At 37.0% G+C, this 246,918-nt stretch overlaps 20 protein-coding genes and 1 non-coding gene across 32 annotated transcripts in view; 12 read left to right on the top strand and 9 right to left on the bottom strand.

Annotated features, from left to right (window-relative positions):
* The window catches only part of LOC106915292 (protein eva-1 homolog C), an 8,173-nt gene extending 7,198 nt beyond the window's left edge, over positions 1-975 (bottom strand). Inside the window, exon 1 of the mRNA XM_014982776.2 lies at positions 656-975. Within this exon, the coding sequence (XP_014838262.2) occupies positions 656-752 (97 nt within the window). The 5' untranslated portion in view covers positions 753-975. The remainder of the gene's footprint in view (positions 1-655) is intronic.
* Positions 976-6,164: 5,189 nt separating this feature from the next.
* On the top strand, positions 6,165-13,047 carry clic2 (CLIC family member 2). Its single transcript, XM_014982809.2, has 6 exons — positions 6,165-6,441; positions 8,410-8,519; positions 10,061-10,186; positions 10,302-10,402; positions 10,951-11,132; positions 12,553-13,047. The coding sequence occupies exons 1-6, from the start codon at positions 6,388-6,390 to the stop codon at positions 12,709-12,711; spliced, it is 732 nt and encodes a 243-aa protein (XP_014838295.2). The 5' UTR covers positions 6,165-6,387; the 3' UTR covers positions 12,712-13,047.
* A 231-nt stretch (positions 13,048-13,278) lies between these two features.
* On the bottom strand, positions 13,279-15,838 carry urp1 (urotensin-related peptide 1). Its single transcript, XM_088009705.1, has 5 exons — positions 15,143-15,838; positions 14,083-14,211; positions 13,954-13,994; positions 13,559-13,664; positions 13,279-13,310 (listed from the first exon to the last, which is right to left on the bottom strand). Exons 1-5 carry the CDS (start codon positions 15,243-15,245, stop codon positions 13,279-13,281), a joined length of 411 nt encoding a protein of 136 aa, XP_087865831.1. The 5' UTR covers positions 15,246-15,838.
* A 2,151-nt stretch (positions 15,839-17,989) lies between these two features.
* Positions 17,990-23,393, top strand: c1galt1c1 (C1GALT1 specific chaperone 1). The gene is made up of 2 exons (XM_014982807.2): positions 17,990-18,096; positions 21,083-23,393. The coding sequence occupies exon 2, from the start codon at positions 21,097-21,099 to the stop codon at positions 22,054-22,056; it is 960 nt and encodes a 319-aa protein (XP_014838293.1). The 5' UTR covers positions 17,990-18,096; positions 21,083-21,096; the 3' UTR covers positions 22,057-23,393.
* A 413-nt stretch (positions 23,394-23,806) lies between these two features.
* On the bottom strand, positions 23,807-27,515 carry mcts1 (MCTS1 re-initiation and release factor). The gene is made up of 6 exons (XM_014982811.2): positions 27,323-27,515; positions 25,734-25,886; positions 25,548-25,645; positions 24,288-24,421; positions 24,100-24,167; positions 23,807-24,014 (listed from the first exon to the last, which is right to left on the bottom strand). Exons 1-6 carry the CDS (start codon positions 27,331-27,333, stop codon positions 23,933-23,935), a joined length of 546 nt encoding a protein of 181 aa, XP_014838297.1. The 5' UTR covers positions 27,334-27,515; the 3' UTR covers positions 23,807-23,932.
* A 1,338-nt stretch (positions 27,516-28,853) lies between these two features.
* On the top strand, positions 28,854-48,015 carry cul4b (cullin 4B). Its single transcript, XM_014982777.2, has 20 exons — positions 28,854-29,796; positions 32,900-33,015; positions 33,093-33,196; positions 33,939-34,008; positions 36,655-36,728; positions 36,803-36,965; positions 38,355-38,444; positions 39,403-39,485; positions 39,570-39,637; positions 40,643-40,761; positions 41,802-41,994; positions 42,069-42,173; positions 42,853-42,963; positions 43,049-43,134; positions 44,291-44,398; positions 44,501-44,614; positions 45,248-45,353; positions 45,440-45,612; positions 45,687-45,839; positions 46,450-48,015. Exons 1-20 carry the CDS (start codon positions 29,322-29,324, stop codon positions 46,543-46,545), a joined length of 2,607 nt encoding a protein of 868 aa, XP_014838263.1. The 5' UTR covers positions 28,854-29,321; the 3' UTR covers positions 46,546-48,015.
* A 1,113-nt stretch (positions 48,016-49,128) lies between these two features.
* On the top strand, positions 49,129-70,669 carry lamp2 (lysosomal-associated membrane protein 2). 2 transcript variants are annotated; one of them, XM_014982796.2, is made up of 9 exons: positions 49,129-49,313; positions 54,010-54,113; positions 56,555-56,765; positions 57,920-58,084; positions 58,163-58,443; positions 59,814-59,930; positions 61,044-61,098; positions 61,172-61,339; positions 66,645-70,669. In XM_014982796.2, the coding sequence occupies exons 1-9, from the start codon at positions 49,163-49,165 to the stop codon at positions 66,782-66,784; spliced, it is 1,392 nt and encodes a 463-aa protein (XP_014838282.2). In that variant the 5' UTR covers positions 49,129-49,162; the 3' UTR covers positions 66,785-70,669. The 2 variants fall into 2 exon arrangements, with proteins under 2 accessions (XP_014838282.2, XP_014838281.2); XM_014982795.2 differs by lacking the exon at positions 66,645-70,669 and adding an exon at positions 62,726-66,534 and having other exon boundaries at positions 49,131-49,313.
* Positions 70,670-71,706: 1,037 nt separating this feature from the next.
* atp1b4 (ATPase Na+/K+ transporting family member beta 4) lies at positions 71,707-81,550 on the bottom strand. Its single transcript, XM_088009706.1, has 9 exons — positions 81,497-81,550; positions 81,245-81,322; positions 80,806-81,022; positions 76,438-76,566; positions 76,250-76,354; positions 74,446-74,645; positions 73,452-73,508; positions 72,276-72,368; positions 71,707-72,199 (listed from the first exon to the last, which is right to left on the bottom strand). Exons 1-9 carry the CDS (start codon positions 81,548-81,550, stop codon positions 72,038-72,040), a joined length of 1,095 nt encoding a protein of 364 aa, XP_087865832.1. The 3' UTR covers positions 71,707-72,037.
* A 1,864-nt stretch (positions 81,551-83,414) lies between these two features.
* On the top strand, positions 83,415-100,008 carry tmem255a (transmembrane protein 255A). Its single transcript, XM_088009419.1, has 10 exons — positions 83,415-84,531; positions 89,199-89,341; positions 90,695-90,757; positions 92,605-92,694; positions 94,713-94,782; positions 94,879-94,969; positions 95,435-95,503; positions 95,819-95,987; positions 97,987-98,133; positions 98,996-100,008. The coding sequence occupies exons 1-10, from the start codon at positions 84,471-84,473 to the stop codon at positions 99,137-99,139; spliced, it is 1,047 nt and encodes a 348-aa protein (XP_087865545.1). The 5' UTR covers positions 83,415-84,470; the 3' UTR covers positions 99,140-100,008.
* Positions 100,009-103,135: 3,127 nt separating this feature from the next.
* zbtb33 (zinc finger and BTB domain containing 33) lies at positions 103,136-109,379 on the bottom strand. Of its 3 annotated transcripts, XR_015764461.1 has the most exons (3): positions 109,296-109,379; positions 104,655-106,980; positions 103,136-104,182 (listed from the first exon to the last, which is right to left on the bottom strand). XR_015764461.1 is itself a non-coding variant. In XM_014982786.2 (2 exons), the coding sequence occupies exon 2, from the start codon at positions 106,976-106,978 to the stop codon at positions 105,227-105,229; it is 1,752 nt and encodes a 583-aa protein (XP_014838272.1). In that variant the 5' UTR covers positions 106,979-106,980; positions 109,296-109,379; the 3' UTR covers positions 103,136-105,226. The 3 variants fall into 3 exon arrangements, 2 of the variants coding, with proteins under 2 accessions (XP_014838272.1, XP_014838273.1); XM_014982786.2 differs by having other exon boundaries at positions 103,136-106,980; XM_014982787.2 differs by having other exon boundaries at positions 103,136-106,980; positions 109,226-109,316.
* nkap (NFKB activating protein) lies at positions 108,553-114,451 on the top strand. 2 transcript variants are annotated; one of them, XM_014982798.2, is made up of 9 exons: positions 108,553-108,745; positions 110,358-110,808; positions 111,791-111,871; positions 111,959-112,023; positions 112,474-112,563; positions 112,645-112,684; positions 112,764-112,955; positions 113,072-113,221; positions 114,070-114,451. In XM_014982798.2, the coding sequence occupies exons 2-9, from the start codon at positions 110,381-110,383 to the stop codon at positions 114,242-114,244; spliced, it is 1,221 nt and encodes a 406-aa protein (XP_014838284.2). In that variant the 5' UTR covers positions 108,553-108,745; positions 110,358-110,380; the 3' UTR covers positions 114,245-114,451. The 2 variants fall into 2 exon arrangements, with proteins under 2 accessions (XP_014838284.2, XP_014838285.2); XM_014982799.2 differs by lacking the exon at positions 108,553-108,745 and having other exon boundaries at positions 110,245-110,808; positions 112,648-112,684.
* A 378-nt stretch (positions 114,452-114,829) lies between these two features.
* Positions 114,830-116,056, bottom strand: ndufa1 (NADH:ubiquinone oxidoreductase subunit A1). The gene is made up of 3 exons (XM_014982816.2): positions 115,809-116,056; positions 115,641-115,730; positions 114,830-114,938 (listed from the first exon to the last, which is right to left on the bottom strand). The coding sequence occupies exons 1-3, from the start codon at positions 115,908-115,910 to the stop codon at positions 114,918-114,920; spliced, it is 213 nt and encodes a 70-aa protein (XP_014838302.2). The 5' UTR covers positions 115,911-116,056; the 3' UTR covers positions 114,830-114,917.
* Positions 116,057-117,521: 1,465 nt separating this feature from the next.
* On the top strand, positions 117,522-125,709 carry upf3b (UPF3B regulator of nonsense mediated mRNA decay). The gene is made up of 10 exons (XM_014982788.2): positions 117,522-117,783; positions 117,996-118,102; positions 118,189-118,295; positions 118,376-118,474; positions 119,821-119,931; positions 120,018-120,061; positions 121,538-121,729; positions 121,807-121,964; positions 122,634-122,928; positions 123,457-125,709. Exons 1-10 carry the CDS (start codon positions 117,673-117,675, stop codon positions 123,592-123,594), a joined length of 1,362 nt encoding a protein of 453 aa, XP_014838274.1. The 5' UTR covers positions 117,522-117,672; the 3' UTR covers positions 123,595-125,709.
* On the top strand, positions 124,040-129,203 carry rpl39 (ribosomal protein L39). Its single transcript, XM_014982818.2, has 4 exons — positions 124,040-124,083; positions 126,349-126,460; positions 126,729-126,832; positions 129,027-129,203. The coding sequence occupies exons 1-4, from the start codon at positions 124,055-124,057 to the stop codon at positions 129,073-129,075; spliced, it is 294 nt and encodes a 97-aa protein (XP_014838304.2). The 5' UTR covers positions 124,040-124,054; the 3' UTR covers positions 129,076-129,203.
* Positions 129,204-129,879: 676 nt separating this feature from the next.
* On the bottom strand, positions 129,880-133,217 carry sowahd (sosondowah ankyrin repeat domain family d). 2 transcript variants are annotated; one of them, XM_014982808.2, is made up of 3 exons: positions 133,005-133,215; positions 132,535-132,876; positions 129,880-131,957 (listed from the first exon to the last, which is right to left on the bottom strand). In XM_014982808.2, the coding sequence occupies exons 2-3, from the start codon at positions 132,774-132,776 to the stop codon at positions 131,291-131,293; spliced, it is 909 nt and encodes a 302-aa protein (XP_014838294.1). In that variant the 5' UTR covers positions 132,777-132,876; positions 133,005-133,215; the 3' UTR covers positions 129,880-131,290. The 2 variants fall into 2 exon arrangements, with proteins under 2 accessions (XP_014838294.1, XP_087865550.1); XM_088009424.1 differs by having other exon boundaries at positions 132,535-133,217.
* Positions 133,218-133,273: 56 nt separating this feature from the next.
* pttg1 (PTTG1 regulator of sister chromatid separation, securin) lies at positions 133,274-136,608 on the bottom strand. 2 transcript variants are annotated; one of them, XM_014982812.2, is made up of 6 exons: positions 136,476-136,608; positions 135,070-135,162; positions 134,852-134,988; positions 134,701-134,782; positions 134,401-134,556; positions 133,274-133,407 (listed from the first exon to the last, which is right to left on the bottom strand). In XM_014982812.2, exons 2-6 carry the CDS (start codon positions 135,155-135,157, stop codon positions 133,331-133,333), a joined length of 540 nt encoding a protein of 179 aa, XP_014838298.2. In that variant the 5' UTR covers positions 135,158-135,162; positions 136,476-136,608; the 3' UTR covers positions 133,274-133,330. The 2 variants fall into 2 exon arrangements, with proteins under 2 accessions (XP_014838298.2, XP_014838299.2); XM_014982813.2 differs by having other exon boundaries at positions 135,070-135,186; positions 136,476-136,598.
* A 1,244-nt stretch (positions 136,609-137,852) lies between these two features.
* septin6 (septin 6) lies at positions 137,853-156,138 on the top strand. Of its 4 annotated transcripts, XM_014982793.2 has the most exons (11): positions 137,853-137,960; positions 140,524-140,638; positions 142,988-143,183; positions 144,981-145,167; positions 146,924-147,085; positions 148,435-148,531; positions 150,464-150,632; positions 150,712-150,844; positions 150,931-151,121; positions 152,569-152,608; positions 155,262-156,138. In XM_014982793.2, the coding sequence occupies exons 1-10, from the start codon at positions 137,931-137,933 to the stop codon at positions 152,570-152,572; spliced, it is 1,284 nt and encodes a 427-aa protein (XP_014838279.1). In that variant the 5' UTR covers positions 137,853-137,930; the 3' UTR covers positions 152,573-152,608; positions 155,262-156,138. The 4 variants fall into 4 exon arrangements, with proteins under 4 accessions (XP_014838279.1, XP_014838277.1, XP_087865547.1 ...); XM_014982791.2 differs by lacking the exon at positions 152,569-152,608; XM_088009422.1 differs by lacking the exons at positions 137,853-137,960; positions 152,569-152,608 and adding an exon at positions 140,411-140,429.
* A 5,237-nt stretch (positions 156,139-161,375) lies between these two features.
* Positions 161,376-168,824, top strand: nkrf (NFKB repressing factor). Of its 2 annotated transcripts, none has more exons than XM_014982778.2 (3): positions 161,376-161,469; positions 162,037-162,170; positions 162,772-168,824. In XM_014982778.2, exons 1-3 carry the CDS (start codon positions 161,432-161,434, stop codon positions 164,970-164,972), a joined length of 2,373 nt encoding a protein of 790 aa, XP_014838264.2. In that variant the 5' UTR covers positions 161,376-161,431; the 3' UTR covers positions 164,973-168,824. The 2 variants fall into 2 exon arrangements, with proteins under 2 accessions (XP_014838264.2, XP_014838266.2); XM_014982780.2 differs by having other exon boundaries at positions 161,382-161,740.
* A 1,058-nt stretch (positions 168,825-169,882) lies between these two features.
* On the bottom strand, positions 169,883-175,801 carry ube2a (ubiquitin-conjugating enzyme E2A (RAD6 homolog)). Its single transcript, XM_014982815.2, has 6 exons — positions 175,609-175,801; positions 173,655-173,735; positions 172,232-172,257; positions 171,950-172,039; positions 171,764-171,852; positions 169,883-170,887 (listed from the first exon to the last, which is right to left on the bottom strand). Exons 1-6 carry the CDS (start codon positions 175,650-175,652, stop codon positions 170,759-170,761), a joined length of 459 nt encoding a protein of 152 aa, XP_014838301.2. The 5' UTR covers positions 175,653-175,801; the 3' UTR covers positions 169,883-170,758.
* Positions 175,802-176,785: 984 nt separating this feature from the next.
* trnae-uuc (transfer RNA glutamic acid (anticodon UUC)) lies at positions 176,786-176,857 on the top strand. The gene has a single exon. It is a non-coding gene; the product is annotated as a tRNA-Glu (tRNA).
* Positions 176,858-177,070: 213 nt separating this feature from the next.
* Positions 177,071-239,131, top strand: elf1 (E74-like ETS transcription factor 1). 2 transcript variants are annotated; one of them, XM_014982783.2, is made up of 9 exons: positions 177,071-177,663; positions 220,990-221,293; positions 230,062-230,236; positions 230,952-231,056; positions 232,487-232,648; positions 232,769-232,852; positions 234,790-234,982; positions 235,199-235,540; positions 236,539-239,131. In XM_014982783.2, the coding sequence occupies exons 2-9, from the start codon at positions 221,225-221,227 to the stop codon at positions 237,347-237,349; spliced, it is 1,941 nt and encodes a 646-aa protein (XP_014838269.2). In that variant the 5' UTR covers positions 177,071-177,663; positions 220,990-221,224; the 3' UTR covers positions 237,350-239,131. The 2 variants fall into 2 exon arrangements, with proteins under 2 accessions (XP_014838269.2, XP_014838267.2); XM_014982781.2 differs by lacking the exon at positions 177,071-177,663 and adding an exon at positions 195,972-196,250.
* The last annotated feature ends 7,787 nt before the right edge of the window (positions 239,132-246,918 follow it).

Raw genomic sequence — 246,918 nt, forward strand, 5'->3', positions numbered from 1 at the left:
CTTTAGTGGTTGGACTCCATAAATATGAATATTCTGATATGCTTATTTATGGATATCAGAATAAAGAGGGATGAGTCAAATGCATGCTATAGTTATATTTTCTAAAAAATATTGAAATCTGCATCATTTCCTTCCACATTTTGGCAAGACTTCTGCATAAAATCTCAATGAAATACAATGGAGTTATGATTGCAACTTCACAAAATGAGGAAAAGCATAGAAAGTCTCAATACTTTTGCACAGCACTGTAATGTCCTACGTAGGCGACATTTGCTTGTTTGCTGCTCTCTGGCCGTACCAGGCACTTATTCACAAAGAGCTATTATTAGCTTGTTGCCAAACAAAAACTTCTAACAGCTACTGTCAGATACACAAAGCTTAAAAACAAAACCGTGTCTCAACAATCACCACACAGCAATTACTTTCACTGTCCAAAAAGAAAGATATCTGGTTCTCCCTCATATTTTTTCCTGCTGCCTCTTCACCCTGACTTCAATCTCGCAGCTAAGTCATCAGCTTAGAAAGAAGGATGTGCATGTTGTTAGGAAATGTCTTTCCGACACTTCCTGTTGTGGAAGCCCACACATGTGGAAAATCACGCATCAGCATTTTTTTACCGACACATTAAAAATAGGGAGGAAAGCGAAGAACTTACAAGAGAAATCAGGTGCCGAAAGTGCAACGGGCGTCCTGGGAGAAAGAAAAAGAGAAAGAAAACATAAAGATGTGAAGGAACTCCATGCCTCTATCATTGTGAGTGTTTAGTAACAAAGCACTGGGGTTTGCTGTCCTTGGAAACGGGTCAATGATGTCTTTGTGTCTGCAAAAAGAAAAATACAAAACACAGCCTCCCTGCAGTTCGCTGTGTGAACAACAGTTCAAACCAGACAATTTAAACAATTTGGTAAAACCCAGATGATGATGTCATGGTTTTGTAAACTTTTGCAAATTACATGCAATTATACTGTCAGAAATGAAAATGTTATGCTGCGACAATGACTGTATCAAACAGAAAAAAAATCAAGAGACTTTGTGAAACACGGTGGAACGAGTCTTTTACCACAATGGACTGAAAAGCCGCTCAGAAAAGAAAAAGCCAGTGCTTCAAACCCTACATAAAAAGTTATATTACAGTTTGCAGAAGCACAAAGGTGTTTATATTTAGAGATGTCCTGTGGTCTAATGACACTAAATGTGTGTTGTTTGACCATAATGACCATCGTTACCTTAGGAGGAAAATGTTGAAACTAGGAAACATCAGAACCTTTTCACTTGAATTTTAGAAACAACTTGTCAATTTATTGTTGGGATAATAAAAAAAGTGGTGTTTCATATTCTGATCTGGACTTCTTCACTTTCTTATGAAGCAATAAGACATTATCCTGTTGCTACACACAGAAAGACCTCTCTGCATAAAAACATGAACAAAAGCAAAGAATAGTTGCACTTTTATGATAGAAGACAGAAATAAATTGGGGGGAAAATATACTTAAAAAAATATCCAAAGTCCAATTGAGAAACATGATAATCCAGGACCAAATGCCTGGAGTGAGACAGCAGCAGGATCCTGTATGGAGTAAAAGAAAGTGGAAGAGGTCGGAGGAACGTGGTCAGTGACATGGAGACCAGGTGAACCGAGCTGACGAAACGCTTTGAGGACGTGGTCTGAGGAGCTGAGAGGAAATGACAGCTGAACCCAGAATGAAAACACATGGAAACAGAACAGAAACACATCTGCTCAATGAAAAAATAAAATCTAATTAAATCAATCAGAAAACAGTTACATTACATGGTTATTACATTTTACAATAACCTTCTAAGGAATCCATTCAGTAAATTCAGTATATTTCCACACTTCTGTTGGCTTAATATGGGTAATTAATAGCGACCAAGATAAAAGTTTCTTTGAAAGATGTTTACATAGGACTAGCAGTAATATAAAGAAACATTAGTGTTGGAATAAAAGGACAGGAAATGTTATTGGTCACTATTTAACTTGTAGGATTGGACATAAGTGCTGACATTTTCCATGGATCTTTCTGGAAGTGTCAGAGTTCCTGACTCCAAGACAGCAAGACCATGGAATATAACTGAAGTTAACCAAAAATGTATGAAAAAATGGCAATTTCCTCCGAATGACGGGCAATGAGTCAAAAATCTAGCTTAAAACATTGACTTTTACAAACAGAACAGCAGAGTATCAACTCTTGACCTTGCTGTGTGTGCAATGACAAAATCAAGTGTCATTTTCTTGGACTCCGTTCTCCACTGTCAGGGTGTTTATGGAGATAAGGCCCTCTTTTTCCAAGAGGTCACTTCCAGCTGCTGTGCGTCTCTCTCCATGACAGATCGGCATTCCTATCTCTGCAAAAACACAAAACCTTACCAAGTATTCTGGTCTAATTTCAAGCACACTTGAATTAACACAAAACTAACTTACAAGTAACTCCGGAGCAAGATATAGAAGCCTGTTTTAGATAAATAACTCCTTAATTAATAATAAGGGAAAAATGTCTTGTTATAAGTGAAATAATATAAGCGGAACTAAGACTTTTAAAAATCAATATTAAGACATTGTTGACCTAGGACAAGCTTCTATATCTTGCTAAAAAGGTAAGTTAGTTTTGTCTTATTTCAGTTGTACCAAGATATTTGCAATATAAACTAGATCAAAAACAATTGATAAAATTTGGTGATTTTTGCAGTGATATTACTTTTCTGGAGAAGAGGAAGTAAGAGAAAACACGGTATTTCCCAAATTATGCAAGTTTCTTCAAGCAAGTATCATGTTGAATAACATCTATTGAAGTAGTGTTCAAATTTTTCCTTTTTTACTTCTACCTACTCAATAATAAACAAACTTTTTGCCCTTGGGCCCAAAACTGGCAAATTTAAATTACTCTCAGGTCCCAAATTTGTTAAATTTAAAATGCAAGAATGAGTTTATTGTGATTTTTCCTTTTTTACTTCTACCTGCTCAATAATAAACAAACCTTTTATGAAATATAAATTCTTAAAGATCCAAAACAAAAAGCAAGGTTTCAGACTGTCGTTTTATTCAAAGAAAAGAAAACAAAATATCAACATTTTGGAGATTATCAGTTGTTTTCTACTTTGTTGGCCAAACTTTGACTTGAGTGCTGGTCAAAATCATTTCGATGGCGATAGATGGCAGACAGAAAAGTAGAAGAAGTACGTTAACGGAACGAGCGGAACTTTTCTGCTGTTGTCATAGCAACCAAACGGAAGGAGTCTAAACACAGCGCAGATATTACACATTAAATCCCAACCGGCCATTTAAATCGTTTAACTCAACCTTAGTTTTACTTTGACAGCAGTACAATCACCAGTTAATTAATCAAATCTGACTGCTTTGAGGGAGAAGGCACTTTTTAAATCTTTAAACCACGGACACGTGTGGGAGGGAAACTCCCATCGTACTGCGCAATAAAATTCCTTTCGCCTCCCAGAGGGAGTATGGATAAAGTGTTGCATCGTTCGCTGGAAATCCATGTCCTGGATTTACAAGCAGGAAAAAGAAAAGAAAGTTGGGGTCAAGAGAGTTGCAAAGTATCAGGTCATCTCCTCCTGGGTCAGAGTTTCCAGTGTTATTTATTTTAATATGATGTTTTGTTTATCAAGAGTTTGAATTTTCCAAATCCTTTTAGGCCTGCATGTTAAATAGACGCATAACTCCCAGTCTGTTCATCCACAGGACGTGCTTTTTAAATTCCTTAAAATGGATTTCACAATCTTTCTCTGTTACTGTTGGACACGTGTCTTCTGGGAAGTATTCACTGTACCAGAGGGGATTTTGCAATATAGTTTCTCTTCCACCCTTTTGTGTAAATGAGATCGTTTTACAAGAATCAGCAGTCCTGAAAACTGACCCTACACCCCTCCACTGCTTTCATTTTTCAATTTAAGACATCTTCACATACTCAAGTGTTTAGAAAAATCACATGCTTTACTTTGCAGGTATTTTCAGTATTTTTATTGGAAAGAAGCATGAACTTTTAAGTTCATATCATGAAGGGAATCCCCAACAGGTTTCAACTCATTACCCACAAAAGAAAAGGAGAACTAGAAAAGAAACTGTTATGCAGTAAAACACAATGATCAACTAAAATATTACAAACACCTGCCTGGTCGCGTTAGTTCCCTTTTTGCTGAAGACACAACCTCCAAAACATATATTTAAATTTTCTCTGGATGATTATGTGTTTTGCAAACTTGTGTTTAATAGGTTTTCAAAAAAAATTGCATGACTGTAAAGTGGATTTCTATGGTACTAAGTGATACAGGAGCATTTGAAAACAACAAATTACCTCTTCAATTCTAAAAGTAACATCGTTGCAAACTCTGAATTTGGTATATATTGTTTGAATGCATTAAAATATAATAAAACAAATATTGCAGTCCAGGTTGTACAGGTATAATTTGAAGTTCTGAAAATTTCTGTTAATTTCAGTGAGCTAAAATTCATCACAAGAAACAGCAACAAGTTACATGAAATAAACTAAAACTTAAAAAAAAATAATAATAAAAACACATTAATGTGTGTAAATATTAAAACACACTTCATGAAATGCTTTGATTTAAATTACTCTTGGCTACCAAAAAACAGGAATAATTCCTTTCCAGTCAGTTACTATCGCCTATGGTGCATTCAAGTACATCTCGTATACTATTATATCTGTATTCAAAACAACTCTTAAAGCCGCAGTATGCAACCTTGATTAAAAGAAATGTTTTTGCATACTTGCCAAAACGGTCACCATTTTGTGACAATGTTTTTGTGAGACAATCTGTGAAAAGATCGATCACCTCCAACTCCTCTGGGAGCTAATATAGCCATGTGAAGAAACGCGACCAAAAACAGCCAATCAGAGCCCGTGGGAGGGTCTTAACCAATCAACCTCATTTACTCTGTAATTTACTATAGAGTATGCTAAATGTGCTAACGGCGAAGAAACTACTTAACATGACAGAAAAACCGTTTATCTGCCGTCAGCGGTGGCCATGCTAACTAGCCTTAGCATACATGACATGCTGTGCTAGCTGTGGCTAACAGAGAGCAACGGAGGAAGAAGAGCGGGATGAGCAGACCCGCCTCCTGGTTCTGACTGGTTGGTCCTTTTGAACGCTGGGATAAAGCAGGGGAGCTTGATATTTTCTCACAGATTATCTGTCTCCTACCAAGCTGTCAAAACATAGTGACAGTTATATAAACGTTACATATTTCAGCTGTAAAATGTTTCAAACTCTTTTTTAATGATGAAACATCAACAAAATCTTATCTAGAAATTCCCAGGCAGTAACAGTGAACAAGTGGATTTATTATTCTATAATGACATTATTAACTGATTTTAATTGGTAAAATTTTAACAGAAAATTTAAGTAAAATTTACTCTGTTAAATTTAAAAAAAAAAAAACAAAGATATAAACATTTTTGTTAGAAATGTACCAGAAACTGAACTGTTATTTCAAAACAGAACTGTGATTTTTCTCTTTCGGTACCACTCTAAAACCAGTTTAAAACATTTAAACTGGTGCAGAGTTTAGTTTTTCTACTCACTCTCCCATTGTTTTATGTGTAAAGTTGTTTTGGCTTATACTGGCTTTGTGATTTTTTTTAGTGAAAGCAAAAACCTCGGTTGCTGTTTTGACAGCTGTGCATTTGAACTGCCAAGTGTCAAAACTGAGAGTCCCAATAAAAACAATGAACATCCCAAACACAAATATGGTCACAATGAATATTATGAAAATATTCACAATATTGGCTTAAGAAAAGAATAAGCAGCTGCTTCAACATTCATCCAGTTGTGTCTTTAACTGTGGTGTGTGGAAATAACTAGAAGAAACTGCAGATTTTATTTACTTTCCTGTATCCAAAGCAGATGGGGAATATCTATCTTTATTAGTCATGTTTCCCAGAGTCCTCGGCTCACACTGTGTCCTTCCATAGCAACAAGATTGTTTATATCTGACTGGACATTACGAATTGTGTTTTTTTTATATGTTTTGAGTCACTCCTCCTTATCAGTTCCTGTGTATCACAATAAGCAAAGGAAACTATTTTAAGCTTCTCCTCTTATAGTTTGAGTATATAAGAGAGTGAGGCTCAGCAGTTCCCCGCCCATTTTTCTCAGGTCCTCCCTCCAGTTGGTTTGTGAAGAAAGCTCAGTGCGATTCCCCACAAGGAGCAATCAAACACAAGCAGGCGAGAGGTGACATCGCTTCTGCAAAAAAATAGACACAATCCAAGGACACACTTGCCAGCTTCTTATCAATTTGTTTTTGAGGATTTCTTGGGAGCGTTTTTACTGAAGGAGAATCTTTGACTGGAGCAAATAATTTGGTGAAACTTATTAATTTATTTAAACATGGCACTTCTACAAAGCTCAGAAAAGGAGCCAAGCATTGAGTTGTTCATTAAGGTCAGTATTTTTTTTATTTCTTTCAAATTGCTAGATTTACTAACAGAACATAAAAGGTTCTGTTACAGTACCCAAATATTTTACTCAAGTATGAGCAGCACTAATTCAATATGTTTTTATTCAAGTAAAAGTAAAAAGGAGCCGTCCAAGAAATGACTAAAATAAGAGTCAAAAAGTATTTGGTAAAATGTTTACTCAGGTTGTGAGTAACTGATCAAATTACATTTAGAACCAAAAAATTACATCATCAGATGGACCAAAACATAAAGTTATGTGGAAATTTTGACATTTTAAACCTGAATGAAAATAATTAATATAAATAACTTAAACAAACAGAAAATAAAAATTTTCCAGGTCAGTTACTTTCAGTATCAAACTTATGAAACTTTAACAAAACTTTAGATGTGTATCTTTGTCTGGTGGAGCTTTTGGTTAAAACCTTGTTTGTTTTTCATTCAGCAGGTAGAAACAGCACAAAAAACTTTGATGTACCCAAACAGAACCAGAACCTCCTTCTGACTGGATCTGTTTCCAAATACCATGTGAAGTCGATGTTAGGATGTTTGTATCCCTCTGCTGAGGGTCAGAGCAGCCTGTTATCAGTTAATTAAAGCAACAGACTGAGCTCACGTTATCACTGCACACCCAGAAGACAAGAGCTTGGAGAGAAAACTGCGTGGCCTCAGGCCTGAACCACCAGGCACACCCACTTCAGTCCAGCAGGGACATCCATGAAACATTTTGTAATGTTTTGTCACTTAGAGATAATCAGCTGACACACACAAGATTAAATAAATTACAAAAACAATAAGCTACTTTAGTCAATAACTTTTAATACCTTTTTGTTTTCCAAAAACTTGGACAGTGGTGTTTTTAAATGCATGGTGTCTGGCCTAGTCCCCTTTTCTTGCCACCTTACAGACATGGTGAAGCCTCGTCTGCTAATAAAAAATAAATTTATTACTGAACTTATCAGAAATATTAAAAACTATTTATATGATAGCGGGAATGTCTGGTTAGTGTAGGATAATGCATCGGATGAGTCAAAATTTGGAACATTTTAATGATTTAACGGACTATCACTCCTGATAGTCCGATAGACTCGGTTCTATTGAAGACCAAAATTTTAACATTTGTTATATTTTCAGCTGGTGTGGTTTGCTTTCACATTGCACTGTCAAGAGATCAAAACTAATAGAAAAAGCTGTTCCCCTCCTTGCCTGTGGTGGCGCTGCACCAAGAACTATTGAAGGACTTGACACAAAAACATCAGAAGAAGACAAGAGCACAACTTTTTTTCTTCACAAAATGTTAACAAAAATGAAGTAGCGTCAGATTTTAACGCTTGTAGGATTTCACTTTTGTCTTTGGTAAGAGATCACAAGTCATTTCTCCCACTAGGACTCGACTTGCGTGTTTGTTTAGGTTGTATTTATTACCCAGAATGCCCTGTGCTACAGTCCATTTGCTGTTTTGGGAGCAGGAACAGGGCTCTAAAGAACACTACTGGTGCGAATGCACCCTAAAACACAGAAATAACTCGTAATTTTAACACTGAATCATAAGCTTTGGTTTAAATACCAACTTAAGCACCATCAGGTTCATGGCCATACTAGGCACACACCAAAAAAAACACACCACTTAACTCATGCTTTCTGTATTAAAGTTTATAAACAAGCATAAAACTGAATCTTATCTGAATCTTGGCACAGATTGTGATTGGCTTTGATCACAAGTGGCTGAATTTGGACTGTGTATGTGTTTTTCCGCTGCAACACAATGCCTGCATTTCCCTTCCAAGAAGAAAATGGCCTTTAAATGTCCCAAATGCTGTGTTTGCTGCCTGGATAACCTTTAAATCAGCAGAAAAGATTAGAGAGAAACAGCTGACAGGATAAAACACAAAGTTATTCTTGAGTTTGAAGTTAAAAAAACATATCTAACTTAATTTATTGTGTTTTGTTCTAGGCTGGGCATGATGGTGAAAACATTGGGAACTGTCCCTTCTGTCAGAGGCTCTTCATGGTGCTGTGGCTGAAAGGAGTCAAGTTTACAGTGACCACTGTTGATATGAGGAAGTAAGCACCCCTCTGCTGAAAAAAATCATTTCCTGAGCATCTGGTCATGGGGACTTTCACACAGAACACACTATAGTTTTGTCATAATCCAAACCACTTCTCAGCTGTCACAAAGTGTTACTCACATTGGGTTGTCAAAGTGAGCCTGTAAAAGTCTAGAAGTACAAAGATCTCTGTCACTTTCAAACCAACACCTTCTTTAATTGGGAATTTATTGTGTGTATTTCTCAGGGGCAGAACCAACAAGCAAATAGGGCCAGGAAACTTTGTAAGGATGTAGATAAATGAGTGATTCATTACACACACAGGCAGGCCTTTCAAACAGACGACCACTCCCAGAGTTGCGTAAACTCTGGATTATTAATAATCCAGAGTGTAATCCAGAGTGACATGTTTGATTCTGACATCCTCAAAGAAAGTGGCGATTTTAAAAAGCAAACAGTTGGCAAGTTTCAGCAGCAGAAGTCATCTGCACTGACTGCTTTAAAGAGTTGAACAAGAAAATACGATGCTGAGTACGATTTCTTAGTCTCAAAACCAGCTTAATAACATTATTTTTTAAAATTATGGATTTATTACTTGTTTACTACTTATGTAACATTTGTTAGTTTCCTATTATTTCAGTAACCAAAACCAATTTTGTTTTTAATGTAACGACAAGGTATCAAAATTTAGCCCTCCTAAAATATGAACATCTCTGTCTAACCGTTAAATCGGGTGATTTATGTTGATGCTCTTATTTTGAAATGTAACCGGACGTTCTCTGTTAAGAGAGGCGGGAAGAGAAGCCATGGAGTCGCTGCTAATGTCGGACTGGCTAACAAAATGTGCCTGTCGTTATTATCATAGACATCAATACATACAATAATGTCTATGGTTATTATATCGAAACGCTTATAGTGTAACTCACCCCCAAGTCTTCTGAGACCCGTTACAGCAGCAAGCTCGTTAAAATTAACATAATAAATAAAAGTCTGATGGCAGAGAAGATAGGTTATTTATTTATTTATTTATTTATTTAAAAAAAGGAAAAAGTCGAATGACGGACGCCACTATTTAAAAACATCTGTGAAAAATCACCGTGTTTTATGTTGATGCTCTTATTTTGAAATGTAACCGGACGTTTTCTGTTAAGCGAAGCCGCTAATGTCGGATTTGCTAACACAACCCACATTACGTCTTTTCGAAGTAAGTGTAATTAACCCTGAAGTCTTCTGATACACTGGGTTACAACAAAAGAATAAGTACATGAAAGTCCGATCCTAAAGAAGTTGGATTAGCTAGCAATACTTAAAAAAAAATAAAAATTTGAATGACAGACGTTAATTTCGCCCAATCAGGCGTGGTCTTTGAGGAATACCTTGTTCTTTGGTTGCCCATTTAGGTTGGCTCTTGAGACAAGTCTTCCTTTTCAAATGCCTACTTCGTCTACACAGACATAACTATTTGGGCCTCAACAGTCAATTTAGCCTCAGTGTTGACGTGCTTGATAACAGAATTAAAATGTTGTCCCTTGCTCCTTCTATTTGTGTCTTCCCCAGGAAGCCAGCTGAGCTCAAAGACCTGGCCCCGGGGACAAACCCTCCTTTCCTCCTCTACAACGGCACCCTTAAAACAGACTTCATCAAAATTGAGGAGTTCCTTGAACAAACACTTGCCCCTCCCAGGTATTGTTGCTTCACACCATTATTCAAATACCAAGTGAAGTGGGAGTTTGAGTATGTTGCTCATGCTTAAATGAAAGTAAACATTAAGGCTTCTAATCTCATTTTTCTGTTAAAGGTATCCACATCTCAGCCCGGTGAACAAAGAGTCCTTTGACGTGGGTTCAGACATTTTTGCAAAGTTCTCCGCTTTCATCAAGAACAGCCCAAACAATGCCCGTAAGTTTGTTTGTGATTAATTAATCCGTCTATGTGAAGGCCAAATAAGAAAGCCCAAACTGGACCCTCTCTCCATGGCAACTACTGACTAATCTCTAAGGGTGTTTTCACACCAGTGGACTCGGTCTGATTGGAACCAAAATTTAAACATTTGTTACATTTTCAGCTGGTGTAGTTTGCTTTCACACTGCTCCTCACTTTAAAATTTAATCAAAGGTGAGGAGCCTTCAGACATCCAAGGCCTCAGTGCCAAAGACAGGTTTCGTCGTGGTTCCTGTTTGGCAGATTTTGAGCATTTGTTGCCGCTGTGTTGGACTAGGGATGTATCTTAAAGTTTCAGGATGATAACTGTTGAGAACAGGTCTTGACTTGGCTGATTTAGATTGTATCCTATTGAACCAGTAGCCTCAGGAGACCAGAACTCTTGAGATGCGTGGACTCTTGTAGATTTTTGTTTTGAAGCAATAGATTCACAGATTTTTTATGTTTAATTTAAGGACTACTGGATAACGACGGTGCAAAATCTCTGTTTTCTTCTGATCTTTCAGCACAAGAAAAGATTCTGCTGCGAGAGTTTCGGCGTTTGGACGAATACTTAAACAGCCCGCTCCCTGAGGAAATCGATCACAATTCTGCAGAAACCATTGCGATCTCCAGAAGGAAGTTTCTGGACGGTGACCGTCTCACCTTAGCAGACTGCAACCTGTTGCCCAAGCTGCACGTCATCAGGGTGAGACATGTGTGAGGTTTTTATTCAAGACAGGAAAAAAATAAAGGGTTAAAAAGGGTTTCACATGTGTTTGGGTAGACTGGACCAATAAAAGGTCTTGTGTTGATCAAACAAGGAATATGTACATATTAAAGTTTTCAAACAGCAAGTTCTAAAACAAACAAACAAAAGTTCATATCTGTCGCTGGAATCTAAGTTGGTTATGCAAAACAAGAGGTTATTTAATCAAAGAAATTTTTAAAAATAATGAAAATGTTGGCTTAATGTTGATGGTGGACAATAAAATAAATGTAGTTATTTTCAGTGAACCTAACATTGATTTCAAAATCAACATCAGCAGCAATATTAACTGAATTTACTGCTACTATTTACAATTTTACAATTTTGTCTATACTGGCATTACTTTTTATGCACAAAATACCTGTTTCCAAACAAATTTGAACATTTAATTTAAAAAATGCCATACTTGTTAGAAAGACAACTCTTCTTCTCATCTTTCCTGTTTGTACTGAAGGTCTGTTCATCCACACAAATAAACCAGATTTTTGTTCAACGTGACATTGATTAAATAACATAGTGTGTTTAATGAGTTGCTTTGACTGAGTCGTAAATAAGTCGGTATATTTAATTAAAGTGAGATTACTTTTCATATCTTCCTGCTCCTTTTTATACAGAAAAGCAGTGGTAAGCTAATTATTTTGTTTTTGGGTAAGTATGGACATGTTTTCTCTTGTCCTAATTAGTTGCTTTCTTGTTTTTAAAAACCTATTTCAAATAAATAAATTTCAGACAGGTGAAATTTATTTCTCAGTCACTAGTTAAAATGAGATCTGAATTCAGAAATCTTAATTGTAAAAGAAGTCCCTAAATAAATATGACTGGGACCTACTCTAGTTATACAAATTGAAGTTATTTGCATTATAGTTCAGAAACATCAAGTGTTTCCAAAATTGGGGTTGGATCACCACCAGAGATAAGTCAAATTGAGTAAAAAAAAAAAAAAAAATCTTTATTTTGTTAAGAATTTTTTTTTATTTAATAAAAGTTATTTTTTTATTTAATTAAATAAAAAATGTTTTAGAAAATAAAATTATATTTTTGTTTTATACCATATATGGGTGAAAATCTAATCTTGTTTGTTGACTTTTTATAAATTATGTTTATGCCCGGTATTATTTCCTTGTAAACAGGGCGGATGCGCGCGCAACTTGACTGCAGCAAGAGCCGTTGCTCGCCTTTAAACGCTCGCTAGTTACCATAGTTACCCGCATTAATTTTGCTGTTTTAACATTAGATAGCATGTTGTGGATCTGAAGTTGACAAATTTGACAGCTTATGCAACCCGGGAAATATAAATGTATCACCCGGCTACACTTAGAACAAAGTAGAAGAAGAAGCTAACTCCTGATTTCTTTTTCAGGTCGCTGCCAAGAAGTACTGCGATTTTGAGATCCCAGCCGAGTTCACAGGAGTCTGGAGGTACCTGGAAAACGCCTACGAACGGGAGGAATTCAAACAAACATGTCCGGCCGACATCGAGATCGAAAAGGCTTACTTTGGCGTCGCGAAGCGGAAATAAAAACTCACATTTCATCATATTATTCTCCAAAATGTAACTCCAAAAGTGATCTCTGGAGGGCGCTGTTGTCACAAATATGAGCTCACCTGATGAATGAGACATTCAGTACCTTGAAAGCATCATTTCACATGTTTATCTTTAGTTACTCAGATGAAAAAGAGCCAGAGTGCAATTTACTGTTTAGCTGAGTTATTGTTTATAGTGTACATATAAATATTTTTGAATGCTTTTTAAAAATCAAAAACACCTGCATAGATATATTCATGTATATGACAGTTAATTTTTGTTTGATGAACTCTAACAAACACACTATTAAATAAACCTACTTGTTCCTCATCATGATATTTCTGTTCTTCAGGAAAATAAAACCAGATCTCTGGGTGTAGAGGCCATTTCAGATACTCTAATTTATTCTCAGTCACAGAAAAAGACAATTTTACAGGTTTAAAAATATATCCTCTTTTTTATATCTGGTACAGACAACATATTCGATGGGAAGTAAAAGAAAAATAATGAAGAGTGGGAACATTCTCCAAAGCCAGGATCTAAGCATCAGCCTGTTGGGCTCTAGTTGGTCACACAGTATTTCCAGAAACACGCTGCAAGCAGAAAACAGTCCAGTTAAACACAGGAAGAAGGGATAAATTACAAAAATATTATTTAAAAAAAATCTGGTTCAGTGCTTCAGCAGAGTCTCCTCAATTATAAAGAATTGTATTTATTTAAAACTATCTGAAAATTTTTTACAGCTTGGGTAAAAAATTTAAATAAACATCACTTCAAACTATTCAGAAAGGAATGCAGGTGTGGCGAGTTTACCAGAGAGAAAAATCGCCTCTTCTCTCACCTCTTTTGTTTGTTTTGGGCAGACTCTGCTCTGATCGGACAAAGCCCTGAGAGCGCAGCTTGTCTGCTGCAGCCAGCTTCAGGACGACTTCTTTAAGGTCATCTACCTGAAAAAATAATTAGATTCAGAAATACGAGTTTAGCAATTTTTGTTTAGTTAGTTTATTCTAAGTAAAACATTTGTGACATTTTGGTTTCTGCTTTTCTTCAAACCTGTACTGACATTTTGCAATTATCCTGATCCTTATATTTGAAAAAAAACTTATTAATTGTAAAATTCCTACAAAAAGATAATTCTGGTGTCATTTATTTCATTTTATACAAGTCTTTTGTTTTGCTTTGTGATTTTTGCAATCGTCTGTATAGTAAAAAATATGCACTAATTATTACTCTTACCATATTTGCAAAACTTCCCTGTGGTGGTGAATCCTTTGCCCCTATAGGAATAAGTTATCACACCGTTAATGTCACACATCTTTTTTGTGTTTTTTGCTGTAAAAGTTGGTACATTTGTCCCGGTTTTACCTTTGGTCCAGGAGTCTCTCCCTCCGTTCTGGTGCATCATCAGAGGGTAAAGGTTATTCGCCTCTCTCTGTTCCTCCTCAGCAGCGTTGGCTCCATCTTCCACCTCTGACACCAACTTATGAATGAAATCTGTTGAAATAAAACAACTTTTTTTGTTTATATTGACGTTTTACTCTGCAAAAACACAAAATCTGACCAAGTATTTTTTTGACCAATTTCTGGTTTAAATATCTTAGTACATATCTTACTACTTTTCAGCAAGATACAAGAGTTTATTTTGAGTAAATAAAACCTTAATATTGATGGAAAAGTACTAGTTCCACTGGCAGATTATTCCACTTATGGAAACAATGTAATGTTTTAAATGAAATAATCTGCCACTGGAACTAGCACTTATCAAATCAATATTTACTTCAAATAAGCTCTTATGTGTTACTGAATAGTTATTTATGAATTAGTTTTGTTTTATTTCAAGTGTACTTTCAAGTGTTTGTACTTCAAACTAGACCAAAATACTTTGTAATATTTTTAGTTTTTGAGTTGTTGATATAACTCTTACACTTTTTGGAAAACATCTAAATATGCCTCTCTTTAATTTACCACTTAAAGCCTAGACTTTGGTCACTTTTCGTAACAAATATCTGACTTTATAAACTCAGTAAACAGATCTAACAGGTTAGCAACTTGTCAAAGAACATCTGAGTTTTCATTTTGTAACGTTATGCTTGTAGTCATGAATACTGTTTGTTTTTTTTCCCGTGAAATGATCTGCAAACTAGCACTTTTTCATTAATATCAAGGAATTATTTACTTAAAACAAGATCTTATATCTTGCTGAAAAGTTACTTGTAAGTTAGTTTTGTTTTATTTCAAGGGTACTAAGATATTTGCACTATAAAGCAGACCGAAAATACTTGGTAAGATTTTGTGTTTTTGCAGTGTTTTAGGCTTTTTTTTTAGAAAGTACATTTTCTAATAATAAGAATAAGATTTAATAATCAGAGAAATAAGATTTTTCCTGATTTCCATTTTAAAATCAGGAGTAAAGTTTGAATCTTACCTGCTTGTGGTTCCACGTTGGGATCTGGATAAACGGGCAGAGCGTGCGTCCATGTCGCAGAGCAAATCAGAGCTAAGAGATAAAACAGAGCTGCAGAAAGCATGGTGTCTCCACGGTCAGCTGGCCGGTCCGGACTGTTTTCAACCTAAACGGGAACTTCACTTATATTTCCTCCGTGGCCATCCATCACAGCCTGATCAATACATTATCATCACACCCCAGTCTTCTTCTTTAATGGTTCTGACACGAAGGATCGGGCGTCACCGACACAATTTAGGGCACCCTGTCAATTCAGCTGAGGCCTATCTGTGCTTGCACAGAGAAACCAAACAAATGTTTGCTCTCCGGCGGCAATCAGAGCAGCTCTGATGGTTCATGTTTGGGCCTCTGGTCATTGCTCATCATGTCTGCGGCCAGAGGAAGACGCAGAACGCCTAGAAATGTGTCACTGCTGGGTTTTTCTACGTCATTCTGCAACAAATGAGAGGCATCTCTGAAATCATGTGCAATATGTTATAATCCTTGATTTGAATACTGTGGTAAAACTAATAATCATTTTGCAACAAAACAAACAAATAGCATAGTGTAAAGTGGAAATGAACTCCAAACAGGACAAAAACAGCAAAAGAAGATGACATCTGATGAAAATGCATAATTATGCTGTTGCACAGGTGGAACAAAACATTTTAATTTATAACATGGGAAAAATGTTTTGTTCCACTGGCAGATTATGTCACTTATAGACAGAGTTGGATGGTAACTAGTTACATTTACTTGAATAACTTTTTGGAAAACATGCACTGATAGGAGTACTTTTACTACGCTGAACTTTTATTTGAGTAACTATGAAGTATTGCTACTTTTACTTGAGTAAAATTTCTAAATTCTCTACCTACTGAATGAAGAACAAAAATGTTTCAACCAAAAATTCACCAGACTCAGACACACTGTGTTTGTTTAATCTGATTTTATTATCTGATCTTTATATTAATTATTTTCATTCTTATCCTTAAAATACAAAGATTTTCACTTGACTTTACATTTTGGCTCATCTGATGATGTAATTTTTTAATATTAAATGATTGATAATTTGATCAGTTCAGTGCTTGAGTAGACCTTTTACTCTGACTAGACTTTTTTACTCTTCAGTAATTTCTTGGACAGCTACTCTTTGCTTTTACTTAAGTAAAAATACAATGAAGTAGTGTTACTTTTACTCTAGAACAATTTTTGGATATGCTGCCCTCCTCTGCCTGTAGCTACTACTTTTTAATCAATATTAAGGATTTACTGACTTAATGCAAGCTCTGATTTCTTGTTGAAAAGTTATTAGCAAGTCAGTTTTGTCTTATTTCAAGTGTACCAAGATATTTGCACTAGAAACTAAAACAAAAATATTCCTTGTTGGATTTTCCCTCTGTATTCTGCATCGCTGGTCCTTTGTGTTTGTGGATTAAAATGGTATGAATACTTTATTCAGTTTACTTTCCTTCAAAATCCATTATTAAGCTGTCAACACAACATATATTATGTTTCAAATTAAAACAGCACAGAGACGTCTAACACTGACTCATTCTTTACTGTCTTTAATCAAACCGGTTGCAGTACAAAGAAGAATAGCAAGAAAAACCTGTTGAACCGCCACAAAATTAATACTTATGCTGTTCTTGCTTTCAACATGAAGGAGAAATATTCTGTCAAAGGCAGGAACACATGATGTAGCAGAACATTGACACACAGGGAAGGAAATGAGTTAAAAAAGAGGCCCACAATCTAAAACTGACTCATTTCTTCTAGTCTATAGCTTTTATGAGGACTTAACTGCAAGTTAGTTTGAAGCTTATTTCATGCATGAGAAAATAAAAGAAAACAGCTTCACTGAAATGTAAGGGATGATCGTGAAAAAGATTTTTTTACTCAGTCGGACAAAGTAAAATGATACATACCAAATCCAAAAGATGAAGATTCATGCTTATTATTAAAATTCAAAGGTGTGAAACATCCTTTGTAAATTTCCATGGTGAGCTTTTAATGTCCTTTTTCCTATTTGTAGGGGAAGATAATAATTGAGAATGTATTCACCTTCTAAACAAGCTGAAGTTAGATCTATAAAACAACAACAAAGTGAGAAAGGATTTGTTTCAGAAACTGAAAAAAGGTTTTGAACTCCTTTCTCCTCATCAAGAGTTTGGCCTGTGAGGCTCTTTGTCAAACTGAAAGCTCTCTAATGCTGTTCAGATCAGTGTGCAGGGCTTCAGGTGATTTATGGCTTCCATCTCTTTTTGTCTAAAAAAAACAACATTTGATGAATCCCTCTGCCAGCCAGACAACAATAAGAACAAAAAAGGAACATTGCAAAAGCTTAATTTCAAGGTCTAAAAGTGAAATCAAAATGGACAAATTAGCAGACACATTAAACAAGATTTCCCTGGTGAAACTAGTGTTTGTTTTTCGTCATTTCAGACATTCAATTTGAGGTAATCAGAATGGACACATACATTTCTAAACCAGCTCCATTCAGGATCAGCTATAGATAAAACTAAAGTGCAATATTAGTGACTGTTAATTTATGCAGTGAAGGTTAATGTATTTCTTAAATGGATGTTTGTCTTTTTATGTGTCAATTGTCTCTATTTTTTAAACATTCACTACTTTTGTACAATTACAAAAAAATCGTTAATATACAGTTGGGGTGTGTTCAGTATAAAGGAGAAATCTCATACTTTGTTTCTGATAAAGTATCCACACCATTTATCACTGTGAATTAAAGTCAAGGCGAGGTGTTAAAAGTATCCTGAAGGGGGCAGCATATATCCGCTCAAACAACTGAATGGAGAAGAAGAAGAAGATAAGACTGACGCAGACTCACGTCGGTGACCAACCAAACAGGAAGCTTTAGTTGAAAGACAGTCGCAGCGAAGGCACCAGCTGTCAGGGCAAGATAATCCGCTGAGGTACAGTAGAAATAAATCCTCCGTTTTTGTTTTATTTATGTTGCCGATAAAAACATAGAGAAAGCCTTAATATGGAGCTAAGTAGCTAGCCGTTAGCATAGGGTTTTCTGAAAGAGCGACTACAGTTGGTGTTTTAAAGTTATCTGATAGCTTACCAGAGCTGCTAATCTAAGTATATAAAAAGTAATAATAATTTGAAAAACCATTCGGACTAAAATATGATGTAATGTTTTAGAATAATTTTTACCCCTGAATTTAAGACGCGTCGAAGAGATAAAGCGTGGACTAAACTAAAAACAAATGGTCCGTGTTTGAACAAACTGCTTCATAGTTTCTTTTTTGAGTTGAACATTTGAACTTTGTTACTACACTACACTACAAAAATCGGACAGTTGTAGTTGTTTATGTTTAGTATTACCAGATTTTCTGGTTTATTTCTCTAACATGACGAGAAACATTAATTTTGTAAGTCTTCAAAAATAAACATTAATTCAGTTTAAATAAAAAATACTTTATTAATCCAAGAGGGAGACTAAATGTTTTAATTTATATTATCCCAGTTTCTTCAGAGTTGTTGTAGAAACTGATTGTCTGTGAACAGATTGGATCTCCTATAGCAGTCTGTATTACAGCAGCTCTGTAGAGGCTTCTGACTGAAGATTTTATAGGATGCTTGGGGTTGTCTATAATCTTGATTATATAATGAATAGTTTTTTTACACAATAAAAAACCATTTATTGTGCAAAAAATAAATAGTAAAGCACTAATTAAGTTTCCCTAAAACAGAACTAGCCTTCTTACTTAGAATGTTTAGCATTATTAATGTGTATTTTCAGCCTTTTATGATTTATATTTAACTAAATGTAATTCAAAGTTAACTTAAGTCATCAGTCAGTATATTTTATATTGATCACACAAATAGTTTGAGTAAATAACGATATGACTTTAGACCAGTTTTTAACTTTATGGCTTGTGAATTTATTTTCAAACTCATATTGATGAATAAATGGTAACAAAAATCTTACAACTTTTACAGCATTAAAAGGTGCATGTCAGTTTTAATAGTCATTGGACAGAATAAGATTGGGTTTCAAATTCAGTAAAATTTAAGAATTTAAAACTAAAATATATAAATAATAAGAAAAGGAATAATTTTGAAAAAGATTGATAATAAATTATGACTTCATATTTAACATAAATTATTAGTGCAATTATTTAATGATTATCATGCAACATTTATTTACTGTTAGTAGAAATACAAATACTGACTAAATTTGGCATTAGTTGTCATCATGTATTACATAATGGTGTTTACTTCTACCCCGCTCTGTGAGGAGCCTAAATATTTATTGCAAAGCAATCTTTGGCTTGTAATATGTGTAACCCGTCTATGTTAGTCTCAGATCCATTTGGTTGACTTCAGGTTCACTGTATTTATTCTAACAAAAGAGGAAATCAAGACGGTGGTTAACATCAGTCCAGCAGCTTCTGCCCCTATATATTAAATAAAATATAATAAATAAACCTAAAGAAATTACAAAGCAATAACAGAACTTAAAACACCAATAAATTTCTGAAGAAACAACTTCTTCACTAAACTAAATAAATTCAAAGAATAAATAGACTTCACTTTTCTAATATTGTTAAAATAAAACCCTGTTACACATGTAATTTGTTGAACTAACATTAGGTTTGATTTTTTTTTTTTTTATGACAAATAAACCAGTGTCTGAATAAAAAAAATGCTGTTTTTCACTGACAGTGCAGTAAGCAGATATTACCTGGTTTACAATATCTGCTCATAGATGGTCAACTGTATTTTTAAAATAGTGTTATGCTAGTAACAGGTTTTTAATTTAGTTTAGTAGCCTTCTGCAGCAACATGTGGGGGATGGGCAGGACTATCCAACCTGAAAACCTGGGTGTCTCCAAGAGTTTCCCTCGTATGTCAGCAAAAGGACTTTAAACTGTAGGAGTGGCAGTAAGAAACCTTTAAATGAATGGTTTTGAAACCACAGCCTGTTAAAACTATTGCATGAGTTTGTTAAAGACACAGCCTGGTTTATAACAGGAAGAGCTTCGTTCTCATTTATGGAGACTGCAGTTTGTTTAGCAACTGATTGCACAGTGCATGCACATCCTGCTCTTCATCTTCTGGCTTTATTTACTTTATTTAATGCTTCTAGCATTAACACTCTTGACTTAGCATTTATACAGTATAGGGCTGATCTGTTTATTATTTTTGGATTAACTGATTTATAATTGGATAGGAAAAGGTGATTAACATGAGATTTATTTAAAATTTGAACCAGGTGAAGTTAAAACTATTTCAAATATTTACAGACAAAGAAGTTTTTTAATTTTTAAATACAAAATGTATGTATTATTTGTAACAGTTTGGCTTGCTTACTGTTCTGATTATGTTGCTCTTTCGGAAATTTGAATTTTTTTAGTCTAAATGCTCCTATTATCAATTAGTCGATTACTAAATCAGTTGACAATTATTTCAGTAATTGATTCATTACGATTAATCGTTTAATTTGGCCTGTCATAATTACAAATTTTGCTGGATGATAAAACGTCCCAGAAGTGATAAATCATAAAATTGTTATTTTGAGACCATTTTCAAGTAAAAATGCATTGACACATTTAACACTTTAACTGAAAGACATTTTAAAAATATAAAACAACAGAAACAACAAATAAAATTAATTATGATGTCTCTGTAAAGAAAATTGTCCTACAAAAAAAGAGCTAGTTGAGACCAAAGCATCAAACTGAAAACCTTTATCACCCAGTTTTTGGTAGAAAGAGAGAAATGTTAAATCAGGAAAATGGAATAACTGAGTTTGTTTTCATTTATCATGCTAATTGATTTGTTGCAACAGTCCTTGTTTCAACACTAGAAAATAAATTTTCTTTGCACCTCGACTGCAGATTTTAAGTAACTGAAATGAGGAATAAAAACAGTTTTTGTCTTGTCCAGCCGCTGCTGCCATCATGTTGTCGGAGGGAGGCTCTTTCATGAAGGGGATGGTGTTGGGTGGCCTCTTCTGCTTGGTGTTGTCGCTGCTGGGCAGCTTCAGCCCCGCCACCGAGTCCAGGACGGACGGCAACGACCACCATCATCATCACGTCAAGGCTGCGAGCAAAGACGAGCTCCAGCAGCTCTCTGACAGCCGGCTGCAGGAGCTGAACGACCAACTTCAGGTCTACTGCGTCGTCATGGTGCAGCCCAAAAGCCTCGTCTACTGGGCCACGGCGCTGGACACCTGGACCAAGCACTGCGACAAGGTCGAGTTTTACACCTCAGAGGCCTCCAAGGCGCTGGAAGCCATAGACCTGAACGAGAAGGACGACTGGGCCAGGTTGCGTAAGGCTCTGAAGCACGCCTACGAGAACGCCGGGGACATCCGCTGGTTCTTCGTGGCTCAGCCCAACACCTTCGCCATCATCGAGAACCTCAAGTACCTGGTGCTCACCAAAGACCCGGAGCAGCCGTTCTACCTGGGGAAGGCGGTGAAGTCCGGGGAGCTGGAGTACGTCGAGTTGAACAGCGGCATCGTCCTGAGCTACGAGGCCCTGAAGAGGCTGGTGAACGTCTTCCAGGACGAGGACAAGTGTCCGGAGAGAGGACGGCAGCTGTGGAAGCTGAGCGACGACAAGCAGCTCGCCGTGTGCCTCAAGTTCACCGGCGTGTTTGCGGAGAACGGAGAGGACGTCCACGGGAAGGGTCTGTTCAACAGCAAGACGGTGGACAGCCTGATATCGGAAAGCATGAAGCAGAACCCCAGCAACGTGGTGGAGGGCTGCTGTTCCGACCTGGCCGTCACCTTCAGCGGCCTGTCTGCCAACCAGATGCAGGTCATGATGTTCGGAGTTTACAGGCTCCGTCCGTATGGACACGACTTCCACGACTTATTGACATTTTTCCCTCCCAAAGGCTCAGACAACGACTAGCCTCGCTTGGTCGTTTTGAAGATTTTGCTTCTGTGATGGCAAACCTGACTCTAGATATTTGTTTACGAGACTTGATCCTGGGGGGAGTTATGTATATTTGTAACTTTTTGCACTTGACTCGGCCGGTGCTGGATGTCTGTGGATCTGAGACTGGATCATCTCGGTTTGGACTTTGGTTCCTGAAGTTTTGTTCTCAATCTTTAAGCTTCTGTTTTGTTATTGTAAAATAACATTATAAATCTGTGGAGTTCCACCTGTTAATGATCAGATTTAACGTTTTATTGTTGTGCCCTTAAAGCTGCAGTATGCAATTTTTAAACTTTTACATATTTGTTAAAAGTATGTAAAGTATGATTCTCCCAGCATTAATACACCACTTAGTCAGAAACAACCAATCAGAGCCAGGAGGTGGGTCTTAGCGCTGTCAATCATCCACATGTGTGCCGCTAAATGTTCTAATGGTGAAAAAAACAAATCATCCTTACAGAGCAACCGTTTATCTACTATAATCTGTGGCTATGCTAACAAGCATTAGAACTAGTGACTAGTGTTGTGGTGAACCTAGCTTAGCAAAAATTAAGGTAAGGTAATTTTATTTATATAACACATTTTCAGCAATGAGGCAATTCAAAGTGCTTAACTGAGTGGGGTTGAGCATAAGAGTGATTGACAGCGCTAAGCTCCTCCTCCTGGCTTTGTTTTGAAACGGTTCATTTTTGCATCTGTCTCATGAACTGGTGGCAGTTTTAATAAGAAGAAACATTTCATTAAAATTACATACTGCAGCTTTACATGACACAGTTCAGCTGTAATCAAGCTGCTTAAACATTATGCTTGGTTTTCTGTTTTATGAAGAATCGGATATTAAATATTTTAGGGTTTTTTTTCTTGATTTACATTCACCTGATTTTTGTTTGAACAATATTAGTGATAGAAATTAATCCTTTAAGGAACTTTTATGATTTTTGTACCCTACTAAATCATTTTCTATCCCCAAAAATGAATGAGTTTGATTATAAAAATAAAAATATTCCTAAAAAGTAACTCAGCATTTAGCAATTACAATTTGTCTGACAAACTGTTTTTTCCTGTTTGGTTTCATGAACAATTTTAGTTTAAATTTAAACTAAAATAGTTCAACTTCAAACAAAAACTGGAGAAAAATAATCTAAAAATGCAAATAGTGAGAAGAAATGAGCAAAAATAATTTTCTTTATAAACATATTTTCATATTTCTGGAGTTTAAATGTTTATGGTAAGACATTTATGCATTATGTCTCCAGTAAAAATGTCTTATTGGGTAATAAAAAAATAAATCCAACATTTCAATATTCAAATTATGTGGTCTTATGCAAATTATAAATGGCTGAAAGAACTAACTTTATGAAAATAATCCTGTGAAATTGTGTGCATCTTATATCCTAACCTGTGGTGCTGCTACCCAAGTAGTGGTAGATAACTTCACATAAATCCAATAAAAGCTGCTCTTCTTAATAGTTTGGATTTTAATACGTTTTTACAAGCTAAACTGACATCTAGAGTCAGTTTTTAACCAACACTACCATTACTTTATTCACCTCTTTGAATATTCACCTTGCTCCCAACTAAAGCATGCAGATAAACAGGTTTAACTGTTGCTTTGTGTGTCACTTCGCCGCTCCCTTCCTCATAACGTCAACATGTCTGAAACCACATCACATCCTTGATGCTGTTTCTAATTCAAATAATTTAAGGAAAGCACAAACGGGGAGTGGTTTGAACCAGGATCTTTTATTCATTTGTGCATCATGATGGCAGATTTGCAGCCTCCAGCAGGTTACAAAGCGAAGTGTGAAGGTGGAAACGGCTGAGCTGCCGTCGCTCGGTTTGGGTGGCATCATTTGTACGTCTTCATGTGCCACAAACCGTCGTTCAGATAGTGAACGTTCTCGATTCCGATTCCCTTGTTGACTTTTTCTCTGTTCGTTAGACACAGATTCGGATCTTAGTCATAAGGACGTGAACAGTGAAGGATTTGTTTAGTAAAACATTTGGGAGGCTTACATGTTTTCAGCCGACATCTTCATTACACCAACACAAAGCGCGTGTTGCTTCCCCTCTGCCATGATCGCCTGAATCAACTTGTTAAAGACAAACATGTTGGAAATGTTGATTTAAAAGCTGCAGAGAACGTTGAAATTGATGTTGGACAGCAGAAAAAAAACTACAACACATCATGATTGAAAGGATACAACTACTGTGTCGGCAGCGGCAGGGTAGAGTTTGGCACCTGGTGAGGTGAGTCCGGGACACATGATGTTTGCTCCACTCAACACAAACTTTATGGCCCCTTTGTCCACTTGCTGGTGTGGAAGAATAAAAGGATCTGAGAGAAAAGGAAATAAAATCAACTAAATGCTTTAGTATCAGTAGGGCTGGGTGACAAATCAGTTAATTAAATTATTAAACATTCAATTTTTGGAAAATCTGGATTTTTTTCAACAATTCACTCCTTTGATTTGATGTTAGCATGCGCAGGGCGGCCATCTTGTTTAACATCTTCTCTTGAATTCAGCTAAATTTAACAGTGAGGCTAAATTTTTTAAAATCATAATGTTATAAAAATACTGTAATGTTTTCGCAGCATTTTTACCCAAGAAATACAAGAGGCGTCAAAGAGATTAAAATAAAACATTCTGTCTCAATGTGATTTCCTTTCTATAGAAATACTGATCTTACTGAATAAACTCAAGATAAATTTAATTTGTTACCTCCTAAATTAATTTGTAATCCAAGGCCAATCAAACAAACAAACAAAAACATTTTAGTTTCCAAAGTTGAAAATCAAAATGTTGCAGTTAATTTTCTTGACTTGAACATTTGAACTTTACTACTTCATGATATTTGTGCGATAATTATAGTTATTTATGTTTAACCTGATTACCTGAATTTCTGGTTTATTTCTCACAATAAGAAACATTAATTTCTGATTCTTCTCTTCATTCATCACCTGGTTCAAATCAGTTCAAATAAAAATACTTTATTAATCTGAGAGAGAAATTAAATGTTGTCACTTTTATAATCCCAGTAGCTTCAGCGTTGTTACAGAAACTGGATCTCCTGTAGCAGTCTGTATTACAGCAGCTCTGTAGAAGCCTCTGACTGAAGCATTTACTGTATAAGAGTTTTATGAAGAGGATGTCTTAATGTTATCAGAATAAAGACATAGTATTTCATGACAAAATAACCAAAAATTAATTATCCAAGCTTTTTTCTCATTAAAACGTTCTTCTGGTCTTTAATTTGCTAAAAATTATGATCATATTCTAGTAGTTAAACAAAAAATCTCTAATACTCCGTGGTACAACTCACAGAAGAGAGATGATTGAAATAAAAGCAGCTTTTTCAAAATATTTCCTGTCATTTGTAATCTCAATTTTGAAAGAAAAAAGTAAATTAAAGTCAAATATCAGAGATTTTATTTTTAAACCATGTTGTTGAGGAAAGCTTACACTTATGGAGCAGCCTGAGGGTTGGATAGAAAGGTCCTTCCCTCTGTCTGAAGAAAAGCAGTTCTCCGTTCACTGTCAAGATTTCAATGTGTTCATGGCTGAAATGCACACAGAAGATAACAGTGCAGATCACCAACCTGAACAGAATATTCATGAGACAACGAAGGCAGGAAACGCGGATCGTACCATCTCACTATTTTAACAGGGTCCTTTTTTGGCATTATTTGATTGAGCCATGGCTCGATGTCGGGGAACTGTTCCAGCAGCTGGTTTTTGATGCCTTTGATCACCGATGTTTTCAGCTGGATGCAGTTCGACACATTTTCCTTCTCATCAAATCTGAAAAAAGCAAACAAACACATATTTAACTTTAAGAGTTATACTTATCCATGTATTTTTATTGATAATGTTAAATTGATAAACTTTAAAACTTTTCCAGCGCCAAACTCCATAGATAAAAACAATACAAAGTAACTAAGGAACATACTATAAATTTTCTCTTATATGACATGCTTTATTACTAATTTGCTACTAATATGTTATAGTATTATAGAAGAGAGCAAATAAACTTTTTTTAAATGTTTTGAAATGTGTCTTTTACACACACACTCCATACACCTGACTAGTCTGAGAACAAAACACAAATGTAACAAAAAAAACCAAACTTTCAACAACTTTAACATCTAAAATATAAGACCACCTTTATTTGAATTACACTGATCAATAACTTATTGAGCCATTAGGAAAAATAAATATCTTACATTTAACATATCGGTTTGTTGTAAGGTAAATTACCTTCCTGCTCAAATTAAATACTTAAACAGAATATAAATAATCATTTGACTTTCTGTAAATAGTTTTGTCTCTTAAAAAATTATTACAGCTTTATTACAAAACTGTACAAGGACTATATACAGAAATCAAGCACTTTCCAATCCTTTAAAATCCTGATTTAAATAGAAACACAATACTTATTCCATTGTCATTTTTTTTCTTTAATAACTCTCACATGTACTGATGGTATGGCTCATCAACATTTTAAACCTTTAGTTACAGCTTAACACATCATCCTCATTCCTAATTATCAATACCAGAACAGTTCTTCTCCATTCCTCCATGTTCCCCAAATATGTTTAAAAGATCAACCTTCTTCTAGACTTCTGTACAAATATGTTGCAATTTTGAATTTTAAGTGCAAGAAAATCAACATTCTTTGTAGAACCTAACCCTTAGATTTTGGTATCTTATTTTTTTTTTTTATCATACTATTCATGTTTTACAAGCTACCAGAAAATATTAAAATAAACTGCCTGGTCATCCCATTAATTGGCTGACAGTTTATAAGTAGTATTTTAATCTGATAAGTTAATTTCGTGTTGGTAGGGAGCTGCATGAGAATGTTCATTAGTTTGTTTCTTTTGTGTGCTGTTTTAGCTGAAATATGAAAGAAAACAACTACTGATCCCACTCAGAAGCTCTGTTTGACTTAGACTGGTTTTATGCAGCTAACATCTAACAGAAAGCTACTGACAGAAAATAAAATAACTCAAATCTGCCCTTCTTGTATTAGCTGAATGCTAGCTCTACTAATGCTTATTGAAGCTACTCCTGCTTGCCTCAAAATCTAGTGTTACCAGTAGAAAATTAAACACCTTAAAGGTCAGTTTCTAAATACTAAATACTATCTTTCTACAATATCAAACACGCTAATGCTCGCAACTTAGCATTGGCTACTTCAGTGTGCTGCTAGCTAACGGTACAACACAGACACGTACTTTTTAAACATCCTCTCTGGTCTCTGGTGCCGCGATCTTCAAGTATGTCACAGCTTGTCCCGAACGTAGTTTACCAAGTCGGGCAAGCGGAAAGAAAAATCAGCAAAAACAGTTCATGTATTAGCTGTTGCTGCAGCAGATTTCCACGCTCCTTTTTAGTTGTATGAGATTTGCGTGACTTTACGACAGTTAACGAAGGTTAACTCGCATTACCTAGGTGACAGAGGGTTTCGTCACATAGAACGTCTGTTACGGGAGGGGGTTTGTGCTGCACTTTGTTTCAAAATACAGGTAAACCAGAGGTAATTATACCGAAATTGACTCCGTGTTAATCTAATGTATTAATATATGTAGTTTTTTTCTTTTTAGAAAATAGATTTTTTTTCATTTTACTTTAACTTTGTTCTCTCCTCGTTGCGACATTATAATTTTTAGATATTATTAAAACATTGAAATAAAGCATAACGTAAATCTTAAACACATTTTTATGCATCACACCTGAAAGAAATGTAGGCTTAGTTTACAATGGCTTATGTACCTAGTTGAGAATAATTTGCTTGGTATAATAATAATAATAATAATAATAATAATAATAATAATAATAATAATAATAATGAGAAGAAGAAGAAGAAGAAGAAGAAGAAGAAGAATTCCTTAGTGATTAATAAAGTCTTTGGAAGATTTTTTTCTTACATTTGGAGAAGTGAACGTCTGATTTTTCCAAGAATTAGAACTGTGTCCACCAAAAAGTATTTATATATATATATAAAATCCTGGATAAAACCAAAAACAATGACTTTCTGACAAAATTTTCCCAGAAGAGAAATACCTGGCTGTTACCATTAAAAACACCTTGCCAAAAGCATTAAATAACCCAAAATTAAAGACTCAACATTGCAGAAATAACTACAGTTGGTTTCAAACCCAAAACACATTGGATTATGGGTAGACTACCCAAAAAATTTACTCATATAAAAATAGTTCTGCCTCAATATATTTTTACTGAAGTAAAAGTAAAAAGTAGCCATCCAAGAAATTACTCAAGTAAGAGTAAAAACATTTTTCCAAATCTTTTTTTTATTTTTTTCAATACAAAATTTACGAAACTTAAGCAAAATCTGTGTGTGTGTGTGTGTCTGGTGATTTGTTTGGTTAAAACAAGCTTATTATTCATTCAGTGAAGTTACTCACTGAATGAGTTATTTAAGTCAGACTTCACTCTGACTTGAGTAAAGTCCAGAAACTTTACTCAAGTCAGAGTAGCAATACTTCATAATAAAGTAAAAGTAAAAAGTACAGTATAGCAAAAATACTTTTAAAAGTCTTTTTTCCCAAAAAGTTCACCAGTAAATGTAATTGAGTAGCTAGCTACAACTCAACTCTGAATATTATTAAATTTCCTGTTATGTGGATTCTTTCTTTCAAACTATTTCTGATCAAACATTAGGGAAATGGCGTTACTTTAGCGCCATCTGGTGGCAGGTCGAAACAGAGCACCATGGTTAATATAAAAAACACGCTTGTGCAAAAAGTACTTTTGTACAAAGTACTTCCGGTGGGGTCACGGACTAGCTTTTTACGAGTGAGATTGTTTCTGCGTCTATTAACGTCTGTTTCGCTATCATGTGGGGTTATTAGTGTTGCACTTGAATAAGTTTTATAAATTATTGCCTTTAACGGCCGCTTGACCCGACAGCTGCCGCTGAACGACTTTACGACGCGGTTAGACGACGGAGAGGTAAAAAAGAGGAAGCAGTAGCCAACCATCTTTATTCTCCTGCCAGCAATAACAAGAAAGAGACGAGGCTCCAGATCAGAGAAGCGTTGAGTAGTTTCTAATTAAATTTTCTGTTTTAAACTGGATAAACGAACCGGGTGAATCGAAACTGCACTTGTGAAGACAGACGAAGGCCATCGGACACTGAGCTCTTCCCTCGACAAAGCCTGGAAGTTTCGGATCAGAAGACTGGCTGTAAAGAATTAGTATTCCCGTTTTTTCATGTTTCCAACAGGTTTATCTTCCCCTAATCCCCCACCACCGCCAACCCAGGAGGCTAGACCCGCGGCTACTGATGTCAAAAGCGACAGTGGGAACATCACATCTCCGAAAAAGAGGAAAATAAACGGCTCAGAGAGGGACGACACGAGTGACACCATCTCCTCCTCGCCTCCCAAGACCCTCAATTCCTCCTCCTCCTCTTCCTCCTGCTCTCCCACTCCTCCGCTGCACATTCAGAAGAAGTTGAGGTTCGAGGATTCGGTGGATTTCATTGGACTAGATGTGAAAATGGCTGAGGAGGCTGCCGCCGCTGCTGCTGCTGCTTCGTGCTCCAATAACAAAAGCAAAGCCATGTTCCTGGCCGGTGGCGTGGGGGGACACCACGCGAACGGACTGACGAAAACCGCAGGGTCCGGCACCTTCTCCAGCAGCAAACCCGGTGCTGCCAAGAAACTAGTCATCAAGAACTTCAGAGGTACCTGGGGGAACTGGTGCAGAGAGCCACTGCAAACCGGTCACACACACATAACAAGTACCTGTTTATACTGATTTTTAGTGGTGCACCGATTGCACGATCCCTGATTACCGATCTTTAAAAAGCCGATAACGTTTTTTTGCCCATACCTTTTGTTGGCTAAGTTCTCACTGCAGCCTGAAGTGACCCAATTCTGATTTTTTAAAATTATTTTTTCGTCAAATTAGATTTTTTTTCGTTCACATTTCCAAATATATGCAACATGTACGTGACCTCCAGTGTGAAACACAAATAACCTAAAAGTGTCCCACATGTGCAGTAGAGGGCGCAATAAAGTCACATACAGAGTGCTCAATGTTTTCCAACCGCTGTAAAAAAAAAAAAAGAAATAGTGCTCAGTGTTTGAGGAAGTAAACATTGATGCTAATGGTATAGCCATATGGTTAGCTATACGATCGTAGGCTAATTGTATAGTTTAAATCTTGTCGATTTTTGAAGTTGTCTGACCAGAGCCAGCACATTAACAACTTAATCCTCATTATCGTCCGCCATTATTGTTGTTTTTCTTCAAGCTTATCAGGATGCAGAATAGTGATGTTCAGGTCGAATGAACGTGGCCGTTCAGATTCAGGTCACGTTTGATAAGATCGGTTACGTGTCAGATATCTAAGGGTGCGTTCACACTGCAGCCTAAAGTGACTCAATTCCGATTTTTTGGCAATTCCGATTTTTTTGCTAGGTCCGTTCACACTGCCAGTAAATGCGACCTGTATGCGTTCTGCAGTGTAAACGGGCAAACGACCTGAAAGTGTCCCGCATGCGCAGTAGAGGGCGCAATAGCGTCAGCATTCTAAGTGTTCTGCCAACTGCCATAAAAAGAAGAAGTGCTCAGTGTTTGCGGAAGTAAACATGGAGGCTAACGGTGGAGCTTAGCTTACATATTTGAAGTTGTTGTCCGGCCGGAGCAGCATATTAACAACTTAATCCTCATATAATCCGTCATGGTTGTTGTTTTTCTTCCCACTTGCGCATATCAGGAAGCAGAATAGTGAGATTTGTTGAGAAACAGTGACGTTCAGTTCAGATGAATGCGACCTGGACGTTAGGTCGCCTTTGAATCAAATACGTATCGGATATGGGTCACATTCGAAAAAGAATCTGACCTGTGCTGTTCAAACTGTCATGAAAAGATCGGATACAGGTCGCATTACGTCAAAAAAAATTAGATTTGGGTCACTTCAGGCTGCAGTGTGAACACAGGTCTAAATATAGAAAGAAAGTCACTGAGTCGGCAACAGTGGCTGGTTCATTGGCGAGTTAGTAAAAGAATCAAGTCCTTTTAATTTGATGATTTAGCCCATGTGACACAAACTTTGGACCCCTGCCACAAGAGATGAATAATAATGAAGAAACAACTGGAATTGATAAAAATCAGAATCAAAGGAAAAAATCTGAAATTTGTACCGGCTAGGCCCGTGGGTCCAAATGTTTGTAGAGAGGGCCAGAATCATCCGGGTTGAAATGACATTTCCCCAACAGAGGCAACAGTAGAAAGAGATTAAAGTGTTACTATAAAAATGACAGAAATCGCTTTTCAGTGTTATTTTAATTAGATATATCATCAGGCTGGAGTGGTGCTCATAGAGGCAGCTATGTGGTGTTGGCGCCCTAAGGAGCTGCTTAACTTGCATATGCTTTGTCCGGCCCTGACCTGCCAGTCAAACCTCTCCCACAGCAGAGCACAAGAAGACAACAACTTTGTATAAACCAGTTGTGCCTCAATTGCAGTTTTCTGGCTGATTGCTGATTACCGATCGGTGCATCCCTAATGTAAACACTAATAAATAAAGACATTTCTCTATTTCTTTATGATTTTTAGACCTTTGCTGAGTTAGATAAGATCAGGGTATAACATCAGTTTCAAGTGCAAGTATCCACCAATCTCCCAAAATTAAGGAAATCGGATTTATTGACTGGTTGATCAAACCGCTGAAGCAGCAAACTAGGGCCTAAACTATATGCCAATCAAACCTTTCCCAAGCCCATAGGTTTCCAAAGTGTGGCTGGCGGGCCATTTCTGGCCTTTGGATTAAGTTTGTGTTTGAGAAGTACAAAATTGGCCCACCGTCATATTTTTTTGTAATTGTTTTACAATGAGATTTCGATGGCAAGTTTATCTTTTTTTAAACAGAAAATGTTAAAGACGACACAAACCTTTCTTTACTACCATTTATGTTAGAGGTGCAACGATTTGTCAGCCAGGATATTTCCTTAATTTTGGGAGACTGGTGATCAGTTGATATTCACTCGTGAAGCCGATCTTATCCACCTCGTCAAAGGTCTAAAACTCAACCTCTGTCCTCTTCTGCTCTGCCTTTAGAGAGGTTTGACTGACAGACCGGCCCACCAGGTCGTGTCCGCACATTCACAGTTAACAGTCGTCATCCCACTGTCACCAACTCAGCGACTTTCTTGTGACACTTAGCAACATTTCAGGGGAAAAAAATTGGTATCGACAAAAATCAGAATGGGCAGGTCAGGCTTTTTAAAGATCAGCGATTGGCCAGAAAACTGCCATCGTTGCACCCCTAAATTAGAATATATGCCTTAATTAGAGTTGCACCGATCAGACTTTAATCTGCCAACAGAACAAAAACATTTTCATCAATATTAAAGGATTATTTAATTAAAACAAACCTCTACATCTTGTTATATTCTTGAAGTGTAATAAAATATTTCCAGTTGAAACTGGACCAAAAATACTTTCCAAGATTTTGTGTGTTTACAGTGAGCAAAGTTTGCTTTTGAGTAAAAGTCGCTGGTGCTTGCAAGACAATGTTTAAAAAACAAAAGTGGTTATTTAAAGACAAATACTTTGCATTGCACCCATTTTCTTCTATTGTAAGAAGGTTTTACTTTCTGTTATTTTGTCCTAATTAAAAATAGAAACTCACTAAAAACATGCACTGGGGGCCAAATTTGTAAAATCTTTTTATCGGTTTAACTACAAAAAACAAGCATTTTTAGAAAAAGACAAGCTGTTGCTTCGTATAAACTGAGTTCCACTGTCTTCTCTGCATTCAGTGTTGTGTTTTTCTTGCAGAAAAGCCCAAGTTACCAGAAAACTACACGCAGGAGACCTGGCAGAAGCTGAAAGAAGCCGTGGAGGCCATTCAGAACAGCACTTCCATCAAGTACAATCTAGAGGAGCTCTACCAGGTATCGGCTCTGAATGGGAAGCCGGCTGCCTGTTCGCTCTGCTGGCCGATGAAACTTTCCCTCCTCTGTCTCCACAGGCTGTTGAAAACCTCTGCTCCCATAAGATATCTGCCAAACTGTACAAACAGCTGAGGACCGTGTGTGAAGACCACATCAAGGCACAGATCGATCAGTTCAGGGAATATCCTTTACACTTTCTGGTCATTTTAAACAATAATCAGTTGTTCTTTGTCTTAATAAGTTAATCTAAAACTGATAAAGTGGCATCTGTTGTGTTTAAGTACGGATGTGATGGCAAATGCAGGTTTTAGTCAAATTTTTCATGGAATAATTGTGTTGAATTTCTACAAAAATGATCAAGTTGGAAACTTTGTGCTTTTTTGATTTCTGTAATTTTACACAATTATCAACAGATGGAAGAACATTTATTCATCGTCTGTTTGCAAATGATTTATATTTTTCTTTATTTTGAAAACTAAAAATAGAAATAAAATGGTCTTACCAATTAGTTTTGGTTTAGTTTCTAGTGAAAACATATTAGGCAACTTGAAATAAGACAAAACTAACTTACAAATACATTTTCAGCAAGAAATATGAACTTGTTTAATTTAGTTTAATAATTCCCTAATATTATGATTACTAGAGAAGATTATTTCACTTTATAACAAGATATTTTCCCATGTTTTTTGTGAAACAATCCTCCAATGAATCTAGCACTTTTCCATCAATATTAAGGAGTTATTAATTTAAAACAAGCCCTTATATATTGTAAGTTAGTCAAGTGTACTAAGATATTTGCACTAGAAACTGGACCATAATTACTTGGTAAGATTTTGTATTTTTCTAGTGTAAATGTTGCAGATATGATAATTTTAAGTATAAATTTGAATTAAAGTCGTTTGTTGCCCTGACCTGGTTTTTACGGATGCCCTGGACAGCGTCCTTTTCCTGAAGAAAATCGATAAGTGCTGGCAAGATCACTGCAGACAAATGGTGAGTCCATTCACTTCTGCACATTAGTTGTAACTATTAGAGTAAATTAAAAATATATAAATTTAATGAGTGGAAAAGGGGTAATAATTATTAATTTAAATGAAGAAATTTCTATAACTAGAAATCCACGATCATTCATCAATAGTTTAAAGTTTTTCTGCAAAATGTTGCATGAAAATATGAATTACACAAAGTAGAAAGCAGTAGGGTTTTGTCTGTTTGAATAAATTCTCCAATTTTAGGTCAGTTAGGATTACAAAACTGTATATTCACTCAATTCCAGAATAAGGAGATAAATCTGCAAGATATTTTCTTTTTGCTGCTTCCTTCAAAGTAGAAAGTTCATATTCATTCACTTGGACAATTTTGTAAACCTCAGATTATATCCTAAATTGTTTGGACTCCAAAATACTATAAAATCTAGCAATTAATATGAGTAAATACTACAATTTTCTTAATAGTAAATATGGGTTTTTTCTTGTTCTGATCTGAGCTTCCATCACTTCTGACGTTTAGCAGTTTGGTTGCCGTTTGCGTCCAACATGCTAAATATTGCATAAACATGAAAAATGCAAGTTAAAAACATTTACTGCACTTTAAGCAGTCATTTACAATACAAATATTGCACACACTGATATCACAGTTGTAATGCATTCGCAATTTATTATTCTATGTTAAATCATACCTGGTTTCAGCTGTAAATAATAGTAAAATTAATGTTTAACTTTGAGAGATTTGGAGTGATTTACCGTTTAAAAACTGATAAAATGAAACCTTAAGGTAGCTTGTACAGCTGTTTGTGCTGGCGCTCGGCCAGCCGGTCAAAGCGGAGCCTGTTTTGTGTTTTGGTGTGAAGCTGCCAGGGATGAGACGTGCTGACCCAGTCAAAAAGCTGTGAAGGAGCGCTTGTTTACGCCTCTGCACAGCTGAAACCTGAGCTCCCAATTTAACCTCCCTGACAAACACTGACAGAAAATGACAGCTTGACCTCCGCAGGATTTTACATGTTGGGTCAGAAAAGTGTGAAAGCTCTTCTCACCTGATGTTTTTTCTCCTGTCTGGCTGATGAGCGTCTCAAACTCCTTAGGATGAACAGCGGCTCTGTTTCAAAATACTCTGTTTATTTAACTCCCAGGATTGTTTAATCACATTTTCTATCTGTGAGTTGATAGATCTGAAGTGTAACAAGACTAATTCAATGTATAGTGACTTGAGAAAGATCTCCAGCCTCTTCAACCTGTTTATATTTACTCTGACACCCCCAAATAAAACTGAGTACAATCAGTTTTCATTAGAAGTAACCAAATCAGAAAATGGATTCAATCAATTCCCTGAATTTCAAAGCCCAGCAATGTATTACTGTATGGAGACTTGAGATGAATCTGTAACAGGGGTGTCCAAAGTGCGGCCCGGGGGCCATTTGTGGCCCTTGGACAGATTTTTGTGGCCCCCAACTGCAGATCAAAAATGATACAGATTTGTTTACTAAACTTTTTAATGAATTTTTAATCCGGATAAAATTATTACAATGGAAGATGTTAAGTATTATACAAGGTATTTATCTGTTTGAAACCAAGTCTAACCAGAGACTTTTACTTTTACGACTTTGCTGTTCCTAAATCAGCTTTAATTTAATTATAATATATTTTTATTATTGTCATTTAATATATTATAAAACATTTTAATATAAGATATTGTGATATAACAGTTTTTAATATTATTATTGTTAATCACAAATATTCATATTCATAATATTATGGTTCATAATAATAATCATCATTATTAGTAATTTTATTATTTTTAATAATAATACGGTTTATTCATAGCTGCCTTTCTTGACCCTCAAGAACACATAACATCAAATAAAAGATAAAACGGTAAAATAATAAAATCAATTGAAAAGAAAGAGCAGAAGACTTCGGTTAAAAAAAGCAATTTCACATAAACGTGTTTTCAGTTTTGATTTGAAATTAATTTATTAAACTTTGCTAAGTAGAGTGTTTAACTATATCGGCTTTAAAAAATTCTGTTTTATTGTAACAGAATAAATTTGTTCAACAGAGCCTAAAAGAATCTGAAAACTTGATGCTTTTCTAGTTTTAACACAGCAAACATAAAACAAAATCAGACGGCATTCTGGGAGATGTAGGCAGAGCAAAGACTTGAGCTGCTCAACCTCTCATGACCACCTGGTGGAATCAACTGACTCACTCACTCCTTGGTTACCTAGCAACTCACTCACTCCTTGGTTACCTAGCAACTCACTCACTCCTTGGTTACCTAGCAACTCACTCACTCCTTGGTTACCTAGCAACAACTTGCTGAGTAACTGTCACAGCAGCAGTTTAAGGTTTTGCCTCATAACTGCTTAAAAATAAAGCAACAGCGTGGAGTGAAAAATGTGTATAAAACAGGAAAGATCACGCTGCCAGTTTTGAAGTATTTCATCTATCTAAAACAAAAAACAAATCAATAATTATCTGTTGACTGACATGAGAAGCTTATATCGTGATAAGTTTTCCGGCCATGTTGTCCAGCTTTATGTTTCAGACAGAAATTGAAGATTTGGTGCAGCTGACTGTCAGACCTTAAAGCTTTGTTGAGAATTTGTTTTTATTCATAACTTGTTTTGTTTTTGTCCCACAGATCATGATTAGGAGTATATTTCTGTTTTTGGATCGCACCTATGTTTTACAAAATTCTATGCTGCCATCGATCTGGTGAGTGGTGAGTGATTTTCAGCCGCTGCGAGGCGGTTCTGTGGGTGCTGAACCTGGACTGCTGTGCTGTGCAGGGACATGGGGCTGGAGCTGTTCAGGTTCTACATCATCAGCGACCTGAAGGTCCAGAGTAAAACCATAGACGGGATTCTGCTGCTCATCGAGAGGGAACGAAACGGAGAAGCCATCGACCGCAGTCTGCTGAGGAGCCTACTGAGCATGCTCTCTGACCTCCAGGTAACCCTCTGAAGGGATCCACGATTAGTGGGAACAATAGACTTTATTTAAGAAACGTTTATTTTAGATGGAAAAACAATAACACTGTAGACTGTTTAGTTTTTATAGATTTTAATAAAATATTGTCACACGGACGTTGCCATGTTGTTCACACTGCAATGCACTTTGGGTAATTGACTTGACCGACTGCGCTAGCTCAGTCCAGCCAAAACAACAATGAGTATCATCATTCAGCCTTTTCAGTTTGAACCAGATCGCGTTTAGATTGATGGGAATGTAGAAATCACAAGAGGGGGTGAAGATGAGGAGGACCAAATGGAGGAAAAGGACAGAGCTGGTGTTTGCTGCTTCTGCCTTCAGCTTCGTAAATGAAACGATGAATGACACTTAACTCTGGTCCGAATGTGTGATCGGTAATCAATCAGTCAATCAAGTTTATTTGTATGGCACATTTAAGCAACAAGGCAGTTCAAAGTGCTTTACATCATAAAAACACCAGAATACAGTCGAAGAAGAAACGGTCAACAAAACAGTTTGTCTGATGGCATCATTACACATCAGGATGTTTATCAGCGTTTCATTCATAATGTTTCAAAAGCTGCTCTAAACAGGTGTGGTTAAATCTGGATTTAAAGTAAAGTCAGGTAAGCAGTTCTGTAGCTCTGTGTCGGGTAACGCAGAGCTACAGTTGGATCGGCAGCAGTGTAGCTTCGTTAGCATTTGAAAGAGCCTCCAGCGCTGTCTGATGTTTCTCCCAGTGTTTTTCGCCCACTAGCCGGCGGCAGAAGGGTTTAGGCGCTTTGTGGATAAAAACTGTCAACACAGCATTTATTTAGCCCGTTAAGGGAATCATCACCTGTTAGAGCCTTTGTCAGTTTTGCTCATACAAATGACTCAAAGTGTTCTGGAGAAAAATGTTGAGGGTCCTGCGGAAGTTGTGTTCGGGTCTGTCCCACTTTTTTTAGTTACACAGAGTCACATTGTCTGAATTTGCACCAAACGCATTATGATGAACAACAACTCGGGGGGGGGGGGGGAGTTATCCTCCCTGTGTTTACTCTGTAGGTCCCAGTACAGAACGGATCCAAGCCTCATCATCCCAGCATGCATTGCTCCAAAAAATGGCGAACTCCATGAGTGAAAAATATAACAAAGATAAAAGTTTTTTTGAAGTATTTATGAGTTTTGACGATTCTCAGACAGCATTTTTCTCAGTTAATAGGAAACTTGGAACATATTTAGGCCACCATGTTCAGCTAATCGTGGATCCCTTTAACATCTGATCTTGCTGTGTTGCTTCTGTGGTTTTTGTCTGCGCACATGAGAAATGTGGATGTTCTTGTTGACAAATGGCCTTAATGGATCCTCTGCTTCCTCTGTCTCTAACAGATTTATCAAGACTCGTTTGAGCAGCGCTTTTTGGAGGAAACTAATCGACTTTACGCCGCAGAGGGACAGAGGCTGATGCAGGAGCGAGAGGTGATTTATGTGACCTCACACTCTGGAGGCACTCACTCTTTCCTGATTGTATTTTTAGAAAAATGCTAAATGTTTCCGGGTTTTCTGCTGATTTTTTCAGCTTAGTAAATACACAGGGAATCTGTAGCAGCTTGTCCATTGACGCTGTTCATAAAGATTTTCAATTTCTTACAGTAAATAAACTGCAAACCACAAAATCTTATCACGTATTTTAGCCTAGTTTTTAGTGCAAATATCTTTGTACATTTTAAATAAAACAAAACAAACTTATAAGTAGAAATTTTGAAGTTTAAGTTTGTTGTACGTCAGTAATTCATTAATATTGATGGAAAAAGTAGAAGTTCCAGAATATTTCACTGATGAGAAAAATGTTTTGTTTCTATAAAAATGTGTTCAATCTCTTATAAAAGCTGTAGAAAAACAAACATCAATCTTAAAGTGAATGTTGTCACATGTGTCCTGTTGAAAAATGGAGGTGGTTTCCCGTCTGTTTACATCCTCGTTTGGTTCTTGTAAGTTTTACTTTCAGTTTGCAGATGAAGGTGAAGTCTTGCAGCAAATCATTTACAATTTTTATTTACCTAAATCCACTAAATCAAGAAAACATGGCTTCTTTGATGAATTCTGCATGAATGATTTCTAGCAAATTAAATATAATATTTAATATAGTATTAAATATAGTATCTAATACTGTGTATGCATCAACTCCATGGCAACTTAGCGGATGTCATTTGTTATTTTTGTTTATGTTTTTTAACTTTAGCTTTTAAAAGCTACTAGTTAGATATAACATTACTTGATCACCGTTTTTCCTTTTAAATTCTGGCTTTTAACTTCCTGACAATATAAAGAAAACTGGATGTTTATGAGGACTTAATACTTTTGAATGTTTCAGTAAATTTTAGTGCATCTGGGTTCAGAGCTTCCTGTGGTTACCAGTTTATTTTCTTTTTTTCAGGTGCCAGAATATCTCCATCATGTCAACAAACGCCTGGAGGAAGAGGCTGACAGAGTAATCACATATCTGGACCAGAGCACACAGTGAGTGTTGGTTTGCTGCATTTAGTTTGCAGCGTGAGGCTAAATTAGATTCAGCTGTTAAACTAAGATTAATTTATTTCTCAGAAAACCACTCATTGCTACTATGGAGAAGCAGCTGCTGGGTGAACATCTCACTGCGATTCTGCAGAAAGGTACTGCAGACCCATTATTGTAGAAATTAAACATTGTTTTTCCAATTATTAAATGTCCTTCATGATTGTTTTGCACATTAGAAGCAGAAACATTTAATTTTTATTTAATTTTACGTGACATACAAAGCAGTAAATAATTGAAACCCTATTCATTGCAGATCCAGTTAATAGATGATTAACCTGCATATAATTTAGTCAAAAATAAATACATTCTACATTTAAAATAAAAAAAACATGTTTATTGGTAAATATTTTCTACCCAGAATTCCTCAAGTGACAAAGCTTTTGAGCTTCACGAGGTTCAAAATCTGTAAAAAAAAAAAAAAAAAAAAAAATTAAGACCCTTCTAATTATGAATCCATTAATCTAATAAAAAATCAGTGGATCAAACATAAACTGTATTGATAAGTCAAGCAGGAGGGCTCAACTTTTCACAGGTTGATGTTGGAAATTTGTATTATTAAGTCAAAAATAATAAAATATAAGAAGTGAAATTCTTTTTTTAGCTGCAGTCTTTGGTACAAATGACCAAGCGTTCACTAACAGAATGCTGTTATTGCAATTTAGGCAATATTTTTTTTTTCTTTCTCAGAAATTAAATTATTTATTTGCATCTTTTATTAAAAAAAAAGACTTAAGTGGTTAAATCGATTGTCAGAATGCTCTGTTAGTAAAACAATCATTAGCTGTAGCTCCAAAATATAATTTTTGTTCTTCTAATTTGTAAAATTTAAGTCTCTCAATGAGGAAAATTGAAACCCAAAGACTTCCAGCAGTAACTGAGGCAGTTTATTTATTCAGAGGAGCATGCCACACTTTACAGATTTATAATTATAAAAATGTTAAACCTTCTCCTGCACAATTATGCACCATTTTCTTTGTTCTGTCTCCTAAAATCAAATGGAAATACAGTAACTGTGGTTGTTGTAGAGAGAAAAAGCAGTGGATGTTTTAGTTTTTAACCAGCTTGAGGGAACCTGACTGTGTGTCATTGAAACCTCGCAGGGCTGACCCACCTGCTGGACGAGAACCGGATTCAGGATCTGTCTCTGCTGTATCAGCTCTTCAGTCGAGTTCGAGGCGGCGTCCAGGTGCTGCTGCAGCAGTGGATAGAGTACATCAAGGTACGACCCAGAAACGATCCACTTCTTCTCTTCCAGTACCGAGAGCAGAGGTTTGGTATCGGCTGATAACGATCCGACACAGAAAAACAGAACTGCCTTAAAATGTTCCTTTAAACACAGACATAAATGTACTGAATTAATTTGATGACTCTGGACCAGTAGAGCACATTTAAATAAACCAACAGCTTTGGGAGCAAACATGGAAGAACAACTTTTAACTTCTTCAGTCAGTGCAGTCAGGAATAAAACGGTAATAATAAAGAAACTGACAAAAACAACAAGCTGGTGGTCAAACATAAACAATAAAACTGCTACAAACATTCTGTCAAATGTTGCAGAAACTTGTTATAATTTAAAATGGATAATAAAGCATGATGTCACTCAGAGCACAAAGCATAGAATTAGACTGAATAGATTGACTTTTGTTGATTGGGTATCGGTCAGAATGTGCCCAATTTATATTTTTTTTCCAAAATTGAGACCAAGACAGACATTAATGTCTGACCGTTGCTTCTGTGGATAAAACTAGGGCTGAACGATTAATCAGATTAATCACGACTAATCAGTTATTTGAACAATACATAATCGATTGTTAACTTGAGTTTACAGACTCAAAACAAATAGCTGAAAAAAACCCAACATATTCAGAGCAGTAATTAAGCTAAAACAGTACAAAATGTTTATAGTTTTTGCATTTAAGATAAAAATCCTTTGTTTACCCAAAAGGCCTCAGTTAGCAGTTTTAGCTTCAACTGGGTCAAATTCACTAGAAGAATGCTGTTATCGCATTTTAGTCAATTAAATGTTTATTTTCCTAATTAATAAAAGGATTTTTAAAATGTATTTGTATCTTTTAATATATTCATAGGTGGTATAATGAAGGCTTAAGAGGTTAAATAAAGCATCTTTATAACGTTCCAATTGTTTAAATCCAGTTAATTAATCACTAGTTGCATCTTCTATAAAACACTAGTAAGACCCTGAGCGTTAACTTTAGTTTCTTATTAAGTTGAGTCCTTTGATATTTTCCCCACATGCAGGCGTTTGGAAGCACAATCGTAATCAACCCTGAAAAAGACAAAACGATGGTTCAGGAGCTGCTGGACTTCAAGGACAAGGTGGATCACATCATCGACATCTGTTTCCTGAAGAACGAGAAGTTCGTCAACGCCATGAAGGAGGCTTTCGAAACCTTCATCAACAAGAGGCCGAACAAGCCTGCAGAGCTCATCGGTCGGTAGCTGAGCTTTTCCCCCCTGTCGTCACGGCGACGCTGCAGGAGTTCATGTTTTCTGTCTGTTTTCCAGCCAAACACGTCGATTCGAAGCTGCGGGCAGGAAACAAGGAGGCGACGGATGAAGAACTGGAGAAGATGCTGGATAAGATCATGATTATCTTTAGATTTATATATGGTAAGTTAATGTTGGACTTTAAGTTCATTTTTTTAGTTCCCATGCGACATCGTGCGTCTGAACTTTGTAGCCGACAGCCATCTTGGCAGGCAGTTGCTATGACAACAGTCAACGAGCCACAAGCTTTGAACTGGTTCTCTCCTCTTTCTTACCTAACTTATAAACGATATAAGTACATCACAACTATTACTCTATTAGTCTTTGAGTTTTCTACCCTCCTCTGTGTAATACTAAGATAAATATCAGTGATATTTACTGTATTTCTTACTGCCAGGCTAGCAAAATTAGCTTAGCTAATGTAGCTTTTAGCTGCTAGGTAAGACGGACATGTAGCCTGAGTGACTCACTCTGCCAGCCACCAGAACCTCGATATTCAGACACCAGAACCTCGATATTCAGACAAAGACTTTGTACGTCCTTTACAAATAAATTTAAATGTTGATTTTAAGCATCCATGGACTTCAGGCTGCAAAGATCCTTCATGTTGTTCTCACTCTTCCTGCAGCCATTTTGTTCATGCATCTTTCTCTCTTTGGCGAAGAGCGTCCACACATTTTCTTTTTGTTTGGTCCGCTGTGCACAGCGCTCGCCTGCTAAGATGGCGCAGGTCACTTCCGGTTCAGACTTGTGGAAACTTTTATTGGAGATCAGGATCTGTAATGATTTGTTGTCATTTTAGGAAAAGACGTATTTGAGGCTTTTTACAAAAAGGACCTGGCCAAGAGGTTGCTGGTTGGAAAAAGTGCCTCAGTGGATGCTGAAAAGTCAATGTTGTCAAAGCTGAAACATGGTCAGTTCATCCTTTAAAAAACAAAACCTTAACACTGAATAATAATTGTTGACCTCTGACTGCGTTGTTGTTGTTGTTTCCTCAGAATGTGGAGCGGCGTTCACCAGCAAACTAGAGGGAATGTTCAAAGACATGGAGCTTTCTAAAGACATTATGGTGCAGTTCAAACAGGTAAAGGAGCTCTGCATTAATGTTTTCATATGTGGCCTTTAATAAATCTAAATCCTTAAATGAGCTCTAAATAAATGAGAAAAGGCTTCAAAAGATTTACAATGGAAGAAGTGACTAATTTTGCACGATACTGCAAAAGCTCTTCTTATTTAACTATTACACTACAACTGATTTTTTTTTTTTTTATTTAATCCCTATTACAGACTTGATTAATACATTTTATAAGAAACCAGACAAGGGTTGAGTACCCAAAAATTTTACTACTTTTAAATAGTAGCATTACTTTTACATATTTCTACTCAAGTAAAATTAAAAAGTAGTTACCTAAGAAATTACTTCAGAGGAACAGAAAGTATTTGGTAAAAATCTACTCAAGTACTGAATAATTGATCAAATTATGATTCATTTAATATCTAAAAATTACAAAAATATAAATTTAAGTGGAAATTTCAGTAAAAATTCATCTCAGAAATTGTCTGAGATTGTGTAGAATTTTTTTTTTACTTTTGGTGCTCAGAAATGTACTTGTTGTTTTTGTTTTTCTAGAAAATCTCTGAGATTAATCTCAAACCTTATTGTTTTCTACCAAATTTTCAAAACCATTTCAAAAGAAATGTTTCCAAATTTCTTTTAATAAAAAAACTGATGAAACTGTAACACAAACAGCAGGTGTGTGTCTGTCTGGTGAAAGTTTGGTTAAAACATGTTTGTTTTTTATTCAGTGGGTAGAAAATCCAGAGATTTTACTCAAGTAAGAGTAGAGATGCTTTATAATTTAATTACTGAAGTAAAAGTAAAAAGTACAGAGTAGTAAAAGTAATTTTTTTCCCAAAGCATTACTTGTGTAAACCCGACTCTTAGTAATATATTAGAGGAGTCTTATGCAAAATAAAATTAGCAGCTGGTCTATTTGCAGCATTCTCGTGTCTTCGCCTTCTCACCCTCAAACCCAGTTCTCTTTTTTGTTTTTTGTTGCGCCTCCTGTTGCCTCCGTCAGGCTGCAGCTAACTCCCTGTTGCTGTAAACTTGCCCCGACTCGCCCCACTGCAGGGCTTTTGCTCAGGTGCTTTTGAATTGCCCCGTCGTCAGCTGACGCACGACGGCAGAAATGTGAATCTGTGCTGCTCAGTAAGTCGTGTTTCTGCTTTCTTTCTAGTACATGCAGTGCCAAAACATTCCCGGCAACATTGAGCTGACCGTCAACATCCTCACCATGGGCTACTGGCCCACCTACGTCCCCATGGAGGTCCACCTGCCCCCTGAGGTTAGCGCCGCGTAAATGTTCACGTGACCGGAACATGATGGGGGTTTTATAGCGCCGAAGCTATAAATACCCTTTGTTACGACCTCTGTTATCTCTGTCCAGATGGTGCGCCTGCAGGAGATCTTCAAGACGTTTTACCTGGGCAAACACAGCGGCAGGAAGCTGCAGTGGCAGTCGACGTTAGGTCACTGCGTCTTAAAAGCAGAATTTAAAGAGGTTATTAGCTCTGTGTTTTTCTAGAATGTCGTTTTTTATTTTGACTCTCAGGAAAGGTTATATTTGTGATGCAGTCTTAATGCTGCGCTGAGAAAATTTGGTAAATGAAATCAAGAGAATAAAGTCGTAATTTGATTTTATTCTTATTCTCGTGATATTACTTTATTATATTTTCATTATTGTGAAGACACTTTAATTACTTACACTCACTTTATTCTCAAATCTTATAACTTTATTTTCCTATTATGGCTTTTTTCTTCTTATTTCAGCATTATTCACTTAATTTTATGACTTTACTTTTGTAATTTTATTACTTTATTCTCGTAATATTACTTACTTTACTTAATTCTCTTTATTAGAAACTAGTAAATTTACGTACACGTAAAAATGCTCGAAATTTTATAACCTTATTTTTGTTGTATTATGACTTTATTCTTGTATTATTTTAACTTTATTTTCACAACATTATTACTTTATTCTCATAATATTATGACTGTCTTGTATTACTATAACTTTATTCTTGTGCAAGTTTATTCGCATAATACTCATAATTTTATGGCTGTATTCTTGTTGTTTTATTTTTGCCCTCATCGTATATATTAACTCTGCTGTCTGGATGTTTTTCTGCTGAAGGGCAAGAAGGAGCTGCAGGTGTCTCTTTTCCAAACGCTGGTGCTGCTGATGTTCAACGAAGGCGAGGAGTTCACTCTCGAAGAAATCAAAGTAGCTACAGGAATAGGTTTGTTGTCGTGTTGCCGTTCGGTTCGCTTCCTGTCTTTATGTCGGACATCTTGTCTGAAAAGCGTCTGGTTTCTGGGCTCACAGAGGACAGCGAGCTGCGTCGGACGTTGCAGTCGCTAGCCTGCGGAAAAGCACGAGTCCTCACCAAAATCCCGAAAAGCAAAGACGTGGAGGACGGAGACAAGTTTTCCTGCAACGATGACTTCAAACACAAACTCTTCAGGATCAAAATTAACCAGATTCAGATGAAGGAGACGGTATAAACAGCTTCCGGATGTAGATTGTGTATCTGTATCAAGTCAAAGGTTTTCATATGAACAAATGTGTTTAGGTGGAGGAACAAGCCAGCACCACGGAACGGGTGTTTCAGGACCGTCAGTACCAGATCGATGCGGCCATTGTGCGGATAATGAAGATGAGGAAGACTCTGAGCCATAATCTGTTGATGTCTGAGGTTTACAACCAGCTCAAATTTCCTGTCAAGGTAACTAGTTGTTTGTTTTTCATCTCACATCACTTTCATTTGTTTTTTCTTTTTATTCATATTTTTATTGATACTTTTGCGTATGGAAGCAAAGTGTTTACATATTTCACGGTGCAGAAGTGTTGAGCATAAACAAACTGTTTACACCATTGACTTTAAGATGCATGTTTTCAGGAGCAAAGAATGCATGCAGAACAACTCCAATAGTGAAACACAGAGAAAATTAATAGTGAAAAAACACACACACGTGTACACATGCATATGTACACTTACACACAAAGAAAGCTGGGTGCACCGGTGGGGTTCCCATTTAGAGTACAATTTGTTCAAGTTTCCAGTTTTTGTATTTCTAATTTTCTCCACTTTCAAAAAGGAAATGACCTCATTTCCCATGTTTGGTTATCGTTAGCATAGAAAATACAGAAATTTTACTCAAGTAAGAGTAGAAATACTTCAAAATGAAAGTACTCAAGTAAAAGTAAAGAGTACAGTGCAGTAAAATACTCTTAAAGTAAATTTTTTCAAAGACATTACTGAAGTAAATGTAACCAGTTACTGGTGACCTCTGGTTGTTTGTTACCGTCTTCTCTCTTGTTCTCTTCTCTCCCAGCCTGCTGACCTAAAGAAGAGGATAGAGTCTCTTATTGACCGGGACTATATGGAGCGCGACAAGGAAAACTCCAACCAGTACAACTATGTGGCCTAGTTAAAGGAAGAGAGAAGCAGCCGTTCCAGTTTAGAGCAACAGGTGTCCTGAGTGATCGGTCTTTCAATCTTTTGCTCCCGTGGATGTTAAACCATTATCATCTTCAACCCAGCGACCGACAAGTGAATGGCCACCGCTCCGCAGGGTTTCCGTCAGGGGTCATGTGACCCTGTGGACTGCATGCCCGTTTAAAAAAACAAAAGAAAAAAAAAGAGAATATCCTCCATATTTTCTCAGTGCCTCTGAGAGAGTTGGGACAAAGAAGACACACAGTTCTGTTTGCTCTTTTTTAATGGAGAGGAAAAATATTTATTTTCTGACCTAGATCCTTTGTCCATAGATTAAAACAATATGCTCTTTGTTATGAAATCATTTTTTTCCTTTTTATTCATCCATCCTCCCAAGCTAATGCTGACACGCCTATCAGTGCTCTAAATGTATCACATGTTGGAAAGAAAAACAATCCAAAATATTAAACTGATGCTTGTTTCTTCACTCGTGGTGAAATGTTGGACTGTTGGGCTTAGCATTCAAAGATGTTTTGGAAGTATGTTGCGTATTGTGGGGTCTGAAGTTACGTTTGACGGTTTTAGCAGCCAGGTGATAAAAGCAGTGAGCAAATGAGCACCCATTGTTTAAAAGCGGAGTTTGTGCCAAAAAGGAGCATTTATTTCTGTTTAAAAGGTGTGTTTACGCTGCTAACCCAATTGTTCAAGTATATGCATACAATATTCTTGGTTGCCTTTTTATTTCCTTCAAACATTTTTATACATGCACCACATGTGATATTTTAAGTGAACCATTTGTCAGTTTACTGCTCGATAGTTTTTTTTTTCTTTTGTTAACCTTTAGGTTTATTAAAAGCACAAAAAAAACATCCGTTGTCATGCTACACAGAAAACATTCATTTCTCTTATTTGCAAGTTTTCATGTGGGGCTTTGGAGACATTTACACTGCAAAAACACACAATCTTACCAAGTAGTTTTGGTCTAGAGTCTGGTGAAAATATTTCAGCACACTTAAAATAAGACAAAATTAACTTACAAGAAATATGAGCTTATTTTAAGTCAGTGATTCCTTAAAAGTACTAGTTCCATTGTATGATTTTCACTTATTACATTTTCCCCATATTTTTAGTGAAATAATCTGCCAGTGGAACCAGAACTGGGTTGCTAGGCAACGGGTTGGGCTTGGCTGGCGTTGCTAGGTAACACCGTTAAAACTCTTACATCTTGCTGAGAAGTTACTTGTAAGTTAGTTTTCTCTTATTTCAAGTGTATTAAGATATTTGCACTAGAAACTGGATCAATAATACGTGGTAAGATTTTGTGCTTTTGCAGTGTATGGAAAGGTTTAGGGACTACCGTGAAACACAAAGAAAACTGATTTGATTAGACATATTCTCATTTGTATCAGTTTTTTTTTTTTAGATTTAGTGCTTCACACAATAAATAATTGTTTCTGTCGGATTTTTATAATTGTGATAATCTGTTGGATTTTAGGGTTTCTGTAATGTTTCAGGCTTGCTGCTCCCGTGTCAGTGAAAACACTTAAAAACATAAAAGGAAAAACATAATCAGGGATAACAAGCTTTCATTTATGAAACTAATACAATAAACGAAGAATTTACAAATGATTTCTGCATTTTGGCAAAACCAGAAGAAAGTTTTGGTATCGGTTTCAAAGTAAAAACATAAATTTTAACAGATAATGGAACGTTTGAGTTTAGCAGACAGTTGAAATACTATATTTAAGACTAAGCATTGAAACAATTTGAGTTTTTTAATTTTTCATAGAAATTTCAATCGATGACGGCCATGCTAAATTGTTTCTCAGCCATTAGCAGCCAGTACATGAGATTGACTGACAGCGCTAAAACCCTTCTCCTGACTCTGATTGGTTGTTTTTGGTCAGAGCAGTGTAGCAGCTCAGGGATTAGATGGACAAAGATCTTTTCACAGATCATCTGTCTCATAACAAGAAGATTAAAGAATCTACCTGTAACTGGAGCTTAAGCTGCCACAACAAGGTTACCTAATTGGTAAACCAGCTAGCAGCTAAGCTAGCTGAGGTCTTTTGCTGCAAACATTAACTCCTGTATTAAAATCGTTTATTTGGTGGCTTTAAATTAATAAAAGCCTGGCTGAAGTATTCACGGCGGCATTAAGATATAAATATATTTTGAAGCTACATGTTTCTGTAGCTTGAAATGGAGACAGTTTTAACAAATGTGTAAATAAAAAATAATTATATACAAGGATATCTTATATATATATATATATATATATATATATATATATATATATATATATATATATATATATATATATATATAAGCTATCCTTGTTAAAATTATTTTAACAAAGGAAAGTTCAAAGTTTTGTTCTAACGGTCCAAAAATAAAGCATTTCTTTTTTCAAAAATACCTTCTTCTTTTTTAAGCACTTTTAGCTCATTCTGTTACATTTTCTACATAGGAAGGGGTGGGTAAACAGGTCTTTAAATCATTTGCCTGGACATTTAGAGGCTCGGAGAGGATTTTTTTTTAATGATTTACGGTATAAAATAAAGCCGGACTTCCTGTCTGTACCTCACTCAGGTTTGACACACAGTCATATGACTTGTATTTCCTGGCACAGCCTGAACGACGGAGCGTCTCCTCACTTTTCTGTTTTTAAGTTTTCCTCTTCAGTGACTGAACATCCAAAACCCTCAGCGATGATGTCTCGATACGCTGCATTTGTTTTCTTCTTGTATTTCGGAGTTGGTATGTATCACCACAGATTCATTTGTTACTGAAATGTTTTTTTTAAAAAATAGAATAAAAGTTGGGATCTGTTTCTCAGAAGTGACGCGATTAAACTTATGGTCTACTCCAGGCCTTCATCGGTTAAATTTGGATAATTATATTAGGTGTTTTTGATTTTGTTTTATATTATACTCATGTGAAAACAGCAGTAAAAAACGAGTAAGACATTGAAAATGGTTCATTTGACCGCAGTCGTGATGTTTTGCAGCGGTAGCATCAGAGCTAATTGTTACCTACGTCAATGTAAAAATCCTCAAAAACATGTAGCTTTAAAATATATTTATATCTTAATGCCGCCGTGAATACTTCAGCCAGGCTTTTATTAACTTAAAGCCCTCAAATAAATAAACGATTTTAATACAGGAGTTAATGTTTGCAGCAACAGACCTCAGCTAGCTTAGCTGCTAGCTGGCTTACCGATTAGGTAACCTTGTTCTGGCAGCTTAAGCTCCAGTTACAGGTAGATTCTTGAACCTTCTTGTCGTATCTATTTAGAAGTTAAGGAAGCAGAACATATTTTAAAAATATTTGCCTGATAAATTTTGCAACGTAATACCTTCACCGAGCTAGCTGAGTTAATGTTAGCATCTTTTGGCAGCAAGTTAGCACCGTTAAGCTAAAGATTTCTGTTGCGAAGTTGACCCTTATTTTTCTGAAAATTTGTCTGTTTTAAAAAAGAAAACTTTAAAATGATGCGAAAATATATTTTCAAGTTTTAAAAGATATATTGAAGTAATTGCATAAGTTATGTTGCTAAGTTTATTTTAAAAATTGATCCATTTCCATCTTTTTTTTTTTTTTTTTTTTTTACTTGGATTTTGTCTTGCTTACTCAAGACAATAAATGTTTTTGCTCAAAGGCTGAAATGTTCTGGTTAATCCGACAGCAGTTTCTTTTTCCCTTTTGTGAGTCAGTAGATTTAATTGCGGTGTAATTCTTCTGCCCCCAAGTTAGTTTCAGTCTTATCTGCTGTGAGATTTCTGCAGCTATTTTGCAAAGTAAAATAGCTGCAGTAAGTAGCATGACTTATTGCTGCTTCTTTAGTTTCTGTTTTCAAGCAATAGGAGTTTGCTCTTATTATTTCCGCTTTTAGCCAGATAGCCACAAGCGTGCAGCAACATGTGGGGGAGGTACAGTGCTTTGTTGGTCTTTTCTCAATAGAGCTGGAAAAATGTAAATTATTCCTGCTTTGGGGAATATTTATTCACGTAATAAATAAAAAAATGTATCCTATGGGAGACTAATAAATGATCTTTGTCTAAAGAAAAAAAGCTCAGAAATTTCCATTTGCGATATTTATTGTTTGGACCAAAAACTGGACAATTAAAGTCATCTTTTTGAGTTTGGGACAATTTTGTCTACATATACTTAAGTGAGATTTTATGTGCGTTTTATTTATTTATATTGGATATTTAAAATGTCTTCCAGTTCGTGTTAAATGTTCATTAGTTTAAATTTTATTGATCCTTGAGAAGTTGTTCTTGGATTATTTTGACATTACTACTATATTAAAACAGCAGTATTATAGTTTACTGTAACTTTGTAAAATCTTGGTTTTCCAGAGCACTAGCTAGCAGTCAGCCTACTTTTACTTAAAGATTGCTTTGTAAAATTCAGCAATAGGGAGTTATGGTGTTGTAATCTCTTTTTATAGGGATATGAGCGTCCCAGGTACAGATGATGACATCAGCGCTCATTTCTCAGTAGATTGCTGCTGATTGAAGGTTTACAGTTAATCTAGAGAGCATAGCATTGCTGATCAAAGAGCTTGCAGCTGTTTGTCAGGAAGTTGTAGAGTCGCATGTTTCACACTTTTAGAGCCAAAACGGTAAAACTGACGCTGCAGAGGTGAGATTAATGGCTAATGCAGAAACCATTCAAACATCCAAGTTGTTGAAGGCAGGAAACATATAATGTTATAAATGCATATCTGTTGCTCTAAATATGTGATGTTGGTCATAAACTTTAGTGCTTGTAATTGTCCCAGATCTGCTCTCGTATGACTTTTTGTTTTGACTTCGTCTCCACCTGACCCGCACAGTAAACATTTTTTCTCTCCATTTAAAAAAAAAAAAAAGCGGGCTATAAACATAGGGGAAAGTTTGACGCTTTTGTGTATTTTTATGTTTTTGCTACCTGGAAATTCTTTGAAGCGGCTGAGTTGATGACAGAGCGTGTTGGTGAAACCTTATCGGTTATCTAAATGAACCTTGTCCTTTCTGGTAACCTACATGCAGGCTTTTAGTGCGCAGTATCAGTGGACTTTGCTGCAACTGCTGCACATATTCAGTTTTTAAACCAGTTCAAGTTTCATGACTGTCTTTTTACTGGTCCAAAGAGTCATTTTGTAGGTTTTTTTACACGACTCTGAAACCAACTTTGTAACTTTGATTGGCGCTGTTTGCTAATCTGCTGACAACAGTGTCTGTGTTGCCTGCTGCACCGTTTTAGCTCTTTTCACCCACAAAAGGAGAAGCGGGACTATAAAATCTAGCACTTGGTTTGTTTTTTTAAAATACATTCTTCAAGGTGGAACGTATTAACTCTTTTTCACGTTTTGCCATGTTAGACTTGGTCTAAAATTAATTTGAAAATAACCCATAATTCATCCTGTTGCGCTAACAAATTTTGCTGGATGATAAATTGTCCCAGAAATTATTGTGATAAATGATAATATTATTGTTTTGAGGCCATTTTCAAGCATAATGATGGGGGGGGGGGGACATTTTAATCCTAATGAACATTTAACACTGGAACTGGAAGACATTTTAAATATCCAAATTAAATAAAACATCAAATAAAATTAATTATAAAGTCTCTGAAAACTAAATTGTCCTTCAAAAGAAGCTAGTTGAGGCCAAAGCACTAAACTGAAAACTTTTGTCATACAGTTTTTGAAAGCGTGAGAAAAAACGCCAACTCATGCAAATGAAAATTATTGAGCTAATTTTACTTTATCATGCAATTAATTGATTTATTGTGACATTCCTAACCACAATCAGAGTACAAAGATAATTTCATACATTTAAAGTAAATTTAGTTGCATTATATTCTCTGCTTTGACGCTCAGAATTGACTGAGTGCTTCAGATATCCGCTGATCGTCTCTAAGATGATTGCATTGCAAACACCACTGATTGAAGGTGATTTGGAAAGAAAAATACTTATTTACATGAAGTGCAGCAGCTGACGGTGCAGAAACTAACCAATAAAATCAAAGAACGTCTCTGTTTGCTAGAACACAAATCTGTGGAATGATGTGTAAAAATAAATAAATAAATAAAAGGCAGCAGAAAGCGCTGTGGTCTTCATTATTCAGAAGCGGAAGGATTTTGAAGATTTCTCCTCAGATCTGGTGACAAAGTGGGTAATGATGGAGGAAGAGGTGACCGCTGGCTCGTGGAGGCTGAATCATCCAGCCATTCAGTGAGCATTTCTCCAGTGACTCATTTATGGAAGCGTGACCAAACAGAAACTAGGCTTCACAAACGGCAGGAAAATCACATTAAAGATCTGATTTCAAGCATAAAACCTGGAGCAGGCATGTCCAAAGTTTTTAAACAACTGTGATGTTAAAAGAAGTAAAAAAAAATGTCTTATGAAAAATGTAAAAACAAACTAAATGCGTAATACAGCTCTGGAATAAATGAAGAGCCCGCAGCACTGAACCCCGTTGAAATCCTCCTGGTTATCCACCACATGCTGATTTCTGAGTTAAAACATCAGTATTATTGTTTCTAAATTAATATGAACTTGTTTTCTTTGCATAATTTGATCTCTGAAAGCACAGAATCTTTTCTGTTATTTTGATCATTTTAGCATGGCTTATTTATTTAGGTCTGTGTAAAATGTTTGCATTAAGACTTTATAGTTGGTGTTCAGGTGTTGAGCTTTCAATAACGCATAATTATCAACTGATATTTTCAAATTTCCTGCCAACTTTAAACATTTTTTAGCTCGAACACAGCGGACCTTTGCATGAATGACTGCAGCAACCAACCACCGAGCTCAGCACGTTTTCTGGGGAAACCTTGATATGATGAATTAAAACAAACTCAATAATTTGCATGATTTTTATCATTTTTCTTTTTTTTTTTTTTTTTCCCTACCAAAAACTGTATGGTAAAAGCTTCAGTCTGGTGCTTTGCTATCAGTTAGTTTCTTTTTATTTATTTAGAGACTTTATCATTCATTTTATTTTTATTTTGTACATTTATAATGTCCTCCAGTTCAAGTGTTAAATATTCATTAAAATTGAATGTTTATTGATCTTTGACGATATGTTCCAAAACGTTATCGTTTATCGCGATATCTTCTGGGATAATTTATCATCCAGCTGAATTTATCATGGCAGGCCTAGATAAAAGTCCCTCCTTTTTACTGCTTTAAAAAAAACTTGTTTAATAAATAGTTGCACCCAATTCTACTTTGTGAAATTACTTGATGTTTGTCAGACGACAGTCGATTATCTGTCATGTTTTACTGTCACAACTTGCAACAGCTTTAATAAATCTGTAAACATTTTTGTAAAAGTTACAAACTTCAGCAGGAAAACTGAAATATTTTTGAATAATCTGTAATGTACAGAACTTTGTGCCGCTAATGTAATTTATTTTTATTGTTTTAACCAAAATAACACATCGTTTTCCTTTCAGTGTCTCATGGCATTGAGGTTGAAGTCAAGAATGACGACAAGTTGTGTCTTTATGCCAATCTGACCGTCAGCTTCTCAGTCACCTATGAAATTGCTGACAACAAGGTGAGCCACTGTACTTTGACTACACCAGTCTACTGTTTTACAGCCCTTTGGGAAGGCGCTGCTGCTTTCCTCTTATCAGGCGCCTGAGTCACATGGTTGTCACATCACTGAGGAAGCGTGAAAAGGGGAAACGACTGAGGTCACGACAAGCAGCAGATTCTTGCTGTTCAACATTTTCTTTAGTCAGTTTTCCTCATGTACATCCTTCCATTGTTTTGTTGAGTCATTTCACTTCTGGATTTCAAACGAAACGTCAGAAATCCTTCATTCAATCTATTAAGGAACAATTTAAATCTCAATGGCAAAAGTGTTAAATGTAAAGCTTTCTTTACATGACTCGCCTTGAAAAAGATGAACTGCTGGGGTTTTAAATGGATTAAAGACACAGAAAGAATAAATGTTTTTATTGCATAAGCCGATGGCGTAAATGTTTAACGATTTAAATCTCAAATTTTACTTTGTGTTTGGGCCTAAAACTGAAGATGGTTAACAGAAAAAGTAAGAAAGATAATGTTTGGTTGTATTGCTGAAACGATTAATCGATTATTGCAATACTTTTCATCTGATTTAGCAATCGATTAATCATTAAGATTCCAAAACCCACTGTGTGAAACATAGAGGTAGTAAATGGAAGCAGCTGAAAGTCTCAACTCTTTCTACACAGAATCTAAGGATGCATTGACATGAAAGTTTGGGATAATATCTGATATTTGAAAATGCTGATATTCATTCTCTGTTTGAGTCGCATTCCTTTAGTTCTCTGATGTCAAGACGACTAACATCGATATTATTGGCATTATGTCGTTAATCACTGAAAATCCTTTTTCTTTTGAGGAATGATTGCTATAATGCATCAGTCATTTGGCTCAGACACTGGGAAGAAAACAAGTGCAAATAATTATCAGGAAAACGATAGGAACTTTGTTTTTTGTAAAAGCAGTTGTAGATTTAATATTAATGTGGCTCTTGGATGTCAGCAGAAAATCTGTTGTGGAAAGAAAACAGGATTTTCCTTTTCCCTGACGAGTTTCATTCTCACAACCAACACGTGGATTTTCCTGGCTTATCCGGCTGCTGACTTCCCTAAAGCTACCGGTCACACAGTGGCATGAACGGCGCCATTCTGGGGTCTAAACCGTGTTTTATTTTCCTTCTCTAAAGACAAAATTACAATTGTTTTACACTCCTGAGGCAAAAATACTTTTAAACATGTGGGGTGAGAAGAAATCTGTTTCTGAATTTGTATTTCTGCTTTGATGTAAAGGAAAAACCAAACTTTAAATCAGTTTAGAATAAATTCCCTTTACGTTCCGACTCATGATTACTAATCGATCATTCTACCGATTTATTCTGACGATTAATCAAATTTAAAAATTGCCACTTTCTACAGATTTTTACATGTATATTTAAAGTATCCAGTTCCTTTTTTATAATGAGAAAGTAATAAATGTATTGCCTAAAATGCAGCATTCCTATAGTGAAATATTTGAACCAGCTGAAGATAAACTTGAAGTTTTGTGGAAAACATGTTTACAGACTGATGCTTTTATCTTGAATGCAATTTTTAAAAAAATATTTTTGTACAGTTTGACTTAAACACATCTCTGAATATGTTGGGGGTTTTTTTTTTCATCAAATTGACTTATTTTTGAGTTTCCAGTCACAATTGATTACTAAATTGTCAATTATTTTAGGAAAAATACATTTGCCAACAAAGATGTTTTTCTCTTAAATACAATTTTTTAAAATATTTGGTACAGTTTTGATTTAATTGCTCTGTTACCAGTGGCAGATTCCTAAAGATATAAATGAAAATGTTACTATTTAAAGGGTTCCAGTAGTAAGGAATCAAAAAGGGTTATAAATTTATGTGGAATAACGTAAAAATAAAATTGTTACTGTGAACAATGGTCTCGATTTTAGATTCCACTTTATTGGCACATTTTGTTTCCTGTCTTTAATGAACTTTCACTGCTGCATTGTTTAAAAACTTTATTAAAATACCACAGCACTGCTCAGCTTTCTGCAGGAAAATGAAATTTGTCAATAAAAGATGTGAAGTCAGAGACGGTTGAGATCAAAGAACAAGGAAGTACAAAGGAAGTTTATCAACCAGCAGGAAAACTGGGTCAAGAGGGAATAATTAGGTCAGTCTGAGGAAACATTTTGTCGTATTTATTTACAGAAGAGCCTAAATGAGCCAACAAAAGCACAAGATTATTATTTAAAGTCGAGAGCTTTGCAAAAGTTAAAATTCTGATGGGTTTTGTTCAGGTAAAGGGGGGGGAAAGCAGCCATTTTTTTTGTTTTACATTAAATAAAATTATACCAACTTTACTGAAAATGAAGTTTTTTTTATTGCATTTTTGATGTTAAATTGACTCTAGATCTAAGAATCAGATTGTTTGACATTTCTGTAATGATTCTCTGCTCTGTTTCAGAACAAAACTGTTTCATTTGAGCTTCCTGCCGGTGCATCATCAGAAGGCAGCCAATGCAACGACACAAACTCGATTCTGAAGCTCAGCTTTCTGGACGGACACTCCTGGAGCGTGGATTTCTCCCTGAAAGACAAAAACTACCAGGCAGACACCATGACCTTCGTTTACAACCTCAACGACTCAAAAGTCTTCCCGGATTCTTCATCCAATGGTAATGTCGTCTGCTTTACATGGCGCCCCCTATGGAGCATGGGGGGAATTGTTTTCTTTTGTTACTTGGCAATAAATTAGCAAATACAGCCTGGATGTTGATTTGAAATTGCACACAGACTCAGTTTGGTGCAGAAACTCATTGAAAATGGATTTATTTCATATTTATGTAGAGATGGAAATGTGCATGAAAATGTCTCGTTGTTAACCTTTAGACTAACAGACAACATGAAAATAACTTCCAAATAGCTCAGATGTGTTTTATTCTTTCTTATGAAAGTTTCTGTCTTAGAAGAGAAAATCTATGTTTGACCTGTTCTGATATAAAACATGCATGGAAAAAACCTTACAGAAACTTTATGTTGTAGCAGAAAAACTTTCTGAATTCAAGCTGCTGTGTGAACTGGTTCGTATGTTATTGTGTGGGAATGGGATACTCTTGTACGGAAGACTATAAGGGCCACTGGAAACATTTTTTTTACTTTTTTTACTTTAATCTCAGTTTCCGACTTTTTTTCCTCAGAATTTTGACTTTCTCAAAATTCAGACATTTTTCTTAAAATTTTGACTTTCTCAAATTTAGTTTTTCACTGAATTCTAACTTTTTCTTAGAATTCTGACTTTTCTCAAAATTTTGACTTTAGAGTTTTTTGGTCTCAAAATTTGGACTTTCTTTCTCAAAATTTTGATTTTTTTCTGCAAATTCTGACTCTTTTTTTAAATTGCAGAGTTCTGACTCTTAATATCAGAATTTTGACTTTCATCTCAAATTTTTGACTTTCCTTTGAATTCAGATGTTTTTTCCTCAAACTTTGTTTTTTTTTTTTGGTCTCAAAATTTGGACTTTCTTTCTCAAAATCTGTACGTTTTCCTCTAAATTTGGACTTATTTTTAATTCCAGAGTTCTGAGTCTAATATCAGAATTTTGACTTTCATCTCAAAGTTTTGACTTTTTTTTTTTCTCAAACTTTGGATTTTGTTTAATGCAGAATTCTGATTTTAATCCTCTGAGATCAAAAACCAGAATTCTTTTTTCAGTGCCCCTAATCTTCTTCTGTACTTTTTCAATTTAACACAAGTGTTACCCCATTTATTTAGTCTTTCTTAAACGAAATAAACTCAGATGAGCTGCTGAACTTCTTCCCCTGCTTGTAGGAACTGTCACCGTGACGACAAAGCCTGACATTACAGACGTCGGCGTGAACACATCCTACTCGTGCAAAAGTAAAGACACGCTCGTCGCTTCGCTCCAGGCCAACATGACTCTGTCGGACGTGCTCATACAGGCCTTCATCGTCGGCGGCAACAGGAGCAAGAACCGTAAGAACCGCCGCCTCTCGCCCTCCTCCAGGCTCAGACCTTCACATATCAAGTTCTGATCCGATCTCTGTTTTCCAGTAACGACCTGCCCTGCGGACACACCCGTCACTCCCACTCCCACTCATGTCACCAACGCTACCACTGTGGCGCCGGTCACCAACGCTACCACTGTGGCGCCGGTCACCAACGCTACCACTGTGGCGCCGGTCACCAACGCTACCACTGTGGCACCCCCCACCACCCCCACTCCCACTCTGCCCACTCCCACCGTGGGGAATTACTCCATCAGGCACGACGCCAACAGCACGGCCTGCCTGCTGGCCAACTTCGGCCTGAGGATCGGCTTCACTCAGAACAAGGTGCGTTCAGAGCAAGAGGAGCATAAATTTACTCAAGTGAAAGTAAAAAGTATTTATCAGAGAAAGTATCTGGTAAGAAGTCTACTCAAGTACTGGGTTAATAATTAAATTATCAATCAATTAATATTAAAAATGACATCATCAGACGCCCCGAAATGTAAAGTTAAGTGGAGATTTTGATGTTTTACAGATTAAAATAAAAATAATTCATGATATCACAACAAAAAAAGAGCAAAAGACACTTTTTAATAAATTAATTTGTTTCAATATAAAACTTTAACAAACTCTGAAAGCCTGTGTGTGCCATTTTTATTTATTTTGGCTAAAACATGAGAACGGACATTTTACTCAACGAAGAGTAGAAATACTTAATCATAAAATTACTGACGTAAAAGTAAATGGTACAAAGTACTAAAATACTCCTAAAAGTACTTTAAAAAAATATTTACTCAAGTAAATGTAGTTAAATAACACACTCAGAGCAATAATTAAGCCAAAACTGTACAGAAATATAAACATTTTGCATTTAAGATACAAAAAAAAATGTTTTTAGCTGTAAATATTTTCTACCTTGATCTTTTCATTTGTCAGTTTTGGCTTCATCCAGTTCAGATTCTGTAAAAAAAAATCTCCAATTAAACACCTTTTGGATATTCAGTTATTGATCAATTAATCTAAAAAATAATCAACCCTTCACTGTATTGATGTTAAATTAGCTGAACTTTTTACATGTTAAAAATATTTATTTTTTTGCTGCAGATGCATCAGGAGAACACCAAAGCAACGCTGCTATTGTATTTTAGGCAATAAAATGTTTTCATTAAATGTTTGATTTGTATTTTCAATATTTAAAATAAGCTTAAGTAGTAAAATGAAAAATATGCAGAATGTGCCAGAGATTAAATAATTAATCGAGATGAATCAATTTATTTAAAGAGTTGACAACTAATTTTGTAATCAATAATCATTAACTGGAGTATATTGGCTCAAAAAGGGCATTTGCTGATTAAACAACATATTCAAAGCAGCTTTTAAGCCAAAAATGTATTTTAAAAATTAATCGAATAGTTTTAGCATCTTTTAATGCCTTTGTAATGTAAAGATAAACGGCTAAAGTTCTTAAATTAAAAATCTGCAGAATATTTAAATTTTTATGTGATGATCGATTACTAAAATAATTAACGCATACGGTGGCTTTAAAAGGTATTCGTCCTTCAGATTTATTATTTTTATTACGTTTATAAATCAATCATAACCAACGACATTTTTGACAAATAAAATTACAAAATAAAATCATTTCAAACACTGTAAATGTCTAGCAGTAGTTTGGTAATAGTTTATCTTTATAGTGGTTTTTATTCTGTGTTCAGAAGTATCAGGAGGTGAACTTTGACCCTCCGACTGAAGTTTCTGGAAGCTGTGGAGTCGACAACAGCGAGCTCATCCTGGTGTCCAACAACATCACCGTTTCCCTCTCATTCTACAATGCAAGTTTTATAAACTCATCGTTTTGTTTGTTGAAGCTTATTTCTGTCTTATACATACATTTCCAGCAGTATCTTTAATTTAATTTCTTAAATAAAAGGTGAAAATCAAATGTTCAAATATGTTATTGCATACACTGCAAAAACGGATCTTAAGTCTTTTTTAAGTCAAATATCTTGGTTCACACAGTTTATCTTGCGAAACATTTTCAGAAATAAGGGAGAAAACAAGAATCTGCTCTGCAAAAACAAAATATCAGGTGTTTTTGGTCAAGTGTAAATATCTTAGTTTTGTCTCATTTCAAATTTACCAACTTATAAGTAACTTTCAGCAATAAATATGAGTTGGTTTTGAGTAAATAATTCCCTAATATTGATGGAAAAAGTACTTGTGTCACTTATAGATTATTTCACTTATAACATGGAAAAATGTAAAATAATCTGCCAATGAAATAAGGAATGATTTTCTTAAAACAAGCTTCTATTTATTGCTGAAAAGTAACTTGTAAGTTAGTTTTGTCTCATTTAAAGTTTACTGAGATATTTGCACTATAAAATCTACTTGGGAATATTTTGTGCTTTTGCAGGCCAGATCCTTGTTTTCTCCCTTTTAGTGAAACTTTTCACATTCAGACTCAGTTCTGCTGCTCTTTAGATGTTTTTACTGCATGTTATGAGAGGAAATGCTGTGTGATCTCTTTACTCATCAGCAAACATATTAAAAGTTATCAGGTTTTATGTTCTGCTATAAAAATGTGAACCTCACAGAACGAAACAGGAAGTAAGAAATTTGGAGCTTATATGATCATTTTAACTTCTCGACCATAAAACAGAGGGGAAGTTTTACTAATCCGATACATCTGCACACTCGGCATCAGACACTTTATCTAAATCAGGGGTGGCCAAGTCCAGTCCTCGAGAGCCACCATCCTGCAAGTTTCAGATGCATCCCTGCTTCAACACACCTGAATCAAATGAATGGCTCATTATCAGGCCTTTGTAGAGCTGATCCCGGTCTGTTGGAGTAAGGATACTTCTAAAACTTGCAGGATGGTGGCTCTCGAGGACTGGACTTGGCCACCCCTGATCTAAATAAATTATTTTCAATCTTAACAGGACACAAAGAAATTCCGCCTCCATGCAGTGAACGTCACCATCAACTCCAGCTCCGGTATTTATTACCCGTATCCACTCAGAAACAACCTGCAGGTTTGGTGCTGAGCTTCCTGTGTGTCGCCCTGCAGGGGTTTTTGCTCAGAGCAGCGCCAACCTGAGTCTGTGGGAGGCGGCGGTGGGAAGCTCCTACATGTGCAACAAGGAGCAGAACTTCACAATCACCAGCCTGCTCTCCTTCTACACCTTCAGCCTGCATGTGCAGCCGTTCGGCGTGAAGAACGGCCTCTACAGCACAGGTCAGTTATCTCTCATCTAATGGACTGAGTTCATATTAATGCTCTCTGTTACTACGTGGAAGCTGCAGTTCATTCTTTGCACATTTATTGCAAATAATTTCATTTAAAACACAAAAAATTCAGTATTTTCATTATGTCATGACTTGTTTTTCACCTTTTTTTTGTTAAAAACTGAAATTTTAATGTATTTTATTGGGATTTTATGTCTTATACCAACAGAAATTAGCATTCAGTTGATCTGAAAAGTGTGGCATGCTTTTAACGATTTTTACTGGACGATAAATTTTTCCAACGATGTTTTGAGACCATTTTCTAGCAATAAAGTAAGAAGAAAACTTTCTCAGAGGTCAATAAATTTTAACTTCTAATGAAAATTTAACTCTGGAACTGGGAGACATTTTAAATATCCAAAATAAATAAACGACAGAAACAACAAATTAAATAAATTATGAAGTTTCTGTAAGCAAAATTATCCTTCAAAAAAAGATGGTTGAGACAAAATGACAGACTGAGACTTTTATCATCCAGTTTTTGGTAAAAAGAAACGATAAATCAAAAAAATGGAAACTATTGATCTCATTTTAATTTATTAATTGATTAATTACATTTATAGTCCCGCCACCGATTTCTTGCTGATCTGGAGAAACGACTTTCACTTTGGCACAGTGTCTCTTTCAGCTTTGGTCTGCAGTCTTTCCACAAACACTGAATTAGATTTGGTTCTGAACTTTGACTAGGCCACTCTAACTCCTGAAAAGTCAGAAAGATTGTATGTTTAGGGAGAACTTCCACATCAGTCTTAAGTCATTTGCAGTTAAAATGTTGCTCGGCAGCGCTCTGTTTACAGAGATGATAATGGCCGTCGCCGTCGATTGATCGATTTTAAAGTTATTCAGCGATAAGCGCAGGCGTATCGTCACAAGGTCATCGTTTTCCATTTAAAGCTCCTTTGAAAGCGTTGCACTGCTTGTTTCATTCATTTTTTAAGTCTGGATTTACGCCCTTCGGCTTCTTCTGCTGCAGAATTTTGACACGTTTCACCTCAAAAATGCGACATGGCCGTTCAGACTGCAGACTTTGAATACGACACGAATGGAAGTGACACAAATCAGATTTTACCAGATGTGAAAAGATCAGAATTCAGATTGCGGTGTAAAAATTGTTTTTAGGGGAATCGGTGTAAATTGTGACATAAAATCCCATTAAAATGCAGTGAAGTAATTTCTTGTTGGACATGTAAAAGCGGTGTGAAGAGTTTTGCTGCTCGGTTTTGTCCCATGATGGTGAATAATGTGTTTCTGCTTTGTTCTTGCCTCTGTTTTGAATTGAGGAAAATGAGAAACTGAACTTTTCCACCTGCTGACTGACTCTCCTTTTTATCTGCAGCCCATGAATGTTCATTGGATGACCCCAGCATCTTAATCCCAATCATTGTTGGTGCTGCTCTGGCTGGCTTGATTCTCATTGTAGTGATCGCTTACGTGATTGGTCGAAGAAAGACCCATGCTGGATATCAGACCCTTTAAATCCAGCGTGCGTTCGCTCCTCACATGTCACGGGATTCCCAAGCCTGGTCCTTGGGTTTGATCTGGCAAATCTATTTAAGATTGAAAAATCATTTTAGTATCAGCTGGTGATAAAATTAAGTAGAAGAGAAAAAACTTGATCAAATTGAATCGGCCCAAAGATGAATTTGATGTTTTCCTCAAGGACCAAACTTGTTTCTCCCCTGGTTCGGTTTGTTTTTGTCCTTCCCATTTTGCTTCTTGTTGATGCTAAAGTTCAGGTGAACAGCAAAGCTCGTTTTCTGTGTGCAGAAACGCCTGAAGATTTATGACCTCTGGTCAGTTAGTCTAGTTTTTCGCACAAGATCTTCAGCTTTTATGATCCTGCACTTTGCTCAGCACACATTCCCTCCCTCGTTTTGTTTTGTTCTTTATGGTTTTTCTTTTCACCCCAATAATTATCAAATCGAAATATTCGAGCTGCTTTCTGTGTTTATTTCCAGAATTTCACTAACACGGGTGAGTGAGGTGGGTTTCGGACCCGTGTTGATCCCTGTAGAGCAGGAGAAGTCTTTGGATTTATTTCAGACTTTGAGGCTCTGTTCATGTTATCAGAGCATAAGGAGATATTGGGGTCATTATAGATTAAAAAGGAAGTAAAAACTGACCACAGAGGACTGAATTGTCAAAAAAACTTTTGTAGAATAATTTCACATATTTACAAGAGAACTTGGATATTCTCAAATGTCCAACATAAATTTGCAAAAAAGAATTTCAGTCAAATTTGTTTAAAAAACATTTTTCTGAAGAAAACTTATTTATTTGACTTATAAAGTCAGATATTTGCAACAAAAAGTGACCAGAGTCTTAGGATTATGTGGTAAATTCATGAGAAATGTATCTGAATGTTGGATCTAAACTGCAAAAACACCAAAAGTATTTCTAGTCGACATTCTAGTGCAAATATCTCCGTTCACTTTAAATAAGACAAAACTAACTTAGAAGTAACTTTTGGCTGCCATGTCTCACCAAGAAAGTTACTGATAAGTTATATTTGCATCAGAAACTAAACTAAAAATACTTGGTCATATTCTGTTTTTGCAGTGCAGACTCTTAAACTTTTTGGAAAATATTCAGATACGATTCTCCTAAACCTTCGACTTTGGTCGCTTTTTGTCAGTTTTTGTTTTTTTTCTGAACAAATTTGACTTATTTTGTAACTTTATGCCTTAAATCATAAAAACAGAGAATATCCCCTTTATTTTGTTAATATGTGAAATCTCAATTTCATTCTTTTTGGCTTAAGTCTACTCCTCCATGGCCAGTTTTTTTTTCATTCTTTTATCTGAAATGTCTCCAATACTCCGCCTATGACTGTAAAGCCAGATTATGACTTGACTTCAGATATTCATCAGATAATTTACGCATCTGATTCAGATTTAAAGTGTAAAGAAAGGAAGCCATTGTTAATTTAACCTGTGAGTCTTTTTATTTTTATTTTTGCACACACTCCAATAAGAGCAAACTAGAACGAAATAATCACTTTTTCTTTTTTATTTAATCAACAAACACATGGTGGCATTAGAGTCAGAAAAGGGAAATCAAATGTTTCACTTTCGCTGCGAATCATTCTGGAATCAGGATGTTTGCACAGAAATGCACTAAGAGGGTTTTTATGTTGCTTGTCTAATTTTCTCACCTGTGTTACAATCAGCTGGATGAGAGGACGCTTACGGTCCTGAAAACCTTTCACATTGTCTTTGAATATTTGTGACAAAGAATAAAAAATCTAGATGACGCTTTAGAGAAAATAACAGGAAATGATATCGCTTGTGTTTTTGTTTTTTGATGAGAGTTGAAAGGCCAGGAGCTGTTTCACTGCTGCAAAGATTAAAAACTGGAAATAATAATGAGCTGGAGTTTATTTTTCAAAAAATGGTTTCAGTTTATATTAGCGATGCACCAGTTACACTGCAAAAACTCAAAATTACCAAGTATTTTTGTAGTTTCCAGTGTAAATATCTTAAAACGCCTGAACTATGAAAACCAGCTTGGCAACATTTATGTGCTTGGTTTGAGTGAATAATTCCTAAATATTAATTTGTAACAGTCCTAGTTCCACTGACAGATTATTTCACTTGTAACATGTAAAAAATCGTATAAATTAAATTATCTGCCAGTGGAAGTAGGACTTTTAAATCAATATTGAGGAATTATGGATTTAGAACAAGATCTTATTTTTTTCTGAAAGTTACTTGTAAGGTAGTTTTGTCTCATTTTAAATGCAGTGGAAACTAGACCAAAACACTTAGTAATATTTTGTGTTTTTGCAGTTTAGAACCTTTCTTTGATGTCTGATAAACTAATTCCTATTTTTACTGACTATATAATATTATGCATATTAATAAAATATAATGTATTCTATTTCCCATCCTCAGATGCCCTGATTGTTAATTTTCCTGAATGATATAAACCAATTTTCTTTAATATTCTACCTGCTAATTTAGGAATTTTCATATTATAACAGAGGAAAAAAGTGCAGCAGGTTATTTAAAGTATTTTAAATTAAACATGCAATTATGGAATAAGATTACATCTGATTTCAATTACATTCTTTTGAATTTTATAAAAAAATTATCAATAAACATCCTTCAACTCTAACTAGGTTAATCACAGATCAGAGTACAAAAATTATCCAGTTACAATCTCCAGTTGGTGCAGCTCTAGTTTTGTTTAACTTGTATCATATTAACTTCTGCTGAGTCTGATGTAGGTTTCATTAGATTTCCAGCATATTTAATCTGCTGCCACGTTTGTTCATATAATCTCTAAAATTTTCCATTTAAAAACACAAAGTTCTCTCCGTGCAGGAAGTCATTGATTGTCAGGATTAATTGAGGTTAGGAGCAGCTTCAGGCAGGAAGTGTTTCCATAGCGACGACTGTACCTGTCCATCAGTTTCTACACTGCAAAAAATCAAAACTCTTACCAAGTGTTTTTGTCTATAGCTTATAGTACAAACATTTCAGCACATTTGAAATGAGACGAAACTTACAAGTAACTTTGGCAACAAAGGAGATTATATTAAGTCAACAATTCCTTAATATTGATGGAAAAAAAGATATTTCACTTGTTTTAAGTGAAATAATCTGTCGGCACCTTTTTGAAAATTTTTAATGAATTGACTCAAACCAACCTCCTATATTTTGCTCTTTAGCTATTTTTTTTTTCCAGTGTACTCAGATTTTTGCACTAGAAGCTACGGAGAAAAAATACTTGTTACGGTTTTGTGTTTTTGCAGTGTGCTGTGCATTGTTTGTGCTGATGAAATTTGCTTTCACAGGTTTATTGTACATGTGTACGAATAACTGCTTTTTAATCAAAAATGAGCTTGGATTATTTTTTTTTTGCCTGTCTTTTGCTTGTGATTTGTGTCTTGTGTAAAAACTGCCTTAAATATAAAGATGTTCCTGCAGCACCAATAAAGCTTTTAACTGGACTTGTTTAATTCCAACTCGATAAAATAAACTGTTATTCTCAGATTCTGTCATAATTGAAATAAAAGGGAATCTGCTGCAGGACCGTCTCTGTTGACGTTATTTTGCTATTAGCTGCATCACGTTTGATTTGTGTCAATGAAGCGTTTTTAGTATTTTCAATGGAAATAAAAATGTTTGAAAATGTACAGAAGGGATTCCCTGTTGTTTATGCTTTCTATTTGACTAACTGCTTCCTTTCAGGTGTTTTCTTCTTTAAGTGGGTGAGACATTCACGTGTGTGCTCTCTTCATTCCCGTCTAGCTGAGGAATGCCCGACTGAGGAGAGCTACCTTGTTCCCATAGCTGTCGGCGTTGCCCTGCTTGTTCTCATACTTATTGTTCTGCTGGCTTATTTCATCGGGAGGAAGAGAAACATGGCGTCGGGCTACCAGTCTTTCTGATCTTACTCCTCGTTTAGAGCTGCAGGGGGTGGCCGCCGCCTTAATTAAATCGCTGCTTTTTCACTAATTGGTGACGAGAAAAGCGTAATCTGTGTTTTGTTCTGTTAACTTATGGGTCTTCTGGTTGTCTTTTAGCTTTGTATAAAGACTGGAAACACGCTTGATTTACTCAAAACTACCAAACAAAAATTGGAGGTGATTCCCAGAAATTGCACTTAAATATTATTTAGAGCTGGTTGCAAAATGGCCGCTGCTGTTGCACACAACCGAAACTATAAACATGGATCATTAAATCTCTCTAAACAAAACTATTACCCTTAAAAAAAATTAATTAATTAATCGGAATGGTGGGCATCCGTAACTAACGATTATGGCGGTTGCTATGACAACGAAACAAGCCACAAGCTTGGAAAGAGTTATCACCTCGTTCTTTTTTAACCTAAAACGGTATAAGTACATTAAAAGTATTGATTACAATTTTTAAGTACTTTCTTTTTGTTGGTCTTGAAGTCATAGTTCGTCTTTTTGCTACTCTTGCCTAACAGCAAGATGGCGGTTCAGCAGCGCGGATCACTTCCGGTTCAAAAGTTTATTTTTAAGCTAGTGAATTGTTTTTTGTTTTTTTTTATCTATAAATTTTGTGATGACTTTTCTTTAGTTAATTTTTTTTATTTTTTAGACTACTTTCACAAGAAACCATTAAGTTCAGCCAAAAAAAGCAGCAGCAGCAAACATTCATGTTGTGTTCGGATCGAGCTGTTTCCAGTTTTTACACTCAGTTTTTGGCATAATGTTTAATCTGACAAACTTCAGTGAGTTAATTTTCTCAAACTGAATTCGGCAGAAATAATCTGCCTTTTTGTGTTTTTCTCCCTAATCCGCTTTGCATCGCTTCCATCTTTTCATAGGTCGTTTGTGTCCTGCTGCTTCTGGCTTTGTTTCTAATCGTTTATTTCCAACCCAAATCGTCCTCTAACTTCCTGCTGAGGCGCTAACTTCCTGTCTGTCTGTCTCTCTCTGTCTGTCTGTTAGCTGAGGAATGCTTCCTGGACTCTGATTTGAGCTTTTTGGTGCCCATCGCCGTCGGCGTGGCCCTCAGCTTCCTAATCATCCTTGTGCTTATCTCTTACCTGATTGGTCGGCGGAAGAGCCGCACTGGTTACCAGTCTGTTTGAGTCCAGGTCTGCTGCTTCTGCTTCTTCTCCCTGTTTTCCCACCCTTTCTGCTCTTAAATTAAAAAAACAAAACAAAAACAAAATACACCTGCATCAAAAAGCTTCCTGGATTTTTCTCAGTTTTCCTCCGAGGCAGTGTCTCCTTGCAATAACCTTTTAGCTTATTTCCCACATCCAGCTTCAGCTGGTTTTGTTTAGCTTTTTTGTTCTGACAAAAGTGACTGAATCAAGCACTAAAACATTTATGATCGATGACAAATTGTTTTAATATAAACTGCATGTTAAAAGAAAAAGATGGCTATATGGCTGTGAATTGGCCTTCCACACTGCAAAAACACAAAATCTTAAGTAATTTTTGTCAGGGGTTTTTAGTGCAAACATCTTAGTTCACTTAAATTACGATAAAACTAAGTAATTTTCATCCAGTTTTAAGTCAATAATACTTAAATATAGATGAAAAAATTCTAATTCCACTAGCAGAATTTTTTACTTTTGACGATGGATAAATGCCTTGCTATGTAAGTTAGTATTACTAATGTATAATACATACAAGTTACTAATACGAACATAATCAGCTTTCAGCAAGGTATAAGAGCTTCTTTTAAGTCAATAATTACTTAAAATTGATTAAAAAAGAACTAGTTCCATTGGCAGATTATTTCACTTATAACAAAATTTATTCTGATGTTTTAAGAGAAATTATCTGCCAGTGGAACTTGTACTTCTTATCAATATTAAGGAATTATTTACCTAAAACCAACTCCTATGTCTTCCGAAAAGTTACTTGTAAGTTTTTTTTTTGTCTTATTTCAAATGTACCAAGAATATTTAAGATTTAGTTTTTGCAGTGCACTCTCTTCCCTTCCTAAACCAGAGAGGCTTTTTGCTCTCACTTTCTGTGCTATATTATAGTATATGTGTAAATTAATCTCTTGTATAGAATGACAGACATTGATTTTTGATGAATGTAAGAGCAACCTTATTTCTCAGATGTCGGTTTTCCACAGATTTGTTTTCGCCTCCATGTAACACGAATGAACAGCTAAACTTGTTGCGCATATTCTCACCGGGTGAAAGGGAAAATAATGTAACAGACACTTTACCAGCATCAGGACCAGTTTTATTTCTCTTTTATTTGTAGTTTTTGTCACTCTTGAATTTTGTTGAAATGCTCACATAAAGTATGTTGGAAATTAATTTGATTACAGTGTTGTTTACTTTTAAATCTGGGATTTAACATCTGACAGCAGGAACCGTTTAACATTAAAGAGAGATTATTCCCCTCAAACTCATCTGTGCATGTTGGGTATTCAGAAATCAGTTTTGGAGACCAAATAAATTTTCTTATATAAAGTGAAATGTATTTATAAAGTCAACTAGCACCAAAAGTGTTACACAGCAAGAAAAGAAAAAACATTACAATAGAAGACATTAAAATAATACCGGCACTAAAATAAAAAAGGGGAATAGATGTCACTAAAGTGACTCACTTTCTTAAAGGCCAAGGAGCAAAAATGTAAGATTGAGGGATTTAAAAACAGTTACTGATGCACTGCAAAAACACAAAATCTTACCAAGAATTATTTTCTTTTTGTCTAGTTTCTAGTGCAAATATGTTAGTACACTTGAAATGAGATGGGACTAACTTACTTTAAAAATTAGACCAAAAAAACAACTTGGTGACATTTTGGTGTTTTTGCAGTGGTGCTGTTAAAACCACACAATCTAACCTGAGAATCTTAAATTTAACCCTATAAACCATCAGGAAGTCATTAAACAGTGGAAAGAATTGGTGCAAAATGCTTTTGTATTCGTACACACTGCAAAAAAACAAAATATTACCAAGTATTTCTGGCCTAGTTTCTAGTGTAAATATCATAGTGCACTTGAAATAAGACAAAACTAACTTACAAGTAACTTTTCAGCAAGAAATAGGAGCTTATTTTAAGTCAATAATTCAGTAAAATTAATTGTAAAAAAATACAACTTCTATTGGCAGATTAATTCACTTAAAACATGAAAAAAATAACTTGTAATAAGTAAGATAATCTGCCAATTGTTCTAGTACTAGTACTTCTAGTACTAATCAATATTAAGAAATTACTGACTAAAAAACACTTTCATGTCTGGCTAAGAAGTTATTTAGTTAGTTTTGTCTCATTTCAGTGTACTAATATATTTTCACTAGAAACTAAGTAAAAACACTGGTGATATTTTGCATTTTTGCAGCGTACCTGTTCTGAACGCACAGCAGCAGCAGGGAAAAAGAGTAGACTTCCTCCCGTGACGTCTTTGCCCATAAATGGTCCGGGTACGAATCTTTACAGCTGCCAATGATGTGATTTGATTCTCTTTCAAACTCATTTAAAGTTTTATAAAGATGTTTTTTGACAAAGATAAAAACTCATTTTAATTTTAAGCCACATTTAACCTGTATTTTGATTTAATATGCAGTATTTTAGAAGAAGGATCTGCTTTGTTCTTCATTACTGGTTTCTGATGGGAACATATTTGTACCAAAACGAGCACGGACCCAGCGCCGCCATTTCTCCGTTCTTTGAGCGTTTTTCATCCTCACACCTCTGCAGTTTCCGTGCCTTTCTGTTGAGCACCTCACCATGAGCTTCTGATGGAGGAATGTGACACGTTAGGCTCGTTTTAACACGAGTGGGGAACAAATTCAGTAATAAAGTTCATTTCTTGTTTTGTATCTCTGTTCTTCTGCTGTGTATTTATTGGGAGTGAAGGAGTCTTGTGACTGAATTGAGCTCAAAGGTTGGGAACTAAAGCCTGAAGTCATGTGGAAGCTCAAACCGTGTTTTGGACTTTGTTCAGTTTGGTTCTTTAATCATCTGTGTTGTACACAGAAGCCTGACACATTCCAGCCACAATTTCAGTCTGACTGATAAATTATCTTGTTTTTGTCTGAAGCTTTTAGTTGATATCTTGAATATTGTTATCCATAATGACATGGAGCAAACATCCAACATGTAGAGTTCTGTAAAAATATAAAAGGTGTGAACAATACAGATTTTCACACTTAAATCAGATCTACCAAAGATAACCTGGGTAAGGAGCTCAATTGGGGCCATAAAGTTTGTTCAAAAGAAAAAGAAATCCAAAAGTGAAAGAAAAAACATGAATATGAAAAGTATTTTTGAACATTTTTATTCAAATTCACATCATTTTTTTTCTAGTTTTAAAACATTACTTTTGTTTCAAAGCTTTTTTTCAGTTTTAAAGTTGTTGTTTTTTTCATTTGAGCAAACCTTATAGCCCCAATTTAGCTCCATACCTGAGTAAAAACAATGATTTTCAGGTCATGATTTCACTTACCAGGAAAGTTAAAATCAAACTGGATTCATAGTAGAATTATTATTTATCATAATATATTTCTTTATTGATCAGTCTGGTATAGTATTTTACTTTTGCAAAAAAAAAAAAAAAAAAGCATACACATCATAAATTTAAAATACTGCTCTATTCAACAAAAAAAATATAGTAATCATGTATTTGCATTTATTATGTCATTTTCTCTGTATAAGTACAACACAAGTCTTCTTTTCAGCGCTTACATGATAGTTCTTTGAATTCTTACAACTTAATTGAACAATATAATTCAAAACAAATTAGTACCTTATCACCATTACAAAAAAAATGTGCAAGAAAAACCATCAACTAACCTGCTGACATTTTCTAATTTCCTAGTAATGCTTTAAGTCAGAATTGGATTTGCATAGCCAGAAACGCTAACTAATTGGGCAGAGTTTAATTTAGTTTTGATTAATTTTGCTAATCATTATAAAATACGAGGAGCTGAATTGTAATTCCCACTACGCAGCTGTCCGGTGCACAGCACTGTCTGTTGTGGATGCCAACACCCTGCTTAAGGTTCAAGAAACAACAGATGCAAAATAAAAATGTATAAATCTAGTTCCTTATTTGTTTCACAGCAGAAGACATATTTAAGAGAAAGATGAGGAAATAATTCAAGAAACAAAAATAAAGGTCTAAAATATTTCTTCTCTTGTGCATGTTCTCCTGCCTCCATCACAGGAGCTTCGCAATGTCTTTTGCCTCACGCTCCGACCTCCAGGGTGAAGGTCACGCTGCCCAGGTAGCGGTCGGTGGGCGAATCGTTAATGATTCCCTTCCCGTTCAGTTTGCATTGCACGTGGATGTGGGCGTCCTGCTGCACTCCTGTGAAACGAACAGCCACCACCGGCGAGGAGTAGTTCACCTGCGACGAAACGGACACAAAACGACTCAGATTGATCGGGTTCGACTGAACTCCTGGTTCGTCAATCAGCACTTACGTGTCTGAGCTTCCCGTAGTAAGGGTAGTACTTCAGGTCAAAAAGGTTTTTAGGGAAAAACTGAATATCTCCTATGGCATCTTGAGGTCCTTTCTAGGAGAGAAAACAAATAGTTTTCTTAACTTGTTCTCATTTAAATTCATAACCTGGGAATATTTTTACATTTTGTCATCTTTTTAATTAGTTTATGTGATAGACCAACAGAAAGTAGGCTATAATAGTGAAATGGAAGGAAATGAATACACGATTTTATTATTTTAATGGAGCAATATTATGTATAGCACCAGAATTCCACAGCACATTTACATGTTAAGGTTGTCATAGTCAAGCTAGCATAACTGACCTACTTCCCTCACCCTGCCCATTTTTTTAAATTAAAACTTTTTTCTGACATTATCTACTTCTTGTAGTGTTGACAAATAGTAGCAAAGCTACTGTGTCCCTTTTTCTTTTAAATGTCATACATACATTTAAGATTTAGCAAATCATGATAACTTAACAGCTAAAACCAATGGTAGTGATCGTCGGCTAGCAGTTTTTTTGCCCTCCATCATCACGTTGCAACATATAGCACAATCAAGTACCATAACTAACTATGTTACCTTGAGTTGTTACAAAAATGCTGTATTTATCAAACATGACTTGAAAGAAATTTAACATTGCAATTTAACACCTTGAAATTGGGTGAGTCTCTTTAAGTAGCTCCTGCTCTTTCTGATACTTCAGCATGTCATCACAATAAAGTTTCTCCATTCATTAAGCCTTTCAAAGCCTGTCTGAGAAGTAGCTCCTAGAGTGAGCTCAGCAGAGATGCATTTCCACCAGGTGTTTGCTAATTGCTGCTGGATAGTCTGAAGGAGCAGAGTGGTGCAGGAGGGCTGCGCTGTGAGGCAGCAGCTCAGCTGGACACAGCAGCTCTAAGGAGCAGATTTGTGGAAACGGCAGCACTTGGTTACACTACTCGTTTTTCTGACAAGTAGTGTAACTTTACGTAACAACTTTATGTAATGCCACACCATAAAAACTGTTGTTTCTTCCACTCCAGTTATTCTTTGTGACTAAAATTGCAATAAAATACATTAAAAGACAAAATGTAAAAATGTTCAAGGGGTATGATAGATCAGAAAGGCACTGAATTTAATACAATATAATTAAATGATCTGATGTTTTTCATACCTTAACATCACAAGTGACATCTATTGGTTTACCCTGTCCAGGTAGGTAACCAAGAATCTATGAAATAACATAAAGTACATTTTAGCACACACACAAAAAAAACAAAGATTTCCAGTTTTTACTTTAAAAATTAACCCTAAGCAAAACTCACACAAGTTTTCCATATGCAAACTATACTATTTGCAAAGTAAAATAGTGAAAAAATTAACTGAAAAGTTTGGGTTATTTAGCCTGTTAAAGGAGGAAAAAAATGTCATATTTTCACCTTGTTCATGTTTTTATAAATGTGCCAGTTCCAAACTAAATCAGCAAGCTAACTATTTAGCTGACAAAATATTTTTGCTCCAATCTAAATATTTAACTTGCAAGCTAAATATATTGGGGCTGGTCAATATGGCTGAAAAATGTATCGGAATATAAGGATTTCATATCAGTCGATATCGATAATTAGTGATTAGTTTTTGTTTTAGATATGTTAAATACCGCAAAACTGCTGTTCATGTCTCTCCAACTGTTGTCATTTTCTCCCTTCACTCCACTGTCAGTTTATTTTTAAGCAGTTATGAGGTCAACACACTGTTGCTAGGTAACCAAAGAGTGAGCGAGTAGCTAGGTAACCGGAGAGCGAGTGAGTTGAATAGCCCCGATTTTAGATCGGAGCGGTTCCTACGGGCTTCCAAGCGGACCAGATCACTCTTAGCTTACCACACACGGCGGAGATATTGCTTCAGTTTATCTTAAGAGTCATCCCGACAATCGAGGCGTCCTTAAGACCGTCGGAAAGGGGGGAATATGGTTAAAAATATTGCCCTGATCCCACCAATCTAGCTAAAGCCTTTCGTCTACTGCCTACATCTCCCAGAATGCTGTGCGGTTCGGTCCCCGTGTTGTTCTACAATTGGCCACAAGGAGTCACTATTCAGCGATTACACCCTCAGTCCCGCTCTGTTAGTTCCTCATCCTTCATATTCGCAGTGACTGCCACTCTCCTTACCCGGTTCATGCGGAGCAGGATGCATGGCCTTCCCTGAGAATAGCCATAGTGGGGGTCCTGGATCCCTGAACACTCCCCCAACCAGGACCTCTTGAACTGACACGCTTTTCGCTCCGCGCTCTCCTCCAGGTCGTCCTGCATGAAGTACGAGTCGTGTGTGCACCGAATATTCTTCCTGTCCTGAGTAGCGTCATTGTACGCTGGAAGTGGAGAGCAGATGCAAACCCAGGGAGGTAAAAGAAGTGTCCTTTAAACTCATACACAGCATCTGCCCTGGTAAAATCTACATAAAGAAGTTCAACAATCAACTCCAACATTGCTGTAAACTTATGGAGCTAAATTGGGGCCACAAATTTTGGGCTGTAGAGGTTGTTCAAAAGGAAAAAAAACAGAAAATTTATTTTGAAACTGAAAAAAATGTTTGAAATTGAAAGAAAATATTAAGCTGAAAAAAAGACTTGAATCTGATTTTATTTTTCATTTTCAAATATTTATTCTCAGTTGTTTTCAGTTTCAACACTTTTTTCAGTTTAAAATCTTTATTTTGTCAGTTTCAAACTTTTTTTCAGTTTTAAAATATTTTTTCAATTAATTTTTTTTTTAGCAAACTTTCTGGCCCTAATTTAGCTTCATATAAATACACTCTAACTTTAATAACTTTTGCCCAGAGTCTATCACTAATGTGCTCTGGATATATCCTAATTTTTATGTATTTTGGCAAAATTTTGACTCAAAAATATCACCAAGGTTTCAGTTGTATTGGGAACTTGTCCTGTTTGGGTTTCAACAAAGTGTAAAAATGAATCTAAAGGTGCTTTTATATCAATTTACATGTTGATAATTTTTTACATGTTTATTGAAACAATGATGTAGTTGTGACAGTAGAGTATGAGACAGATAATCTGTGATATAATGTAGCATCTCTAAGTAATAAACAACCAATAAGAGCGCCATGCTATCCTACGCTGCACCTAGCATAACATGTTGTGCATGCTCCGGCTAGTTAACATGGCCACCAATAACGGCAGATAAACAGTTTTCCTTTAACGGCGAATTGTTTTTCCACTACTAGCCCATTTAGCAGTGAGTGCATTAGGATGTTTGGAAGCGCTAAGACCCGCCTCCTGGCTCTGATTGGTTGTTTTTGGTCAGGAGAGCTACATTCCTTCAGATGGCAGTGATTGATGTTTTCACAGCTTATCTGTCTCACAAGAAACAACATGGTGATTATATGAACAAATATGTGAAAAAATTTTTTTAAATCAAAGTTACATAATGCAGCTGTAAAGCTGAATTTCACAAACACAAATGCAAATTTTTGTAGAGAAAACCAGATTTTTCTGTTTTTTGATTAAGTTTAAGCAATATTTTCTCACAGTTAGACCTTCAACTAATCAAAAAGCAAAAAAGACAGTATGGACTTGTCCCACCTTACCAATAAACATTTTTGGAAAAATAAAAATAAAAAAGAGGAAAACCGAGGGGAAAAATGAGAGAGTGAAGGAGCGAAAGAGGAGGGAGTGAGGCATAAATAAACCTTTGCAACAGCAAAACCCTGCCAGGCTCAGGCCTCTGGCAAAAGGAGCCTGACAAAAGCTTGGTTTGAAAAAAAAACTGTACTGAATGGCTACTCTCTGCCCACAAAGAGGCTTCCCTTCCCAGCATGCTCTGCAGGAAACAAATGTTAAAAAATGAGACAAAGGTAGAAGAAGATGAGGATTATGAAAAAACTCTGAAGTTTCTTTCATTTTCAACAAACTCAGCAACCTCAAAGTTTAACGTCATCGCGCCCAGCCGGACTCACGTCTTAGATATTCATCAATGGACCGGGCGTACTTCTTCCAGGATTTGCGGTCCGACGCATTGAAAGCAATGTCGTGGCCTTCTAGGTGTGGGGCCATCGTCAGACCTGCCAGTGGAGACCCAGAGACAGTCAACTGCACAGAGCAGAATGAAACGCGACGGCACATCAGAGTCTGGGGGCTTTCTTACCTGGTGGCATCACTCTGTCATTGAAGGTGGGATGATAGGGACTGATGGACCACATGAGGCAAAACATGCAGCCGCCAAACATGGCCGCCAGAAATGCGTAAAGTGCAGCATAGAACAGGAGAATGAGACCTAGACAGAGCGGCGGGAAAATGTTATTACACAAGAGGTTATGTCTGATCTGAGCAAGGGGAAATAATGAACCTTATTGTGTGTGTTTGTGTTGTCTGGAGTCCAGTTCCTGTCTTTGATTAGTTCTGTCTCTAATTTGTTTATGAAGACATGAAGGGGGGAAATGTTCCCCCTTCATGTCTGGAGCTGCAAATAACCTCTAGAGCCCATACACTGCAAAAACACAAAGCATTACCAAGCCTTTTTGGTTGTTTCTAGTACAAATATCTTAGTACACTTAAAATAAAACAAATATAACTTAGAAGTAACTTTTCAGCAAGAAACAGGAGCTTGTTTCAAGTCAGTAATTCCTTAATATTGAAAAACTACTTGATATAAATGAAATTATCTGCTAATGGAGAAAAAATATTATAACTTATAAAATGTGTTGGTCCAACTGGCACTTTTTCATCAATATTAAGTAATTATTAGCCTTAAACAAGCTCCCATATCAAGCTGAAAAGCTTCTTATAAGTTAGTTTTGTCTTATTTCAAGTGTAATAACATATTTGCTCTATAAACTAAACAAAAAAAAAATTGGTATGAGTTTGTATTTTTGCAGTGTATAATAACTCCCTAATAAATAAATCCTGAGGTTTTGCATTTGCTGCAAAAACACCAAAATCTTACCAATTATTTTTAGTCTAGTTTCTGGTTCAAGTACGCTTAAAATTTGACAAAACTATTGTTTTGAGTCAATAATTTCTTAATGTTGATGAAAATTTACTACTTCCACTGGCAGATTATTTTACTTAGAGCAAGGCATTTTTTCATGTGAATAATGAAATAATCTGCTAATTGAAGTAGTATTTTTACATCAATTTTAAGGAATTATTAACTTAAATAAGCTCCTGTGTGTTGCTGAAAAGTTACTTGTGATTTAGTTTTGTCTTATTTCAAACATAATAAGATATTTGCACTAGAAACTGGAAAAAAAACCACATTTATATTTTCTGTTTTTGCAGTTCAGTTTATAGTGGAAATATTTACACAAAAAATCACTTAAAAGTAAATAAAGATACAGGAGTTTGTCTTAGGTCAGTAATTCTTTAATTTTGATGAAGAAGTACTAATTGCACTTTCAAATTGTTTCACTTATAACATGGCAAAATCTTTTGTTAAAAGTTAAATAATCTTGACATTTTTAATCAACATTAAGGAATTGTTTACTTAAAATAATCTAATTTATCCTGCTGAATTTAGTTTTGTCTTATGTAAAGTGTGGTAAGATATTTGCACTAGAAACTAAGAAAATTTGGTTAGGCTTTGCGTCTGCACAGTGATTGTTCTGCTACTTTTTAACTAATCTAACTAAATGCGTCCTAAACTTAATGGCTTTTGCTGTGCGTGCAATTTTACAGCGGACTAGCAGCGGCCCAGCGGCCACAAAGGCCTTTCTGTTTGAGCTCAGTGAGAAATCTCCCAGCCTGTTCTTTCACTCAGGAACACAGTGAACCTCCGGTTGCCATCGTAGTGAAGGTTTTTTTTTTTTTTTGCAGCCATAGAGGCCCAGCCAGCTCCAAGGAGCCCCAATCACCCCACTCTGGCATTGTGTCCCCTCATGCACACTTGCCTCACAGGACACGCAGAGCAGACTTCAACTCAGGGCCCTTTTCTTCAGAGGACACATGGGCCCCACTTCTCCACAAGTGTGCACGCACTGGTTGTGTAGCTTCATTCAGCTCTTATCCCTGCCTGAAGGTGAAGCGGTTCATTTTATCCATGAAACTGAGACTTTCTTGAAATGCATTTGTCGACTGCAACACGTGGCAACAAGCGCCTGCTTCATCATATTAGGGATGCAACTAACGATTATTTTAGTGAGCGATTATTTTGACGATTAATCGGATAAGAAATTGGCATATTCTGCAGATTTTTCATTTTAGACTTTTTATACTATATTAGAAATACACAAAAATGCAAATAAACTAAATTTAATTCCCTTTTTAGATATGAAAATGAAAATTTTATTGTGTAAAATGGAATAACACAGCATTCATTGAGTGAACGCTTGATTATATCAACAATAAAGAAAACATTTCTCCTAGAGTTGACATCAAGTGATGATTATTTTTTGGATTAATTACGCTTAATAGTTAATTATTTTTAACAGAATTTGAACCAGGTGAAGCTAAAACAGTCACTGTAGGAGTTCTGGGTGGATCTGATTTACAGATAAAGAGTTTTTTTCATAAATGCATAAAATGTATGTATTTTTGTACAGCTTTGACTTAGTGTGTTGTTCTTTCAGCAAATGGTCTTTTTTAGAGCCTGTATGCTGCAGTTTAGCGATTATTTGATTCCTTAGTCAGGTGACAATTATTTCAATAATCGATTAATCACAATTAAACCAAGTAATCGTTTCAGCCCTATGTCATAAATGACTCAACTCATCCAGTCTGTATCAAACGTCTCAATTTGCCAGTAATCTTAATGGCAACAAAACGGAAATTGATATTTTATAAATTGGTAAAAATACAGTAAAATTATCAAACAGTATTTAATTTGATGCATTTGTTTTACATTTTTATTTTAAAAATCTGATGGAAGGCAAATGATTTGGTATATAAGTGGCAAAAACGTCTTTCTTTTAAATTTCAACACAGCGAGTGCAGTGTCCCTATAACGAGGACAGAAGCTGATTATTGGTTTCACATTAAAGTATCAGAGCCAGTCAGTCAGTGCAACCCTAATTCTTCATTTCCTAATTTTCTGCTGATTCAAAAAAAATTATTAAAATTTAAATTGTAATTGGACAATTTCCTTTGATCAGCTCATACAATCGATCGGTAAATCAAATACAAAAGAAAACAAAACATTTTTTCTTAGTAAATGCATCAAAACTGAAAACTCCCACTATCTTCTACCAACATGTAATAAAGAAAATCAGAACAAATTAACGGACGTACGCTTTAATTCATAGAGTTGATTTTCCAAACTAATCATTTTCTGCTGGATTTAAAACTTTACAATAAGGTTCTTCATTATTGATGGATAATAAATAGTTCACAGACATGTTATTAATTCATCTGTAAACACTTTATAAATCATTAATAACTGATTATTATACATTAATTAAGGCTGAAACAGAGACAAAATCTACTGGTCTCTTGCTAACTGGTGAGCCAAATCTGTTCACAAATGTATTTTAATGTAGAGTTGTTACGCTAAACATTTCAGACTACATTTTAACTACTACAATAAGCATTTGTGAGCATAATTTTTTTTGCCTACAGCCTCATTCATACTCTTAATTCATGCGTAATAAACAGTTATTAATGACTTATACAGTGTTTATAAACTATTTACTAGTCATCTATTAGGAGAGTCTTATTGTAAAGTGATACCATAAGTCCTATCTCTAACAAAAAACCTGCAACAATTTCTGTCCCAATTATCGGAATCAGATTATTTTCCCATAATTGTTCCTGATTTGTATTTGGGAGGTCAAATACGAAAACATCTCACGGAAACTAAGAACTCCTGTTATCTTCCATCCATGAATGCAACAAGCAGTAAGTCGCCGTTTGATTGCGCTTTTTCTAGCTTAAAATAAACCAGATAAAGATTAGGAACATTCGCACTGATGCAAATATTCTTGAAATTATTTAATTTTAAGCTCAAATTTCACTCAATCAATGCACCTGTAATTGCTTCATTCACTTTTATGTCTCTAAAACAAAAAAAATATCGTAATGGGAATCGAGATAAACCGGAAAATAGCCAGATCGGTGCATGTCTAACGAAGCTCAACGCTGAAGCACGTCTACGTGTTTTACTGCAGCCGAGGGTCTTGTGAGTGTTCAGTTCAGCAGCGAGGTCGCCAAGGCTTTGGGAACAAGACAGCGGAGAGCATGGTAAGATTTAGAGGAATTTGATTCCTGGCCAATGCGAGGCCAAGAACCGTGTCTTCCCGCTGGGGACGTGTCCCCAGGCAGTCTGTGTCCCCAGGCAGTCTGTTTTTGTCGGGACTCTCTGAATCATCCATGCACCTATGTAAACATCAAGCATGAGGACACACAGGCTGTGGACTGGAGGAACATTTCCCACCCTCAACTTATCCTTGAATGCGCCTTGTGAAAACATTCAAACCCCATGCATCTTCCTGAGTTTGTGTGGAGTTTCTCATCTCTAAGACATGTAAAAACAGAAATAACTTTTGCAACAGCACACAGAACCTTCTAGAGCTTGTCAACTCACTCCAGCTCTTGCCGGAGCGACCCATGAATTCGTTGGTCTCTGCATTCCACAGGTACTTCTTGAGGTCGGCTATCTTCTGGTGGAGCGTCCGTTTGGGAATTGGCCTGCGCTTCCACCTTTCGAAGTTCAGGTCCTCCTGCTCCAGGGGCTGGTGCTCGGCCAGCTCCTCCTGCTCTTCCTCCAGCTCTACGCCATGTTTGAGTATCACCTTGGGCGGCTGGTGGAAAGGAGAAGAAGAGAAAAAACCCTCACCGCACATGTTCCAAACTGCCCGGTGCTGCAGTCGACCTATTTTCTTTTGCAGCAAGAAAAAACTGGCATGCCTCCTGATCCGAGTATGACCGATAATGTAAACTGCAAGACAGTGCTCTGCATGATAATGGACATCACACTGATGGTCCTGTCCCCGGTTTCTGCAAATTATAAACTCTCTGGTGACCTTGTGGCACTCGTTGGGAGAGCTGACCTCCGCTGAGCGGGACCCTCCTGCTTGGAGCAGCAGCTGCACGCAGCCAAGCTAGAGGGTCAACCTTACGTCCAGATGTTACTCACTGACTCACAGCGTCCACAGGCCAGGACACACAGATCCCACAAAAAAACCGCAGGACACAATCAATGAATCAACGTTGATTCTTTGATTGGATTATAACCAAATTTCAATCTGAGACATTGATTTCTGTTTTGTACTTACAGGACTTTTAATGAGCTTCTCCTCAGCTCCCCCTTCTGTGGTACTGGGATCCATGTTCTTTATAAACAAAAACCGCATTTATTTACTCACAATTCCATTTTTTTACTTAATTTTGCAAAAACAAATCTCTCAAAATCACCCTTCCCTACTGTACACTTAGCCACAATTTTTAACAAAGAAATAACCTACCTGGAGTTTTCTTCTCAATATAAAAAATGCTGATTAATTAGTCGGAAAACCTTCTTGTCCCGCTACAGAGCAATAATATTCGTCAAAAAGCGTGTGGGGGTTTCATTAGAAAGTTTGGGGCTTGCAGAGGGGGGACCGGGCACGGAGAGCCTCCTCCAGCTAGGAGCGCATCGTAGTGAATGAACGCTAGACAGAGAAAGCCCGGGGGTGGGATGCAGAGAGCTTTTTTTGGGTCCCAGAGTGGATTTGGCAGAGGCCCTGAATCACAGCGCTGCATTCTGGACACGCACCCCAACAGCCATTGTCTGAAATCTGGACAAGGAGTCCAATAAAAACCTGAATACAATATTTACAGCTCATCCCAAGGGAAGATACCAGCATTCACTGACTGGCTGCGTCATGTTTGCGCGCAAAAGCATCCGTGCAACTAATTTAATCTATTTATTTCTATTGATTTTAGTCAATCTAATATAGTTCATATTAAAAATTTACAGGGAAACGTAAAACAATGATTTGCAAATGCGTGAATGCACACATTTCCTGCATTAAGTGCATGGACGTTATGGAAAACAGTATAAATTTACTTTCAAAAGTTCGTGTAGTTCTCAGTCCCGATTCAATCTGCACTCGGGGCACGTAAAGTTCTGTTACCCCCCTGTAAGAGTGGGACAGGGGGACTTCTGAGGTTCTTTTTTCTGTACCCCCTTTCCATGAAAAGAGTAATTGCGTCATGGAAAAATCCCTTGTTTGAGATTTGCGCGGCAAAAACGTGCGCACGTGTTCATGTACATGCATTTTTACGGTGAATTTAACGACTTTCACACAATGCATGCAGCATTTAAATGTTTTTTTGTTTGTTTTTGTTTTGTAAGCCCAACATTAGGCCCTAAATGCTCTTTAACAAAGCAACACGTCCAGTTTGAATGCTTATATTGAAGCTAATGTCAGATATACTAAAAAAAAAACATAAACAAACGTCTTTTATTTTTGTTTTAAAATGTCAAATATTAAATAAAAAAATACAATCCAATATATATATTTTTTAGCAGCATTACCATAGAGATTCGAAAAAAATGCCTTTATTATTATTATTTTTCCAAGTTTACTGGAAACAGAGACGTTATTCTGCAAGGATCCCAATATGTGACTGCAGATGGCGCTGTTTCATTTGTATACTGAAAGGTGTCCTACTCAATATTTCAGGACAAAATAAAATTATTTTATATGAACAACAGCATATAAAATAAAATTAAACATCTACCTAAATTTTCGATTAGTTTAGACGAGGATAAGCTAAGCCCAAACTACCCCCATGTATCTCTTTATTTTGAACTGAAACATTGCGTTGCACGTGAAAACAGAATCTTTTTTGAGAATTAAATAAAAAGTGACAACCAACCACATTTTCCACTACTAAACAGTGTGATTGGCACTGAATATTGTTTAATATTTCACAGAGACCTCTGGTAAAGAAGTCACTGCAAAAGTATGTGTGTGAATAACTGCTGAAATACAAATCCTGTGGACACTGGCCTTAAAATATTAACCTTTTTAACTGTAAGAGGTTCAGCTAGGAATGGGGTCATCCTAACATTTATTTGATATTTTTTATTTGATATTGTCATACAGCAAAATTAGTACCAGAAACACTACAGAAAACAAGTAAATAAAATAAAAAATTTATATGTAGATCAGCTGCATATATACAAAGTGTTATTGTGGAGACAAAAGATTTTTTTGCAGAGGTCAGTGTTTATAGGAAGAAAAAGTTAAAATATATCAAAACAAATGTTAATCTATAATTTTATACTTTCAATCTCTCAAATCTTTCTGAAAATTCTGACTTTTTTCCCCTCATAATTACTGTTATGATCTAAAAGTCCAATTTTATTTTATTTTATTTTTTTTTTGTGGCCCTAATCCTCCTGCGTACCTGAGAATAATAATTTCGTGATCCGAATATTTTGTAAATTTTTTCCTCTACGGTAGTTAGTCCTTCAGCGCACCACTGTCTTCTTGACAGGTGGTGGCGCTACACGGAAATGGAGTCGACCGTTAACTTATTAATCTTTCTCCTAACATTCTGGCTAAACAAACCTAGAGAGCCGTATAAAAAAAAACTAAACGAAAAAAAGGATAATCACGGCTACCAAGTGTTGACGTAGTTTTAAAAGCTAAACTCTTAAAAAAGCTGTAAGCTAGTCCGTCACAAATCGCCGTTTTTGAGTTAAAACTTAAAAAGGTTTCGTATAAAAATAGATAAGAGAATTGCCGCATTTTATCTTTTTATTTGAGGGGTATTGATTCACCCTCTACATTTCCCCCCGACGTGTAAACTAAGATTGTGTAATTTTCCGCTCTGGGAAAATTAGCTGATGATGTTGGAAGCCGAATTTAATAACGGACATCGGGGCAATGTAACGGTCGGGCACGTACGTACGTACGGTAAGTATAAGTGAAGGCTGTAGGGTGCTGTACGTTGTTTTTAGTGTTTGTGTGACATGCGCACACACCGCCAGCAGCAGCAGCACCGACCTGCTGTCCGACACCGACACATCGTGAGGAGGGACACCGAGAGACACCGCAGCAGCCTCGGGAATGTAAAGGAGACAGGCTCGGGGGCAGACGGAGAGCGGTCCTGTCTGTCAGAGAATGCCACAGCAAGTGAACGCAACCTCGGCGTTGGATCACGATCGTGACCCGTTGTCGTTCAGATTTCTACCCCTCGTTGGGTGGTGATTGTTATTCTTCATATTTTATTAGAAGAAGTCATCGCCGAACCAAGATGCCGCCCCGTTCTCACAGCCTCCAATCCAGCGGACTGACGCTCTCTGAAACAAGCATGGGTAGGTGTGCGCAAGGTCACTGCCTTGTCTGCACCAGCTTTTTATTGTTCAGTAACAGTACAATGCATTTCTCAAATCCAATTTAACCACTTTGGAAACAATAGTTTTGGTTACAGTAACAGCTCCGTAAACATTAATATCCGTGAAAAATAGTCTAACACAGTCGTTGCACCACCAGGCGGGTATTTTCCTTCATGGCCGGGCCGCAGCGCGTCACTGCAGGTGCGGCGGGGCTGAGTAACCACAGCAGCCTGGCTCTTATGGCTGCTGATGCTGCACGGATTTCACCAGGATGCTTGGCAACTTTATTCTAAGTACAGTCAAACAAACAACGCTTTTTAGGCTACATAAAAACACTAAATTGTTTGTATTTCTTATATTGACTGAGTCTAATATATTCATACAAAACAGTCACAGCTGAGTATTTTGATACAGAACACGTACTGAAAACATTGTAAACAGTAATAGTGCAGATCACAGAATGCGTAGTTGCATTACAGTTGAATTTGAAATGTAACCCCAGCTCTGCGAACTTATGTGTCCTTCAGTTGTCACTGGTGACACTGAATCCCTTTGTTTACTAAACCAAAGCATGTTTTTCTATCGATCTCTAGATATCAGCCTTATGGTTCATGCAGTCAAGTCCAGTCAGCCACTTTTTATTTGTAAAATAAAAAAGAGGTTTTTAAGTCACTATGTCATAGTTTGACCAAGATTGGAAAGAAATTATATATATACTGCTCAAAAAAATAAAGGGAACATTTCACTTTAATTTTGTGTATGGCTCCAAATCCAGGCCTCCATTGGTTAATAAATTTGATTTCCATTGATGAGTTTTGTGTGATTTTGTTGTCAGCACATTCAACTTTGTACAGAACAAAGTATTCAATGAGAATATTTCATTCATTCAGATCTAGGATGTGTTATTTGAGTGTTCCCTTTATTTTTTTGAGCAGTGTGTATATATATCTGGAATCCTGTGGGACTTCCAGATCCAGACAGACAAGATGGTAATGGCGAACCAACCGGACATTGTGGTGGTGGATAAGGAACAGAGGAAAGCCGTTGTGGTGGATGTAGCAATACCAAGTGACCACAACATCAGGAAAAAGGAGCACGAGAAACTGGAGAAATACCAGGGCCTCAGAGAGGAACTGGAGAAGGCCTGGAAGGTGAAGACCACAGTGGTGCCTGTGGTCATCGGGGCCCTCGGGGCAGTCACCCCCAAACTGGAGCAGTGGCTAAAACAGATCCCAGGAACAACATCAGACATCTCAGTCCAGAAATGTGCAGTTCAAGGCACAGCCAAGATACTGCGCAGAACCCTCAAGCTCCCAGGCCTCTGGTAGAGGACCCGAGCTCAGAGGATGAAAGAGAGAGAGAGACCACCCGCGGAGGGTGAGAAGGGAATTTATATATATATATATATATATATATATATATATATATATATATATATATATATATATATATATATATATATATATTTTTTTCATTAATTTGTCAACTTAATGTTTTTAATTTTAAGTTATTGTCTGCCTTTAGGTTCTTGTTCTTTGTTTTCTTATATTTTACCACTTAATAACTAAGCAAGCTGTAATTAAGATAGTTTAACAAGATTCTTACAAAGGATTTTTGTTCAAGATCCCATATGTTCCAAAATAGTTTATTGTCCACTTTTAAAATGTAGACACAAATATTCATTATGAACTGTTGGTAGATATTTGTGCTGTGATCATGTTGTAAATAAAGAACTTGGTAAAAAAATGGATGATTGGAAGGACGGGTGATTGGATGGATGGATGGATGGATGGATGGATGGATGGATGGATGGATGGATGGATGGATGGATGGATGGATGATGGATGGATGGATGATTGGATGGATGGATGGATGGATGGATGGATGGATGGATGGATGGATGGATGGATGGATGGATGGATGGATGATTGGATGGATGATGGATGGATGGATGGATGGATGATTGGATGGATGGATGGATGGATGATGGATGGACGATGGATGGATGGATGGATGATTGGATGGATGGATGGATGGATGGATGGATGATTGGATGGATGATGGATGGATGGATGGATGGATGGATGGATGGATGATTGGATGGATGGATGGATGGATGGATGGATGGATGGATGGATGGATGGATGGATGGATGGATGGATCCTTAATAAAATTGATTCTTAATCACAAGTTCTTTTATTTACAGTATTTATATTTTTCAAAAGTTTCCACATTTTGTTATAATACAACCATAAACTGTATTTCATTGGGATTTTACATATTACATCAACTCAGTAGTGTGTAATAGTGAAGTGGAAGGAAAATAACATGATTCTTCTGAAAAGCTTTAAAAAAGCGTGCGATGCATTTGTACTCTGATGCCACTAAATAAAATCCAGGGCAACTGATTGAGTTTATAAATCACCAAAATATTAAATAGAGTCCACCTTTTGTGTAATTTAATCTCAGAATATATTCTGTGAAGAGGTTTGATCAAACATTGTCATGAAAAACGGAACATAGCAGACTGGGTCAAAGTTGTTGACCTAGATGAGGTTGCTAAAGGCAACCTCAGCTTGATAGCACTTTTTGGTCAAAAGCCGCTCAAAGTCCTTAAAAATCGAAGTTAATAACATTCATCAGGGTAAAACACATTAAACTTATTTAAATTAAAAGGATTATAAAAAATAAAAAGTAAAAAACTAAGTTTAAAAGTAGGCAACAGCAAATAAAAATGTTTCTAACTTTGTTTTAAAAGAGCTCAGGTGGGATCATTCCTCAGCTAACGGGAAACTTATTCCAGATTTTTGTTGTATAAAACCTGATGGCTGCTTTCAGCATATTTTAACTCTTGGTATGGTTAGCAGGTTTGATTCAGATTACGGTCTTAATGGCTCAGAGCATTTAAGAAGATCAGAGACGTAGTCTGAAAGTGGTTTGTAAACCATCAGTGAGATTTTAAACTCCATTCTTTGGGCGATAGCCAGCTTAATGACCTCAAAACTGGACTGATATTCTGATCTCTTTTTGCTTTTGTAAGGACTCTAATATCAGCATTAGTTGAAGCTGTCTCATTGATTTTTTAAATAGCCCTCGCAGTGAAAACAGCACTGCAATTATTGAATTCTGGCAGTATTTTTAGGTGGTAATATGTTGTATTTATGACCATGTTTTGTTCTTGTTGGAATTCAGAGCAGAATCCATCATTAACCTTACATTCCTGGCACTGTAAACCTACAGACTGAAAGTGGAATAAAAATTTAGTTTTGTTATATTTAGCTGGGAAAAACTGGACACATCCAGCTATTAATCTGTTCAATGTATTTAGTGCATTTGCACTTGACTGTAATCTCCTGGTAAAAAACTAATGTACAACTGTGTGTGATCTACATAATTGTGATACTCTTTCTTATTGTTACATATAATTTGAATGCTTTAAAATATTGAAAAGGAGAAGACTTAGGTTGGAACCTTGAGGAATAAATACTTTTATTCAGCTTAGATTTATTGTTGTCTACGGACACGAAAAGGTTCTATCAAACACACCAAATACCAACTCAATTTGTTAAATTGGGATAATAAAATGTCATGATGAACTGTGTCGAACGCTGTGTTCAGATCAAGTAAAACTAATATTGAAATTTTACTACAATCAGTGTTCAGCTGGAGGTCATTAAAGACAAGAGCAGTTTCAGTACTGTGATGTTCACAAAAGCCTGATTGACAAAAACCATCAGAGTAGTTGCTCAGGGTTTTGAGCAAAAATGAGCCGTTTCAAAAACCTCCAAAATGCAATTAGCAGCTCCAGCAAAGCTCATTCCGTTACCTAGCAACCCCAGCAGAGTTCCGCCCGTCACCTAGCAACCCAAGTGGCACTCAAGCACATTTGATCAGCTGGTTTTACCGCTGTACGCTGCACAATGGCTGACGGAAAAGACAAGCGTTTGTTGTTGACTTACCATCCAAAAACCACTTGCTGCTTTCTTGCTAGTTGTGCAAGAGGCTCCACTTCTGCTTTTCAAAGATGTATGGTGGCGTAATTGAGCATTTGTTTGCAGTTATTTTCATGTGCAATTGTAAACGTTGAGTTTATTCTGAAAAGAGCTCAAATAGGCAGAACTGATCAGACTAAAATCTCATTATCTAAGAATGCTTTCGTGCATGTTTTGTTTAGCCCATAGACCCATCCTAACCTTTTGAAGGAAGCATAATAGGTCACTTTTAATATTTTAGCCAGAAGTGGCACATTACTGAAAATTGATAAGTCCAGGTTATTCTTTTTATGAAGTGGTTTTGATTACCACAGTCTGTGGGAACACTCCAAAGGAGAATGACTCATTTATTATAAGAAAAAGGTCAGGAGCCAAAACATTTGAGACTTGGAGGAAAAAAAACTGGTTGGTTCAGGTGGATAAAACATAATCCAACTCTTGGAAGATCTCACACAGCTCTTTTTAATGCGTCATCTGAAAATGCAAAAATACAGACCTTCAAATGCAGGAAAGAAACCACAGCCAAAAGGCTTGTGGGATTTTTTGCAGGGATTGTAAGACAATGACTAAGTTTTAACCTTTTGATCAGCATGTGACACAACAAATGCATGGCGGTTTGTTGGTAATATTAGATTTCTTTTGTTGTGTCTGTAGGCTCCTTTAAGAGAAGGAAGAGGAAATCCATAACGGTGACGGTGATGCTGCTAATTGTCTCTGTTCTGATCCTCGTTTTCGGCCTGGCGGCGACCACCCGGACACAAAACATCACTGTGGGAGGCTACTACCCCGGAGTCATTGTGAGTTCAAATTCCTCAGCTTCACACACAGACACAACATGGCAAACGAGACTGAGGTGTTTCCAGCAAACCCTTTCAGCTCCTGGAGTCCAAACTTTTGCTTTCATTATTCAGTATTGCAATCATTAGATGCTAGATGAAGTCTGAGTCTTCCAGTCAGTAAATTTGTTTTTGGCATTTGAAAGACTCAGATCGAGTTCTGTAGATTTAATGTTTAGATCATCTGAATCAAACCGTTTCAGTGACATTAATTTTGAAACTATAAAGTCAAATTTGATTGGTATTCAATGTAAGTAACACTTTATGTATCTCAAAGGGAAATTATATTGAAGGTTGGCATAATTCATATGATCTAAGCATCTTCAAAGGGTTGTTGTGGATTGTGATGCTGTGATCCAGAAGGAACTCCAGTAGCAGTCGATCTTGCATCCAATCTGAAGAGGCCTCTGACTGAAGACTGTTGCTATGTTGCAATATAAAGTTAATTCAATTCAAAAATACTTATTAAATATTAAATGTGTTGTTGTAACTCGCATCATCCAAGATGGTGATGGTATGGGCAGGAAGAATCTCCAGGAGCAGTCAGTTTCACAACCAACCTGAGAAGCCTCTGACTGAAGATTATTTCTGTGTAATAGTCTCATGACTTTCACAGCTGAAAGAGTAAATTTTCCACAAAAAATTCTGAAAGGTCTAACAATTGCTAAAAAAAAAAATCCGAAATCTGTTTTTTTATTTATTTTTTTAGAAAAAAATCTGGAAATTTCTGTTTTAAAAGTCAACAAATTTCTGGAAACACTCCAGAAATTTGAGAGTAGTCTCAGGTCTTTCTTTTTTTTTTTTTTTAGAAAACACTGTGGAAATTTCTGTTTGAAAATTCAAAAATTTTCCAGAGAAAACACAGAAAGTTTGAATTTAATCTCAGAATTTTTTTAGGGAAAAAAAATTTTTGTGTTTGAAAAGTGAAACATTTCCTAAAAAAAAAAAAACTTTGAAATTTTGAGATTGATCTCAGAATTTTTTAGAAAAAAAAACTTGTAAATTTCTGATTTTTGGCATTTGAAACTCAGACATTTCTGGGTCTTTTGAGAAATTTTCAGAGGTTAATTTAAAAGTTTCTGATATTTTTTCTAGAAAAAAGTCTTTTTCTAGAAAAAATATCAGAAAAATTTTTCTGTTTTTCAAAAACAGAAATTTATGATTTTTCCTTGAAAATTTCTGAAATTAGTCTCAAATTTCAGCCTTTTTTTGGTGAAAAATTTCACCTTTTTTGTTGATTTTTCTATCTAATGTGGCTTGAATTCACTGCCATATGAACAATCTCCTGAAACAGGATATTTTCTTTCTTTCCAGCTCGGCTTTGGCTCTTTTCTGGGAATCATCGGTGCTCATTTGATAGAGAACAAGAGGCAGATGGTAAGAGGATTTACATCCTTTATTTCCGCTGTGTTTTGTGTTTGCTGGTCCTTTTTTATCCATTCCAGTTGATCCTGTGAGTCCAAACTGGGCTGAGGAGATTTGCGTTGGGTACTGTTGCAAATAAACTGCACTGTGAGGGGTGAGTTGAGGGCGAACACAGCCAGAAATAGAAACGGGCTGTAAATGGAGGAGGCAGATGTCTGCAGCCAAAATGAGGGTGGGGTGAGTAGAACAGGTGGGAGGTGCCAGGTTCGGCCCGTCAGAGCTGATGGATGGCTTTATGCTGTGGCAGCCGTTACCTATAGCGCAGCAGGAGGTCCGGTCCAGTGATACAGCAAACTGAGCCGCAGCGCATTGCTGAAATGTTATTGCAGGTTACATAAAAAGTGATGACAGGCTGCACATCTAGACGACTTACATCTTTTCCTAAACATGAGAAATGGATACGCGTTCAGTTTAGAGGTTTGCACCATCTGGTCAGGGTTCACTGAACGTGACTGTTGCAGAGGTTTACTTCAGTTTACTTTTAGCAATAGTCTTACTACACTGATTGTTTTACTTTTATTTGAGTAATACTTTTATGAGGTATTTCCACTCTTAATTTCTGGATGCTCTTCCCACTGTGAGTAAATGCATCAGATATAAACACACCTGAAGTAAGATTTCTTGTTTGCGCACAAGGTTTGTTTTTCTAAAGTTATTTTCTACCTGCTGAGTAATTTAACACCACAAGTAATTAACTCTGTTCTAAAATACAGTATATTTGCATTGCTGAAGTATTAGTTTCATTGATATTTTTAGTGATTTGGAAAAGTACTATACCTTAATCTGTTATTTTGTAATCATGTCATTTATATATATCATTTTTTTATTTAAAAAAAAAAATCCTGTTTATTAGAAACAGAATATCTTGTGATGGCGATATCCGTTGTGATGTTTTCATCTTCTTTTCTGTTTTCATCTGTACTCCTACACTGTGCGACCTTTTGCCATCTGTGTCCAAGAGACTCTGTCCAGCTGGTTAAATATTGTGTTAATATGTAGATGCATTTATGCAACACTTTTTAGAATATTATCCAACAACAATAGCACTTCTTGAATTATAGATTCTGTTTCGTTCAAAAATATTAAAAGGAAATTAAATGTTGTCGTAACTCATGTCATCCAAGTACCTTCAGAAAGTCGCTGTGGTGGTGATGCATTGGGCAGGAAGGTTCTCCAGTAGCAGTCAGTTTCACAATGAATCTGAAGAAGCCTCTGACTGAAGATGATTTCTGTATGACAGTCCCATCAGCTGTTGTCAAGCACTGCTAATCCACCTTGTTGCTTTTGCTGCTTCTTTTCAAATCTCTGTCAGAGAGGCGTTGAACTCCCTCCTTCTCTCTTGGCATCCATGAAGCCTCCTTTTCAACTCCTCTGGGATTTAGGGTCGTAGGTCAAATATTTAAGCATTTGAGATGCTAATCAGCTGTCTGCAATTGTAAAAAAAAAAAAAAACAATACCTGGTTTCCATAGTTCCACATCATAAAGTAAAAAATTAGGAGCAAAAATCTTTTCAGGTGCACAGCATCCAAAACCAGAGGGTATAATCGTCCAAACATTCAACGCCTAAACCTAAAAATGTGTTATTTATATTCAGAAATATGTTAAAAGATCAAATCTAAACTTCAGTGACAAGATATTGACAATATATAGTTTATCCCTAATCAGTGGCGCCTCTTGGGAGGATTCCCATTGACTCTGGAGTCCTATTTAAAGGCTCTAAGTGTTCAAGCGGTGATAAAACAAATGTAATATACATTTAGTTATCCTGAAGCTGATGCGTCTCTGTTTTCTTCCACAGTTAGTTGCATCTATTGTCTTCATCAGTTTCGGAGCAGTTGCCGCCTTTTGCTGCGCTATTGTTGATGGAGTTTTTGCAGCGAGGCACATTGTAAGTATAACCAATCATTTTATGTGTTATTTTAAATCAAATAACATGCTAGCTAAAGCTACTAGAGTTAGCTAGCATTACAAAGGCTCAGTAAAGTCTGTCTGCAGTAAATGGGTGGCAGAAACAAAATATTTAGCTGTAGGTTAAATTAGCCGTCATGATGCAAAGTAACTACTAATGCACATTTAATACAATTGTGCTGAAGTAATGGCTGAGTGAAAAGGAGCATCCCCATTAGTGGATCTTCATTTGCCAGTAAAATGGAAGATTTTTGTAAGTTTACACTCGACTTTACAGGGAGCCAGTTATAAAAGATAAACCATTAAAATGATCCACTGACGGTCATCACATTCATCTTTAGGTTTTAAACCAGATGACATATATACTAGAAAGGGTATAATTAAATCCTGCACTGGGGACTCCTATCAGTTAGACATGTTTGAAACGCTACAAAAGCAATTCTACTCTGAACTGCTTGTAAACACTTACATATGTCACTAACCGCACTTTTTGTGTCTTATTTTCATCTATGTGGCGAATGAATGTCACAGAAAATTAAACTCCATAGCAAACACCGTTTGTTTGGTCACTGTTACTGAATCAATGTAGATGTAACTTAAAACATCACAGTAATAATATTACATAATCTCACTCTGTTTACTCACCTCAGGTTGCAGGTTGCTTGAAACCGACAGTGAAGCTGAAGGCTCCACCTACTTTCTGATTATTTTAGCCAATAATCATCTGACAGTTGATCTGGCATTTAAATTTTATTCCTATATTTGTAATTTATTTTTAGAAATGACCAGAGCAAAGGTAACACACACAGTCCGAACGCAGAAAAAACCGTGAATATCAAAGCATTGATACCAATACACACTATTCAGAACTGGAGCATGTCAAAAGAGGTCGACATGAGGTTTAGCCCTAAATTATAACATTTTATTCACATTAATAATTATTCATGTAAGCCAAAACGTTAGTTTCTGATAGGAAATGACACAAGTACATCACTAAAGATGACAAAACAGCACATTTTAACCGATTTGGCATGTGGACGTTGATTTATACCCTTCAAAATAAATAATGAAAAAACCTTTAGTGACTCTGCCTCAATTTTTCTTATATTTATTGGAAAAACATTTAGCAGGTTTTATGGGTATTTTGTTGGTTCATCTTTAATCTTTTGAAGTTTGAAGGCCTTGTTGCCATCAGCCTAATTTTAATGTGAACCAGTTCAATGACTTCCATCCTGGTTGTAGTTTGTGTATAATTAGGTGAACAAACACCAGTCAAGCGTACGTTTTTATTATTTTGGAGTCACAAAGACACATAAATTGACATAAGTGTTTGTTTCTACAACACTTATAGTTTTACAGTTAAGTAAATAAAAATAGAAGTCCAGCTCTGAGCCTGATCATTTTTCACTCTTTAAAAAAACAAACAAGGCTGAACATGCAGGCCTAAATATATCTTTTCCCAGGACACCAGAGACAAACAAACCAGAAGACGCAACATGAATAAACAAGTTCGTCCGGTTTGTTGTTTATCACTTCATTTATTAAGTCAAGTTTATTTTCATAGCTTGTTTCAGCAACAAGGCAGTGTGTTGTTATACTATAAAACGTTACATGGTAGCAAATTATGAAACACCAGTAAACATTGCTTTTAGTCAAATCCCATCATTAAAATATATCAGATATATTGATCAGTGTCCCAGTTATTATGAACCAAAGGCAGCTTTAAACAGCCTCGGTTTAAAGGAACTCGGTGTTTCGGATGTTTTGCAGTTTTCTGGAAGTTTGTTCCAGATTAGAGGAGCATAAAAACTGAATGCTGCTTCTCCATGTTTTGTTTCTGGTTCTTAATAATATTCACATCGTCTTCTTCAGAGTGCTTAAATTACTTAATTTTATCTAAATAGCTGAAACCTGATATTTATTAAAGTTATTTTTTGTCTTTTTTTTCTAATTCATTGCTTGAAAAAGTCCAACACGATGTGATTTGTCCTCCTGCAGGACCTTGAGCCTCTGCATGCCGGGCGCTGTGGGTATCTGTCCAGTGATTCTGCGTCTGAGCGTGAGGTAAGTCACCGTTATTATGTCTCACTCTCTCTTCATTGAGTTGTGTGTGGGTGAGGCTGTCGTGTCCCGCAGCGATGCAGAGTTAAGGTGCTGAAAGCAGCTTGTGACCCCCAGGTGCCGTGCCGGTCGTCGTGTAAGCTGCATGTGAAGAGCAACACCTGTTACTGCTGTGAACTCTACAACTGTGGGAGGTGAGAAAAACTTTGGTTAAAATGAACAAAGACAAAACTGTGGCTACATGGTTTGAAGTGCTTCTTTCATTGTTTCGATTTTCAGTAGAGATGCACCAATTAAGTGACCTGATGCTGGATTTAAAGGTCGCCTTGTTGTCAGACATCAAGAACTCTCACAAATGTCTGAGTTTGAAGAAAGTCAGGGAAGGTTAGACATTCGCTCACAAAATGGGATCTTCTTGATTTGCCTTCGTTTTGTGTTGGATTCAAAACTACCTCTGTCCAAAATCCTCCATTATTTATTCTTTCTTATATGTTTAAGTGCTTAAAAAGAACTGAATCTGTCCAAATAAAGTACCAGTCAGGATCAGCCAGTAAAGTCAAATCGGTGCATCTCTAATTTTCAGTGGGAGATTTGTTTGCATTGCAGCTTTGATTGTATCAGAACAAGAATGTTTCTTTTCTTTTTGACTTTTGTTTCAGAGAACCTCTTATGGGACTTCAGAATAAAGATGTTTTGAAAAAGTTTAGGAAGTCATCCATGATTTGGAAGTAGGTCCCTTCTCCAGACCGATACTGCCCGTTGTAGATCAGTCCAGCGTTTTTCTTCCCATGTAGATGTAGTTGTTATGAATAATAAACACCATCATAGAATGTTCAGTTCATCTCTGCATGTTCTGTTTGTGGCTGACCTGACATTATCCATCCATTTCAGTTCTGCTCGACTTTTCAAAGCCTCAGTGAAACCCTTTTCCACGATTGCAACCATAAATCAAAACCTGATAACAGTATCCTGCTGATAACTGAAGAGTAGCCAATCACTGACCCTCTCAGTGACATCTGTCCCCCTCTGTGTCCCACTCACTGGCCCAGCCGAGCAGAAGTGATGGGAGGCTACCATGAATACACAGATGTGAAAAGCTGCCAGGACGTTGTGCACCTTTACTACCTGTTGTGGTCTGCGACCTTCCTGAACATCGTGGCGCTTTTTCTGGGCATCATCACTGCGGCTGTGCTGGGAGGCTTCAAGGACATGGTAGGCAAAGACATGAAGTCAAAAAGGAAAAGGGATTTTACTGATACCTGGTCTCAAGTATTTATCGTTCTGACAACTTTTTACTTTTACTGCCTACATTTTAAAAGAAATATCTGCACTTTCTACTCCTTACATTTTTCTTACATAGCTCATTATTTCCATGATTAAAAATGTAATGACGTGGAGACGTATCAATACGGGGTACGAGTATTTTTACGCTTCTTACTTTTACTTGAGTAGTTTTATTTTGAAGTATTTCTACTTTTACTTGAGTAAAATGTCTGGATTTTCTACCCACTGAATGAAAAACAAACATGTTTTAAATAAAAATTCACAGACGAACACCTGCAGCTTTTTTATAGAAAGAAAATTTTTCTTTTGCCTGATTTTGTTACTTATATGAATTATTCTAATTTTTGTCCTTAAAATACCAAAACTTCCACATAACTTTATATTTTGGTCCATCTGATGACGTAATTTTTAAATTTTAAATGATTGATAATCTGATCAGTCACTCAGTACTTGAGTAGACTTCTTTTTTTTTTTACCAAATACCTTTTTACTCTTATTTGATTAATTTCTTGTATAGCTACTTTTCACTTTTACTTGAGTAAAAATATGCTGAAGTAGTTCTACTCTTCCTTGAGTACAACTGTTGGGTTCTCTGCCCTCCTCCGTAAACAACAGATTCACTCATTGAGAGATTCAAGACGTTCTCCGACTTTAAAAATATCCCTCCATGTTTTTGGCTCAAAGAACGAATAGTGACGAATGCAATGTTTTGTGTAATAAATTATCTTACGAAAGGTTTGATTTGAAGAAAAATTAGGCCGTATCTGTATTTATTTTTGACTCTCTTTGCTAACACAGTGCATGTTGTGAGCAAAACAAAAAAGTACTTTGTTTGACCAGAACTTTTAAAGTATTTTACACTTATTGAAAGTCATTTTGTATTCTTGAAGGTGAAAGTTACTTTTTACTTTTTGCACTTAAGTACATTTCAAAACTTGTACTTTTTTACCTTTACGTCAGTAAAACAGTTCAGTTCACTTTTACTAGAGTGTTTTTCAGACACGTATCTGTACTTCTACTTCAGTAGAGAATGTGAGTATTTTTCACCTTTCTGAAGTTTGGTCCACATGTTGGACTGTAAATTATGATGCAGTTTGGTTTTTGGGTTTCTTTACCATAAAAGCTGTTTTTCCTGATCCATAAAAAATAAATATTAATAACTTATAGCTAAAATAATTCATCATTCTCCTCACTTCTCCTAGCAGGCAATCAGTTACAGAAACACTGTAAGTCCTAACATCGCATGTGTTGCACCATATTCACAGTAGGAGGCGCTGTTTCAGTTTTACACCATACTTTTCAATGCTTGTGGTCACAGAAAGCATCATATATTGTGGCAACACTATAACTTATTATAAAATACTAAATATTTAAACTCTGTCCTTCCACCAAATAATGGTCAGATAGTTACTTTTATTCTTTGTCACACATATATGTGATCATCAGATGGACTTTTTCTTTATTTTCCATTTGCGTTGGGAAGCACTTAGCAAATTTTACAAATTTGTAATTGTAGTACAGGAAATGATTTTTCCTGGCATGTCTCAACAACAACTTTATAACTATCATCTAATAATTATAAAGGCTTATGCCACTTTTTGCTGCAGATTTTTTATATTTCTTAGTATCCTGCTCACTCTGCATGATAAAACTCTAAATGAATTAAACAGCAAGTAGCTGTGTTCCTGTGATTAATATCAACATATCTGTCTTACTCAAGTGGTATAATCTCTTGTCTTGTTTTGAATTAATAAAAATGTTCAGTGTAATTTTCCTGCACAGAAATTGTTAGAAGTGCCAGTAATAATAGTAATTTGTCTGCATTTTAAAAGCTGGATTTTTTGTTCTTTTCTTGTTTCTGGCAGAGTTACTACAGTGAAGGAGATCGCTGTAAATAAACACCAGTTTGTGTTGTTTTTGGTTCCAGATGCCTGCTCCTGCTTCAGAGACTGCATCTGAACCGGAGGCCATCGCTGCTCCCGTCCCTCCTGCTCCTCCTCCTCCCACCACTGCCCTGAACCTGTATCACAACGCTGCCCCCTGCCTGCCGCCTTACACAGCCTACGACCTGCAGGTACAGTGAAAACATGGCTGACGCACATCTGTCAACAGCATAGATTCAGATTACATCAATTATATCAGTAGCAATGTTAAGACTGATATATTTCATTCTAAAATAAAGCTAAGGTTTGCTATAGATTATTTCCAGCGGTCATTATTTAGTTTTTTCATTTATAATGAAAACATTTCGACCTTGTGGCCCACTGGTGAATGTGTTGTTTTCTTTTAAGGGGACATATTATGCAGATTTGTACGTTTTTGTGCTTCCATGAACATCCAGACATTTTATTGTTCAATAAATTTATGTTTTTTGGTGTCTGGAAATTGAGCCGTTTCAAAAACCTTCAGTATGTAACGTCACAAATCAGCAGGAACTGCCCCTCACCTCATAAGCCGTTACCTAGCAACCCAAGCAGAGCTCCAGCCCGTTACCTAGCAACCCAAGCAGAGCTCCAGCCCGTTACCTAGCAACCCAAGCTGAGTTCCACCAGGTTTGGTCGACTGGTTTTACTCCTGCATGTTTGTTTGTTTTGTGTGTGTACACATTTTTCCTTTATTTTGCGGTGTCTTTAATTAGAGGCTGTAACACAGACTGCTATGGGAGATCTTTCCTGCCAACTGCCACCAATATCTAGAAAAACTCTAAAGAATTTTCTAGATATTGAATTTGGTTTAAAAAAAAATTTTGGTTTTTGATTCAGTGGGTAGATTATCCAGAAATTTTACTCAAGTAGGAGTAGCGATACTTCATAATAAAATTACTCAAGTAAAAGTAAAAAGTAAAAAAACTCCTACAAGTACTTTTAAAAAAAAAGAAAAAAAAGTTCCTTAAGTAAATGTACCTGAGTAAGTGGTGTTTTTCTGTGTGGTTGCAGGGCCCCTTCCTGTTCCCGGACTCCTCAGGCCTCTCAGATGACTCCCAGTCTGGAGCCAGCCACCTCTGGCCCACCATGATCCCTCCTCGCTACTCCCCGCCTCACGAACACCCTGACGAGAAACCACCGCCGTACAGCCCGTAGGCCGGCTCCAAGCGATGAAAACACCTGAGGACCCGTCAGGTGTCGGGAGACTCTCGCTCAGATTCTGCTGGCTTTTCTTCACAAACTCTGAATGATGCGTTGAAGAAAAGAAAGGCGAGGGAAGGACGACCACAGCGCCGGCTAGCAGGACTAGCGCTAGGACTCGCTCTGGCCGTTTCTGTGCGTCCATATCTGAGAGAGAGAGAGAGACGCAGCCTGCTCACCGGCAGGTTTGTTTACACATCTATCTGCCTTAATGCATACGGACTCCGAACACTGCGCCATTTAAAGACTCTTCTCCTGTACAGAAACTCTCCTCCAGCTCATACGTTCTTCACATGTCATTAATGGAAACAAAAAAAAAAAAAGCCTTTCTGCCTCAACTGGAGCAGAAGAAATTGACTGAAAGAGACTTTATAGCTGGAAGCTTCAGAGTCCAGATAGGAGTCAGGTTGAGAACCCAACAAATCATTTCTGAATTAGTTTCTAAACGTCTCTGACTGTAACTAGAAGGAAATGTTTAATGAAGGCGTCACATGCTTGTGTTTGTACAGCAGCATGTTGTAGTTAGCAGCACCGCTAGGCCTAAAGCAGATCATGATATTTATTTCTGTTCTCTTCTGTGTGGTGAACAGAGCAACGCTATTCAGGAAATAAACTATTGAATCTACTACAGTAGCTGCTGAGGAGACACATTTAACTCTATTTATTCTATTTCTACCAAAAGCTGTGAAGCCGATGTGATTAAATACGTTCAGGAGGAATAAACTTGTGTTCTGTTTGTATCAGGAAGTTTGAATTTCTGCTGAAAGGAACTTAAAATTCAACCCTGTCATGTTATGAAATGCAGTAAAACTTTCAGAAATATACTCTTCTGATTCCATCCATCCATCCATCCATCCATCCATCCATCCATCCATCCATCCATCCATCCATCCATCCATCCATCCATCCATCCATCCATCCATCCATCCATCCATCCATCCATCCATCCATCCATCCATCCATCCATCCATCCATCCATCCATCCATCCATCCATGTTGTTCCTAGACCTGGTTGGTGCAAATTTAAAATAAGCTGGACACATATTATGTTTAAATGCAAAATGCATCTCATTAAATTCAAAAATCTCCATAAGTTCATTTATTTTATAAATTAACTCTAACTCATTTTATAAATTGACTCTAACTCATTTTATAAATTGACTTTAACTCAATTGACTATATATATATATATATATATATATATATATATATATATATATATATATATATATATATATATATTCATCACCTTCAAGACCGATGATAATGGCTTACATCTGGTGAAAACAAAAAACTTTATCTCCAAAATAACAATAACATAAATTAAAAATTGAAACACAAAATCATTGTTTAATGCTGACTTATGTCACTGATGCAAAATTCACATTTTGCACATTTTTATGCTTCTATTTGGGTCTCAACTGCTTCTAAAAACAACATTAATTAATGTGCTAACATTAGAACAATTACGTGGGTATTTTTAAATACCCACGTAATTGTTCTTTGGTTACCTAGCAATCCAATCCAAGCTCCAGCACATCTGGTCAGCTGGTTTTACCGCTGTACAATGGCTGCTGGAAAAGACAAGGGTTTTGTTATTGACTTATCTTCCAGAAACCACTTGCTGCATTCTCGTTGGTTGTGCAGGAGGCTCCACTAATGCTTTTCAAAGACGTACAGTTGTACAATTGCGCATTTATTTGCAACCATTTTCACGTGTAAATGCTGAGCAAATTATTTAGACTTATTTATTATTTAGATTTAATGTGACAAGACTTCCTAAAACAGCTCATCCTGAAATAGACAAAACTGAGCAGGTTAAAATTTCATTATTTTAAGAATGAGTTTGTGCAAAAAAACACAGACCGATCCTAACCTGTTCAAGGAAGCACAACAGGTCACCTTTAAGCAAAACAAGATTATTGATAAACTTCCCAAACATATTAATGGAAAGTTTAGTGGAAGAAAAAGCGGTGTTCTTGAAAAAGCAACAGGAATAACTGGAGATGCTGATTTCATCTTCCAGTAGGACGTAGTATTTACCCACACTGCCAAAATTACTGATACCTTCATTAATGACCATAGTAACACTGTGATACTTGATTGGATCAAACGGGCCTGATCAGAACCACATAGAGAAACTATACAGTACATGAGAATATATGTAAATAGGCTTACATTTCTGATTTTTAATTATTTAAAATTACATTCTTATTTGGGGTTTTCCATTAGATGTAAGCCATTATCACAGGGGTGTCCAAAGTGCGGCCCGGGGGCCATTTGCAGCCCTCTGAAAGATTTTTTACGGCCCAAATGGAGCAAATCTGCTTAAATGGCTGATGCAGATGGACACTTGTTCAACATTTTTACAGCTACATAATATCTTAAAAAATATCAGGCACACAAAATAGATTTGCATTTATTAATTGTTTTTTTATTTATTTATTTAATCTTAATTTTGGAGTAATTAGAACCGAAAACATTCACCAACTTTTTCCCAAAAACAAATTTTACTTCTGATATAAGAAAACCATCAATCCAAACAATTTAGAAGCTGTGGAACCTTTTACGATGATTTTCCGTTTCCTACAAAAATCTGTCCATTTTCCTTATTTTAATAAAATTTAAATAGTTTAGCTTATTATCAAGCAGCTAAAAATAATAATAAAAAGGACATCAAAAGTTTATTTAGAAAAAAATTGTATTTTAAAAAAACTTGACAACTTTCTCCCTCATGGTGAAAACACTGGACTCCACTGCATTCTCATCTAAATAAACACAATAAGCTTTAAATACCTGGTTTGTATTTCACATTTCCAACACATTCTGATCTATTGAGATGCTTTTGCTTTATGTTCTCACGAATCACCGAGTCCTGCTGGTTTTCCAGCTGGAGTTTGGTGCAGCATCATTCCCATTTCAGTGTCACATCATCTTCTCCAATCAGTGCTGGATTCACTGATCTGGTTTAAACAGGAACTGAAATGTAAACGCACATCAGCTTCTCGTTCACACTTCAGTCTGGAGCAGATGGACGTTTCGTCCCACCAATAAATCATTTGTGATTCACGTGGTTTTTCTTTTTGCTTCACCAAAGCTGATGGTGTGACTGTCCAGAGAGTTCTCTGCTGATATTCCAAATAAAAAACGTTGGTTTTGATCTTTGGTTAATCTGCTTGTTTTGTGGGTTTAACTGGATTTAATAGAAACTATTTATGAATTGGTGGTGGATTAAACTGGGTTTTTACACTTTAATAAATTAAAGGAATATTTCAGCTTTGGAGATAAAAACGACACAAACCAAAGGATACAGTTTCAATTCACTGTTATATATTATTTATTACTATTATTAATATCTTTTAATATCCTACAGCAGAAATTAAAAAAAAATATTTCCTCACTATGTTTTCTGGCGCTTAACAAATAGAAATACTTTAGATTATTTTCACTGACCTAAAAAAGGAGAAGTTTGTCTCTTAACTTCAGACGGCGAGGATTAAAATGTCCTTTCATTGTTTTTAAATATCTGGTTTCAACTGTAAAAAACACTTTCCAAGTTTAAACTTGTAATCAAACGGTAGATTGGACTTTATCATAAAATATCAAGGACTTTCCAAACCTTGAAAGCACCTAAAATAAATGGATTTCCCAAACGAAGCCTGATTGTATTATCTATGTAAAGCGAAGCAGATAATGCTTCTGACTTTGCAAAATATGATTAATTTTGATTTTTTTCAGTATTTTACGCAACTCTTTGTCTTTATTATTTAAAAAACACAAAAATCTTCATCAGAAAACCCATGAACAGTTTTGTTTCCACAATTCTTCAGCACAAAAAACAATTGTTTTATAACCTAAAGGCCTTTTGGTTTCTATTTAATGCCATGCTGCTGCAAATTTAAACTTTACAGTTTTTAAAAAGCATATTACACAATGAAACATCACATCATACACAATAGTTAATCCATTTATTGAAAAACAATCTGTAGCATTTAATCTGAAAACAATACAGATTGGTTTCAAGCTTGAGCTCTACCTTTACCTGCAAGAAGACAGTTCTAATTTCTGACATGATGTAAAAAAACAAAACACCTGGAAATTTAAGTGCGAAATACTAATAAATCTCAGTTAAAATCCCTACCTTTACATTTAAAATAATAGAAAACAAATCCATCTTACACTATGCAAGTAAGTAACCCAATGAAACTGTACAAATTTTCCTGCCACAAGACCCAGATGTGGCAACAATGACATCATGAAAAAATATATTTTACAAAACAAAAAAATCCTAAAATCATCATCAGAAGGTCCTTCCTTTAACAGGTGAAGCTTTGAGTTGATTTAATATTTGAACAATCTTATTGCATTTTATAATTTGTATTCAACACATTTTCTTTAAGAACAAAAAAAAACGCGGTAAAATATGTATATTTAGGGTAGAAGACACAAAAAAAGACGCCTGGATCGATAAATGAAAAGGTTATTGAAACGTCGTCGGTCAGCAGCGTAGAACCGTTTTAGACATCATGGCCTAAATGTTACAAATACATTCATCTCACATTTCAACATGAAACATGCTATGTGATTAATAAAGATTTTTAAAAGTCTTATCTTTAACTTTTAGTAGAGTCAGTAAATTGAACGGCACATTATTCTGTTGGATGATCAAGTCAACATGAAATCAATGATTAGCAGATTCAGAGTTTCTATGTTACAAAGTTTAACACCAGATTAATTTACCTGGAAGGAAACACATGAGAACATGTGTGTGTGTGTGTGTGTGTGTGTGTGTGTGTGTGTGTGTGTGTGTGTGTGTGTGTGTGTGTGTGCGCGCGCTCTGACGTTTACAGTAGGGTGTGAAAAATGTTGAATAATTTTCTAAAAGATGCATCATCTTTTACCATAATTTTCCAACAATACTGAGAAACAATTGGGCAAAGTTTCACATTTACAACAAAAGCTGAAAGTTCAAGCGGTTTTACCTCGACTTCTTTGAACCTTTAGAAACAAGAGAAAATAAATTAAGAACAGTTAGACTTTCCTAAAAGCATTAAAGCTACAGTATGAAACTCATAGATTTAAAAAAATGTTTTTAAATATTTGTTTAAACTGTCACTCCGTCATGACAGATAATCTGTCTTCTCCAAGAAACTACAGAAACACACTGTTCAGTGAGAAACAACCAATCAGAGCCAGGAGGAGGGGCTTAGCGCTGTCAATCACCCTGTCTGCTATGCTAAAGCTTCTTCCAACAGTAGAGCCCATCATGAATGCTAAGGCTAGTTAGCATGGCCACCAATGATGGTGGGAAAACAGTTTTCCTGTAATGATGAGTTGTTTCTCCGCCAGTAGCACATTTAGCAGCACATAGACTAGTTGACTGACAGCGCTAAGAGGATTAAGGCCACTGAAAAAAAATACAATTTTTGAATTTGAATTCTAATATTAAAGTTAGAATTTTGACTTTGACCTCATAAGATCCATCCATCCATTTTCTGTGCACCTTTGTCCCTCAGTGGGGTCAGGAGGGCTGCTGGTGTCTCTCCAGCAAACGTTCCAGGCGAGAGGCGGGGTCACCTGGACAGGTCGCCAGTCTGTCGCAGGGCAACACAGAAAATCAAAGTCAGAATTCCAAGATCAAAGATCAAAGTCAGAATTCCAAGATCAAAGATCAAAGTCAGAATTCCAAGATCAAAGTCAGAATTATGAGGAAAAGGGCAGAATTTTTTTCTCAGCGGCTCTAATCCTCTTCTGTACCAGCCTCCTGGATCTGATTGGTTGGTTTTGATTAACGTTTTCAGAGGCAATAGCAGCACAGAGATTGATTTTCCCACAGATCGTCTGTCTCATACCATCATAACAGCTTTAACAAACATGTAAATTAACAGATTTTTTTTTAAATAAAACTTGCATACTGTAGCTTTAATTTGGGGTAGGTTTAGATTTAATCACAAAACATGATCTGAATTGGAGGACGAACACAGAGTTAGCGTAACCGAGAAGGCACAGGATATCCGGCGGACTGATTGCTTCCCAGCGGCTCTACGGTGTGATGTACTCGAACTCCATGGGTCCCTGCGTCGGGGAGCTCATCGACGGCGACTCGGAGTCCGGCTGCATGTGAGCACCCGGCTCGGTGAACAGGTCGTCCCAGTACATCCCGCTCTGCGCCGAAGAGTGCATGGCCTCCATTTCGGCGGGGCTCATCTCCTGCATGCTGCCGTCCTCCGATATGAGCGGCGTTCCCGACAGGTCGGTCACGTACGACTTCTTCTTCGACCTGCACGGCAGCAGGCGGTACAGGTTGTTGTCGCCGTCGTCTTTCTGCTTCCTGCCGCTCGGGTCCTGATTGTGGACTTGCTTGCAGTGGTGGGACAGAACCTGGTAGTTCTGGAACATGTCGTTGCACAGCAGGCACTGGTACCGCCTCTCGCCCGTGTGGCACACTTCGTGTTTAGTTCTGTACTCCGCCAGGGCGAACACCTTGTTGCAGAAGCGACACGGGTACTTCTTCTCCCACGAGTGGGTGTTGAAGTGACGCCGCAGACTCGTGATGCACACATACGGGCGCTTGCACACGGCACAAACGTAGAAAGTCTTCCCATCCATGATCAGCTCGTAGTGATCGTCCAGCTCCATTTTGTTCTTCTTCCTGTTCGGACTGAGTGTTGGCGACAGCGGCGTCTGGTCGAAGGCCTTTTTGGGCGTCGCCATTAAAGCTCTTTTCCCTTTGTTGGGTTTTGATCCTCCTTCTCCTGGGTCTTCTTTCATTTGGACGATGTCGTACGTGTCCTCTCCGATGTTGGCGTAAACTTTACATCCGGATGAAAGCGAATCGATTTCTGTGCCGGTGTTGAGGGTCACCGTCTGTTTCGCCTCTATAGTTCCCTTGGCGCTGCTCGCAGAGACTCCGGAAACATCCAGAAGCCGTATTTTGGGATCGCCCTCCTGGGATGAAGCAGCGACTTGCTTCTTGTGAACTCCCAACATGTCGGTGCTTTCACTGGTCGGCCCCGGTGTGAGGCTGCCTGGTTGGGCGTGCGTCGCCGGGGAGTTACTGGAGCTGCAGTCCGAACTGTTCACCTGACACTTTGCGCCGTTAGTTTTCGGCGTGGCGGCTGCTTTCCCTGCATCCGCCGCAACATGATTCGAATCTTCGCTTTGTTTGGATTCAACGTTTTCCGATTCCACTTTTTCCAAATCGATGATGTCAGAAGGGTTGGCCTTGAGACTCGCCGCTCTGGTTTGAGCATCGGTGCAGGAGACAAACACTACATCATCGCCCTCCTCCTCGTTTCCCCCGGGTTTCTTCGTCTGATTGAATTCCTCTGCGGAAATGGAGAAGGACTCTGTGATGACCGGCATAGTCTCCGTAGAGGCGTCGCTCTTGCTTCCCGTCTCCTGGGACAAACCTGACAGACCTTTCACTTGTGACAGCGGCGAATGCAAGTTCGCAATAAACTTCACTCCCAGGATCTTTCCGGCGCGGATGAGTTCCTCCAGCATGTCGGAGCGGACGCGGATGATCCTGGAGCTGTAGATGTAGTTGAGGATGTGCTCAAAGATTTCTGGCCGGATGAAGTTGAGCTCAATGACTTGACCGGCGACTGCAAAAAGCTGGTGAAAGTATGTGCTGGAGGCCGACAGGATTGTTTTGTGCGCTCTGAATTTCTTGTCCTGTATGATGATGGTGATGTCACAAAACAAGCCATTGCTCCGCTGCTCATTCAGAGACTTGAGGACAGCTGCTGAATACTGCGTGTCGGTGGCAGATATCAGCTTTAGGCTCGGCATGGCTGCAGAAAGAGAGGAGGAAGAAACAAAAACGGAATAAAATCAGAGTCCAGTGAGTCTGTGTGGTCACCAGCTGTGTTTCCATTAACCATAGAGATGCGCAAATTGAAATTACGAAAAATTTAATTGCTTAATGGAAACTCACAAAGTTTTTCAGCCGTACTGAAATGGAAAAAATGTCCAAAACTGCAACAGAAACACTTTTTTTGCACAACTGTCACATCAATAGCTAGGTGTTACTACTGGCGAAAATGACAGAGAAGACGACAGGAAGTAGTAGGAGGAAGATGGTTTGTTTTTGTTTTTTGGACAATGAGCAGCTGGATCCAGTTTTCACAGCATCACACAGTTCATAGAAAGTCGTCATTCTAAAATGTTGAATATATAACTTTTCTATAAAATTGTTGACTACAATTTACCCAAAACATGGCATACGTAGCTGCTTCCAAATATCAGCGGCTTGTTGCTCCAACGCCTGAATAAGACGCCGACTTCTCTCATGTAACTGTTTACATCTGTTGCTGGCATGACTTTTAAAGATGTATCCAAGCTTATTCACGTGTATTATTTAAATTTCTTATTTAGTAGAAATTGTGTTTTTAATGAACATTAGCGGAATATTGGCAGTTTTGCACACACTTCTAATGAAAATGCAGCTAGTTACTGCAACTTCTAATCTGTTTATTTTCCGGGCACCTTAGTTATTTATCATCACAGAACAAGAATAACTCCCCATGCAACAGATATGAAATTATATCCAGAGTTCAATATAGAGAAAAATGTAAATTCTTCTCACGTTCAACCACAAACTTAAATGTAAAATTTTATTAGGATTTAATGAGATGGAACAAAACAACAAAGTACTGCTTAATGGTAAACCTGATACAATTAAGCAATTAAGCAAATGATAACTAAAATGAACTTAATTTCCAGTCTGATTAATAATTTTTGAATGGCAAATTTGTTTGAATAAACATCAAAAACCAGTTTAATGGTTTCAGTTATGTTTATTTCTGTTTTCTTTTGTTTTTGGTTGTCAAGTTTTAATTTTAATAAAGTGTGGACTGTTCTTTAAAAAAATCTATGTTTATCAATCATTGAGAGGGCAAACTTGCATTATTATCCCACCATCAATATAACACTTGAAAAGGGTGTCAAAACAACGTTATTGTTTATTACAATAACTTCTGGAAGAATGTGTCATTGTTATTGAAACAGGTCTATCTGCCACCACCTTGCCACATCCAAGGAATGTTCTGTTTAGAAAGTTATACAATATCCGCATATTACAAGTAGGACAAAAAGTTCAACTTTGATCCAATCGCACAACTTGGTTTGCAGCAAACTGCAAACAGGAGCTCCTGTTGTTTTCATTCAACAATAGCTCTCTTCCCACCACTCTTCCATAAATGCTAGTTCAATCTTCTAACAATGTTCTAGCTTTAGATATGATTCTGTAACAGAACTGCGTTAATTTTTATTGTGCCGTTTGTTCACTAATGAGACATTTACTGAACAGCTGTATTCCTACAGAATAAATTAAAAACAGGTGGAATAACTACTAATTTACTGACATCTGAAGGCAATTTGGCTGCGCTGAATTTTATGTAGGAGTATCAGATAAAAGGGGATCGAGTACAAATGCACATTATTCTTTTCGGATCTTTCTTTGTAATAGAAAAATATAAGACAAACAAACATTGTTTGCCTTCCTCCTCGCGATTACGCAAAATCCAACTGACAATGAAACAGAGTGAAGTTCAAGAGGTGAGTAGACATTTAAATAACCTACACCTGTAAGGTCACTACAAATAATTATTTAAAAATGAAGGACACAAGGAAATCATTTCACAGGCTGTTATGAAGTTAAGGAGAACATATAATTCTGTTTAAGAGCTTTTAGAGAACTTAAACAATGGTTGCTTAGTGATAGTACAGTTTTATTAATAATACGGCAATTGCTAAATTTTAATTCGTATAATATCATAGAAACTACCTTTATTAAAACAGGCTATGTCAGTTTTATAAGTATTGTATTATCGGTCTGTAACATATCCGTAAGTAAATATTCAGTCGCTGCTGTTAGCATGCTAACAAAGGTAACGATGACTTCTCTCTAATGAAGAGGAAGCGCGGCCTGCTGCTTAGCATCCTGTTAGCATGCGGGTTTTTAATTACACAAAACGGATGAAGAAATCACGTAGTGGCTCTATTTTTATACACAAAAAATGGTAATTAAATATTTACCTGCACCCCCGATGCCCGACCCAAATCTAAACCTGCAAGTTGTCAAAAAAGCTGGAGTGTAAATAATTACCTTCGCTGCCGACTGACAACAGACCGGAAATTTCCTGCAGACAGCTGCACCACAGGAACCACCGGAAACCTTCAAAATAAAAGTACCTAAATTTGAGATTACTTTTCCAGTAAAAAAAAGTTAATTTTATGAAAATATAATAGTTCATAGTTAAGCAGATGGGAATACATGTTTTGAAACCACACACTTATTTTATGATTTTTGATTAAAACAACTGAAATTATTGTGTCCCTCGACTAATTTTTACTCAAAATTTTGGTATTCATTGGACACCACTGTTTTGATTTTTTTTTTCTTTTTATAAAGAAAATACAATAAATAAGTCAAAAGCATTAGACGTTTTCTAAAAGTTAGGAATATGGACAATATTAAAATTGAGTCCATAGTGTTTTTAATAATGCCAAATGACGAATTTGATTATATTTACTTTTGAATGGATTTAATCAGATGATGGTGCTATTGTGAATATAAGGGGGGAAAAAATGCATTCATTAACAATATTTAAAAAATCAGAAAGCGGTCAAGATCAGCAGACTGCTCCAAAATGCTTTTAAATACCGGGACATTTGCAAGAGTATAAACTAAATAGCTTTGATAAAATTAACTAAAGGAAAGATTGAAAGTTTTTATATTTCTTTGTTCAGAATAAACATGGGCTGTGCACATCAGCAAAAGCGAGAAAATACTTAAGATATTTATTTTAAATATTCATAATGAAAAAAGTCTTAGCCTCATCTCCCTAAAATAAGGGCCTAATTTCCCTATGCCAAAAGTGTTTTTTTTTTCTCACTGAAAAATGTTTTGGTAAGGAAGAGGTGGTAATTTTATTCATTCGTTTATTCATTCATTCATTCATTCATTCATTTATGCCACTTTTGGGGAAAATAACTGGCCATTTACAATACAGTAGGAACTATTGTTCGGTGGATTCGGGAGGCAGAGGGAACCTTTTAAGCGTTGGACCACTGATCTCTTCCTGTTATTGATTGCGCACTAAAATAGAAAGCCATATCTCCTGTCTTACGCTCTGTTTTCCTTTAATTTTGTAACTTTATTAAGCAGTAAGTCCTCGGAGGTCAGACAGGATGCCTCTGTCTGACCGGTCCAGCTCCGACGGCGGCAGGGATTCTCCGAATCCTCGGGCCCGGAGACCCCGTACACGATCCCGCAGCCGAAACCGTAGCCGAGAGCGTAGCCTGTCTCCGGACAGCTTTGGGCCCAAACTCCCGAAGCCCCGCAACAAGGAGAGGGAGCGAGAGGAGCGGGAGCGTCGTTTCAAGGAGGCGAGAAACATCCGAAGATTCCGCATCGGGAGTCCCGGTCGGAGCCGCTCCAGATCCAGATCCAGATCCAGGTCCCGGTCCCGGGATCGCCACAACAACAGCACCAACAACAACCACGGCCACTGGTCCGAGCAGCGCGATGGAAAACACGGCGGCTTCAAAGATGACTATTACTACCAGCAGCAGAGGGACGACATCCAGAGGCAGAGGCAGGAGGCTTTCATTGCCAGGTAGGAAAAATCCAGTTCATGTTCACGAAAAGCTGTTTCCTTGGTGATTTGTGGATGTTGCTTGGCAACTGGAAAGATGCAAGTTTGATTCCTGCATCCGCCACACATCAACGTGAGCTGGGCCTCTGATAGTTCATCTTTACATTTGACGCCAAATCTGACCTGCTGCATTATCTCTGCTAAAGAACTGAACCGCCATAGCATGACTCTGCCACCACCATGTTTTACCGTGGTCCTGCTGAGTTTTCTGTATATGTCTGCATAATCATGACAATTATAACAAAGGCATGAAATATTTCACTCAGTCTGTAGTGAATCTATGTAATATGCGTTTCAGTTCCTCAAATGAACTTCTTCACAATATTGAAAGGCTTAAAGTTGTCCCTTTAAGCCCTTTAAGTAATCTTTCTATTTTTGGGGTCATACGCTGCAAAAACACAAAAATCCTACCTGGTCTGGTTTCTAGTGCAAATGTCTTAGTTCACTTGAATAAGACAGAACAAACTTACAAGTAACTTTTTTTATGAAGATATAGGTGCTTGTTTTAAGTCAATAATTCCTTAATATTGATTTTAAAAAGTGCTGATTTCACAGGTATATTATAAAAAGACATTTTTCTGCTGCTATAAGTAAAATAATCTGCAAGAAGAACTAGTACTTTCTCAGAAATATGAAGGATTTATTGACCTAAGTAAGCTTGTATAAAGTTGTTTTTGTCTTTTTTCAAGTGTTTGTGCTATGAATTAAAAAAACTTGGTAAGATTTTGTGGTTTTGCAGTGTATCTTCAGCAGTATAACTGCACGATGTTTGAACTTGGGAATTTGATTTATAACCAAACCCTTTTTTAACCTAATGAGAACTCTCTAATCTGACTGCTGTGTTTTCATGATTATTTTTGTTCTAACAAAACTCCAAGGCCTTCAGAAAACATAATTTATACATATTTATATTTTTTGATATAAATGTGGTGATGCGTTCCAGGCGTCTACAGGAACGGGAGCGGATCGGTGAGCTCGGTTGTCCTGAAGTCTGGGGATATTCTCCAAGAGTGAAAGAACCAGAGTGAGTGAAGAAAACCCATCATTGATGTTCTCTACGTTTCTGCTTTGGAGGAATGTTTGTGTTAATTATGGCTTTTCTCTCCATTAGCTCGGATGAATTCACACCAGTTGAAGAAGATGAGAAAAACAGCAGCTCAGAATCCAGTTCAGAGGGTAGGAACTGTTTGACTGGAAATTATTTCTGATGCAATTCCTATAAAACGTATTTGCCCCTTTGGATGTTTTACACTTTTTGTTGCTTTCACAAATCAGTAATGAGCAACAAAATCTGCCTTTTTTAGTCTGACCTAATTCTTTCTTCTTTTTTCAAAAGAATTGGGTCAGACACTTTTAATAGGAATGAATATTTATACAATCACTTATTTCCTGCTAAATGTTTTTATTATTTTGTAGAAATCAGTCATTTGACAGTTAGATTTAATTTAAAAAAAATTACAGAAATGTTTCTGTCAAAAAGCCAGGTTTTGTTTCTTGTGACTGATTTCTAAAAGCAGTAAAATGGTAAACCATCCAGTACATGCAGATTGTATGTTGGAATACAATTTACTTGCAAATCTTGGGCACCTGTATTTAGCTCGAAGCTGTTTTGTCTCTACTTAACAGAGGAAAAGAAGAAGAAGAGAAAGAAGAAGTCGAAGAAGAGAAAGACCAAGAAACACTCTGAGGACAGCGAGTTGGAATCAGATTCAGAAGGTGAAACATTTTAATTTCTTTACCCAACAATTCTGAACGTCTTATTACTTTTATAAGCTGAAATGTCTTTGTTTTCCACAGAAGAAGTGAAAAAGAAGAAAAAGAAGAAGAAAAGCAAGAAGTAGGTTCTCATTTGCTACACTAATAACGCTCTGGTACGTTTTTGTTTTGATTGATGAAACATCTTGATTTTGTTGCAGGTCGAAGAAGTCCAAGAAGAAGAAGGCGAAGAAGAGCCGGAAAGAGTCCAGTGACTCCAGCAGCGAAGGGTCGGAGGAAGAGGAAGAAGAGACTGGTGGTCTGATGTGGGTGGAGAAAACCGGCGTCGATGAGAACATCGTTGGTCCGGAGGCGCCGCTCACTCATCTGTCGCAGGATGACAAACCGCTAGAGTGAGTCTCTTCTTTTGCTTTCTCATTTCCCTTCAGATGTTTTCTGGAACCAAATCATGCAGTTTATTTGTTTGTGAGTCTTGTGTTTATGAAACTCCCGCTTTGTCTTCCTCCAGCTTCGGTCACGCCCTGCTGCCGGGTGAAGGTGCTGCCATGGCGGAGTACGTGAAGGCGGGCAAACGGATCCCCAGAAGAGGAGAAATCGGTCTGACCAGCGACGAGATCGCAAACTTTGAGAAGTCTGGTTACGTCATGAGCGGCAGCAGGTGAGCAAAATTTAGAAGTGAATTAGAGCTGAGATGATTAATTGTGATGAATTGATTATTGAATAATTATCAACTAACACCAATACTGGATAATACAGACAAAAAAAGAGGCAATTTGCTGAAAGAACAATACACTGAGAGCAGTAATTAAGCCAAAACTGTTCAAAAATATGAATATATATTTAAGAAGAAACACCTTTTTTGTATGCAAATATGTTCAACCCAGAACTACTCTAGTGGCAAAGTTTTAGCTTCAGAAGTAGTTTTAGCTACAAGTGATCAACAAATCACTGAAGGAATGTTATGTTATTGCATTTTAGGTAATGGTGATTTTTTGTTATTTTAAATAATTTATTTCTTTGCATTTATAATATAAAATAAAGTGGTTAAAATAAAATCTGAAGAATATGACTATTTTCAGGTTGTCAAAATAATTGATAGAATAATCAATAATTAAAATAATTTAGTTGCAGCCTGGTATGAATAGGACATTTTCTCTACTTATATGAGGTATTTTGACACAGCAGAAATATTCATCTGTGTAGTCTTTCTTGCAAAAGTATTCATAACTCGAACATGTTGTCATGTTACACCATTGACTATATATTTCATTAGAATTTGATGTGATATACAAAAATGTGAAGTGTGGCATATATTTGTGTTCATCTCCTGCTACATACACATTTATTTATAGTCATGCTAGAGTTGTGTTCTTGGGGGCCCTAATCAGCCACTTAATTCACATATGCCTTGGGCCGGCCATGTTTGCCCATATAATTGTTATTTTGCTTTTTTCCATGTTTGTACCTTCTGTAACCCTGACATTTAATCTCTTTTTCCTCCTGCAGACATCGTCGTATGGAGGCCGTGCGTCTGAGGAAGGAGAACCAGATCTACAGCGCGGATGAAAAGCGAGCTCTGGCCTCCTTCAACCAGGAGGAGAGGAGGAAACGCGAGAGCAAGATCCTGTCGAGTTTCAGAGAAATGGTGTACAGAAAAACCAAAGGCAAGGAGGAGAAGTGACTGTTGCTTAGTTTCCCTTCAGCTGGAAGGATTTGCTTTGTCTGGTGGCTTAAAGTGTAATATTTTATTTCCGAGAGTGCTCCTAAATTCAGTTTTCCTTCTGTGAGGATGTTTTAACTATAAAGAAATGTCTGAAAGTGAAGCCTAATTGTAATTGTTTTATTTCTTATCCACATGAGCAGAGAAATAAAAACCTTTTTATCTCCACTGTTATGTCTGTACTTGAAGTTAAACTGATAAAACCTCTGAAAATTAAATAAAAATCTTACTGTAGATCTTCCTCTGAAATGTTCATGTAAATGTTTCAGCTTGTTTATAATCTAATAACTGCAAACCACATGTTCACCTTTAACGTTTTTTTTGTACACTTAATATCAACAAAAGATATACATAAAAGAGCAAATGTGTTTCTACAAATCAGTACAGAGTGGAAATGATCAAATACAATACTTTAAGTATTTTGTAGTTATGTAGGTGTCAAGTAAATGCCTTTAAAACATCTATTTAAAATGCTAATCATTAAAATAGAAGCCATGTAAAACTCGTACTAAATCTTGTTTAAAAAAAAAAAAAAAAACAAAACACTTCTAGTGAGGAACAGTTTAATCACAACTGATTTTTAAAAGACATATATTTAATTTACAACATGGACATTTCTGCTCTTAATCTTCCATTACTTGATGTTCTCGAGTCCCTGCAAAGACAGAAATGTTATTGAGCTCCAGTTTTAGTCATATTTATAGGAAAACTACAGGTTTGACTTAAAACACATAAAATCTCCACATCATCTTGGATCTCCCTGAACCTAAGCTTACATTTCAGTTAATTCTCTCCAACTCCAATTGTAGGTGATATGTTGTAGAATTTGCCAAATGTAAAGATTTGTACAAAAAAAGAAACTTAAGTTATTTTAGTTTGTAAAATCTAAAAGTTAGAGCTCAGTTGATTAATCCAATAAAAAACAGCAACACTGGTCACTGAGGATTTTTCCCCATAAGTAATTGTTTCACTACTTATGGTGTACCTTTGGTTATATTTGACTGATAAGCATTGATGCAGAACTGGAGGTAAAGTAACATGTAATAAATGCCAAATAGCAATAAAACTGTCCAGGTTTACAAGTTTTAAAAGAATCTCACCCCAAATTTAGGTCCTAAAAAGTCTTAAATACACCCAGAGTTTCAACACAAGGTATTCCATTACATTGCCTGATAAGCATTGTCATTTTAAATAGTGTATGCAAATATTGAAAATAGCTGGTTCCAACTGTTAGCTGCTAATTCTTTGTATAGCTGATGGGACTTTCTCAAAACATTTTTACCAGAAAATAAAAGCATGTAAATAACCGAAGCCATTCGTTTTGCTGCCGTTTTTTAATTATTTAAAATGGATTCACCTTGGAGTTAAAATACTGATTCGTCCCCGACACTCTCTTGTCCCTTTCCATCAGATACCACTGCCATGGATTCCGGGCGATCCTTTTCTCCTGTACGGGGATAAAACAGTTGCAGTCACACATATTAAAGCAGATATTAGCAGCCAGACAGCAGCATCTGACAGTCACCTTTCCTCCGTTGGTGAACTTATGAATGTGTGTGGTCAAAATGCCCGGAATAATCATGCAGGCTGTCATGAGGCCGAAGGCGGGGAGGATTTCATACCACATCTTCCGTTACTTCAACAACCAGAAACAAAGAAGAAGCAGCAAGAACAAGCGTTGTCCTCCAAAAATATCAAGAAAATCTGTCTATTATGCTAACGCTGCTAACAAAATGTCGACCGCTCTGCTCCGACTTCCGTAACCAGAAGGAATGATTTCCGGTATGAACTTTTCAAAATTAAAGCATCAAGAATCTTCTTTTTTATGACCGTTATCAAACAAGGTTTAAAAGTGCGTTACCGCCACCTACTGGAATGGAGTGTGGGACGCTCTATCCTCCTGACTACAAGGAAAAAAAATATTGTCCAGTCACCTTTTTTTTTTAATTCCACAATCTTTGTAAGGTAATTAGAATACTGAAAACATTTTTTGGGAAAAAAAGTTTTTATTTTTGAAATATCATATGGACATCGGAATACCATACATTTGAAATTGAACCTTGATGACAACCAGCTTGTCCCAAAGAAAATATCCAAACATCAACATAAGAATGAATTTCACATTGACAAAATTGAGCACTGCTGCCTAGCAAGAAGGTTCTGGGTTCGATTCCCAGCCCGGGATCTTTCTGCATAGAGTTTGCATGTTCTGCCTGTGCATGGTGGGTTCTCTCTGGGTACTCCGGCTTCCTCCCACAGTCCAAAAACATGACTGTCAGGTTAATTGGCCTCTCTAAATTGGCCCTAGGTGTGAGTGTGTGTGCATGGTTGTCTGTCTCTGTGTTGCCCAGCGACAGACTGGGGACCTGTCCAGGGTGACCCAGCCTCTCGCCCGGAACGACTGGAGATAGGCACCAGCACCTCCCGGCCCCACTAAGGACAAGGGTGTGCAGAAAAAGGATGGATGGATGGATGGATGGATGGATGGATGGATGGATGGATGCAGAGCAAAACAGAAAAATAATTACAAATGTCCACTACAGAGGACAATTTTTCAACTTTAAATACTACGATAAAATACAGTCAAAAATAATTCATAGAATGTTTTAATATGCTGCTAAGAGATTTATTTAGAATATGCCAACAAAATTTTAAACTAAAATTTGCACAATAAAAAGTTTTATGCACTTAGTTTTTCTCTTCCCATAAAATTTGCTTGTACTGATGTATGCAATTTTTCTGAATGAAGAAAAGGAAGGTACAAAAGTCCCACCTCTTCACATTTGGTATCATTGAAAAGCCCTAAATGTCCTCTCTAGATACCTAAAGGAATTCATTCAGTAGTATACAGTGGGTGGGAGATATTCAAGTTTAGAAATATCCTCTGCAGAGGACAAATTTGAACTACTGGTAGTCAGGGGGATCGGTGTGGGACATGTTTTGTCCCACACAGACAAAACATGAAAATAAATTTAAAATAATTTGGGTTAATTTATAAGTTGATATATTTTTGTTTTGGTATATAAGGCACATGTCTACATCAAATTCTCGTTCTTATACAAATAAAAACGCTTCACACACTCATTTACTCTTGTTGGGCTTTTATTTAGAAAGTACATTAAAGCGGAAACTGCTCAAATTTGTGTATTTTTTCTACAAAATTCAACTAAAAGAAAAACTGGAGTTAAAATAATAGGAAACAAATGGGAGAAAGATTTGTGAAATAAAGTGTTTTCTCTTTATCTCCCCCTGGTGGCGGTGACGTTTAATCGCAAGCTTAGCCGTTAGAGAGGAAGTTGGTCAGGTCGGTTGCTACAGGCTGGCTAACTTGGAAAAAAGTAAACAAGTCTGTTGGCTGAGATGAAAATAAACACTGTAACCTTTCAACTATGAAGGAAGACAAAGAAAACACTCGACCGAAAGAAAAAAGAGTGGAAATAAAATGTGAAGATGGAGAGAAGACGGAGAAGTGTAAGGAGAAGAAGGAGGCCATGACAAAGGTAGAAGTTGCTAACAGAGCTATTGTTGCTACAGGCAGTCGGTTTAGCGCTTGAATAGTTTAAAAAAATAGCACTGTGATGTTTATCATGTTGTGTTTTTATATCTGGATAAAATGTGAAAATTTTAAATAGGATAATAAGTTCTACTCTACAGCAGTTTATGTTTAATTATGAAGTTCATGAACAGTTGCATTCAAACTAAAATGTTCTAGATTGTGATCAGAAGATTACCTCCGAGTTTGACTAAAGAGGAGCTGGAGGAGCAGCTGCAACCTCTTCCAGAAGTGGACTACATGGAGTTTTTCTCCAACGACACCAGGTACTTCCTCCTGGAAAAGCCTCCTCTGGTCATAAAAATGTATAATAACTTGTTTATTTTACTAAACATCTTTTTTTTTTCTTCAGCCTTTTCCCACATCTCTTCGCAAGGGCTTACATCAGTTTCAAAAACCAGGAGGACATCGTTCTCTTCAGGGATCGATTTGATGGATATGTGTTCATAGATAACAGAGGTAACGCTGGGAAAAATTAGTTGAGAAAGTTTATGAAAGAGTGGAGGCTATGCCTCATTTTTGTCTGTGTTTTTTAATAGGACAGGAGTATCCTGCCATTGTGGAGTTTGCACCTTTCCAGAAAACCGCCAAGAAAAGAAATAAGAAGAAGGACTCAAAATGTGGAACAATTGCGGAAGGTGAAATTTTTACACTTTTCTAATCTGATCTGTTAATGATTATGCAAATTTAATTTACCCAGGCTTAGGAGCACCACAATTTATTATGATCAGATTCTTTCCTCTATAAAGTAACCCTGGGGTTCACATATACAAATTAAAATGTTACAGAAAAAACAAACAAAAAGCAAATAATATTTCAATGATTCCAGTTGCAGTAAAGTTTGAATAGTTTTGACAATTTCTGTTGTTTTTAATTAGATTAATGTTCAGCAGATACAACCCTTTAGCCATAATCATGTATATATCATAACTACAGTCTTAAAAGCTTTTTGTAATTAAGATAGAAAGTTAAAAACCAATTACACTTTCCAGACTATGTAATGTTATATTTAGTGTTTTTGTTGGAACACAATTTTAAATATATTTATAAAAATGTAAGATTAAATCTGTGATGGAGTATTAGGGCCAATGTGGATAAATGAAAAGGGAAAAAAGTGGTTCAGAGTAAAATTATGCCAAAAAACTCTAAATTTTTTTAGATTAATTTCACATATCTACAAGGAAAAACTTGTAGACGTGTGATTTCTACATCTCTGGTTTTGAAAAGTTGTAGATTTGCTTGAAAGAAATTACGGTCTTTCTGATACTGGATAAGAGCTTGGATGTAATGCTTATGTTTTGGAAAATAGTCACCCTCTACCTTTGCCACCTCAATTTTATGAGATATTTGACATTTTCTTTTGTAATTTCTGAGACTTTTCTAATAAATTCAAGAGTTCTTTTCTTAGAAATGTCTGACTTTGAATATCCTGGTTTCAATATTGTAAATTTATCCCTTTAATCATGGAAAATTGTAGAAAAATAAACATTCTGTAAATTCATCATCTGAGATTATCCCAATTTGTGTGTGAAAATAGTCTAAAAATTTTTTTACTTCTGTTTTTACTTCTCAAAAGAATCAGCAAAAATTTGTTTTCTGTCAAATCAGTTGTTATTTTGAAGAGTCAGATTTTAAGAGTCCCACAGCATGACAAATCCTCCACCTTACTTTACACCAGGCATGTAACGGTCTTTCACATAAACATCCTTCGTTTCTCACCAGACCAACACGGAGGCTACCTTTAAAAACACAGTTAAAATCTCAGTAAATTTTACGTTTGTGATGGTCGGACAGAAAGCAGATTTTCCTGGCAGAACTCCCAAAGAGTTTGCACAGAAATAGCAAATAATGGTCATTATAGAAACCTGATGATGCCACTCATTTTTTACACTTAGCTTTCAAGAGTTATTTTCTTTTCTTACCTCCTGTTTTTTTTTTTTTTACTGTGGTTTTGCTTATTTTTATTATTTAAATATCCTTTTAGATCCTGATTATAAAAGGTTTCTTGAATATTACAATGGAGATGAAGAGAAGCTGACGTCCACACCCGAGACTCTGCTGGAGGAGATCGAGGCAAGATCGAAGGAACTTGAAGGTTTGTTTACATTCGCTGCTTCACTGTAAATATGGCAGCAGCACATTAAAAAATACAATCATTTAAGAGGATTTTTCTCTGTCTAGCCAAAAGAACAACTCCTCTTCTGGACTTCCTGAAGAATAAACAGGTAAACTTAACACAGTGCTCTGAAAATATGTTTCAGATCATCAAGTACATTTTAATAACAAACAAAAATGAGTTACAAATGATTAATGTATTTATTAAGCAGAAAAAAGCTAATATTTAATGAATATGAAGCGTAAATCCAGACTGTCCTGATTATTTATATAACATGTTGTTGCTTCAAAAAGTTAAATTAAAAAGCAGCAGCCGACAAGGAAGAGAGTAATTATTTTAAACAAATTTAATTCTAATAGACTTTAATCCATCTGAACAAATCCACTGTTTATTAGATCTGCTGTCATGGAACTTCATAATTCATAATGTTTTACAAAATAATGTAATTGATGTTTGGAGCAAATTTAAGTTTACTGGGTGTGAAGATTTTTTATACATTTTGTGAATCCAAATATGATTCGTAACATGTTTGTAAATTTACAAAACAGCTAAAAAAGAGAAAGAAAATCTTTGACTGCTGTTGGAGTTAAATTATGAAAAGTGGAGTTTAAAAAAATTATAAGAAAGAAAATATTTAATGGTTGCCAGTAAATAACTTCAAATTGTGTTGTATCTGTTTTGCTTTTGGATTTTTGTTTTTCTTTTATGTGTCTGTTTAGTGCTTTTAAAAAAATAAGTGATATGTTTCAGGTTTTATATATATTGTAATGATTTATGAAGGTGTAATAATTTAATTTAATAATAATTTAATTTAATTTGACATGTGGGAAAAACCTTGGTCTTCTGCCTGGATCTTTTCTGTCAAGTTGTTTAAATTGTTGCTCTGTTTCGAAGTATAACCAAAACTAACATTCAGAAAACATTTCTGCTACCTTAAATAAATAAATGAATAAATAAATAAAGGTACTTAATGGGGAAAACTGAAACTAACTGAAACTATATTATATGTTTTTACATCTAATTAAAACATCCAGAGATTAAGCATAAAACATCCTTCATTTTTGTGTTTATGAATCGATACTCTGCAAAACAGCAACGATAATTGAAAAAAAGTAATTTTCTGTTGCGCATTCATTACCCAATCGATGCAACATAACCAGAATACAATACTTTGACCTTTATGAATTCTGCACTAAAGATGAACCAACTGCAACTAATAAATACTAAACTGAAACTAAACGATATTTAACTGACATCAACTAATAAAAACTAGCAAACACACTCCAAAAACTAATCAATTAGACAAAAAGTCACAACGAAATAAAACTAAACTCTCATGAAAACCCAAAGCTCTCATCGCCCTGGTATGGATAACACATGATTAGATGACTGACTGAATAAATAAAAGTGAAAGTTTTTGTCAGAGAAATTTATCTTTTACAGAGATTTCATTGGATCAACTCAAAAAAATCAACCGATGAGCCGTTATGGTCGATAAGAAATAAATAAAAAATGGTCCATGTGTGCTAGAAGAAGTTATTTTGTTTAGGTTTGTTAACACCTGTCTTAATGTCTTGCTGTTCAGAGACTGAGGGAGGAGAAGAAGGAGGAGAGAAGGAGGAGAGAGCTTGAGCGGAAGCGTCTGCGTGACGAAGAGCGCCGCAAATGGAGGGAGGAGGAGCGGAGGAAGAGAAAAGAGGTGGAGAAGATGAAGAGACTGGAGAAACCTTTGGAGAACAAAGACAAGGACCAGACTAAAGAAGAACCAAAAATTAAGGTTTGTGTTGCAGAGCGTCAGAGCCGTTTCTAAATCTGCGTCATTTCCAGGGCGTTTTATACTTTCTTTACTTTCAGCTCCTGAAGAAGCCAGACAAAAGCGATGACGGCGATTCTGAGAAACCCAAAGAGAAGTTCAAGAAACCAGAGAAGCCGCACAGAGAGGACAGAGCGTCAGGCGGCGCCGACCACAGGAGGAGGCCGAACTTTGAAAGCAAGGAGGAGCGAGAAAGAAAGTCAGTGTCTTCACTCGTTTCTCTGAATTCGCTGAGTTCAAACTGGTGATGTGCGGATCGATACTGAAATATTGAAGATTCTGATGCCTGTAAGCTTTAAGATCGATTCCCAAATCCAAGTATCAATACTTTCAATACTTCAGTCATTTGAGATGCTGTATCTGAACAAGATATGTCAGAAAGTAACTAAATTACTGAGATGTTGCCTAAATGAAACGGGGCTGAAAGGAACTACTTTTTCTTAATGCCCAGTGGCAGATCGTAAAAGAAGTGGAGATTTTGTAGTAGTTCCTAAAAAATATTTCACTAGGATTGTTACTTTACTAATTTTATTTTTATTTTTAGTTTGTAACACCGTTTTCAAACATTTTGTATGATTTTCTGCTGTTGTTAAAATAACCCAGCTTTAGTAAATGAAGCTGTTACCTCAATGTACTTATGATCTTAAAATCAAAGCGTTGGAGTACATTGAGTTCTTTTTATGAAGCCAAGCTTTGAATTGCAACCCTTGTTTTTGCACAAAGCATCGGATCGGTATTTCTAATCGCAGCTTCAATTTTACTCGGTATTGGATTGGAAGGGAAATCTGTGTTATCGAACGTCGCTAATTCAAACTGCAGCAACTAAAACAGGAAGTGGTTGTTTCTTTTTTTTTTTTTTACTTGGCAGAGGGAACGAAGACGGGCGGAAGGAGTTCAGGGAGCGCGACTTGGACCGTGAGAAGGAAAGGGAGCGACGGCTGAGGGAGAAGGAGCGCATCCGACGGCAGGACGAGGAGCGGCGGAGACGGCGGGAGCAGCAGGACGGAGAGAACACATCCAGAAAACGAGAGGAGGAGATCAGAAAGGAGAAGGCGATGGAGAAGAGGAGGAGCGAGAACTCTGCAGACACTGAGAAGACGGAGAAACCGACCAGAGAGAACAAGAAGGAGGAGAGCAGTAAAAGAGACAGAGTCCGTAATAAGGTAGGAGCGGCCGGGTTTCAGAGCGCCTTGTTTCTTCTTCAGGGTTGCCAGATCTGAAGGTTTCCAGCCAAAATGCAACGTAAAATAGGATCTGTTATGATAACTAACTTTACTAGGTGATAAATTGTCCCAGAAGTTGTTATGATAAACGATAATATTGTTGCTTTGAGACAATTTTCAGGTAATATAATGCAAGAACAAATGATCAGAGATCAATATACTTTAAATACTAATGAACATTTAACAGTGGAACTGGAAGACATTTTAAATATCCAAAATAAATAAACAAAACGACAAATAAAATGGATTAGGAAGTCTTTGTAAACAAATATTTTTCATCAGAATGGAAATTATTGCATTAATTTTAATTTATCATGCGATTTAATTCATTAATTGATTATTACAACACAATGACCAACATTTTGAAACTATTTCCCTCCGAAACCCGACAAATGTTGTGAAAAGCTGCTCAGACTTTAACAACCCGGCAGCAGTTTGTGATGAAGCATTTCTGTTTCTCTGTGTCAGGACCGGCCCGCCATTCAGCTGTACCAGCCGGGGGCCCGGAGCCGCAACCGCACCACCGGAGGCGGCGCCGACTCCGGCTCCGCCGACAGGAAGCCCGACGCCGACAACAAGAAGGCGGCCGACAGAGGGGAGGACTGAGCGGGTTTCTGGTTCTGGGGCTTTTAAAGTTTGGTGAAAAGGCCTGCGAGGCTCAGCGTGGCGCCGCACCGCTAACACGGCGGGGGAGGCTGCAGCGGCTCCAGTCCCAGTGGAGGCGGGGATTTGAGCCTCTCAGAGCCTCATTGAGACCCTGTTTGTTTGGTTTTTTTTTCCTTCTGAGAGGCAACGGTTTGTAAGGGTGCAGCTGCAGGGCGCAGAGGGTAACGCCGAAGCTTCCCTGGGACCATGAGATCTCACAGTGGCCTTACGTCGTTAATGTTGTTCCTGAGGGAAAACGTTTCACCGAAAACATCTGTTAGCTCGTTCATTTAGATCAGAATGTGCAAAATTAATCTCTTCTGTCAGCGCTAGGCTTTAGATCTTAACTTTCACACCTTGTACCCCACTCTACGCAGAGACAGAAAATCCACTGATGTGCAGAAACTACAGTGGTTCCCAGATGTCCACACACCCAGAGAGAAATTACAGGTTGTTATGACGAATATTATTATATTTTTAACGTGACATATTTCCTGTATAGTGCAACAGCAGTCATACTAATCTAGTCTATGCAAGATTAAAAAGCTCCAACAACTATTAAAGCTGCAACAATAACTTTTATAAATAATATTTTTTTATGTATTTGTTGAAACTGTCACCATGTCGTGGTAATTTGGTGTGCTACAGATAATCTATGAAATTTGAGCTCCTTTGCCTTCTCCCAGTGCTAACTAGAAACAACCAATCAGAGCCAGGGGGCGGGTCTTAGTGCTGTCAATCAGTCATGAACGCTAAGGCTAATTAGCATGGCCACCAGTAACGGCGGATAAATGGTGTTCCTGTAACTTTTGAGTCATTTCTCCGGCATGATCACATTTAGCAGCGTGTACCTGAGGTTGACTGACAGCGCCGGGACCCTCCTCCTGGCTCTGATTGGTTGATTTTTGTCAAAACTGTTGCATTTTTTAAGATGACTGTAGTAGTTCAGAGAGGAGGTGAAGGAAATTGATCTTTTCACAGATTATCAGTCTCATAACAAACTGTCACAACATGAAGACAGTTTTAACAAATATATATATATAAAAAATATTTTTTATAAAAGTTACACACTGCAGCTTTAAACTCGGTACTTTGTTGAAACATCTGATTTATTTTCAGCCTTCAGCCTTCGTTTTTTTGTAGAGTTTATCCTCCTTCCACATCTTGACTTGGCTTATTTGCGTACTCTGCCTCCAGATCTCCACAATGCTCTTCAGATGTCCATAAAGATGTCAGATTTAATTTTGGCCTTTAATTAGGCCGTTCCAAAGCTTACATTTTCACACCCTGAAGTGTTTTTTGTTCATCTGTACGGATGCCTTGACTGTAATGTTGGTAAATAAAATCCCTTTCCAGCTGCTGAGCTGATATCTGAAGGTTTTGTGCCAGAATTTATTGCAGTTTGGGTCTGTTTATAATTTAATCTGCTTTAGCAAAACTGTAATCCCACATCCTGATGCTGCCACTACCATGTTTCACCGTAGGCATGGTGTTTTTGGTGATGTACTGAGTTGTTTTGTGCCAAATAGACACTTTTAAATTGTGGCATTTTTCCTGGAGGTTTTTGGAGGCTGAAGATTTTGCATATTAGTCAGATTTACTGTAATTGTTGTCAGATGAAGATTCTTTTCAACATAGTTTTAGTTCATCCTCAGGTTTTTCTTTTGAATTGTACAAGATATATGTTGCATTAAGGATGGAAAAAGTTCGGAAAAGGTTTATTCTGGCCTGCGTTATAACACGGGTGTGTGAACTTTTTGGACGTACTGTGGTTTGTGGTTTGTGCTAAATAATATAACCTACTACTTTTTGCTCTGGGATTTTTATTCAACTGATAAAGGAGGAGAAAGCCTCCTTTATCCTCCATAAAGGCTCCATACTGCCATGTGACATCTATGCTTGCATGAAGACTTCTTAGTCGGAGGGATCAACATGTGGCCTTCCCCCACTTTTCTAACTCAGAATCAACTTAAACATTAATTTTTGTGAACTGAGTTAAACATCGGAGCAAATATTTGCTGGCAATACTAACAAAAATTACACAATCTCTGCCTAGAAATAAAAATACTTGCTGAAGTCTGTCTCTGTTTTTACTTTGCACCGTTTTCTATCTCAACTTATGATTTTCTAAGCATGAATATTAAGAAAAATATATTAGGAAATAATTTAAGGACAAAACTGTTTAATGTCTTGATTACTCAACAACATATTTTTAATATCAAGTGATTAAGAATATCTGTACTCTTTAAATAAACTACTACTAAAACTGAATCAAAATATTTTTGATAAACATTCAAGAAATAAATTTGATCAAGAAACCTATCTTATGTGGAGATGCAAAAAAAAGTAAAAACATGTTTAATGGACTAATCTGTCATGTTATAATTTGTTTTGAAAATAAAATGGTACACATGGAGGATAGGTGACTTGTCCAGGGTCTACCCAAAACAAAATAGCCTAATATACAATTTTTGTTTTCCATTTCTCTTAATGAAAGAAAATTATGTTCTTGTTTTTAGGCTTTAAAGTAAAGAAAATCAAGAAACTTTTACATAAAAAAGAAAAAAAAACATCACTGAAATATATTTCTAAGACTATTAGTGTAAAAAATGCAATAGTCAACATTTATGAATTGCCTTTTCATTTTAAAATAGATTTTTGTCATTTGTAGCAAAAGTTATGAATTGCCATAAAAACTGCCTGCATTTCCTCCAGTGGCCGCTTGGTGTCGCTGCTTCGGGGAGGCCCACAGCTTAAAATTGCTTACGTCACGTCCTTCTTTCTCTTCGACCACCGCCATAGTGGGGAAAGGATTGTGGAGAAAATGGTAAATATAAAATCATTAAACATCCATCTTTACAAAGATTTTAATCCATAACTGTTACATGAAATGGATAATATATATTGTATTGGTAAAGAAAGTGTCCGTATTTTGATGAAAAATACGCAGATAACATGGTTAAATTAACCGAGATACGTTGCTAGGTATGCTAGATCCGAACTTTGGATTTTGTGAAGCGAATTCATCATAAGGACGTGAAGTACAAACTTTAGATACAAACATGTTACTGACTGGGTTCTGTTACATTTTCCAGTCGTCCCACAAGACTTTCAGGATCAAGCGCTTTCTGGCCAAGAAGCAGAAACAGAACCGGCCGATTCCTCAGTGGATCAGAATGAAAACTGGCAACAAGATCAGGTGAGTTCTCATGTTTCTGTTGCTGCAGCTTTATAAACATGAAACTTTACTCTAAAGAGCTAAAGGGATTGTTTAATCTACAGCATTGTTTAATGCGACTAGATCTAGTATTTGAAGGAGAAATACTCTGCTTAAAGCAGCCTAAATTGAATTTTTAATGGTGTACCAACCTGAAAATAATCTACACAAACCGCATTAATAGATGCTAAATATTCTTGTGCCTGTGTAAAAGTTGCTCACTACAGCAATGTGGACATAAATGTTTAACGTCATCACAGGAACCCATGAAATGAGAACTTTTCAATGTATAACTGTATCAGTGTTGGATTAAGTAGCATATTCTTTACATAAATTTATTCAGTTTATGTTATTAGAATATGGCTCACAAAACACATAATCTAGAGATATTTTACAAAAGTAAACAATCCAAATGCAGTGGACTCCTGCATATTTCTGGTTACAGTTTCTGTGGAACATGACTAAATTATTTGACAAATTTGCGTATTTCTAGTACTTTTGATAGAACTTATGAGAAATATTAAAAAAGAAATTTAAGCTGAATTTATCTACATGTGTTGCTGTGTGACATGTTATTGGCTAGCATTTAAAAGGCAGGAGCCAATCCAGGAGCTGCAGTTATTTTTCTTGGCTGATTTTCTGTTCCTGTAAGAGCAGAGATAAGGAAGATGTCAGCTTAAACTGCAGCGCCAAGATAATTTTGACTGTGAAAATGAATTTATATTAAAGTTCGTTTGGTAGTTACTTTGACTTCATTCAAATTTACATGTTGATTATGTTGATATAGTATCATAACTTAAAATACTGACTTGTTTGTGTACAATATCTCAAACACATTTGGCAGGATATTAATAACATTTCTATTTACCAGAGGCAAAGCGAAAGTACAAATACAATTCATTTGCGAAGAGTTTGGGATGCATAACTTAGTTTTTTAAATCTTTTTTTCATATTCATGCAAAGTTAGGTTTTGGTTGCAGATTTGTACAAACATTGAATGGCAATGACATTTTTATTTTTTCTAAAAGTTACTCAAACTGCATAAAGAGTTGATCAAATTAACTTTGCTTACACACCTAAGTTCAGCAGTCTATGTGAAGAACTGACCTATTGTTTTCAGTCAAACAACTCGCTCCAGCGGCATCTGGTCAGTTAGCAGCTCTCAAAAGTGAAACGCCCAATAAAACTTTCTGGAGTCCAGTTATCACTCGGCTCACCTCCTGGTGATTAATGTGTGCGGGGTTTCCAGATCTGACAGCTTCCATCCCAAAAAAACAACGTAAAACCCGACTGAACTCTAAAAGAAAAAACAGCCCAAATCTCAACCTCTGACATCATTCATGTTGTGAGTATCAGATCCAATTGGGACTCGACTCTGAACACAATGAGACTTGTGTTTTCATGACTCTGTGACCTTTTAAATAGTAATTTCTTTTACAAAAACACCACATAGTTACTCTTGCTTAACCAATGACCATTATGATCATTGATGTCACATTCAACAGATTCTGGTTAATAAGAAAAGTTCAATAATGCAGTATTTTATTAAACGTTTTGTGCTTTTCTGCCACATACGATGTTTAAAAAATATATTCTGAACACTTTAAAACCTATAAAAGCAGCATAAAATTTAACAATACTCCCAAAAGCTTTCCCCCCCTTCAGCTTAATGTTCAAAATCAGCCCAATTGTGTAGAAACTCTCCCAAACTGGCAACACTGAATGCATGTTGTCCTTATTTGATTTGTGTTTACCTCAAATTATAATAGTGGTTTTTTTGTTTTTTTTAAAGTCAATGTTGCTCATTTGCTGACCATTAGTCTTAATTTTGGTCTCCATTTCTGTTTTCCTGATTTATTTATATTAAAGTTTCAGTGATAACTGACAGACTAATGGATAGAAGGAAAACATGGAGTCTATAACTTAAAGCAGGTCTGCAAATGCAGCGCTCATCATCAGTAGAGTGCTGTCATTAACCCTGCTGAGAGCATCTTCCTCCTGCTGCGCTCCTCCTCCTCTTCCTCACCACTCTGGTGATGAGGAAACTGCAGCTGCAGGACAAATTATTTATGTTTTAATAATGTTCTCATAACATAGTAATGATGTTATGGGGAGTTGAAGCAGCACTAAGAACGTATAAATATTCAACTGAACTTTTCCTCCGTCTTGTTTTCAGGTACAACTCCAAGAGGAGACACTGGAGGAGGACGAAGCTCGGCCTGTAAACATGGAGGCCGTTTGTCCCGACCTCCAGATGTCTGGAGGGAGCTGCGTCATCTGGAGCAGAGTTCGTTTTGTACAGATACTCTGGCTTTCTTCGTGTTTGACAATAAAAAGTCAGATTTGAAATGCAGATGTTTGGGGTTTTTTGTCTTAACTATATCAGAAGTTAGTTTGCAGGGAAAATGATTCCAAGTGACAGGAGCAAGAGATTTAATAGTTGCATTTAAAGGTGGGCGATGTGGACTAAAAACTGGTATTTTGTGGCCAAATTGTGATGATAAAGATTATAATTTTAAAAATATTTTGTAGGTAACTGGCTGCATGATGCAGCTTTAGTGTCAGTGTTTTTAAATACATTCCCATTTGAATCAATCTTTCATTACATATTTGGTTGGAATATAACTTAAAGAAAGTGAAACTGTTTTTACCCAACATGGCAGCGACTTGAACTAAATGTTAGTCATTTATAGCACGGATATCTTAGTATTCTTGAAATAAGAGAACCTAATTTAGCAAGAGATTAGATCTTAGTTTCAGTCTAATTTCTTATTGATAAAGTTCAAGTTCCATTGGCAGCTTATTTCATTTACAAACAGTGAAATAATCTACAAGTACTTTTATTTTCATTTTTTAAAACAAGCTCCTGTTTGTCAGCTGTTAAGTCTCATTTCAAGTGTACCAAGATATTTGCACCAGAAACTCGACCAAAAATACTTGGTAAGATTTTGTTTTTGCAGTGATTTCGAAGAGTTTGTTTAAAGTAACTTTAACACTTAGACCCATAAAAAAACAAAACAAGAAAAAAGTTGCTATTTCTTTAAAGTTTGCATTTATTTAAAATTTGACACAACAGCAGTTATTCAATTGGCTTAAATTAGCAGCAGATAAAAAGTGTTAGTGCTCAGTGTGGAGGAACAACAGAAACCCAGTAGATCCATTTGGACGTTTACAATCGTTTCCGTTTGTTTTGATAAAAACCTGCTGATTTTAAATGGCATGACCAAGAAATGTCATTGAGCAAGTCTCACTTTTTTTAAAGTGTTTGAGAAAGCAGCAGGGAAATTGTGAAATTGTTCCAACATGCAAGTTTGTAGAGAGTTCTTCACATTTTAAGGACAATTAGAAGCAAAGACACAGCACCTTTAACTTACTGTAAAAGCAGATCCGTAATGTGAATTTTGGTTGACTGTACACATCATGCATGATTTGGTAATTGGATTTTCTAATCAGACAGTAATTAGAAACATGCATTTGATTTTTGTTCATAAACACAATGGATTGGTAGAAATGTAAAACTTGATTTGTTTTTTCTATAAGCTAAAGGAAAAACAAAAACTTCACCAAAAGGTAATTACCAAAACATGCATTTTAAAGGGGCAATATTATGTATTTTCCAGGCACATGGTGCCATTATTCTTTGATTATGGCCTTATCTTCAATTATAAAAATCATGTATAAATCAAATGACAAGTTATTTGACTTGTAATAACGTCTTGAAATTGGGCCTCTCTCTTAAAAAAAAAACTGTCGTCAGAAAGTCCTCACAATATGGCTCCTCTACTAACCCTCTAACATTTTTACTAGCGTCACACTGAGAAGTAGCTCATAACGAGTTCTACCAGGTGTTTGCTAATTGCTGCTGGCTAGTCTGAAGGAGCTGAGTGAGGGAGTGGTGGGTGGGGAGGGGTACTCTGAGGAGGAAGCTTGGAACCTGCAGCTCTGAAGGGGAGCTATGTATTCAAAGGCGGAGCTAAGTCCAACCAGGTGTTTTGAGCAGCTAAATGGTTGCCATGGAGATTAAAGGATCAAAGCAACACTCCAGTTGTTTTTGATGAGGGAACATGAAATAAAGTTCAGAATTGATTTTACATCATACTGCCCCTTTACCAACATTTTTCATTGATTTGAGAAATAGCTCATATAGCGAGCTCAGCAGATAAGTTCTACCAGGTGGTTGCTAATTGCTGCTGGCTAGTCTGAAGGAGCCGACTGATAGAAGTTTGCTCTGGGAGAAAGAAACTTGGAAATGAGGTGGAGCTGCGTCTCAAAGGCGGGACTAGGTCCACCCAGGTGTTTTCCACACCTGAGTGGTTGCCATGGAGATCGAAGGAAACACTCCAGGTATGTTTTTGATGAGGGAGTAACATTATAACATGATGTAAACCTTAAAATAGGTTGATTCTACAGAACACTGCCCCTTTAAAGTACGCCATAATCTCAAGTTTTGCTTCTAACAAATGAAAAGGAGGATTTCAGCTTCCTTAGAGACTCGAACCTCCAGCTGCTTCTCTTGGCTCTGTCAAAGTAACTCACTTCTTCAGTTTCTTCGCCATTCGCCTCATCGCATGCGGCCGCGCTCACTGCGCCAGCGCAGTTGTTGTTGACATTCTTGTTGAAGTTTTGCGCACAGCCGCAGCTGTGCTCCTCGTCCCAGGTGCCCAGCAGCTCCTTCATCTCCACCGGGGCGTCCTCCCGCAGGTACTGCCACGGCCGCTTCCCGTTGTAGTCCATCGCGTCCACGTTGGCGCCGAAAGCCCCGACCAGCAGCTTGATTACCGCGAACTGGCCCTGCATGCTGGCAACGTGCAGGGGGGTTAGCCCGCCGCTGCCCCGCAGGTTCACATTCACCGCAAAGCCCGCACGCTCCGCGAACCGCAGCAGCTTCAGCAGGATCTCGTCCTGTCCCCGCTTGGCCAGCCAATGCAGCACCGAGTATCCGCTGATGAAGTCCCGCCGGGTCAGCAGCTGCGGGTCCTCGGAGATGAAGTCCTTGATGGTTTCGTAGTTCCCCTCTACCGCCAGGAGCATCCAGGCGTGCTCCATGGGATACAGAGCCCAGTCCGAGTCCTCCTGGTCCGGGGAGAGGCTCTGCAGCAACCCGCTGCTGCAGACGACCCAGAAATCATATTGGAGTAAAAGTGGCAACCGCTACCAAGTACAACATCCAAGAAATTACTAGAGTACAAATTTAGAAAACATAACCAGGACATACCAAAATAGAAAGCTACGTGGAAATTTAGGTATTTAAAGGACGAAAATGACAATTCACATACTAGGCAAAAAATTTTCTAAATCAGTTTTTCAATAAAATTTATGTTTTTTCATTCAGTGAAGTTAACTCAGTGGACCGAGTATCAAAAAAAATGGTACTCAGTAGCACTTCATATTTTTACTCACGTTAAAAATATCAAATACTTGTTTTAGTCACGGCTAAAACAAGTATGTTAATTTGGAATGCATTTCATTTAAAAATTACATAGATGAATACAAAGGAAAGTGGAAATTTTGGTATAAACGTCCGAAACTAACAATCTGCAGGTCTGTGTCTGGTGAATTTCTGGTTAAAACATTCAGTGGATAGATAATCCAGACATTTTGCTCGAATAGCGATACTTCTTAAAATCACTCAAGTACAGCGCACCACATTTTCTCAAAAGCTTAGTAAATGTAACTGTTGGTACCCCACTCCGCTGCTGGATGCCCGGCTCAGGAGAAGCTCCTTCATGTACTTTCTACGCAGAACCGGCGGGACGGACTCCTCCGGAGCGGAGCTGTCGGTTACTTCTTGCTGCCTCTGCAGCCTCGACCTACGCGGGGAGGCTCCGGGCATGACCTGCATGCCATACCGAGACAGCCGCTCCACAATGGAGCCCTGTCTGGGAGTCCGATCGGGGGCAGCTGGTTCCGATCCGCTGCAATGCATACCGCCTGCCTGCCTTACTCTGCAGCTCCCAGGCTACTTCCTTTTAGACTACACCCTGAAGATGTCTCTGATAATAAACGCCAATAATTTCCCTCATTTCCTGTGTCGAGAAAAAAAAATGCTTTTAAAAAAAGTGGGCAGAAAATGCCCATAAGGAAGTTTTTTCAAAAATCATAACGCGTCCCCTTTCTAGGGGCCATTTAGTGTCAAACACTAGTATTAACTCACCTGTCCTGGTACCAAACGCAAGTTTGTTCATAAAAGACCTTCTCCGTTTTAATAAATCAAGATGCATACTTTTAGTTTAGGGTTCATAACGAAACAAAACCGAGGATCCTGCTTTCCTTTGTAAAGAGGAACAAAGACAAAGTTCATTCTAATCTGACAAAACCCAATAGCAAGAATCCCTCACATGTGACCAGGGTGGACTTTAAAGCAGGAAGTAACTCTGTTTATTCCGATACTTTCAGTGGAAAAAAAAAAAAAACTGCAGCCAATGAGAACATGGTAAAACAACTTTATTCAAAGAAAAATACAGAGCATTAATAAATGCGTTAAAACTCAGGTTCTGAAGGAAGTTCAGTCAGCTCATCAATAGTTTGAAGAAAAGCGGTCAGCTCCGTGAGGTCAGCTGAAAACAGGGACAGTCTGGTTAATGATACGCCAACATGTGCTCCAGACTCAAACAGCTATAATTAATTTAAACACAAGCATGCATTAAAATATCACCCTATTTTTAAATAGAGTCCAAAATTACACATCTGAGCCCAACAGTTACCTTACCAAGTCACCATCTGAGCAGACTAGAAATACATTTTATAAGATTTTCATTCTGGTAACATTTGAGTTAACTCTGGTACCATAAATGCCGACTATGACCAAGAGCTTTAAAACTGTTATATAGCTGGACATTCTGCATAATTGTCGTCATTTAAATGTTTGGTAAATTAGCCAGAGTTTTTGCAACTGTGCATTTTCCTCCCGATTTGAAGAAAACTCGGAGTCACAGTGACCTGCTTGTTATTAATAAGCTCGATGCAGAACACGTAGAGTCCAGGCATGATTAGTCATGCATGCAATATAAGCCACCATGTTTTAACAAGATGGTGCAAGTTTTCCCCACCATCTGTAAAAGGAAAAACTATTTCCTGCCCAAGCGTGACCTTTCATCTAGCCTGATCATCAAGTGACTTTCTATATTTACACCACCTACTGCACCACATGACCAGCTAAGCCTTCAAAAAAGGCTTAAAACCAATTTTAAAAAAGCTGTAAGGATTTATACAGCATCTGTTATTGAGGATGCGCCAATAACACCATTAGCCATTTTAAAACGGTTTTACTTAATTTTTCCGTAAGATTCAAATTTTTATGTGAAATGTTGTACCGTTTCACACTTTGTAAATTTTGTTTTCAGGTGCTGTGACAAAACTGGCTTAAGAAATTTCAATATCAAACTGGAAATAGTAATCCAAGGTTAAACATTTTAATTAGAGGAGTTTTCAAACAGTCAATGTCTCTAAAGCATCTGAAATGCAAGTTTATGAGTCAGACATTTTGACCACTGATCTGAAATGTGTCAATAGTGATCCACTTCAGAAATCTACCACCAATGAGTTCATACCTGGACACTCTGGCATTTCTACAGGGGAAAGGTATTGGAGCTCTTCCATCTTTTCCTCATCCAGATCAGAGCATCTGTGTGGAAAGCAAGCCAACCCAGACAGAGCCATGCAGCCAAGAGGAATCAGATCTTCAGGTACACTGTACCTCTGAAACTCTGAAATAAAGCAATTCAATAAAACATTGCTGTCAAGTGCTTCAGCTAAAACGATGAACTCTAGAATGAAGGACCATTTGCCTGCAAGACTTGAGTAATTCCTAATTATTTGGCAGTGTTAAGTGGAGATATTGATTGGTTTACCTAATGGGTCATAAGGGATAAACTGCTCAACTTCTGGATATTCCTCCACTTTGGTCTGAGTAGCCGGCATCGCTTTTGTTTCCTAGTGGGAACAAAAGGAGCTCGTAAACACTGATTTAAAGAAAAGAAAAACTGAAGTTAGACCTCCAACCTGTGGTTTAGCGAGTTTCTTCTCCTGCGTTTTGACAGCTGGTGTTGAAATCCTGTTGCCCACCACACCAAAAGCCTTGCGGCCAGATGAGAGCGGTGTGACCATCGTTTTGGCCAACATAGGAGACTTTAGTTTCTCTGGTTGTGGAAACAAAAGTTAGTGTATTCTTGCAAACCAAGGGTTGATGGATGGAGAAAAAGAAAAAAAAAGTTGAATACCTGGAACAGATTTAAGTCGCCGGCGCAAATTCTGCGAGGATCCATGAAGTTGTGCATTTTCCTGCTCTGCAAAGATTATACTCTCCATTGTATCTGGAAACAGTTATGCATTAGTTTCTGCAGAAAATTACAAGAAGGTTATTTTTAAGATTAAAAAGGTCAAGGATTGTCAGACCGCCAACACGCTCCTCCCGCAAAAACAGCTCCAAGTTAATGCAGCAAGGTGTAAAGCTGAGCTTAAGGTCACAGAAAAGGCTCCCCCACCCCCAAATAGTAATTTTTACTTTGGGGATGGGGGGAATATGCAATAGGGCTCTTGGAAACAATTTTTACCCCAATGAAAACATCCTGGGGCCAAACATTTAATCTGTTTAATTCCACAAAACAAAATGGAAGTATTAGTCCAGATAGTCAAGTTTCTTTTTAGAGCACATTTCAGCAGCAAGGCAGTTCAAATTACTTTAACAAAATTAGACACCAGTCAACATCATCTTTTAATGAGTCCCTTAAAAAAAAAAGTTGATTGAAGTTTCATCCATTATGGTTCACAAGCAACTAAACGTATTCAACCACTTGAACCCATGGAGTTCAATATGAAACTAGTTCCATTTGGTGGAAACTTATCCTTACCAGTTACAAATTGAAACAACCATTTAATGTCTTACTTTTTAGTCCAGAAAATAGGACATTTCTCTTAAACCAAGATACTTGACTGCAAATCTTTGACACTTTAAAACATTCAGAACTCAGACTTAAAAAATACCATAGATGGCAAATTAACTTTTTACTTGTAAAGTTCTGTCAACACACCCAAATCAAATTCCCTCATCAGCAGTCACTCAGCTCTGCAATAGCCTGGTAAACAGCCAGTCATTGGGTATGTTGAAAAAGGGACGTTTCCAAAAGTCGCAGAATAGTAGCTTTTAAAGACTGATGAAGTTTCTGGGAGGTCAAAAAGTGTTACCTGGGTCCTGCCAACATGTATTGGTACTTTTGGTAGTGTAGTTTTTCTACAGGTTTTCCCATTAGTATGCACTCAGACAGCTTCTTCGGTGTTTAAGGGTAGTTATGCAATATTTAAAGTTTTCTGATAAAGTAGATTAATTATAAATTGCCATGATGCACCTGAATATAGAATTACCTAACTGAAAGTGCAAAAGTTGATAAGCGCCGCCTTATTTATCCAAATACACATGTTTACATCGATTACGTGCATCACACTTATAATTCCAGTCTAAATATTTCAGTTAAAATGTCTGTTGATTTATCCGCTGACCAACACCAAGATGACCGTTAGCTTGTGTTAGCTCACATTACTTATAACTAAACGGACAGGTTACAAGCTTGAAGCAATTCAAAAGAACACTATGCAGAAAGTAATAAGAACAACGAAACGTTTCACCCACCTTTCTGACAGAGTTTCAATAAACGCTGTTCGTGTTTCCTTCTTTTTCGTTAGTCCTCTCCTCGTTGCCAGCTTGTTGTGGTACAAAACTGTAGTGTCGTTTCCAACAGCCGCCGCTTCATTTAAATACGATGCGTTCTTCCTATTGGTCGATCTCAGACACGTGACTAAAAAGGCGTTTCTATGGTTTCTATGATCAGTTAGCTCACCTAGCTAAAACAGAATGGCAAGATATTTGATTTGTAGTTTGTGATTTGTGGCAACTAGTGTTAGTCCCAGTTACGCTGAACAGGAGTACGATATGTGCATCTATGAACATGTTCTTCATGTTCTGTGGAATCATACAGAATTATATTTTAACAGCTTTCTCGAAATAGGACTACTTGCTGTTGCTAATTTCCGTTTGAAACGTTTTTTTTTCAATTAACTTTATTGCAAATAGACAAATCTTACAATTGTACAGAATTCTTATGCAACTATTTTGAGTGACTAGCAGCAGTCATAAAATGGGAAAAAGAGAGAGAGGAAAGTAGTGCAAAAGCCATATAACATAATAAGTGAATAATAGTATTAGAACAAATATAAAGCATATTTTAATAAAATAGGTCTCTTAATTTACCATGTGAGTATGTAAGATAATAAGATAATAATACATTATTGATTCCCTGAGGGGTGAAAATTTTGTTTGTCCCAGCACAGTACACAATAAAAAATAAAATAAATAAATAAGAATAAACATAAAACAATAATAGATATGTATACGATATATGTTCTATTCTATACATAAGATACATATGTATAAAATAATAGACATGTCAAAAATTGAATGGGATATACTATTGTAGAGAAAAGCAGCATTCTTTGTCCAAACTTTTTCAAAGAGCTGAGGAAAAGCGAAATTCTTTTGGAAAATATATACGTCTAGAAGCAATTTCTAAAAATTACATTTGCGTAACTTGCACTTTTAATATTTGGCAATAAGGATCAGGTTATTACTCGTGATTTCCAATTTTGTATCCACAATGTTATGTTTGTATATTTATATTATGACTCAACATCTAATTATGAAGATCCTCCCAAAATGAAAAGAATAACGTTGCATTGTTTCTACATCAGATTTTCCGTTTGAACGTTCACTGCCCTTCTTTACCATCAGGCGCAACCATCATGGCATCTTGCGTGGGGGGCGTCGACGGTGGAGGGGAGCATTCAGTGGCTTTCGCTCTTTAATTCCGTTTTCTAGAAAATATTCATCCAAAAAACAAATTCATAATTCTTAAAAACTATATAAATAACGATAGTATTCTCTGTATTTTTATTTTACGTCGAGCGTAAACCGGCTGAAATAAATGGTACGTTCCGAGCAGGCCAGCTTTGAGTATATCGTAAACGGCGCAGCTTCCTTTGCTAACCTCAGAGCGGCGGAGGGTTTGTTCTCCAGCTAACAGCACTCACCATGGCGTCCACTGAGATAGCAAGGCAAGCTGTAAGTTTCCCGTTTTACACAGAGATAATCTCACTATGCACGTGTTACACATCCGAGTCGCAAGAAAACTATATATTGATGTAGCTTTTTGTTACAGAGGGGGAGAATTATGAGAATCAGTAGAAGGGTTATCCTGCTAACATCCGTTTTCGTGCTCCATTCCATCAAAAAACCTATAGTAGCAAGCTAAAGACGGTTTCAGTAATAATTATACAGATTTTAAAAATTAGAATGTGCACTAAAAACGATTTGGATAAGCAATTTTCAGTAAAGACCCGACGTCCATCTGTTGAAATGTTTCTGTTTGACCCATTTTGATTTCACGCGAGGCTACCTTTAGCATAATTATTCCGAAACAAAATGTCGACTTGTAAAATACTGTCAAAAAATGTAACGTAGTCGGTTCTGCACCGTTAAAAACCCACATAGAACCGTAGGTAGGCCATTCATTCTCAACGCCCCCATTTAAGCACAGCTTCGGTTCTCATTTCCGTTATGTTCAAGTCCCGTTAACTTTCACACGGCGGCGTCTTTAACTAGTATTTAAAAAAAGAGAAAAAAGCGTGCTACGTATAGTATAAAAAGCTTGTATTTTCAAAATGTTCACTTGTTTCTTTTTTTTTTTCGTGGAAAAGGAAGCCACTTAACCCAGAGGGAGTGCTTAGAATAGCAGAGCCTTGTGCAGTTTGATTTCCCTTTGTGGCCCAAATGAATGAAACCGGCTGTGTGCTACTTGGCTGTGAGTGTCATGAAAAGCAAGGATGATGATTTCAGGAATGCTGCAGAAATATAGAGGCTATTTGTCTCGTTACCATCAGTTTCCCAAACAGTCTCCCAGCTGTTTAAACCCAGCTCAAGTCATCCAAACAATCCGCAACTGTTCAGTACCATCAGATTGGACAGTTATTTTAAATTTACCCTGAGAGTGTGTTTTCTTTCAAAGCCTTTGCCAAATTGGACAACAGCACTGTGTTATGTTAAGCCACATAATGGCCGGTTTGTCTGAGGTTTAGCTGCTGGAGAGATTTAGCTTTTTTGGCATCTTTTGCAAATTCTTTGCTTCCCAACAGCTCATAACATAAACATAGCCTGCAGGAAAAAACGAATCGGAACAATCAAATACTCACTGACAACCACACACAGTTTAAAAAGTTGCATTTTGAACATTATTTTTATCATATCTTGTACGTTTTGTCATGTTGCAGCCACAAAAATGAATGTTGGGATTTTATGTGATAGGTCAGGCCAGAGTAAAACAAAATGATAAAGCTGAAGGAAAAGGATACTTGGTGTTACAAATATAAATCTGAAAGGTGTGGCATGTGTGTGTTCCGACGCTCTGAATTAATGCAATCTCAGCTGCTTTTGGGTTATGCCAAATTTGGAGGCTGAGTATTTTTCCCTGTTGTCAATAGAGAGAATATTTGAACATTTCAAGTCTTACCACATATTTTACACTTGATTTAAGACAAAAAAAAGAACAAACTTTCAGGTTGACACTACCGTGTTTTAACCTACAAGACAGGGTATCCAAACTGAGGCGTGCGGGCCTTTAGTGGCCCTTGGCGTGATTTTGTGCAGCACCGTTCTAATTGTAATTGAGGTAAAATTACTACGAACATAATTTTTCTGCAATAGAAAACGTTAAGTTTTTTTTTTTTTTTTTTTTTTTTACAGCTAAGCATTAACAAAAGGCAGAATCACGCTTATTTATTCAGATCCTTTTCCTGAAAAGGCAACTTTGATACATCCATATCAGCTTTTTTTGTCTTTTTGAAACTTGGCTAAGTATAACAAGCATTATGAAAAAAGTGAGTCAAATCCTGTTCTTATTACTGAAAATAAATTTGTTTAATCAAACCTAAAATAAATTGAAAAGTAGATGCCTTTCTTTTAATACATTAAATGTGCAAAATCCCTTTTAAGTTTTAGATCTGCAATGAATATCATTTATTTAAAAAATCTATATAAAGTAAAAAAAAAATCTGGCTACTTTATTTGCTTAAATTTTGAGGGGACTTTTTTGGCCTGTGAATACTTTTGACTCTTACTGCCCTGCTCTAAGACCGTCATAAACAGCTGTATTTGTAATGACACTCAAATTAACACATTAATACTCTGCTTAGTAATTACATTTGTTTGAAAGACAGTTGGTCAAAGTGGATTTTATTTTTCAGTACCTTAGCAAAGGACAGAATACAACTGGGCAACTTTTTAGTTCACTTCAGAACCGTGCACCACCATGTTTTACAAAAATCCTGATAAAATACATTCGGTCTTTATTAGCCGGTATTTTCTCCTCTTTTTGTTGTCTAAAAGGGGAGCCATTACCTTCCATATATGTACTTTGTGGTTTCGAACTGTCTCAATTTTGACGGAAGAGTGCTGCAGCTCTGAAAACAGGAAGTGAGTTAGACTGCACCTGAATTCAGTTTGGTTCGCTGTCAGTCGGATAAGATGGAGGACGAGGTAATGCGAGTTTCAGCTGCTGATGCAGCGACGAGCAGAGATAAATGGGAGTTTTTGGAACTGCAGACACTAACCTGATTTCTTGTGCTTTTAGGGCGAAGGAGTCCGTGCTGTGCCTCTGGCCGGCCATGTTGGCTTTGACAGCATGCCTGACCAGCTGGTCAACAAGTCTGTCAACCGTGGTTTCTGCTTCAACATCCTCTGCGTTGGTGAGCGCCACAAACCTCTGCATGTTGTTTGTCTACCAGCTTTAATAACACCAGATATTAGTTTCACATGAGGAATCACACCTTACTGTCTATGCTCTCTGATAGGCTCTGTTTCAGTTACCATAGTGACAAAGGTACAAGAACAATTTAGCAAGTAGGAATAATTTTGGTCGCTCTAACTAAGCTAAAAGATAAAACGTTTGGTCTCGGTTAACTTCAAACAGTGAGGAAAAACATATTTACTGTGTGTAAATATCTGGTATCATCTGGATGTAGATGCATTGCATTTCTTTTAGTTAACTCACAGTTATTAGTTTTTACTAAGCTTATTGGAGGCTATGCTTTGTGGTGGTTACTGGTTTATCTAATTATGTTGTTCCCTATGTTTTGTTTGACACATTGGCATGACGGAGTGTAAACAATATGGCTTTCTTCTGGCCACAGTCAACCACATCAACACGCCTTCAAAGCATTTTCCTCTCACAAGTCCAGATGAAATGTCCTTGTTTTCTGCAATGATAAATCTTTATTTTGCATCCCCAAACTATTTATTAAAATTTTTTAGACAGAAAGATTATTAAAACGCACTTTCTTTTAAAGATGTTTTTCTTCCATTGTCGTTTTGTATTCTGAATGGATTTGCTTCCTGAACGTAATCCCCCTCTCTCAGCCTCTTGCCATGTTCCCTGCTGATCATAACAATAGGGAAAATAATAAACATTAAGAGTTATTTTATGACTTTAACCACTTTCCATTGGTCTTTTTTCTCTACTAAAGATCCCATGTAGGTGGAGGGGTTAAAAAAATACATCTAAGCTCTTTTTTGTTTGTTTGTTTGTTTGTTTTTTATAAATTTTCCATTTGAAAGATGGCAAACTAATTCTCAAAACATTTCTGCCAGATATCCTTCTGTTTTATTCTAAAAGTGCAGCTTGTTGCAGATTGAGATTTAGATTTTGTCAGCCTGGAAAACTAATTCGGACTAGTTTAGTTTTAGTCAGTACTTTACATTGATGGGAGGGAGAACCAGAAGCTTTTCTCTGCAGAAATTCAGTTATAAACATTGACTTACAGAAGTTTTCAAGTGATCTTATGGGTTAGATCAACGCAAAGTGTTGAATAAATGTAGAGTGAAAAGAAAACGAGATATTGCTTTTAAAATATTCTAGAAAAAAATCAGAGAATCTGTCATTCGCCTGTTCTGTCTGCTTGAGTTCACATCTAGTTTGATTGCTGCAAGTTTTCGGGTTCTGTCTCCAGCTTCTTGGAGAATTAAATATTCACCAATTCTTCTTTGTAGCTCAGGTTTTGCTCAGTCATTTGATGTCTGTGAACATCAGATTTCAAGTATTGCCACAGACTTTCAGTTGAATTTAGGCCTGGACTTTGACTGGGACGTTCTTGTACATTAATATGTTTTGAAACCACAACAATATAGCTGATCTGGCTCCATCTGATCTGGTGATATTTCCTATGTAATTGGCACAGACTGTAGGTCAGGCTGTGAAGAATGAAAATAGATTTTCTGACTGAGGAAGCTCCACATCTGAGTCATCTGACGGTCTGAACCAGAAAGCAGGCAGAATGCACGACTTCTGTAAGCATGAGGGTAAAAACTCCTCCAGGCTGCCATTAAATCTACACACCTGATTTATTCCTCATTTCTGCTTTGGATTCAATCAAGTCATCTAAGGAGCTTAAAATAAAGCTGATTAAAAAGCCACCTGTCTTTGACTTAGACATTTATGTTTTTAAAGTGAATGAGGACAGAGTGATGATGATTTTGTACATTTAAATGTTTTAATTTCTTTGATTTAAAGCAGGCACGTTCCAACCTTTTGTTACATGGCGCAGAATTGTCTTCCAGGTCAAAAAGATGTTGTTTTTTTTTCCATAAAAAGTTATATTGTGAGTTACTTTTTTTCCCTCCAATTTGACAATGTAATAGTTTTAATTAAAGAAATTAAGTATTTTTTTTTGTAAGTGTTGGAAAGAGGTAGTAGAGCCAAAACGTAAGAAGAGTTTTGCTAATTTGTTCCGTTAAATGAAAGAAACATAGCAAATAAAAGAAAGATTTATGTCGCTCAGATTGTGGAACTGGATAGATGTCTCAGCTAAAAAATGAAAAGTGGTTATTTAAAGATTAATACTTTATATTTTAAGATGATTTAAACTTATCTGTAATCTTTCTGCTCCAGTTAAAAATAAAAACGTCAATCCTTTAGGCTGCATTTGTATTACTCTTAAATTGCAGTCAGGGGGCCGCACAAAATCAGTCCAGGGCCCACAAACGGCCCCCGCGCCACACTTTGGACTCCCCTAATGTAACGCTGTGTTTCTGTTTTCCAGGTGAGACGGGTCTGGGTAAGTCCACTCTGATGGACACGCTGTTCAACACCAAGTTTGAGGGCGAGCCCACCCAGCACAACCAGCCAGGCGTCACGCTGAAGTCCAACACCTACGAGCTGCAGGAGAGCAACGTGCGCCTCAAGCTGACTGTCGTCAACACGGTGGGCTTCGGAGACCAGATCAACAAGGAGGACAGGTAACGAGCCTCACCACGCGGTCATGATTATTCCTGACAGAAAATACAACCAGAGACGAGGTTTCCCCCAGAACAGCCTGGTGGTTGGGGCGCTCAGCAGGGATTCACCCAGCAGCTCATCGTGTTTTTGAGTTAAAAAAATGTTTAAAGTTGATAGAAAATTTGAAAATATCACTTGATAATTATGTATTATTGGAAGATTGGAAGATTAATATCTGAACACCAACTAGAAAGTCTTAAAAAAAAAATGCAAACATAAGAAAAACCCTGAAATAAATAAGCAATGCTAAGCCTGGTGGGGGCATAAGTAAAGCCTGGTGGCCCGCCAGGCTTATAATACACTGAGGGAAACCCTGAGAGAGCTCTAAGCTTTCAGGTTTGATGGTTTCAGATGCTTTTATAAAGAAAAAATGGATGTAGGTGGTTTCCAGGCTGGCATCACAAACGTATCGCATCCCAGGGGTCGGTTTTGTTCGCCTGGAATATTTTATTTCCAAACATTCACGGCTGATAGAGGCTCACATGTCACCTGCAGGGAGGGAAGCTATCATGTGACGCTAAATCTGTAGCTTCATCCCATCTTTGCTGTGTTCAAGAAGAAACGTCCTGCAGCGCGTTAAACAGGAACAAACCCAGTTGGAGTCATGTGACCTTTGACCTGCTGCAGGCCAGGCGAGATTCCTTTAGTATGATGGCATAGCGGGTTAATGTTCCCTCATCTGCATGTTTTCATGCGACATGTAAAGACGGGGTTAGAAATTACATTTTTCTGTCAATTTTATGAAGTTTATTTTAATTCTTGTAGATTGAAAACTTTATAAACTTAATCAGAATTAGTTAATTTGGTTGAAATTTACTGAGTGACTGTTGGAGAGTTACTGGAAATTATCAGTAATAACTGAGTCACTATGAGAAAATACCAGTTTTATAACATTAACACAACAATTACATACACTGCAGAATCACAAAATCTTACCAAGTCCTTTTGCTCTGGTTTATAGTGAAATCATCTTGAAACATTTGAAATAAAACTAAATTAAAAGCAGCTTTTCAGCAAGATACAGGAGTCGTTAAGTGCTTGGTATTCAAACTGCAGAGTTTCATTATGAAGTTTAAAATAACGTTTAATTTAAAGCCTAAAAAACGTTTTTTTTATTTTATCTTTGAATATTTATTGTTTCCTAAAGCCAATGATTGATCTGTGTAACTGAAGCAAAGGTTGGTTTTTATTTTATACGTTAATAAAATTGGGGGATTTTTTTTGTCTGTTTTGTTCATAAATGTATTTGAGAGACATTTCAAACATTTTCTGTAGAATATTATCACACAATCTTCACAGAATATTATAAGGAATTTTTGTTCAAGCTGCATCTTTACAGCGATGCTCAAAATAGCAAAGAAAATTCACATTCAATAAAATACAAACATAATTTATATGGTTAAAAGAAATTATAATGTTTATTATTATTTCACATAAACACCCTTCAAGGCTTCAAAGCATGTCAGTCTGGCAATATTAATGCTTTAATACCTAATATTTTATTAATACTTACTATTACAGTAATAAATTATATAATAGTGAATTTAAACTGTCTTTTTTTATTTTTATTGCTTTATCAATGAAAGTGTTTTTGGGGCGACAGTTAAAGGAAAATCTACTGTCAAAGCTGTGTGTAGTTGTTTGTTGGAGTGACTCGGACCTGCTGGGTTAAACGGAGCGGGCCGCCTGCTGATAACCAGCTTTCTTAACAAAAGGAGGAAATGCTGAACGGCTTCCCCATCCTTCTCATTGTCCAGCTACAAATCCATTGTGGAGTTCATCGATGCCCAGTTCGAAGCGTACCTCCAGGAGGAGCTGAAGATCAAACGCACGCTGCACAGCTACCACGACACCCGCATCCACGCTTGCTTGTACTTTATCGCTCCGACGGGACACTCGCTGAAATCCCTGGACCTGGTGACGATGAAGAAGCTCGACAGCAAGGTGAGCTCTGAGAGCGACACATGAATCACTGTAGCACAGAGCATGTCTGGTGTTTGTGTGACCCAGTGCAGCGTTTCCTCCTCCTCCTCCTCCTGCTCTGAGATATTCATCCCGGGGGGTGTTACATGATGGAACGACCTGTTTTTGTTCCCATGACCCAGAGCGCTCGTCGCTCTTAGCTACAAGCGGCTCACATGTCGTTCAAACGGCAGAAAAATGTTGCGTGGGAGGAAGATTCTCGTTTTGCAACAGAAAACAGACCCTGCCTGATCGTCTCCTGCCGTCCTGCAGGATCTGTTTGCACAACTAGCAAAGATTAAAGATCAAAACTCAATGTTTTCTCTTTTCATTTGGTTGTGAAGCTAGCATGGATATGCTACACATTAAGGCCCGTTTCCTGGTTTCATAGAACTGCACCGACTTTTTGATGCCTTTTCAGCAGATTCAGGTTTATTTTTAAGTAAGAAAATTATTTTTCTTACTTAAAATAATCTGTCCTCCTCTGACAGATTATTAATTATTCATATTAGGAACAAAGGAGGCGTCCAAACTAGAAACTAACTGAACCTGCAGCTAATGATTATTTTAGTCATTGATTATTCTGACGATTAATTAAATAACAACAATTGCCACATTCTGTAGCATTTTCATTTAACCACTAAAGTTTATTTTATACAATGTTAAAAATACATTAAGAGGTGCAATTAAACAAGTGAGTTGCATTTTTAAATAAGAAAATAAACATTTTATTGCCTATAGTACCGTAGTTGAGCGTTTCTTTAGAGAAGGAAGAATCTGCAGTTTAAACAATGAGAAAAGCTCAGGCCTTTATGTTTAACATCATTACAGTGTGTTTTTGAATTGACCGATTGATAAATGGGTCAAAAATAAAATGTTTGGCGTTGACATTTTAACAAACTGGCTTCAGCATTTCGTATTGCACTGTTATTGTTACAAAGTTTATCTTAACTCGGAGATTTCCAGAACGCCGCCATTGTTTTTAGATCCAGAACGATGGACGCAGGTTAAAGGTCAAGATGATAAAACAGGACATTTGAAGCTGCTGTGTTACATGAGCTTCTGTTAGCTGAAGTTGGCGCAGAGTCGTTTTACTTCTTTGCCAATTTGATAAATCTTTTTTTTCCCTTATCCAAAATATTCAGGCTGGAAACGTCCGATAGTCTCTCTGCCGTAGCGACCGGCAGGATCAGCCTCTGTAGGAAACGTAGTCTTCTTTTAAACTTTGTGCTTCCTCTGGTTTCTTTCTGATCATCTCATTGGTTCTGAACATGGCTGACTTTGAGTCCAATACATCAACTTCCACGCTGAAGAGTGGGAGTGCTCCACTAACTCAGCCCTGGTTCCTGTCAGAAGTTATTATTTTTAGCTGCAGATGCATTTCTTTGCTACTATCAATCAAGTGTTTACTAAAGGAATGCTTTTTAGGTAATATGTTTGTTTTCTTGCTTAAAAAATAATTAATATTGTATAAAAAAGGCCTAAATGATATGCCAATTTTTTTGCCTGATTAATTGATAGAAAAATCAATTGCTAAACTAATGTTCACATGTTTCCCTCAGAGATGATGATTTCTAAACATTTTTGTAAACTTGGCTGATTTTTAACGTGTTTGTTCCTTTGTGAGCCTTTATCTAAATTTGGACTCCAGAATCAGAGCAGAAGCCCGTTTGATGAGCGCCTTCAGACGGTCTAAATTTAGCCAACTAAAGCTTCTTCTCTTCTTCCTCACCTGCAGGTCAACATCATCCCCATCGTTGCCAAATCGGACGCCATCTCCAAGAGTGAACTGGCCAAGTTCAAGATCAAAATCACCAGCGAACTGGTCAGCAACGGCGTCCAGATCTACCAGTTCCCCACCGACGACGAGTCCGTGGCCGAAATCAACTCCACCATGAACGTAAGGCCCACATTTCCTCCTCACTTCTTACATTTTCACTTATAAATTATTGACTAAAAAGCCGCTGGAGATGATTAAAGTAAGAATCGCCTTCTACTGATGAGTGAAACTATCAGATTTAAGTTAAGGAGGATATTTGTTTTTCCTCCAAGATGAAAAAGAAAAATATTATAAGATCTGAACCAAATAGAATATAATACTTTATTGATCCTTAAGGAGAAATTTACTGAATTCAAAGTGTTAATTAAATATGAATATCACCATAAATGGCATAAAATGTATTTAAAAAATCATTGTGTTGATATTGCAAGTCATTTAAATATGACTAAATATAAAGTAAAAAATAATATCAAGAATGCACATGAAAACACAGCTCTGGGAAAAAATAAAAGACCTTTTAAAATGATCAGTTTCTCTAATTTTAGTTATAAGTCTGAGTAAAATTAACATTATTTTATTGTATGAACTGCTGATGGCGTGTCTGAAATTTCTAGGAAAATTTTTTATTTATTTGCAGAAAATGAGAAATGGTCAAAATAATGACAAAGATGCAGAGCTTTCAGACCTTAAATAATGCAAAGAAAACAAGTTTATATTAATTTAAAAACAACAAACTAATGTTTTAACTCAGGAAGACATCAGAAATGAATATTTGGTGGAAAAACCAGGAGGTTTTTATGAGGTTCAATGCAGTTTTTTCCAGATCTGTATATTAATCTGCAAATAAGTCCAGAGAAAACTTAGATTTACAGACACTCAGAGTTGGGCATCATTTATTTATCTATTTATCTCTCCATTTTTGTTCTAGAAACATAATGACAAATAAAATAATCTTGTTTTATGTGATTCTGCCCTTTTTCATTTTTATTCTTTGAGGTTCAGTTTTGCTCAGTTCTGATCGTTTTTATTTTTGTTCTCAACTAAAATAAGTCGTATGAAAGTCCCAGAAAGGCAGTTTTGACACCTGGACTTTCTGCTTCCATGCCTTTTCTACTTGAAGCTATAATTAATGAATGTGATGGAAATCCGTCTTTCTGAACAAACAAATATAACTTGAAAAGTGTTAAAAGATCTTATGAGTGAGGGCAGGCATTGTGTTTGTTTTCTGCTCACATGGTCTGGACTGGAGGCCGTCACATGTAGGGAGAAATGTTTGGAAAGCAGCACAATCAGTCGATTCACGCTGCAGGAAGTCGGCCGCGTGGGAGCAGCTCTGCTAGCTGTTCATTAACCCCGATCTGGACTCGACATTCCTGCAGTGTTTGCTTTGCTGCTGAACCGTTGAAGCTAGCGTAGCCACCTGCGCCTGCAGGTGTAGCGGGACGCTAACAGCGCTGTCTTTGCTGCAGAGCCATCTGCCGTTTGCCGTGGTGGGGAGCACGGAGGAGGTGAAGATCGGGAACAAGATGGTGAAGGCCCGGCAGTATCCCTGGGGGACGGTGCAGGGTAAGCCCGTCTCACCTCCAGCACAGGAAGTGACAGCGTGCGCTCTCCGTCTGCAGAGCTACTGAAGCCACTTCCTGTTTCCCCTCAGCTCTCACAGTTGAACTCGCTGTGTGACCTCATTCCCTCCAGTTTCCTCTCCATCAATGCAGCACATTTTTTTATGCCACTAATGGCTTTATATTGATTTTAGATTGATTTCTTGACCGATCTTTGATAAAGGGTTTGTAATGTTTTCAGCATCAGGACTTTTAGCTCACAGGGTTAACGGAGCAATGCTCAAGGCATACATCGACTCATACTCTACAGCCAGGTTTCATGACAATATCTATGAGAAATTAAGTTTTTATTGCAGGATTTAGCTTTTTTGGAGAAAAGTCATTAAGGATCAGAGTTCCTGTACAGTCTGAAAAAGTCTGGAGTATTAAATATAACATGAAAAAATACTTGGATTTCCAGATGTTATTACTTTTCCAATTCTGTTGAAGTTGTCTGCATCCATCCATGTATTGTTTGGTTTTCCATCCAACCTATATAATCTGTTTCATTGCAGTTTCTATATTTGAATATTGACTTCAGTAAAATTATTTGTCTGCGCCAAACTATTGTAGTTATTGTTAAAAAGGTTTGCCTAAAAGTGACTGAGAACTTTGGAAATTTAATGCTAGAAAAAAAGAAGAAAATTGACATTAAAATCTAAACAGACCCCTGAAGAACTAACTTTCAGCAGAATCTTAATTTAAGCAAAACTTTTATTCCTAGTTCAGCATCAGGTGATTGTAGATTTTCCAGGTGAACTAAGGTCACACAGCAGGTAAATGTGACCCAAATCCGCTGTTTTCTTGTCCATATCCGACTTTTTCTCGACAGTCTGAACGCTGCAATTCCAATGTTTTCACCCAAAAATAAATCGGATTGTGTCTCTCTCATATGAGGTCCTAAACCAGATGATTATACTTTCAAAAGCCACTGCAGTCTGAACATTCGTATGTTTACGTCATTGGCTGTGTTTCCGTTAACCGTAAAATTACACAAATCGTTCATTAATTAAAAAGTAAGCGAGTTAAATACGGTAATCAGAGGTCTTAATGTTGTCGTGGCAGAACTATTTAATCTTGTATGTAGTTTTCAGTCAGACATCTTAAATTTGACTCGAGGCGCTAACTAGCTGCTAATAGCTACCTAGCTTTTTTTTTTTTTTTTTTTTTTTGCATCCGTCATGATTATTTCGGCTGACTGGTTGATGATCATCTTTACCTCCGACTCACTTGTTGCGACCCAAACTCTAAACTTGGAAGTTTAGTGGATTTTAAGCAGAGTTTATGCCAAAGCTGCTGCAGGTTTGTCTCAATCCAGAAGGGAACAAATCCTGATCTCAAGTCGGATCAGTTTGCTTCAGACTGGCTGCGTTCCTGCTCACATGCTGTCACATGGCTGCTGCAATAAAATAAACAGAGAAGCCACATGACGCGGTCACTTCTCTGCTTCGGACTGGAACTGTTTAGTGGAGTTTGGTTCTGTTTGGGCAGTCCAAGCTCAGCCTGTGTGTCTGTTCCTCAGGCCCGTCACGATGACGTTTTGTCCCAGAAGTTATTAATAAGGAATAATGCAGGAGCTCATTCTCAGAGATCAATAAACTTTCAATTCTGATGAACATTTCAAACTGCAACTGGAAGACATTTTAAATATCTAAAACAACAAATAAAGTTAATTATGAAGTAAACTAAATAATTCAGTTGAGACCAAAGCATCAAACTGAAAACTTTTGTCACCCAGTTTTTGGTAGAAAGAGAAAAACGATAAATCGTAAAAATAGAAACTGTTGATCTTGTTTTAATTTATCTTGTAGTTAATTGATTTATTTCTTACTCCTATTGATTTGTATTGATTTTAGATGCAGCCTGATGTGTTTTCCGTTTTATTTGTTCCCCTCAGTGGAAAACGAAAACCACTGTGATTTTGTGAAACTGCGAGAAATGCTGATCAGAGTGAACATGGAGGATCTGCGAGAACAGACCCACACGCGCCACTACGAGCTGTACCGCCGCTGCAAGCTGGAGGAAATGGGCTTCAAGGACACGGATCCCGACAGCAAGCCCTTCAGGTAGCAGACTCACCTCCAGGTCTGTCGGTTTTCTTTCGCTCCGCTTTCTCCCGGTGTAACAGTTTTTCCCTCTGACCAGTCTGCAGGAGACGTACGAGGCGAAGCGGAACGAGTTCATGGGCGAGCTGCAGAAAAAGGAAGAAGAGATGAGGCAGATGTTTGTCCAGAGAGTTAAAGAGAAGGAGGCCGAGCTCAAGGAGGCAGAGAAGGAGGTAAAAATCAACTCAAACGCCTCGCTTTGTTTCTGCTCCTTTTTCTGATCCACACCAACTTCCTGTTTCTGCTCATCGTCGCACAGCTGCACGAGAAGTTCGACCGCTTGAAGAAGCTCCATCAGGACGAGAAAAAGAAGCTGGAGGAGAAGAAGAAGTCCCTGGACGATGAAGTCAACACGTTCAAACAGAAAAAGACTGCGGCAGAGCTCTTGCAGAACCAAGCTCAGCAGGCAGGGGGCTCCACCACGCTCAAAAGGGACAAAGAGAGGAAAAAGTGAGTATCTGATTCTTTACCCACACACTAAAGATGCAGGAGGTCCAACCTGCTCCTCAAGGATTATTTATGTTTATCTGGCAAAGGTTTCTCACATTTTTACTTGTTTTCTGCCATGCTGCACCTTTAATGTATTAAGGTTATTATCTAACTTATTTAAATCATTAGTTTGTGTATTTGTTAAAGGCTTTTTCCATAAAATCGAGCATAGCAGCAGTGTGTGCGTCCACATCTTTCAGGTACAGATGCAGGCAGATTTACTGGCATCCATAGTAAAAAAAAGAAAACATGCAAAAAGCCGTAAAATAAATAAATCTTTTATTGCAGTATCATAATTTCACTTGGAAAATTTTTGAAAAATCAGACCTTTAATTTGAGTGTTAAGAAGTAAAAACTCCTCTCCTAAATTAACTGGTAGAAAACTTTATTAGTCAATCCAAAACGTAGTCAAAATATCAGCCTTTTCTGCTAATATGGTCACTAATAGCAGAATTAATGATAATTTTTTCATCAAAAGATGCATTTTTTCATACAAATTATCAAGCTTTTTGTTCTCATTTTAGGCATTAAAATATCATCCCTTCTATTTTAAACAGGAATTGAATTGTTTAATTTGCATCTTTTAATTATATTTCATATAAAATTATTTAGTGGTTAAATGAAAAATCTGCAAAATGTTTATCCAGTTGTCAGAATAATTGATTGCTAAACTAATCATTACTGTAAAAACACAGGATGAAATGTGTGTATAATGGCCTCCTGCCTGCTGGTAGTTACTGAGAGGGCCTGTGATGCTGCGGGCCACTTAAACATCACAACACTGTAAAACATTAGGACAATTTAAATAAAAATCCTGTTGATTTCTGCATGTTGGGTCTTTCACCGCTCCAAAACTTACGCCCAAATCAATCCAATATTTCTGGACAAAACTTATTGACAAACTATTAATACCAATAATAGTTAAAATCAATGATTTTTATAAAAGCAATAAAAAATTTTAACATGATTTTTAAAGATTAAAGGTTTAATTTTTCTAAATATTTCAGTGTGAAATCGTTTTACTGCAGTAAAAATTAATTTATTTGGAGGTTTTCTTCGTATGTTTGATCTGCCATCGGATCGTTCTGTTCGCTTTAAGGACCCAATCGGCTCACCGGGTGGCCGCCAATGTGCCTGTTTAGAAAAGGAAGGAAACACTTGCACTGAAAGTTCTCACAACTTCATTTCTCCCTGTTTATTTTTTATTTCCATCACAGCCAATTTCTTTTTTTTCTTTTAAAATAAATGCAGTTGAGTTCATCCACTTGATGCTTTAACGAAATAACGATCGCACCTGTCTAACCTCCAGCTGAAGTCGCAGGACGCAGTTAGTTGTCGCTGCTTGTTGTGCAGATTGTGTGTTTTGTGAGCGCATGTGTCACCTTTACTGCATCGTAATGTTTTCCAGTTAACTCCTCCCACACTCGCTGCATGAGGCACCTTTTCTGGTAAGACGCCCCCTTATCAAGTCAAATCAAAATCAAAATTTAAATTCAAAATGTGCATGAGCTGATCGATTTAAATGTGAAGTAGACTTCCTTGCAGAAGTATTTACACCTAATCTTTAATGTTTTCTATTGGGATTTTATATAACAGACCAATGCAAAGTAGCATTTAATTAATAAGAAGATTAAATATCTAACATGTTTTTATTCATTATAAAAACCTGAAATATATGATATGTCTTTTCATCAAAATGGATGGAGTTAAATATACACATGCAGCTTAAAGCCAGTTGCAAAAAACAATTAATTAGTTGCATGATGAATTGATGAATTAAATTTCATCCTGATTAATATTTTTTGAAGAGACGACATCATTTATTTAATTTGTGGATTTGGTTGCAAGTCTTTTTTTTTGCTTTTTTTTTTTTTTTTTTTTGCTTTTGTTTGTTTTCTAATAAATAAGATACCTTCTAGGTCCAGCGTTAAGTGTTCTTTACAAAATTAAAGTTTATTGGTATTAGAGAGGATGAACTTGCATTATTTTCAGTACATTATTTGAAAAAAGTCTCAAAACAACAACAATTATGCATCACAATAATTACTGGGGCAATTTATTGTCCAGCAAAATGTATTATCATGTCAGACCTACATGCAGCCGAATGGCTTAAATCAAAGCATATTTATGTGTTGGCATGGCCTAGTCAAAGCCCGAGCCTGTTATGTGTCATTTTGTGACATGCTCTGTTGGTGAGTCACATAAAATCCCAAGAAAACACATCAGATTGTGGTTGTGAAGACATCTTATCTTATATTCCAAAGTATTATTCGACCATAAACATAAAGGTTTCTTCAACAATATGTGAGAATATTTAAAGTATAACGAATCGTTAAGTTACAAATATTTACCGTTTTAGTTAAACTTGCATCTTTCCAAACTGATAAATTGGATTGGTTTTGGTTCTGCTGACTGAAATGTTTAAATGAACCAGTTTATTAGATCCCCAAACACCCGCCGCTCCCATCTTCCTCCCTCAGACCACAAAGCTTTCTTTTTATGTGGCTCTCTATAGTTGGGCCCGACCCGGCCGTCGCACAAAGAACCATTCAGGGCCGAACTGAGACCCAGCGGGTCGTTCCAGAGCAGCGAGGAACCTCAGCCCACCTCTCTGTCTGTGGAGATCTGTTGATCTTGCAGATATTTGGTGACTTTGCCTCTTGGCCTTGGCAGGATTCAAAAGCTAAACACACAGAGAGGAGTTTATGGGTTTGATGGTGATCCACTGAGGAAAAATAAATTAGTTAGAAACATCTGTGGCTTAGTTGGGTGGAAACTTCTAAAATCAAAATGCTGTCAGACAAGAGAGACAACAAAACCCTCAAACCTTAAAGGGGCTCTGTTATGATAAATTCACATTTTGCATGTTTTTATGCTTCCATTCGAGTCTTAATTGCTTCTAAAAAAAAAAAGAAAGAAACACTCTGCTGCCTTTTTTTGCAGTAAGTTAATATTTTTGTGGTGTCTGGAAAACAAGCCATTTAAAAACAAATCACCAGGCACCACCCGTCACCTAGCAACCTCAGCAAAGCTTTGCCCGTCACCTAGCAACCTCAGTGAAGTTCTATCTCTCACCTAGCAACCCAAACTCAAATTCTCATGCTTGGTCAGCTGGTTTTACCTCTATATGTGCTGGAAAAGATAAGTGTTTTGTTGTTGACTTACCATGCAGAAATAAGTTGCTGCATTCTTGTTGGTTGTGCAGGGAGCTCTACTTCTGCTTTTCAAAGATGTATTGTTGTGTAATTGCGCATTTGTTTGCAGCTATTTGATTTGGGGGGTCGTGACCAGCAGCTGTTTGTTTAGATTTAAAGTGACAGAGACCCTAAGGCTACATTCACACTACAGCCTGAAGTGACCCAATTCCAATCTTCTTTTTTTGTCTTAATGCAACCTGTGTCTGACTTTTTTTCATGAGAGACTGAATAACACGGGTCAGATTTTTTTCGAATGCGACCCAGGTCACTTGGACATGTGGTTCTAAAGCCGATACGTATCCGATCTTTTCAAATGTGACCTGAACGGTCAGGTCGCATTCATCCGACTTGAACGTCACTATTCTGCATCCCGATGCGCACAAGCAAAAAGAAAACAACCATGACGGACTATAATGAGGATTAGGTTGTTAATGTGCTGGCTGCGTTTAGGTAACAACTTTAAAATCGTAAGCAAAGCTCCACCGTTAGCCTCCACGTTTACTTCCTCAAACACTGAGCACCACTTCGTCTTCCTTATCAAACACTGAGCACGCTCTCTCTGTGCGGCGCCCTCTGCTGCGCATCCGGGACACTTTCAGATTGTTTGCAGTTCACACTGGAGATCATGTACAAGTCGTACATATTTGGCAAAACAAAATCTGATTTGTGTCACTTCAGGCTGCAGCAGCTCAGTCTGAAAGGAAGCAGGTTGTAGACTGAAACCTCATTATCTAAGAATAAAAAATGAGACGTGTTTTGTTTCGGCCGCAGCCCGACCCTAACCCGAGCCTGACGGGTCGCCTCTAGAAGCATGTTTTCTCCTGACTGCTGTCTAATGTCAATGTGCTGATTTTTATAACTGTCTGTACAAAAAGCATTAACAGCCCTTCTCTCTCGTTTCCAGCTAAGGACTCCTGTAGAAAAAATCCTCCCTTGTGGCAATCCTGCTGTGAATGAGCTTCCATCCCCATCATGTTTTCCAGTCCCCCTCCCTCACCTCCGCCTGCACCCAAATCCCATAACTCCACCCTCCTCCACATGTCCCCTCTCCTCTCTGCTGCTTTTGTGGAAGACGCTGGGCATTGCTGTCAATTTGACATCACTGTTTTTGGTTTTGTTTTTATCTGAATGATGCTTGTTGGTTGTTTTTATTTGCAAGTGATCATTCGGCTAAAGTCTCCCCTCTTCTTTTTTTTATGTGGATTTACATTCCATATTTGTTTCATATTCAGCGATTCTTTGCATGATGTTAAAATATTAACATACATGACTACTGGTGTGATGGGCAGAAATGTGTTGAGGCTAAAGAAAACATGCATCCGGTTGAAGATTTTAAAGAAATTTAGCTGTTATGTAACTTTTGCGAATAACGGAGGAAAAATAATGTGAAAAAAAATCCCATGAAATCTTAAATTTTTCTCCAATTATTGCCAATTTTTTTATTCTGTTGACTTTAACCTGATGCATGATTAGATGCGAGCCCGATATCTTTTGCCACTTCTCGCATACCTCATTCATTGTCATGTTTTAATTTGCATACTTGTATTAGCTTTCATATTTGCACTTTGTTTTACACTCAAATGTGATGTGATGTGTTTCGAAGTATATTTCAGTGTCATCAGTGCAATTGTAACTTTCCTTTCTTTTGTACTTTTTATATGTAGGCACATCTAAAGTCAAATAATCATGATGTCCGCTGAACTGCAGGGGCAAATGTTTGTATTAGTGCTACACATAAAATAACATTTTCTAAAGAAAATAAAGGCCAATTTTTCACCAAATGATGCAGCTGTGGCCATGATCATTGTGTTTGACAAACATACGAGTAAAGTAACAAACGCCTGCTTAGATTTTGTGATGGATTTTAAATGAAAATCAAACTGAGTTGAAGTTTTCTGGTGATGTATTGTTTAAATTAGGAGGTTTTAATCTTTTAGGTGTTTTAATCAGAGTATCAGCCCTACAGATTTGTTCAAAATCAAACCAATGTCCTCCATGACGCTCTGGAGCATTACCCATCTGTTTCAGGCTGTGGTGGATTTAATGTACGGAAGCCCATTGCTACCACTGACATGCAGAAAAAGTCATTACCATACCATAACTTAATAGTTTATTTTAACTAAATATAAAATTTTCCCACTGAAGTAAAGAAGCAATAAATTTCTATTCTGCCTTTTCTGAGAATATTGAATATCTTTTTGAATATCTCAAAATATTTAGACACTTTCATAAGTAGTTTGGGATGCACTGATCTGATCATTTGAACCAATATCGATGCCCAATATTAATATTTTTATTGTGATCGGTAACCGTTATTTACTGACACAATGTGTATTATAAATTTCCCTACACATTATCACACCATTGACACTAGCTGTGTTTCCATTGACCATATAATTACACAATTTAGCATTTTTTTAATAAATTTGCTTAATGAAAATGCGTCAAACTTTTTTTTGCTAAAATGCTTTGGCACTAGGATGAGGTAGTTTTTCACTTCAACTAAAATTGGTTCATCTCTCAAAACTTTTTTTTTGCATCACATGATCAACAACCAGTTTGTTGCCACTGGCACAAACCGCAAAGAAGACAACAGGAAGTGCTAGAAGGAAGATGGTGTTGCATTTTTTTTTAGTGACTTATCGCATGAACAAACTTATTCATGTGTGATTTTTAGTTGCGTTTCATATTTATCAGTCTAGCTTCTCAAGTTTATTTGTATAGCACACTTTCGCAGCACGGCAGTTCAAAGTGCTTTGCGTCATAAAACCACAAAGATATAAAGTCAAAACACCGCAACTGCAAATATATATGTACTTTTTTCAATATTAGTGGAATATTGACAAAGTTTTGCATTCATTTGTACTGGAAACACAAATGACAAGACTGAAATAAACAGTGATTGTTAATATCGGCCCAGTTTTACTTATTGGACCAGCACAGATATGGTAAAATTGACTAACATTTTGACTAACATCGGCTGATGTATTTTGCATCCTTAGATACTATCTTACATAAATGTTTGGCTTCTTTATCTGAAAACATTGGTGCAAAAATGACTTAATTATGTCATAGCTGCTTTTTGATGATGATTTATTGTGTCATGTTAAAGTTTTAGTTTTGGCAGTAATGGACTTCCATAGTTATGACCCAACAGCATGGTGAAATAATGGATAAAGAGGCGTTGCATTCATCCATCTTTCAGCTCACTGGTGTGTGTGGTTTCACTTTCCTTTGCAGCAATCCGTGGCTCTGCACGGAGTAGCTTCTCTGCCCCCCAGCTTTGCTAAGGGACCGGCCTCTGGGGGGCGCTGTGAGCCTCAGGTGTCACCCGAGGCTTTTGCGGACCCCATCTGCTTCAGGGTTTCCAGTCGTTAGCTTTAAACATGGGTTGATGTGTGTCGCTTCACCGCTGCTTTGACCTGAAGTTCAGCTTTCTAACTCTTCGCTGCGCTGTTTGACTGCTGTGACTAACGTCTGTCCCACTTTAGTTACGGAAGGTGTTGAGTTCTCATTTTATAGTTGGATATTTTAAATCTGCAGTGCTAAAATCAGAATCTGCAGAACTTTTATATGTATATATGTGTACAGCTTTTACAGCCCTGGGGAAAGTATTGAGTCCTTTACAGGTTTTTGTTGGTTTTGCTTTAATCATTGACATCATTAAACACATTTTAATATAAAAATAATCATTTGAATAAATACAGAAAGCAGGTTTTCTATTATTTTATTTATTACCAGTAAAATATATATTTTATGATAGAATATTAGGACCATTGGGGGAAAAAAGATACTTTTTTCCCTCCAGAATTTTAGGATATTTCTCAGAATTCTGTTTTTCCCCAAAATTAAAACTTTTTTTTTTTTTACCTCAATCACAGAATTCAGTTTTTTTTCTAATCTCAGTTTTGAAAATGTTCTTAATTTCTTTTCTCCAATTTACCAGAATTCTTACATAAATCCCAATTTTGTCTTTTTTTCTAATAGGAATTTTGTTTTTCTCCCCAAGATAAAAGAATTTATTCCCAAGAAATATTTCTTTTTTTTCACTTCAGTCACAGAATTCAGATTCTTTTTTTAAATCTCAGTTTTGACATTTTTTCCTCACAATTCAGATTTTTTTCTTCATCAAACCAAAACTCATACTGCAGAAACACAAAATATTACCAAGTGTTTCTGTCTAATTTCCAGTGCAAATATCTTAGTACTTGAAATAAGACAAAATAAGTAACTTTCCAGTAAACTATAGGAATGTAAATAATTTTTCAATATGGATGAAAAAGTACTTCACTTATAATATGGGAAAACATTCTTGTTTAATAATCTACCAGTGGAACTAGAACTTTTTCATAAATTTTAAAGAATTATTTACTCAAAACAATCGCCTATTTCTTGCTGAAAAGTTACTGACAAGTTAGTTTTGTCTTATTTCAAATGCACTGAGATATTTGCACTTGAAACTAGACAGAAATACTTGATAATATGTTGTGTTTGTGCAGTGTAGGTAAGAAAACTGTTCAGATTTAAGTTATATTAAACTTTCTCTTGCTCAGGCTCACTTTGACTCTTTTTCTGCAGATGTTTTGCCCTCTGCTCTAACCGCCGGCTTTGTTTTCTCTTTGTCTCTTTAGCTTCTTTTAATCTGTCTTGGCCACCTGAAGAGGGGATTGCAGCTTCAGCAAGAACTAAGCACCCTTTACCTCTTCCTGCTTTTCATTTCTCGTTGTGTCAGCCTTTCTATTCTCTGCATCGCATCTTCCTTTTGTTTGATACGGCCTTATGTGGACTCGCATGGTATTTCTGACCACCTAGTGAAGCTCTAAAATCAGGGACAGATTAAAATCTGCTGTTATGTCTTAATGTACATAGAGAAACTCTTATGGTTAGCAGAGGATTTCAGGAGGGGGTTCACACATTTTCAGGACTCACGGGTAAAATCATGATCTTTTTATTTAAATTCAACATGACCTGCACTATGCACTCATTCAAAATGTAAAACGCATTAAATCAAAGGACAAAATCTTGAATAAATGAGTAGAAATTTCTTTTTTTTTTCTTTCAAAGAAAACAAAAAAAATCCACTTGAAAATAAACTGGTCATAAAAACGCCAAAGCATTTACTGCGGTTCCCATGTTCAGGTATCTTCATTAAATACCATGGAGGTCACATGCGAGGGGCTTTTACTACACGTCGTGCTTTAACATTAACTGGCCTACTCCATATTTTGCATGCATCTTTTATTTAAGTTTCATAACTGCTGTGATTTTTCTGGTTTTTACTCCCTGAATATCTGAGCTCTGCCATCTGTTCCCTTCATTGATGTTTTTCTTAAAAAGAAAATGATGATGCGTTTAATCATTGTATATTTGCTCTGTCCCATGATTTCAGCTCCCACTTTGCCAAATGAGTTGAACAGATACCCAGATGAAGAGTATTAAAAATACTCGTGCATTTATATAATTTATAAGGATATATTTTGTGTATTGAAGTGGAGATTTGTTGTTTATTACCTATAATGTTTGGATGTGGTTCTTTGGAGTTTAAAAGTGACATTTTGGTGTCAGCAGTTGCCATACATGTTTTTGATTTTTTTCCTAGTGTCTGCCTTCACCTCTTGTTGTTAAAACCTCTATTACACTGCAAATGATTCAGTATTCTGCTTTAGTTTGATTCCATTGATGTACATTTTGAATAAAAAAAAATGAATCCAACATAGAAATGCTATTGTCTTTTATTTGCCGGGTTTTTGTTGGATTTTGTCAGATGTTTCTGTTAAATAAAAAAAAAAAAGTCTAAATACTTGGAAGAAATTGTATTTGAACTTGCAAAAAACACTTTAATGTATAACAAAGTTTTGGCAACTTTGGAACATAATTTATTGTTGACTTTAGCCTTAAACTTAGGGATGGGCATTTATTGCATCATTTATGGTGACAAATTTGTGATTATGATAAGCATTTTGATTTATAACTGCCACAATAAATTCCAATTAATGACATGTAAACCCTTACAAAACTGTGTGGATTGTTAGTTTTACTGTTTCTTCTACTGTTTATTTAAGGAAAGTTAATGTTTGTTTTTTAAGCAGTATTTCAGTTTTGCAGCTATAATTGCTGTGTCATTCGGTCATATAGTAACTTTAAAAAGAAGCAAAAAATATTATCATCACTTTTGCTGTTATCACAATATTTCCACAAAATATTTTGATAAAACTTTTAACTCTGTATCACCCAAACATCCAACATCTCCACTTCTTCTTTTGAAATATAAAAAAGGAGATACAAAAAATTAGAAAAGAAAGAAAAACAACAATGTATAACAAAATAATATGCTAAAAATATTTTTTTTTTAAATAAAGTTGTAAACACATAAAGCAAAAACCACAAGACAAAACGCAGATTTAGTAGTAACTAGTTACACTTACTAACAAAACCTTTTGGAAAAAATTTACTTTTAGGAGTATCTTTATTATGCTGTACTTTTTATTTTTACTTTAGTATTTTTATTATTAAGTATCTCTACTCTTACTTCAGTAAAATTTCTGGATTCTCTACCCATAGTGAATAAATTCACTAAATGAAGAACAAACTTGTTCTAACAATCAGTTTTTGTTTGTTTCATATTTTTTAAATTAACTTGAATAAATTTTTCTTTTTCCTGATTTTATTTTATAAATCTGTTATTTATATGAATTATTTTTCATCTTAGTTTTTAAAATTCAAAAATGTTCACACAACTTTTAAGTAATTTCCCGGACCGCTACTTTATATTTTTACTTGAGTAAAAATATTTTTAAATATACTTGATTTTTGTACTCAAGTAAACAAAAGTAAGCACACTTAGTTGATTACATTTGAATAAGTAAATAACCTGATTCATGAGGCTAGGCAAAACTGATATTACGCGAGAAAATTATTTAGATTCACAGCTCAGAAGAAAAGTTTGCTTTACGGAATTTAGAGTGTATGTTTATATTATTTAAAAGAGTTATAGATGTCAGGCTGAAGTACGGAAAGCCTGACGGGCCAATGTTCAGACAGGCGCCATGATTTTACTGAGGATGCGGCTAGAAAATGGTCGCTTCCTGCTTGGATAAACGCGTAGCCGACAGGTGAAAGGCTCCCCGCTGTTTAAAGCTCGCAGTTGAAAACACGTGTTCACTGGTTTCAGTAGAGACCAAAATGGATTTATTGACGTTACAAATACTCAGAGTTTCGCTTTCGAAGCGGAGCAGAGTGAGCTAGGTAGCTAATGCTATCAGCGAAGCTAGCTCGGTGAGGCTAGCACAGGATAATATACGGTTTTTATCACAAATATTGAACATTTGATTCTGCTTGGTTAAATGACAGAGGTGTTACAGGACCAAAGCTCAACACCTTAAGGTAATTTTGCTTTACTAACTGTTCAGGAACGTGTTATTTAGGTTGCATTGTTATTTAGCTAGCTAAACGTGGCAACTTCTGAAATATTCATGAACTGCGTCACTTTGTAAAACCACAATGTTGACATAAAGTTCGGCTGTTTTTCCGCATTTTAATATGAAAGCTGCCTACTATAAAACCGTGTATGAGAGCGATTGTTTAATACATGTTTTAGGCAGCATGCTAAAACAGTATGGACTGTCATTCATTCGTGGTGTTCAGACACGTTGAGGTCTCATGTAGGTGTTTGGCTCCAGTCACAGGTATGACCCGGTTCTGATTCGGACAGTCCTGGTGATGGCAGAGGGGACTCACACTGGCGAAATGCCCTCCTTTGACCCAAGTCCTGGTGGTTCTGAAGCTAAAAAGAGACCCATTTCATCAGATGGCAGTGAGTTATCAGAGTTGTGTTGACATTATTTTAATTTTTCTCATTATTTTTGCTTAACCATAGCTTTGTCTAAAAACATATAATTTTTTACATTTATTTTTTTCAGGATTGTTTATTTTGTTTTCAAACTGTATAGACCACTCTGTGTAACCCTTCTATATTGTCTCAGGTCCAGCAGGTTTACTTCACAGCACACACTCAGGTTCACTGTATTTATGCAGTTTCTGCACTTATACATTAAATAAAATACATAAAATAACATTAAATTAATTATTCAGGGTTTCTCCAGTACATTATAAGCCTGGCGGGCCTTCAGGCTTTACTTGTGTTATTAATGTCTTCTAATAACACATAATTACCCAGTGATATTTTCAAATTTCATGCCAACTTTAAACATTTTTAGCTATAAAACATGGAAGGCTCCTGGATTACTGCCCTACGACTGGGCTTCTGGGGGAAATCCTGTCATACCAAGATGGAATGTTACATGTTATTTTAAAAGTAGAAATTATTCCACTCTTTCTGGTTTCTTTAGACAGATTGTTCCATAAGCAGAAACTCAGCGTTCCTTTGGTTTAGTTCTGACTTTGGGTTTTTGCAGGAGACGAACCCATGAGGAAAATGCCTTTGACAAAGTTTGGACCCCGACCTCGGTTTGAGCCTGTGCACTTCGTTAGCGGTGGGAGCAGCGGAGGAACTGATGAGAAGGAGAACGATAAGGAGCGCAGGAAGAGCGAGTCGCACGACGCCAGACCGTGGGAGACCCACCACTCCGCTGCCAGTGGCTGGGCGCAGGGCTTCTCCTCCCTCAGGCCCGCTTTCGACCGAGTGCCGTCGCACTCGGGTGACTTTTGGGGTTCCCACAAGGACCGAGACAGTTCCTCAGGTAGCACTAGTGGACTGGGTTATGGAGGCCGCGGGTCGTCTTCGAACTACATGGCGAAAACGCAGCAGGACTACACCGCCAAGTACGTAGCGCACGCCTCCTCATACAGCTTAAACTCGTACTCGAAGCCGCAGAGGTTTAATGGCTACAGTGGCGGTGGCACCAGAACCAGCAACTGGGATTTGGGTCGTCAGGGTTTGGGTTACGGCCATCAGGACCGGCCTTTCAGCAGAGTCTACAGCGGCCCAAGTGCGGCCAGTCCCAAAGCAGCAGAGACCGCGAAGCCTCTTCCAATATCTCACTCCACGCTAGAGGAGAAGCAGAGGCTGATCACCAGTGTTGCCAACGCGTTGTCCGTCGCCTTCAGGAACCCTGTGTTGATGACAGGAAGCGACTCACCGAACTACAACTTCATGTTGAGCCGCAGCATCCAGGCCTGCAAGACCAACCCGGAGTACATTTACGTCAACCTGAAGGATATCCCGCAGGCGGACCTGCCAAAGAACAGGAAAGTGCCGACGGACGGCTACGCCTGCGAACTGAGATGTCAGGGCGTGTTTCTGGCAACCGGATACTCCGGCAGCAAAAACGGCGCAAGAGACCGCGCATCCGAGCAAGCTGTGAAGCTCTTCCTGAAGCCGGTGGAGGTCCGCGTCGTGCAGCGTCGATACCGACACCTGGTGGTCAGCGACATGGTCGTGTGCCAGACACACAGCCCAACGCCGGCGTTCCTGCCGGCGCTCCGAAACCCGGAGGACAAGCCAACGCCGGGCTCCAAGGGCCAACACGAGCCCGACCGAAACAAGCACTGGACCGAATTTGTGGTGATGGACAACGCGTACGACGCCATCTGCATTCTGAACAACTCCAACGCCTTCAACCGCATGAAGATTGACTACAAGTTCGTCCAGCTGCCCAGCAACCTGTGGCAGTGCAGCATCTTCCTGCAGGACGAGCTGATAGCGCAGGCGACGGGGACGAAGAAGAGCTCCAAACATGCCGCCGCCGAGGAGGCCGTGAGGAAGCTGCGCCTCAACCAAGCACAACGGCAGCCCTGGCAGAAACAGTCCTTCAGAAATAATCCACAGGATTCTGGCAACTGCTTTCTGCCACCGTCAGACGGCGATTCTTTTGGGGTCAGAAAGAAGCAACTGAGCGAGCTCGTGATCTTGGAGAATAACGATAACGCCATCTGCATCATCAACGACACGGCTCAGTTTAACAAAGTGACCGCAGATTACAGATTCTCGGTTTTGCCCGATCATCACTGGAAGTGCGAAGTTTACCTGGAAGGGCAGTACGTCGCAGCGGGAATCGGGCCGAAGAAGTTAGTAAAGCACATTGCGGCGAATGAGGCGTTGTCCACCTTACGACAGACTCAGGCGGTCGTCAAGTCCAACTTGAGGAAGGAGGGACACAACGGCGCCATTTCCCGCTCTCAGATCCTCGCTCGCTCAGGCGAGGAAGCGCTGAAGCAGGAGATCAAGGAGGACAACATCGGAAACCAGCTGCTGCGAAAGATGGGCTGGAAAGGCGGCGGCCTCGGCCGGGACGGCGACGGCATTGCCGAGCCAATCAGAGTCAAGGAGCAGTTCTCCAGGGAGGGTCTGGGCATGGAAATGGTTAAAACAGGAAACCTGCTCAGCAAGCGGGACATCGAGGACGTCATCCGCAACTACGCCAGCTCGGACAGAACGGACGACCTCCGCTTCTCCAACGAACTCACTGACGACGAGCGCAAGCAGATTCACCAGATCTCCCAAAAATACGGCCTGCGCAGCAAATCCTACGGACAGGGATGGGACCGGTTCCTGGTCGTCAGTCGGAAAGTACACAAAGACCTGCTGATTGGTCAGCTTTTACAGGAAGGACAGGTGGGCCGGTACGAGCTCGTCAAGCCTCAGGCGTCTCATTAAACTGCATGAAAATAAATTGGAAATTTCCTCCGAGTTGGACTTCAAAGCATATCACAGCAAGGCCCGGTTCGGACATGGCGGCAGCATGCGTCCTGGCTTTAAATGTCACCATTTATACCTGATATTAGGGATCATTTAGCTGCTTCACATGTAGCTCTACACACAGTTTGCATCAAATGTTACAATAACATTAATTTAGCTGTTATATTGATAATGTTTCAGGAAAAAAATAACACAACAAAGAACAAGATTTGGGTGAACAAAGTTTGAATTTATTGTGGATTAAGAATTATACATTTTGGCTCAAATTTATACAAGCAACCCTTTAGCTTCTGGCTAATTACAAAAACACATTGCTTTCCGATTTTTAATTGACGTTTTAGCTTAATTTTACCGGGATAACTGATCGCTCTTGGTAGAATTAGTATAGTTCTTTAACATTAGATGACTTTCTGCCACTGGCCTCATTTTTTTTAAGCATAATCCACATATTTTCAAAATCTCTTTATCCCGACACTTACACTTAAAAATGTTCCACCTCTGATGAAATGTTATGGGTTAGGAGGTTCAGAAACCGTGAAAACCACCAAATATGGAAGAAAGTTTTAAATTATGTTTCCTGCTCAGTCGAGACAAAGATTTGAGCTACACTGCAAAAACACAAAATCTTACTAAGTATTTTTGGTCTAGTTTCTAGTATGTGTGAAATAAGACAAAACTAACATACAAGTAACTTTTCAGCAAGATATGAGCTTGTTTTAAGTAAATAATTCCTTAATTTTGATTTAAAAGAACAACTATTTCCACTGGCAAATTGTTTCACTTACCAGACATTTTTCCATAAGTGAAATAATCTACCAGAGGAACGAGGAACCTTTTCATCAACATCAATGAATTGTTTTCTTAAATCATACTTGTATATCCTGCTGAAAAGTGGCTTGTAAGTTAGTTTTGTCTCATTTCTATTGTACTAAGATATTTGCAGTAGAAAGTAGAGCAAAAATGCTTGGTAAGATTTTGTGCTTTTGCAGTGTAGAGTTGAAGATGATGCTTTGAGACACAAGAACACACTGGTGGTGGTAACATCATGCTGAGGGAAAACAGGGCTCTAGAAAGATCTCAGCCCTATTCAGAACTCATGAACTATGCCTGAAAGGTCAATTTCAAGGTCATTCTAGGTCAATGCCAGAAAATATTCATAATAAAGAAGACGGGTCAAAAGTCCAGCCAGCATCATGCAGGAAGTTTGAATGCTACAGGAAGTGTGATTTCTCTGCAACTTACTCAGGGACAATTAACCAAATATTTAAGCATGTTTGTATATTTTGAATATATAATTAAATTAAAACTAGGGCTGGGCGATAAATCAGTTTTATTGATAATTGAATTATCTGGTTTTGAAGATGTAATTTTCACCATTGGGTTTCCATGGTTTAGAGTGATGTCTGCACGCCCAGGGCGGCCATCTTGTTTGACTAGTTTGTTTCATTTACTTTGAATTCAGATCAACTTACTGAAGGAATGACTGAAATAAATAAGTTTTTTTGTTGTTGTTGTTTAAGATATTTTGGTAACACTTTATTTGAAGGCGTGTGCATAAGACTGACCCAAACATGACATAACACCCGTCATGAACATGAAGAAGTCTTTATGAATGTTTATGACAGTTGTCATGAAGTGTCATTCAGTAAATGACACTTTTAATGCAAAGTTGCTCTAAAAGCTGCATTGAAAGTCCATTAAAAATGCCAACTTTGCATTAAATTGTCATTATTTACAAAATCATGCAAAGTTGGCATTTTAAAGCAACTTTTAGAGCAACTTTGCATTAAAAGTGTCATTATTTACCGAATGACACATCATGACAACTGCCATAAACATTCATAAAGACTCCTTTATGTTCATGAAAGGTGTTGTGTCATGTTTGTCAGTTTTATGCACATCCCTTCAAATAAAGTGTTACCGATATTTTCTTTCATTTGTATTTTTCATTGTTTGGAAGGGAAAAAAAAACCTAATTTTGGTTTTAAAAAATTGGCTATTTTATTTTTAAGCCACAGCCTCAGCACTAGTTCAAACTTCTGCACCTGATTCTTGTTCTTAAAGTCATTACAGAAATATTTTCTTTCCATCCTATTGGAAAAAAAATGATTATAATAAATAAATAAAAGCTCAATATGAGTGTTTATGGAAGCGTGAGAAGGGAGACGCAGTTTGAGGGAAACCAGATGTGACCTGACCAGCCAGGACCAACGCTGATGCCCCGTCTGAATCGGGTTCAACCGCAAAAACACAAAATGTCACCAAGTGTTTCTGTCTCGTTTCTAGATATTTTAACATATTTGAAATAAGACAAAACTAGGATTTAATTTTTGGAAAATCTGGCGTTTTTATTTATTTTTCACCGATTTACTCCTTAAGTTTCCACAGTTCAGAGTGATGCCTGCGGCGGCCATTTTGTTTGACAAGTATGTTTTACGGCTGAATATTAGGGCCAGTTTATGATTTATTTTAATTATGGTAATAAAGTCATAATATTTGGAGAACAAAGTCATCATTTTATGAGAACTCAAAAAAAATAAATAAATACAATTTGGAAATGGTTTCACAGATAAGTAAGGAGTTATTCTTTTGACATATCAGCATCAAATTGCAATCAGCAGCAGGACTTTGAAACGAAGACGAATCACAGCTGGTCACGACAGATCTTGAAGCTTTATTTTCCTCCTAATTTTAAGACGTTTTCTGGTAAAATTGTGTCTATTCTGTTAATATTACAACTATATTCTCAGAATTAAACATTCTTGTAAGCCAGGCCCTAATACTCTGTTGTACAACTCACAGAAGAGACGATGAAATAAAAACCACTTTTGAAAATATTTTCTGTTATTTGTAATTTCTTTTCTTAGAAAATAAGAAAAAATTGATTGAAATCAGATTTAGTACGAAAAAAATCTGCTTTTATTTTTAATTCATATCACCCAATCATAGAAGTAGCTTTTCGGCAGTGTGTAGGAGCCTATTTTAAGTAAATAATTCCTTAATATTGATTTAAAAGAAACTACAAAGTCCACTGGCAGATTATTTCACTTATAACAGAGGAAAAATGTTATTAGTGAAATAATCTGCTAGTGGAACTAGCAGTTTTTCATCAATAATAAAGAATTATTTACTTAAAACAAGCTATGTTTTTCTGAAAAGTTTCTTGCAAGCTATTTTGTCTTATTTCAGATGTAGAAACTAGACCAAAAATGCCTGGTAACATTTGGTGTTTTTGCCGTGAAAATGTACCTGCCATTTTATATTTGCGTGGGACAAATTTGCAACATGTTTCAGCAAATCTAAAAAACAAAATATTTTTTGACATTCCTTCACTGTTAGCTGACTGGAGCGTGGGTAGTTTCCGTCTCCTGATCTCATCTTTTAAGTTTTTTTATTGCTGAAAATAACTCGTTAAGTTATATTCAGTTTTTAAAAATTGGCTTCTTGAACGTTTCTGACTGTTTAATGAACCCGGCAGAGTACGCAGCTTTTCTTTGTTTGGAAACACTGTAGAGGGTTCACTCATGTAAGACCTGGATTAAAGCGGCATTAAAATCTTAACTGTAGCTAAATTCATACCAGCCTTACTGTGGTAATGCACCTGTATTCAGGAATGTTCTCATTTTTTTAGTTTTTGCTTTCAGTTCAGTTACAGGAGATCATTCTGCCAGCTGCATCAGTGATCCCAAAAATAACGTTTATGTAGAATCTGTGGTCTTAATTGTTAGATGGTTGTTTGTATCAGTACACTTAATCTGTCTGCTTGTTTTCACAGCTGTAAGTAATAAATAAATGAAAAATAATCAACAAGCTGAATTTAATTCAGATATGTATGCAGATCTATATAAATTAGAAAGTCAATTAAAAATTTGTTCCATTGCAAAAAGTTCAACTCAGATTTATCACACAGTGATATTTACTTTTGTTCATTTAGTTAATTACGGCTTACAGAAAATGAAAACCCAGTTTTCAAAGGAAATTACATCAATTTTAAAACCTTTTAAATACAGAAATGTGCCTTTCCTGAGACTGTTGCTGCTTATTAAGCCTTTTAAGTCATCTTAAGACTTTGAAAAGCTAATATCTCACATTAATAAGTTTAGAATCCAAATTTGTGGTTTTATTAGCTGTAACAAGCATATTCTAGTTTAACTATTTAAAACTAACATTTGAGTATTGTAGGTTGATATTCACTTGCGTTCAGGTTGTCCACGCTGCGCATCCTTAAAAAGTCTTAAATGTATCTTACAAATAAGGCCTTAAAATTTTAAAAGGCCTTAAAATTTTAAAAATTGATTTGACTTCAATCACAGGCCTTAAATGTTGTTGTGTTAAGGCTACTTAATCTAATATATAAAGGTTATATTTGTTTTATCTTGGACTTTTCTGTCAGGCAAATGTTTGACCCCCTGAAGAAATCTTCCTTACGTTCTGTGTCTCGAGGCGGTTTATGGTTTTCTATGGATTCTACCGTTAACTAGATGCTAACGAGCTAGCAAGTTAGCTTTTCTGCGTCGATCATGAGAAAGTGCAAATTTATCGCTTGCTTTCGCAAGTATTAAAACCACACTTAGAAAACACAATTACATTTGCAGAAAGAAGCTAAGATATTACTTTACTCTTATTTCGATTTTATTCTAGTAATATGACGTATCAGACGAGTTTATTTTCGTATTTTTCTTTTTTAGTATAACCTGAGTTCTCCGTCAGTTTCAAGATATTACTTGGATTCTGTGCCAAAAACAAAACCTTAGCTTGGCACTATGGGGTATTTACAATATCGCAGATAAGAAGCATTACATATTTTAACTTGTTGAAACCTTCAGATACATTTGTGTTTATGTACTGTGGTGTAAAAAGTCATCACGAAGAGTTGCATATTTATTTTATTTACAAGAGAATGTACAGTTTGTTACATGGGTTACCAGTGCTGTGTATTCTGAAAAGACACCAATGTTTGCCAAAGTGTAATCAGATTTGATAGTTATAGGATTGTAAAATAGCATATAAATGTTTTCACATAGCTCTTAACCCATAAAAAAAGTAATGCACCCTCCAGAATGTGGTAAAAGATAAACCTACATATGCAGGTGAACTGGGTTGAAACTTGTGAAACTGTAAAAACAGTAAGGATAATAAAATCCTGCTTTTCAGAGGAGCAGGAGGTAAGACATTTATTAATATTTCTCAGGTTCTATAATCAAAAAAGGCATGGCTGTACAGGAAAAGATAAAAACTGACCCCACAAGGCATCTGTTGAGTAATAAGAGGGACTGATAGTCATGTTGGTAATTTTTTTTATCCCTCCAAGGCTTTCCATGTGCAGACAAAAAAAGAAAGGGGTGAGGGGTTTTCATGTTGTTGGCCCATTGAAAATGAACTGCTTTATTTTCTGTGAATATAAACTGGCAGTATTTACAAACCAAACCACCTAGCCCTACATACCCAATGTATGAATTACCAAGAGGTTTGATTATTGAGTGTTGGAAAAAAAAACAGGCATATAGGAAGTAACCCAGAGATAACAAGGTACATTAACTTTTAACTCTCCTCCTGTCAAACAGCATTCGGCAGCAGTGAATGCCACAGCACTACACCATACAAACTTAGCAACAGTAAGGGGACAAAGTATACCGGAGGATCTTAAGAGGCGTGTTGTCGTATCTGTGTTTCTGATGTCTTCTCGATTGGTGGTTTCTTTTGATTCTGCAGTGCACACTGTTCACGTGCCCGGTGATTAGGTGTCAACAGTCACGCCAACTCTGTTCAACAATAGCAGAAACCCTCTTCTCATACTCCCGCTTGTTTTCCTGGTAAAGCTGGGCTGCTTGGCTGTTGGCTGGACTGTTTGGGTTTGGCTCATCCAGTAAAGACTATATATTCAGAGAACATCAGCTGGTTAGTGTTCAAGTCAATACATAGCTTCCACAAGTCTGAACCGGAAGTGATCTGTGTCACTGAACCGCCATCTTGGTAGGCAAGTGAGCCATGGGTTTGAGACCAACAAAAAGGAACTATTTTGACACTCTTGCTCATTGAGCAAAAGAAAGACATAAACAAAATGGCTGCTGTTTTGGACCTGTATGAGATGGAGAATGAAAATATGTCAGACGATGTGGACAAGCTGCCTCCAATCTCATACTAAGAAATAGTTCACCATTTAGAGAACATGAAGATTGTGACCACCATGGTGGAGCTTTCCAGCCTGAAATCCATGGACGCACACAATCAATGTTTAAACGGATTTGTAAAGGATGTACAAACTTTTTGCATGAATAACAACATTCTGGTGACTGGCAGAGCAAGTCTGTCGTAACAAACACGTAGGCTACATGTTCGTCTCAGCTTGCAGATAAAAGCTACATTAACTCAGCTCATGTTGCTAGCTTGGCAGCAAGTACTAAATATAACTGATATTTCTTAGTATTACACAAAGGTGGGTAGAGCACTCAGAAACTAATCAAGTAATAGTTATAATGTACTTATATGCATTACAAGTTAGATAGGATCCAGGTGAAAGCTAGTTTTAAGCTTGTGGCTTGTTTATTATTGTCATAGCAACTCATGACAGTTACAGATATCAAGAATGCCATCAGCAACAAAGTTCCTGTAAGTAATGTATTCACGTAGTTCTCATGTGATGTCACACTTCTGGTACCTTTGTAGATGACAGCCATCTTGGTAGCTCAGACCACTTCCGGTTCAGACTAGGTTTTTTACTCGACTATGGTTCTGTAAAGTTATATTACCTGTATTGAAGTTAAGATTGAAGAAACATCATAGGTTGGACTCCAGCGATTCTGAAGTATATCCAAGCATATGCTGCCATCTGCATACACTGCAAAGAAACCCCCCCCAAAACATCAACAAAAGCATTTCTTACTTTAAGCTCTCAGTTTATCTAAGATTTAAGAAAATAAGATATGTTGACATACCATTGGGATGGAACATTTTGGAGACGAATCTCACTGTTGGAGGTTTATTAGGATATTCTTCTGTGAATTCAATGGTAAGTTTGAAGGTTCCTGAAAGCAAAAAATTGTAAATTATAAGCTGAAATTAAGGATCTAAAACTAATTTGTGTTTTATTAAAATTCTCCAAACGGATACCAACTTTATCTCTGTGTGTAATATTTACAACAATTTAAAGACTTATTTTTGAGCAAACCAAGTATTTTTTTCTGTTTTAAGAAGATGAATAAGTGGAAAACACATACCATCTTCAAAAGGTGTCCCCTCTGGTCTACAAAAACAAGAAACCAGATATGTTATATATCATTTTGTAAATGTCTTGCAAATTCCAGTTATCAGCAGTAAAAGTTTGTTTTCCTCTGACATTAAATGGACATCCGTTATTACACCATATAACTGTTATATAAAAGAGTGTTGCATAAAAACCTAACTGCAGAGTGAAAGAAACAAAGTTCAATGGCATAGTTAATAGAGATTGGCGAAAGTCCATTTGTGACTTCAGCTGGTTTGGAAATCACCTTAATTAACATCTGCAATTGAAAATCAGCAACAAATGCTTCTCTGATATTTTAGCTGGAGCTTTCTTTCCTTCTTGGCATTCTGTTAAACATTTTTTTGATCCAGACGAGCAAAAATACCTTTAGAAAGACTCAACCAAAATTCATCTGGAATCAATGCAGCAGTTTTTCCACACACTGCTTCTGTTTTTTAGCAGTCACTTGCTCTTAGCATCATTTGCTATTATCAAGTCTTAACACCAAGTATAAACATCAGGATTTTAATTTCATACTTTCATATAAATGGCAGCCTCAAACAATTACCTCTTATCATTATTAGCAATGCACCAATTGTTTTTTTTTTTTTCTTTCTTTACAGTCGATACCGATTTTCAGCTAGCTATTAGGAAATATTTTCGGTGGATAGCCATGGTGCAGACACTAAAAAAGTGCAACCAATCACTCTTAATAAGTGCACTAAAGTTAGGAAACCACAAGCAGAAAGCCTAAACAATTAAATTTATAAGCTTGTTAGTGGACGTTTATTCTAACCTTTTTCCTCAGGTCTTTTTATTTAAACCAAAAAGCATAAATACATGTGATTATCACCGTATAATCACACATACAGTGTGATTAAAACAAATGGCTTAGAACAAAGCCATTTGTTTCAAATAAAATAAATGATGTTACATTTTGCATAAAATTTTTGTGCTAATTGCTAGGCCTGTTGCAATAAGCGATTAATTAATCGCATGATAATTTAAAACAAGCTCAATAATTTCCTCTTGCATGATTTATAAATTTTCTCTTTCAATCAAAAACTGAATGATAAAAGTCTTCAGTCTGGTGCTTTGGTCTCAACCATTTCTTTTCTTAAAGGATAATTTTATTTTCAGAGACTTAATAATTCATCTTATTTGTATTTGTTGTTTTATTTACTTTGGATATTTAAAATGTCTTGTAGTTTCAGTGTTAAATGCTCCTCAGAATTGAAAGCATCATTATCCCATTTCCATTGCATTACTTGAAAATGGATACAAAATGACGTCATTGTTGCGTTTTCGGACAGGAAAAACATTTTCCAACACAGTCTGATGAATACTGATTAGGATCATCGAAGGAAGGGTACATCTGTACAGCTGATGACCTAGACTTGATCTGATTCACTTACCCGAAAATTATAGCATTCCAAACCATGATGTTGTTTTCTGATGGGGCTCCGCTGACTCCAGCTGGAGGATCCTCCTGCAGCCTGAATGCAAACACAACAACATCAGAATATGTTCATAGAGAAATAAAATCAATCACTGCTGTGTTACGTTTCCTTGGTATGAATAATGAAATTTCTAATGGAGCTTATAATGGGTATAAAATATTAAGTAGCGTTTATCCTAAAACAACCTTGTAAAACGTCCGTGTGACACTTCTGGTCAAAACTAATTGCACTCAAAATATGTTTTGAGATAATACTTTGTGTTTTTGTTGAGATAGATATAAATGTGATGTACTGACCACCACTAATAGGAAAAAACAGACTTTTAGCTGAATAAAAAGGACTAATAATTTACTGTGACCTCTGAATAATAATATTTTAACCATCTCTTCCATCAATCATAATAGGCAAAGATCATATCACCAACTTAAATGTTTCTCTTTAATGATACAGCTAGACAGACTGAAAAAGAAGTGGCAAAAGCAAATGAGATGGGTTAGCAGTGCTTGCCTACAGGACATCTTCCTGTAGAATATGGTCACTAGCTGCATTTCCACTGGACACATTTGCGCAATTTGACATTTTGAAAATAAATTTGCTTACTGGAAACAAGCCAATGTCAAAAAAAAACAAAAAAACTTTTTTCATAAAAGGTTTCGGTGATAGGATGATGTTTCTTTTTTTTTTTTTTGGCTGTATTCAATTTGGTTTATTTCACAAAACTGCTATGGAAGCAGTTTTTTCACACTATATGAGTCATCTATTGTTTATCTATTGATAAACAACAGATGTTGCCACTAGCAAACCCTGAAGACGACAACAGAAAGTAGTTGGAGGATGGCACAGCATGTTTTATAATAACTTGTCCTGTGAACAGATGTATTCACATGTGATTTTAATTGCGTTTCATATTTAACGTAATTGCGAAATATTGACAAAGCTTTGTGCACATTTGTAATTGAAATGCAGCGCCTAGTGTCCAGAAATTCAGTGTTGGAGTGTGCAGTCTTCAGTCAGAGGCCTCTTCAGAATACAAGACTGACTGCTACTGGGAATCCTTTGAAGATAATTGAACAATAAGAGTTGCTACTTTTAATTTTCTATTGGGATCAATAAAGTATTTTTTATTGAATAGGGATAACATTAATGAAATGTTATCCAACAATATCCAATTGAAACTTATGCATAATATCATTCACTTAATATTCTTCAAGGTAAACAGACTCCATTCCTTAGTTACGCCTGTAAAAGAACAATGTAACAGAGATTTCTACTGTGGAGCCAAACTGGATCCGATCATTAAGTCTGTGGTCGTTAGTGGAATCTAACTGGAACATACGTAGATTAACTATGTGCCGCAGATAGCTGTGCTTAGAGAGTGCAGGTGTTCAGTCTCTACATGGCAGATGGATGCTGATCCCCAACCTTAAGCGATGATCTATCACGGCCCGGGTTAAGGCAGAAGCAACCTTTCCTCTAGCTGAAGGACCTTATGGCCACTGACTTCAACTACATCCGCGCATCTGTTCAAGTCTCCGGGAAAACATGTACACTTTTTTTTTTTTTTAAATAAAGGCTATATTTGTGGCTCGCACACCATCAAAAGCAATCACCGGTCCTGAATTACACAACGTAGACGTTACAACCACAATCTGGTTTGCTTACGCCGGTAGACGCGGACCTGTTGGTTAAACGTTACGAACAGTTTCCCATGAAACTAAACTGTAATTACTAACAAGTAACACTAACAATAAGATACATTTAGTTGACATTTACAGATCTGTTTGACTATTGACTATTTTGTGGTTTACCTTGTATTTGTCACTTGAGCTAATGCTAAGAAAAACAAATAAAAAAAAAACCTAGCTTCAGGATGCTAATGTTAGCTACTTCTGTTCCCCCCATAACTTACCGTTTAAAGTCTCTCATTAAACGTCGTCGTGCTGGAGTTGACATCGTGCTAATCTGAAGAACTAAGGCCTCAACAAACAAACAAGAGAGCTCAAAAGATAGCTAGATCTTCCGTAAGGTGTTATATTTCCTCAACTGATAGCTGGGCAGCCAACGTTTGCTATTAGTTTGACAAATACTTGGACTGCCTTTCGTCTGTGACGTTACCATTGACGCCACGGAGGGGAGGTTGCTTTTGATTACATTTTAATATTATATGGCAACAAAATCACAACAACGTAGTATAAATAAATTACAATATGTAGAATTATAATGTTTTTTCTGAAGCTAGATTAAACTCCTTATTGTTTTAACTAGAGCATTTAACTAGAGCATTTTTAAATCAGTCGAGGAACCCTATCTTTTCAGTTGGATTGCTCCACATGAATTACGTCATATGTTTGCTACCCTGTTTCGTTTTGTTGGGGAAGCAAAAAGCATGTAGCGACCCACTATAGCTTCACAGTGTATCTGGTCCTCATTTGCATTAGTTAATATTTTATCTTTGTCAACTTAAACAATTTGTGCTTAGGCTAATCAACTGTCTTAACAGGAAAGTGTTTCTAGTTTCTGTATGTAGTACCGGTGAAAGACCACAAGATGCTGCTAGGATCCATGTATCCATGTATCGTAGTTGCCCACTAGGCTGTACGTCATTGTGAGTGGGTTACAAAGTACTTTTTTGTAATAAAAGGTACAAAGTTTACGTTTAACTAATCTTAATGGTTTTAAAATGCATTGAAGAATGTTTTCAACTATTAATATTAGTGATGAGACAAAATTAATATCTGAATTTCAAAATAGAACAGGACAATCAGAATGAAATACAGCGTGGTTATAAGGCACATAAACATACCTTAATTTATTTCTAAAACTATATAGGAAACACATTGAATGCTTAAATCAATCAGAATAATTAAACTTAATTTATTTGAACTATTCTGATTTTGTTACAAAATATTTTAGGGTTAGATGGAAGACTTTTATTCTTGTTTTAAAAATATTTTTAAAACGTGGTAAAAATGTGCCCATTCTCTTTTGTAAAGTTCATGTATGCTGTTTGTAGTAGACCCTTCTGAATAGTTCAAAATTAGAGGTGTAATCTTCCAAAACCCCAGCTGTCGTCTGACTAGTACAAGTCCCATATGGTCTAGCGGTTAGGATTCCTGGTTTTCACCCAGGCGGCCCGGGTTCGACTCCCGGTATGGGAACACATTTTTTAATTCTTAAATGACTATTATTTTAAAATCTTATCCATGACATAGCACAGCAGCAGTCGGATGATGTTCAAACATCACCCGTTAATGTTTTCCGAGGAAAAATATCCCCACGGACCCCGCCCGTTCAGGAATTATCGTGTATTACCCTCATCCCACATCGGACATTCATTCCCGGAAGATGCACATTAGCAGTTGTTTCTCTCTGTGTCAATTCTTATCAGTCCGCGGAGTACAGGCGAGCAAAGCAAACGGCACTTTCGTCCGCAAAATTACGCGTTTGAGCCTACCAGTTTTCAAATGAACACCTGCGAGTGAGTAACGTTTTATAAAACGCATTTATTGTCCAGCCTGTTTGATGTTAATCTCTCGTTAATGACATAAAATTTCTCCTTTTTGTTTCGTACTTTTAAAGAAGCGGGATATGATGTAAAATAAAAAGTAACTTAATTTCAACGCCGAACCTGTCCTGCCCCCTCGGTGCTGACAGTCGAACTTGCAGGGCTTTTGCCAAACTTTGTTGTCGGGCCAATTATTTCCCAGGAAAATGTGACTGCTAGGAATTCCCCACGCATCAGCAGCCTCTGTCGGAGAAAACCGCGACCTTGTGTCAGGAAGCACACGAAAGCAGCAACGGGAGGGTAAAATCTGACGGCTGCCAGAGCGATGATGTAGCTTTAGCACCGTTACAGCCTGCCGAGTCGCACTAAAAGGAGTCATTATGTATTTGGACGTTTTATGATGTGAAGTACCTGTAGAAAGCCCCGGATTGTGCTTCAGTGATGACATCTTCTTCCAAGGTAAGTACAGACAGGATTTAAATACAATCTTCCATGTTGGTGTGACTGTTTACTGGGAAGGTGATCTGTATTAGTATATATTTTATTATCTAGTGGAGAATATCATGTGAAGTCTCAAGGTTGATATGGTATCAAGACTTACCTTATCAAGACTTAACCATTGTAGCATTCTGTTTTGTACTGAATGCTACAAGTACAAAATTCTGTGTGCTGTTAAATTAATGTGGGTGAAATCAAAAGATGTTATTAATAACCAGCAGGACTACACCACCCTGAAGGTCTTTCCCCACACTACTCCATAGATTACAGTGACTCCCCTTTGTGTCAGTCAGCTGGCATGTGACCACACTGAGACCACGCTGAAAAGTCTGTGCACTTCTTATAGCAGTCACAAGTCACAGAAGAATACAGCAGTTGTTTTGTCTCTCAGTTGCTCATTATTTGAAGGGAGTGTTTTGTTATGAGCAGTATACAGTTGTGTTGACCTGGTCAGAGGCAGCGCCTTGCAAGAGTCTTCACTCCCCTTCAACTTTTCATCATTATTGGTACAATGTTTAGCATTTTGTGGGATGTTGGGTGTAAATGAAGGAGTTTCTGAAAGTGTTGGAGCATTAAAACAGAGTTATGCCTCTTAACTTTATTCAACTGAACAAAAACTGAATTTTTGGACCTAAAGAGAAACTAAGAGTCAGCACACACCTTCTGCTGTTACCTAGAAACTAGTAATCAGATCCAAAACCTCGTAGTGATGGATTCAGAACTGACCCACACATAAAGATAATTACAAAATCAGTCTTCTACCTCCTGAAGAACATTTCTGGCCTATCGCTGATTATCGATCTTTAATAAGCCTAACCTGCTGATTATGACTTTGGATAGTACTGACTTTTTTGTCTGAGATGTTTCTATATATAGCAAGAAAGTCACTGATTTGTAAACAGTATCATAGACTGCAAACATGCAAACAAGTCCTGTTGCAGAGTCAAAGGACAGAGTGGTTGATTTTTAGACCTTTTCCAGTGTAGATACGATCTGTGGGTAAGATTGATACAAATGTAAGTGTTGGCCGATCACCGATATCCGAAAATTAAGGCAGTTGGGGCCGATTATTGGTGCACTCCTACTAATGTCCCAACAAGATTTTGAGAGATCTGTTGTATCAACCTTTCAGACCTCTTAGGTCTTCTGGTTCTGGTGAACTCTGGACCCCCAGAACCAGAACCAAACATGGAGAAGCAGCATTCAGTTTGTATGTTTCTCTCATCTGAAACAAACTTCCAGAAAACTGCAAAACAGCTGAAATCCTGAGTTAATTTAAATCAAGACTAAAAACCAATTTGTTCAGATTTGCCTTCCATTGATAACTGAATCATGATTAGTTTTAGTCTTTATTCTAAATTTTCATGACTTTCCTTTATATAATGTTTGTTTTTTATATTTTAATCATGTTTGGATTACCTTGTTGCTCAAATAAACTTCCCCTGCCTTAGCAATTACAGTCGGATTCTAGCTGAGACGCAGTAGTGTGTAATTGTGTCCTAATTTCTAACAATTTTAAGATATAAAGTGCTCCGTATTCAGCCCCATTTACTCTAATTCCCATAAAAAGTATTTGTTGATTTTGTTGAAAGTAAGTGGGCCAAGTCTAGACCCACTTGGCATTAATCAGAGAAGTCAGAGAGAATCCAGAGCTCTCTAGAAATCAGATTGTTGCAGATTGATGGAATAATTAGGACTGTGCATCTCCCCAAGCTCACCATCCCTCTTCATAAAACATGGTAGAGGCTGAATCATGCTGTGGGAATGTTTTTGTTTTCAGGAAATACAGGAGATCTGCTTTTTGTTGAATGAAATGTAAAACCTTTTAGAGTTTGCAAGAGATTTGAGTTGCCTTGAATTAGGACAAAATCACATTTATGTTTCTGGTTGTAACATGTGAAAATATGGAAAAGTTAAAGTTTCCATTACTATAAGTATAAAGTTCCAGCTTTATTTAGCTTAAAAACAAGAAATAAAAACCTGCTTGGAGCCGCTGGTGACGCAGAGTGTGTCACTCTTTCCTTTAGACCATTCCAGGCTGAACATATTGACGAAAACTCAGAGATGTGATCAGATCACGTCTCTGAGTAAATGCTATGTGTTTTCTACAAATGCATGTCTGCAATGCTTTTTTCTTACTGTTCATCCACCCTAATCTGTGGGGAGTCAAAATGTTTGCCAGATGTTTACATTTTTGGGCTGAGATGCTTGTATCCTGGGACAGACAAACAGTGTTTCATTGGCTGGCCAGGGTTGCTCACTTCAGAGCAGGCAGTCGTGACGCAGAGGGAAGGGAGGAGAGTTACGAAATGTTAGTTTTACTGTCCCACTAGAGAGAGGACCAGCAGTCCGACCCGCCGGCCCTCCACCGACCCCTCCCTTCCGTCCCCCCCTCTGAAGTCTTCCCATGGTGGGAACACTGGCAGAGCCCGGTGGATAATTGGAAACTTCAGTCTCCTGAAAACAATTATCAAGGCTTTCCAAATATACTCCACCATGAAGTCATCCTGTTTGTTTCAATCGTTTGCCCTTGCTTTAGGAACGTCTTGCCACACGGCTGCCCACACAGCAGCCCCTCCTTCGCCCCATTCCTTTCTGCTTTGATAGCTTTCGGTTTGCAGGAAAACAGCCTCGGACCAGTGGAGTGTGTGTGTGGAGGCCAGAGCAGTTCCCGGTATCCTCCTTATCCTGGCACCGTTTTGTCTTTGGCAGCAGTCTGAGCTGCTCAGGCTCGTTCTGATGACCAAGGACATCAGCAGCGAAGAGCTGCCGTTCTCCTCTTTTTCATGGCGAAGGGCTCCTCAGACATCAGACACCTCTTCTTGCTGAAGATGTACCCACCCGCCTTAATGGGCCTTGATATTGATTCAACTCCACAAAAAGAAGAACTGGGCTTTTATCCCATGTAGAAAGCAGCACTCCAGTTCCACAAATGCTTTCAGGGAAGCCTTGTAAGAGATGGGAAAGACTACAGCTGTTTCTTTTGCAAGTTGCTAGGGGTGGTAATGTTTCAAATAGAGGTGCAGAAAAAAAATCGATTCTAAAGAGAATCACAATTCCTAGTCTTGGCATGCCTTCTGCAATAAATCAATTAATCACACGGTAAATTAAAACAAACTCAATAATTTCCATTTGCATGAGTATTTATTTTTTCTTTTCTCTTTTTCTACTAAAAACTGGATGACAAAAGTCTTCAGTATGGTGTTTTGGTCTCAGCTAGCCCTTATTTTACCCAAGGATAATTCTGCTTACACAGACTTCATGATTCATTTTATTTATTTCCTTTGCTTTATGTATTTTGAATATTTAAAATGTTTTCCAGTTCCAGTGTTAAATGTTCAGTAGAATTTAAAGGTTATTGATATTTGAGAGACTGTACATGCATTATTATGCCATTCTGTATATTACTTGAAAATGGTCTCAAAATAAGTCATTTATCGCAATAACTTCCATGATAATTTATCGCCTAGCAAAATTTGTTATTGCAACAGACCTCATCCTGGGAATTCCGAATCACTTTAAGATGCTTCATTTATTTAGTAAAATTATATTTTGAATAATTCTTTGATATTTTTTTAAAGTAAAAGTCAGACAGCTAAGCTAACCTAATACGGGTAATTTAAGTTACAGAATTTTATGCATGAACCTGTTTTTGCTTAAATGTAAACTGATGTAATTTAACACAGATTGGAACCTTATAGAATACATAGCTCTCATGTGACGTCACGCTTCCGGAAACTTTGTAGCTGACAGCCATCTTGGTAGGAATCTGTAACTAACTGGAGTTGCTATGACAACAATAAACCAGCCACAAGCTTAGAATTGGCGCTATCTAATTTACAAACAGCATAAGTATATTACAAACAATACTCAATTATAGTTTTTGAGTACTCTGCTTTCTTTTTATTTTACTCGAAGCCATGGTTTATCTATGCTTTGTACCCCTCCTGCTTACCAGGGTGGCAGTACAGTGGCGCGGATCACTTCTGGAAAACATGTATTGTTTTAAACAAATGTTCTATTCGTGTAAACAGTTTCAGAATTGAAAATAGTTTCTGAATTGAATTTTCACCCTAAAAAGCAGAACCGAATCATATTGCTAGACTCTCACACTTTATTTGTGATTTTATTTACTTTGGTTAATTAATTGTAAATGTGAAACTTATATTGCTGAAACGATTCATTAGATGAATGGATTATTGAAATATTAATCGAATAATTAAGTAATCGATTAATCATTAACTGGAGCCTGCAGACTCTCCTCAGAGCACTAATTAAGTCAAACATGTACAAAAAATTTACATTTTACATTAAAGATTAAAAACCCCATTTCAGTCTATAAATATGTTGAACTCAAGTGGCAGTTTTAGTTTAACCCGGTTCAAATTCTGTAAAAAAAAAATCTCTTATTAAACACCTTTTGCTATAGTTATTGATAAAAAAGTAATTAACTGATCAGCTGAGCTTTTCACATGTTATTTTAGCTGCAAATGATCAAGTACTATATTATTGCATTTTAGGCAGTAGAATGTTTATTGTATTTAAAAACAATTTGTTTCTAACTTTATAACTTGTTGATGCTTTTCCATGCCATAAATGTGAAAATAAATGTCATTTGGCATCTTAAGAATAACCACAAGATGGCAATGTTCATATGCTATGACTAAACAAACAGTCATGAGATGGCTGAAGTCTCAAACCACCCGCTGAAAGGCAGGAACCGGCTTGTGAAAAGAGAAATAAAACTATTGAACTTCCGCTTTTCTCGTGTAAAAAAATACCCTTTGCTGGGCTTGTTTCTGTTAGCAGAAGGGAGGGGGAAACGTTTGCAAAGTTCCCTAATCGTAAGCTGCTGTTAAACGAACCCCAGCTTTTCTCTTCTTCTTTATTTCACACCTGACGATCACATTGTCGGACATGTTTGATTGCAGCGGCAGCAGCGCGCGCTCTCTGACCGAACATGACGTCAGAGAGAAAGGAGCGAGAGAGAGAAGGGGAAATTCCACCTGTAGCCTCTTCCTGTCTCACCAGCATGTGACACGGACGAGTCATCGAGTCTCCTTTGCTCCACGAATCCCTACCTTGTTATGATGTAATCCTGTGAAAGCACTCAGGGCTATTTTTAGCTGGAAAAATGTGGAAAACTTGACTGGTATTGTAGGAATCGGCTGTTGATAGTAAAGAATTTGTTTTGTGAGGTCATAGTGACTCATGGTGAAATTAGATAAAGTGGTTCTAATAATCTAATAGCACAAAGCAACATCTCACTAAAGGGAGACAATGATATTTGTTCTTTTATATTGAACCATTTTCATTCTCTTAAAAAAACGGGTCCTGTCTCTTTAAGGATGACCTCTATTCTGATTGGTCACGCAGGCTGTACCTGTTTTCTGCTTTGTAGGCGTGACGTGCCTGTTTTAGATCTCTATAAAAGAGTCTGATGAGCTGTTAGTAGGTCAGTGTAACTTTAGCTGTTTTTTACACTTATCTTTTGTTTCTGTTCGCTTTTTTAATCTAGTCAAAAAAAGAAGAAGCTCAATATATGTAAGAAACATACGACAGAGTATTATGGTCACGCTAAGAAAATAAAATATAGAAATAAATAAAGAAGTAAAAAATATATAAAATTACAAGAATAAAGTAGTACAGGAATAAATACATGTTTGTACAAGAATAAAGTTTTTTAATAGTCATAAATGTAGACTTTATTCTCTTAATATTGTAACTTAATTCTTAAAATATTATGGCCTCTCATATTATCACAACTTTTTTTCTTGTATTATTTCAACTTTATTCTCGTATGACTTTTTTCTTGAAATATTATGATCCTATGCTTGAAATATTATGACTTTATTCTCGTATCATCACAGCTTTATTTTCTTACAATTTTATTCTCAAAATATTATGACTTAATTCTCAAAATATTATGAATTTATTCTCATATTACATCATTATTCTCGTATTATTTCAACTTCATTCTTGTGCAACTTTATTCTTGTAATATTGTGGCTTTATCCTAAAATTTGCAGGAACTGCCATAGGCTCTCATGTCAATAGAACATTACCAACTAATTCAATCTGGTACCAAGGTCTTGCTAATAAAGTGGGCTGTTAGACTGGTATTGTAGGAATCGGCTGTTGATAGTCCCACCCAGTTTTTAGCATACTCTAATGCTAATAACTGGGCGGGAAGGGAACATCTGCAGATTGTCCTGGAACACCTGGCACCTGAACACAAGTTAAAAATTTTCCTAGCCCTCTTGGAATGTTATGTGGAGTGTTTGGAGATCAAACTTGCAACCCAGAGATTGCAATGCCATCAGACACCGTGCAGCTTAGAGCCTGGGAAAGCACCTCAGACATTTCGGCAAGTTCTTTGAGGCATTCCTAAGGAGTGTTTTAAAGGGACAGTATCATGTAAAATCAACCTTTTTTAGTTTTGCATCATGATATAATATTATTCCCTCATCAAAACATACCTGGAGTTTTGCTTTCATTCTTTAATGTGTTTGAGAAATCCTTTAATCTCCATGGCAACCATTCAGCTGTGCAAAACCTAATGCCCCCTTTGAGCTGTGGCTCCTCAGAGCTGCAGAAGAGCTTCCACATAGCAGAGCCTCCCATATGACTCCCCTACTCAGCTCCTTCAGACTAGCCAGCAGCAATTAGCAAACACCTGGTGGAGCTGCTTATCAGTTGAGCTCATTATACGAGCTACTTCTCAGTGCAACGCTGGTAAAAACGTTGTTAAAGAGTTAATAGACTAGCAATGTTGTGTTGACGATTTTTTTTTGTGTGTTTTAATTATATGAAATATTGTGAAACTGGTGACATGACCTCTACTGGTTTATCCACAGTTTTCACTCCACACCATTGTGTATTTTTAAGCAGTTATGAGGCACTGTTACAAAACGGTTAAATTCTGCTGTGCAAGTTACTCAACATGTTGTTGCTAGGTAACCAAAGAATGAGTGAGTTGCTAGGTAACCAAAGAATGAGTGAATTAGTTGATTCCACCAACCTTGTTTCGGAACTGAAGCCTTTTCCTCTGCCTACATCTCCCAGAATGCTGTGCGGTTCTGGATTGGGGTTCAGTGAATATTCTGTATATTGTATTTTCAATACATTATCAGATGTACTATTTGTTGATATTGATCATGTGTCTATCGCAATGCATATTGCTGCTGAGAACAAGGATTGTTTGTCATGAACACACACTGAGCCGTGGCTCAGTGTGTGACTTTGTTTGCAGGGAGGATGCTGTTGGCCCTCTCAGCATTCTGACGTCATGAGATCAGCTAACCGCATTACTGCAATATATTTATGTTGCTCGCTGTGGTCCTAGCAGGTCCGCCAGCGTATTGAGCTGTATCTCTGATGTTCATGTAATCCCATTAAGGAGTGGCTGAGTTTGTAATGTTCTAGCTCGCTGCCGTTTCAAGGCACAAAATAGTTCCTTGCGAAAATAGAAGCTGTCTTTGTCTGCAGCTTCAGCACATAATGACATTTCAGCCTGTTATTCTTCGTGTCTGCTTGGAGGTAATGAGGCAGTTGTGAGTGGATCATGAAGGCTTCTCCTGAGTCAGCTCAGTGCGGATTTACACTGAGCTTTGTCTGAAGATGCCACATGATCTGTCCGCTTTGCACTCCCAAATAATGTAACAAACTTCAAGCAAAGACAGCTGGTAGAGTGGATAATGAGCTTTAGATTATTTATTTTTTTGTATCTGGTGAATGCTTTTTTTCACCCCTTTTTTAGGACGAGATGTTCTCAAGCTTGGTTAATTATTTAAGTACCCAGAAGCTACACTGCAAAAACACAATCTTACCATGTAGTTTTGGTCTAGATTTTAGTGCAAATATTTTAGTACACTTGAAATAAGACAAAACTAACTTACAAATAACTTTTCAGCAAGACACAGGAACCTGTTTAAGGTGAACAATTTCTTATTATTAATGAAAAAGTACTTGTTCCATTGGAAAAGTTAACTAATCTGCCAATGGAGCAATGCTTTTTCACCAATATTAAGGATTTATTGACTCAAAACAAGCTCCTATATCTTGCTCAATAGTTACTTTTATTGTTTGGTTTTATTTCAAGCTTAATAAGGTATTAGCACTGGAAACTAGATCAAAAAGACTTGATAAGATTTTGTGATTTTGCAGTGCAGGATATTATAATCAAGGCTAATGGTAATAGCATATACTCTAAAGCAGGGGTGTTGAAACTTGTTGTCATATGGGCCAAAATTGTTCAGTCAGAAGAACTTAAAATAAAATAAAGAACTAAAATCAGGCAAATAAAGTTGTCTTTTTTGTGAGATTAGAACATATTGTGTATGTTAGCTGTATTGAAAGATATGGATCAAGTTTTCAAATGTGTTTATTTTTTTGGCTTGACTGAACAAATGTATTCTCAGTTATAAGAACAGGATTTGGGTCACTTCCTTTTAGGACTGGACAATAAATCAATAACAATATATTGCGATAGATGTGATCAATATCAATAGATAATACATCTGATAGTTTATATTCTCAATGTTGAATATTTTAACTGTACAGCATTCTGGGAGATGTAGGCAGAGGAAAAGGCTTTAGCTGCTAAACAAGGTTGGCAGAATCAACTAACTCGCTCACTCTTTGGTTACCTAGCAACAAAGCTGTTGCTAGGTAACTTGCAAATGTTCCGCCACTGTGCCTAATATCTGCCTAAGAATAATGAAAAATAATGACTTGGAGGGAAAACTGGATAAAGCAGAAAAGGTCACCCCACCAGTTAGGCAGAATTTTCAGTTAATTAAAATAAAAATATTGACAATTATCAATAACAACTTTTTCCAGTTTTTCAGCCATATTGTCCAGCCTTACTTTCTTTTAAAGCTCTTGCTATATTTAGTTGAGTTTAATTAAATTAAATAACAGCTCATTTCGGTGCAGCAAAGTCAGATTTTCAGTAAAAGTTTCTGGATAAACATGGTTAAACTTAAAAAAGCTTGGTTATAAAAAGACAAATACTGAGTTGCATTTAACATTATATTGGTATTTTACTCTACGGATGTCATGGTGCTTGAGAAATAATGAGCCGAAACTACAGCAATGCAGTGGTCTGTGTTTTTTTTTTTTTTTTTTTGCGTAATCAACAAAAAACACAGCCTGTTGGAAATAGTCTTTGTTTATTACACCTGCATGAGAAGCAGCTTGATGTGGTGAATGACGTAACGCGGCGATTCGTCTGACTGACGGCAGCTCAAATGGCCCTCAGAGGTGAGGCGTTCATGTTGTGGATTCTTGGCCTGCTCCTTGTCTTTAATTATTAATGTGATGCTGTCTGCATGTGTGTGAATGTGGAATGAGCAGCAGTAAACCCAATGCTATCTTAACTCTGTTTATAAAAACTACAGCATGGTGGATTTTTAAACATATTTACAGGCCGTCAGGTTTATTGATACAGCAAACTGGAGCGTACAATGAAAACTGTTGAAATTACCCTTATATTTTATGTATTCATACCACTTAAACTTCTACATTTTGTCTTGCTACAACCACAAACATTAAGGTATTTTATTGGGATCTTATGTGAGAGGCCATCACAAAGTAGTGCACAATTGTTGAAGTGGACAGGAAATACCAGCTGTTCTATTATCTTTTTTTTTGTTATTATTATTTTTGTCAATTAATTTTTTGCAATCGCACTCATTGATTTTGTGGTGGTACTTTAGAATATTTCTATAAATATTTGGAAGTTTTCAATATTTTTCCTTATTAAACCTCTTCCAAAATCTACTAATACAACCCTAGCTATACAGCAGGGCTAAAATGGAATGGTTTAGACCAAAGCATATGCTTTAGAATGGCCTAGTCAAAGTTCCAAACAAGTAAGATGGATAATCTTTAGTGACACTTGAAAATTTATGTCCACAATTCAATTGAACTTGAGCTAATTTAGCAAAAATTGGAAATTGTCCGTTTTTGGACGTTAAAACTTTGTGGATACATACCAAGAAAACATTCTGCTGTAATGGCAGTGAAAGAGGATTTCTACAAATGCTGAATACAAATCCATAACACACTTTTCAGAATTTAAAAAATAAATCATTGCAAAGATATAAAATATCTATATCTATATATATATATCTATTTATGTATATAAAATGTATATATATAAAGTATTTTTGATCTAGTTTCTAGTGCAAATATATGAGTAAACTTGAAATAAAACAAAACTGACTTACAAGTACCTTTTCATGAAGATATAAGAGCTTGCTTTATATCAATAATTTATCAATATTGATGAAAAAATACTAGGTTCACTGGCAAGTTGTTCACTTATAACAAGATCATTTTTCCCATGTTTTTAGTGAAATAATCTCCCAGTGGAATTAAAACTGGGTTGCTAGGTGACAGGCTAGGCTTGGCTGGCGTTGCTAGGTAACACAGCCAGTGGAACTTTTAACATGGGAAAAATGTCTTGAAATAATGTGTCTGTGGAACTAATACTTTTTTGTTTTTATCAATTTTAAAGATTATTTACTTTTATATTTCTGAAAAGTTACTTGCAAATTATTTAGTCTTATTTCAAGTGTACTAAGATATATGCACTAGAATTAAACTAAAATATTTGGTAATATTTTGCGTTTTTTTCAATAAAAAATATTAAAATAACATTTACACTTCTACTGTCTAATGTCGCAGCTCTGACATAAAATCCCACTAAATTGCAAAAAGTTTTCTTTAACGTGAAAATGTTTCTATATCTTGTAGAATTGATTTGCATGTTTGTGCATTATTCATATCACATACTACTGTGAGCATCGTCAGGTAAGCCGAACGCTGCCGCAGGCATGTGATCTTTGCATTGCTCTCTGCTCAGAGGTGATAATGAATGATACACACTCTGCTGCATACTGAATGTTGTCTTTTTTCCAGTGGTTCCCACACACACAGCTCCTTGTTGGGTCTCTCTATCTGCAGTCCTGTTCCATCAGCACACTGAATCATCTCAGGTCAGCACTAAACGAAGCACAGTCACTGTCCGAGAATGATAAACCACATCACACCACAACCTGCCGGATTCCTGAACCAATTAGATTGTTACGACAAAAAGTGTGACCCCAACCGGCTGGCATGCTGCATAGCCGCTTGACCTTCAATCTTCTACAATAATCTGGAATCGAAGTGTTTTCTCGCTCAGTAATTTTTACCCCATCAGCGAAGTGAAGTGAAATATCTCACTGCTGCCCGGGTTTTGACCTCATTCGGGGTCTTCTGTATGATCCACCTCTGTCTCGTTGGCAGACATCTAACTGCCTCGGTAAAAATATTTACAGCTCTGATTTGAGCATTGTATGACCTCTGAGCTGCACAAATACATGAATGTCCTCGAAACGTCCCTGTATCTCTGACTGAAGGATCTTCTCCTGATATCTGAAAGCTTATTGAGAGCTGTAGCTCACAAGTTTGTCTGAAACAGAGCCAAGTCTCAGGAAGAGGAAGCATTGAATTTTAGGCTTATTTCAGGGATGCTTTTAAGAATAAATAACCGTAATCTTTAGCGGGCATTTATTTTATCATTTATCGTGATTATTGTTGCTATGATAAATTCTAATTGATGTTTGAAACTCGCCAAAACAGTTTTCTCCACTTGTTCAATGAAAGCATCAATAACATACTAATAAATTACAATTTAGAGATGCAAATCGCACTTGTTTATGTGGCTGGTGTCCTAAAGAAGCACATTACAAATGGGAATGTTTTTCAAGTATTTGTGGGGCTATAATTGCTGTGTAACAGCTTTACAGTTGCCTAAAAAACATGTAATAAATAGTTTATTATTGCTTTTATTGTCATGTTGTCCCTTACTCATCGTAGGGCAGTATGAGTTAAAAATAAAATTAGATTTATTTTAATACCAGATCCGATTTTAATCAATTTTTGTGGTTTTTTCTCTCCTTCCTTTAAATCTTCAACAACCAAAAATGTGATTAATCAATTTAATATCGAGTCATCGCCCAGTCCTAACTTAGCTTCTGAAACATTTGAGAGAAAAAAAAAACTAAGTAACACTCATGGGTTACTGATTTAAAATGCATTACAAAAGTGTTAATATCCCTTAAACGTTTTCAGATTTTATCACATTACATCCACAAACTTCAGTGTACTTTATTGGTATTTAATAATCATGCTAATCATGATTATTAATCATAATCATGATGAGTATGATTAATAATTGTCATGATCATGATGAGTATTAATGTGACCAACCATCTCACATGGGACGGTTTAGCTGTAATGTGTAGATCTTCCTGTTAATCTACTGTAATTTACATGAGTAAAATTCTCTTTTTGTTTTTCTTTTATGTTGTTTTGGGCACCAAAACTGACTCCAGCCCTGGGGCCCTTGTTCTCTTAAATCCGGCCCTGCTTCCTCTTAACCTTCAACTTTACCTTGAACTGTCACTTAAAATTCCAATAACTGATGTTGAAGTTTGTGGTTGATTTGAAAGAAAAGGCATTGAAGAACAAACTACTACGCCCAAGTGCTTCATTAAAAACTCATTTTAATAATCTTTTCATTTGAATTTGGCACCCACAGATGGCTATAATTTGTTTTGATAAAGTTATGCTGTGTTTTCCTGTTTTGTTTTCTGTTTCCTGATGACCTCTGCTATTCACAGCTAGAGTAACATGTGAGCTGGTTTTCTTTCTTTTGCACCAAAGGAGAGGTGTGTCCTCTCAGGTAGTATGCACATTCACACGTCTCTGCACTGATCGCACATCAAGGCTCGCTCTTTGTCTGCTCTGGTTGGTACGCTGTCGTAGAGAGAACAAAGTAGAACAAAAATGCAGCGTGTGATACAGGGCTTTTTGTGATTTCACACAGAGGTTGAGTTTCATTTTATCCCACTGACATGTCTCCAGGCAAAAGCAATTTGAACATCTTCACTTTTATTGCCTTTCTCACCCCCAACATTTAGCAGAGATGGGATATACTGTGCTAATGGGGGGGAATTACAAAGGATAACTTGGAAGGGTTGTAAATCGGTGGCAGGTAAAGAATTGTTTTCCTGTTCTTTTTTTTTAAAAGTAACCCTTAATTCTTATGGATTTCATAAAATATGGGAGTTTACTCCAGATTTGGTTTAGTGGGTGTGCAAACTACTGACCCTGAGGCTATTAAATATTAATAATGTTCTGCTGCGTTTGCATAGTTTCCAAAAATATTCTTGATATCTAGGATTTTTAGTTCCACTGGCAGATTATTTCACTCATAACATGGGCGATTATATTAGTGAAATATTCTCCCAGTGGAACTAATGCTTCTTTAATCAATATTAGGGAATTATTGACTAATAACAAGCTCTTATATCTTACCAAAAAGTTACTTGAAAGTTAGTTTTGTCTTATTTAAAGTGTACCAAGACATTTAAACTAAAACTTAGACCAACAAACTTGGTAAAATGTTGTGTTTTTTACTGTGAATGTTTTAAATATTGGCTTGTTTCTAATTTTTCACCTGATTCTGGTATAACTGGTAGATCGGTATAACATACCATAAACATATCAAAACATTCATTAATGTAGGAAATGAGTTACTTACGACAGTTGTTACAATTATAATTACTGCTGCATGAAAACAAAGTTCCTCAATTGGTTCTGAGGACATTTTATATAAAACAGTGTTTGGGGTTTAAACATGGAAATGGATGGATGAATAAATGAATGAATGGACAGATATATGGATGAACAGATGGACCAATAATCTCTTGGAAAATTTAATCATAATGTAAAATGAAAAGTAATCAGACTCCATACTTTTCAAACTGCTTAAAACTGATATGCCTGTAACTATCTAAATGGCTTTTAAAAATAATCAGGATCTGACATTTTGCTTCACAGATTTGTCTGTATTTATTAAATATGATGATGCTATTGACTGAAAGAACAACACACTTAGATCATAGCTGCAATCAAGCCAAACCGGACAAAAAAAGAAAGATTTTGCATTCATGATTTAAAAAAAATAAGTTTTTCTGTACATATGTTATACTTCTAACTCCTCAAGTGGCTTTTAGCTTCACTTGGTTCAAATTATATAAAAAATAAAATAAAATCTCCTACTGATCACCTTTTTCTATGTAATTATTAATCGGTTAATCCAAAAAATAATCAAGAGATTAGCTGCACTGATGTCAAGTCAAGCAGAACATCAGTGCAGGAGATGAAAACTCCAGTAAATGTGTAGGAATAAGCTCACATACTTCATGTGAGCTTTTCACATGAAGTATGTTTTTTGTTACAAAATGATCAAGCGTTCACTAAAGTAAGGCAATAAAATATGTATTTACCTTTTTAAAAAAGGAATTATGCTTTGATATATTTCTCACTTTGTTTAAAAAAGGCTTACATAAAAAATTTCAAAATGTTCCAATGTTTTATCCGATTAATCGTCAGAACAATCAATAACTAAAATCATTGGCTGCAGTGAGAGCTGAGGCCTTTAATATGTTAGTCTCTCTTTAAAAGTCGAGCCATCTGTTGTTTCTCCACTTTACCAAATTAGGCTTAATGCCGTTATATAAATACTTCACTTCTGGCTCTGTTAAATATAGTTTGTTCTTGCCGTTTGAAGACACAGAGAGCGCTCAACACACTGACCACAAGACCACCACTTCCTGTTTGCTTAAGTTCACTTCTGATGAAAAATTATTTTCATTATCTGCTACTATGTTCACTTTAACACAATTCTATACAAGCAGTTTTCTTCTTTCTTTCTGATCACATCTGTGACGGACTCTGTATGTTTTATAGATCAAATATGCAACATTTTTTTGGTAAACGTGAAGAAGAGAGACAGTTTGCTCTCCCTCTGTCAGTCAAATGTTCTTTATATATTTTCACAGTTTGTTTTATGTTATTGCCTGAAAGCAAAATGCTTTAAACTCAGGAAAACATGTAAAATATAAGAGTTTTCAGTAGATATAAAATCACTTGCTACTTTATGAGGTTCAGCTGCAGGTTAATACCAATCAATCAGCCAATCACATGGCGGCAACACAAGTATTCTGGCATGAAGATGTTCGAATCGAACATAAGAATGAGGAAGAAAAAAGGATTTAAGTGGCTTTAAAAAGTGAGATGATTGTTGTTTCCAGTCAGGCTGGTCAGAAACCACTGATCTACTGGGATTTCTATTTATTCACAATCATCTCTCTGGCTTACAGGAGATGAAAAGTCCAGTAAATGTGTAGGAATAAAGCCTTGTTTGTGTCAGAGGAGAACAGGCAGTTGGTTAAGACGAGGAGCTCAAATAACAAGTATTTGCTCGTAACTTATCTGGAAAAGCATCTCTGAATACACAACATGAAGCCATGAAGCAGATGGGCTACATCAGCAGATCAACACACTGAGCGGCCCGGAAATCAGCTTCAACGGGTTCAGCTGAGTCTACAGGATGAGCAGAAATTCACAAAAACAAATTGTCCAAATGATGCCCGATGTCTGAGTCTAAGTTTCCTCTGAAATATTCAGACAGTAGAGAGAGAATTTGGTGTATTGGACATGAAACATTATCTTTTTTGTTCTCCATTCTATTTTTCTTTTGTTTTGTTTTACCCCTAACCTTGTCTGGAATATTTTTGTGTATCCTCATAATCCATATTTAGCGCCACCTACATGTCTGGAGGAATAAAAACAGCATTCTAGGACACTTTAATGTTTCTGTGTGAATAAAATCAGGATTATAATAGTTTTGGGTAAATCAGTTAGTTTTAATTAGTATGTTTTCTAGTTTGTATTACTTTTTTCTTTTTGTTTAGTTCCTATTAGTTGTAGTAGTAGTAGTTTAAATTTTTTCATACTTTGGTTTAGGGCTGAAACGATTCCTCGAGTGATTCAAGTACCTCGATTATTAAAATTCCCTGAGGAAAATTTACCTGCCTTTAAGCTTCGTTAATTTATGTTTTATTATTTAGCGCACCGTGTTCCGGCCGGAACATTATTTGCGTTGCACGGAGCTCTCACTTCCGCCTATGAGTTGTTGACGAAAGCTAAGTGTTAGCGGCACAACGTCCAATTTTCAAGTTCGGCCCGTGGGGATGTTATTGATTGATGATGATGCCCGGGTTTTCATCGTTTTTGGGGGACCAATAAGGATCCTTAAAATGACTGGCGCGATGCCTGGAGTACGGCAGCATTTCTCCTCCGGGAGCTGCTGGTTGGAAGCGCTGCAGGAGTATTTATACAGGTGAGCAGATAGACTGAACACGGTGGGCGGCGGAGTAGTTGATGGTTACAGTATAAGTGTAGCTTTACGGAAGAACCGCACAATAAATTTAATATCATCCCGGTCTGAACAAACGAGTGGCGGAGCGTATTGTAGCGGTACATGGCTGGTAGATGAGTTTCCGAAGGTGCCGTAAATATCCCCACACCACCGCTCCAGACAACATTTCCCGTATTCTCAAACCCAAAGCTGGACAGGTATGGGGCAAGGTGAGAACTCATCTATTTAACTGGCTGAAGATGAATACATGCACTAAAAGCTGGAGTATAGACATTTTTTATAAGTGTATTTGTGAGCTTTCCTCTAATATTAAATTGAATGTAATTTCAGATCTTTGTATGAATTTTCTTCAGGTTAACTTAGAAAGTGAGCTATTATTGTTACAAGTTAATTTTATAAATTACAGAAAAGTAACTGTTAGGGATTTATCAATATTTTATTTGATAATTTTTTATCCGAATACTAGATTAATGGTAAGAATAATCGATAGATGACTTGATTACTAAAATATTAATTTACAACAGCCCTACTCTGAAGATCAGGGATGTAAAACATCCCTGAGGACAAGCCAAGAGTCTTTTTGTTTTACATGTCGCACTATCTGGCCCAGTATGGCATCTACACAGACTGTAATCTGTACACAGGGTTGTCAGTACCTGATTTAGGAGCAACCCTGGAATCAGCTGGTGGGCACCAGAAGTAATGGTCTATCTATCCATTACTTCTATCAGGTCTTTTGGTCTGTAGGACCCTGGAAGCAGCTGATCGGTACTGGCAGTCCAAACGACATCCAGCTCGCTGATCTGACAGAGAACCCGGCTTTAAATGCATAAACTATAAACCTAAATATTATAAACCTGTCCTTTAGGAATAGATCTGCTCTGCTAGTGAAATGCTCAGAGCGACAGAGACGCTTGTAATCCAGCGTAAAAAATATAAAAATTGGCGAAAATTTATCAATTTATTTTTTTTATTATTTTTCTAATAATAATAATTGGAACGCTTAGCCAGGCGGGGAGCTAGTAAAGCATGGCCGGCTGCCAGGCTTATAATACACTGGGGGAAACTCAGCAGTTAAAGCTGCAATAAGTAACTGAGAGAAATGTTTTACATATTTGTTAAAACTGTCACTATTTCCTAATATTATAACATGAGACGGATAATGTGTGAAAAGATCTCCTCTAACTAGCCTTAGCATTCACAACATGCTAGGCTAGCTGTAATGTAGCACAAAGAAAGTGGGGTGAGGGAAAGAGGAGATGAGCAGCTTCACATTAGATTGTGATTGACAGCGCTAAGACCCGCCTCCTCGATCTGATTGGTTGTTTCTAGCACTGGGAGATCAGTTTTTTCACAGATTATCTGTCTCATGCCAAACTGTCATGACATAGAAAGAGTTTCAACAAATATGTACAAAAATATATTGTCATACACTCTACACACTGCAGCTTTGATAAAAATATGTTCAGTTTTTGTTATTTAGTTTTAGTTAACTTCAATAACCTTGACAATGAGCTGCCCCAGTGTTCGTAGAAAATATATTTTGGAAAAGGGGTGCGTAATAAAACTACATCACCAAACTGATTAATTTAAATGCTCAGAATGCCCTTTCCATATTTTAAAGGGAGAGAGCATGCTTCTCTCTCATGACGATTTTAATCACCTGCTTGGCCCTTATAGTTTGGTCAAAGTCTAAAGTGAAGGCATACCTGTCTGATTGTTTACTTACACCTCCAGCACTCCTCTGCCTCTACTGGAGGAACCCGTCGATCGTCTTTCAGCCCGTTCTAGGTGTGGCCTCCATGTTGGTCGTTTCTGCTCTTCCCTCCCCCTCTCAGCCCTCATCCAATCCCCGCCGCCAAGCACAACTCACCTGAAACCATTTGCATGCTCCTCGCTGATTGGCCAGGTGAAGGCCCTGCGCCTCAGGCCGTCTCTACCAATGGCGACAGCGCTGCGTGACTCATAGGGAGAGGACAAGTTGCTTCACTACACTTCTGCTTTTTTTCCTGTTTCAAACAGCAGCCATTGCATTGTCGTGTTTTTTCCCCCTCCTGTGTAATTTTTTTTGTTTTGTCAGTGAGAGGAAGAGGTGTGGGTCTGGCCACTTCACGGCTTCAGGCACCTTTCCCCCTCATCTGAATACGTCTTGGATTATTCCCAGTTTCACCTTCTTGTTGTCTCTTTTTTTTTCCAATGGTCGGTGCGATCGACTCTTGTTCGATCGCTATAATGGATCCTGTCATCCGAATCCAGTGTCTTTGAGGTCAGTTGTGAACAACTCTCATGTAAACTTCTCGCTTAGTGTGATAGTTGAAGCCGTTTTGGTCGTGATGTTTGAAGCCAATCTTCAGAAATTGATGAACATTTTTATAAATTTAACCTTTGATTGTCATATTTGGGTTCAAATTGGGTGTACATTTGGTAACAGTCCCATTGAAAACAGAAAATAAGTTAATTTGACACCTGACTTTATGACATTTTTCAGGTACACACCTTGTCCTGTCAAAGGTCTCTCGGGAGCTTTAACAAGTTATTCCAGTTCAACTGAAGAACCTCTCATTTTTTCCACGCTTACTTCTGCTTCACATCTTAATCATGGAAAAAGTGAAACAAATTTCACTGTTTTATGATCAACGTGGTTTACATTAAACCTAAGCTGCTTTATAGAAACTGTGTTTTTGAACTTTATCTTATAAAAAGGGTTTCAAACTTGATTTTTTTTTGTTTTTGCACGTTGTTTTCAGAAACGCTCACAGCGATCTTTAACTGATGTGCTTGTCTTTCATTTCTTTTACAAATTGTTGCCTTATAAGGGGTGTTGAAGCAAGGGCGGGAACAGAGTTTTGCAAGCCCCTGGACCAAACCCACATCTATTTTTCAGGGTGTGTTAATCAGTAATTACTGACCAAATTGATTTTAATCTGTCGCTGGCGTCCGCTGTCCTGTAGGTGAACGTCAGAAAAGCGGGTTTGTGTGGCGGTTTTCGCCTCCAGCGGTTCTTTCTGTATAAAGTCAGTCATGCTCTGCTTCATGCATCAAATCTTAAGTTCACCAGAACAGAATGTTGCTCTTCTTGTAACGTGGAAGGATGTCTTTTTGTGCTCACTGGAAAGTTTAAGCTTTAGTCGTTTGCTTCCTCTTTTCTGCATGTAAAGATGACCTCCTCCTAATCTGTGTTTTTTATATTTACCCTCCTTTAAACCAAATGATTCTGCTTAACTTTTTTGAGAAGCTGTTTCTAAAAGTTGCTCCGAGCAGCAGAGATAAAAGCTTGCTTCCTGTTTCACCAGAAACCCAGTCTGCACTTTGGGGACCACAAAAAACACAGTGTGCATGCTGGAGTACTGCAACATAAACACGCTTGCAGCCTGAGATGCGTTCACACCCAGTTCAGTTGGAGATGAAGCTGCTCAACTTTGGTTAAGCAAATTGAAAAAAACTGAATTACGGAAAGGATTTTATTATTATTCATTATCACTTTCATAAAAATGTTAGCTGAAATACAGCTCTGGAAAAAAATGAGACACCACTTAAAATGATCAGTTTCTCTGATTTACTTTTTATAGGTTTATGTTTGAGTAAAATGAACATTGTTCTTTTATTTTATGAACTGCTGACAACATGTCAACAACAGCAAAAATTTTGTATTTATTTGCAGAAAATGAGAAATGGCCAAAATAACAAAAAAGAAAACAAGTTAATGTTCATTTAGAAACAGCGAGACTAATGTTTTAACTCAGGAAGAGTTCAGAAATCAGTATTTGGTGGAATAACCAGGAGGTTTTCAGTGAAGTGGTCTCTTAATTTTTTCCGGAGCTGCATTTCTTTATCTGCAGCTCAGGGCTTTTTCAACTGGGAAAGAGAGAAAGTAATTTTTTTCTGCATATTTATTCTCACACCCTTTAGCATTTGTTTGTGAATGACTCTGTTGTTGACCTGGTCTGACTTTGCATTTGTCCTAAATCCTCTTTTCCCACCCTGATTTGTATTGTAAATGAGGCCTTCGTGCCTCACAGTATGACCTCAGACTAGCTGCTGTTTTGCGACACTGTGAATCTCATTTAGGGGCTGATAAAGAAGTGGGGCAGGGGACAGGATGGCAGTTTTAGGTTGACTCTTCTTTATAAACAAAGTCAACAAGTCTTAGGCTGTAATTAGATCATCAGGGCTTGGGCAAACGGACCGGGACGTAGCAAGAGGAGGTCCGTCATGAGGACAAGAGGAGGCGGGTTTTGCTGCGTTACTACAGCTTCAGAGTTTTGAAATATGTAAAAATGGAGGGATTGTTGTGTTTCATGTTCCAGGCAGAAACTCTGAAAAGAATAAACAGTGTTTGTGTTCAGCTAGGACAAACGACAGCTGTGATAAATGCATGCAGACTATACATCCAACCTGTAAGAAACGTGTAAATGAGCCTTGGTTCCATGTGTTTTTAAACTGAGGTTCTGTTAGAAGCTTGTAAGCAGTCAGTATCTCACCTGTAGCAGATAACGCGCTTGGTGTTTTCATTTAGTATAAATAAATGTTGGTTGGACTCTCAAAACTTCTACTTCTACATTATAAATGCTATTTTCAGAACAGTTTAACACATTGTAATTTTTCCATTTAGACATTATTTATATGGAAACCATTACATAGAAATTGAAGTATTGGGTTGTGCAGCACCAATGAGCATCCTCTGTGAAACATGCAGGTCAGTGTGCCTTGAGAACCAGGCTTGGGAAACACCGTTTTAGAGTAACTATCTAAAATTAAAGTAAGGTAATGTAAAAATGATGGATTTAAGTGAATGTTATATTATTGACTTTTTCACTTCCTTACTTTTTCATCAGAGAATCTTACAGGAAGACCATTGGTAGCACACCGACTCCAACCTCTGTTTCCTGTGTAAATAATCACTGGCTTCTCTGTGAAAATATAAATAAATGCCCCAATCCTGCAGCAACGACTGTGTGAAGGTTTAAGGCTGTTTTAAGACTGTAGAAGTTCACCTGCTTGTACAAGCTATTAGGTTCTGGCATCCGTTAGTCTGGATTTATACTAAATGAAGATAATTATCTACTGCAGGTGACCACTTGGATTTTAACAGGAACTCATCATCCCTCATAATCCCTTTAAGTATGAAATAGATCTGGGCTGTCTAGTCCTGCGACATCAGAAATAATGTCATGAGGAGATTTTAGGTTGCTAGTTTGGACCTCAAGCTCTCCAGATATTCCTATAGTCAATTTTCCTGGTAGAATAATCTATAATTTATGTTAATACTACTCTTGTATTCACATAAAATATACTTTTATTTAATAAAGAAAAGGGAGAATTACTCCGAAAACAACACATACATGAATATGTTTTCTTTTTTTTTTTTTTTACATTTTATACACAAACTTAAAAAAACTGAATAAACATCTGAATTTAGAGGTTGATTGTTAAATATGTTTTTTTTTGTGCAGAATGTTATTTTTCTTTATAAATAAACAAGGTGATATATTAATAACTAGTCATCTAAAAGTGTCGCCTTTGTTCATTCACCTGACTGGTCGTGTACAGCAACGTGTGGGGGAGGGGCTCCTAATCTTATCAGATTTGTAGAAACTGTATTTCAGAGAACATTAGGCTATGTTATTTTGAGTTTCAAAATAATGGTAGCTGATGGTGCTCTTTTAAAGCTACATCTTGAACTGTGAATTTATCTTTATTGAAAGTGAGTAGGTGTGTGCAGCAACAGGTAGGGGAGGGGCAGCTCTGCTTTTATTCTGGGTAGTCTACAGATTCTTAGAAAATCAGGTAACTTTTACTGAGAACTTGTTAAAAGGAGTAGGAACAATCTGTCAGAGTATTTTCCCACAACGTCTAGAAACCGCTGATATTATTAACCGCCACCCAACCCAATATCTGTTGACATGTAGGGCTTTTTCACGGTTCTGTCTAAATAGTAGGTTGGTGTTAAGTGTCATTCTAACATCCATTAATTTAGAATATTGAGTTGGAGGTGAGAAGTTTTCATGCCTTTGGCCTTAGGATGATCAGCTAAATAAAACTACCACAATAAATCATTTCCACCTATTATGGTCTGTACGGCCATAATAGGTTGTTTATGGCCAGTTTAACAAGTTTTGAAATTCTCTTACTTGCAGTCAGGTGACCTGTAGTTCCAGGACATCTGGCCCATAATTGAGGCAGCTGCAGGAAACCATCAGACTCATAGTGAAACCCTGTTTTATTTCCCTAGAGTACCTTATTTTTGGTCAACGTAGATGGAAAATATTAACATGAGAAAGTGTAAGTCTATTTTGCATGTCTCTTTAGAAGCTATAATCTCTGCCTGAAATGGATTTTGGCTTAACGGTCGGAGAACGTGTAATGGGAAGTTTAATTCCTGTCAAAAAAAAGAGAAGAAATCTGGGTGGGTAAAGTTAATGTTTAACTTTCTCTTCTGCTTTAGCAGCTACTGTGCCTCTGAGCAAGACGCATTCTGTATCCAGTTGTGCATTTGAGCAGTAGGTACAGAGAGAAGCCCTCCCTTGATAAATAAAATTAAACTGATTGAGCAATGGTGTCTCCGTGTTGCAACCCTCTCATACTTGGAACATGCTGGGACTGGCCGACCTTTTCTCAGTAATACACAGCTGTGATCATCAAATCTGAAGAATGTTTTTACCAAGACAGACCTGAGATATGCAGAGTATTTAGATTTTAATCCATGATTCACCTCTTAGATTTTTCCCTTCAGAATTTAATGGCTGTTATTTAATAGTCTATTTTTCTCCTTCACTTTGATAAATCTGAACTGAATGGGGATGGAAGGCTGAGATTTATCCTGTTACAGATTTTCCATATTCTTAATTGAGTTAGAGGTCAATAAATCCCTGACATTTTTACTAGGAAATTTATTTATTGTGGAATTTATACCTTCAGTTACAATGATAAGGTAACTCAAAATACCATAACCATGGTTTTGTGTCTGTTTTAACTTTATGCTTCAAAGCTGTTGAATCAATAAAGTTGGTGCTAAAATGGAGGGATGTGTGGAGCGCAATAGACTCCACAACAGAAAGCAAGCCAACAACTTTTTAGCTAGCTCCCTCCCTCCTTACTTATCTATTCGCAAAACCTAACTGTGTTGTTGATAAAAGGTCTGACAAAAACCTCAGTCTAATTTGATTAAAATCCTAATTGTCAATAAAAGAAGGACAATGTATGATGTCGATGCTTATAACCGGTTTTAAAAGCGTTTAGCGATTAGCATAGCTAGCGCGGTTAGCGTTGCTAGCTGTTATAGCAGCCTCTATGTTGAACTTTTAGGTTGTAAATGCCCCATATCTTATGTGAGGAACTTCCAACAGGCTGCTGCATTTCCAAATCATGTGTGCTTCTTGACAGATGGATGTTAAAAGTAAAATAAATAAAATAAGTTTTTGTGTTTCAGCTGTTGCTTTTTTGGCTTCTCTGTTGAACTCTTGGAGTTGTTATTGTAACAACAATTTGCAGTTCTCCTAAAAAATATTTTCCATAACACATCAACATTTATTATTACCTCATTTTTAACTATAAAATAGTTAAGCAATGGAGTATTCTCTGTATTAAACAGAGAACTGTAATTTAAAGGTTACAGATCTATGTGACGTAGATCTATCCACTCCAGGAATTACCTCATCAAGTATGATATTTATACTAGATTGGACGGGCCACATCTCTATTTGTAGTGTAATAAAAGCAGACTCCTTTCTTTACTCCTAGAGTGTACTGACCTTATTCTAGTACAGATCATTAACTTCTTTCTTTATCTGTCTCAGATTTTCACTTTTGCTATAGTGAAGATGTTTAGATAAAGCTTAAAACATTAATATAAAGCCATCAATAACTAACAATTAAGCTTGTTTGCTCCACTTGTTTTTTTTTTCATCTCATAGGCAGAGTACATCAGACAGGGAATGGTTTTGTGATTATAGATGAAAAGAGGGTCAGAATGCCCATAAATGAGATATATGGGGCATTGTGACACACCTTTTTATGACGTGTTGTGGTTATGTAATGCTTCTGTGAGAGCAAAGTCTCTCAACATGGCTGCAATCCTAACCCTGATAGTAATCTAAGGTATTTAGGTACAGTTATGTGAAACGTTAAATTAGGTATTGTATAATCTTAGTCTTAATCAAAGGCATTTACTCGGAATAATGTTTCAGCCAAGTGAAGGATCCTGTCAGACGCTAGGTTGAAAAATAAAAACAGTTTTCTTCTTCGTTGAGGTGCAAACCAGACAGTAAAAACCATAAAACAGACAGTTTTCCATACCTTTTTAATTTTATACCTTATGTCATCAACTTGGAGGTCGTATATGTTTATCTGCTATGATTTGTTTGGAGCATTTGCGTGGGTGAAGGCAGCTTTGAGATGCAGGTTTATTTCATCCCAGATAAAAGCAACATGCAGAGCATCATAAAAATTTCCATTACAGATCTCCATTCAACTCTGTCTTCAAGCGAGTCATTTGCAACTGCACTGGTTGTAGAAATATGATGTGTTTATGCCTTTATGCTTGGTTTTCTGAAGTGGCCTGAAAACACATCCATGGTGCACTGTTGTTCTTTCCAATCATGTGGTTCCACCCTGCATGAGGTAACGTCATGCAGAAATCCACTCCCCTGTGCGAGATGTGTGAGAACATAAAACTGACTTATTAGGACTGAAATAGGCTTTATCTTGTGCTGATTTAAACAATGTGTGGTACAGAACGATCTGTTTTGATCTAAGCACAGAGGGAAATTGATTTCCCACATGTTTTCCAGACATTCTTGCCCCAGACATCCAGCTGCAGTGATGACTGTCTGCAAGCATCAGCAGCAGATTCTCGTATGGAAAACCAAACTGTGTATTTATCAATTAAATGTTTATCTTTACGCTCAACTTTAACTACACATTTTTTAATAAAACTTTCTTCTAAAACTATAACGATGTGGGTGACTTGTAAATGTTTTATTTAGTTTGAAGTTTCTCTGCAGTAATATTTAAAGAGGACAGTTTTTCTTTTTGATGTGAATGCATGAACGCCATCGCTTTAAATAACTCCTGCATGAGTATTTGTCTATAAACTTTCATGCACAACCTTAGTGTCAGAGCTTTTACGCTGCATTTTAGGTAAGTCCCCTTTGCATGCAGTCGTCATATCTTCAGGAAAATGCACATAAAAACAATGCGACATATAAATTGTACATGCTGCAAACTGTCCTGCGTTTTATTTCCAGTTACATTCTGCAGAACTGATGATGTTTTCTTTCACATTTTTCTGAGAAAGGATAAGTTGTGATGTTGTAAAGTATAATAGCTTTTTTTTTTTTTAGCTTCTGACTTATTATGGGGCAGTAGAAATAAAGTTTCATGCTATTAACAATTTACTTATTTTTGTGAAGTTTCTAAAATAACAGTTTTTATAGTTGTTGCTATGTTGGCTTTCACACAGGCTAAAAAAAATTGTAGATGAACCAGATTTGGTACAAGCATTTAGCATGGTGTGCTTTTTATAGCGTGACATTAGCTTAAACGCCGTGTGGCTTTTAAACAGCATAATCTTTTCTTTCCAAGCGATGACTGACTGTTTTCCATGACCAACAATATTGTCTTTTTTTTTTATTTGAAAGTAAAGCTGGACAATAAATCAATAGCAGTATATATTGTGATGGACACATGATCAATATAAATAAATAATACATCTGATAGAATATTCAATATATACAATATTGACTGAACTCTGATTCAGAACCGCACAGCATTCTGGGAGATGTGGGCTTTAGAGGGATGGCTTTATCTGCTCAACGTCTCACAGTGAGCTAATCAAAGTTGGTGGAATTAACTAACTCACTCACTCTGTGGTTACCTAGCAACACCCTGTGAAGTAACTTCTGCAGCAGCAGTTTAAGGTTTTCCTTTAACTGCTTAAAAATAAAAATGCAACATTGCGTAGTGAAAAATCTTGATAAAACAGAAAAGATCACGCCACCAGTTTGGTAGTATTTAAGATATTTAAAACAAAAACAACAAATCAATAATTACTGATATTGACAGATTTGAAACACTTGCACTGTGATAGGTTTTCAGCCTTATCGTCCAGCCCGGTTTGGAAAAAAAAAGACTTGTTTTCTTTCAGCAGCAACAAAAGGGGAAAAAACAGCAATCATTCCTATGCTTTCTCTGGTACCTCATTGAAAGGACTTTAATTTGTAGAGCAGAAACCTTCAGCGGTACACCTTGACACCGCCAATTGACCCACACTTACCTGAAAATTTTACTAATTAGTTTTTGTGACTCCAGTTGCTAACTGGGATTTCCTGTACTGGTAGAAGCAGTTTGAGGCCCACTTGCTCTCTCTTTGTCGTACTGCAGGACCTGCTTTACAGCCCTCTCCCTCTGTGTGTTCCCAAGCAACAGCCACTCCTTGTTTACCTTTGCGTTTTTGCATTGTGATTCTCATCAGGATAACACAACCCCGGCCCTTCTGGAGACCGACTGTCGGGCCTCTTTATTCAAAGTAGCACCAGAGGATAAACTGATTCCTTACTTGCGTCCATCTTCCTGAAAAACGACACGTTTGGTTGAACTCATGTTCTTATCTTTTGCCTCTGCTTCTCGTGTAATTATTGTACATCCTTAATATGGTGGAACAATACTGCAGTGTAAATATTTTGCTATATGAACCCCGCTCAGCACTTCTGTGTCTAAACAGGTAGTTTATTGTCCTCATCTCCTGCACCCACGCTGCACCTTCCTCATCGGCTGACGATCATAAACAAGTATATTTCATAAAGCTCTCTCAAATATTGACCTACCCAGGCAGACTGTCCTTCTGCTTCCTGCTCTGTCTCAAACACTTCTCCATATGAGTAATTTAAACCATTGTTTGATGTGTGCGGGATTAAATTTGTTGGCATACAGACCAAGTTGTAGAAAATATTTAAAGCTCCAATATGTAACTTTTACAAAGAATGCTGTGACAGTTTGTTAGGAAGCAGATAATCTGTGAAAAAATCCATCTCCTCCATTTCTTCCCTGAATTTCTACTGCCATGTGAAGAAATGCACCGCTCCCGACCAAAAACAACCAATCAGAGCCCACAGGAGGGTCTTGGCGCCATCAGTCAATCAATGTCTCATACCAAACTGTCTCGATGTAGCGACAGTTTCAACAAATATGTAAAAAATTTTTTTTATTAAAGTTACATTATGTTTTAATGTTTCAACAACATCTAGTGTGACATTTTATCTCGGGTTTGAATTGTTTTTAAATTAACAGTGCAGGAAAACTGTTTATCCACTGTAATGTTTGGCCATGCTAACTAGCCTAGCATTCACAACAGGCTATCCTAGCTGCAGCGCCACTCCAGATTGTGATTGACTGCGCCAAGACCCGTCTCTGGGCTCTGATTGGTTGTTTCTAGTTGGCACTGGGAGAAGGCAGAGGATCAAATTTTTTCACAGATTATCTGTCTTATTCCAAACTGTTATGATACAGTGACAGTTTTATCAAATATGTAAAAAATACAGTTTCATAAAAGTTACCTACTGCAGCTTGAAATCAGGCTCGAGTGCTTGAATTAGAATCAACATCGTAATACATAAAGAATGCAACCCTCACGGTCATTAGTTTGAGTCACATTGCTGTGCAAGTTTTTCCTCTGCTAGTGTTTAAAATATGCATCTCAAAATGCAGTGACTCCGCACTTCTGTGCTCAGATCCTGGAACCGGCCACATTTACTGGCTTCAAGATTAGATAGAAATGTTGGAGAGTGACACCTTACACCACTCTGACCCAGTATCCAATTGTGTGAAATCAGATAAGACTTAAGTCTTGGAGGGGAGCTGGGCTGTCTCAGAGCGAGTGGGCCTATCTAGGGCTTCACCAGTGATCAGACGGGAAGAGCTGATTAAGTTATTATAATTTCTTAAACTGAAACATGAGCTGCAGAAGTTTTAAGAACAGCTCTGCAGAAGGTGTAAACTGCTGTTTTTAACTTTTCAACTAGTCCTGGCCAGAGTGAGATACTCAGTGTCTGATAACATTCAGTAAAAATGCATTTTACAGTGTTTACGCAAGTAAAGTAAAACAAAAAATGATAACATTATGTGGCTATATAGGTAAAAAATAGATATTATTTTGCTGTTTTATGTCCATTGTTATTATGATGCATAAATGCAGACATGCAACTGTCAATGTCTTACAGGACTGAAAATATATCTAAAAAGCCAAAATAAAATATTCTCCCAACAATCAGTGTGCAGCAACAGGTGGGAGAGGGGTGATATTGCTTTATAATCCATATAACGATATATTTTCATTCACTCTGACACTTTTATTAAAAGACAGAACATATTAGTGATATTGAAACAACAAATTTTTAAAACTGTTGTGTACTATTTGTTTTGCTTACAGGTCTCTGCATTATCTAATAGTTGCAAATACAGCAGTATAAATTTCTAATGTCTCAAACAGTGTCTGTAACCCTCTTACTACCATTAGCATGAGAGTTAGCTTGGTTTTAGCATCAATATTACTAAATACATCAAATAAATAATGTTTTACTTGCTTTGAGGGGAATTGTGAGCAAGTAATTTTAATCTTAAGACGTTTAACTTCTTATTTACTTTCTTTTTGCCCTTTCTGTTTGTTCATGCTAGCTAGCTTGGTTTTTCTTTAAGCCTACTTAAAAAACAAAATACCTCTTTTGTATTTTAAAGAGGTATTTTTAAAATACATTTTTAGTCTACATTTTGTAAATCTTGGACTAGACAACTGTCAGTTTTATAGTTTTATACTATCGTTCATGCTAATACTTTGTTAGCTTCGTTTTAGTATATGGTATTTACCAGAAAAAAAGCTCTTTAAATCTAATTTTCTCTAATATTAAGAAAGACAGTTTTGTACTGAGCTACTTTATGTTTAAAACATTTTTTATGTTAGGATACACATTTGGAGAAAAGGTAATCTGTGTTAGTTTAGCTTTAACATGAGATGTAATCTTAAAGTAAAAGATAAGCTGAATATTTTCCTCTTGGTAACATGTGTATCATACTTTGTGTGATATTTACAAAAGAAATAAGTGGCCATTTTAGTTTATTTAGCTAGTTGTTTTGTTAGTTTATGCGTTAACTGGCAGATTTAGAAAACATTTAACACAACTATGAAGTAGAAAACCTAAAACAATAATTTCCACTTGGGAAATCAAAGGGTTTCTCATCAACATTTAATTTAAAAACATGTCTGTGAAAGTAGCTGAAATAAATGCAACCTGTACTTCTGCATTACTTTACTTCTACTGTTTGAATTCTGAGATGCATTATTGTTGCCTTGTATTGCCAATACTTTGTATTGCTCATTAATTGGCAATTTTCTCAGGTTCTTACAACTTGCAACCTAAATGTGATCTGACTTCCAGATATATAAATATTGTTGCAGCCCGTTTTCAGAATGCCAGGCTGCTGTTGTCGGAAAAGCTTGATGCATAAAACAGAAATCATTATTGTTTCCCTGCCTGCTCCATCCCAAGGTGTGTTCCCTGTTAGATATTTCTGCATACCTGACGGTGGGTGGACACATGCGCCTGCGTGTGTCCAGACCTGTTTGGTATGCGCAGCCGGGTCCCCTATCCAGCCTCGACTCTGACTTGGAGCACTGAGACTCCTGCGCTCTATCTGAGCACATACCTCAAAGTGTACTAAAAACACATCATCGTACGGAAATTATTATGGCAAAGTTCAAACTGTAGACAAACTACAAATCGATTTCTGTCCCTTGAAGGTAACAAGCTGTTGTGTTGTAGTTGATCTTCACATTTTGAAGTAAAAGAGGGATGTCGCCTTTTTCACCTCTTCTGTTCAGGTTTGGAGCGTTCTGCAGGTATTTTTCTGGGTATTGTGTCCTCTCTTCCCAGCACTGGGCCCTGTGCTGTAACATGTTGGTATGAATGTAAACACTTCGAGCTCCAGCTGTCACCAATCTAATCTAATGTTCTTGAGACTGAAACAAAAAAATCATGCTTTAGTCTGTTTTTATCTTTAATTAGATATTTGGCCAAGTTTTCTAAGGGAAAATGAGAATTTCCCGACTCTTTAAGCCTCAGGTAGTTGCCACTCGACTGCCGAACACCAGCAGAGGGAAGAGAGTCTAAGCTGGGCAGTAAGAAGCAACCAGCGTTCATGTACTGACTTGCATGTTTTTTATTCACTTGTAAAAAAAAATGTAGATGCTATCAAAGATTATTCTTTTTGAGATGAATAACGCAAAAAGAAAAGACTGTAATTGAGCTGAAGCAATGCTGTCATGTTTGGAGTAATACCTTTTAAATTCTGGTTGTTTTGGATTTTCTGATACAAGACTAAGCCTTTTATTTTCTTTTTCCTACTGATTGGCTTGGAGATATTTTGTTTCTACGCCTTCTGTAAAGACATGTCGATTCCCAGTAACCATTTAACCAGCTGAAGGTCACTTTGGTTTGAGTTATAATCGTTTTATTTCCAAGAGTGAGGTGGTTCAGATGTGGGATTAAATGTGGGATTAGAGGAAAAATATTCAGGAATGGCGTGTAATGCAAAGTTTTTGTTTGATATTACACAGCTGAGTTTTGTTACAAATAAGTTTTTATAATTTTTATGGATCATTTATGTCCAATTCATGGAAATAACAAAGCATAAGAAAAATACACCAACGTACGATTTAAGTAAATTGAAACAAAATGGTTGAAAATGTCAATGCTTTTTAAATCAAGGTATGAAATAGTAGCACCAAAGATTAGTGGATATAATATGTAGGCATTATTGATGCAGACTCAGTGGCACATTTAGCCAACTGAATCAGCTTTCACTGACATCTGAAATGTGTGGTAGAGATATGCTAATGTTTATGGAGATTAGGGAAAAAATGTGGGTAAAGAGTAATATCTTTGTGTTTTTAAGTATTACTATTTTGTCCCTTATGTTGATTTAACGTCTGTTTAAAGAAAAAAGACGACTTTATGCCCACATATCCAAATAATGGCAGATCTGTTTGTTTTACTTCGTTTAGGTGTTTTCAGTTTTGATTATCCTAAAATATGATTAAACCAACTGTATTAACTGCTTATCTTCACCAAAGAGTAAAGCCAAATACAGAAAATAATTTATTTTAAATTACAATTAAAGTTGGTTCAGAAGATCCTCAGGTGGGTAATGGCTAATTTAATGGACCATTTAGGTACAAAATGGCAAAATAAGCAGCACCTAACCTGAGCAATACGGTTATTTTTTGTGGGGATTGTGTTTGAAATTTATTTTGCTCCTTTTGTCATTTTGTATCTTTGCAATGTGTTGTACCCAACATTTTCAGGCACAATGTGGTGCCAGCCACAGGATGTTTCTCACAGACTTTGTATCGAGATGAACCCGGCGAAGGGAACATTTCGTACCTGCTTTTATAGACAACTTAAAATGCAACTGTAATATTGCACATTATTGATACTATATTTTGCCTTTTGTTCCACAGTGAAGCCTGTGATAACCAGAAGTTGTTTTGAGCCAATCAAATAGACGATGGTGAACAAGCCATGTTGCATAACCAACCTGCAGCGGCTTGTTGTTTTGTATTTAATGTTGCATCACTCATAGCAGATTACTTCAGCTTTAAGGATGTACCATCACCTCTGCTGATGTTTCCTTAAGTGTTAATCAGAAAACAGAGAGGTCTATCTGCACTAACTCATGCAGATAATCCTCACTCCAATCCTTAAATAAAAACATCCAGATCCTGTGATAAACGTGCAGCAACCGTGTGGACATCAGAAACAGCAGCAGCTGCAGCAGCGCATCACGCTGTGATGTTTTAACACCACAGTGGTCTTTTCTGGGACTTTTCTGCAATTTCCTGTCCCGTTTTCACAACTTTTCGCGGTTCTTCCTATCGGTGACATGTGGCCTGTTGCCACATTACAGAAATAGGTTGGTGGGGGCAGTTTTGACTCTGATGTTTTCCACAGCATGGACATATCGACGGCTAAATTCAATGACACTTCCTGGGTTTTCACTGAAGGATTGGTTGGGTTTTTACACATTTCAAAACCACAATTTAAGTTTTATTTATAGAGTTTTTGAAGGACTTGGAAGTGCTTCAGCAGTTGCACACACACTGTGTTTGTGTGTTGGTTGACCTATGTCGCATTTTGACATAAGAGAAAGCCCTGATGACAGGAACTTGATAGTTCGTTCTCAGAATTCGCATGAAACTGACTCAGAGCCAAGTTAGGGATGTGAGCGTACACATGGTTTGGGGTTTAGCTTCGCTGTTAGTTTCTACCTACAGTGTCATCCATGTGGGCAGATGTCATCTTTTAGTTAAAAACGTTGAGGTCTTTTTGAATACGTTCCTGTCAAAAGGTTAAAATCCAACATTTCTTGCTAATCGGATCAAAGTTTTGCTATTTTACACCCAAATGTAGTGACTTTTAGCGAAACACCCTTTGATTTATTTTTAAGAAAGCGCCACCATTTGCATGTTCTACGTCACCGCTGCAGATAAATCTAGCAGCTATATGATTCATGTAGGAAATGCTATATGTCTGGTAGGCTTGAACCTATCAGGGTGGTGGTTTGTTGTTTGAGAAGGAAGGAGGGGGAGTTGAGAACTTTCCGTTGTTACACAGAGAAAGAAATTTTGCTCTGACTGTGGTTTAACAGACAGGAAGCAGCAGAAACCCACAGTTCAGTGATGCTGTTCCTGTGAAGGCAAGATTCACAGGTCAGTTTGTGACTCTTCTGCTCGGTTTTAAGCTTTGTCACTGCTTTTCATGGCCGCCGTCTCTGCTTAGCCAAATAAAAAGGAAAGTCTGGTCAAGTTAGACGTGAACGTGGGAGAAGGATTTGTAATGAAACGTCAGAAAGAAACTAACAAAAAATGCAACCAAAGGAGAAGTGGAATGTGGTCATTGAAGACATTTCTAAACTGCCATCTCTGGAGACATAACTAAGTTCTGCTATGTCTGATATCTTAGATCCCATAAAAAGCTTCATTTTTGTACCAAAATAGTTCGTCAGGCAGTATAAACAAGCGCCGTTCATTTAGAGTCAGAGTGGAAAAGTACAACGCTCTCAGGAGGAGAGATTAAATTCCTTTCTCGTCTTTAAAGCCTCTCTGCTCGAGGTGACGTTTTCTCTCGGGCTCTGTTTGGATCTGGCATGGCACAGATGTTCACAACCAGTCACTTCTTCCAGGTCAAAGTCGAATATCAAATCCTGCTTTAGTCTCTAATGACTGAAATTATCTCTCCGTGGTTTGCATTCAACTTAAAGGATGGGTATTGTATGATTTATTGCACAATCAAGTAAGCATGTCACCTGCAGTTGTTGTGAAAATGCTGCAGACATCAAAAATAACTTCAAAGAAATTTGACTTCACATCATAGTTGTTTCTGACGCCTTGAAATTGGTCTCTGTCTCTTTAAGAAGCTCCTACCGTTTCTGACAGGCCCCCTTCAGCGTGTCATAACAACAATGCTTCAACATTTATAGCCACTTTTAGGAGCGTTGTAGTTCAGCAGACATCAGTTCATTTGAATTCAAAGGACTAAGTCGAAGTTTAAGGGTGTTTTCACACCTGAAAGTTCGGTAGACTCTCATTAATTTGGGACAAAAATTGTAACATTTGTTGTGTTTTCAGCTGCTGTGGTTCATTTTCATACTACAGTGTGTCAAACCAACTGAAGTCTTTAGAAAACCTATTCCCCTCCCCACCTGTGGGGGCGCTGCACCAAGAGCTACTGAAGGGAACGACACAAAAACCTCTCAAGAAGACACTGAGTACAACTTCTGTAAACAAAAATGGAGTGGCATCAGATTTTAGCAGTTTTCTTTTGTGTCTTTACTAAAACACCAGGAGTCATTTCTCCCGCTAATATTAGCATTGCGTGTTTGTTTTGGTTGTACTTACCCACAATGCCCTGCATTGTAGTCTGCTTCCTGCTTTTGAAGCGGCCTCCAGTCTGCTTTGCAGTCACATGCATTCAAGCTTCACCAGAGTTCACTTCAACCGAACCAGAACTTATTATTTTTAGGCGGATTTTAGGTTTGATTTTCTTGTTCTGCATCAGAGCTCGATTAGCATTCGCACTTCAAACCCAAACAAACCAAACTTTCCAGACAAACAAACAGTTTTATTAAAGCAGATTAAACTGGACTGGTGTGAATGCATCCCAAGTCAAGTCTGAAGTTTCAGTACAACTGAAGCCGGTGTTGATTAAAGAATCACTCAGCTGCAGTTTCTAATTCTAGCTGTAAACTAGTGTCTCTGTCTCTTTCCATTTCTGCAATTTTGAGTTGCTGCACTCATGGTTGCAGCAAAAGCGTTCCTCTTATTCAGCTGAAAGGCTTTGAGTTTAAACGTGCTGAGACTTAACGTACTGTGCAATACCAGGCGGGAAGAAAAATGTAGAACATACAAAAAAATACTGTGTACAAAACAGTTTTTGTGAGCTGCTGACAGAGCTGCAGCAACCAGGGAAACCACATAGTCTGATTTTTGATTGGCATTTATGCAACTCCCTAATTGAGTTGGCAACTAGTAATAACTTTAATTATATGTATATATATATTTTTAGTTCTGGCACAAAATGTGGAGCAAAAACCTCACTCAAAAAAAAACCCACTGTTTTTTTTTTTTTTTTTTGAGTGATGGTTTTCCAAAATCCTGGTGTTTGGCATTTTTTTCTTTCTTGGCACAGAAAACTTTATTGTAACAGGTTTATGGGCAAGTTTATTTACTTTTTTTAAACAAAAGGAAACTTCTGTCCAGAAATGAGGATCAGTATCCCCTGATACGCATGTGGGCTATCGCAGGGCTCCAGGAATGAGCTCGAGACTCGTATCACTGAGTCATTTCCTTTACAGGAACCCAGAGGATCCTGCAACAACAGCATGCTGACAAACTCAGTGAGGTCAGGCCTGTGGACGCATCGCTCGCTAAGCTTTAGCATAAAGCAGAATGTTTTTACAGCTCTTCTGCGCTAAATATAGCTCATATCTACATAGATAAAAGCTTCTGTTTTGGTCAGTTTTATTCAAAGCTGGATGAGTTTTATGTCTACACTGCAAGAACACAAAATCTTACCTAGTAATTTTGGTCAGTTTCTAGTGTAAAATAACATAGGATATTTCAAGACATAATTTTTTAGCAAATACTGTGAAACCTTACAATCTCACACCAGTACATTCTTAATATTAATTCTTGAAAGTTGAATCAATGAGATTATTATTCTTATTTAATTTTGACAATAAAAATTCTCATAATACAGATTAAATTCTTCAAAATCTCCTTTTTATATACAGCAGCAATATATAACTGCAAAAACACCAAATCCTGCCAAGTATTTTGTTCTAGTTTCTAGCGCAAATATCTTAGCTTTGTCTTAGTTCAGGTGTATTAACTTACAAGTAACTTTTCAGCAACACATAGGAATTTGTTTTAATTCAATAATTACTTAATATTGATGAAAACGTACTGACATTGGCTGACTATGTCACTTGTAATAAGACAGTTTTGAGTGAATAATCCGGCAGTTGAACTGGAACTGGGTTGCTAGGTGACGGGCTGGGCTTGGCTGGCGTTGCTAGGCAACAGTGCCTGTGGACCCGTAACTCTTTCATTAATATTAAGGAATTATTTACTTAAAACAGTAAATTTTAAGTCAATAAAACTGACTTAAAACAATAAGTTTGAGTTTATCTGTAAGCTTTGTCTTATTTTAATGTACTAAGATATTTGCGATAGAAACTAGACCTAAAATACTTGGTAAGATTTGATGTTTTTGCAGTGTACCTGTGTACAGAATCAGTTTTATATCAATCAATCAATCAAATTTAGTTTTACATTTCAGAAACAAGGCAGACAAAAATAAAAAGTCATAAAAACATCATATAGTCACCAGTTGAAAAACTAGTAATGTTACTCTTTATCAAGTTCTATTGAAAGACATAACATATGTTGATAAATGTTTCATTTATGATTTAAAAGCAACTGGTGAGTTTTTAGTCTAGATTTAAAGGAACTCAGTGTTTCAGCTGTTTTTCAGTTTTCTGTACGTTTCAATGCTCCACCTGAGTAAACTTTTATTTATTTTTTTGTAACCTGAGCTGAGGATGACTTACAAATAAACATTGACCAGTTCCTTTTTTCTTGCATCTCTGTGTTTGCTCTCCTCACATGCAGGGTGAGTCATTACATAGACATTCAATTGGCTTAAATTACCTCCTTTCATGGTCAACAATGAGCTCAGCTGAGGAGACCAAAGTGGGGAAGTTGGGCCTTCTGGGAATTCACCATTTGTTCATGAATCCTTCGTCTAATTGGCTGTTATTGCGATTGGCAGTCACCATGTTGTATCGGTGAAGAAGCTCAGCGTTGGCTTCCTCCTCGTCCTCAGTCTGCTTCACCCCAGGACGGCTGGACAAATACTGGACAGCTCTAGATGGACAGAAAACTGTGGGAATATAAGCTTCTAAAATATTAGTATTATGTGAATATACTGTAATATAAAATGCCAAATCTAATGTGTGCCTATCATAAACTGCAAAAACAACAAATCTTAGCAGTTATTTTTGTCAAGTTTCTGCTGCAAATATCTCAGTACTCTTGAAATAAGATATATTTTGTTATATTTGTTGTATATTAGGTGTCTGAACTATTTAAAAACCGTTTCTGCAAGATGTAGGAGGTTGTTTTAAGTAAATTAATCTTGAATAAAGATATAAATTACTAGTTCCACTGGCAGATTATTTGTCGTATAACAAGATATTTTGTCAGTGTTTTAAGTAATATAATCTGTCACTGGAACTGGCATGTATTTAAAATAAATATTAAGGAATTATTGCTTTAAAACAAGCTGCTACATCTTGTGGAAAAGTCACTTGTACTTAATTAAAGTGTTCAAATCTGTTTTCACCAGAACTGGAAAAAATACTTGGCAAGATTTTGAGTTTTTGAAGTGTATTTATATAATCTTTATTATTTGAGTAGTTTTTATTGTCAATATTACATAAAGATAATCAGTTTTCAACCATTTGTATTAAGAATATTGCCGTGTTAGATTCTCGGTGTATAATACTATGATTTCAAGGTATTTGCTTAAAAATTACCAAAAAAACAGACAGTAATAATATAACATTTAAATTATTACAGTTAAAACTGTTATTTATGGTCTTTATTTACTTTGTTTCTGATACACAAACGTTAGCTAAAATATAGAGCAAACATTCAGTAAATGGTTCTACTAGGTAGATCATGTTTCTGATTTGTTGCTCCTCTAGATAAAGTGAAGCAAACGCAGCAAAGTCGTATTTTGGAAGGTGTGAACTGGAGGGCAAGAGCCAGTTTTGGTGCCAAATTGACTCAAGTTTCAGAACAATAGTCTGGTAAACTAATCGGCTTCAAGGATTTTCAGTGTTTTCTACTTGACTGGATATTTGCTAAGATGGCACATTAATTCATATTAAGGTTTATTTGATGTTTTAACTGTTAAAATAGGCAGTTATCAGTATTTTTATAGGTGATCTGAAGTCTGTGCAGATTTCAGCAGGTTGTTAAGGTCCCAAACCTCCAGAAATACTGAGCGATCCTCAGTAAAAGTTGTTAGATCGTCTGTTGCTATGGATACCTACAGCACACAGCAACAGGTAGAGGAGGGGCAGCACTACATTAGCTGTAACTTTTTAAAACCTTGATGCTGGTTATTGTTGCCAAGATGAACCAGTTTTACACTGTTGTTGACCTTTTTAGCCAATAATATAATCATAACTGATGGTTTGGTTTGTAAGTCAAACAAAATCCTATATTTAAATTGTATTGTTGTTATTTTTATTTTGTTTAATAGCAATCTCATTTATCAGGAAGAATGTCAGTGAGTCGCCTCTTTTCCTTTTTCCCAGGGCTGCGATCTGCTCAAATACTGAAAACTCAGTTTTATTTTCTATTTATTAAGTATTTACGGCTCAGATGTCCGTCTTTTTTGGCTTCTAAATGTACAAACCAACATAAACCATCTTGATACACTTTTTTCAGGTCAGTCAGAAACAGATAAAGATTAGTGATAATCCTGTGTGCCTTTCAATTTGAACTGAAGACTACCAGACTTTTACTTTTTTCACTTCCGATACAGATATCGGATGTTTAGCATCGGCTGATACCGATCCGATACAGAAAAACATTTCTGAATCGACTTGACCTTCTTTTTCTTTAAACACAATTATACTGAATTATACATTTATTTGCCAACTCTGCACCAGTACAGCACATTTAAACACACCACTAGCTTCACATGTTTGGTCAAATATGTAAAATCAGTCAGTACATTTAGGAATATTTCAGCCAATGTGAAATAAACATATAAAAATAAACAACGACTGGTTCAGAAAGTTCAATTAGAAATGTTAAATATAAGGTAAAATAAATAATAAAACATGTTGCTCACAGCACAAAGCATAGAATTAGACTGAATAGATCAGACACATTGTCACCAATACCTGATCAATATATCAGAACAGATACAGATATTTATATTACATCAGTGCATCTCTGCTATTTAGGAACTTGCAGTGAATTTTTTTGTTTTTGACTCAACATTGAAGTCCAGAAAACTGAATATCTGTGTTGGCCATTAAGAACCTGAAAATTATTTACATATTTTTGAATAAAGTTTTGAAGATTCACTTTTTTCAAGTCATCAGCAGCTCAGATTTGCATTTTTTTAACCTCAGAATGAAGCCGTATTGTTTCAGTCCCACAGCTGCAGCCTGCAGCTGCTTTTGGCAAAACAATCACCGAGCATCACCGCTCACACTCCTTCATTTAGCACAAAAAGAAGCAAAATCTTACTTATTTATGCTTCTTGAACCAAAGCTGAGCTCAAGCTAAGCAGATAAATTAATAGAAGAAAAAATACACAAGCTTTTGTCTGGTTGTGTTTCGTCACAGGACTCTGCATGCAGGCTCCACCGCGACACCCCTCCTTGTTAACCGCACTAAAATACTCAAGTCTGTCAAAACAGGGCCCCACCCAGAGCCACTCTATTTGCTCTGCGCACTATTATGCATTGACTAACATCTCTGTAGGATCCCTCCCTCCTCTGTTCTGCCGCTCCGCTCCTCGTGACGTAGCCGGTCCAGTTACAACCCGGCCTCTGTGCCGGGACAAGGCAGCTGTTGTCATGCGCTCAGGGATGATGTGCAGGCTGGCGAATGGCCGCCTCTCTCTTGTGTCCGCTCTCTGCCAACTGGGATCAATGAAGCCCTCTCTGATGAATTCAGCTGTAGATGCATGAAGATAATCAGAGAAGGAGAGGAAAAACTCTTGATTTGATTAAACTCCTGCTGTGTTCTTGTCATCTGATAAGGAGTTAATGTGTCGCTATGCAAGGCATCTGGTGCAAATGTGTCTAATTTAGCAAGGCGGACACATGTCCACCCACTTTTTTTTATTTTTCCTTTTGTTTTTGACATTTACAGCTGCAGTGTTTCATCTTGTGTTGGCAGTCTAGGACTCTGAGCTCCACATGTGCAACTGCAGAAAGCTGCAGCTCTGGTAGCTGTGGACACGCTCCGCCTGGCAGAGTGAAACACAAACCCTCAGATTCAGTTTCCATGTCTCTGTTCTCCTTTCTGCACACAGTAACCACACATCTCTGTTCGCTCTCAGTGTTCAGTGAAACTAAAAAGATACAAAAATTTGTTTTCTTCTGTATCAGAAGTTCTCCTGTGATAATGCGTTTGGTATGCAGTGTTGACTATTACACAGGCATTTCAAAGGAAACAAGCTCCACCCTGCAGCAGTGGGAGAAGCAGGGATACCGACTGGTTGGGAGGGACGGGGGGCTCTGACGTCTCAGCCACCGCCTCCGCTTTGGCTGCAGGGCAGCGACGGGGCGGGGGCTGCTGTTCTGCTGTCGTCTGTTCCCAAACCTGGCCGTGGCTGTCGGGTTGCTGGGACACACTTAGAGCTGGGTACCAACTACTTAAGAAACCTTTTTTTTGGGAAGAATTAACTTTTAGCAGGATTTTAAACCTAATTCTTAAACCCAGGGCCAGCCCAAGCCTTTTTGAGGCCTTGGGCATATTTTCATTTAAGGCCCCTTGTTGCTGACATGTAGCATACCAGCTATCTTTAGCGTCATTTGTAATTAGCCTACATAATACCACTTTAATCATTGATTTTAATCGTTGATTTTAACCTTACATGAGTAGCAAACCAAAAAATAATTTGGATTTTTGAAAGTGTGCCATACTATTTTAATTATTTGAAAGCAACATCAGTAAAAAAAAAAACAACAAAAAAAAACAAAAAAAAAAAAAAAAACTGAATTTACAGTAAACAAGTTAAGAAGCTTAATATCTTATATTTCCCCAACATAGGCAGTATCCAACAGCAGGAAGAGTTTTTGTCTACCAACTGTAAAAAACATGGAGCTAATTTTGTCATTATGTAATAATAGCATTTTATTACTCAATGTTGTTAGTTGTTATACCAGCTCAGTGCTCTTGGGTGCCACTTAGTGGTGTGGGGGAGCTAAGCAGCCGCTTGACTCATATATGCCTTGAGCCTGTTACAATAAGCAATCAGTTAAATGCATGAGAAATTAAGAGTAATTTTGTCTATTTATTTATAACTTCCATTATGTGTAGTTTTTATTTCCATTTTTAAAATTGTTTTTGGTATTGGTCTTTGACTTATCGTCAATATATTACTTAAAAATATTATCGTTTATCGCAATAATTTCTTGGACAATTTACCGTGCAGGACAGTTTTGTCTTCTCGTTTCAGGTCTAACTGTACTTTTCACTTTTACTTGAGTAATTTTATTATGAAGTATCGCTTCTCTTACTGGAGTACAGTTTCTGGATACAGTATCTACTGTCAGTTATCACAAAACATAGTGATAAAGTTCATATCGCCCACAACTATCCCCACTTCATGGTGGCGTTTCACCTGACCCTGTTTCCTTTTAAATTTAAAAAACACAACAAAGAGAAAAGAAAGAATAAGATAGAAAGATATAATATATTAAATATATACAAAATTTAAAGTTGTATTAACTAGTTACGTTTACTTGAGTAACTCTGGAAAAAAATTACTTTTAGGAATATTTTTATTGTTCTGTTTTATTATTTATGTAGTGTCTCTACTCTTGAGTATAATTTCTGTTTTTTTTACCCGCTGTATGAAAACCAAACATGTTTTAACCAGAAATTCACCAGATAGACACACACCTGCATTTTGTGTCAAAGTTTAATATTCAAAGAAACTGATTTCATTTATTTTGCCTGATTTTGTAACAAAAATATAAAATTATATTATTTTTTGTATAAATACCAACATTTCCAATTATCTTTACATTTTGGTCTGATGATGCAATTTTTAATATTAAATGATTGATCACTTATACTTAAGTAGACTTTTTTCCAAATACGTTTTCACTCCTGAATCATTTCTTTGAAGGCTAATTTTTAGTTTTTCTTGAGTAAAAATGTGTTGAGGCATTGAGTGTAATGTTTCCCTCCCAGTCTAAGCCGTTCCCTGAGGGTCGGCTCTGATGGCACCGATTGGTCCGGGTGAGGCTTCATCGGCCCGATCGGTGCCCCTCTCATGTGGTCAGACTATCAGAACCTGAGCCTTACGATCCAGAGCGCCTCGCGGTCAGTCACACAATCATGAAATAAAAGTCAACTGTGCTTAAGTCGAAGCTCCCACGTCTGTTGTTGCTGAGTTTGAAATATATTAGAGGGCAGAGTAAGTTGGGATCATAATCAAACAAGGGCTTTTTTTTTTTGTAAATGAAAAGGACATAATAAAAAAACATCTATTTTCAAGCCTTCATGCTCTGAGTTTGTGTAAAAGATTTACACAGTTTACATTTTAAATGGGGACATATTATGGAAAATTCACATTTTGCATGTTTTTGTACTTAAATTCGGGTCTCAACTGCTTCTAAAAACACAGCTACTGCTTTAAATAAAGAACACTTACCCGTTTTTTGGCAATAACTTAATGCTTTTTGATGCCTCGTTACCTAGCAACCCCAGCCAACCCCAGCCCGTTACCTAGCAACCCAAGCTGAGTTCCAGAATGTTTGGTCAGCTGGGTTTACCGCTGTATGCGCTTCAAAAGACACACATTTTGTTGTTGACTTATGATCCAGAAACAACTTGCTGTATTCCTGTTGGTTGTGCAGGAGGCTCCACTTCTGCTTTTTAAATACGTACGGTTGTATAATTGTTCATCTGTTTGCAGTTATTTTCATGTGCGAATGTGAACGTTGAGCTGGGGGTCGTGGCCAGCAGCGACAAGACCAGTAACGTTTGGTGTACTTAATAGTGCAAATATCTTAGTACACTTGAATTAAGACAAAACTGACTTACAGGTAACTTTTAAGGAAGATATAGGAGCTTGTTTTAAGTCAATAATTCCTTAATGTTGATGAAAAAGGTCTAGTTCGATTGGCAGATTATTTCACTTATAACGAGACATTTTTCCATGTTAGCTTCTCCATCTTTCTAAAAAGTTAGTTTGGTCTTATTTCAAATGAACTGAGATATTTGCACAATAAACTAAACCAAAGTTACTTGGTTAGATATTGTGTTTTTGCAGTGTATTTACAGTCTCTGCTGCTTCCATAAAGTTATATTTGGATTCAGGTGACAGTTTTAGTGCAACATCTGTTTTCACGAGGAAGCGTGAAGCTTTTTGGTGAAGATCTTTCACTCTATCTGCGTATTTTAAGCATGTTGTCACACAGGAATCAGAGTGATTTTATTTTATTTTTCCTGTGAAGGATGTGGTTTTGCAGCGTCACAGATAAAAAAAAAAATAGACATAACCCAGATAAGTTTGTCTCTCCTGACCACCTCCTTAACGCTAAGCTTGCACCGGCCTCTTGTTTCTTGCTGATATCCGACTGATCTGCCATGTTTGCTGACCTTTGCCCTCCCGTGTTTTTTCTGTGTGCAGGTGTAGATGCGCCAGGCGCAGCGGGGTCTGGCCTCTGTGTCGGAGAGGGACGAGGCTCTCCAGTGAAACCTCGACTCTCTCTCACATTCAGCTCGAGCCGCGCCGCATCAGAAAACAGGAAGACACAGAGGCTATTTACTGAGGTGAAGCAGCAGAAAGAGGAGGAGCAGGAGGAGGAGCCATCATCACAGTGGGGACATTTTAGCCTGGTCCCCGCCCTCTGAACTCCTCTGCCATGACGACTGCAGTACAGCCCAGCGAACTGGTGTTTGAATTTTCCAACGGGATAGATGAGATGAATCAGGTATTTTCCATGAATGACTCAGCACTTAAAGCTTTTTGAAGATTTGTTTGGAGTACAAACTTGATCATTCATCTGTTTCACCCAAAATATGTTGCTTTTTTCCACAACTTCAATGTATTTCACTGAGATTCTGGGTGACGGACCAACAGAAAGTTAGCCAGAGTCGGGCAGTAAAAGGAAAAAATGCAAGTGTTAGTTATTTACACTTTTTACCAGTGGAAAAGTTGCTACAACAAATAAAAATACAGAAGTTTTGCCCACTTTTTTGTAAAATAGTCGATAGTGTATCAACTTTCAATTCACAGATTCTGATTTGGATTTGGGTCGAGATTTTTAACACCTGGATATGTGAATGAAATCAGTTTACCTGCCAGAAGGTGAATCTTTTTCACAGCCGTTCCCTTTTTTTAAACTCAATCCATTGTTTATTCCTTCTAGAAACAATAAAAATTAAGAAAATGTTTATTTCATAATTGTTGTTTCATAATCGTTTCGGCATCATGCAGCTGACAAACAGCTGGATTAATACAGAGATTAAATTACAGACAGGTGGACTCTATTTACGAATCAGGTGTGTCTTTTGAAGGCAGTTCGTTGCACCTGATTCTAGTCTGAGTTATTAGAGTAAAGAGGGCTAAATAATAACGTACAGAGTTTTAATTGTAACTTTATTCCACTTTTCTTTGTCAGATAAAAATCCTATAAAATACACTGGAGTTGGTTGCAATGAATCCTGTCATCATATCAAATTTTGCTGGATGATAAATTGTCCCAGAACTGATTGCGATGAACGATAATGTTGTTTTGTGACCATTTTCATGTAATATAATGTTAATAATGGCATAATAATGCAGGAACATTTTCTCAAAGATGAATAAACTTTAAGTTCTAATGAACATTTAATGCTGGAACTGGAAAACATTTTAAATATTGAAAATAAATAAACAAAGCAACACATAAAATAAAGTCTCTGTAAAACAAATTAAAGACTAGTTGAAACCAATCAGACTGAAAACTTTAGTCATCCAGTTTTTGACAGAGAGGGAGAAAACAAGTTTTTTCTTGTAAATTTGTAATTAGGCAGAAAATTACTCGTCCCTGCCCACGTTTTTTTTTTTTTACAACAGCCTCAACTCTGCTTGCTTTAAATTTGTCTGACTAGCCACTTCCGTTTTTAAATATTTGTAAATCATTTACAGGTCAGTTATTTAGTTGCAGTTGTAATTTTAGTTCTTTCATACCAAAACTACTACTGCAACCTAAAAATCTTATTTTTTAGGTTTAACCAAAAATTAAACCTAAAAAATTTAAAATGTTTTGGTTTAACTAAAAGTTTTTAAATTCTGCTCTTAATTTTTAGGTGCAGAATTTAAAAAGTTGAAAGTCTTTTATTGAGATGACGTTACATTGATTGGGTAATGAATGCTCAGCAGCTGATTCAGTTTTCAGTTATTGTTTTACAACCAGCTGAGTCCGGCGTTTTCTCCCAGCTTTTCCTGTCGACATCTTGCAGTAGCACCTTATTTTACAGATACCTGATGTAAAACTGCTCGTCTCCATCAGTTTGAAAGGCTAACAAATAGATTCATAAACACAAAGGATACAATATCTATAACTTCAGTGTGTTTTAGTTTTACAAGCACATGGTATCGCCCCCGTTGGTTCCAGTTTTTCCCCATTAATTGCCGTTTCTGTTCATTGTTTTCGTTAGCTTTAGTTGACCAGCCTTGCTCTGGAGGGCGGCGGAGGCTGCTGGGAGCAGAAATGGAGAAACCTGCAGCGGAGTTGGGTTGAGCGTGGGCGGCAGCCGGGGTGGGGCGTCAACCTGAACGTGGTTGCAGCACAAAGGTTGCCGTTGCATTTACCTGACACACATATTAGCACCTGTGTGTGTTGTCATTGGAGCGATGAGCTGCATCGGTTATCTCCTCCCCTCAGCAGACGCTGGATCCTGTGGAGCAGGCTTGTTTGTTAGTGAAACGAGTGTTTATGTGCGCCAGTATCTGTGTATGTTCATCTAGAGTGACAAGTTGTTACTGGATCCCTGAATAGCGCCGCGTCAGGCCCAACCTGACGGACCAGTTGTGTCGCTGCTTGGAAGAGACGCAATAATTCACCTAAAAGGTCCCACATTGTTCCAATGTGACGGTTCTGTTGTTGGCGGCGCCCACTCGGCCTGTTGTGCAAGCGCCATAGCCCTTTTTCAGCAAGTCATGGTAAAGCATCAAAATCCACCTCTTTCAGGTGGGCTTTGGCTTTGTGACGGTTTTAAAACCACAATAAACTCATTAGAGCTGAGTGAAATCACAGCTCCTGCAATGATTAGCTCTGCTATATTGGATGTGGAGGTCAATGAATAGCCTCTCCAGACTCGACATGTGACGAATTTCAGCTTCTGTCATCTTCAACTGTTCGGTTTTCATCTTATTTTCCTTGATTTTCAAAGAGATTTTCTGTTAAGTAGGGATGTAGCAAGATTTAGTAAATATTAAAATATCGTAATATTTGTGACTGAAGTAAAATCAAAGTGTTAGTTTCTCATCTGGTAGTGTTGGTTAATGGTATTGTGTTAATATGAAGGTTTGTGCTTTAGTAGGGGTTTCTGCAGGCTCTTAAGAAGTTATAAGATTAATAATCAGACCTTTAACAGTTTTAAATATGCTCATAAGTCCTAAATTAATCCATTGCTGATTTTTTTAAAGTAAGTTTTCCCTCCCTCTTGTCTTTAAAAGCACTGCAGCGGCGTTTGTTTGGTTGTTTTCCGTTTTAGTTTTGGTTGAGGAATTGTTTTTTGACTTAGGCAAATTTACCAAACATGTGATCCAGTTAGCAGTCCCGTCAGCAATTTAAAGTATTCCCTCCAACAATTGAAAATACTCTCCTGTTGCGCTTCCTATGTTTGTTTATTATATAATTACAAGCTCCATTTCTCATAGACAGTAAATATTCAAACAGTGTTTCAGTTTAAAAATGTAATTTCAGTGGTTTTCTGATTACTATGCTATAAAATATCTGTTAAAGTAACATTTTCTTTCTTAACGTGTTTGATAAATAAAACTAAATACTTTATTAGGTGAGGGAATTACTGAGGTAACTTACTATTGATTCACTTAGAGCTAAAATATTTAAGTTAACTCGTTCTAGACTCTAATCTTGAAGTAAGAAAGAAACTATTACTTACCAACATGCTGGGAACAATGATTGGTTTCAGAAGCATTAAATAAGTTTTCATTATCTGGCAGCATTTTGGACGCAAAGTGACTGATAAAACATCTGTAACTCCAGTGAGAATTTTGTGACCTAAAGAGCTTTTTCACTGTTTCTAATGACTGTGAACTTTATTTAAGGTGTTTTTGCTGCACAAACTACTGATTTTACACAGTGGGAAAGTCTTATCGGGCTTTTCTTCATCAGTTATCACCGGAGCCGTTTGGTTTTGCCTGAAGTTGGAAGCCTTGGTAGTCCATAGCTGGAAATGTTTGATCCTCCTACTGGTTTATTCTGAGATTTGTGGAGGATTATAGTGCAAGGAGACAGTTTGCCTACACAAATCATAGTATGTATGTTGATATCTCTGCAAACAGATGTTTTAAAACAGAGAGTTGTTTCTAAGAGCCCCTGGACTGGTGGGTTAAAATAATAAAAGCCTTTAATTCAGAGAAAATGAGCTCACTTTATTCTGATCCAAATCTGATAGTAAGCAATCACTTAACCATTGGAGCTGGTTTAGAAAGAACCACAACATGTCTGACCAAATCCAATATGGCTGCCGATAGTTTAAAGGTTTTTTTTTCTCTGTATTTTCTCAAAAAGTGAATTTTTGCATTGTAAAGCCTCCGTTTCCCAAAAACCTCGTCTTCTATTTGTGAATAAAAACAAGAACAAACAAGAAAAAAAGGAGATTGTGAGTAGAACCCAAAAATATAGATAAAATTAAATTCTTGTGAACCCATTTTCACGTCTCATGTGTTGTATGTATTAGGACAGCCTTAAACATCAACCGGCATTTTATTACCATCGCTGGACGTATATGTCCAAATTCAGACGCTACATCCTTTGTCTTATAAGTATATTAAAACATAATACAAACATTAAAAGCCTAATTTTCATATTGTGTTGTTAGGCTCTTTAAATAATTTCTGTACAAGAAGTTAATTAAAAAGGATTAAATAAATAACAAAATAGCAAGATTTCAAGCTCCATTTTTACTAGCTTGTGTTTAGCGTTGTTGTGGTTGCTAGGCGACAGGACATGCAGTGCGGTAGCGGTGGGATTAAATCTGAAGACTTGACCTCCCAATGTCACAGCTGCTCGCTTTGTCCTTCATGGGCTCGAAACACCCAGTGACTGTTTTTCACATTTTCTTTGAGAATAGCTTCATGTTAGCTTGTCTTTGAGAGTGAAGCTAACAGCTAGCTTAGCAGAAGGTGGAAGCTAAGCAGGATTTTATCATTTTAAAACTTACAAATCTCAAAAGCATTATAGCAGTTTATGCTAACATTTCCATGTGACCTTCTAAATCATCATCATTCTTCCTTTCATTAGCTTTCATTAGCTCTCAGAAGCTAATGATTCTTTGCACGGGAAAAGTAGCTAGGAAATGTAGCAATCATATTAAATGCTAACATTTTAGCATTTCAAACTTTTTCAAAAATCATTAAGTTTAAGTAAAAAAAAGTAAAGTTTTTTTTAAGACTGTACATGCCCTGTATGATATCGATCTCTTAACTGCTAGCTTTAGCCTCCGGGACCAGCTGGAGAGTTTACAAAATGTTCTGACTTTTGAGAATGGGCGGCTTCAGAACTGCTCCAAATTTCACAATGAGGATATTGAAAGCTTCAGGCAGTTGAAATCCATTGTGTCGGGGCAGGTAAAGCAGAAGAGAGAGGGGTGTGGGGAGGGAAATGGCCTGCTCAGATGCTGCTGCTTTCAAAGGCAAAATGGGGAACTCAGAAATGCAAATCAGCCTGATATTTATCACTGCTGTTCCCTCTACTAGAAACAGCATTCAGGCCATTAAAGAGGAAGGAGCAGTTAAAATGTGAATTATGTTCAGCACAAACCATTTTAGCCGAAACCTTTGTGCTTTCTTCATGTCTTTTCAAACTGGTGAGGCCAGAGATGCAACAGGAAAGGAAAACATTTAGGATCAAAACAACGTGCAGAGACAGCAGCTCTACACGTCTTTATGCTCCGTCAGCGAAATGTTGTGGGATTTTGACGGGAGGAGGTGGTAGATGAGCTGCTGTCTCTGGACCAGTAGGCAAAACACGTCTTTATCTCGCTCAAGGACAGAAAACATGAGTTAAGTCAGCCCAGGAAAATGTGGCAGCCTCAACGTCTGGCTATGATGGAGACAAAGATTCCCATTAATGGAAAACATTTCTGATCCAAACTGCAGTCAGAGCAAAAACATGCTTGTTTTTAATCCTCCAAGTTATGGTTGACGTCATTATTTTTTTTACAGTAACTATTACAAATCAATGGTGAAATACCTGCTGAACATTTGAAACCGCTAACAATGAGCCGGTCTGTTAGCTTCCTGGTTAACCAGTAGCAGAAATGAGTGTACAGGCATGCAGTGGGATGCCACCATTCCCGCCTCCTCCCTCAGCTCAAGGCTGGACACCTGGTCTGCCCCCGAGGTCCCAGCCAACAATGAACACTTGTGTAAAAAGACACAGATACGCCTTTATTCCCACAGCTCCTACAGCACCTTTTTGTGTGTGTGTGTCTCTCTTAAACCCACCCATCACTGCAGGAATGTTGCTTTTTATTGATCTTCACTGAGTGGCTGAAAATGTAAAAAAGAAAAATCACATCTATGTAAGCTAGAAGAACAGATGCTACTTCACAGTTCTCTGTGTTTAAAGCGAGAGCTTTCGGTCCAGTGATCTCTTAAAAATCAGTTTGTGCTTGGCCATATGGGTGGGATTATTTTATTCTTAATACTTTTTTCACGCTGAATAAAAACAAAGAAGTTGGTATTCAAACTGAAAAGGAACAATTTCAGCTGAGATTTAAAGTGTACTCTGCTGCCATCTGCTGGGCGTTTTTGGCTCATTTCTCAGATTAGCTTTTCCTTTACATCTACAAAATATGTTTATATTAAAACAATTATATCCCCAGAAACATTAGACAGAAACAGTTAAACCAACACAAACGAACAAAAAGCCTAAAATATTAAATAATAAACTAAGAAAACAAATGGAAATAAGACAAAAATTCTGACTAAAATGGTTTATACCTTAAACTCAAAGAAATAATAAAATTATTCTATAAAATATTTGCTGAAGTTTGTCAATAAGTAAATAAATGGACACAAATAATAGAGTACCTGTTTAAACCATTGGCAGATAATCTTAAAGTTTTAAATAATAAGTAATAAGTAAATAGTCAAATACATAACTAAATGAACATAAATGGTTAAATGAAAAAGTAAAAGTACTTCCATTGTGAGCAAGACAGTTTATATCTAAAAAAAATACATATACTTGCTAAACTTGTCAATAAATAAAGATAAAATAGACATAGATAATAGTTCTTATTAAAACCATTAACAGCTAAATTTAAAATAGTTTTAAACATTAATAATATGCAATAAATGAGTAAATAACCAAATGCATAGCTACATAAATGTAAATACTCAAATGAAGAATAAAATATTCTGTGAAGTATGCCTGCTGCAGTAAAACAATTAATTATTGAGATCCATTAAAATGATCTCAATGTTCATTCTGATGATATTTTTTGAAAGACAATTATTTTGCTCAGACAGAGACTTCGTAATCCACTTTATTTATTCTTTCTGTTATGTTTTGTTTTTGGTTGTCATTGTTTCAAGTTGGATATTTAAAATATGTTCTAGGTCCAGTGTTGGACTAAACTAAATAAAAGTTTTCCAAACTTTTATTTAGAAAATTTAAGTTTATTAATATTCAAGAGGGCGATTACCGATATATTACTAGAAAATGGTTGAAAAACAACAGTATTATTGTTTATTGTGATAATTTCAGGGACAATTTATCATCCAGCAAAATATATTATGACGGGGCTAGTTGCGACTAGTAATAATAATAATAATAATAATAATAATAATAATAATAATTCAGTTTATAATATTATCTTTTCGTGCTCTTCAAAGCACATCTTTCACATTTGGAGCAGAACATGACTCCCTTAATTAAAGAATGGAGTTACTTTGCCCTCACCAACCAGCCGCCCGGTGGCTGCCCGGCTTGACACGATCCCCGCTGGAGGAGCTCTCAGACGGTGCTTGTCTCCGCAGATGTAGCTCTACGGTTCGGCCCACCCTCCGCCAATTCCCCCAGTCCCTCCACTCCTCCGTGCATCAGGCCTCGCTAAGCCCGAAATGACACGGCGAGGTTAGAATTCCCAGAGCGTGATGAAGAAGGTGCTCGCCTGCAATTCATATCTGATTCATTAACATTCATTTGGGTTTATATAATTTCTGGGCATAAGATTAGGTTCTCAGGAGAAGTAGGCCAGATCAGACAGCTGGTTCCCGTCTTCTTCACAACGTCCCAGCGGGCCGCTGCAACACCACAGAAATGAGCTCTCTTCCATGCTGCGTGCCTCCACATTAGCTCAGGCTGAGTATGAATCCACAATGTCTTACAACGCAATAAAAGAGGCCAGATTGGTTTAGAACTAGAGATCCAAACAATTAGTTGAAGATTAATTCCCGATTAATGGTTTATTGGATTAAAATGAGCTCAAATCGATTAAGTTTAGACCTTCTTTAATGGTGTAGTTTGGCCTCCATCCAGCAGGGGACGCCACTGGTCATCCTTAAGCAGAGCCGTTGGTACGAAAGCAAAGATGGCGGAGCTACACCAGAACGAGGATGATAAACGGTCAAAACAGAGTCCGTTTTGGGGCTTAAAAACAACAACAAAAAAACACTTTTGCGGTTCTGTTTTGAAATATAAACAGTTGACAGTCTTTAATTTTCACTTTAAACGCGCTCATATAGGCGAGCTACATTACGAAGCAACGTCAACTTCTTTTTCAAAATATACTTGCTAATTGCTGAAAATGATGTGCTACGAAGGTGAGCTAACCCAGAAACATGATTTCAATAAACCCGGTTGATTTTTAGGACTGTCATGGTGCAACGTTTTAATATTCTTTTAAGAGCAACCACAGACATTACTTTTATATGAAAATCTCTCTAAGGATGAATTAATGTTTCCAGTATTTTATTTAATTTTTTTACATTTCTATTCAGCATCCTAAGAGGTTCCTGTTTTGTTATATTTTATAAATATTTCTAAATTTAATAATGTGAGGAAAACCACATTTTTTTCATTATTCAGTCAGTATTTAATAGAAATAATACAAAATAATGTTGAAGTTTTTTTTTCCAGTTTATGAAGAAGTTAGCCCTATGAAGTAATTAATAACTTGCATCCCTAGTTAGAACATTAAACCGATGTTATGTTTCATTAATAGTGTGGAAAACCACATTTTTTTCATTATTCAGTCAGTATTTAATAGAAATAATACAAAATAATGTTGAAGTTTTTTTTTCCAGTTTATGAAGAAGTTAGCCCTATGAAGTAATTAATAACTTGCATCCCTAGTTAGAACATTAAACCGATGTTATGTTTCATTAATAGTGTGGAATTACACAGTGAAGGAATTACTGTATGTTTTTAATCTTTTAATTCACATGCATGGCTGCAGAATCTCCTGTGTTATAATTCCTCATGTCTCATGCACACGTGTGTTTTTTTCTCCGCAGTTGGACGACCCGTCAGTATTCCCAGCCGTGATCGTCGAGCAGGTGCCCACCACCGACCTGCTGCAGGTCTACTCAGGCCTCGAGTCGGACGAGGTGACTAACGGCATCATGGTGGACACGAGTCTCAGCGTGGTGGAGGGACCGTCCATCCTTTCAGAAGGAGTGGACCTCTCAGGTAAAGACACCACACTTTGGAAACATTTCACATAGACTGATAGATGAATTTCGTAATTTGCAGGTTTTTATTTTGCTGTTTTCCTACTTCATGTTGTAAGTCAGGTTCTACTTCACTGGTCTCTTAAATCTACATGTCTAGCATTTATCAGGCCTGCGTATGAGTTGGAAAACTGAAGCCTTCTTCTGTGATTAATCACATTTTATTCATATTGTAACAATGTTGTTTTGGTTGTGGTACCTTATTTCACTCAATACATTAAATCCTCATTTGAAAATGTTCATTTGTATTTAATTGGGTTATTTTTCAGTGATATTAAACTATATTTGATCATCATTGATGAAACACTTCAGTTTGAAAACTAGAGAAAATCTGAGACAGGTTGAACTTTTTCACAACTCTATATAAAAGTGTCTAGATTTTCTACATTCAACACTATTACTGGAACTAATCTGACACAATTATTTCTAAGCCTGTTGCAGTTTTAATTTAATTAAAATTACTCAATAATCTGTTTTATTTATTGCTTTTGGTTGTCATGTTTTATTTTGGAAGTTTAAAAAATCTTCCATTTCCTGTGTTATATACAAAAATGAAAGTTTGTTTATTGAGAGGGAGAACTTGCATTATTTTGCCATAATTTCTTGAAATGAAAAAGCTTCCAGGTATGTTGCCAACATGTTACTTTGATGCCTTTTTGTCTTTTGATGGACAGAAACGAGAGTTTCCCGAGCTGATGACAGCATGGAGACAAACGAAGCTGCAGCAGCTCTGCTGAACATGGAGTCTCCAAATAATATTTTGGATGAGAAGCGAATGAGTGAGTTCATTTGTGTTTATTTTAGGGCTGTAATGATTCATTGAATGATTCGAGTCCCTCAAGCCTTGAAATAGAAGTTATCGAAGCTTCGCTAGATTATGTTTTACTGTTTAGTGCCATTTGTTCTGGCCGGATAATTATTTGTGTTGCACTACGCTCTCACTTTCACCGTTGAGCTGTTGATGAATGCTAAGAGCTATTAGCAGCTATGGAGGAAGATGCGTTGTCAAGTAAGGGACACCTCACTGCGTGTGTTGCAAAACTAAATGGGCGTTTCACAATACCGATGCTGCAACACCAGAAACAGAGTTTAGATTGGTCCTAAAAAAAAAAAATCCAACCTGACAAACTAACTGCAAAGGCCCAAGCCTGAAGTAAACCACACAATTATTTTAAAATGTTGAAAATACTTCCAAACCAGACTTTGCTCTCTTTTAGGGCTGCCGTAAATGATTATTTAATGAGTATTCCATTGATTATGCTTATGATTAATCAAGTAATTACATAAAAAAAATTTGATAAAGTAAAATATTAACAGCAGTGTTAATATTGGATAGCAACATCGGGCCAATTTTTCATATTTGTGCATCCCTACAATTACTTAACCTGTAACTATAATGGCTCCGTTTTTAAGTTAACCTGGACAAAATTATACAAAAATCTGAAATTATATTTAAATTAATAATAAATCAGTAAGCTCACAAAGACACTTATAAAAAATGTCTAGAAACCAGTTTTCAGTTCATCTATTCATCTTCAGTCACTTTAATAGATGAACTCTTTGCCCAGCCATTTGTAGCTTTTGTGCTCATGTTGACGACAGGATTTGGCTCCTATGTCGTACATAAAAACATAAATGACAGCTGGACCGCCACAATGAGCTATGTTGCTAGCACTTAGCACTTAGCAACAACTCAGAGGCAAAAGTGAGAGTGTTGCGCAACATAATCAATCACCCGGCCAGAACACGGCTTGCTAAATAACAAAACATAATTTGACGAAGCTTTGAGGCAGATAATTTTAACAATTGAATCATCAGGAATCATTTCAGCTCTTCGTAGCACAACTTTCCCCTGTCTTAGCTCCTGTTTATTATCTTCCAGCTCTGTTTTGTTGTTTGCTAATTAAGAAGAGTAAAGATGTGGAGAGAAAAAGATAATTAGAAATATAAATTTTATAAAAAAATATTTTTTTTACTTCGAATATCAGACTGAAAGTAATGTTCAATAATTTTTTAAAAAGGAACTTAATTGTTTATTTACTAGCATAGATTTCTTTTGCTATCTTAAGTAGCTACTAGAGAAGATGATTAATTACTCAATCATCTGTAGATTACTTGACTACTAAATTAGACTACAGCAGCCTTAATTTATTTCTCTGCTTTATGTAAAACAAGGTGTAATTCTTGTACGTTGTTGCTGTTTGTGCAGTTCACACCTACAACCATCTGCTGGAGTCAGAGATGACGTACGCTCCACTCAGGCCAGACCAAATGGACAACGTTGCCCTTGACATGTCTCTGGACGAAGACACATCATCCATGGATGAGATTTCTCATAAGATTCCCTTAAAACCTCAGAAAAAAACCAAAGGTAACACCTTTTTTCTCTAGTTAAGTAATAATTTGTTGCAACAGTTTAGAGTAGAAGGTGATTACATGATTTTGTTGTGGCCTTTGACCTTCTAACATGCTGCTTCTCACGTTGAATCAGTGCGAAAGCCCCGGGTGGTGCGTCCCTGCTCTCCAATCACAACCCCTAACTTGCCACTCAGGAAGAAGAGCAAAGAGGGCAAAGGTAAGCCTCACCAACTAGTCCACTTTTCTGTAACGAGCCAATAAAAATCAAGGTCTCTCCTCCTCTTGTGATCGCTCCGATTCCTCCTGTGGAGCGGGCGACCAGCTGCCCTCGGCCCCTGCAGTCCATCTGGGTTGAATCTGAGCGAGTTAATGGATGAGGGGATCGGGTGGTGTTGTGTTTCTCGGGGAAACAGGAGTGATTGCATGCTGGAGGGCACGCTGATGCTTTACTGATAGATGCAGGGGCAGCGCCGCTTTGTTTGGGCCGTCCACAACGACACAAAAGGGGGGAAGGGGTTTGGGACGTCTGGTTCAGCCGCACACGAATGCATCACTCTGTCACGTAGTCGGGGATTCAGGTGACTTCTGGGAGTGCTGCTGTTTTTAAACGCTGCCGGCCGCTGACGTCTGGCAAATTAGAGGAATCTACATCTGAGCTTTATAATTAATTATCTTCCCAGACCCACATGCAGACAAATCCCTGTCACAACAATAACAGGAAGAAAAGACAATAATGCAACTCTGTGGTTTCTACATACAAACCAGATAAATTGGAGCTGAAGCAATTAATCGGTTTAGTCGTGAAATAATCATGAACTACTCTGCAGAAACACAAAGTATTTTTGGTTTAGTTTCTAGTTCAGATATCTTAGTACACTTAAAAAAGACTACGCTAATTTATAAGTAACTTTTCAGAAAGATGCAAGAGATTAAATTGATGAAAAATCACTATTTCCACTGGTACATAAGTGAAATAAACTTAATGCTTTTTCATCAATATTAAGAAATTATTGACTTAAAACGTGTTTCTTGCTGAAAAGTTACTTGTCAGTTTTCTCTTATTTCAAGGTATTAAGACATTTGCACTAAAAATACTTGGTGAGATTTTGTTTTTGCAGTGCAAAGATCAGTAATCAGTAATTATCAATCGCTGTGATTACTGATAATTGAAGAAATAATGAACAGATCAACCGTTCACTGAATTGATAAGTCAAACTGAAAGGAAATATTTTTTAGCTGCAGATTCATCCTTTCAAATAAGAATAATCAAGCATGCACTGAAGAAATGCTGTTATTGTATTTATGCATTAAAATATTTATTTTCTCATTTAAAAAATGAATTGGAATATTTATTTATTTGCATATTTTAATATGTTTACAGTATATATGTTCTCTTTTTTGTTTTGTTTTTCCTTATGCAGTTATATTGACATGTAAACAGGTTTATGAATTCATATTCCACATTTTTTAAAGACAAAAAACAAATTTGATCACAAAAAAGCAAACAATCTGCAGAATGTTTTTATTTGATTAATTGTCTAAATCACATGTATCAAACTCAAGGCCAAAACTGGCCCACCGTAGTTTTTTATGTTGCCCTCTAATATTTTGCATATTTGCAAATATGCAAAATTCACATAAAATCAACAATTTTACTGCAATTTTTTTTAAATTGGTCAAAATCAAGTGACTTCTACCTCAGCTTTACTTGATGTCAAGTTATAATGTGTGATCGATAAGGCGATTAATTAAAAGTCACATTTAACGTTGTAAATTATATCAAATATAGTAAAAATTCCTAACAATTATTTGTAAATTAGCACCACAAAATCTGTGATTCTGATTGCAAAAAAACACAAAAACAATCACAAAATCCTGGAGGGACTGATCAGTGTGGAAAGATGTTCAATATTATTTAATTTTAAGAATCGCCTATTGAATGGTGAAACAGCTATTTATTGATATTTTATCAGTTTATCAATACATTCTGGCACAACCGGCCCTTTAAGAACATTCAGATCTTTGATATCGCCAAAATGAAAATGAGGTTGACGCCCCCGATCTAAATAAAGGACAGAATAAACACCAGTACTGATTGAAATCTGTGCCTGCATGTTGTAACCATGGACTGAAATTAGCCTCCTTAATTTGCAGGCAACACCATCTACCTGTGGGAATTCCTCCTGGCTTTGCTGCAGGATAAAAACACCTGTCCCAAATACATCAAGTGGACGCAGCGTGAAAAAGGCATCTTTAAGCTGGTGGACTCCAAGGCTGTTTCAAAGCTGTGGGGCAAGCACAAAAACAAGCCCGACATGAACTATGAGACCATGGGGAGGGCTCTCAGGTGAGCGCAGAATACCAATGAGCCACGTCTGCCAATGTGACATTATCATGCACACCAGCTCTCATCCAGCATTTAACCTTGAAGACACCATTTCCACTGATATGTTCTTATTAACACTCTGGAACGGCGGCTTAAATTTTTATGAGAGTCGTTAAACTTTAATCGTGATAATGTCAATAATTGGTTGAACGGACTCTCGCCTACGTCCTCCCCCAGGTACTACTATCAGAGAGGCATCCTCGCCAAAGTGGAGGGGCAGCGGCTGGTCTACCAGTTCAAAGAAATGCCCTCCGACCTGGTGGTGATCGACGACGAGGAGGCGGGGTCTGACGCCAACGCTGGCTACGAGAGCCAGAGGGCCTCCAACGGGCGGGGCGTGGTCCGCGGGGGGTCCAAAGGCCACGGCAGGGCGCAGCACGTGTCTCTGAAGCCGATGAAGAAAGAGCCCAGAGATGAATGTCTGTACCGGGAGGCGGACGGAGGACAGGCGGAGCAGCTGCTCCATGTTTTACAGGAGAACCAGGCGCACGGCGTTCAGGACGCGGCGCACGCCGTCAGGTAGGAGAGCCGCGCACTGACCGGACACACAGGCCCGGGTCAATAATCAATAAATCAGTTAATCACTGGATGAATTAAAACAAGCTCAGTCATTTCCATTGGCATCATTTATCGTTTCTCTACCAAAACAGGATGATAAAAGTCTTCAGTCTGGTGTTTTGGTCGCAACTAAGCCTTTATTTTGAAGGACAGTTTAGCTTTCAGAGAATTTATAATTAATTTTATTTGTTGTTTTGTTTATTTATTTTTTAAATTGTTTAAACCACAGTGGAAGAAGTGAACTTTGGATGAACTAATTAAAATTTATTCCAAATAAAAACTCCTGCTCAGTTCACTTGTTTTAGTTTTTTAACTCTGTTAGTCGTAGTTTTGTAATTTCTGTTTCAAGCAGCTTTGCTTTCTCTCTCTGTAGTTTTAACGTTCAGTTCGTTTTGTGTTGCTTTGTTTGGACTCCACTGCCTGCATCATGAATGCTTCATCTTTCCTGTGATATTTTGCAGGCTGGAAAAGCTCAGCAGTTGGGAAACTGAGAACAGAATAATAATTTATATTATTCTTATTCGTTACAGTAGTGATGAGGACAGGACTTCCTGTGATACACAGTAGGGTTTAATAAAAATAAATATAAATATCCATGTTTCCAAAGATATAGGCTGAATATTCATCTTGGTTATTCATCAGGCTTTATATTTTAATTTTAAAAGTGGATAAAAGGCTCAGAGTTAAGTAGATGAAAGATGATTTAAAATGTCTTATTTCAGGGGCACAGCTTCAGTTTTAACTTCACCTGGTTCAAATTCTGTCAAATTTACTATCCGGTTGTGAATTGAATAATCTAAAAACTAAAGAACAGATAAACTTTTCACTGTATTGATTAGTCAGGTTTTTTTTAGCTGCATCCTTTGCTGTCAGATTTTAAAGGTTGTCCTGATATTTTTCATGGCTGTAGAGGAAAAAACCCAGATAAAAACTGAGCTTTAATCATTTTGTCTCCTCAGGACCATCAGCAGCCCCGTGTCGTTACCGATGGTTCTGACCTCCTCCGGCGCCCTCCAGTCGGTTCCCCTCACCGTTCTGGCTAACGGCGACTCCAGCCACTCCTCGCCTCCTCGGGTCATCCTCCACACTGTTCCCTCCGCCGCCGCGGGGGGCAAAGATGTGCTCACCATCCAGACGGCGTCTCTCGCCGGCGGTGCCGGCGGCCTCCAGGACGGCCTCCCGCAGCAGCTCCTGGTCACCAATCTGGGCTCTTCCTCCATTTCCTCCTCCTCGGTCTCCTCCTGCTCCTCCCCTCCGGGAGTCATCAGCTCCGCCGGCTCGGGCCTCAACGGCCTGCCCCGCCTCGTCACCATCAACACCAGCGGCGGGCACGCCATGGTGGCGCAGCAGCCGGGCACCGTCATCGCCACGGTGCTGAAGTCCAGCGATCTGTCGGCGCTGCAGGTCAAGGAGGAGATGCTGGACTCCAGCTACTTCCAGTCGATGGTGAACGGCGACCCGTCGCTGGCGTCGCACACATTCGACAAGGAGGAGATGGAGGCCGGCGAGGCGGAGCTGCAGTACAGGACTGTGATCATCGATACCAGTCAAAGCCAAGCCCAGGCGCCGGCGAGCGAACCTTTAATGAACGGACGTTACTCCCAGAGCAGCAGCCCCGGCGAGGGCTTGACCCCAGTGGAGGAGCTGGAGGTGCGCGGGGAAATGTCTCTGCAGCCGGAGCCAGGGGTCAAAACCCTGCAGGAGCTGCCGCTCTCCGTCCAGCTGCCTGCAAACTTTATCCAGATAAAAAGTGAGCCTGCAGAGGCTTAGGGCTGCAGGACTCTTTCAAAACACAAAGAAATCGAAATTATTTTGACCACAGACTCGATATTTTCCTTTTCCAACCACAACGGTCTGATTCCAACATCAGAAGTGAGTGAACTTGCAGCATGTTGCTCTTAAAAGTCAGTCAGTTCAGCCTCAGGATTTATTGTTTACTCACATGTTATGTGACCATGTGCCTAATTTCAAAAAATCTAGGGAGCGATTAGCGTTTTGTTCTTTTTTAAGAAGTTAGCTTTCACAACAAGGATTATTCCGTGTAGATAAAAAAAAAAATCCCACAAATCCAAACGTGGGATCAATGTCTACGATGAAAAATGTGCCAGTCAAGTTTTTGTTTTTATTTTCTAACGTTTCCATCTCATCGGACTAACGCTGTCGGAGGACAACAAACCAAAAACCAGGACTGAATGCCAAACGGTGCAACAAGAAGGGACGCCTGAAGCAGTTTAAGTAAAGAGTGCCTTATGAGATGTTTGCAGAAAGAATTACTGTTTATTTTAAAGACAAGGAAGTTGATATTCATTTATTTTGAAACAGACGGAGTAGGTGTGCATCTACTCTCTGTCAGCCCTGAATTAAAACACTGTTAACATGAAAAAGGGCATTTTTCTGTGTGGAGCTGCAGACCGGAGGGCACAGCAAGAAAAGCAGAATAAAAGTGATTTATTTCCATTTCTCCCTCTGATGCTCCACGGTTTAAGTCCTGTTTATGTAAAACAATATATATATGAATTTATAAATAAATATATATACTGTATGTAGACGTATAATATGCAATTGAGATTCAATTTTAAGGCCACAACAAATTTATTTATTTTATTAATTCCTAAATTCTGTAAAGAAAAGGCACATTCGTTTTATTTTTACGTGTAAACCTGAGGGAAGATGAAAACGAAGATACAGGAAGCCTAAATGGCTTTTTTTTCTTTTTGTATAGCTTTCGATATAATCAGCTTTGTTTAGTTTTTTTTAAATTTCTGGTCTTAAATGCTCAGCGCGGCATCATTATTCTGCTGCTGTGAATATCTGTTAAACATTTACTGAATGAGCTTTTTGTTCCCTCTTTTCAGCGGATATACCTCTCTCCTTTTTCCAACAGTCGAGGCTGTGCTTTCAGAACTATTGGATTTTATATTACACAGAGTATCAAGTGTATCAGTCAATACTGATTTTCTGCTTAGAATCTAAAGTTTCTACATTTGTTAGGAACAAAAAAACCCGACTTATTTCTCCCTTTTTTGTGTCTGGTCAGAGGAAGTTTGTGCCGCCTTCTTGTTTTTCTGTCCTGTTTGGTTAAGAACTCCCTTGTTTCTGTTGGGGATGAAGCCATATTGATCCCGAGTCGCGTCGCGGCCCAATGGGCTGTTTTTTCCGGGTCGGGCCGAGCCGCCGAGCGAGGGAAACTCGGACTACCTGACCTCCATAGTCTGCTTTACAAACTCACCAGAGCCAAAGAGGTCCACATCCTGCAGGTACTCTGAATGTAAAACATGCTGGCACAAAAATGTTTTGACAATCAACAAATACACTGGGTTATATTTGCATTAAAATCTGACTTTCTGTTAGGATTATCTTCATATGTATTCTTATATCCTGTCTTTTTATTTTTTCCTAAAGCACTGTTGTCTGTGAATTGTTGAGGTATGTCCACTGCATTTTGTTTTGTTGCTTCTGTTGTCTTGGGTTGTCAATGGCCTCCTTTTATGCTGAACTTAGACTAGATTTCTAAGAAAAAGCAATATGCTAATTAAAAAGAAAATCTCTCTACATTATTTGCTGCTGTTTTATTTTCTGCAAGAGAATGTCACTGAAACAGGATGTAACTTTAATAAAAACTATATTTTATATTTATATACAAAACTAGCTGCATTTCCAACAAATGCATAATTGCACAATTTGACATATTGAAAATAAATTTGCTTAATGAAAATGTTCGCATAAAAAAAACTTGTAATTTTCATGTTTTGGCTTTTCGGTCTTATCAATAGTTTTATTTTTATTTTTTTTAAATAGCGAAATATTGACATTTTGTGAAAATTTGCAATAGAAATGCAGCTACTGTCGTATATGACGATCTGAAAAAAATGGAGCTCCTCTTCCTCTCAGCGCTAACCAGAAACAACCAATCAGAGGCAAGAGCCGGATCTTAGCATTATCAATCAAAATCTCATGTGGGCAGCAGCTAGTACAGCATGTTGTGAATGCTAAAGCTAGTTAACATGACGGCAGATAAACGGTTTTCTCGAGGAGAAACGAGGGTAAGTTGTTTCTCCCCCATTAGTTCATTTAGAGGTGATTACGTGGGTTTGACAGCGAAAAGACTGGGTTCCTGGCTCTGATTGGCTGGTTTTGAACGGGAGCGGCGTATTTCCTAAGACAGCAACAGTAGTAGCTCAGTTTTCACACGTCTCATAACAAAGTGTAACAACACGGTGACATTTTCAATAATATGTAACAAACAAACAAAAACCCGCTGTTTATAAAAGTTACTGCAGCTTTAACCTCGGATACAACAAATAGCGGTTAGCTAGTCCATCGGTTTCCACTGTCGACATAATGAAACCGTTTCTGCCGTGAAAACTCAGTGGTGCTGTCGGGCCGCTGCAGCTTCGGGGGACATTTGATCGCATGGCATTTAAAAGAGAAAGTAAAAGCTGCTGTAGGAAACTGGATTGGAGCCATTAGCAGTCCGGAGACTGATTGGACTGTACTTAAGAGCACTGCTGCTTCTCCAGTTGCTGTGGGTGGTTGAATACATTAGCATGTGACATGCCCGCAGCTGAAGACAGCCGCGTCTGTCAGCACAGCTTGCATAGTGAAATGAGAGGGAGTGTGTGTGTGTGCGCTAAGTCTCTGTTTGGTGAAAGAAAAGGTTACACGGATTCTTTTGCAGCATGTTAATGTGTTTATGTGTGTGAAAGTGTCCATGGCTGTTTTGGCTTTCTCGTCTCAGGTTCTGACCTGCCTGGGTCTATTGTGGCTGATTTCCCTTTAAGAGGTTTAGTCTAAGAATAGACAAATAATACAAATGGAACACACACATTTGAAACATGATTTTTTTTCCTCAAAATGTCTTTATGTTAAACTCGATTAAATGCTCACAGTAGGCTCAGAGCCAATTTCCATTAACCATAACATTGCGAAAACTGAAATTACAAAAATAAATTCACTTAATGGAAACGATCCAATTTCGAAAAAAAAATCACGTCAGTATGAGTCACGTGACCAACTGGCGAAAACAACGAAGAAGAGGACAAGAAGTAGCGGAAGGATGTTTGTTTGTTTTCGGACAATGTGCTGCTTACTCCATCACAGCTCTCACAGCATCACACCGTTTATAAAAAATAATTCAAACGTGTTGAATCCACAGCTCCTAAATGTGGTTCTAATCCCGGTACCTCTGATTTATTTGAACGTCACCCGGTCGCATTCATGGAACATGAACGTCATTGATACTCGACAAACGTCACTATTATGCGTCCTGATACGCGCAAACGGGGAGAAAAACAACTATAGCGGATTTTGCTGAGGATTCAGTTGTTAATGTGCTGGCTGTGGTTGGATAACAACTTTAAAATCATAAGCTGTGCTCCACCATTAGCATCCATGTTTACTTCCGCAAACAGTGAGCGCTTCTTTTTCCTTTTCTTCTTCTTTTTTATGGCTGTTGGCAAAACACATTACTGCGCCCTCTACTGCGCATGCGGGACACTTATATTTGTTCACACTGGAGATCCCATATATTTGGAAATGTGAACTACCGGGTCAAAAAAATTCAGATTTCACAAAAAAGTCGGAGTTGAGCATTAAAGCCTGCAGTGAACGCAGCCATATTGTCATGAGATGGTGACAATTTTAACAAATATGTAAAAAGAAAAAAAAATACTGCAGATTTACTCATTTGATTTATATGATTTCAATTTGTGCAATCTTATTGTTAATGGAAACTTGACACATTTCAGCAACAAAATGCTTTACATCGTAAAAACACAAAGCATACAAAGCAATAGTACTCTCACAGTCAACAACTGAAGCATTATATTTGGTTTCTAGTGTAACCTGCTCACCATTAGATATGATCATAGAGAGTTTTGAGTTTAGTCAGTTTCAATAAAACCCTCTTTAGTCCAGCAAACATCTTCCTAAGTATTTCCACAGACGAGGCATTGATTTGGCTCATTGTCTCATTCCCCCCTTTTGTTCTGGAGGATTACTGCAACAATGAAAGGCAACCAGCAGCCGCTGTGTCTGTGAGTCAGAGACCCTGAAGATGGAGCAGGAGAGCCGGGTCCTGGAAGAGGAGGACTATTTCTGTGTCGCCTGCAGCCACTGACACAGCGCGAGTGTTTACTGCTGTGCCATGCTGCCTCTCACAGTGGGAGCGGCTGAAGGATGACGACTGACATTATTGTGCCTCCAGCCTGAAGCAGGAACGGCACACGGAGAGCTTATTTAACCATCAGGTCACCAGACTGACTGCGGAGAAAGGCTCTCTGAGTTAACTTGGTTTAGGTTATTCAGAGGAATTTAGGCTTGTCTCAAAGAAACGAGGAAAAATTTAATTTAAAGGTAGTAAAAATAGGAAGACAGAGCAGTAAAAATAGAGAAATACATCCTTCTTTTTTTTATATATCTTAGAGCAGTTTAACTTCCCGTCCACAAGATGGCAGTAGTGATACACGTGTCGGATCGGAGAGAGCCGTTCCTTCAGGTCACTAATCTAAATACAGATACTCCTCATACATTCGGGTTTTCACTAGCAACTCGCACATCCAAACAAACGAGGGATTATTTGAAATGAAAATAAGCAGCTGGAAGTGAAGTCTTTCCTGCATTTCTGATAAATAACAAAAAGCGTTAGTTCAGTGGAAAGCTTCAGTGAAAGTGTCCAATCCTCTGGCCAGGTACAGAGAAGAGGGAGGGGAGGGATCCTTTGAACTGTGATAACCTGGTAAATGCTTGGTATTTGTGTTTATCCTGCTGAGCAGTCACTCTTTTCCCCTCCCTCATCAAAACAGCGATAAACAAGTGCTGCAGGGGGTGTTCCTATACGAAATGCATGAGGAAAACAGAGCAGGACTTTATTAGAAATGACACGTTCTTTAATTTTCATCTGTGAGGGAGGAGTTCGCTGTCACAGAGCGCGCCTCAAGTCTGATGCTGACAGTGTTCAGGCACTTTGTACGGCGCCAGAATGCAAACCAACTTCCATTTTGAGATATAAAAATGCTTCAGTGAAAACAAGATGTTTGAATTTCAGACAGATTCTTTTTTTTCAGAAATGAGTTTAAAGTGTTTGTTCTTGTTATGTGGAAAAGCTTGTTGCATGTCAGTTCAGCCACCTCAGATTTTGTATCTTGTTGACTTTTTTTATTTATTTATAGTGGATGATGCTTAATGAGCCATTGGAGAATTATTTATCAAGTTGCAGCAGCTTTTACAGAAACTGGGTCAGATTCCAAATTTCTTCCTGAATTATTGAGCAACTCTAAGGGTAAAAACTACTAGACGCAAATGTTTCTCCATCAGCTTTTACCTTGGAGGGATCTCTTCTGAAAAATTAGTAGAAAACAAAAACGTGTGGATCAGGGCAGTTAAAAGTTGGTTGAACTGAGGCAGTGTAATTTAGATGTGTGTGAATTTCACAAAAAATCATCCAAATGGAGTGAATGTACCAAAAATCACAGTTCTGAGGCACACAGATGTGTGCAACGGCGCATTATGGCAATTGTAGATTAAAAAGGAGAATATTTCTCTTCAAAACTCAGAAATTTTAAGATTGATTCTAGAAAATGTCAAAGCAAGAACATTTCTGAGCTCCAAAATCTAAAATTTGCTTGAAAAAAAACTCAGCAATCAAAAAATTAGACTTTTGAAACTCAGAAATGTTGCAAAATTTCTGAGATTAATCTAAAAATTTCAAAATTTCTTGGCAGAAATTGATTTTTCTTCTAACTTGGACATTTCTGAGTTACAAAAGTAAAATATTTTCAACTTTTCAAACTCTGAAATGTCCAAATCTCTTCCAGAAAATTTCTGAGATCTCAAAATGTCTTGAGCTTTTCTATCAATTTTTTGACTTTTCAAACTCGGACAGCTCCAAGGTTTTTTTCTAGAAAATGTCTGAAATTAATCTCAAAATTTCAGAATTATTTTCTAGAAAATATTTGCTTTTCAAACTTTGACATTTCCAAGCTTCTGAGATGAATCTAAAAGTTCTGAGTTTTTTAATCACATTTTAGACTTTTGGAGCTCAGAAATGTTGTTTCTGAGATTAAGCTGAAAATGTCTGATTTTTTTTCGGCCTTTCAAACTCAGGATTTTCCCGTTTTTATGTAGAAAACTTCTGAGATCTAAAATGTTTTTTGACTTAAATTTACTCCTCATCTGTTTTCCTACGGCGGCCCTGACGCGCCGTCCCAGTCCACGGTAAAGGATCCTTCTCCTTACGCTCCATCAGCAGCTGAATCTTTTTAATCGTCTGTAAAGTTTGGCCTTGGTGGTCGGCTGCGGGTTCTGGACCAGCCTCTCCGGTTGGGGGAACCGTCCCAATCGGACCCGCTCTCATCTTCACAGAAAGAGTTTGAAAAACCGTCGCTGCCTGATCGACAACCAACAGAAACCTATAAAAATAACATTTAGTTGCACTTTTCCCCGTCAATGTGAGTAAATAAAGTATCTTTGATGTGATAAACGGGGAAAAGAGTGAGGAACGTATTCTCTTAACTCTGATTTTATCAACTTTTCAGAAACGCCTCGGGGGCTTTGCAGTTCACTTGTCAGCGTTTTGAAATATGTTTGCAATTACTGAATTTGTTAACCCACAGCAGCATTTTTTTTACTTGACACGTTGCTCTGGGCTATTGACATTATTGATTTAAAAATAACAATCTGGTTACCATCTGAACTATGAGCATACTCACAAATCATTTGCATACATTTACATGATGTTTGCGATAACTTTCTCCTCCACCAAAAGCAACGTCACTGCCAATTATTTCTGATTTCATTGACATTATTATCATATCAAACCCACGTGAGTCAACAGGCATATTTACATCGTAGGCGAGAGGGATGCTTTTATATCCTCGTAAAATGATGAATTATTAGTCATCAGATGCACAGAAGTTGTAAAAAAAGAGACAAAGAAGTGCATATATATCTGTTTTATCTCACCAAGCTAATGAGGAAAGGGATTAATGGAGAGGAGAGACGGATTTGACTCTTCTATGGATCCAAACCCAGACTATCAATTCTCACACAAACACCCCTGGGTATCAAGAGTCTTTCAAGGAAATTATAACATTTCACACAATACAACCAGTGAGATTATTCATACAATGAAATTTTAATTGGAAAACAGCACAGAGAAGACTTCAAACAGCAAATCGTCACAACTCGACTTTTCATTTCCACTGTTCCCCTCTTGTAGCTTTGATTCTCCCGGGCGTTCGCGCACCTTGTTATTGTGATGACAGAACATCAATTACAAATGCATATCTCTCCTGCTTATCTGTTATTTACAGATGAGGGTTTTTCAAGCTCAGCACGGCGACATGCATTGTTACAGATTAGAACCGTCTCAGCAAAGCAGGAAACACGAGCACTATTTTAAGCATTTTATGTTTTTTTTGCAGACTGCAGCAGTGGAAACAAAGGAGGACAGATCAGTAAGTACAACACAAAGACAGCAGAGACTCCTGCGACTTTAATTACACAAGCAAAGTTTAGCTTGACGCCAAAACAAAACAAAAAAAAGTCACTTTGCAACATAAAGTCGTCATTGTTTGGTTTCTTTTGCCATTTTAAACATCTTGCAACTTTTCCCTGATATCAGTTTTAGAAATAAGTGTAATTTTTACACCAAAAATGCCTTTCAATGTTTTTTCTTCACCATTTTTTGTTGTTGCGTGTCTTGTTTTTGGAGCATGCTTCTCTTCCTGTTGATTCTTTCACACTTTCTTGTTTTGCCCTTGGAGGGCTGTCGTCGGTTTTGCAAAAAACTTTTATCTGCAGGTTATGTAAGCGGGGAAAGAGACAGAGATATAAGCCGAAAACTTTACTGGGAATACCTCTGCAATCTCATGCAACCTTATAAAACATCACTGTCATGAGTTCGGCTTCTAAATGTTTTAGTAGAAACTCTGAGAGAGGTGATCATTTCTTCTTTTTTATTCAGAAAGCAACGTTAAGATGTACCAGACTGGAGAAATTCAATATATGAAAATGAATGCATGTTATTGGATAAAAAATACAGGAATTCTTTTCAGATATGCAATAAATCAAAATCAAAACTGTTTAAGCTTTACAGTTTTATTTCTGGATTGCGCTGCTGATTTTTTTTGAAAATGAAAATACGTGAACGACGTGCCTCTGAAGTAAAGCAGCGTTGAGTTCAGTGTTCGGATGAAGAGTGGCCTTTCACAGCTTCTGAATGGAGCAGAAAACCATAACTCTGATTTTAGACATGCTTTAAAAGAAGCTCATCTTCATTCTTTTTAGTGTAGATTCACAGTTTTTACATCAGCAGCAGTTGATGCTGCAATGTAAATGCAATAATAATAAACAGTAAATGTTCCTTTTCATAGGATTCACAGCTAAATTAGTGGAACGTAACATTTTCACTTCTGGAAAACACTGTTGTTAAGTTTGTAATTTTGTCATTGTGCGTCACCAGGCTAAACTCTCACTGCAGAGAGATTTCCTGTCAGGATTTTAGTTGTGCAACAAAAGACGATGAATCGCTTTTGGGAGTTATCTGAGCGAACTAAAAGTCAGCGGATTGTTGCATCCAGTGAATGTCGTTACTTTGTTTATTTGTTAAAAATAGCAGAAACATAGCATAACATTGGTGCAGTAAGAGGACATTGCTTAGATGAGAAAACTGTGAGAAAAATAACAGTCTCTTGTGAAAATGTAGATAATTAACACAAATATATAAATAAAATTATGTTCCACAGATAGCTATGAACCTTTTAAGTTTGTTTTAAATTGCTAAAATTAGCTCTTAAATAAGGGTAAAATAATTTTTAAATAGCAATACAGACATTACCGATATAGAAAACAGTGGCAAAACCAAATATTTGCTTCTTGTGAAATAAAGTCAGCTAATGCTAATGTAGCATTGTATGAAAAGATTCAGCTGGTGTTTTAAGCTGCTGACATTTGCGGTTAGCAGTTTACAACTATGGGCTACTGGGCTTACAGCTGGGCTACAACTATGTTAGCATAGTAACAGCATAGTGGACAAAGATAAAACAGCAACAAAACAAAAAACTATAACTAGAAACAGTTTTTAGTTAAAGTGTAATCAGCTAATGCAAATATAGCATTGATAACATCAGCTAAAACTCAGGCATCCACCCAGCTAGCCAGGTAGTTCGCTAGCTAGCTACTTCACTAGCTTATTCGCTAGCTAGCTACTTCACTAGCTTATTCGTTAGGTAGCTACTTCACTAGCTTATTTGCTAGCTAGTTACTTCACCAGCTTATTCGCGAGTGAAGAAGCTAGCTAGGTAGAAACTAACTATTTACCTAGCTAGCTGTTCTAGCTG

This window comes from Poecilia mexicana, unplaced genomic scaffold (assembly GCF_051168715.1).
Source record: "Poecilia mexicana isolate PSO_F unplaced genomic scaffold, ASM5116871v1 scaffold_10, whole genome shotgun sequence".
Classification (NCBI taxonomy): Eukaryota; Metazoa; Chordata; class Actinopteri; order Cyprinodontiformes; family Poeciliidae; genus Poecilia; species Poecilia mexicana.

Coding starts and splice junctions, on each gene's coding strand:
- elf1 (XM_014982783.2), top strand. CDS start 221,225: ATGACGACTGCAGTACAGCCCAGCGAACTGGTGTTTGAATTTTCCAAC. Junction 232,853..234,789: donor GAAGAGCAAAGAGGGCAAAG/GTAAGCCTCACC, acceptor CTTAATTTGCAG/GCAACACCATCTACCTGTGG. Junction 234,983..235,198: donor ACCATGGGGAGGGCTCTCAG/GTGAGCGCAGAA, acceptor GTCCTCCCCCAG/GTACTACTATCAGAGAGGCA.
- ube2a (XM_014982815.2), bottom strand. CDS start 175,652: ATGTCAACTCCAGCACGACGACGTTTAATGAGAGACTTTAAACG. Junction 171,853..171,949: donor CAAAATGTTCCATCCCAATG/GTATGTCAACAT, acceptor GTTTCTTTGCAG/TGTATGCAGATGGCAGCATA. Junction 170,888..171,763: donor CAATCTTAACTTCAATACAG/GTAATATAACTT, acceptor CTGAATATATAG/TCTTTACTGGATGAGCCAAA.
- lamp2 (XM_014982796.2), top strand. CDS start 49,163: ATGACTTGTATTTCCTGGCACAGCCTGAACGACGGAGCGTCTCCTCAC. Junction 54,114..56,554: donor ATGAAATTGCTGACAACAAG/GTGAGCCACTGT, acceptor GCTCTGTTTCAG/AACAAAACTGTTTCATTTGA. Junction 58,444..59,813: donor TCGGCTTCACTCAGAACAAG/GTGCGTTCAGAG, acceptor TTCTGTGTTCAG/AAGTATCAGGAGGTGAACTT.
- ndufa1 (XM_014982816.2), bottom strand. CDS start 115,910: ATGTGGTATGAAATCCTCCCCGCCTTCGGCCTCATGACAGCCTGCATG. Junction 115,731..115,808: donor AGTTCACCAACGGAGGAAAG/GTGACTGTCAGA, acceptor ATCCCCGTACAG/GAGAAAAGGATCGCCCGGAA. Junction 114,939..115,640: donor ATCAGTATTTTAACTCCAAG/GTGAATCCATTT, acceptor CTGTCTTTGCAG/GGACTCGAGAACATCAAGTA.
- urp1 (XM_088009705.1), bottom strand. CDS start 15,245: ATGCTTTCTGCAGCTCTGTTTTATCTCTTAGCTCTGATTTGCTCTGCG. Junction 13,665..13,953: donor AGGGAAGTTTTGCAAATATG/GTAAGAGTAATA, acceptor TTATTTTTTCAG/GTAGATGACCTTAAAGAAGT. Junction 13,311..13,558: donor GCCCAAAACAAACAAAAGAG/GTGAGAGAAGAG, acceptor TTCTGCTTGCAG/CGTGTTTCTGGAAATACTGT.
- mcts1 (XM_014982811.2), bottom strand. Junction 25,646..25,733: donor CCTGTTAAAATAGTGAGATG/GTACGATCCGCG, acceptor TGTGCATTTCAG/CCATGAACACATTGAAATCT. Junction 24,015..24,099: donor AAGATGTCGGCTGAAAACAT/GTAAGCCTCCCA, acceptor TCTAACGAACAG/AGAAAAAGTCAACAAGGGAA.
- pttg1 (XM_014982812.2), bottom strand. CDS start 135,157: ATGGAGAGTATAATCTTTGCAGAGCAGGAAAATGCACAACTTCATGGA. Junction 134,989..135,069: donor GCGACTTAAATCTGTTCCAG/GTATTCAACTTT, acceptor TTCCACAACCAG/AGAAACTAAAGTCTCCTATG. Junction 133,408..134,400: donor AGAAATGCCAGAGTGTCCAG/GTATGAACTCAT, acceptor CCCTGTTTTCAG/CTGACCTCACGGAGCTGACC.
- upf3b (XM_014982788.2), top strand. CDS start 117,673: ATGAAGGAAGACAAAGAAAACACTCGACCGAAAGAAAAAAGAGTGGAA. Junction 118,296..118,375: donor TGTGTTCATAGATAACAGAG/GTAACGCTGGGA, acceptor GTTTTTTAATAG/GACAGGAGTATCCTGCCATT. Junction 119,932..120,017: donor AAGATCGAAGGAACTTGAAG/GTTTGTTTACAT, acceptor TTCTCTGTCTAG/CCAAAAGAACAACTCCTCTT.
- cul4b (XM_014982777.2), top strand. CDS start 29,322: ATGTTTCCAACAGGTTTATCTTCCCCTAATCCCCCACCACCGCCAACC. Junction 33,197..33,938: donor CAGATCGATCAGTTCAGGGA/ATATCCTTTACA, acceptor CCTGGTTTTTAC/GGATGCCCTGGACAGCGTCC. Junction 38,445..39,402: donor GGCTGATGCAGGAGCGAGAG/GTGATTTATGTG, acceptor TCTTTTTTTCAG/GTGCCAGAATATCTCCATCA.
- rpl39 (XM_014982818.2), top strand. CDS start 124,055: ATGTCCACACACCCAGAGAGAAATTACAG. Junction 124,084..126,348: donor CACCCAGAGAGAAATTACAG/GTTGTTATGACG, acceptor CATTTCCTCCAG/TGGCCGCTTGGTGTCGCTGC. Junction 126,461..126,728: donor AAAGGATTGTGGAGAAAATG/GTAAATATAAAA, acceptor TACATTTTCCAG/TCGTCCCACAAGACTTTCAG.
- nkrf (XM_014982778.2), top strand. CDS start 161,432: ATGGTCGCTTCCTGCTTGGATAAACGCGTAGCCGACAG. Junction 161,470..162,036: donor GATAAACGCGTAGCCGACAG/GTGAAAGGCTCC, acceptor GTTTGGCTCCAG/TCACAGGTATGACCCGGTTC. Junction 162,171..162,771: donor ACCCATTTCATCAGATGGCA/GTGAGTTATCAG, acceptor GGGTTTTTGCAG/GAGACGAACCCATGAGGAAA.
- zbtb33 (XM_014982786.2), bottom strand. CDS start 106,978: ATGCCGAGCCTAAAGCTGATATCTGCCACCGACACGCAGTATTCAGCA.
- atp1b4 (XM_088009706.1), bottom strand. CDS start 81,550: ATGGATCCCAGTACCACAGAAGGGGGAGCTGAGGAGAAGCTCATTAAA. Junction 81,323..81,496: donor AGAAGCTCATTAAAAGTCCT/GTAAGTACAAAA, acceptor TTGACCCTCTAG/CTTGGCTGCGTGCAGCTGCT. Junction 73,509..74,445: donor TCCTGCTCCGCATGAACCGG/GTAAGGAGAGTG, acceptor GTTATTTCATAG/ATTCTTGGTTACCTACCTGG.
- c1galt1c1 (XM_014982807.2), top strand. CDS start 21,097: ATGTTGTCGGAGGGAGGCTCTTTCATGAAGGGGATGGTGTTGGGTGGC.
- nkap (XM_014982798.2), top strand. CDS start 110,381: ATGCCTCTGTCTGACCGGTCCAGCTCCGACGGCGGCAGGGATTCTCCG. Junction 110,809..111,790: donor CAGGAGGCTTTCATTGCCAG/GTAGGAAAAATC, acceptor GATGCGTTCCAG/GCGTCTACAGGAACGGGAGC. Junction 113,222..114,069: donor TACGTCATGAGCGGCAGCAG/GTGAGCAAAATT, acceptor TTCCTCCTGCAG/ACATCGTCGTATGGAGGCCG.
- tmem255a (XM_088009419.1), top strand. CDS start 84,471: ATGCCGCCCCGTTCTCACAGCCTCCAATCCAGCGGACTGACGCTCTCT. Junction 89,342..90,694: donor GCTACTACCCCGGAGTCATT/GTGAGTTCAAAT, acceptor CTTTCTTTCCAG/CTCGGCTTTGGCTCTTTTCT. Junction 94,783..94,878: donor TGCGTCTGAGCGTGAGGTAA/GTCACCGTTATT, acceptor TGCTGAAAGCAG/CTTGTGACCCCCAGGTGCCG.
- clic2 (XM_014982809.2), top strand. CDS start 6,388: ATGGCACTTCTACAAAGCTCAGAAAAGGAGCCAAGCATTGAGTTGTTC. Junction 8,520..10,060: donor ACCACTGTTGATATGAGGAA/GTAAGCACCCCT, acceptor TGTCTTCCCCAG/GAAGCCAGCTGAGCTCAAAG. Junction 10,187..10,301: donor CAAACACTTGCCCCTCCCAG/GTATTGTTGCTT, acceptor TTTCTGTTAAAG/GTATCCACATCTCAGCCCGG.
- septin6 (XM_014982793.2), top strand. CDS start 137,931: ATGGCGTCCACTGAGATAGCAAGGCAAGCT. Junction 137,961..140,523: donor CTGAGATAGCAAGGCAAGCT/GTAAGTTTCCCG, acceptor TTGTGCTTTTAG/GGCGAAGGAGTCCGTGCTGT. Junction 150,845..150,930: donor TCAAGGAGGCAGAGAAGGAG/GTAAAAATCAAC, acceptor ATCGTCGCACAG/CTGCACGAGAAGTTCGACCG.
- sowahd (XM_088009424.1), bottom strand. CDS start 132,776: ATGCATTGCAGCGGATCGGAACCAGCTGCCCCCGATCGGACTCCCAGA. Junction 131,958..132,534: donor GCATCCAGCAGCGGAGTGGG/GTACCAACAGTT, acceptor GGTCGTCTGCAG/CAGCGGGTTGCTGCAGAGCC.